This window comes from Tachypleus tridentatus, chromosome 12 (assembly GCF_004210375.1).
Source record: "Tachypleus tridentatus isolate NWPU-2018 chromosome 12, ASM421037v1, whole genome shotgun sequence".
In the NCBI taxonomy this organism is placed as follows: Eukaryota; Metazoa; Arthropoda; class Merostomata; order Xiphosura; family Limulidae; genus Tachypleus; species Tachypleus tridentatus.
In genome coordinates, this window is record NC_134836.1 from 36,381,126 (window position 1) to 36,621,819 (window position 240,694).

Consider the following 240,694-nt stretch of genomic DNA (forward strand, 5'->3'; position numbering starts at 1 on the left):
GTGTATATCAAAGCTACTTGTGAAACTGTGAAATACTTGAAACAACTTTGTTTCGGAAATACAAATTTTTAAAATAAATGGATATAAAACTACAATACTGATCACTGTAGTTAAGCCAGCCTAACACGTGTTTTATTGACCAGATATCACTCACGTACATTAATATATTTCGGTTAAAACATGAAAGAGATGACCAGGTTTATACCAGTATACGCATAACGTTAATTAAACTATACTCCAAATTTTAATAACTTAAAGTGTGTCAAAGCACCACTTTAAACAGTGGAACTTCCTGTTGCAACAAAAACTTTCTATAATATATAAGTCGGGTCAAAGTTAACTTTTATTCACGAGACTTAATACATCCGTGTAAATTTATATTTATACAAATGTATAGTTTGTGGTAGAGGTAGAACAAACTGAGGGAGAAGGGTGAATCTTAGTTCATGTTATCATCAAACATATGTTTTCTTACATTTTTGTTTGCCCGGCATGGCCAAGCGTGTCAAGGCGTTATTAAAACATTGTTAATGAATGAAGCCATATCTCATGTTTCATAATAACTCTGGAACGTTGTTGTTTCATAAAAACCTTTATTTCTTTATCGAATTATTTGATACGTTGTTCTTACAGAACAGAACTTATTCTGTGTGTCACGTTAACGACCTCTTTGAAGCCATGTTCCTATAGAACGGAACCTTATTTCGTGTATCACGTCAACAAATTTTTTGAAACACTGTTCCTGTAGAACGGAACGTTATTTCCTGTTTTATATTGACGAACTCTTTGAAATGTTTTTTCCTGAACGTAATCTTATTTCGTGTATCACGTTAACAATTTTTTTTTAAACGCTATTCTTATAGAATGGAGCCTTATTTCGTTTCTCACGTTAACAAACTTTTTGAAACGTTGTTTTTATTGAACGGAAAAGTACGACCAGTTTAAGAAATGCTATTCATATGGATACCACAATATTTCAACCAGATAGAACAACAATAACGATACTGTAAGTACTTGCCGTAAATACTGATAATGTTTAGTATTACACATGCAAAAAAAAAGAATAAATGACTGGGTCAAAGGTCCTAACATTCAGACATAGCTATCTCTAATTGTGAATTGCTGACTAGAGGAAGAGCAACCAGTTAGAAACAGACACTGATTACACATATATTCTAAGCCGAATAGACTATCACTTTTATTACCTAGGACTTACTAAGTTGAAACTGGACAAGCTCAGCCACATTCATCCCGAACACGTGTAATACAACGTCTTAATCGATTAGAAAAAAAACAAAACAACACACAAGTAATATAGCTATTGTCATGAATACCAATAATGAGATTTAATATCGTAGAAGAAAAATACGACTAGTTCAGTAGTGTCCTGAATTTAAGAATCTATCCTTGGGTTTTAGCATTATAAGACCGTAGATTGACTGCTTCTCTGCTGGAAATCAATCACAATTGTGTAGAAAGACTTTCACAACTATGTTGTTGTTTGTAGTTAAGCACAAAGTTGCACAAAGGGTTATTTGTCTTCTACCCCACAAAAATATCGAAACCATATTTCAAGCACTACAAGTCCGTAGACATACCGCGATGCCACTGAGGGGCTCACAACTATGAACTACCTCATTCATTCGGCCTCGCATAGTCTGTTGGTTAGTGTGTTCGATTCGTAATGTACGAATCGCGCATTCGAATAACCGGTACCGAACATGCTCGCCCTTTCAGCCATGGGGCGTTATAATGTAATGGCCAGTTTCATTGTTCATGGATAAAAAGAGTAGCGCAAGAATTGGCAATGGGCGATGTTGACTAGCTGCTTTTTTTCTAGTCTATTACTGTTAAATAAGAGAAGGATAGCAAAATAGCTCTGTAGTAGCTTTGTGAGAAATTAAAAATAAACTGAACAAATCATATCCAACTATGGAATATGAAGTATAATTATATTAAATTATAATTATATCATATTATATTTTGATCTCGTTTCAAACAGATATAACGTATTTGTGGAAGTGTTCGACTGGGTCAGCCATAAGTATGCAGACTTAGAATGTTAAGGTCCGGAGTTCGATGCTTTTCGGTGAAAAGGGTGCAGATAGCCCATTGTGTGACTTGCTTTGCGCTTAAAAGAAACTATAAGGAAATCGGTCTAGCATTCGAAGCGTCGAGGAATGATTTGTTACAACTACTATTCTCCAGCAACTCGAAATGTGATTAGAGTTAGCATAGGATATTATTAATACTAAGATCCAGGAATGTATATAGTTAATTGACTTATATCAACTGCACTATAAAACTTATTACTAGGTTGGAAGAAAAAAAGGCTGTTAATGCAATAAGTTTTGCTGGTACAATTAACATCAGTTTATAATCTGAAAAACAGAAGTATTACTGGGTTAAGTACTTGATATCAGTTTTACTGCATTAGGTAAGTCGGTCGTAATAAGATTGAGAATGGTAAAACTAAGATAGGTCACCCAAATAGCCTTGTTGTGCAACTGTAGATTAAAACTGTGAGAGTTTTTAAAATGTGAGAATAGGAAGAGTACAGAAGTATAAGAGCAAAAACCAACGCCCAGCTGGTAGAGTTCACAGAAGAAGTTGTTAGCACAAGACATACAAACGTTCATAACAATTTATAATATGTTTTACGCCAAAATGTTGACAAAAAAAGAATAGATTTTGAATACGCTTTTTTTTTTTTTTTTTAATTTCGTGCAAAGCTACATGAGCCGTCCCTAATTTAGCAGTATAAGACTAGAGAGAAGGCAGCTAGTGATCACCATTCACCCCCAACTTTGGGCTACTTTTTTACCAATGAATAGTGGGATTGACCGTAACATTATAACACCCCGACGGCTGAAAGGACAAGCATGTTTGGTGTGATGGGCATTCGAACGCGCGACCCTCGTATTACGAGTAGAACGCCTTAACCCACCTAGCCATGCCAGGTCTTTTAAGTTATCAGAAACAAAAAATTGTGTGAATACTGTTGAATATATATGTGATTATTTGATTTGAATGCTATTTACATTAAGAATATGCTACAACAACAGTTGTTAGAATGTGAACGGCTTTTCCGAATAAATGAAGTCAGAAGACATTATTATCAGACTTATATTTTTAACATTGCATTATTTTATCTCGTTCCTCAGTGGACTTATGCTTTTGCGGCAACGGGCTGCAAACCGTAAATCATCTGATTCATAGTCTGAGAGCGATAACTATTAAGCCATGTAAAATTTCAATCATGTTATAAAGTTATGAAAGCTTGTTGTGTGGGTTATGTTGGAAACATGTAGATAAAAATTATCTCTACGGTCTAGTGATAAGAATTATGACAGTTAAATTTGGTTATACAATATGAGAAAACTACGAGGAAGTAAATTGTGTGTATTTCACGTGCATTTTTAACTTATTGGTGTTGTTATTCAAATCTCTTTCATAAAATTTCCACAGTATTCACTAATATAATTTAAGTTCCTTTGATTTGGTTTTTTTCTTTCGGTTTAGTATTTCGCAGTACCCTGGATTTTACTATTTAGATTGAGATTTTATCATCGGAATTAGAAAACTTAAAATTTTGATTTTATGGTGAGTTAACATTTGGGACATTATAAATAGTTGCAAAAAATTAAATTAAATTATTTTTTTCGTAAGTATAAATGGTTAGTTTTGGGGTTTTAGTAACGAATTTAAATTCCAAAAGTAAACTCAAATGTTTGGGTGAATATGGCTAGGCCTAATCACTGAGTAATGTAGCAAACGAGTCTACTGGTACTAGAAGTGTACTATTACTAATAACGATAAATAGTAATACTAGGAATAGTTATTTAGTACCTATACTAACAACATAAGATATTGAAGAATCTATAATTGATTTATGTTGGAAAAAATCATTTAAGTAGTAATTTGAAAGTTGAAACTTTCTAAGTTCAGACGATCAATGTCTTTATAATTTATTACCACCATAAATGTACGTTTTTGAGTTTGTAGATTACAAATTAGGAATTCATATTTGCATGAGTAACTTAAATCTGCATTTTATACCATTTGAGCATTTCTTGAGTATTTTGACACCCAAATTGCATTTTTCAGGGGCTCTGACAACTATAATTGTAATTCTTTGTTTACTGAATTGTAAAACTATAAGGCATAAAACCATAACAAAATAAACTTCTGCAGTTATCTGTATATTAAGTATTATATTTTATTCAGTTGATAAGTTTACATTGCCAGAGGAATTCTTTTATAGTTTCTAATGACTGCAGTAAAAGCGATGTAATAAGTCAAGTTAATAAGTGTAACCTGGCAATGATATGTTTGTGGTGTTAAAAACAAAACCTGGGGAACTTATTAATTTATGATTAATGGGAGTTTTTAGTAATATATTTTATAACATTAAGCAAATAATGTTAAAAAGTATTAGTTTGATTTTTAACTTCAGAAATCATTTGCAAATAAATCCCTAACTTTAAAATGGGTTAGAGGTTTTGTTGCATACTTAAAAGTAAAGATAAATATACTAAAAGTAAAATAGCTGAGGTAAATATAATGTGACAAAAGTTTCCAAAGGATAGGAAAATTAAGCAATACATAAATTGTGTATTCATAAAAATTGAAGAGATTCAAATAGAAAGTTTCAACACAAAATATTATGTTCGGTACATTTCAGGACTGTTGGTGTTAAAACATCTGTACACAATTTTTATTGATCGAGATATAAACATAAAGCAACTTACAATTAAGACATTATCATAAATTTTAAGTATTTATCAAATAAAAGTTTATCAAAGGTGATTTTAAGCTATTAATGAAATAATTATACTTATTATAAGACAATAGTATTAGGCCTGTTATACTAATTGTTACTCGTATATATTATTATTAGTAATGCATTATGACAAATTATCAACATGTTTTATCAGCTTAGATGTAAACATGCTCTCACCGTAATAGCAGTGAAGTGAATATGTTCTGTTTTTGTCTACAATTTTCCATATATTCAATAGTTTTTGTTTTTTAACAAAAATAGTGATTTAGAATGTATCATATGAAGGTATAATTATTCTTCCTGCCTTGCCATTAAAACCACTAGTAGGTGACACAACTGTGTTTCTTGTGTATTTTTCTACAAAACATTTGTAATCTCTACACTTTTTTTTTTTAATAATGCATTAAGTTTTTGTGTTTAACATTTGATGACAAAGTTAGGTCACAAGATCATTTCCTTTCATTAATGCTTTTAAAACATCAACCTTTTATTACCAACCACACAAAAGCATGCCAGGCATCAGAAGTTGTACCAATTAGATGACTGTAGAATTGTATTGTGATTGGTTGTGGTAGATAACAGTGGATTGATCAATTGACATTTCTAAAAAGTAGGGTTAAGCCTTAAAATGAATAAAGATAATTAACCAAGTAGTGGAAACAATGGGCTAGGCTGATGTTATCTCAGCCAGTTTCATACTAAGTTCTTGAGGGGCCTGGGACAATTGTTTGAGGGAGAAGACACTTAGAACTGAACTTCATAAATAGTGCCAAATTTTATTTATTTATGAATTGCATTTTTGAGCAATGGGTACTTGGAGATGTTAACTATATATATAGAGGGCCACTGGCTATTAGTAATATTTGATCTCTGTAGAAGTGTTCCTTGCTTTAGTTTCAAATGTATGGTAGAAAATCACTTTAGCTTGTTATTTTTACTGGGTAAAACAGAAGATATTTTATTATTTTTCTTTTTCTTTCTTGACATCTGTATGGCTTTCTTTTGTAAGGGATAACATAGAACCATTTGGTCTATTTCGACCATCTCATTTCTACCAACACAACACATTCTAGCATCGAGATTAATATATTTATTAAACTTTATAATATTAGTAAAGTACATCTTACTTTAAAATGTAACAAAAGTCTGTATGTGGATGATTAGTTTTTTTTATGTAGATATGATTATGATTTCATGTGCACTATAGTTTGAGTAGCTGTAATGTAAAGTTAAATTGCTTGTGTCATAGTTTATAAATGTTGTGTATATTAAAAGTAGATATAAGTAACGTCATACTAAGTGTACTTTTTGTTGTTGTTTTCAGAGCATTTTTGAGGATTTATCAGACTAGTGGCAAGACAAGATATTAGTTATATGCATTTGTGTCAGTAAGTGTGATAAATCCCCAAAATTGCTTTGAAAACGTATATCACTTATTCGAATACACCACCATTCACAGTTTGTCCCTGAAGAAGAGAGGTCTGACATTGTGAAGGTCATCTGGTCTTCCTGGAAGTGTTTAGTACATCTTTTTAGCACACTGTTGTGTGCTCCATATCTAGTACAATATGGCCCATTATATATCACTTATTTGATTACACCACCATTCAAAGTTTTCTCCTTTAAAAGAAAGGTCTACCTTCTGGAAGTGCTCTGGTTATAGGGCTTTTATCATTTTGTATTAAAACTTTAGGTAGTTGTATCCATATTCTATATTATTGGTTACTAAGAATTTAAAAACTAATGTGTTTGGGGAAGTATTAAAAATATACATATATTCATCTGCATATAGGTCTATTAAGTGTTTTGTTTTTGTATGAATTTTATTTTTTAATATATGGTATTTTTTAAGGTTTTGAATCAGAGGTCAAGTTTTTTTTAAAAATCTGTCGTCATGCCCACACTGATTGAAAGACCAAAAATGAGCCTAGCCATGTGGGCTGCATTGAAAAGTCATATTATGAGACAGAGAGAAAAGAAAAAACAAGGTAAGTTTAAAATTTCTCAAACAAATCTTTGTTTTCATGTCAAAATATCAGTTGTTTAAATGAAATATGTAGTTTCTGTTAATCCACTGACAGGTAGTTCGCATGAGAGAGTGATGCATTTAAATAAGTTGTAATACACAGAGAAAGCTACAAGTCAAATGACGTTCTGATATGGTAAACTACATTAAATATTTGTTATGAGTGAGTTAATCCAAAAAAAAAAAAGTAGTATATGAGAAGTGAAAAAACATTTAAGACGTTTAAATTGCTGTGTGTAATAAATATACCAAATGGAAGTGATAGAAGAACATGAGAGGAGTAACATTTATTGAAACTAATAAGACAGTTAATCCTTTTAACTAGACTGTAACATATCAGTCAGACAAATAAAGTTAGGAAGTAGTATATGAAAATTCCAAGTTATTTTATGAAGAACCCTTTTCTTATTGAAATTAATAATAACCAAGATGTAAATTATTGGAATTGCCTCTGTTTTTTCTATTTGAAGAAAGATATTTCAGCTAGTAGTTTACAAAAGTAACCCAAGATTATTTGAGGTGGGTTGTAGTAGATTATTAACAAGGGTGTAGTGCTTTCTATAATATTCAAGAAAAATGAAATGTACCTTTACCAATAGATACTGTCCTCAGTGACTGAACAGTAAGTTTGAAGGTTTATAATTAAAAAACTGGGTTTCAGTGCCTATGGTAGATACAATACAGACAACCCAATGTGTTGTATTTTTCTTAACAAAAGGTTAAGCAAACAAACCAATAAATAGCTGTTTATATACTTAAGCATTGAATACACGCAACTGTTAATGGTATTATTAAAATGTTTTGTAGCAAGAGGTATCAGAAATAATGAACCTTTGAGCTAATAGTGACTCATTGGCCACCTATTATGAGCTAAGGATCTGTTGGGTTCTGACATACTGTGAGTTTGCTTTATGATAATTATCAGTGATAAGACTTGAATTTGTGTTTGTCTTTTACAGAGCAAGAAGCAGATGCTGCAATAGAAAGATTAAGAAGAGAACAAGAAATGAAACAAAAACAGAATGCTATGACTTTAGAAGAAATAAAAGATCAGGTTAGTTAGAGATAACTTGTTGGTAAAAATGGCTACCTCCTTTAGAGTTTTCATTTACTTAATAATTTAAGGACAGCTGCTTATGATTTGTTTGCTGATGAGTATTATTACACGACTCTGATAAACTGTGAACCAAATAGGGTAACCATTTGACTGTGCTTTTACGTGACGTACAAATCTTTTGAGCAAAATTATTTCTTCTAACCCTTTACACAAATTCTTTGCAAGGACTGGCTGGTAGCACATTATGTGATATGAAACATTAAATGTTGACTTGAGAGCTGGGCAGTAAATTGCATCATTGTTGTTTTGTTGTCAAAACCATTGCCATTTATATGTGATATAGCAGAACTTTGCAGATAGCAGTTTATTGCAGCCCATCAAAAAAACTTATTCATTTAGGCCTAATTAAAAATAACTTGTTCAAAACCTGTAAAATAAATGTGGGCCTTTCTTATGGTTTAAGATTTCAGTTACTTACAGCTGAAGAGCTGTAGAATTATTTAGGCAGAATAACTTTGGAAACAATTTTTGGTGTGCAATTAAAACACACTGATTCATTCAGGCCTAATTTATAAACAACATAAATCTTGCCAGAATTCTTTGCAGATTTTAAGTTAAGGTTAGATGGTGTTTACTTCATGTGTTTATTAGTATGATAACATGATGATGGCTGGTATTGGTATTAACACTTTTATTGATAAAGAGAGAGCAACGAACAGGTTTTCTGCATCAGTTTAAATGTATCTAAGAATGGCTGGTATTGGTATTAACACTTTTATTGATAAAGAGAGAACAATCTTCCTAGGTCATTTTCAGGTTAAGCATTGAACACAAATAACTTTTAATGGTATCACTAAAATATTTTGTTACAAAGGGTATCAGAAATAATGAACCTTTGGGCTGAAAGTGACTCATTGGCTATCTATTACGTGCTAAAGATCTGTTGGGTTCTGACATTCTGTGAGTTTGCTTTTTGTCCTTAATCTGAAGATGATCTAGGAAGATGAAAATGTTGTTCTCTCTCTATTAATAAAAGTGTCAATACCCACACCAGTCATCCTTAGATACATTTATATTTCAAGTGGGTTTCTCATCATCAAGAATCAGTTGAAACATTTTTAGTAAGAAGTCAGAGAAAGAAGTAATTTGCATAAGATCAGATGCTTTTATTATACTGTTCTGGACTTTTGGGGATAGTCAATGATTTTTTTTTTCTTTCTCAGCAACCACACACTTCTGTTTTGGATAGTCTCATATCCTAGTTATTTCAGTTTTTACTGTATACTTTTAACCATCTGAGGTAATCTGCTGTGTGATCCATGCATATTATTTAGTTGCACAGTTAATTGCTAAATATTGAGTTTGCTGGGTGTCTTGAAGCTGCATTCTTGGAAGAGACTTTCTTCTTAAACTGTTTTTAACTGTTTAGTTATTGGTTAGTTGTTGTCTTTTTGATTAGATAATCTGCCTGTATTTTAGTTGAATGTGACAGTATTTTGAGTCAGTTTTAGTTCCTTCTTGCCTACATACATTATCAACAGAATATCCATTATGCTAATGTTCTCAGTCTCTAGAGTTTTGGCTCCATCAGTTGCTTTTGAAAAGCTTTTTAAGCCAGTTCCCAGCCAACCTGTTGTTAAGGTTTGGCTTGTTTCATAGATAAAAGCTCTAGTTCCATTGAATCAGGTACTGAGTTAGGTAGGTTCCTTCATTATTCTATTTGACTTGTCTCCTCATTTCTATTCTCTCAAACTGGAAACATTCTTTCAATTTTTTTCTTTGTATTGTATTCTAATTTTGCAAGGTCATCTAAGTGTAGAGTTTAAAATGGAATGTCATATATACATTTGTATGTTTTTTTTTAATTACCCAAACTTTCCTGCATGTTTGTTTTGTTTTTTTGTGCATTCCTTTCTCTCTGATAGTATTACAAATGTTATCCTCTCCAGTAATAGTGTACTGCTGTTCACTGAATGCAGTGTACTACACATACAATCTTTCACGATTATCATCTTGTACACTGAAGCTCATGACATCTTGCATAAAACCTGTGTGGAGTGTGGCAAACTTCCCCATGGGTAGTGAACACTTGACTACAAACTTACACCTTTCATTGTGTGTTTGTGAGCTCAGTTGGTTGATACACTTTGGGTTATACCATGATCCATACCCTAATGGAATGCTCTTCCTAAGCAATAAACTGTATATCGGGGACAGAAATTGGAAGCATGTGATTGGCCAAGCAACAATATCAGACTGTGACACTCATTTGAAGGTTGCTGTAAAATAACTGATTCTAAAGTAAGAGAAGGACAGTAGATGTAATTTATGTAAGCAATAAGCACATTTGCCTGAAGCTTGAATGTTACTACTGCTCTGTAAGACACAAATCCTTGCTTGTGTTTTGCATGGAAAAATGCACATAACTTACACTTGAAAGTGACATTGAACACACAGTAGAAAGTTAGTGTAACAGACAGTACATCATGCAGTATGCCTAGTTTAATTAACCTACCATGTGCTAGGTTAGCTTAGTTGTAAATATGAATGCTTTACTTCAGTTTCTTGGTTTTTCATAGTTTTTTTATTACCACTTTAGTTTTAAACATTTTTGTAATTTAACCTATTCCTCATAACATTAGCTTTCCAAATTATACCAAATTTACAAAACCACAAATATCAACAGAACAAATTCTAGGCTAACAAATCTTTCTGTTTTCACTGATGTTTAACAATAAGTAAACTGACAGGTACTAGGATGGGAAATGTCTACTTATGTAAAGACTGATTGTCACCTCATTCATGATTTTCTCGTTGATGTTTTGTTTTTACCTCTGAAAAGTGTAATCCTCAACTTCTGCTATTTTTGACAGAAAGTTTTAGTATCTTCATGCCATACTTTTGTGTCAAATGCTGTTGCTATCAGATTCTCTTTAGAAGAAGATATCCAAAGGTGTGTTTACACACACCTCCAAATAATATTTTTTTATGCTTACTAACTGGATATATTTTGTAATTTGATCTGTAATCTTTCATGGTTTCTCAAGTCTGTGCTTAATCAGTGTTTAGTAGTTTTATCAATTTCATATTCTTTCTTTCTACTGTTTCAAGGCTATTTTCTCATCTGTTTGTTTCCTGGATTATATGGACCCTGTCTTTTATGCACTATGTTGTATGTTGTATCAAGCTATAAACAAGTTTAAGGCAGATGAGTAGCTTCTTACAGTTAACTGTTTTGTCTGTCATACTGGGTGTGACTTAAGTATAAATCCTCTATTGTGAAATTGTATGTTTCTTTTTACTTTATTAGGTAGATGTTTTGAATCCTGGAAAAGATAGAGATGAGATGGCCTGTGATATTATATCCTGATATGTTTAATGACACTGCAAATGTTTCACGTTATTAACATCACATATCAGTTATGTATCAGTTAGTTTCTTCTCATAGGTTTCCAGTTTTATCTACTTATTTTTCATCCTGGTTATAAACTTTTATGTAGGTTGCAAAGCTGAGCCATAAATTGATTCAACTGAAAGATGAAAAACATCAGCTTTTTCTCCAACTGAAAAAAGTTTTGAATGAAGATGAAACAAGAAGAAAAGTTCAGGAAGCTAAGTATGTTTACATGTTTTATTTTTACTATAATTTTAATGTTAAATGGTTGTAATGTAAATAAATCTGCCAGAAAGCTTAGTTGTTTTGTTTGTAATATGTCATTTCTTATGTTGGGGATTTAGTTCATCTACAGTTCCAGTTTCATGGAAATAAATAAACCAAATATTACTATGTGATAAAGTCACACAACTCTTACCATTTCATCTTCTGGACATTTTTAACTTTGCAGTGAATCAGTTGTGTTTTGACTCTGTAGTATAGTTCAGTATCATTAGCAGTTAGTAACAAAAGTTTTGTTACTGTATGATTATTTATAACAGTATGTGCTGATAAATGCCTTTTTATTAATCTTGTGTATTGGTTTGTAGTAGGTGATGAAATATTGAAATTAAGGATCAACCATAACAGGTCTTATTTTATCCTGAAGATCTTTGATGATGATAATTCTGTCAAAATATTTTTTCTATCTCAAAACTCTTCTGCTTATAATATCAGTTGGACAAGTGTGAATCTTCGTTAATTTTATGTATTTTGTGAATAATACGTATAGGCCAATGAAAAAAATAACATTTGTTTGCACGAAAATAAGAAAATGCGAAGAATTCATCATAATGTGTTTTATTTTGCTTTAGCTTCAACCTTAAGTTTGATTTGAGATTAGGATATTATCCAACATACTTACATATGCTACACTATTTATTGTTACAATATCTAATAAAATATTATTGTTGTTTGTGCTTGACAACTTGTTAGTGTTGACTACAATTTAGATGAATCCAGCCTTCCTGACTAATAGTCTTCCAAAGGGATTATTGGTTAAACCTTAATAATTAAAACAAAATGTATAGAAATGTATATCAGTCAAATAAAATTGTCTTTCTTTTTCAACATCATCTTGAATTTTGTAGTGGAGCTCTTGGTGGCATATTTTTGGTGTATTGGTTAGTCAAATTGCAATTTGATTAATGGTGTTTTGGCACTGCTTAGGTTTGCCAAACTAACCAAGTTATAATGTGTGAAGTATTGTGTTCCAAGATGAATGAAGAGAAATTAACTTGAGGTGAGAAGGGTATATAAATTTTCAGAAGTTTATTTTATAATGACTAAATAGCCAACATTTGGAAGAAGGAGTAAAAATCATGTAATTTGATATTTGAATGATATTTGAACTGAAAACTCTGAACGTCTTCTAGAAAATGGTCTGAATCTACCCTGGCATGTTCTTTTGAAAAACATCAGCCTATAGAATGCACTCTCTCCTGGCACTGTTCTTTGTATGCATGTTGTGTTATTTAGAGATTAGTGCTGCTTAGTTTTTTTTTGAAAATACTAGGATGACTGTTATTTATTTTTTATCTTTCTAGTGACTTAGCAGCTATGGCTCATGGTTTCCAACAACAAGCAATTCCTTTTGGTCCATCTCCTGTTTATTTATCAGGTAAAGTTAGAATAGTATGCTTTATTTAACTTTAATAAGAGTTTGAAAGTTATTTTGCAAAATACCATGAATAACAAAAAATCAGGTAAAATCTGAACATACATAGAAAACATTAAAATCTGTGTTAGGAGTAAATAGAATGTGATCATTGTGACCTGACAAAGGCTTTTGTGATAAAACATTAACCACACCTATTTCCTCAATATAGCAATTTCTTTTGTGTATGAAGAATGTCTTGAAGGGTTGCTTTCAGGGAGAGGTTTTTAGCATTAATAATCACTGGAAATTGGTAGTATCCATACTAATTAATATCTTCTACTATTCTTTTTCAACTTTTACATTTCCTTGTAAGTCCAATAAACTTACCTTCAGCAGATGTGAATTAATCTGTTATGCCATAGAACTAAGGCATATGCACTTAGCAACAAAAAATTATTAACCATAGTACTAATGATGCCACCTTTCTGTTAGTTTCCTTTAAAAGATGAAGAAAAATGGATTTGTTAAATATGATTAAATCGGTGTCAGCTGGAATAAAAATGATATGGAAACAAGAAGTAAGTAATAAGTCAGATTTGATGGGTTTATTCAGTCAAATTCATCCATAAGAGAAAAAAGATCACTAATGTATCAGTATAATTGACAAAGATGATTATGAAAAAAGAATGAAATAAGAGTTTGTAAGTGTTTAATTTTTTGTAGTTTAGGTTACCAAGTAGAATGTACAGATTTTATTATGTGTAGGCTAAAGAACACAGGCAATTATTCTTCTCAGAGTTGCCACAGAAGACTTGTATAGAGTAAAAATATTGGCAAGTTCAAAAATTATAAAACCAAGCACTAGTATTGAAGTCTTCTGTTTTTTTATTTACATAGCAGATTGTTTTTCGTATACGATCTTATACATGTCATAGTACTTTTTTAACATGATTATCAACTTAAAAATAATCTTATCAAAATTTGTATTTGAATGTCTTTTCTCTGCTGTAATGATGAAGTTTAAAAATTCTCTGTTGGAACTTTCTCTTTTTTTGTATTCTAATTTAGGAACTGAAGCAATATAAGGTTTCTTACAATGTTTTGAAATGCTCAGTTGAAATTTCAATATTTAAATAATTTACATTTATTTAATAAGTCAGCATGCATTAATATTTAATAACACCTCTACCCCCTAAAAATGGTGACAACACAGTGACAATTCTGCTATTTATTACACTTGTTCATAACATTTGTTTGTGGGCCAAGTTAAGTATTATTAAAGCAAAGGATCCAATAATAGTTGCCTTGACTGTTTCAAAGTGTGAAAGAATTATATTCTTTCCTGAGACATATTCAGGAACATCATTAGTTAAATACAGGATGGATCATAACAAACCTCTCAGTAAAGATCCTGATTTTCTTTTTTCATGTGATTTTTTGTTTGTTTAATAAGAACTTTTGTGTTACACATGCATTGAAAATGGTATTGGACACTTTGGTCAGTTGTAATGGTAGACTGGCTCAGTTATCATACAAACCATGAAAGGAAAATTCTAGTTTTGTTTCTTTATGTTGAGAGAAGGAGGGTCATCATATCTCATTCCTGTATGGTTATAAGTTGTTATAATCAATGACATGTGCATTTGTAAAATTTTGGGAAGAATTTCTGCTGTTTCTAAACTTTAATTCATTATGTTTTCAAGAGTTTATTTTACAAAACTCCATAACATTAACTTAAGTCATATCCACTATTGTGATTTAAAATTTATATTTAACATTTCTCCTTCCTGTTTTTTCCTTTTTTATTAACAGGAGCAATAAATGCTCGTTCAGCTAATAGTATGTACAAGGTTACTGCTCCTCCACAAAATGTGATACCTCAGGTGAGAGTTTTTATTTTCTACCATTTCTTAGTTTATATAATTTAAACAATGGGTGGTTGCCTGATTTAAATTTTTAAAATCTTCTCTTACTTCACCAAAGGACGAAATAGGTTGTAAGCTATCTTGTCCTTTGGTGAAGTATTGTCTCATTTTATAATGAGATATTATTAAGTTTATGACCAAAGGTATCATTAAGTGCAAGGGTATCCAGTTAATGAATCAGTGTATTCTAATCATAACTAAGACAATATATTAACTATTCATTGCTTGTAATTTTTTGTTTCTGATATATTTAGTAGCTTATAATGTTATTGGAACACTTTTGTACTGATGTGATATGCAAAGTTGAGTCAAAATCTTGGTAGATTAATTCTGCTGTTCTGTTTTGATCCGTAATTTTATATTCTCAGTTTAATGAGCTCACACGAGATTTCACTCAGGCAATTTTTATAGTTGTTTCATCTAGTGATCTGTTAACTAAATGTGATGAACAGTAAAAGGTGTACAAACAAACCTTGTGGAATTATGTATGCTTCAGTTAAGTCTGATAAACATCTTGTGTGTAGATTGAAAACACTCTACCTGTAAATGACTTTTGTAATTTTCACTTTTAAAGAATCTGGAATAATTGATAACTATGTAGTAATACAGAAAGTGTGGGATTTATACACACACACACACACACACACACACACACATATAGACACTGATCTGTACTGTAAACTAAAAACAAATGAAAAGCAATAATTATTTCATTGATTAAATGTAAAACATACTCAGAAAGTTATGTTTATTATCACCACATATGAAACCTAACTTTTCATTTTGTCAAAAGTAATGTGGCTGATAATGGTATATGTAAAAAAAAATTCATGTAACACCATTTTGGCCTGATTATGGGACAGTCATGATTATAAGGTGATCTCCATTTATAGAAACCATGGAAGAGATCAAGTGTAACAACTTTCTTTTTTATGTCAGCAAATTCAGTACTGTAACAGGACAGCCTGTAGATGGATTTGTTGTAAGAATTAGCAACAACATTGAGCAAACATCTGGCATGCATGCATAGATGGATGCTATCTGGACATTCAGTAATGAGGCATGCTAGAGTAGGGCGAGGGAACCTGTGGTTGGTCACAATCATAAGGTTATTACAAATTTTACAACCTAATTATTAATCAAAAAACATCACCTTATAATTTGGCCAGTATGGTATGTTTTGAAATAAGTAATGTTGTATTCTGCTCTGAGGACAGGACTACTCACTTTAGATGTACTTAGCATGTCATTTGTTTTTTCACCTAGTTAGTTAATGAGAGAAATAAGGGCATTTATCACAGTTATCTATAGGTCCTTGTTGTATCTTGATTTTTAAAGCTAACCAGTCATAAGGTTTATAAAGTAGGCTTAGACATAGTGACTGTGATACACCTGTGTTTATTGGTAAAAAGCTTTTGTTGCATTGGTTACTGGATATAGCTCAGGTTTATAAATTATGCACAGTTTGCAAACACAGTACATCTTTTTTATTTCACTTACAAGTTAACAATGAAAAAAAAACATCACAACTTAGTAATATCTTTAGCTGTTTTTGACAAAGGGATTTTAATCTGCATATAAATGTTTTTCTATTTTGTTTCTCACTCATTTCAGATGCATTTGATGTGTGGTTTGTTTTTCCATCATATTAATTTATGGCAGCATTAAAGGCATTTATCACTTACAGCTTGACATGATCTTGTACATCTATTGAACCTAACCATCATACATCTTTGCATTTGTGTGTGTGTGTGTGTGTGTGTGTATATATATATATATTTAATTATATACCTGCTAAAAATATTTTCTAAACAGGATAATAGAATGTTTTGTCCACTAAGTACATCCAAAATTGTCAGATTTCACTTCTTCAGCCAATGGAAGTGATTATATTATGTGTTAGTGTTACATTAACCTATAAGTTTTGTTACAGATAGTATTTGATCAATCACAGTAATAAAATGCATTATTGATAAAGGTATTTAAAACTCGGAGCATTTTTCAGTTTTCAGAATTTGAGAGATCAAGAGACCCTCCACAAAGTGGTTTTGTGGTTTGATGTCACACAAAATATTTGATTCAAAAATGACTAGTTTTCATTTTGTTATTTTTTCATTAGGTAACATGAAAGAACATTTTTCTGTGGCATGACAAGTGATAAATATTTAGTATTTTAAACTACAGATCTATATATTATTTTTATTCTTAAATTCTGTTAAATTCTTATTTGTATTATATCAATTCAAGGTTATCATTAGTAAGAACAATCTATAAATAAAACTTCCAGATTTATTTAATGATAGAAATAAGATATCAACAAAAAAAAAAAGAAAGTATAGGTTGATAAATTGGTAAAGTTTTCTCAAAGGTCACTAGATATGAGTTTATTCACTATAAAGATCTGCAAGACAAAAATAAAATTAATTCTATGCAAACCAGCAATTGATAATGAAACCAATTTTAGTCTGAAATGAAATTTTAAATAAGTGCACATTAAAACTCCTTGTACATTTTACAAGCAAAAATGATATTGAAAATTGTAATTGTAAGATTAAAATTGATTTAGATTTAACAAGGAAAATAGATATCCCTTTACTTTAAAGGATTTGTTTGTTTGTTTTGAATTTCACACAAAGCAACGTGAGGGTTATCTGCACAAGCTGTCCTTAATTTAGCAGTATTAGACAAGAGGGAAGGCAGCTAGTTATCATTACCTGCTTCAAACTCTCAGGCTACTCTTTTGCCGTTGAATAGTGGGATTAACTGTCACATTGTAACACCCTCACAACTGAAAGGGAGAGTATATTTAGCATGATGGGGAGTCAAACCCACTACCATAAGATTATGAGTTGGGTGCCTTAACCACCTGGCCATACCGGGCCATATTGTAAAGGAAATATACATCTGGTATGTTCATATGAGAAAATTTTTGTGCATCCCTAAAATATTTAGTGAGTCAAAGTTGAAAGTAGTCTTTTGTGTTTCTGAATTTACATACCATTTTAGACTTCTAAAATATGTTTACATTTAAACGAATTTATCTCTGGAGGAACTCTCAATTTTTAAACTACCATGTAATAGAAAACAAAATTAAAATTATATATGTAAAAATGGCTCGTTTGGGTTGAGAAAATATTTTTTACCTAGAGGAGTGAACAACATTTTTACCTTCTTCGGTCATCGTCAGGTTCACAAAGAAAGAAAGAGGTAACTGACCGTTTGCTGACCACATGTTTGAAGGGGGTTGTGTAACTGAGTGTAGGAATGTAGAGGGCATGCTCAGGTGTTTGAATATATAATTTTATATATTTTTTTATTATTTTTTTAAATATAGGTATAAAGGTATTCCTTTGTATTAGTTTATTTTGGGCTTGAGTTGTACAAGTAAGGCTTCTTTAATTTTGAGTTTGTTTATGTTTGTTTCTATATTTAGTAGTTGGGTGTTTTCTATGGTTATGTTGTGTTTATTTGATCTGCAGTATTCGAAAACGTGTGAAGGTGACTTCTGTTCTTTGAATCTGGTTTCCATTTTTCTACTTGTTTCTCCAATATAGAAGTTGTGGCAGTTATCACATTGTATTTTATAAATAATGTTGGTGTGGTGTTTGATAGTGTAGGTTTTACATTAATTTTATCTGGTGAGCATGGTTTTATGGCTGTGTTTATTTGATTTCTTATTTTCTTCTGGCTTAAGCATGGGCAACCCAGTATTACCAGTTCTAGCCAATATTTTTATGACACAAGTTGAAACACAAGCAGTTAACCCAGCATTACATCCCCACTATACTTGTACAGATATGTAGATGACACAATTGCAGGATTCACATCTACAGAACACACACTTAATTGTTTCAATCACATTGACTCTATACATCACAACATTAACTTCACATATGAACAAGCAATCAAATATCATTTCTTAACCTCAAAATTACAAGAACCGATACACAAGTTAAAACAGAAATCCACCAAAAAATCACCCATACTGGATTATACATTCCTCGGGACTCAGCACATGAAACAAAACAAAAACTCAACATACTAGGAAACCTAATAAACACAGCCATAAAACTATGTTCACCAGACAAAATTAATGATTAATTAGACAAAATAAAAGAATATTTCATCAACATCAATAAGTTTCCTCCACAAACCGTAGAAAACATATGCACACACCTAGACAAAAAGCAAAATCAACTAACAAAAGTTAATGTTAGTTAACTCACAAATAAAAAAATCACGAAACCATATACTGCTGTATACCATATATTCCTGACATCAGCAAACAAATAACCAACATTTGGCAAAAACTAGTAACAAAATATGAGATTTTAGTTAACACCAAATTTATTCAAAAACCAGGCACAAAACTAAGGTCTATACTATGTAAAACCTACACTATCAAACACCACACCAACATTATTTATAAAATACAATGTGATAACTGCCACAACTTCTATATTGGAGAAACAAGTAGAAAAATGGAAACCAGATTCAAAGAACAGAAGTCACCTTCACACGTTTTCGAATACTGCAGATCAAATAAACACAACATAACCATAGAAAACACCCAAATACTAAATATAGAAACAAACATAAACAAATGCAAAATTAAAGAAACCTTACTTATACAATAACTCAAGCCCAAAATAAACCAATACAAAGGAACACCTTTATACCTATATTAAAAAATATATATATATAAAATTATATATTCAAACATCTGAGCATGCCCTCTACATTCCTACACTAAGTTACACAACACCCTTCAAATATGTGGTCAACTACCAGTCAGTTACCTCTTTCTTTCTTTGTGAACCTGACAATGAACAAAGAAGGTCGAAACATTGTTCGCTTCTCTACAAAAAAAAAATTTTCTCAACCCAAACGAGCCTTTTTTACACATATATTTTTCTCTACAAGTGGGTTTTCTCGACATAAGTGAAAATGAAAATTATACAGGGAAAGCACAATATTATTTCCTTGTAGTAGAACTTTGAAATTTAAAAGAGTGGTCTCATTTGTATTTAGTTCAGGACTTTTGTTTTTATGTATAGTTGTTTGTTTTTTTTAAACCTGTGGATAATCGTAATTCTTCTTGTATAAATTTCCCAGAGTGCCATGAAACGTCCTCGAAGTCCATCTCCTCCACCCACAGGCTACCAACAGAATTACAACTACAAAGTTCAGGTTACAAGTTATGGACAAAGTAAGAAAAGTATATTTGAATAAGGTGTATTTATTACCAGGTTTGTTAGTGGTTTCACTCTGAAGTAATCAGTTTTCTCTGATTGGAGATAAATGTTAATGCCTGTATCCTTTGTTATTAGTCAGCAGTTAACTTTTCTATTACAATTGGATTGATTCCACCCATCCCATATTCTCCAAGGTAAACATAAAGCAGTCATACTAGAACCTTTTAAAATGTACACATATCTTCATGAAACATTGCAACTTATCAGTTAATATTATAAAGACATTTGTACACAGTGTCAAATTTTTGAATGAAGTTTAATGTTTTTTAATCAATTATTTGATAGTGCATTTTTATTATTGAATGTTAACAATCCAACATGTGCATTAATTTTGATTTTAAGAGTAAAAATACTTTTATGCATCAGAAAATTGTCAAATTTCACATACCTTCCTAATATGATCCAGATACTTACCAAACACTTCTTTTAAGAACAACTATATATTACCTGTGATTTTCACTACTGTATATATGTATGGATTTGGCTCATTCAACTGGCCTCATAACCACCATAAAAAAATATAGTTTTGTTCTATAATTACTAAAAATTAAAAATTTATTCCACAAATATTTAGTCATATTTGAGCTTAAGCCTCATAACATTATACATAAATATATGTACACACAAAATTTTATTTTTTTATTGATCTTTCAGCTACATCTTAATAATGTAGAAATTCAGAGACAAGACGCACGTTCACGTTCATATCCAATAGTGTAAAATTGGTCTTTACAAAGTAACCTCTGTTGGCTGTGTTCTAACAGACCATTGTTTTGTAAAATAAAGTCACATTTTAAGTATAATACATATATACATTATTACTATTTATAGATAGATAAGTTATTAAATTTTAGTTATTTTCCTTAATACATACAACAGTAAATAAAGAATTATTAAAATACATATCTCTTCTAGTTATGAACTTTGTACTCATTTTCTGCTTGCTATCAAATTTCATACATGAGGAATGTAAAACAAAATTATTTTTTAAGACTTTATATATGCATTTTGATGTAACAAAAATCACAAATTACTGTATCAATACCATAAACTTCCACTATAAGTTATCAGGCTTAGTAACTAAGCTGTATTTGGGTAAAAAAAAGTTTTTTTGAGCTCAGTAATATCATATTTTACCACTTGGATTCTACCATAAAGAAGAAAGGTTTCCTGTGTAAATACGTTGCAGAGACTCATAAAACCACTTGAAGTCATTTTGATTGGTTATTCACACATCATATATAGAAGTAGGTGTACATAAGCATTTTCAAAAGTAGGAAGATATGGATGAGGCCACTGTGTTTGATTTAATAAATGCAGTGATGTCTCGGCAAATAGAAAAGACAGGAGATTCTAACTTTATGTTCTAGCTTGCAAATATCAATTATTTGTGTTTCTACTCTATAAGAAATCATACACTTTGTGTTCAGACATCACAAATGTCTAATTTGAACCAATGCTGCATTCATCTTATCACATGTCACACAAAATTTGATATAAGCAAAAGTACCCATTGACAGTGATGGGAAAAGTTTAAGTTGGTCTATCAATTTAAATTACTTCATTGACTTCATAAAAGCTCTTAGCATTTTGTCATGCTAAGAGCCACTCAACAATAACATGTTAAATAATCTACATTTGTATTCTTTAAGTTAGATCACATGTGAATATAAAATATGAATGATACTGTGATTAATTCCTAACAATCTAGTATAGAATATGCTTGCTTGCAAAATAAAATTTGATATTGACATTATTTATGTCATTTTCCCATTATTTCAAAAGTGAAAGTTGAGGTTTAACTTCATGTACAGCTTTTCAACTGGGAAGCAGATGAATGCTTGGATGGACATCATAGTTTGCAATACATATAAGATTAATAAATGCTTGGCTGGAATATTTTGTAAGATGTGTTATTTTTAATTTTTTAAATTCTAGAATATATTGTTTATTTGTGTTTCTTGAAATTTTTCAAGAGACGTCTTGACACTGCAAAATAAATTAAAATGCACCTCAATTGTGGTTGACTAATTTCCTGTCTTCTGAGCCCATTATTATTGTATTTGTTGATTATTATAATTTACTTGTTGTTCAGTTGTGATAGAAAACAATGCAGATGATGACAAACATACTTTTTTGCCTTATATATATATATATATGAATTATTTGTGTGTTGTCTACATTAAGAAGCAAGATAAGATATAGAATTGGTGCTGTGCAATTAAGATTTGTAAAAAGAAAAGTGATGTTGGTGTGGTTAGAACTGTAATTTGAAACTTGAAGCTTTTTATCAAAACTAAACCATGTTTCTGAAATCCTATTGGAAGTCTTGATCATGACTAAAGTTTAATGTGGGAACAAAACATTTGAAGAAGAAGTGATAAGGGTAAAGTATCTTTTTATGTTTGCAAGAAAGATGGACTTACACCACTAGAAACCTGGTTTTGATGCATGTGGTGGGCAGAGCACAGATAGCCCATTGTGCATGTTTAACTAATAAGGAACTAAAACTTCTATTTTATTGTACTTTTCAAGAATTATTCTTTGATAATACCACCTAATGACATCAGAAATGTTAGATAAATAATATATCATAAAATTATTCCTTACGTCAGACTCGTAAAATTGACTATAAATGATGGTTAATCTAAAAGATTCATAAACCAGAGAATAACTTGAACTAGTAATCTTATTATCCATATGAAGAAGTATTTGAATTTCAAGTATGTGGTTGAAAGACTAGTCATGTGTACAAGTATCTCATTAAAAGTGATGTGTTAGCTATAAATTTGAGTGAAATATAAAACAAACCATATAAAAGAAGTAACAGTCAGTGTATAATGTGATGTAAAATGAAACATCCAGTATGATGCTACTCTATCAAAGCTACACATTTTAAAATCCATAAAACACCCAGTATGATGCTACTCTATCAAAACTAGACATTTTAAAATCCATAAAACACCCAGTATTATGCTACTCTATCAAAGCTAAACATTTTAAAATCCACAATTTTTGTACTCTTTTCATTTAATTTTTTCCTGAGATTTCAAAAGCTTGAGAAGTCTGAAAGTGGTATAATAATAATAATATTGTTATTATTTTTACCTTGTGATTTGAATTCAGCATAGATTGTTATTATACAATGCTTCATCTGTGTTATTTGGAAACACAATATTGCATTTAACATTATTTTTGTATCCTTCCTGTTTTTTGTGTGTCTTTACCCATATTCTATTTCCATGATTGTCTGCAGTATTCAGTTGGTTTAAGTGGGTGTATAGAATTTTCATACATATTAATGTCATACATTGAATGAAAACTGTATTGCTATAACATTATCATTTGAATAGTTATTTAAAATTTCCATTGAGATCAGTTTAGGGCTGCAATTTGAACAATTTAGTTTTGTATATTTAAGAAAGATTTTGGAAATAAAATAACTTATTTTAGATTCTTTACAATTAGGAAATATTAGATTTAGTGGAAAAATCAGGTTTTATAGGGGCAAAGTGTAGTGGGTCGTTTATGTGTTGAAATAGAAATGAACATTGTAAACTAGTATCATTTTGCACTGTTGGTTGGAACAACTAATTTGGAAGTCATAAATAATAATTACAGTAAAAATTGATTTGTGTGTTTCTAAAATTGCTGCTTGAATATCTAAAAATGATATTCCCATCTTTGTTATTTTAGAACCCTCCACCTTTCATGGAAATCAAGGTCCTACTTTCTTTACTCATCCACCTTCTGCCACACCTCCATCTGGTGGCCCACCAAGCCAGGCAACCCCAACTCCATACCCTGGTTTTGGCACACCTCATCCTACAGGACAGTACCCACAGGAACAAGGTGGTAGCACAAAACATCTTCCTCCACAAGGATACCATTTACCCCATCTTCAACAACAGGGTGATTTCCTTGTTCATTAGATTTGAAACATTTTGCTTAATAAATTATGTATATCATTTCCTAGTTTCTACTGTATATTCAATAGAATTTGAAACTTTCACCATACTTCATACAAGATTCACAACTGCTGTTTGTGTGGTCTGCATAAACAACCATCAGGTGACCACACAATCACTTTCTATACCTCTCTGCCCTAAAACAAAACATTTTTGTCAGTAATGGTATCACTTGGATTAAAATCTGTTTATCGAAGCTGAGAGAAGCACGTTGAAATAGAATATTTTATGTTTATCTACCTGTATGTAATGATGTTTGTAGTGGCATAATGACAGTCTATATTATTTATATCTGAAACTTGGAGTATAATATTGAAAGATCTTTTGGTTATGTTATTTAGATGAATGCTCAGATTTATCATATACATTTTGTTACAATGTCTTTGCATGGAAATGCTGCAAAAAATTTATTTACTAGTACTGTATAAGAGCAAAGGAAACAAAATCTGAGATATATTGATCTCTGTGTCAATAACTTTTGTTAATGAATATAAAAAATATCGATTATGTTGAAAACTTCACAATATGATAAATTAGAGTGCAGAGGAACTGGTATGGTATCACACCCACATGTTAAATGGATAAAATTTCTTTCTCAGTATTCTTCAGTAAATTAGGTTCAAACTTAAGTTGTATTCATAACTGAATGTTATTAACTTAAAGCAGTCAAGTACACTAAATCATTAAAATAACACAAAAGTAAATAACTGAACCCAGACACAATGAAACTTCAATGAGTTTAAAAACATTGAGGATTTAGCTATTGTAACTTTGCTGTTATTTTTATAGCAATTTTTATGATAAAACAATAAAAGTACACAAATCTACGGTGATATGAAATCAGATTCAATGGATAGTCCAATCATTATAGGCAAATATGTAGTTGCAGCTGTAGGGTGCGTCAAAAAACAAAAAGTTGTGACACTCAGTCGCTCGCTTATAATTTGATTCCATTCAATGAAAAAAATATGCTAGCGTAAAAATCAATCCAATACATTAATATTTAGGGGTTGCACAATGCGCACAAAATAACAACGTGTGTCTGGAACCAAACGAAAAGTTGGCATTAGTGAAAGGCTAGCTTCGGCTTTAGACAGAACCCAGATCAGTGACCGAAAAGCCGTGCAAATTTTGCTTCCTTTTGCAGCTCATATTGGACATAATATTGAGGATCTTGCCATTAGCCCAAGTTCCATAAGGATGAAACGAATTACTAACCGTACTCTTCTAGCAGCTGAATTGAAGGAAAGTTTTTCTCCAAACATTCCTTTAACATTACATTGGGATGGTAAGCTGATGGCTGACTTGGTCGGCAGAGAGAAGATCGAACGTTTGGCAATTTTAGTTTTAGGTGAAGGTGTAGAGAAGATTCTTTCAATGCCCAAGATTGATAGTGGGGATGCAAGTTTAGTAGCTTCTGAGATCGGATCAGTTTTAGTAGAATGGAATGTAAAAGACAGAATTAAATCACTTTGCTTTGACACCACGGCGACCAAAGGATCCAAATCTGGCATCTGTCTGAGGATTGAAATGTTACATGAACGTGAACTCTTGCACCTTGCCTGTAGACATCACATTTTGGAGATTCTTCTGAACGCTGTATTCTCTACTCTTGTGATAGAGACATCAAAAAGTCCAGATATTACTTTGTTTTTAAACTTTAGAGATTGTTGGCCTAAAATTAATAAAACTAAGTACATAACAGCAGTAGAAGCAATGCCACTCCGAATACAGCCTTGGAAAGATGATATTATTCAATTTTGTCAGAATCTCCTTCAATCTCATCAGTTACGGGACGATTATAAAGAGCTCTTGGAATTAGCTGTCATTTTTCTTGGATCTCTTCCACACTGACATTCTTCAGTTTCTTTCTGTACTTCTGGTACTGTACATCATGCATGATGGATGGCTTGAGCAATATATTCTCTAAAAATCTGGATGTTCCAAGAGGAGTTTGGTAGACTGCAACCACGGCCTGCTTGAATTGCATGAAAATCATATGATTAAGGAAGTTGGTACAAAGGCAATGAATCGGCATTTATGGTATTTATCTGAGGTTGCAGTTGGGCTTGTGCTCTTTGATGACGGTGTAACGAATAGCGACAAACTCAAGATGGTCTCAAATATGAATACCGTGAAAGAATCTCCTAGGCCAACTCCACGTTTAACAGTTGATGCTGCAAGCAATGCTGTTTCCAGAAAACTTCTAGATTTTTTTACCTCGGCAACGAAGAAAATTTTCTACCATCTGGATATTAGTAGTGCATTTTTATCATTACAACCGAAAGAGTGGAGTGCCTCCGAAGAGTACAAACAAGGAAAGGTCAGAGTAAAGAAATTTTTGTGACAAATGACGCAGCTGAAAGAGGAGTAGCTTTAATTTAACAGTTTACGGCAAAGGGCCGCACCAAGAACGAAGATCAATTTCAGTATATGATTCAGGTGGCAGAAGAACATTGATGAACACAATGGGAAGGGGGGCAGAGAAGGGGGCAGGCAAGATAAAACTTCAATGAAATAAATTTTTCTTTCAAGTTTTTATGTTTTTGCTAATTGTATAATCAATAAATATTAAATAATTTCTTTAAATAATTTAATTACCATTAACAATGTAATGTAGGGTACATTTAAGGAAAATAGTGAACTTTGTGAGGGATGCGTGACCCCTAAATACTTCGCGATTGAAATGAAACTTTGTCTATGTTCTTTTCTCATGCAGTGGCACAACTGAGCAACTGAGCAAAAAAATTGGGACATTTTAATTTTTATCCTTTATCCGCTGATGCACCCTAGTGTATTCGCTTATAATTCATACATTATTTAAAATAGATGCAGTATCTTATGAAGGTGTCTAGAGTAAGAAACGTTTTATGTTATCAAGTCAATCCAGTACATGCTTAATATTGGTGTGCATCAAACATGTATTAAAGGCATTGGAGAAAATTTGAAAAACAAGAATGCTGAATGTCAAAGAATAAAATTCAGTCATTCATTGAAGACATGATAATTCGATGTGTTACATTATTTCTTAAAATTTGAAGCTTTTTTGAGCATCCAGATTTCAGTGACTCGCTATAAACAGTGTCATGCTGCTAAAAGTATTCAAATCTTGAGGTGGTAAATAATTTTAACAGTGTTTGTAGTTGCAATGGCTATGAAGTAACCCTAGTATAAATATCTTTATGATTAATCATTTCAAATTACAATTGATAAAAAGCTATAGATATCAAGGCAGTAATATTCTCATGTAGTTTTTCCTAAATCCTTTATCCACTGAAGGGTCGGTGGTGTGTTTATGGAATTACAGTGTTAAACGTGAGGTTTGATTCACTGTGGTAGATAGAATTCAGGTAACCTATTGAGTAGTTTTGTGCTTTAAAAAACACAAATCCTATATGAAGGTTCAGGGTAACTTTCCCACATGTTTTGTATAGATTCTGACAGTAGTTCTTTGTATTAGTAGGCTGAGAAATAAATTTAACTTTTGGCATGTAAAAATAAGCCTAACATTTATAATTGATCTTTTTCTTTTTTTAGATGATTTGGGTCAATAATACAATGTAAAAATGCTTCTTCTGAATGAAAAAATATGTTAATGAGTGAAATCTATAAAATGTGTGTCAAGAACATAAACATAGAAAGAAAGGAAACTGTTTTACCTGTGGTGTTTCTAGATGCTGCTTACCTTTGGATTTATGCTCAAATTAAACAAAGTATAGTAATTGGAAGTGAAGAAATGATACCGAAAGTGGAGAAAAAAGAGAAATGAGAAGTACGAGTGACCTGAAAGGTCAAAATTGAAATAGATTAAAAGAAAGCAAGTGTTTGATATTGATTCTGGAGGATATGGAAACACTGAAACCTCTGAAACCATTACTGCTATATACAGCTGTATCTTTTTTATACTTCATGGGTTTGAAATATGAAAAAAAGATTCTGAATAGTAGAGCCATGTAGTTTATTTCTTTCAATTAATGCTTACTGGAATATAATATTTTAAAATTTGGTGCAATGCTTTGAGCGATTGTCTTTTTTTTTTCATGACTTGAGGTCTTAAATTCTTTAAAAAACAGCAAAGTTTTTGTAAAAAGAAGTAACAAAATTTGACATAGATTTAATATTTTAGTTTTTTGTGTTACAGTGCTAAAGAACTATAGGGTTGGACAAAGTTAAAGAAACACTTTGCCTTTTATTATTTGCTGAGAAGGGAAAAATGTAGCCAAATTGTAATTTGCTGTGCATACAATTATTCTTTGTTATTAAATGTGTGTACACAGATAGTATATTATTGTGTTTTCAGAGAAATATTTTAAAGATGTTAGGTAAAAAGTTGATCATATCTTAAGAGACGTGATTATAAGTGAATATTATGCTAGAGTTTTAGTAACTAAAACATCTAAAATAATGAATGTACCACCAAGGAACAGTCTCAGAAATGATGTAGCTGAAACATTTAAAAAATAAAATCATATCAGACAAAGTCATCAAGATTTGATCAGTGATTGGTAAAAAATGTTTTATTTTAGCCAAACTGTATATACTAAGTTGAATGGAACTTATAGAGTGAATATATTGTGAAAGTTGGGTATTAACATAAATAATAAGTGAATACAAAAAGTAGTGTACCTAGAACCCAACATTAGCTTATATCAACCAGTTCATCAAATAAATTGAAGGGAAGTGTATATTTTCGGTTACCAAAGAGGTTTGCAATACATAAACTTTAAATACTACCAAAAAGTGAAAAAGTGCAAGTTATATGGTGTGAAGAACATAAAGTTGGACTAATTATCATTGAAAGTCTGGTTTGATGAAGTGTATTATACCCTTTTCTCCATCAAATGAATGTGTTTACAGATGGTGAAAACTGAAAGAAACGTACATTCCTCAGTGCCTTGTAACATTGAGTTAAACAAAGTGGTATGCACATCTTTTTTATTATAATAATTTAGAACCAATGATCTCTCTAATCTTACTGCTGAAAGTTTTAAAGATGGATTTAAAGAACATAAGAATTTGAAGACTTTGCCACCACAGTCACCAGATTTAAATACTGTCATGCCTTTTCACTCAGGTTTTTCAAGCAAAAAGTGCTTCCAAGTGAATTTTAACTCCTAACATCACTTTAACAATTATAAAAAAAGGTTTCATCAATGGTTGGTAAAAAATTTATATACTCAGTTGAATGAAAATTGTATAAGAGTACTTGTACATGGTTTCACAGTTTTGAGTGAGATATGTAACTATTAGTATTTTATTTACAGCTCCTGGTTATGTAACCTCTTTGCAACAGCCATTAGAACATTCCAGTCAGAAACCTGGATTCAGTGAAGAGAAATATGTTCAGCAGGTAATGTATTCCACTTCTCCAGCCTACTGCTTGTTTTGTGTGACCTCTTCACACTGAATTAATTCTATTCATCTTTTTTTCATGCTACTGGCAAGATTATTTGACATTTCATGTTTCTCACACTCATTTTCTGCATGTACAGTGAAAGTATTTGTAAAGAAGCAAATGAGTATGAATTATTAGCAACATCAGTTTGAAAATGTTTTTTTAAGTGTAATGTTATGTGAATATTTGATAATAAAAATACAAGTTTTATGAAGTCATAAATGAAAACACTTTTCCACATTAAATTTCTGCTCTGATATGAATTTTAAAATGTAATATATTTTTGTTTTTACTAATATACAAGTTAACATAAAAATTTAATGCCAAGTTAAATACTATTGATGATAAATATTTTTTTCTAACACTTATTTGTATGAAACTAATTGATTTCTTTTTCATAATTTTATATACTTTATATCTTTTAAGAATAGTATTGCTTTATGTAGTTTTACATTTATAAATGTTTAACTAATTGCCAAGTTAAGTTAAAAATTTGTGAATTTGTTTTCTAATATTTATATCTTTACTTATTTACATTTCACTTTTAAAAACAGAGTAACACAGTCTTGATCTGTGTAGGGAATTTTAGTAGTTTAAGAACTAGAGTTAGACAGCTAGTAATAGTATTTATGTGATTATATTTTATTAGTGTACTACACTTCCTACAACCTCTACAACAACAACAAAATGTAAAAGCTGGTGATGGTTTTCATTTTAACTTTTTCAACTAATGCATTATTCTAACTTGATGTTTTTAAAGTAATTTTTAAATTATCCTTGATCTCATATTATAGACCTCTTCCATAGTTCACTAATTACATATTTAGAAAAAAAACATTTTTTATTTTAAAAACAAATTCCACAAGTTTTATTAGCATTTTCTACTTGGTGTATGAATTGTTAATATTAATTACATACCATTACATAATTACCATAATCTGTTTTTCAAATTTGCAATAATCCAATGCTGATCTTCTGTAAATCTAATATGTTCATAATTAAACAATGAAAACATTTTACATTCACAATAGTGGTAATAATAATTGTATTTAAAATATTTCATGATTCAAATTACAAATAGTTGCATTGCCAGTTAGTCTATTTATATGTGTTTGAATGGGATAAACATAAAAACAGTATTAAAAAAAAAGTGAGTCATCACAATATTTTGCAATCACATACTACACTTACCAAAAAATAAAATAAAATTACAAGATTTAATGATGATTTTCTTTTGTGAAAATTAAAAAACAATTTAAAAGCATAGTATATCTATTAAAAAAGTAAAAATGCTGTAATATTAAACAAAGAACTAAACATCAACAATATACCTTAATTAAGCAGTGAGCAACCTCCAGTCACATGACTCCTTTGTTTTGTATGTTATGTAATTCCTGTGTCTAGGTAAACTAGTTTAAAGCTGCTAATGACAAAATTTCCTCCAAATTATATCTGCCAGTTGCCTTCCCTCTAGCCTGTGATTCCAAATTAGTGACAATAGCATATATATTTGGTCATTTTTCATTTTACAGTAACAAAGATAGGACGAGTGATTTTAATGGCAATTGGAATCAAACCTTAGACCTTCAAATCATCCACCTGCCTTCCAGTTATGTAACTTTGAGCTTAACAACAAACAAACATAATGACAATATTTTATATAGTTGGTTATTTTCATAACAGTTGGTGTAAGCTTGATTTCAGTTAATCTACTTTTGGAAAATATAAAAAAATTGTAATAATGAGGAATACAAATTTTTAAGATTATTTTTGTGACATTATTAGATTAATCAATTAGTTTATGGGACACCAGACATTGCAGTTGCTCATACAGGAAATCAGTTATATTGATTAATTGTTAAATCACCTAACTCTCATAAGAATTCATATTTTGCTTTTTTGGCAAAGTATTACGTTTTCATGCATGAAATGAAAACAGAGGTCTAATTTCTCCATAAGAATGCAAACTGTATTGGGAATAAGAGAATAGTTAGACTTCATATAGGCATTAATGAATATAAACTGCCCCACAGTGGCACAGTATATCTATGGACTCCAGTATACCTCCAGAAGCTGGGTTTCAATACCAGTGGTAGGCAGAGCATAGATAGCCCATTGTGCTAGCAATCAGTTAATAAAGTTATTGAAAGAATAAACCAGCTGTTTCATTTCAAACTTATCTCTGAAAGTCAGTTGCTACAATCAAGATAAATTATTATGGAGTTTTAGTTTAGACTAACATAGGAATTAGTACAGCATATGTAAGGCCATTTAACATATTAATGGAAATTTAATGTGTTGTTAAAAGAAATGACTATCAAATCGTTTTAATTTAGTAGACGAGTTTTCTTGTTCAGAACTTATTGAAAAACTATTGGAATATTTTAAAACTATTAAAACCTGTTTTTTATTATATTATATTTAGTTGTGATTTGATCAAGAAAAATAATTTATAAGTGTAAAGTATGAGTATAGGAAGAGAAAAAATAACATAATGAAGATCAAAATATTTATATTAAATTTATTTTCAGTCAGGAGTAGTGTCAATGAGAGGTGTGCAATTAGCAGGAATTCCTTCTGGTCAGCAAGTTATACCTATTCAGCAACAGCCTAAAGTAAGCTACTCCTCTGAGAATTTGCATTAATTTGTGTGTGTGTGTGATATGTAGTTTGAATATCATACCTTTTTAGAACATATCTCATTAGTCTTTTTATTTTTATCCTTTTCAGAATTCAAATAAAAACAAAAGTTGAGACCACTGAATGAGTTCCAGACAATAGATTGATTAAAATGTATTGATTAGCCAATTTAATAGATTTATTCCAATTTCATCTTTTTTTTCTTCTTTTTTTTGATAATTCCATCCAGACTGATTTTGTTTGGGCATTGCTTGAGTTTCAAATGTGGCACGTTTTGACTTTCAGTTGGAGGACTCGTGGCTTGCAACTTGTTGTTGCATAAGATGTGCTTTTAATTTATTAGACTATGGGTGTAACATCAGTGTGACAGTTAAATGTCACTATAAATATTTTGCTTCAAAATTATTTTATGATGATAAAAAAATATAAATTTATTATTACATTATTTTTACAATTTGCATTGCATTTTATTTTCTAGAGCTAAGGTTTTGATCAGTGTTGTACTATAGTTATAATACTACACTACCTAAATGAGTAAGCATTTTGGGGTATTCTGAACTGCACAACTTAATCTTTTTTAATTGTGATGTCAGTTGTTACTTTTTCACAAAAAAGGTGAAATTTCATCACTTACTAATTAATGGATTTAAAGTCAAGCTGAATTATAATAAAGTTTAGTCTTTATTGTGTCAGATTGCTCATTTTTACAAAAGTTGCTTTGTAAAGGAATGAAATATCTAAAAATCACTGTCAGTATCACATTGTCAACAAAACTATTCATTGACATAGTTGCTTTAGCATATGAATTATTTTTATATGATACTTGTATAACTTTGCAGTTTCGAAACAGTGAAAAGATTTAGCTGTTACAAGTTGGACATCCTTTTCAGCACAAGTTTTAAGGTTTTATGGAGTTACTTTCAAAATGTAATTAACTCTTTCACTAATGCAATTTTTTTCTGCATATAACAAGGTTTTCAGTGAGTTACACTCAAAATTTAATCAAACTGCTTTTTTATCATGGTATATGAATAAATTTAATGTAAAGACATAGTTATTGATCCAGATTTTAATATTATTGACCAACCTTGTATAGAGTCATGGTAGAGAGAACAGCAGTTAAAGAATAAATTTTTACTGAAAAACACATTTGAAATTTATTTTAGGAGGTCTTAAAGATTATGCATAGAAATTTGTGATTTTTTCAGATGTAGAGAAGTATTTTTAATAAGACATTAATTTTTAAAAAATGTTCAGTTTTCCTTAGTATGATAATTTTGACATTTGCTTTCTAAGTCCTCTTTTCTCAGAGGTGTGGAGTTTAAGATAAATAACTCATAATGTTGTTATTACTCAGACAAAGCATAATTTTTATATAGTCTTCAATCTTGTTCAGTTACAGAGCCATAAGCTATGAAATCAGACCCCTCTTGACATGCCCATCTGTCACATTCTCTTTTTTACAAATTATATATAGTTTTTTCTGATATTTAATACTACATTATTTATAACCAATAAAAAGCCAAGATTTTAGTCTATCAAATAATGTTCTGTATTACATTGTTTTCCAAGCAGAGACAGGTCTGCTCCCCAGTGGCTCAGCGGTATGTCTGCAGACTTACAACGCTATAAAAAACTGGGTTTTGATACCTGTGGTGGGCAGAGCACATATAGCTCCTTGTGTGGCTTTGTGCATAATTCAAAACAAACAAACAAGAGACAGGTCTCTTTGACTTCAAGTTAAAATTTTATTCCCACATTTTTTCTTTAGAAGCAATGAAAATGCTTAATTTGTTGTTGATTTCAGGTGCTAATTATTATGCCTTTTAAATTATAATACAACTTTCCTATAAAGTTTTTGTGTTATAAATAATTTTGTTTTGATTTGGAAAACAGTTTTATTGTGTTTTTGATTACTGAAACATAATAAAAATAACTTTTACCATACCAAAATCATAAACACACCACATATGCACACACACACACACACACAAAACATTTTACATTTCTTTCTTAGTTGATCTTAGTTAATCATTCCAGTAAGGCCTAATGTAAGATGTTTGGCCTTGTTGATGAAATGAAACTTTATACAGTTGAGTACTAAATAATCTAGCTAAACCTACCTCATTCTGTTTCACTAAAAACATTAGTTTTCATTATCATATTGCAAGATCATAATTCAAATGAATTATAAAATTATGAAACGGACTTTTCACAAGCTGTATAATAAAATAAATCAAGACTAATTTTACATAAGCTATTCACAAAGATTTTTCTTTCTCGTAATATATCACAAAGTTAAAGGTTTCATTATCTTGCTTTGTAAGTAAATTTTCTAATGAACTCAAAACACTAGTGGATGTATATATAGTTGGAAAAAACAGAAAAATAGTTTTCATTTCATCTTTCAGTAACTAGTTAACTAGTAAAGACTTCAAAGTTGTGATGTATTGGAGACCTTTATAAATGAAGTGGAGAAACATGGATTGGCTATAATTAATAAAACTACACTTTCATTGCATTTGCAAAGTTTGAATTAAGGTTTTCTCTTGAAAACTATTTTCACTTTTCTTTTATAGGGCTATGAATGCTGTATTATGCCAAGAAAAAAATAATGAAGTTCTTGAACACAAGTTTTTATTGAAAACTCAAAAACAAAATTTTTAACATTTTTCTATTTACAGTTAAGTAAATAAAACTCTTTATATAACAAATTTCAACTCTGATATTTTTATTTGTTGGAAGAAAGAGCACAAATTTATTTTCTATGTTTTTAATTCACTGGTGTAAAATGTGCTCACCTAGGCTCAGTAGAGATAAGTGAAATAACTTCCTAAATGCTGTTCAGGATTCAACTCTTTCAACTAATAATCATTTTCTATAATTCTTTATTTGATATTCTGTGTTTTAAGAGTAAAATTACTGAAATTTAAAGAACTTGTGTGTAAATAGTAATATTGTATATGCATATATAATGTGCTTAACTGAAATGTGACTGTATTTTACAAATATTAGAATGCTAAAACACAGCCGAGACAGTTCGCTTTGCAAAGGCCAGTGTGCCTTATCATTAAAACTTTTATTATGTTAGCCAGGCACAGCTGAAAGGCCAATAAACAAAATAATAAATACATATAGATGTATAATGGTATGAGATTTAAGCTAATTAGACTAAACATATGAGTTTTTGTGTTATAAATTTTAGTCATTATATTTAATTCCTAACTTTTTATGATAGTTACAGGGTCGGTCAAATCGAACCAACCCTTACAGAGATAGAGTAATGAAAATAACAGATATTAATTTTCTTTTAAAAAAATGTTTGATAATTATCTGTAGGTTGTGAAGATTCCTTGGTTGAAATTTGAAAACTTTCTAATTCATAGAAGTATTTTCAATATTAAAGTCAAAATTTCTTTGCATGTTGAACAGTTAACATTTAAAAGAAAAAAAATTCATGAAAAAATCTTTAATTAAAAAATCTTAGTACTTAATTTAAAAACCTGATATTTTATGCATGAAAGTCTTATGATGTTTATCAATAACCTGCAAACTTTCATAAAGATACATCTACATTATCAAAATCATAGCATAATTATTCTCATGGTACAGTTAGGTGAACATGAGCATTGCATTCACTGTGGTATTTTGGTGTTGATGAGATGTTTTAATAAAGGTCTAGCTCTAGAACTGTGAGGGGAGTTAATTTGATAAACACACAAAACTACAGTCTAAATCAATATAGAATACAAAATTGATAATTATATCACAAACAAGTGACTGAAATGAAAATATTATTAGTTTAATACTAGATTTTAAAACCACATAAAGGTTGTATGATGCATTAAAAGAAGTTTTACTGGCACATATAAGAGCATAAGTGGTGTTGTATGTTTGTAACTTTTAAGACATAATTATGTAAATCTTTTATTGTTGGGTTAGTTCATAAGTAGATGTCTTGCATGAATGCTGAGATATTGAGTTTGAACATGTTTCAGACTTTGAACATGAAAGGAGAACAAAAACTTTTAATACAAGTTTGCTTATGTGCATTTTGAACACCACTTTAATAAATGTTGTAAAATAAAAGTACCTTCATTGGTATTTTACTTTAAAAGAATAAAATTATATTAATAGTTTTCTAAACAATAAAAAATAGCTCAATGAAAGCTGACATTTTTCTGTTTTATGAATTATTGTCTTAACATGTTTTCAGTACTATTGCACGTGTTTATAGCCTAGGAAGTATATAAGAGGTTGCAATCTCTGTAGAACTAAAGGGTTAAATGCAAACACACTTGATATTCATGAAATACTTGAGATATGACTGTTAATGGCTGTTTTATGTACATTTGGAAAACAAGTAATATATTTTCCTGACTTTGTTTATTTTAACTAAAGAAAGAATAAAAATACAATTGTATAAGATAATAACTTTATATTTTTTTTATTTTAGTAGTGTAGGCAGTTCATATCTTATATTGAATGGTGGTGACTTCTTCTTTGAAACAATGTTGTAAATACATGAATTATAAAAATAACACTGGTTGAGAACTTTAAAGCACATGAAACTTGAAAGATAAATGTTTGAGAAAATAACTTGTTCCTGTAATACAGACTTTTGTAAGATGGCATAACTTTCATTAAAGACATAGAAATATTTATTCTTCTTGACAAGAGAAGACAGTGTTGACTTGTGTATGTATGTGTTTTAGTCGGTGTTTAATTTTCTTCTTTTCACATAAAAGTATAAGGAACCCTATAATCCCAAACTCTTCACTGTGTCAAGGCTGAAGCAGAAATAAAAGCAAAGCCATTAATATTTTTAGTTTCAGATCATAAATTATCAAAAATGTTGTATTACATCTAATGCTATGTAAAGGTAATTGTTTACCAAATGATGTACCCATTCAGCACATGGGGAAGATATAGGAACTCTCTGGAAGAGACATAAGGGTCTCTAACTCAAATCCAACTGCTCTCTGTCATTCTCTTGGATACTCTTAAGGGTGTCTTCAAAGTTTGGTAGAGATAAGTGGAATAGCACAGGGAATGCATAAGGTCCCTGGGTCTGTGTGTGACATAAAGATGTCAGAGCTGAACATTGAGCACCCTATATTTACTGTATGGGTAGGGGTAAGACAGACATGTGATCAAGGCTTAGCTATCTTTGCATCTTAACCTCTTTAGATTAGCATAACATTCTTCTTCACAGTCAGAATAGAAGACATTCAAAAGTCTGGACAGTAATACCAAAAATGGTAACTTTGTATTTGTGGCAGCAGAAATAGCATTATACTTATAGGAAACTTCTGTGGATATAACTAGTTATGAAAGTTAATTTGAAAGATAAGGATTAGTTTTACCTCATTTTGGCTGTACTGTTATTTCATTGTTTTTTTATGCATATAAAATTACTTGATACAAAAAATCTCATCATTTGGTTACTTTGACATTTCTTGTATTTTTAACAAAAACTTGCAGTAGGCTTATAATACATTTGTATTTACTTGAGTGAACCAAAATAGGTAGGCTAAAAGGAAAAAGTATAAACTTTGCATTAAATTTATAATTACTTTCAAAATAATGTCTTGTTTTAGTGTAGCAGACTTATAATTTAAAGTTCTGTTTTTGGTGTTAAAAATTCTATTTTACTGTTATAATGGAGTGAAATACTTGTTAACCTAACAAGGCAGAAAACTGCCTGGCATAACAACTTTTACTAAACAACATGTAATAACTGATCTAAAGGTTAATTATTTTACCAGTGTGACAGGTATATAAAGTGTGAAAAGAGTAACATTAAGAAAAGTAATTGAATGACTTACTCTTAGAAGAGGAAACACTAATAGGTGGAACTGTTAAAGCCTTAGATCAATATACAACATGTCTCTGAAGAAAAACAAAACTGTATAAGTATTTTACTTATAATGTGCTTTTTGTTTTAGTTATACTTGAACATTTTCTGTTGGCATTGGTCAAAAAACTGTAGGCATGATAGGTGGGCATAGCCACAAACAGCAGTGCTGTGGGGGTATCTTCAAGTGCTTACATCTCTGTGGCTCACTCTAGAGTGAAGATTAAAGGAGTGTGCTAGGTTTGGTTGAGGTCAATGAAAACATTCAGATATGAATACTTAGACACACAGAGGATGCTTCTGCTTTATTTGCAGATTAATATTTTGAGGTTATGCCATTGTCATATACATGCACAAATCTACTGTACACTTTATTTTAAACAATATACAAAATATTACAACTATGAAAACTAAAAACAAATTTACTTTGTATTCATCCTGACAATTTCACACTATGTATTTATAAAAATAATTGGATGTTTTTTCTTGTTCTTATAGCCTGGAGGGATCACCGCTGGTTACCCTGTCAGAGCTCAGCCACCTCCACCATCATCAGTGGCTCATTATCAATCTCAGGTAAACTTGATTCTTCTAATAATTGCATTCTGTAGTATGTGCTTACACAGAGAGTAAAAACAGATTTGTTGATTTTTATTTATTAGATAGTGTCAACCTAAAATTATATTATTCCCTGTTTAGTACTGAATTTAAAATCATACAAGATGTAAAGATTCAAGAAGTTGTTTCCTACTCCAACTTATTTTAATCATTGGGAACAAAACTTGTATTTTTATTGCTTGTTCTATTTCATCCATCAAATTAATTACATCAACCATGGTTCTTAGTTGATGCTATGAACTAATTGACAAAAATGTATTTGAAAATCAAATGCTTCAATTTCTTGTGGAAAAAGAAGATGGAGTATTGACTTGTTTGTGTGTGTTTTACTTTTGTGTTTTTACATAAAACATTTTGTAGGTGATCTAAGGACTTATGTTGTTCTGCAGGACACATTTGAAGTACTTTCTTTTAAATATTTAATTTGCTTTAATAATCTGTAGTATTGCTAAAATCTTTAAATAATTGGTTTATTTCAACAATGTCTCTTAAGACACCATAGGAGGAATTTTGTTGTTTACAATGTTATAAAATGAGATGTAGTGACATTAATTATTTTCTTTATTTTCAAAAGGTTTCTGAAAAAAACTACGGTTAGGACAACTTTTTAACATCTCGTACAATTGATTATAATTATCATACAGTAACATCATATAAATATGAACATAAAGAGATAATTCAATATGACTGTAAGTTTCAACACTTTTGTGTACTTGTAATATTGGATTTTCAGTGTAGTATAATCACCCTGCATGTTTAACATTAAAATAATAACTCCGTTTTGATAATAATGGTATTCCATCAGATAATGTTTAAAACAACCAGTTGCTTTAATAACCTGTACTTTTTTTACCTTCGAGTTTGCTAGATAATGGCCTTATTTGATGAAACCAAATGTGTGTGTACATAAATGCAATAGTGCTAATGTAATGGTGTCAGTTGAAACATTCAGTATAACAGGAGAGAAAAAAAAAAAGAGTTGTTAGAAATCAACACATCCAGCTTTCTTTCATTCATTATGTACTGATGTTGTTTGATTTACAGAAGTTAGGCAGAATGTGTAATTATCTTTACTTTCAAGGCTGTCTACTGTTTGTCATTTAGTCATCATTAATCATTGCACATGCCCTGACAGAGAGAGCATATGGCTAATAAACTATGTAAATATTCATGTCGGCTGAATGCTGTGTTTGAACCTGAGCTATCAGAAACATGTTTTAACAAATCAGACTGAGCTAAGTTTAAAATCTAGTAATTAATTAAATAAAGTAAAATTCATTTTAATCATTTCCTTAATTATGTATGGGTTTCATGATTTATCCATATGTATTGAATAGATTTGAATTAATCTGATTGCTTTTTTTATGAATTCTCTGAACTGTGTATGTAGATGTTTTGCTGGTATATTGTATTTAAAGACAAACAATTGTTGGATGGTTGAGATCAGTCCAAAAATACCATTTTGTATGTGTTAAATAAATGAAGTGATTTACTTGTAATTAGGTTTTAAATTCAATAATATGTGAATGACACTTCTTGCTAAATGACACATGTATTCTGTTAGGTTTCTCTTAAAGCTCATCAAAGTTTTAACAGATTTGTTTATAGGGAATTTAGGGTATAATTTGGCTATGCCTACATTTTTTTTCTGTTCTTAAAATATTCTTGTTTCTCTGCTAGCATGGATTTCCTTCAACACAAAACGTCTCTCGTCACAACTTCTCAAACCAGCCGACCACAAGGTATTATTGATCAAAAATAAAGGAAACTTGAAGGACATCTGTTAATTATAGCATTGCTGTTTCATAATATATGGTATGATCTGAAAGGCATTTCTGTACACTATGAAACACAGTCTCTTGTATCAATATTTTACCGTTATGGGATCATAGTAAATGTATATATATCCGTGTGATCTTGGAGATTGATACCTTGTAAATATTATTCACTTCAACTGATTGTTTCTCTCTTAAGACATTATTCTGTTGAGAGAAACTTAGAGAAGAAATACTCGCACCTCTTAAAGCTGTGAGTTCATCAATGTGCTACAGATACTATCTATATAGAATGTTGTAGTTTATAAATATAAATACATTACAAGTGTTAAAGAGAAATATTGGGATTAGAAAATTTTTGGTAAATATCTTCTATGAATGTACTGTATGTAAATAAATCTTGTGAAATAAAGTTTTTATAAGTGAATAATTGCATACAATTTTATGTACTGTTGTAAATCACCAACACTACAAGTATTATGCAAACACATTTTAATCTAACATTCTTATAAAAAAAACAAAAACAACTTTCGAAACCCTATAGCTATGTTTTGGGGTGGGGAGAAACCTATTTAAGGATAAACCTTCTGCTCTCTTTTGGATTTCTATAAAATTTGGTTTTCAAACCTATGTAGTTTGCTTTACAAGTGATCTAAAAGACTATTGGCCTAGCAGAGAGTGTAATGGTTCGAGTGTTTGATTTCAAAGCTGTAGATCACAGTACTGAGAACGCTTATGTGATAGTCAATTTCACTGTTTGTTGATAAAGAGCATCCTGTTAATATTATCCCACATACATTAACCTTGCCCATAATTGTATATCAGCAAGTTATGTTTAGAGACTTATCAAAGTAGATATACATTGTAAAACACTAAGTATATTAATTGATCTCATGAATATATTTAACTGATTTATAAAGTATATTCAGTGTCCATATCTTTTTCTTAATTTAACTAAAAATAAAATTTGGAAAATGGAAATTTTCATAATTGGGTTAAGCATGCCCTTATTATGGATGTGAACATTCATGGTTTATATCCTGTTGATGTAAAAATATAATCTACACTATGGGGCTATGGATGTGCTAGAAGTGATGTTTAAATCCATACTATTTAGTCAAAGGAATTGGCTTGGGTTCTATATTCTAGCTGTTCTTATTCTAGTAAGAGTGGCTAAGTACCTTCTGTTTGATCAGAGAAGTTGGATCAGGTTCTGTTTTTTTCAGCTGTTATTCTTCTAGTCTAGTGGCTCAAAATTAGCAATGCCTGTACACAGGAAGCTCTTAAGTAGTACTGCACAAAATTTGGAAACAGACTAAACTTTTTGGAATTCACCACAAAACTTTTATATCAGATCATTAATATAATTTGCACAGTAATTAGTAAAACGTTTTCTTTATTCAGTAAATGTTTATTCTGGTTTGATTTGGCCATCCATTACAAACTATATACTTCAGACTACTTTACTTTTTGAAAAATTGTTTTTTATTATCATTGTAATATAAAACATCAGTTTGAGCAATTTCTGTGAGAAACTAAAAAGGTCATAATTAAAGTTATTGGTTAGACCATATTTGGAGTATTGTGTTCAGTCTTGGACTCTTTACCTTAAAAAGGATATTAAATTATTGGAAAGGGTTCAGAGTAGGGCTAATTGGATGGTATCTTGAATGAAAAAGTTGTCATTTGAGGATAGTTTAAGATCTCTGAACTTGTTTTTCTCCTGGGGAGAAAAAAGTTAAAGGGGAACTGATTGAGCTATTGAAGATTAGGGGAATTGATAGTACCGATGCATCTTTTTTTTCATATTTAATTATGGGAATGGTAAGTCTATGGAACACAAATATAAATCTTGACAGAGTAGGAGCCATCTTCAGCTTAGAAAATTATTTTTATAATAGGGTGGTTGATCAATGGAATGTGTTATCTTTGTATGTGGTGATACAGTTAATTTAAGGGAAAGTTTGATAAATATTTGAATGATAATGATTGGTTTTAGAGTTTTTCGATGTTTGGTTTCACTTAGAAGATAGGGAAGCCTAGAAGGCCTCTTGTCCTTCAGTGTTATGTTAATGCATAAATAGTCACGCTCTGTACTTAAGCTCTAGATGCAATCACAAACACATGTGTAAAAATTTTTTTGAAAATGTTAGATGAACTAATGTATTAATGATCCTGATAGATATATTTTTGGCATATTATTAGAGTCTGGCATGGTCAGGTGGTAAGGGCACTCGACTCATAATCTGAGGATTGCGGGTTCAATTTCCCACCATGCCAAACATGCTCACCCTTTCAGTCATGGGGTAATTATAAAGTGACAGTAAATCCCACTGTTCGTGGGGAAAAGAATAGCCCAAGAGTTGGTAGTGGATGGTGATGACTAGCTTGCCTTCCCTCTAGTCTTACGCTGCTACATTAGGAATGGCCAGTGTAAGTAGTCCTCGTGTAGCTTTGTGCAAAATTCAACAAACAATATGAATTATAAGAATACAAAGGAAAGATTTTAGTTACTTTTACAACTTATAAAGCAAAGTTAATACAAATTATATTATTTATATTACACTTTAACTTAAGAATAATTTAAGATGAATCATATAGATTAAAAGTAGTCGGCCAACACAGGAGGAACAGCAAAAAGAAAAGTTATGCAGAATTAAATCTTAAGTTTCAGATTCTAATTGAATTAAAAACGAAACACAATGTTGTAACAAACGAAGTTAAAAGTAATTTTTATTATACCAAAACACTAAAAAATATACAAGTGTTGAAAGACACTATGCAGCATTATTCTCTAAATAATAGTGCTCTTTATACTAAAAATGCTGAAGGAAATCTAAAATCGACATTAACAAAACTATATACAGAAAACAAGGCTGTTAACACTCCTAGAGCATATATGTTATTCTTACCATTGATTATTCTACCAGAAACAAAAATGTGTAGAGTATGTCATCAAAGTTTCACATGGTCGAAAATCTATGAAAACTACTTAACATACAATTCTACAAACTTGAACAGAGATCTCTTCAAAGCTTGGAGTAACATCACTAGGAAATGGCATATTTGTACTCAAATATATAGTATAACTTTATAATAGATAACTGTTTCGAATATTCTGTTGTTAAGATCTATCTCATTGCTCTGTTTTACGTGAATATACCATCTTGATTATGACAATGTATGTGGACATGATTTGTTGACTTTCCTTTTTATTAGCTCTTCTATTTTCAAATCAGAAGACCAAATTTTATATTTGTACACTCTTTTTCCCTTTCACTCTTAAGTTCAGAGAATTGTTAATGTGGTGTTCTACCTGATGTTTTCATTACTTGACTCGCTGCAGGAAAAATAAGACAGTTTGGTAGTTTGCGAATTCTGATTGACGGATAAAGTTAATCAGGTAAAAAATAAAATCATTAATATTGTATTAGTGTGTGTTTTCTTATAGCAAAGAGACACATCGGGCTATCTGCTGAGTCTAGCGAGGGGAATCAAATGCCTGATTTTAGTGTTGTAAACCTGTATACTTACCACTGTACCAGCTGGAGATAATATGGTGTTAATAATACTGAGTTATATGAATTATGTTCCACTAACTTGAACTAGATGACGCTTTTGACCATACATTGATAACACTGCTACTGAGGAAAACTTGAGTGATTCGAGGTAAATTGATAACGTAGTCTGAATCTGTCTATCACCTCTAGAGTTTTAGTTGTTGTAACATCACAATATATCATCAGCATTATATAAAATACCATGCAATGGACTCAGTACAATAGATTCATGCTGTGAAATTATTAGGATGTTCAGAAATAAGTGTCAGAATTCTCACGATGACATTTAGAAGCTGAATATTGAGTAACTTATCGTTGGTTGGTTGGTTTAATCCATTGTTTGTCGCTTACAAGGTGTCTTAATTGTCCACTGTTTCAACTCTACACAGAGTAAGTTTCGCTACCGAAACTACACGGAACATCAACCAGCCATTTGGCCATAGATCTGTTATTGATCGTACATTTCAGCATTATTCCAGCGGTTTCAACATGGAGATAAAAGTCTTGAAGACCACCAAGGTCGTGGAAGGAAACCATCCTTAGATGAAAACAGATTAAGGGAAGCAGTTGAAACAGATCCTCGTACATCAGTACGTGGGCTTGTAGAAAAGCTAGGTACAAGTAAATCAAGTATTGCCAACCACCTAAGTGCAACTGGAAAAACGAAGAAACTGGATAAGTAGGTTCCACATGAGCTGACTGAAGATGAACAAAATCGGCGTTATGAGATCTGTCATGGATGACGCTTCGAAAATTGAACGAATTGGAAATCGAGGTTCTGCCTCATCCACTTTACTTTCCAGACCTTTCCCCTGCAGATTTTCATTTTTTCAAGCACTTTGACAAGTTTTAAACAATAAACGCTTTCAAAATAAGGTAGCTGCAGAAGAAGCTTTCAGGATGTTCACTGACCATAGAAATATTTATTTCTTTAGCAGGGTCATAAACAGCGTTGTTAAACACATTGGGAAAAGTGTGTTTAAACAAATGGTAGTTACTTTGATTAAAGCATGCTTACAACACTGGTTTATACTTTCCCAAACTTCGCAATTCAAAAACGACATTTATTTCTGGACAACATAATAAGTTTACTTGGATAATTTAATGGGTAAAAAGCATGCATTTTTAAACTGTAAACATTAACTATAGTATATTGGTGTAAAATTCCAAGTATATTGTTCATATATACTATTTTTTCTCAGTATCATTGTAGTATATTGCACCACTATTCCTTCATTCCCATGCTCATCTATCCTGTCTAGGAATCACAAAACCATCATGTGCTCATTTTGGTAGAACATTAGAGAAGCTCAACTGAGCACAAAAAAGGTAGAGTCAGACGCCTTTGTCGCAGTTGCATTTAACTAGCTCAGTTGATAACTGTCTTACTATGCGCACAATCAAAACGAAGTCCGATCTTTTTCCTCACATCATGCCCGCGATATAACTAAACTCTACTAAACTTTGTTATTGTTGTTTATTTTTAACTCTTGTTCTATAAACAGAAGTCCTTTTATATTTATTAGAAATGCGTTTAAAATGTTCGCTGCATCCTGTTCAAATATAGTGCAAAAAATATCTGAATAATTTCTGCTACATTTCTCGGAAATGATTAAGTTTCACGAAGGGAAAGCATCACACACAAGGTGAAGGTAACGTACTATCATTATCTTGGGTTTAAAACTGGTGACCAAAGAAAAACATAGGGTTCTACAAATGTGTTGTACAGATTGCAAATCTGGTTTGACACACACAGTGGCTGACTAAAAAAAGAGCATCCACGCCGTTTGAAGTTCCCATGATATGACATGTGCCCAAATATCATCTAATTGACTGTTATTTTTGCATGACTAAATTTCTTTACATTTAGTCAAAACAATATATTAAATACCCAAATTTTGCATCTGAAATGAAATAAGTACTTTATGAGGATGATCTTCCAATTCCACATCCACCAGCAAATTGGGAAACAGAAGAAGAAGAGTTGTCCTGCGAAGAAGACAATTAATCGTCCTCGTTCTTTTTATGTAGTAATTCTGTTCTGCTGTCACCTCAAAATAAACGGCTTCCTCTGATCATACAAGAAAAGCTAAATGATATAATTTGTGACTTGTCTATATTAAAGCAGCATGGGGAATGTCTTGGCTCTCATTTACAGAAATTGGAATTATCAGCTCCAGGAACATGAGTTTCAATTTACCAAAATCGCCATCATAGTATTGTTTCTCACTACAGCATGCAAAATAACTTGTGTTTCTGTACAAATGTTGATGCACTAATGAAAGAATAAGGTACTCAATATTATCCTCAAGAAACATCCTTAAATGCATTTTTCAGTGAACAAAGGTTATTAATGTTGTTGTTGCCTGGGGTTATAGAAGTACCACCTGAATCGTTACTTTGTCTGACCTATTCCAACTGGCCTGATGATTTTTGGTATTAGGCAAAAGATCTCGTTATCATTGGATATGGTAGATATAATGTGATTGACATATTGTTATAAATTCTTTCTACTTTCATTCTTAAATTTTTAGAATTACCGACTACAAGGAGTTGCTTGAGAGGCAGAATCTTAGATGAAAGTTGTTTCATTTTATAGTTACGAGACCAATCGAATGACAGTCTATTGGAGGATATCGAAGTGAGCGAATATTTTGCGATTTAAATATTTCACATTTTTAACTTGCTTATTTAAATTTATTTTATTTAATATTTACGTTATACACGACAATACATGTACCTTATTATCATTAATTCAGTTGACTTCTTAACTTCTAGTTATAATGTGTAATTATGAAAATATTAATCTGTTATAGGATGAAAAGTGTTCTGCCTTAATTTCACCAGCAGAAGAGGCTCAGTGGATTCGTTAATTCTATTCCAATTCCACTTTAGGTGGTTGATTCCAGAGGCTAGTCGTTAGGTGTCTTTTACTTCTGTTTTATTCTACGAGATAGAAGACCTATTTTACTAGAATGATATAAAGGTTAAATTTTAAAGTTGTTACTTTAGGTTGAACTAAAGATAGAATGGTAAAATTATAATTTAGTGACTAATTTTTCTTAGTTTTGTATTATAATTTTAAAAAAGAATAAATAATTTTTGTATTTTGATTACTTAAAAACTATTTCTCAGATGGTTTTTGTAGTAATAAAATCCTTTTATATCTTATTTTGTGTGTGTAGTATACTCAGGTGAAACTGAATTAAATTTATAGCCGTATCGTGTGGATTTACTAGCTAATAAGATATTCACTCAAGATATCCCTTCCGGAGTAATACTACATCTGTTACTGAGGCAGTGTAAAATGAAATTACGAAAATAGACATAAAGTGTAATAGAAAATTAACAATCTTTATTAAGCATTAAACAAAACATCGTGTGTACTCTCTTGAATAAGTACAATGGAATGTTTCTCTGACTGGATATCTTCTTTGATTAACTGTTTCTCTTCCCCTGATTAAACAATTTAAAGATATATTATAGACTATATAACCAAATGTAACGTTTCAAAAATAACTGGAGAAATGAAGATGCAGTCCCTGACCGACTAAACGTGATATTCCACAAAACACAAGAAACCTAGTATATACCAAGTACAACAAGAGCTAATTCCGTGATTTGTCATTTTCATTACAGCATAAGTGGGAGTATAATCTTCAGATACCACCTAAACGACTACTGAAGCACATTCATTTTGACATCCCAATGCAACGTGTTGTATTGAGCAATATCCTCCTAGGACAATAGCAGGTTTTATCCACTATGAAAACAACAAAAAAACAAAGGGAATTAAGAATGAATGATTTTTTTAACTTGCAAATATACAGAAGAAGGGATAAATTCAAAACAAATATTATAATATTAAAAGAAGATAGACATGACATATTCAAATACCACAGGTGTATCACGAGCTAAAGTTAAACAACAACATTATGATTTTACATATTTATTTAAGTTACTTAACCCAACACTGATTATAATCATAATATACTTACAGCATTAAACGTATACTTTAAAGACAGACATATTTTAAACAAGTGTAGTTTGTTGTCAAAGATTTTTCTTAGGTCAAAACTACGCTCTGTCCATCGCGGGGAATTAGACACTGATTTTGGCTTTGTAAGTCCAGAAAATTATCATAAACTTGCATAGGGACGCAGATAAAGATAAAATAAAAGACATTATGCTTTCGATTAAAATGTTATTGAAAATAAAACTCCAATAATGATTCAAACATAAAATAAATAAACTGTCTTTTGTTACTTTTCCGATTTGAATTTACTAACATGTTAAAATTAAGCTTAAATATTTATATTAAAACTTCCTTCGACGAAAATCATTCACACTAGAAAATAGAACTGATAATATTAACGAAGATAAATCTCATTATAGTCCTGGATATTTTCTTTAATGTTTTTTATTTATATGAGATATAACTACAAGTACTATTCAACTGCGTAAGTAAAAGTTTAACATTTTTTACTAAAACGATAGTAACAGTAACGTTAAAATGGCTAAGCAATGCATTTATTGTTACGATACTATCTTGATGTAAAATTTTGTATTTTCTGCGGAGAGGACGCGCTTATCACCTCGTGCCCACAAATCGAAGTAATATGGCGTCACGCAGATTTGGAAGTGAGGGGAATTTGCCAAAAAATGATATAGGGTGGTCAAAATGGACATATGCGTTAGCAATTGGAGCACCGGTGGCAATTGGATTGGGATATTGGTATTATAAGAAATCTAAGTCAAAACGTGGTGATGAGTCTTTGATAAATGGAAAAGATAGCCTGAAGCCTAAATCTAGCCTGAACCCGACGTCGGCAAAATCTGTTACGCCGAAAGCATCATCTCAGACTGAGGAGGCATTGCTCTCAAGACGTAATTTTCAGAAAAACAAAACTGACGAAGAGGTTTTATCCAAGGTAAGTTTGTAGTAAATAGGCATTATAAGTATAAAATAATTGAATTGATGGAATATTTAAAATTAAGTGGTGTCTCTATTATTAAGTTTAGTAATACAAATGATTACGAGTCAGAAAACAACGAACCCTAACTTAGAAATCTGTTTTAACCCGTTCGTAATGATCTTACCTTGTCACCATGCACCTTGGTTAACCAAAAGACGTTTATTTAGCTTTTTTAGCTTTAATATTTATTGAAGAAAAAAGGAGATTTTTAAAAAACAAACTTGAGAACTTAGGCAGCATGGAGAACTATGGTTAAACTGGTTCTGTAGTCTGATCCAATTTTGGACCATTGTATCTGTTATTGTAAATCTCAGGTGCGTTGAATATATCGACTTTATTTTCACAGTCTGCCGAGGTTATCAAAATCACAGGGTTTATAGCTGCAAGGTTTGTGAGGATACAGTAAATAGCTTGGTTGACTTGTTAGAATGTTCGTTGTGGCTTTTTGCCTGATGTTTGTTTAATAGTGAGTAGCACTAGCACTTATTCAAACAACCACACACACATTCTTGTATAAGAATGCCATCATAGTGCACTTGTCTTAACAAAGTTACTGTTTGGAAGATTGCACACATATTGGATCCATATTTTGAGATTCCAAATTTGAGTTTCTAGTATTCAGAATTTTGCAAAAGGGCCTCTGGGGCTCTTCATAACCATCAGGAATTGTAAGATGGCCCTCCTAGCCTGAGCACTCATGTTAGACTACTAGGCTCTATTGATGAACATTTCTCCTTCCCATTTCTTTCCTTGTTGAACACTTTTTTTATACAAGTGCTGCCATTAAAATCTTGACAGGAATGGTTTTCCCTACTTTAAAGTGATGACAAAACATGCACTCTTGTAATTGAGAAATGATCAGGTGAATAAGCAATCTTGTGTTGCTTTTTCAGCCAAAGAGTTGGTGAATAAGCAACAGTGAATACTGCTTATTCAGGTGATGATTAGGTGAATAGGCCCTACCAAGAATATTATGACATATCACAGTGAGCATTCTACTCCTTAGCAGGCACAAAAGTTATCATTGCACACACTAATCTCATTAAGATTATAGTCACAAAAGAGAAACATTCCAATTGAGATCTTCTCTTTGCACTCTGACTTAGTTGTAACTATCATCTTCATGAAAGCGAATGTGCTGACCTCAAATAGTCAGCTTTAGCACCTTTGTGTCCTTTTAGACAGCATAGTCATTTTGATAAGGTTGTTTGAGAAGTTGATTGAAGACTTACCTATATAAATGCAACTGCATAGCAAAAGTTATAAGTGCCATCCATGGTTAGATTTGTGAATACTCCCTCTTCTGCAGTGTAGTTCAAAGTAGGTCCATGAGGCTAGTGACATGAGCTATAAAATTAGTTTATTGTCACAAGTTTCTAACATTTTATTTCCTTGGAGAAACCTTGAAGTACATATACCCCTGCATGTAATGATCAGCCACAGCAGTCTGTGTGCCACTGTTTATGATTTTAAGGTAACTCAAGATAGCTTAGATGTTGTCATAGAACAAAAATCGGCATTTAAAAAAATATCTACTTAATCTTGGCTCCATCCTCATCTTGGATGTTTTTTTCTTACTTTCAGCAGTTTACAGAGTCTGAGCAAGTACTTTGGGGTATTGAGAAATAGACTAAGAATTGGAAAGTATTTCATTAAGTTGGGAATATTATTATGAGACAACTAATTAAATGTGACATGCAGTGGTTGGCTTTGACTTGAGAAGCTGGATGAAAAACATAAATCTATGTAAAATGTTTTGAACAAACTTAATTGAAATCAATATAAAATTATTTTAAGGGATATCATTTAATTTTTCTCTTTAGTAAGGCAAATATTTTTTGTGATGTCCGAAACATTTGATCAAGAAATTCACTTAGTCATATTTATTAGTATATCATCTGAATGTTCAGCATGCATTTATTTTCTATTTATACCATTGTATACACCCACCACGAATGTGGTCACATCACTTTACAGGTCTGTTATTTTGACCTTTGAAGCTTCTTGTTCTAGGGAGGGCAGTAATAGTGTCAAAGGTCATATAAAGTTTCTTATTTCTAAAATACTTCACTGCATCATTTGTTTTTCATGCAGTGAAAGTATCTAAAGAAATTACAGAAAGCATTCAGTTGAAAAAAACAAAGAAGAAACATTTGATTTATTTGAGGATAATTTAAACTTAAAATGTGAGAGAAGTGTTATATTTTGTTCATACTGAAATCTTATATACCATGCATATGATACAGGAATTAAATTATTTGAATTTGATAAAGTTTACGTAATGTAGACCAGCACTTTGATTTAATTTGTAACATTGGTAGTGTAAGTAATGTATATCTCATACAAACAAAATGATGAAGATTCCTTATTCTTTTAAAGAACACTTGCATCATGATCTTGGACAGTACTTCATGTAAGTTGCAAGATGGCGGATACTAAATGTACCGTAATAAGGCTTCATGAGCTTTTTCACTATTACATATCTCTACCATATGATTTGCAGTGAAACTGAAAACATTTCATAGTGGAAACATATTTGAATGAAAAAATATTTCAATGAACTTGTAATTCCTTCAAGTTATAACAAGATGTGGGGAAAACAACATAAAGAAGCTTGTATATCTAGACAAAAGAAATGACCATTTTCTCATCAGTTGAAATATCACTGATTCAGACTTCTGTATATTTTTAATTTTCAAAGTGTGACATTTCCTCATCTGTTTTTAGGTGATTAGTGGAAGTGTCACCCATGTAAAGACTTCATTGATGCAAATTATTTAATGTGTTAAAAAAAATAAAACTTCTGATTTTTAAGTTTGTGAAAATATCAGAAACTTGGATTTATTTTATCTGTTTTATCTAATTTTTTTTATATACCATTTTCTCATCAGTTGAAATATCACTGATTCAGACTTCTGTATATTTTTAATTTTCAAAGTGTGACATTTCCTCATCTGTTTTTTGGTGATTAGTGGAAGTGCCACCCATGTAAAGACTTCATTGATGCAAATTATTTAATGTGTTAAAAAAATAAAAACTTCTGATTTTTAAGTTTGTGAAAATATCAGAAACTTGGATTTATTTTATCTGTTTTATCTAATTTTTTTTATATATCACTGTGCAGTTTGTTATTATTGTTATGATACCTTTTCTTAATACTGTACATTTCCTTCTATTTTGTTGATCAGTGTGTATTTGTGTCTGTTTATATACAAATATGCTTATCTTTTTAGGATCCTTATGAGAAAGCAAAGACTTGCAAAAATATAGGAAACAAGTACTTTAAAGAGGGAAAATATGATAAAGCTATTGAGTGTTACACTGAAGCAATTAAGGTTTGTCCTGAAGACAGGAAAGGTGATTTGGCCACCTTTTATCAGAACAGAGCAGCATCATATGAAAACTTGGTATGTTTGTATTGATTTGTCAAATGATAAATATTTATTTACATGAAATTATTTGTTCAGTTAGACCTGAATTTTGAAGGCATGATATTGGACTTATGGTATTCTGGAAGGAAATGCTTGATTACATGAAACAGTAATTTCTTTAATGGTTTCCTAAGCATGAGGTTCCAATGTGCACGTGTTTGAAATAACAATATACATCAGTGATAGGGTGTGTTACATATTGTACACTTTGACATTGGAATTATTCTGAAGGACCAGCCAGTTTGGTGAATCTTTGGTGGCCATGCTCTCAACTCTAAATAAAAAGTGAAATATTTAAAAATAGAATTGATTGAAACTGGTTCCTAGTGAAGAGAAGAACCATATCTTTGACACATGAAATAAATGATATTTCTCAGCTTATTATGGCAGTTGTTGGCTGTTGCTCTTCGTGGTAAATCTGTTAATTACATTTATTTTTATTCCTAACCTCATGGATCAAAAGCCATGTTATTGTGTTTGTTGACTTGCATTCAGAATTTGAATGATAGTTTTATGAATTTATATGGTATTCAACTTTTAGTATTATACATTAGTTACTTTCTTAATTCAAAATTAAATATTAAAACAACACATCTGATTTTTTTGTGTCACGTGATGTACTGAATGCAGCACTGGTTCATACTAGGTGTTTATGATATCCAAACACAAAGTCTGTAGTGTTGTACAAACTTATGAACTTGTATTGCTGATTTTGACAAACGAGAAAATGAAGTAAGAACACCCTGTTTTTTCTCTTTAGTCAGATATTGCTACATTACTGAATCAAAGACAGTTGCTCTGCCCACCTCTTTTTTTTTTTCTAGTCTGACACAATGGTGGGTTGATAGCTGACTGGTTGCTTAAGTAGGTTTGGACCAGAACTTAAACACAAGTTGTAGGAATTGCATTAACACTTTCTTAGTGGGCTCGGTATAATATACACAAGTTTATCTACATGCTTGCACACATTAAGTAATTGTGTTATAACTTTTGATAAAGCATGTGTATCTTCTACTTTCAGTAGAGATTGCAAGCTTTTTGTACACAAAATATCAGAGTTTTTAATGAAATATTTTAACTAAATATTTGTTTGTGAAAATAGTGTGATTCATTACTAGTCTTAGTGCAAAGTGATTACATGTTATGATTAAAAAACTATTCTTCACCCCAAAATATCTCAAATATTATTTGTGTAATCTCTAAAACCTCCTAAATATGTTTTTTTCAGTAATACTTTATATTTCTTGTTATTTTCTATACTCTAACCATGTGGGGTTTGTCATTTAACCAATCTTGTAACCAAAATATTAGGAAGTGAATATAAATTATGCTTTTTGTTGCTAGAATGACTGCATATCGTGACACAAAAATACAAATGTATAGTCTAAATTTCTTTAGTCTTATGTTACATATTAACATATATATTGTTTTTATTATTTTGACCTTCCAGTTGTGCATATCTAACATTACGTAACTTGTATTGATGTGGTGCACGTGCATCCAATGCACCTATCCAGTAATATAAAACTGACCATTAGTCTTCCCTGGCTTGGCTGTGTACTAGTATTTTGTAATATAGTCATGTTTCAATTATTATATATATATATATATATATATATTATTATTATAGAAACAAATTATTGAACTTTTATTTTTCTTAAAATATAGAACAATAAATCAAGAAATAAAGGAAACAATTATTTCTTCTTGCTATAACCTTTGAATTCAGTTGCTGCTGTAAATGAAACGAACTTGGTAGAGGTTTAGTTTAGAGAGAGAGAAAGCTGATGAATTCTTTCCCCAACAGGGGTGGTCAGGAATGTTGTAGTTCCTCTTTGTCCCTGCTCATGGAAGTTTATTTACTTTTACATGGGAGTTTTCTTGCATTTTTTTTTTACTTGTTTAAGGTGATGAAGTGAAGTTGGGGAGTATGAAAATGATGGGTGAGAAAGGAGAGCGAGACAAAGGTGACACAAGGGAAGTAGGCCAGACTGGAGTCCGTAGTTCAAACAGCGGGCAAAATGAAATGAAACATCAACTCAAAAAGCACAATTTGGGGCCAACAGAGGATATTGCCTTGGCTGGGATCTAAAGATCCAATGCCTGAGATTTGGATGTGGGGGGAAACAGGAGTGCCCTAAGAAAAACCAATTTCACAGGACAGGCACAGAATGTTTTACCTGTCCTGTGCCCAGATCTGAAAAGAAATACATATAAACATAAACACATATTCACCTTATTTATAATTATGTATTTTGTCGAGCAATTTGTGATTGTTGAAATATATTGTATGGTGAGATGTATTTTGTAGGAGTGCTGGCTGATTTGTTTAATGACATAGTAAGATTGTTTCTGTGTTCTGCTTGGAGTGCTGGCTGATTTGTTTAATGACATAGTTAGATTGTTTCTGTGTTCTGCTTGGAGTGCTGGCTGATTTGTTTAATGACATAGTAAGATTGTTTCTGTGTTCTGCTTTTAAGTAATATTTGTATGATATTTCTGTGAGCCTGTTTCTGAGGGTGGGTAGATTACTGATTTTGTGTATATAGTTTACAGGTGTGTAAGTTGGTAGTCGATTTGCTTCCCTTACTATTTTATATTGCTGCATTTGGATCTTCTGCAGTGTGTTGTTAGACATATTGTATGTGACTTGACATCCATATTCTATTAACAGATGGATGTAAGCCTTGTATATTTCTGGTGAGCGATTTGAGTGTTTGCTAGTTGTGGTCATCAAATGTAAAATGCGTTTTTGATGGATAAGTGTATGTTGTTGACATGTTTTTTCCATGTTAATCTGGAGTTGAAAGTGATGCCAAGAAATGTGATGTGCTTGCTCATGTTAATAGGCAAGTTGCTGAGTGAGATGTTTACTTTTTCTAGAGTTTTTCTGTGCCTTTTTAATTTCCTGTAAAAAAAATCACTTTCCCCTTGTTGCTCCAGCTCACGACAGTACCTAGTGTTCCCTCAACATGAGACATGGCCATTAGTGGGTTTCTAGAAATGATCCAGATACCAGTGTTGTCAGCGTATTGTGAATTGTGAGTGTAAGTTAGACTAGGAAGGTATATCACTAATGAAAATAATGTAAAAGAGTGGTGAGGGGATGGATCCTTGGGGCACTCCTGCAGTTATTTTGAAAGATTTTGATAAGCTTTTGAGCTGTTCTAACTGTTAGGAAGTTTGAAATCCAGGGGGAAAACCACTGGGAACATTCTAAGCTGTTGATTGGTTATTCACTGTCATATGTTGAAGTAAGTGCATGTAAGGGACTGTTTCAAAAAATAGAGAGTTGAATGGGACCACCATATTGAATTCAGTGGATAAGCCATATCTCAGCAAAATAAAGATATATGAGGTTCTTATTTGATATTCTAGCTTCTCAATATTAGTTATTTTAGTTCCTAATTTGTACAAAGTTATTGAATTAGTATTATGACATCACAAACATCTAATTTTAAATAGTGCTACATTCAGCATACCTCATGACTCACTAAAATCTATATTTGGATGTGCTCTTTTAATATTTACTTTTAAATTAAGAAATTAACTCGTGCAATATTATAAAATTTTGAATGCAAGTCAACAAACATGATAACGTGGCCTTTAACCCTTGACTTATTGCAAAAGGGTGAATTACCCAGAAGTTGTTTTCTCAGAATTCTGGATTATGTAGACAAGAAGTTTTGGTTTACGTTACTACTTGTTTCTTGTATAATGCAATGTGAAAAATGTTTTATTGCTCCAAACATCTTTTTTTTTAAAAAAAAGACTTGGCTGCATATATTCAAAAGAAATAGATGTTTGGTAAGAAAAAGTTAATTAGCCTTTTGATAGGACTAGTTGTTGTCATCACAATAAAACTAATGTTAACTGGTTAGGCTGTGTTTTGTTATTCTGTATTAGAGTTTCAAACTTTGTAAGGTAAAGTTATAATAATTAAAATTTTTTTACCACCAACTATAATATACATTATTTTAACTTTGTTTGATTACTTTAGGACTATATGGTTGACATTGATTAATCTAAGTTATTATATATGATAGTAAATCATTTTTTCTTTTTCTGTGAATGTAAAAAATACTGAAAATGTGACTACATTGTTACATAGCCAACATTTAATAAGTTAATGGGTGCCAGACCATCATTGTAAAAAATAAAACATTACAGTGAATAGCATAGAGAATTTAAACAGTGATATTAACTCAGTAATATCATATTATCTGGATAGACCTTTTAGTTTTATTAATTTTATTCATCCTCTAATGCTTTTCAAACTTTGTTATTCTAAATTTGGTGTTATTGACTCTAAAAGTAGGTATGTTTGAAAATGCAAATTTTTAGAGAACGTATGTTTAATAAATTCAGTTTTTTAGAGATGAAAATAACCTTTGATTGCCTATTGGAATTTGGCTTAATTCTGTAGCAAACCAGCAGTCAATCTTTTCAAATCTGCTGGGCTAATTTTGAAACTTCAGACTACTAGTTTTTTTCTTTTGTGTAAAGCACGTATTTATAAAAACATACATTTATCTGCATTTGGGTTTATTTGGTGATTTTGACAAAAGGTAAACAGGAGTTTTATAAAGGATGAAAAGGTATGCTTTCACCTTTTGCTAGTTCTGAGAAATATAAAATTGTGTGTGTAGCTGATTGTTCCAACTCTTAACAGATTCATACATTAAACTTGGTTTTAAAACATATTTTAATGTCTAATTCCTTCAATACTCTACCATAATTAGAGCCAATATCTTAACATTAATAGCTTTTATAAATAACATTGAGTTCTTTATGCATATTTGATATCTTGGCTGCAGTCCTGAACTTTTGTTTCAAAGTGCAGATTAGATATGGAGTTAATGATTTTGCTAATATTGGAACAGTATTCTACATTTTAGTTTTAGTTTTCAGTTTATTTGTCATATCATGCATAATGGATTTTGGTAAAAGTACATGAGCTGAAATGTTTTGTATGTTCATGGTATCTGTGATGTATCCATTCACTGTATCTCTCTGTAGGTCGGCAAGTTCCTCTTCTCCATTACCTTCTTTTGATCTCAATTTTTGTGGCAGCTTTTGACCTTTACACAGTTTATTCAGTACCCTACCATAAAATTAATACATATTTTAATGATGATGGACCCATTAATAACTAAGGGTGTTTTCCAGAAGCTTTGGTAAAAGTGTGTTAATGTTTTAAAATATGCTTTATACCGTGCAAAACCATTTATTTTCCATCACAACATGTAGTAGTTTCATTGAAAATTAGGGGGGATTCTTGAGTAATTTTAAAAGCACTTGTCACAAAGAGAAGGAATGTGCACCTTTGTTCCCAGAGTGTGATCAGAATGTATTCCTCATTGTTGGTACTAGAGGAAAAACATGTAAGAAAAAAAAAGTAGAAATTGTAATTATGTTGATACTTTTTACTTAATTTAGGTTTACAGATCTTCAATACAATTTATCATATCCATGTTTTTAATTCCACAGAGGTAAAACTCTCTTTCAAAGGAGTTGCCTTATTTTTCTTTAGTTGTGACTGAAGGTATTCTGGTGGTATACAATGTTACTACCATTGGATATCATCGGTTTGCACTATCTTGTGTTCTTTCACACCAAGGTCTCACAGCCTTCTGTGTCTGTTGATTCTGATATGTCTGCTTTGTCTTTCTACAGTTTTGACCATGTCTTTCTACAACCTGATGTGATGAGGATTAGATATAATCTACTCTTGTCCTTTGATGCTCTGATAACTTAGGTATGTGATTTTTTTTTTCTTAATCAAGTTGTTTCTGCTGGTTCTTTTGAGATCTTCTTGCATGCAGTGCAACTCTGATTGTCATCCAACTTTTTTCCAGTTCTTTGATTTCCTTCTTCCAGCTTAGGTGTCTTCTGTTTCTCCTCTTTGACTTTCTCTTTACCCATTATGGCTCTGCATTATAACCTTGATAGCTTTACTGAAGAGGTTTGCATGAAACCATTCTTCATGCTGTTCTGATTTCTTTGTTTCTGGGATTTGCTTCATTGAGATTCAGAAGTTTTTTTAGGGAGTTCCTCATCATAAGACCCTTCCTTGTGTTCCCCCTTCCAATAGGCCAACCATTATGGGGTTCAGAGATCAGTTGCTTATGGTACCACCCCTAAAATTTGTTCTTTTGGTAGTTTTATTCATTTGGAAATTTACAGAAAACCATTGGATTATGCAAGTTCTATCTCGGGAGTTTTCTCTGTTTTCAGAGCCTGAGCCTATCTGTTCTCAACTACATCCTGAGGGCTTTCACACTGAGGATGCACTTTTTTGGGTCTTCATTTCCACTACTATATAGACATTGGGCATTTTCTGGCATTGCTGTGGGAGACATTATTTGTTCAACTTTTAGATAATGTCTATTCACTTGAGTTGACTATTCATGCCCCTCAGTCAGTGTTGACTTTCATTCACTATCTGATTCATTTGAGAAGCTTATTATTTATTTTGGTGAGTGAACTCACTCTTCTCCTTTACATTTCCAAGGCATGTAATTTCTAATTTCTAAGACTCTCATGTCTCCTTTTCATCCTACATGTGAGGTTCTTGTCTCTCTTGGGGATTCTAGCATCTAGAGTCCCTTCTTCTTATGGACATGTCTTTCTGCATCCTTTTCAATGAAATATGTTCTTATATTTATCTTATTCCTACTATTTACATTTTGCTGTTTACTTTTATTTCCAGGCTGCTCCTTCCTTCCTAAAACTTGCTCTGCTTGTGAGAGTGACTGAATATCTCCCCCCTTCGCTGTCTTGGAGGGTTCTCATCAGTTTGTCCTGCCTCAGTCAATTCATTCAACTGCCCTGTTTTACCCTGTTTTTTCATCCCACAGTATGTGTTTTCCTCTGGATTTATGAATGACCAAGGTGGATGTTGCTAATTCTTATCTACATATCCCTATCTTAGCATGGTCTCACCTGTATCTTTGGTTTGTCCATTATGAGATGGTTAACCATTTTCATATCCTACCCTTCTGGCTTGATTCTGACCTTATGCTTTTGTTTACCATCTTCGTGTCATTCCATCGCTATATGGACAACTGCTTTCTTCTGGCTCATTCTGAACTGGAGTTGGCCAGCTATGCTGGTTAGATTTTTCTGGTGCTTGGTTAATCAAATTGGAGAAGTCCTTCCTTTGACCTATCCAGTATCTTTCCCATTTAGGTGTCTTTCTCAAAGCTCATCTCAATTACACCCAGTTTTCTTTGACTTTTTTCCATGTAATTATTAGCTTTCTGACATTCTGCTCACAATCTTTTATCACTTTTGGGCATGAGGCCTTCAGTGACAGTTGTGCACATATACAGTTCCTTCAGTGGGATCTTCACAATCAGTGAAACCTTTCTTGGGATCATTTGGCAGCTCCCAGTACCCTTTCTCATACCTCGTTGAATGATTTGCTTTGGTGGTTTGATGTAGCCCATATATCCGAGGGTGTCCTGCTTCATTCTCCTCATCTAGATTTACATTTGTTCTTGGATGCATCCCTTCTAGGTCTAGGTTGGGGTGCATGAGCCAGTCACCAAGAGGCTTCAGATTGTTAGTCTCTCAACATGCAGTCTTTTTATATTGGTGTCCATGAGCTTCTTGAGGTCTGTTAGGCTTTAAGTCACTTCCTTCCTCTCACCAGATATTGTCTGATGATGATTCATTCAGACAGTTCTAGAGTGGTTGCACATATCAATCACCAAGGGGAAACTGGTCAAGGTTTATCTGCCTTCATACATTAGATTTTCTGTATTGGGCCTACACACACACACACACACACACACACACACACACACACACACACACACACACACACACACACACATCACATTCATATGATTATTTGTCGCTTTCCAGATGCTTTCAGTCTCGTAGTGGATTGTCCTTCCTGCCCTCACAAAAGTTATCAGATGGAGTTATGTTTAGATCTGGTGGCTTTGCAGTCTGTGGGAGTTTTCTATACACACATGCATCTGTCACAGCCTTCAATCACTAATTACCCCTCTTGTGTAGTCCTTTGTATCTGATCCTTGGACTTTGGCAATCAGTGCCTTCTACCAGGATTGGCCACAAATTCCTTTACATTTATCCTTCTGTCTGATTACTTCATCAGGTGATTTCTCTCATCCATACCTCTCCATGTTGATTCCTTCTGATCTTTACCTATTGGCTTGCTGCATCACGGTTTTCACAAGTACACCAACTGCAACTTTTATCTCTATTATCTTTTCCCTTGGTCACTGGTCCTACCTCCTGCTATTCACTTTCTTTGTCTTCATGTTTGGCTTTTATCCAGTCTTTGGTAAGGAGGTCAGGTTTCTCCTGTTTGAGTAGCTTTCATTTTGGCTTGCTCCATATGTCCTTTTACAGTGGAGGTGTAGGTCTGCTATTTGAGATTCCTTGCTGACTAACTGTGACTTATTTGGCTGAGTTTCTTACAGGGGTTTTTGACCAGAGGTTTTCAGTCTTTCAGTTCTGGGTTACTTGGCTGCCTTATTCCATAACTTTTGTTTTTCTTAATAACATCAAGATTTTGCTACCCCTGCCATTTATATCATGTTAATGTGTTCCTCGTGGATTTGTCATTCCCTCCAGATGGCTTATGCTTTGGAACTGGGATATTAACATTGTCCTCCTTTCTCACTTCACCTCTGTTTAAACCCATTTCTTTGTGCTTCATGTTTTACATTTCCCTTAAAACATTTCTTTTCCTCTTAATCTGAGGAAGTTGAGAGTCTGATTTGTTTACCACTGATATTTCATGTACACTTTACCACCTCACCTGACTTCTCCTTTATCCTGATCTTTCCTTCCAATAACTTTGGAGGCTAGAGAGGAAAGTTTTTTTTTCCTATTTCCCTTCTATGTTTTTTATCTGTACCCTCATCCAGATCTAGAGAGACTTCTATATCTGGTCCATATCATTCTTTGCTATATTGCCTGCACAACCTTCTTCAGTGTTACCCATTTCCAGCTATTTTTTCCTTGGCAATCTTTCTCTCTTTGTGATCTATTCTCTTCTACCCTTACCACTTGGGTTCCATGTTTGATTTGATTGCCTTATTCCTCCTTGTCTTCTTCCCACCAGAATTTGTTCAGGGTGTCTTCTCATCAGGTTCAACACTTCATCTTTTCTCTTGCATCTTGTCTTCATTGGTAATTAGAGGAAATCCTACAGTCGAGTATGTGGACTATAACTGATGTGTTCATCTTTGATTATTTATACCATAATATGGCTTCTTCTTTGTTGGGCTTTGGTCTTCTAACCATGGCCATTCTTCAAGTTTTGGTGTGAATTTTGATAAGTCTACATTCATATATTATTTTCATTTTAGGGGCTCTTGTTTCATTTATTCTTTATATGGATGTTTCTCTGTGGCAAGTGGTTCCTAACCAGGTATTCTTCAATCAGAAATCTGCACTGTCCAATCATGTTGACACGAGCTTTATCTCTCATGGCTTTGCAGTGCTCACAGCAGAGATGAAGTGTTCCACAAGACTGGTTGTAGGTGAATAACTTTGCAATGTAATTGCATCATGAACTTGACTATATCACTTATGGACTACATGAGTAAAGCAGAGAGGTATAATAAATCAGTATGGTCTACATTTCAGAATAGGGTTCTGTGGCCACCCATTGCACTTTCAGGTGATGATGTTCCTCCAGACTCTCCAACACATTTTTACTCTAGGCCCAGCATGGCCAGTGTGGTTAAGGTGTTTAACTTCCCATCACACCAAACATGCTTCCCCTTTCAGCCATGGGGGCATTACAATGTGATGGTCAATCCCACTATTTGTTGGTAAAAGATTAGCCCAAGAATTGGGGGTCAGTAGCAATGGCTAGCTGCCTTCGCTCTAGTCTTACACTGCTAAATTAGGGATGGCTAGCAAAGATAGCCTTGAGTAGCTTTGTGGGAAATTCAAAAACAAAGAAACATTCTTACACATTTCTTCTAGTAGAATATGGGAGTCTTTATAACTTTCCATTTCTGAGCTGCTTGGGTGGTTGACCTTGGAGGCACACTCCTGAATGAGATCCACACGAGATGGCTATAACAATTCAGTGCAGAGTGGGGTGGTGAAGTTCTATGGATGTAGATGACATGATGTGTTATTCAGTCACTGAGGAGTGAGACATCAAATTAAGTTTCTCCATGTGGCTGTTAGAACCCTGTACCTGGGTTTTGGATTTAGAGTACAACAATCAAAATAAGTCCTCACACATGGTTATCTGTATTCCTCCCTTTATTATATTCCTGTTTTGTAAGTTACAGTGAAGGTAAGGGTAATTATTCTAGTTCTATCCTTTTTGGTATCTCTTGTATCTTATTCCAAGGATGTTGTTGTTTTTAGAGTAGTACCAGTTGATTTCACTGGTGGTGGGAGTTGATTTATATGTCATAGAAATACTTTTGATACCAGATGTTAGGTCCCTAGATTGATCTGTCAAAGCTCTGGAGATGGTGTGGTTCTAGGTTCTCTATATTATATTTGTGGTGAAGATAGGTATGATCCTTATTCTATTCCCATGTAGAATTTGATTCACATTAGTATGGGTTTTAGATGTAGCTATCTTACCAAGTATGGCCAGTTACATTCTAGCCACTCTACACCTAAGGGTACATTCAATGATTTACTTTGTGGAACTAAGTTAAATATATATTTCAGGGTTAGTATCACTTTCCTGCCTCAGTTATTTCCAATTTGGATGTACTCCTTTCTTATTTTGACCTTATCCAGTACATACTTCATGGATGGGCAAAAGTGGTGCAGTTCTCATCTGATCTTTAGATTGGCTCTTCCATTTCCAGGGGTTTCCTTCAGACACTTTGGATGGGATACTTTTGTCATTATCTTGTACTAGTCCCTCTGTCTAACCAGTACTCTATCAAAAGTTAAAATTTTCCTACACTGAAAATGTATTTTCTCTAGGTACTTTCCTCCACTTGCACTTCCCACCTTTCTTCCCCACTTTTCTCCAATACTTAGTCTTCTGTCAAACTTCGAAGTGATAGTTAGGTAGGAGCATATAGAGGGAGTCACACACATTATGTATGTCATGTTCTTATTGGTGGAGAAGTAATGAATGATGATTTTCACGAGAGACATGTTGGAATTATTTGATTCCAGTAAGGGAAAGTAGGAGGCTAGTGGTATATTTAAAGTAAAATGTTTGCATTTAGATGGCAGTACTGGACAAGAATAGCGAATCTTGTGAGTAGAAGGAAGTACTTGTCAGAAACACTTTTTCAATGTAGGAAAATTATATCTTTTCTTTCTGCTATGGATAATTAATTCTCTCAATATGGATTTGGTTGATTTAAGTGACCCCATAATCTCTTTAAACTCATTTAAAGTCTTCATAGTTGTGATACTAATAACTTTTAATGTAGTATGTATATCTTCACAAAATTTAGAGACTTTTAGTAAACATTATAAGTTTTTTATGTATAGAAAATCATATATTTTAGTGAAATATTTTTAATAAGCCAAAAAAATTTGTTCTGGAATTTATTTAGTTTTTTTTTCTAGTGCAAAGTGGTTTTCATGTTGAGCTTAATAATACATCATCTCAAATCTCATTATCTTTAAAACCTAAATACATTCCAAATGTTTGTTTTTAGTAAAAATTTTTTATTTTATGTTATTTTCTCTACCATAACTCTATCCCAGGTCAGTTAGTTTTGACCGACATCATGACTACCAAAATAAATCTAAATTACCACCTTTTTTTTCATTCTAGAATGCCTTTGAGTTGTAACATAAAACTACATTCATTAATACTAAGTAACTTTAATCTTTTAACATATACAAATGTTTGTACTTAAATTTCATTGATATATTGCCCTTTGAACCAAGTCTAGTTACCACTATTAATGCTATTACAAGTTTTTAAATCTTTTGGGAAACGTGGAGCTCACATGCATTCCTCATGAAACATGTTTATTATATTATTAATTTTACCCAATTTAACCTTAACTAAAGAGTTCCAATTTTTTTAGATACTTTTTTAATAATAAATAAAGAACAAACAGAAAACACAAGAAATAAAATATTTATCCAGGCTTTCCTTTGTTTTTAGCTTTTAAGTGTTGATGATGCTTACTTAACCCTACTTTTTATACTAATGGTAATGTACATAAAATAATTTTATTAAATGATGCAACAAAGAATGCAGAATAATAACGTGCAACAACAACAAAAAAAAAAAAACAGTCACAATCCCTTACCTATCACGGTTATTGGTGTTTTCTAACTATATGACAAGAGCTGTTACAAATTCATCCATGCTATTCATTGTCTTTCATGTGGGAACGAAGCTTTACTAGCATGGAAACAATTCTCTGTTGAGAAAGCAGTGTAATATAATATGTCATTTGATTGATGAGAACCGTGGCTGTCTGTCTGTTATACATAATATAGTATTAAGAGTAAGAGAGAACTATTAATAATTCTGAAAGAGATGATATAGCAGGAGTGTGTGACAAGAGGTTTTCTGTTTGACGGCTCTGTAACCAAACAAGATTGAAATTTAAAGAGAGGATATAGCAGGAGTGTGTGACAAGAGGTTTTCTGTTTGACGGCTCTGTAACCAAACAAGATTGAAATTTAAAGAGAGGATGTGGCAGGAGTGTGTGACAAGAGGTTTTCTGTTTGATGGCTCTGTAACCAAACAAGATTGAAATTTAAAGAGAGGATATAGCAGGAGTGTGTGACAAGAGGTTTTCTGTTTGACGGCTCTGTAACCAAACAAGATTGAAATTTAAAGAGAGGATGTGGCAGGAGTGTGTGACAAGAGGTTTTCTGTTTGATGGCTCTGTAACCAAACAAGATTGAAATTTAAAGAGAGGATATAGCAGGAGTGTGTGACAAGAGGTTTTCTGTTTGATGGCTCTGTAACCAAACAAGATTGAAATTTAAAGAGAGGATATAGCAGGAGTGTGTGACAAGAGGTTTTCTGTTTGACGGCTCTGTAACCAAACAAGATTGAAATTTAAAGAGAGGATATAGCAGGAGTGTGTGACAAGAGGTTTTCTGTTTGATGGCTCTGTAACCAAACAAGATTGAAATTTAAAGAGAGGATATAGCAGGAGTGTGTGACAAGAGGTTTTCTGTTTGATGGCTCTGTAACCAAACAAGATTGAAATTTAAAGAGAGGATATAGCAGGAGTGTGTGACAAGAGGTTTTCTGTTTGATGGCTCTGTAACCAAACAAGATTGAAATTTAAAGAGAGGATATAGCAGGAGTGTGTGACAAGAGGTTTTCTGTTTGATGGCTCTGTAACCAAACAAGATTGAAATTTATCCAAATTATGGCTCTTTGAGCAATGATGATTTTATGGTGAGTAATTTACATTAAATTTCATACTTATTGGATTTGTGGTAAGTAAAATAGAGAAGAGGGGGATGCCTAGAGAAAATGTGTTTCATTTCTCACACTATAGAAAATGTAAGATTTTTTAAAATATTGCATTTTAAAAATTAAAAACTTAAATCTTTTGCACTATTGAATATGTATTATCAGGTACAACTTTACACTATACTAATTGAAATTTTGAGTGCAAAACCCCTAAAACCTCGTAATGTACAGTGAATGAAGAATTTGCTATTTCTAAGAATATACAAGTGAAAGTAAAGAAGAATATATAATATTATGTTACCCATACTATACCTGCCATATCCAGTTGTTGATAAGGTCTTTTGTATAATATTAGGGCTTGTTACCAGGCTGGCTTGGTCACTGCAGATTAAGTTGTGGTTGAAGTGCTATTTGTAAATATGTAAATGTGAATTTTTCTTTCTGTTGTGGATGGTTGAAGAAAAATTTACGATGTATATGTGTGCGTGTGTATATATACACATGCAGTTTTTTACGTGTATTTGTTTTCTTTTTACAGAAAAACTTTTCTGAAGTAATCAGTGATTGCAGTGAGGCCATAGAACTTAACAATACTTACATCAAAGCTTTGACACGGAGGGCAAAAGCATATGATACAATAAATGACCTAAAAAATGCTTTAGATGGTAAATATGGCTTAATATTTTTAGGTTATAGCAGAAAGAACTTCATGTAGTTTTCTTTTTCTTTTTATTCAAAACATGAATGAATACATATGAAATATTATCTAAAGTATCATGAAAAAAGAGAATGAAAAATTTTTTAAAGGTACAGAAATGTTTCTAGAAATAATTTGTTAATCTCTTACTATAAAGATGATCAATTATGTATGCATGTGTGAATATATATTGGCATCCATCACTCATAGTTGGGTAGCTTGATTATCTTAATTTTATGTGGGATAACTTTAAAATGTCCAACTGTATTCATGGGCTACTTTGTTTCAGGATTTTGTCTCTAAAAGGAATATTAGGAACACTTAAACAGGTCACGTTCTGGTAAAATATCTCTATTCCTCTCATAAAATAATATAGTACTGCCCTCTTTTGGCACAGATGTTAAATTCTTACCACTAGTCTTCCATCTTTTGCTTTGCCATATTTACATGTAATTGATTATGCAGTAGCTCTTCATCAGTAGGAGTTTGACACAACCCCTATCTTAACCAGAATCTTTTCTACATTTGTACACACTAATCACTTCTTAATTGGAAATAACACTGTTATTCTACACTTGTCTCCACAACAGGCAGTTGCCATCCATTCTACAAAGTTTCATCATGAATACTCTGCCTAAACAATCTATCAAATAATGCTTCTTTTTGCTTGTAAGGTTATCAGCATTTTCTTTTATACTACAGACTTTCTTTTTTTTTGCTATGTATTCTTTATTTATAAAAGAGGTCTTTTTTGCAAGTGTATTGTGAATTACACTCTGTTGTAAGTGGTGCATGAACAGGTATAGTTGTTTTTATTTGTTGTTGTTTTTTTAAATCTGCACTGTCAGTCCTGTGACTATGATCAATGTCATTTATATTGTAGCTCTTTCTACTTGTGGATATGATATACATTTCCATATGCTGTCAGGTGTTGGTTGAGTGTTTCCTTGAATTGTCATCTATACCAAAATATTGTTGCAGGATTAAGTTATACACTCAAAGAAATGGGGTGTTCCATAGGTCTTCTAGTAATTTTTTCAAGTGGTCTTTTGTTTCATAAATATGTTCGTCTCTGACTGTACACTCATTTCCAGATGCCAACAGGTGTTGACAGCTATTGATGTGGTAGCTCTGCTTTTCATAATAGGGTATTGCTGCTTTCCATTGCACTGTCTTTGTTGATGTGGTCATCCATATTCACTGACATGTTTTTTTTTTTTTTTTTTTTAGTGAAGTGTGGGAGTTCTTGCCACTTATCTATTCCTAGCCACTGGGGTGGTAGACTCTGGAGGCTTGTTTTCCTTAGTGATACATCATAACACTCAGTTGGGAATAGGGTGATGGCATTCTGCAGGCATTGATGGCATATAGCACTTCCCACCTTGGACCTAATGTATAATTCCAGATGCCACCAGGTTTTGGTTATAGTAGTATACCATGTAAATGTGTGTATATACACACACACACACACACACACACACACACACACACACACACACACACACACACATCTTTCAAATTGCTTTTTCTCACCATGGCATTCCTTCTCTTTATTATCCAGGTGTGGTGTTATTTGGAGGTGGCCTGGTTATGATTAGAATTGTGTTGATAGTGTGATACCTTTTCAACCATGGAGCTGATGTGCAATTCCATATTCTGCCAGGTGTTTTTTCCGGGGGAGTCAGGTGTTGGTTGCAGATGGTCCAGCTAAGTAAGTCCTCACTTGGGTCATGGCTAGTATCTCTTCTCCTAACAAGAACTGGATGAAAAATGCCTAATGTTACCAAGTTTTGGACTAGAGCTGCACCCCATCTGTCTGCTGGATATCAGTTCCAATGGATCTAGTGTTGGTTGTAGCTGGAAGTAGCACATATATTTCCTCTTACATATAGCTGGGTATTGTTCTCCTATAGTGGCCTGGAAGAACTATATCCAGTGATGCAAGATTTTGGACTGGAGATGTCATCCTGCTAGAGATTTCCTCCTCACCATTTGCTGGATGTCAGTTTGTGGTGGATAAGGTGCTGATTAAGTTGGAAATGCATACAAGTGGAGACAGATTTTGGTATGGAAGTTTGTTTTCCAATTGCTGTTTCCAGGTGAGAAAGTAAATGATCCTCTGCCTACTGTGGAACTGATGTATAATTCCAGATTCTGCTTTGTGTTATATGAGATTAAACTAATGCTTGAGTCTGTCATGTCACAGCCACTTGACACCCTGGGGTTCCATTAGTCAGTAATACATGTTATGGAACTACTTCCTGCTTTTTCACCTTTTCAGTATGTGACATAGTCACAAAAGAGAGAAGATCTGGATCAGATATTGTGCAGTTTCCCAATGAGGTGTGATATTTTCTTTTGTTGGTCCTATACTTCTTTGTTTCTCCTTGGGCACTTCCTAAAAGTGGATAATTTTTTCACTGGCCCTCCACTAATTTAGTGTGGGATTCTAGCTATTTTGTGAGAGGAGGTAAGATATTGTATTGGAAGTTAATATTTTCTTAAACTGAAAATTTAATTTCAGTAGATACTTATCTTACAACCTCCCCACATCCAGTGACATGTGGTGTATGTATTCTATCCAGTTTTAGTGATTAATGAGTGCAAGTGTTGAGTCGATGCTAGTTACATTAGGGGTTGTGTCACAGTATTATTGGTGGAGAGCTGCTCGATAATCATTTCCATGTGGATGTGGAGAAGTGAGAGGTGTAAGGCTAGTGAGAAGCATTAAACATTTATACAAATAAAGGGAAGTAGTAAATGAGAAAAGCTATTTGGAAATAAGTACTCGGTTTAGGAAAATGTTAACTTTCTACTGTGTTTTTTTTCCTTGGAATTTAACACACAAGTATTTAATCAGGTGAGGTATTACTTTCTTCAAAGCAAGGTATATAAGTAGCATCTTATGAGATTGTTAGAAACTTAATTAAAAAAAAGAAGGAAGGAGAACATCATCTAATGTTTTTTTAAAACATTTTTACTTTCTTATCAGGTAATCTCTAGTTTTTATAATCTAGTAGTGTAGGCTCAATTTGAAAATTGCTTTCCATCATACCACTGACAGCTAGGGACCATTTGTTCATTTGAGTCTGTACTTGCAATACCTATCATTGAGAAAAGTAATTGTTCATGCCCACCATTTATTATTCTACAGAACATTACATATAATTAAAAAAAAAGTTACTATTTAGATAAATGACTCTCTCTTTGGTGTTTGTTATCACAATGAAAAAATTTGAAATTTTACCTCAGTGTGTGTGTGTCAAAACCTATTTTTCATAAAAGACTTTTTCATATTTTTTATATAGCACTCCTTAGAGTGATAGATTTTTACTTCAGTTGATGGTAATTCCTGTTTAAATAAATATATGGTATCATTATAAATGCTTTATCAATATTCCTATGATTTTTATGTTTTACAGACATAACAGCTGTTTGTATCTTGGAAGGTTTTCAAAATTCCAATTCATTACTTATCACTGACCGTATTTTGAAGAGTAAAGGAAAGGAACAAGCAAGGAAAGCCATGCAGGTGTGTGTTGTATTATATAGAACATTTTAATGTTAGAATTGTGTGTATGAAAATTGTGTTTGTGAAGGTTTTTTTATAGTTTTTAATCAGTTGAATCATTTTGACCTTTGTAGTCAGTAAAGCTAGTTATCCAAATAGTATAGGTGAGAAGCAAATCTGGGGAAGGTAAGTAACCTTTGTAAAGTTTACGTAGAATATTTGGATTAATATGGTATTGTAAGATAAGTAATGTTGTTTTCCGATAACTTCATTACACCTAGAAGTCATTATTAATATCTTGTGTAAATGATGCAACCAGTAATCTTAAATTATATAAAATTCTATTATTTTTGTTTCATTGAAATGTCTGTTTCTTGAAACCTAAAATCAATTCATACATATTTATGAAACCTTATGTTTAAATGTCATAAGAATAGAATTTAAATATTTTTCAGTTATGTTATAGATTGTTTAAATAAATGTGTACGGTTTCATTAGTATTGTGAAAAACAACCATTATAATAAGCTGTAATGTGTGCATAACATTATAGAAACTACTTTTAAATATACATATATAATTTAGACAGCGTGTTTGTATAGTGGTGTTTTACTGTATGGCTACATTAGTAAGAAACATACTTTTTGAATATGTTTTGAATTTATGCTGGTTGTGATTGCATGTGTTGTGAAGTGAAAACTGATTTTCTTATGGAATTTAATATAGGCTGATTTATTTACTGTTTTCTGAGCTCAGCATTGTTGAGTTGACAGTAAGAAGTGCTTGTTTGGAATTCCTGCTTTGTAAAGAAGTTGGAGAAATCGATCAGTAATGTCAGTTTAATGCTTTGGACCAGATTCAATCTGTACCTACTTGAACAAATGTGTATAGAATTGCTAGTTCTCAGAAATAGTGCTACATTTGCTATTTCACTGTGTGTGTCTGCTTAATAACTAGCTAATTATGATGAAAAACACACCTAAAAATAATACTTTAATAGCATTTGATAGAATAAAGAAGAGTCATTTTGTTGTTTACACTTTTAGTTTTGTTCAAGTTTTACATTTATATACATAATGTATTAAAACCTCTGATGTTAGACTGAAGAATATGAACCCTTGTCATAGTCTATATTGGAGTGACTTACTAAATTCAGATCAGTGGTTAGTCATAGATGGACGTGTACTTTAAACAATTCTTCTACTTCAATAAATAATTTTATTTTTTTCCTTCTCATCTAAAAGTAACATCCAGTACAACATATAAGGTCACACTGCAGAATTGTAACTTTCTAAGAATTTAAATATAAACTTTTTTTAAAAAAATAGTTTAATTTTTAAATTTTTTCATTTCTCTTTATTTACCATAATAGAATGTTTTACATTTTCCATTGTTCTCAGTATGTTTCAAGATGAGAAAAGACTCTATCAAATACATAATAGCCTAAGAACAAGTTATGACCATCGAAACTATTTGTGTAAGTTTACTTGTATGGCACAGTAATTTTTACTTTTTTGTCACTTATATTTAAAATTATTTGTTTTTTTGTTTAGACAAGAACACCAATTCTTCCATCAGGGCATTTCATCAAAAACTATTTTATATCCTTCTGTGAAGATCCTATTATTAAAATTTCAGAAAAGTACAAGGAAGAAAAGAAAGAGTCCCAAAATCCAAAGGAACTTAGGTAAGTTCATCTTACTTTTTTCAAGGTTTTTATATTACAAAACATTTCTGAAGTAGATTAATGTAAATTAACCAAATTGCAATGGGTCACGAACCAAAGGCCATGTCATCACATTTTTGTTGACTTGCATTCACAATTTTATTGAACTACTAATTTATAATATTAAAAAAAAAGAAAAAGTTAGGAAACTTGAGCTACTTAGACTACACATTGTATTTTCATGTTATAATTTGTAGTCTTTCTAGAATTAAAAAACAGTATAATTTTGATTTATTTTTCAATTTTTTATGGTGGTTATGAGGTTATTCAAATTGATAGACCCCACATAGTTAGGGAAGAGAAAGTAACAGACAAAATATAATTTCTTACTGAAAACAAACATTTAGGAAGTTTTAGAAATTATACAAATAATATTTGAGATTTTTGGGACAAAGAATAGTTTTTGAAATAACTTTGCACTAGTAACAAAACAGACTTTATTTTTGCAAACATGATTTTATGTGTGCAAACAACGTGCAATCTGAACTAAATGTCTACCACATTTTGTGAAGATACACATAATGCATCAAAAGTTATAATATAAGTATTTAATGTATTGCAAATATGTACATAAACTTGTGTATATTTTACTGAGCCCATCATGAAAGGGTTGAAAGAAATACATTCCGAGATTGTGTTTGATAGATAAGGGAAAAGGTTGTGCTATCAGAGAACATAAATCATTATTGTATTTAACCTTCAGTTTTTAGAGAATGTTTTCAGGAAAGAACTCTATTATAGATTTTATATGTATATTTTATTGTGTAAACAAGTATTGTACTGGTGATATATAAAAAGTATTCTTCAGGAACAATTAATGTAGCAATGTATACAAATTTTGACACATGCATTTCATAATTGGCACAAAGTATTTTAAAGTGTCATATATGGTGGAGCAATAGAAAGTATTATAAATTTATATGATTCTGATCAGAAAAAAAACAAACCTTTAAGATTATTATATATAACTTGTTTAACCCTCTTGCTATGGGCTTGGTGGATTATACCCACCTTGTGACCCCAAATATTATGGTTTGTTGGTCTTTACAAACTTTGACAAGCTTTCAGTGCACAAAAAATGTGATTTTTTTAAAATCAATTTTGACTGTTGCAAGTTCAAAGTGTAATCTCTAAAAACCTCATAAGTAAATATCAAACATTTTAAAAGAAGATCCTTATATTTTATCTGTTATTTCCTCTACCCTAATTCTTTGTACAGTATGGTTAGTTTGATTGACATTGTAATCTCAAACATTGAAATAAATCTAAATTACCTTTTCTTTTTCTAAAATTACCACAAGTTGTAGGGAAAAACAATAATTATTTATCCTGTTTTTACTTATTATTGCACTATCACCTGTGTTTAACTAATAATTTAACCTTACAAATTGTAAGTTACTTGGCTAATGCGTAATTTAAGTTACCACATGAAATTACAAAATTGAGGCTTGAAGTTAGAAGTGGCTAGCTGGCAAAAAGTCGGTGGGTTCTAGTAAACCTCAAGTGGCACTCTCATTTTTTTGGCCTATTGGTAATTCAGGTGTGTAAATGGCAATAAAAATAATCTAAACAGAAGATGACCAGAAACACACAATTTATGTGGAAAACTACACTGATTGATTGATAAGCCTTTACTGGTAGCTTGTTATGCATTGTTCTTGTGTATCTTGTAATGGATTCTCAAGTTTAAAACAGTAAGTAAAACCATTCTGAAGAATTATTATTACTTTTCATTATCCTGCCTGACCTAATATAATAAGTTTCTAATTTTTACCTCTTAGTTACTTTTATAATAATAAATAAAGTATATGCATGAAAAACACGAAATGTAGTACTTATATGTGTCCTTGTTTTTTTTCTTTCAACTCCTAAGTTTACTTTTTTTATATTAATGGTACTAGTACACTAGATAATTTTTATGTAATTGTATAGTACACCTAAAACACAGAATGTCTGATGATTGTCATAATTTACCTGGCTTTCTGGCTATGCAGTTGGAGTAAATATTTAATTAAAATTGACAACGTTAATATTGCAAGAAACAGTTTCAAATTGAAGCTGAAATAGACAATATTCTGTACAGAAAAAAAGTGTAACATAATTCATCATTTGATGTATTATAATTTTGGCTCATTATTATTTAGGAATAATCTATTTCAAAATGACAATTCCTTAAAGGATGTGACAGGTAGGTGTGGCAAGTAGTTCAGCTTTTCTAGATCATTTCTTTGTGAACAAATGAAATTGAAGGCAATAAAAATTACACTTTGCCTGAGAGTATCCATTTTATTATGAGTAAGTTATGTTAAATTCCTTACTTTTTTGGAGGGGTGGTAAATAAATTAAAGAGGGAAGATTTATTAAGCGTCAGAATTCTTTTACTAGGGAAGATTGAGAATTTAAAAAAAAATTTCTCCATAAAACTAGGAATGTGAAACCTATAATATTAAAATTTCATTTATGAACTATTAATATAAGTTAACATTATCTTATTTAACCTTATAAAATTATCAAGTAATAGTGTACATTATGTATGGATCTTATTAATTTATATGTAAGATTGCTAAGATATTTCATTATGTGAAAAAGTTATTGCAGTAATGATATACAAAAATATTATTCAGGAAAAAATAGTGTAATAATGTATACATACAAAGTGATATTTTATAGTACTTATTAAACTTTACAACAGGTAAATGACAAATCATATCTGCTATTCATAAATGGCCCACAACTCTTTTCCATTTGGCTAGCAATTTTATAAGTAAATTTCTATAAAAGTTAGTTTCAAGACCTTTAAAAGTGTTGTTATCAGAAATGTACAACTGGTGAAGTGTTGGAATTGTAGTATTTTCCTTATTTTTAATTTTTTTCTGCTTACACTTGTCTTGAAATTATATGCTAATAACTGTATTGGTTTGCCAGATCATTGAGGATTTTATAAAAATATATTTTATTATAAAATTATGAATGTGAAACCTGTAATATTAAAATTTGGTTTATTAACTAAGTTTTCATGCCAAGTTTATTTGTATATAAAGTTAATAAAATAGTTGATTAAATTTGGAATGTAAGCCTAAAGCATTGTAACATATGCATGCTTTGACCCCAACCCATAGTGAGAATTTTAACAGAGATTTTTGGGGACTACAGTTCCAGAGAGCATAAGTTATTTAAGCAATGCATCTACAAAACATGGCAGATGATTACAAACTAGTTTATTCTTCAGTTGTTTGCAAATCAAAAGTGCAAAAAATCTTTGCACCTAAGTCATGAAAAAAGCCAACAAATAGCATTTTTTATAAATTCTAGGAATTTTTATTTTGTTAAACAGTTGTGTTATTTTAAATTTAATGTTCAAAATCATGATTCCTTTGAATATGGAAAACATGATAAATATTATCGTGTCAGTGTATTATGAAATGTATTGTCTTATGAGATCACTGGCAATAAACAGTTCTGTTGACAGCTAAAAAACTTATCATTATAAAAAAATGTATACATTATGAAACATTGTTTTCATATTTGCTTTCTTGCAAGTTACCAGATATGATTACAATGCTGAATAGAATTGGTATTAAGATAATGAGTTTATTTGATTTAATTGTTAAATATATGTTGTCAATTTGGTAATTTTTTGCATATAGGCCTCAAAAGATGTATAGTCTTAGGTGGCTTAAAAGTAAATAGGGCCTGGCATGGCTAGGCGCTCGATTCATAATCTGAGGGTTGCAGGTATGAATCCCTATTGCACCAAACATGCTTGCCTTTTCAGCCATGGGGACATTATAATGTGAGGGTCAATCCCACTATTCGTTGGTAGAAGAGTAGCTCAAGCATTGGCAGTGGGTGGTGATGACTTGCTGCCTTCCTTCTAGTCTTACTCTGCTAAATTAGGGATGGCTAGTACAGATAGCCCTTGTATAGCTTTGCACAAAATTTAGAAAACAAACAAATAAACAAAAGTAATATCATGACCTGGTTTGAACTAGAATAATATTCTAGAAGGCAATGTAAAAATTTAGGAACTTGAAATTAGCAGTGGCAAAATGTCTAAATGTTCCAGTAAACTTCAAGTGGCACTGTCATTTTTTGCCAGTTGCTAATCCAGGCATGTAAACAATGCTATAAATAACCTAAACAAAAGCTGGCTGCAAGAACAGCATTTATGTTAAAACTACAAAAACTGATTGATAAACTTTAGTGATAGCTTGTTGTGCATTGTTTTTATATATTTTAATGGATTGACAAGGTTAAAACAACAATTAAAACCATTGTGTTCAAGCATTGTTTCAGGTTTTTATGGGTTATACTTCATTTTAAATTAGTAAATATGCAATCCAAAATTTGATGCTTCCTAAAAATTGTCAACTGACTAGTTATAGCTGCTACTATAAATGGCCCCTAACTTTTTTGGTTTTTTTACTGTCGTGGCTTACAGTTTTATAACTAAGTTGCCACAAAAGTTAGATTCAAGACCTTTAGAAGTATTATTCTCAGAAATGTATAACTGATGAAGTATTGACGTTGTGGTATTTGAGTTTTAATTTTTTTCTGCTTACACTTGTCTACCTTGAAGACATTTCTATCGTTGAAAACCAGTTATATGTTTCATCTATCACTTTGTCAAACGTAGAAGTAATATCGGTCTAGTAGCATGTTCATAGATGCAAGTAGCATCATACAAATGAAAAAGTGACTGAAATCTGCCATATTGATGTAATCTTTTGATTCTTCCAATGTTTTTATATCTGGGATGTGTGAAAGTATATTTTATACAAGATTTCAGATTTTTGTGCATGTTTCTTAGCTACAGAAGCTAGCCTGCTGTTGTTTTGCTTAATTAAGAATAAATCTTATTAAGCTCTAATGCTGTTGTAACTCAAGATCAACTAGCATTTTAAAGAAATCCATAAAAACATTACTAGGGTAATTTTTTATTATACAATATGTTATGATAGTAAAATTATGGTTCTTGATAATTAATTTTTATCAAAATATGTTTTATAAAAACTTGTTTCACCTAATTAAAAAGAATCGTTGAATATGTTTCTTATTTTTTTCATTTTTATATTTTTTTTTTCTTAGGAATCATGACATTTAAACCTTTGTTTTTTTTTTTCTTTCAGTGGTTTTCGGTTAGGTATTCATAATTTTGTGGATAATAAATTTGAAGATGTCATTCAAAATTGTACACAAGAGATAGAACGTAATGGACAGGACACAGCAGAAGCTCTACTTCTCAGAGGCACCTTTCATTTGCTGCAGGGGCAAACTGATGCTGCACAGGAGGATTTGAAACGGTTGCTAGAGATGGAAAGTGTTGATGTTAAGGTGGGTATTGCTATAAATAATAATTAATTAAAGTGTTAAACATTCCATAATGAAAATGATTATGAATAATATTCTTGTATTCTGTGTTTTTGAATGTAGGAAATTATTTTTTTGGGTTGTTGAAGGGAGTATTTTATTTTCATGAAAACTACAAAAAATAATAGAATTTCTTATGAGCTCAGTGCCTCTTTAGCTTTTTATACTCAGGTTTCTTTCATTGCAGAATAATTGTTCATAAAAATATTATTAGTATTGTAACTAAGTGTTGGCTGAAAAAACAAAAGTCAGTTATACTTTTTGGCATAAAACAAGTGACTTTAAATTCAGCCTCTGTGTTTACATGTAGTTGGTTTGATAGTGTTTTAAAACATTTATAGATTACTTTATATAAAATACTGAACATATTAATTTTTTAAATATTTCTTTTTTCTGATAATACAAATTATTTTGCATATATTGCAATATTTTTATAATGCTTGAAAAAGAAATATTATACTAGCTTTTGTTAAAACATATGAACATTTAAAAAAAGTTTTGTTATTGTTAAATTTGGAATTGAGTAATGTTTCTGTTCCATTGAAAATAATTGTCTTTTGAAGCAGTTGAAAACATCAAACAGTAAAAGACAGCTAACTAATGTTGAAGGGGATTTTTATTTTATAAAATCTCTAGAAACTGTATACGGTCTCTCAAAACCTTAAAAAGGATTACAGATAGTGCACATTAATAAAACAAACTATTTTGAGACAAATGGTATAATAGACGCCTATACACAAACTGTCTCACAAAAAGCATGGCCTAAACACAAATCTAAAGAGGTCAACGGTGTACAGTACATAATAAAATTTTGACTATCAGTTAGAGATATAACAGGAGGCTAGTTGTTTTCATTTCAGCATTATGTCCAGTTACAAATAGATTTATTTCAAATCCAGGTGTACTGTCATGAGTTGAGTATACAAGTTGTTAACTCAAGTTAGAATTGATTCAGAGACAGAGATTTAAATCTTAAACAACATTTAATTTAGATTATTAAGATAATTGGCTACATCAGGATTCCAGAAATTATCTTGAAACAATTCACTGTTAAAACTGCTAAGTCTTCATTTAAATTTTCAGTAATACTCGTTAATTTTTTTATTATAACTAATAAGTTATCAGTTATCATAGTAAATGAAATATAGTGATACATAAGTTCTTTAATCAATTTTACATCCAGTTCCTAACATTGCTGTTCAATTGAGTTTGATAGTTTGAGCAGGAGAATTTTTCTTTGCTGTTCAGAATTGTCATTTTCGTAAGTGTCGAGGCAGTTGGATCAGTCAGGTCAGGAATCTTCAATCAACAGATTTGTTGACTTACTGATGTGAGTCAAGAGACAGACTTTTAGGCTAAAATCAGGACTTTTCATGCTCATTTTTCAGTATTTCTTGAGCATTATCTACGTGATGTGTTATTGCAAATAAATTTGGATGATTTGTTGATATTCACTGAAGTTAAGAAGTTTGGATCTGACTTCCTCCATTGTTTATTAGAATGTCTTTAATGTTGCATAGGCAGTTGTAAGTATAGGGAGGAGTCCAGTTTCTTTAGAGATTGTACAAGTCAGCACAGATTAAGGGATGATAGGTCTAAGGGTCCTAACTCCCCTCTTTTGTTTTTGAATCAATAACTGTATTCTTTAAATGTTGTATAAGCAGGCATGAATCATATTATATTTCTTGTGAGAAAGGTGCTTTTTGTATTGTTGGTGTGTAACATAATTAAATTAATGGGTATAAGTAGCAATATTTTTAAAAACATTTTGAAAATAGGTATCTTTTTTACTGATGCTGTAATTTTTTTTCTAAGTATGATTATAAATAATTATAACTGTTATATGTTTATTAAAAAAATTGAAATATGTATTAATTTTTTTTTACTTTTTTATATCAATCATATTACTAGAAATAATTATAATCTGACTCAGCTGATTACATACAGGATATATTAACATTCTTTAACTTATTTAGCTTATTTTAAGACTATATGATTAACACTAATTAATCAAAAATATTATACTGGAATTCTTTCATGTAAAAAGTACTGAAAATTTGGTTACAGTTCTACTCAGCTAAATTTTTAATAGTTAACTGGTACCATACCATTCTAAAAATGAAATATTACTGCAGCTGTTATGGTGAAGTTAAGCATTGTTATTACTTGATAGAATTATACATCGACATTTCTCGACTTAAAATACTTTCATTTTACTTACAAACTTTTGGCTCATGTTGGGCAGCAGTGCGCTGTGAAATACAAATTTATTTATCTGTGGAACACTTTCAAAACACGTGTTCTAGGCAATAATCATAATAATTGTCGTCTGGTTTTAAAGGTATTAGCTTTATAGAAATTATGATGAAGAGACAATTAACTGTCAAAGTTTTAAAGTTTTATGTAAATTGAGTAATCTTTACAACAGTATAAAAATCTTGCATACACTTGCTTAAAAGTATTTAAAAGAAATCAGTTACTTAGGTATAATAAATATAAGGAAAATACAGTTATAGGTATTATAAAAAATAACTTGTTCCTGCTTCAAATAATACATTGTAGAGTCAAAGGGTTAATTTTATTTCAATACCATGACAAAGGATATGTGTCATATCTTTCAGAAGTGACATTCATGCACTATTAAGTACTTATTGGCTGTTCTGATTAATATCCACCGATCATCCACTGTCTTGTGTTTGGATGGCAATAACTTCCTTGATTTTTCTATGTTTGTTGTTTTTCTTCTTTGTCTATTATTTTTGCATGTTTTGAGTCCATTATGTGATTGTTTTTGTGAATGTGAAAAGCTATAGTTGATGTGTTTATAGGACAATTCTTTATATCTTTGGTGTTCTTTGAACCTTACTTGTGTTAGGTTTCATGTGTCTCTAGTGTATCATTTATTACACTCATACCTAGGGCTATAAACCACATTCTTTGTGAGAGGACTGGGAAGTAAGGACTTTGCCTTCATGAGACTGTCATGTAGTGTAGAAGGACTTAAGAAAACTATGATGATATTAAATTTATTCATTATCATACAAAGTGTTTCTCCTAGGCCTAGTATGTAAGGCAGAATTTTTTTTATTTTTTGTTGTGATTGGCAGTTCAATAGTGGTTGAGATATGTGGAACATATAATATTTGGTAAATCATTTTTTTGGATAAATGTTATTCCTCAATTTTTGAAGGTGTTTAAGTTGTTCATATAGGTGAAATGAAGAGCATATACTTGAACTTCTAGATTTTAATGTTTTAATAATCCCAGTTTTGACAACTGTTATATAGCATTAACAAAATTTTGATTAATTTTTGAGTTTTGTTGTAATGAATGATGATAGAGGTCAAGTTTTTTAAACTTAAGACTTCGTGACCCAGAACGTCGAGGAATGGAAATTTGTTATTGGCTAAGTGCCTAAGATGTGTACTTTTGTGACCAATAAAGAATTATCAATTTCCTTACTTAATTGGTTACAAAACATTTGAAAAATTGTGTAGTTATTGATACAACAGGTCCCAACACTGTCACAAACTAGGCCTTGTTTATTAGATTCTGTTTCATGTAGTAAATGGTTTTTAAAAAAAAATCTTATTATATCAATTTTTAGTACTATGTATTTCTGTAAATCCTCTAGATATATAAAAATAGCGAAGTAACAAAAAGCATTAATAACTATTTTTAAAAAATGTTCTGCTAATACTTTTGGCATATGTTTGTGCAATTGTTTGTCCAGACCTTCTGTCCTCTGCAATAGATTCATCTGGATGGTTAATTTTCATATGGTTTAAAATTGTTTCCATACTGCCCTTGTAACTAAGCTCTGCAGATTACAGCCTACAATTTATTTTTTGGTCTCACTTCTTATCAAAATATACCTAAACAGGTCTTTGCTTCTTGTCAAATCCCAGAGATGACATTACTATAGTCTGTTGAGTTTAGCATCAATTTTGTTTGAATATCTAAGCACAGCTTGAATCAGTAAACCAAAGAAATAGAGTGAAGTTGCTGATAATGAGGGTGTGTGTATACAACATTTATGGAGTTTTTAATCACCATTTTTAATCCTGTATTTAGTAACTTAAAAAAGAAATTATAATATTACAATAATGTAGTTGGCCCTCTGTATGATACCAAGTAATACATTATTCACATAACTAAATCAGTATAGGTCACTAAATGTTGACTTTAAAAGGGCTTTAAAATGCCATTAATATTGTAAGTCTGTAGAAGTGTATACAGTATATTTGCAACAGGTGACTGATAAATGGATAACTCTTTGTTTATAAATGTTAAACAATACAGTTGCACTGTATTTATATTTTTAGTAAAATGTTTAGGGTTAAAAAGTAAGTTAAAATTGAGTTATGGTGCCTGAAATTTGAAGGCAATTTTCTGTAGCTTTTTTATATGTTATACCATTTGATATAATTTTATTCCAGACACAATTTTTATATTTAATTTTATTAATTTATTTTAAAAATGGTTTTAACTTAAAAGTATTTTAGAATCAGTATATTTTGTTAATTTTTAAAGAGAAATAAAGTCTGTATTTTCATTTCTCTACAAGTTTATTTTTCTTAAAAGTTATCACCCTTTGAAAATGTATTATCCATTGAATTTCAGGCATTTTCTTTAGTTTCTGTACAAGCCTTTATTGAAATCTTGTAGTGATGCCATTCCAGTGAACTTTGAAAATAGTTATAAAGAAAGTTTAAATGTCACTGATTTCAGCAACAATTAGACAATTATGTAACAGTAGAATAAAAGTATAGATTTTTAAGATATTTTTATATGTTCCTTTCAGTTCTTTTTTTTTTTGAGTTGTGAAAGTATTTGTAAGTTAAATACTATCTATTTCAAGTTTATTGAAAGTTTCTGTAATGAGAAGACAACAGATATCATGATATAAGGTACCTTATATCAGTTGCAAGTGTGTACTGTCAAGATAAAGTTGAATGGGTAACAGAGAAAACTGTTATAAGTTTAACACTTCTGATAAAAGAGCTAGCACACAGGTTCACACAATAAGGTATAATGAATATATATTAAAAAAAACAACAGTCCAAACTTGAATATTGTTAATTGTTAAATGGTCAAATATTTGAAAGTACTTGAGTTTTGGGTCTCTCTCTCTTGTTTTTTTCTTTTCAAATTCATTACAGGTGTAATACAGTACGCTAGTTGTAATTAGACACAGGAATACGTACATGGTATGAAACAAACAAGTCACAAGACTGAAGATTGCTTAAGGCTAAATAAAGATACCTAGTTGATGTTTGGTTCTGTGTTTAATATAAGATTTTGTACTTATTAACATATATACTATGGTTTTATGGAATTGCAGTGTTTGCAAATATTAATTTGCTTTATATTTTTATATTCACGAAGTGAAATAAACTTGTCATCAATTCAGATGAGTGTAGTGTTGTGGTAGGCAGCTGTAAACTGTTGTGATGGGTTAAATCATTTTATTTTATGTTTATCCTATTCAGAATTATAAGTAACTTGGCTTAACTGTTGACTTAATTATTTCTTTTTGCAATTGTGATGTTTGAAACAGAAGCAATTTTATAATTATCAGTAGTATTATAATATTTTACCATTATTTACTTGTTAATTTATTTGATTTACATAAGGTAAGTGTAAGATTACTGTATATTTTATGAACAGAAACAATGGTGATTGTGTGTTGATAATTAGTTAACTTTGGTGATTCTTTTGGCATGTGAAAGGTGTCCAACTTGGCTTAAAGTATGTGAGGTAAATATTTTTTATTTCAAAATGTACAAGTGTCTTCTTTCAGGAGAGGTCTTTCATATGGAAATTAATTATTTAAATAATTAGAAATTAGTAATTTAAAGTAATTAGAAAATTTCTTAAAAAAACAAAACTGAATATCGTGGTAGAATAACATAGTGTTTAGTGTTTGAAATAGTTATCGAGTTATCATAAAACATTATGCTGATGGTAAATATGAATCAGTTAATCATATGTGGGTAGTTGATGAAACCCATCAATTAATTGAATATAAGTATTGTTAATCATTCCACTATACAGCCTAAAGAATAACAATTATACCATGTACTATACCCTTTGTGAATGTGACCCCTAGTACATTGGAGAGACAAAAATATGTTAAAATTTAATGAGTATAATAGACATACAAGCCTAATACTGTTTGATCTGAAATATACTGTCATGGAGGAAAAAAAGTTGCACGTAAAATGGATTGATACTACTAATGGGCATGTGAGCTATATACAAGAAAAAGATAAATGAAGCTGAAAGATAATATACTCATCTAATCTAATGTAGAAATGAGCAGAACTTAGATGTTCTTAAAAGCACTCAAGTAGCTGATTCAGGTTCTAAAGGGAGAAACTTCAAATGATTAAACAGTACCTCATTCTTTCTGTTAAGACCATTACCATAATAAATACAATCTTTATTATTTCTTTCTTAAAGATTGCAGCAGATTAGCAGCCAAAACATATAAGGATCAATAACTAGATCTAGGTGATTACAGAAGCTGCTAATCCTACAGAGATGCTACATTCATATTTATAACGTAATCTGTTTCATAATGTATGACAGTATTTTTTCTTTACTTAAACTGTAGGTAAGTGTTGAAATGTTTGGATTGTTTAGTTATTCAGTATTACTATGGTAGCTTTGTTTTAATCGATTGAGTACCTATTAAAACTTTTGCATGTTTTATTATGGCAAGTATATTTCAACAGTTTTTCATAAATATTACTGTTTTTATCTTGTACAGGTGCGAGTTAATGCTCTCATCAAGGTTGGAACCTTAAAGGTTCATGCTGAACAAATGGAGGAGGCTTTAAAAGACTTTGATAGAGCTATTGAACTTGACCCAAATAATGCTGATATTTATTTGCATCGAGGGCAGGTATGTAGTTCTTTCATGCATTTCTGTTTCATCTTGTCTTACACACTTAGAAATAAAACTTTATTGAGTATGAGATATTATTTGATAGTTTTTCATATTTAAATTATAAATTTTCATTAAATAAACAATTTTATTTTTTCTTCAGCTAAGATCTTTTGTTTTGAAAATATGAAGGAAATTTTGAACTATAATTTATAGATATTTCCTCTGATTCTCTAACATATGCATGTTGAAACATTACAGATTTTATTTTGAAATGTATTCCAATATATGCTTGATTCTCACTCATTCAGATACTGTTACAAAGCTAATTGTGCTATATTAAAATAACTTTGAAGCTTCATCATGACATTAGATTCTGTGTATCCACATCTGGTCATGTAGTATCTGATGGCTATGCATTTTGATTATTGGTTGTCACATCAAAAGCACACCATTGTTCCCTTCTAGTTTTCCATAATACATCTAGTGTACAAAGATGATGGTTTCCTAACATTCATTTTAATTGCCTAATTGTGCAGAAATTCATAGGTACTGCATTTGGTACTTTGACTAGTTAATGAATACTCCTGCTGCTTGAGTTATGGAATGGTCGAGTGGATATATTACAGAAATAACTTGTTAACGCATGACTTTTGTCACTTTTAAATAGATATTTCTAATTATTTTACATACAATTCCTGGAAAATATGACTTTCTTGGATTCTTATTGTGTTACAAAACACTGCATATTTGCTTATCATAACTGGGGTAGCCTTGTTGCAGGTCACTGCCTCAATGGTCATGGTGTCCCAAGATAATTCATTTCTTTTTCTTTTTTTTACTTTTCATTGCCATTAAGTAGAAGGGACATTCCTGTGATGGAAGTTCTAAATTCATGATCTAAACACATCTTTAAAATATGAGTTATATGTATATTTTTGCTGAAAAAGACTTGAATGTCCTGCCCAGCAGTGATGAATTTTTAATTAAACTACACTACTTGCAAAATGTCAAAATGTAGTTCCGATAATTCTATTCCGCTGAAATTTTATTCTTGTTGTGTTGTCACATAACTTATTGAATTGCATATTCAAAATCTTTTTATTAATATTTTAACCTTGTGTACAATAAGGTAGAATCAATTATTAGACCCACATTTGTACAGCTATAATGCATTTTTTTTTGTAAAGTTAGTTCATTTCCAAGTCATTAAAAAAACGATAAGTTACTATGTAAACAACATCAGGCATTACATTTAAAGTTAAAATTTTACCTACAAATTAATTTTATTCTGCTTAATACAAAGTATAAAAGAATATTTATTATTTGGTTTTTCCTAGTTAGTTTGAACTAACTTATCCTTTTTCTAATTTGCATTTTATAGTCTTTTACAGTAACTCTTGTTGGAGGTTTTATCTCCTAACTCTTGTTACATGTGTCTTCCTTAATTATAGTTGGAAATTTTGTCCTAATCCATGTCACATACATCTTCCGTAATTAGTTTAATTGAAAACTATTCCTAAACCTTGTCACTAATTTTACCTTAATTGTTTTCAGTAGGAAGCTTTTATGTTGCTTACAGAAATGAAAACAACCAAAATGTAATATGCACATTTGTTAACTATTGATGGTTGATCAAACCATTAATATTAATTTTAGTCTACAGTATCACATCTGAGAAAAGTATGTGTTAACTGGTATTACTGTGTAATTTAAAAAAAACTTTCTTTACATGTTTTCGTAGCTTTTATTTTTTTAATTCTTACTTTATATATAGAGTTTATCTTTTACATTAATCTTGTATTATTCAAAAAGCATTAAATGATTTTCTTATACTTTAATTATTAAATATTTATTTTATATATACACACACATATTATTATAAGTTTTATTTAGCTTGTTTAAACAAAGGGTCATGAGTGTTTCATATTTGTAGGAAATTTTCAGAATGCATGCATACATATACTAACATGGTCCTAACTTTGATTTTCAAACAACATTTGACAATTCATAGAAAGAACCATGTGATTTGAAAACTGAAATTAGATAAAGCAGAATGATCATAAAAACAATGTTGTTGGAAATAATAGTTATTTTGAACTAAACTTATAAGGAGTTTTAGTTAATGAAATACTGGTGCAGGTGTAGTATCTCTTCAGGTGTTGCTGTTGATGGACAGAATAGATGATACGCTTCGGGACCTTGAGAAGAGTGCTGCTCTGAATCCAAATTTTCCTTCTGCCACAGCTCAGAAGTGCTATGTCCAGTATCGATGTGGTTTGCGATATAATGATTCCAAACAGAAAGAAGAGGCACTAAAGGGTTTTATAGAAGCTCATGAAAAGTTCCCCAGATGTTCAGAAAGTTATTTCCTTCATGCACAGGTAAGAGATATCAAACTAAAGGGTTTTATAGAAGCTCATGAAAAGTTCCCAGGTGTTCAGAAAGTTATTTCCTTCATGCACAGGTAAGAGATATCAAACTAAAGGGTTTTATAGAAGCTCATGAAAAGTTCCCCAGATGTTCAGAAAGTTATTTCCTTCATGCACAGGTAAGAGATATCAAACTAAAGGGTTTTATAGAAGCTCATGAAAAGTTCCCCAGGTGTTCAGAAAGTTATTTCCTTCATGCACAGGTAAGAGATATCAAACTAAAGGGTTTTATAGAAGCTCATGAAAAGTTCCCCAGAAAAGTTCCCACAGGTAAGTTCAGGGTTTTAAAAGTTATTTCCTTCATGCACAGGTAAGAGATATCAAACTAAAGGGTTTTATAGAAGCTCATGAAAAGTTCCCCAGGTGTTCAGAAAGTTATTTCCTTCATGCACAGGTAAGAGATATCAAACTAAAGGGTTTTATAGAAGCTCATGAAAAGTTCCCAGATGTTCAGAAAGTTATTTCCTTCATGCACAGGTAAGAGATATCAAACTAAAGGGTTTTATAGAAGCTCATGAAAAGTTCCCAGGTGTTCAAAAGTTCCCACAGGTAAGAGATATCAAACTAAAGGGTTTTATAGAAGCTTGAAAAGTTCCCCAGGTGTTCAGAAAGTTATTTCCTTCATGCACAGGTAAGAGATATCAAACTAAAGGGTTTTATAGAAGCTCATGAAAAGTTCCCAGGTGTTCAGAAAGTTATTTCCTTCATGCACAGGTAAGAGATATCAAACTAAAGGGTTTTATAGAAGCTCATGAAAAGTTCCCCAGGTGTTCAGAAAGTTATTTCCTTCATGCACAGGTAAGAGATATCAAACTAAAGGGTTTTATAGAAGCTCATGAAAAGTTCCCCAGGTGTTCAGAAAGTTATTTCCTTCATGCACAGGTAAGAGATATCAAATTTCTATGTCAGTTTGTCTAAACATTTTTCTTCCAAGGCACACCACTAATTATTATTTTCAAAGTAATTTGAAAATAAATGCACACCTATAAAACAGGGCAGGGGTTAACTTGGTAATCATGTTAAGATTGTTATTCTAATATATTTTATGATATTTGTTTATATTTTTGAACTGGTTAAAGAAAAGTACAATTTTTTTGTTTTTCAATACTATTTTTTTTGTAACTTTAGTAAATCATGTCACAGCCTTGTTCTAGGATTTTCATATTAACCTTTCATGTACTATAATATCAAAGTTGCATATTAATGTGATTTGAAAAAATGTGATAGATACTTTGATAATTAACTTTATTTAAATCCAGCAAAAGTATTTGCTTTATGAATGTGAATGGGATATAAATGAGAAAATGTATTCTTGAGAAGGCTGGTATGGGTATTAAAACTTTAAAAAAAAAATACAGAACAGTGATTTGACCTTCTTAGGTCATCTTCAGATTAACAAAGATTATTATTAATTGTAAAGCCATAGTGAATTAATGTTACCAGTGGTCATATTAGGGTGTTTTGCTAGTTCTCATTTTTGTTAAATGAGGTTGATGTGGTTTAGTAGTTAGTAAAATAAACCTTGGATCTAAGTCCTTTTTTCACACCCATTGTCACAACGATAGAAAGAAAAATAATTCTCTAAAAAATGATAGTAGGTGCTATTGACCAATTACCTTCCCTGTAGTCTGTTAGTTCACACTAGGAGTGACTAGTGCAGGTAGTCTTTTTGTATTTTTGTGTGAGTATCTGAAACATACAAACATTTTCATAGATGATTTTGTTAATGGAAAACCAGCAAACAGGTTACTTGTGGATGTTTTATGAATTTACATTTAAATGTTTACTAAAACATTATAGGTTGCTGATAGATTTGTAGATGTGATGAGCTGTGCTAATATCATGCAGATGTCCTTTAAATTTATTAAAATTAAGTTTATCGAGAGGAAACCTAAGCAAACTCAAAGAGGAAAACAATCTGAGCATAGATATTATAAAGCCTTCTACAGCATATATGTTAGCTATTCAAAAGGCAAACAGGATTTTGTATTATATACATAGAAATATTAATTACAAGTCCAAGTAGGTAATCAATTCACATTATGAGGTACTGGTTAGAACTCAAAATATTGTACTTAGTTTTGGTTACATTGTTTAAAAAGAATGTTAAGAAGAGTTATAGAAGAGCTATTAGGGTGACTTGTATGGGATTGGTGAAAATCTCTTAACATATTTTCATTGGAAAGGAGAAATACTTGGTGGATACGGTTAAGGTTTATAAGATTGTTAAAGGCTTGGAATTGATAAATCTAGATGACACATTCATTAGGAAAAACACTGCAGGTGGTAAGAATAGAGGACACAAACATGAAATATAAAAACCCAGATATGATTCCAGTTAAGGAACTGTTACAGGTTTTACTTTTCTAATAGGGTGATCAGGGTACAGAATGGTTTTTCTTCAAACATTGTTGAAGTTGCAACAGTGAAGGAATTTAGGAGAAGAGTTGATGGATATTTTAAAAATGAGGACTGGAAATTAGGATAAAGCATTTCAGTATAAAGGTACCAACCAATATATAATGGGATAGCCTAGATGGGCCTATGTTATTTATTTAAAATGGAAACTCAGCACACATCCTGTTCAGTGAAATAATTTCTTTTTTTGTTGCTGATAAAACATGATTTTATGGCTAATAACTTATTTTTGTACTTTTGAAATGCTTTGGTTGGATATAATTTTTTTTCATTTACTCATTTGTTATAAATTTATTAATGTAAAACATGGATTGAACTAACTTTTTATTGCATCAGTATTTTGTTTATGTGTTAATAGCAGAATGAACAGCTTAAACATTTGACAGACATCACTTAATGTTTAAAGTACTCTGCATGAAACTGTTTTGACTGTTATTTTGAGAAATGTGAAATGGAAAAGAAAATATGAGAAATCATGTAAATCTGATATAGTTTACTGTATTCCTTGTGTCACATGAAGCAAATAACACTGTCAGCTTTTAGATATATGTACAGAATTGTATATAGGTTCTTTGTAATTTAATATTGTTATCTAAAGTTTATCTCTAGGAGATGATATTTTACACTTTAAGTTAAATTGAGCTGTGAATTTGCCTAAAATTGGATGTGTTCTTCACAAAGACTTTACATGAATATTTTATATTTTTTGAATGCAATGCAAATATTCAGTCCTTTCACATCTCTAAATTTCCCATGACAGACATGTTAGTTTCTTTAGTTTATGTGACTGCCTATCATTAGTTTTACAGGATATTTAAAACAAGAAGTAGTTCTCTTGATCAGTTGCTCCGAACTCCTTGTTTCTGAATATTTATTTACAGGAAGCTGAACTTTTGTTCCAGCTGATTCAAGTAATTTTTTAAAGCAAAGGTATTGATGCCTTGTTTTTACTTCATTAATCAGGTGTTACTGGAAAGACAAGAATTTGAGAAAGCTGAAGAATTTTTTCTGAAAGCTGGAGAAATTGACCCAACTGACCCAAATGTATGGGTACATAGAGGGTGCGTTTTATTTATTCAACTATGTTTTCAATTTTATAAGTTTAGATTATAAATAAATGTAGTACTGACAATTCAAGATACCCAGTAATAAAACTTTTTATTTATTAATAATATGTACAGTTTATTGTTTTCTAACACTGTGATAATTTAATTTTGACTAATTCTCCCTTCTAGGTATGTTAAACACATACATGCCACTGGCTATCTGATGTGAATTTATCCTTTAAATTAGTAGTAATGCATTTGTGAGTTGAGTGTTTATGCTTGTTTATCTGATTTGAAAGTCAATTTTAAAAATACCTGAAAAACTTGAGAAATTTGAGTATTTTTTGATTGTATGAATTATATTTAGAGGAAAGGATGAAAATTTCAAACTCAAACTTTAGCATCAACTTTTTAACTTAAGACTTTTATTTACAATTGTGAAGTCTTATATAAAACCCAGCTGGCAGTTTATTGAGTCGTTGAAAAAAAAGTTCCATTGTATGTAGTCCAGTTTTAGTTTGTTTTTATAAATGTTTTGATAAAAATTTAGAATTTTTTCATTTAAGTTGTTAATCTCAAATTCAAAAATTCATGTTTACTTTTGGCTGGATGAACTGTGAATTTGATTGTCCGTAATTTGTGTTCCTTTTCTAGCAAAAATCCTCTCTGCATTTTGGGTTTTTTGTATGCATTATGAGAGTAATGGTGGATGATATTGACTAGTTCCTTTCCTTCTAATTTGTCAGTTCAAAATTACAGATGGCTAGCAATGATAGCCCTTGCAAAAGATTTTAAAATAGTTTTTCTTCTTTCCAAAAAAAAGACCATAATCTTTTACAAAGATAGAAATAATTAAATTACATTCACTGGAGTGAAAGATATTGGGAAGGTTACATTCCCTCATGAAAATTTGTATTTCCTTATGAATATTTTTTTTAATATCTAATCCATTGCAATATATTCACTTTCATTGGTAATAACTAAAGGAATGTGATGGACTATACATTTCTGATTTGGATAGCCAACCAAAAAATGAAATTCTTCAAAGAAAGTTAAAGTCCTTGGGAATGTATGAACTCCTGTTGTACTTATTCCTTCAGTTTTTTTAAAATTCATATGAAGGTTTCAGAAAAATTAATTTCTTCATGTCATTGACTGAGGTTGCCTATCTTGACACTTGAAATTAAGTTTGACTATAGTGGACATTGATACATATTTTGTATTGTATTTTTTAATGTTTTTTTTAAAGAAATTTAAAGTCATTAAACATTTTTTTTCAAACTAATTTGTAAATAATAATAGATTTTGGGACATTTGTACATAGTGTTTTTACCATTAGTAAGTAAAAAGAGTATGAGAATATTCATGATACTTTGAAAACACGTTGAATAAAGATAAACCACAATAAAACCATGGTAATTTGAATGATTTTTAGTTATACTTTCCTTCATCAGTATTAAAAAAAAACAAATAAGTAAAACATTCTTAAATAGTTCAATACAAAATAAAGATTTTTCTTTTTATTACTAGTAATCCTAAGCATAAGATCATTTAATGGGTTGTATAAACAAAGTTTTTGATCAAATACTTTTTTTAATTTCCTTATGAATGCACAAAAATCTCAGTTATTTTGATTCATGCTAATTATTTACATTTTACAGTATTGTACACTGTCAGGTAAGGATGTTTATGTTAAACATACTGTTTAACTATTGGTGAGATCACTTGCATGACACACAATGCTGTGCAGTGTGTTACCAATGGTAAGTTGGATAAACCTAAATAGCAACAGCTTGGTCCAGCATAGCCAGGTGGTTAAGGCACTCAATTTGTAATCTGGGGGTTGCGGGTTCAAATCTCCATCGCACCAAACATGCTTGCCCTTTCAGCCATGTGGGGCATTATTATGTGATGTTCAATCTCACTATTTATTGGTAATAGAATAGCCCAAGAGTTGGGGGTAGGTGGTGATGACTAGCTGCCTTCCTTCTAGTCTTACACTGCTAAATTAAGGATGGCTAGTGCAGATAGCCCTCGTGTACCTTTGCGTGAAATTCAGAACAAACCTAAACAGCTCTTGAAATATTTCTTCTGCCAGTCATTTGTTTTTAGTTTTTTCTCACTTCCAACACTTAAAGATTTAATTGATAAAGTAAAAAAATCTGACTTAATGTCACTACCCAAAACTATTGGACAAAGGGCTGCTACAAATGTATGCTTACTTTGAAACATTCAGACAAGCATTTACTGGTTTTCCAAAGTGAGGAATACATCACATTATGACAGATACATCTTGTTGTTGAACATAAGAGAATTTTGTGTTTTATGCACCATTTATGTGCCAGCTTTGTGATGATCTATTCAAAGTAATTGTCATACACATTCATGAAAGTAATCAAACTGAATCTAGGTCTATATGTAGTTTTTCTGTGTGTAATAGGCATAAACCTGTTAGTGAGTAAGCCTATAACAACATAATTTAGTTGTAAGTTGTAAAACTAAGCAATCCAAAGTTAACTTTAAAACAATGATGTCATTGTAAGCATGGTGAGGTTTATCAAACTTTTGCTTAGTAAGTCTGTAAGCTCTTAATACCAGTAATACAACCTAACCCAAAAGTCCTAGACTAAATCTAATAGTATTTTAATATAAATCTATGTCAAAACTCCATTATTTTAGTAGTGCCTAAAATTATTATAAGAAATTGATATTTTTTTTTCCATTTGAATTTAGAATACAGAATACTGGAACCCTGAAGTCTTCAGTTTCAATTCTGTTTATTACATCTCATGAGCCGAAGTGTTGGTTTTTAAATAACTTAGTTGTTGTGTATGATTTTTTAACAACACAGTTCTCTGAATAGACTCCAGCTAATGGCTGTGTGAAACTTGTTCAGCTTCTAAGGAATAAAGACTCATTGAAACTCTCACCATTACCTGTGGAATTTACCTCATATATTTCTCCCCAAGTGTTTTCAGTCAGGTCAACCCCTCTCTGCTGTCATCCTTGTAATCAGTTTCTTTCATAAATTATAAAAAAGTTAAACACAGCCACCTCACTGTTAGGTATACTAAACTAGATTTTTTTTTTTTTTACAGTTCCTACATTTTTGCTGTATCTTTTGTTTTTGGAACTTGTGTCTAGTGTGTTTAAATTCTTTTTTTCTCTTTTTTTTAGTATCCTTTACCTTCAGTGGAAACAGGATGTAGATTCAGCTCTAGGATATTTAAAGAAAGCCATAGAAATGGATAGCAAATGTCAGTTTGCCTATGAAACTTTGGGGTCCATTCAAGTTCAGAGGTATTTTGAATATCTACAGGTTGCACATTTTTGGCTCACTTACTAAATAACCAGTTTCAGATAAAGACAATATGTTGTTTTGATGTGTGATGCCTATCAATATTGTACACATTGATCCAAATGCTAATGCTTAAATGTTCTGTACACTTCGGCTGTGATCACGAGGTATTTAAAATATTTATTTGATACTAATTCATCTGTTTGAACATAGTTGTGTATACCTGTGAAGACTTGGATATTATAAGTAAAGCTGTACATGTATTTGCAACACAAACTGTTAAAAGTATATAGTGATAATCTCATTAACTTCAAAGTTACTAGATTTTTTTATTATTTCTGTTACTAGATTTTTTTATTATTTCTGGCTACTTTACTCAATATATGATCTTTTATAGTAGACAGAAGTTTTTCAGAGTAAGAATACGATTATTCCTTTTTAAATAAAATATGTACAATGGTTTTTTTTTTTATTCTTAAGCAATAACATCGGTGGTGCCAATAGTAGTGAGTAAAGGATCACATATTATAATCAAACAAAAAGTAAACAGATGTTAATTATATTTAAAAGCAGAATCAAATTTTGAAGAATATTTTTGTAGGATTTTAAGTAACTGTATGAATATACAATTATGAAAAGTATCAATTCTTTGTTAGCCTCTGATTGTTACAAGAAAATTAATGATTTAAAACCATCGTCCATCTGTGCATTAAAATTTGTAATGTTGAAAGGTAGGTCTCATCGAGTTAAACCTTACCTTTTAGTGATCTTGTGTTTGAAAGAAAACTGAACAGTGTTGGGGGAGAAACCATTTGATTATGGCCTCATGTTTATTTCTACCACATCATTGAATTAAGTAGTTTTAACACTTATATTTTTACTGGACTATAAGATATGGTAAGAATGCTAATCTGACAGCACCTTTTAAAGGTGTTTCAAGTTGATCATTTTTTTCTAACATGGTAATACACTGGTACTTCTTAAGATTTTTTTTTTTTTTCCCCTTATATTTAGGGGTCACCTACAGAAAGGTTTGGAACTTTTTGATAAAGCAATAGCATTAGCTCAGACTGAAACAGAACTGGCCCACCTCTTCTCTCTCAGAGATGCAGCAGAGGCTCAAGGTCGGGTTGCTACACGTTTAGGTATCGACATTGGATCAGAGAGTAATACCTAAATTGGATTTAGCGACATTGGATCAGAAAGTAATACCTAAACTGGATTTAGTTTAAACTTTGATAAATATATTGCAGTCAGTCAAACAAATGCTATATTTTGTGTTAATTCAAGATAACTTCAGCATTTAAAAAAAAAGATTTGAGATTCACACTGTGACTGGATTAAACAATTGTCCAATGAAAAAAGTTTTACTTCTCTTATTAATATTTGATTATTTGTTTTCCTTTCAAAGAACAAATTAAACTTTTTTCACTCCATATTCATTCAGTAAACTATATGCTTTAAACGTGAATGTACATTAAGAAAGCATACACATCTTGTTTACTAACAATGGTTCCTTTATTCTCAGGACCACTTCTTATATATGTAGCTGTTAGTCAAATTGTCTGAAAGTTATTGCTCTTGGAATTGCTCTGTCAGTTGAAGGGTACAATTTAAATAATGCAACTATTCATGCTCAGATATGTTTAAAATAAAGTCTGTTATCCCTTAACTTTGTATTTTCTGTTTTTCCAGGAAAGTCATGAGTGTAAAGAAATAATTGTTAATAAATAATACACACATCTATTCAATTTTTATTCAATCTTATAATAATTTGTAAAACATTATTACAAAGGAAAGCATTTGTATTGTATTCTGTTTCCTGTGATTTCACAATTCGTCCTAATGCATGCACAAGCATTATTATTCTAAAGCTGTGTAGTTTTGCAGAGGTTACCTGATAGTAGTAAAGACTAAACTGAAGAGTTGTAATTGTTGTAGTATTTGCATGTCTAGGTATACCAGTAAAATATTGTTCAAATGCCACATAGAAAAAAATTCTTCTTTGGATGCACTTACAATAATTCAATTTTTTTTCCTTCTCTGGTGTTATGTTTTTTATCTCAGTAAAATTATAACATTGTTTTGTTAGGAAGATTGAATAAAAAAATTACATATTTGAGGACTAGAAATGCAACTAAGAATTCTATTTTTATGTGGCGTCAAAATCTGAACAGTTTAACTGATACGTACAAAATGAAATATGTTGCAGAATATCTGGAAAATAAAAGTAGTTTTAAGATTAGTGGTGACAGTCATGTGTATTAAATATTCTAGGTTGTTTATCAAATAATAGTTGCTCATAAAAGTGATGTAATTTAGTACTAAAGCACTATAACTGTCTTTATGTCCATAGTTGTGAAAAGGGCAGCATTATATATGGTGAGGTATGCCAACAGGTTTGGAATTGTATTATTGGAAGTATCATTGTTTTTAAACACTTGAAGTTAGCTACTTGTTATATTAGCCAGTGACTTTTATGTAGCATTTTTCTTAAAAAAAAAGAGAAAAGAAATGTGTACATTAAAAATATTGAAAGTGAATACTTGTCAGATACCAACTAATAGCAAGAACCAAGAATTATGTACTTTCTTCTGTGTAGTAGAGCAACATAATTTAGAAAGTGTAAAATTATACATAGGCCTTCATAAATTTGTCAACTGTATTTCTTTTCGTGAGCAGTATAATGTTTTCCTTATATAATTTAAAATATATACACAAAAACCTAGGCTAGTACAATAGTTTTCTGCATCCATTAATATGTGGGACCATGAAATTTGAATAGAAATGAATGAAACTATTTTATATGCACTAAAATGTTAGAAGAAACAGAATACTTGTTTGATATGAAACTTGTATTGTCATGATATAGTCAGGTTGTTTAAGATACAAATAAAACACCATATAGATTACAGCTATTCCTTATTGTGTTGTGTTAGCATAAATAATTGTAATTTTTTTAAAAATGAAAGATGACTTAAATATATTTGCTCTTTCTGCTGTTCTTAAGTCTGGTTTAAATCAGTTATACAGAGATTGACATGAACAAACAGTGAATATATATGTCTATGTGCATGATTTAGTGTTTCTGACTGAGGTGATCTTGAACATGTTGAGAGTTTTGTATTTAGAAATAATGTGATTTATGAGACGATACGCTTTTGCGTGTTTAAAAATAAACAGATACATCTGTCACACTGACTGTCCTGTGTCTCACATTGTGGCTGCAATATAAAAAGTGGAAATTAGTTTCAAAGGGAACTGTTGTAGATTTAAAAGGCTAGTTAGAAGATTAAGTTCCAAAATGCTTTGATGCTCTGTGTATATCAAAATCAGTTTTATTAAAATATCTGATTGAAGACCAATCATGTTTTTTTAACATAATCACAAAGATAGAATAGAAATAAACATTCAACAAAATGCAAGTTTTCACACATTCATATAAGGTTAATTGTAACAAGTGAAAGCGTTCTACATCTTTTTATAGGCACAATTTACAGTTTAGACGGCCTTTTTATGTAAAACATTAACATGTCAGTAAGGGTTACCATACCAAAACTAATAATATAAATACACTTTTCTCTATATTGAAAGTATATACATGGAAAAAACAGTTAACACTTAAAAATGATAGTGTTTGATTTCTTTATGAATTTTCATTACTTCCAATGCAGAGTTATGTTTAGCCACATTCAGACACATAGATGCATGAGTATTCTTTTTAAGTGTTTGACTTGAGTTGATTTATGTAAGTTTTCACTCTGATTTTGTTGTTGCTCATTAATAGGCATTTGCATGGCTTATTCTAAAATTTAAAATTGTTTTATTTTTGCTACCTTTCTGGGAAAAAAAAAGTTTTCGTGAAATGTTCATGTACATATTTATACACTGGTTTCATATAACACTATAAAATTTGTTATAAATGTGTACTGATTAAGAACACCATTATTTGATAAATATCTTTACTACATCACCAACGTTTTAGGAAGATAATCAATGAATCTTACTGATGGTTTAACATTGATCTTGATCTACTGATGTATCACATCAATAGCAGTTTTTTCACTGCACTGATGCTCAGATAGGTTTTAGTACAAGTTTAAAGCAGTTGGAAGAAGGAAGGCTTGTGGTCTCCCTTTCATCTGTTGGAAGACAGCTCATTTGGACACATCAACACGTGGAGAAGTGATATTTAAGAAACATCTTGTAGAAGGATTTCCTGGTAGGGTCCTGAACTCATATATAGTTGTAAACTGTCTTAACACACTATAAAACATTTTTCACAATGCCACTGGTACAAACTGATATAAACCAAACTGCCACCAAAGGAAAAAAAAACCTGAAGTTGTGGCTATTGTTTTAAGACAGTTTTAATGTTAGAAAACTACAGTCATGGAAAGTATTACTTTGCTAACAAAGAAGGAAAAAAATATTTATAAAGAAACCTGATTAGGCCTATAGGGTAATAATGCTGGAGAGGACAAGCCAAGTTCAAAAGCAGTATCCTATTTTACGAAAGCAAGCACAGACATGGTTGAGAGGTATCTTCTTTAGCCACTCAAGTCAGCAGGTTGGCATCCTTGAAATAATCTCATAAGGTCAGATAAACAAGCCAATTTCCATTTATAAAAAAATGATGTTCCAGATCCTGTGCTGCTCTTGGAGTATTCTCAACATTTTTAATTGTGTTCACTCTTCATTTTACAGGACAATGTGTAACCCTTCTGAACCTGATGGAACTGTACAAGCCACTTCCATATTTATGTTTATAACTGTAAGTCATAAACATCCTACCTGAAACATTAAATCATAAAGCATGACAACCATTTAATGTTTTGGTAAACTTAGCACTTTTTGTGTAAAACCTGATGTTATTTGCCCTCGATAAAACATGATATACTGTACTGGAAAGGGTTATATAAACCCTATGGTACAGAAATCCATAGGTGCACAGTTCAATGACGTTTAGCTACACTGAAGAATAGGGTGGCATGAATACCAAGTTTCATTCTAGTTGACGCATCTAGCTGATGGGGATTTAACTTATTCATACCATGGACTTGAGGTGCAGGAATTTCATTTTGCATTATTCTCCTGACAGTTGTTAAAGTTAATCTTTGTTGGACTGTATATTTTGTGAAATTTAAATATCCTTTTGCATGAAAAAAACTTCAGTAACCATAATGGCTAGAGGAAAAGTTTTCAACATTCTTTGTATCTTGGTTGGAAGTTCTTGTAATATCTTTGTCAGTAGCAACTCACCAGTTTATTATAGTCTCTCATAAAATGTTGCAACAAATTTCCATCATCATGTAAAACAAAAGCAGTTATGGTATAAAACTAATAGAAAAAGCTATAACAAAATTGTTTTACAGCTTCATCATACCATAGATACAATCAACACTACATCAGAAGTAAAATATTTTATTGTGTATTTTCATCCTTTCAGATGTATTATGTTTACTGTACTATTAAACACATGTAGTGAATTACAGTTGCAACACTAGTCCCAGGCTACAATACTAACATAACATATACCTGATGATGAAATAGTGAAATATGCACTGTATTTTTAACTAAAGTGGCAGAAGATGTACAAATATAACTACTAGAGTCACAGTAAAATTGGCATCACTGAACATTTCACATGTCAATTGTACAATGTTCTAAGAACAAACTATAAATATTAGATTTAGTCATTATGATGTTTCAGCCACTCCAGTTCTTCACAGTGGAACTGATAGCACTTATGCCTTGGAAGAATCAACTGGATGATGGACCACCCTCAAGAAGTCGATAATGTGTTATAAAGGAAATAAGAATAATATCAAAATTAAAATAAATATTTGCGACTGAGAATCTGGTCAGGATCGCCATTATAAGAACAACTTTCTTTCAAATATCCTCACTACCAACATTATGTTTTTAAGTGACAGAAAAATGGCAACTTAACTCCATCGCTGAGAAATTGAAGTCTGCATTCTCCAAACTCATAATGTACTTTGAATTACCTATTTCTGTACCTGTAAAAGTTTTATCATAAAGCATTGCTCAAAGCTGGCCAAGAAAGTAGTGTGAAATTAACAGGAGTATGGAAAAGAAAAACAAGACTGTTTCTTCTAGCTGATGCCCAAAAGAGGGAAACCCCTTTGTGTAAGAATTTTAATGCATTCATATTTGTTTATATATTAGGAAAAATATATTTACTGTTAAAATTACATATACATTTGAAAAAGTGTATAGGCACACATTCATTGTGATGTAGATTGAAAAGGTTTTGTGTAATTTTTGTTTATAAATGAAAACCTTTTGGAGAGAACATTATGCAGTAATATTCCTGCAGAAATTGTATTTATAGTAATATTAATTGATGTCTGTTTAACACATGTGTATGTGAATACTGGCATCAAGACAAAAAATATTTTTGCGACAGGTAAACAATAACATTTTTTTCACTTAAATTACCCAAACCACAAATTCTAGTTACTGTTTCAACCTTCCAATGTTCAGTAGTATTTGTAATAATTTTTCTCCTTTAATATTAACTATAAAAAAACAAAATGTTATGAAACTACATCAATTAAAAACAAGTTTCAGAAACTTCAGCCATTAAAGTAAATTGTTACATTATATTCAACATTTGTATTAATTAAAACAAAATGTTGTAGTCACATTATATACTATTCCTCTAAAGTTTGTTATAAAAATTATTAAAATTATCAATAGTGTTGTTATTTAAAAACAACACTATAAATATCTTTTCCTGAACTAATTATAGACAGTAATATTGTGTACACAGAAGCAAAAAGGTGAATATTTTTATAACATTACTGACTTATCAATACTCATTAATTCATCTACAACTAAACAGAATTACTTAAGTAAAATTACTGATGATAAAAATATTACTCCATAACCACACTTTCCAAAAACTGCACTTAAATGAAGAAATAACATTTTCATACAATGTGTTCAATAGCTTGAATTATTCCTACATAACAACTAATCTGCCAAAAGCATACAATATAATAAAACCGATAAAGAGAGGAGGAGGCATTATTTCAGACTCTGTTTTACAAACAAAATTCCACTGGAAACAAATCAGTTCTTCCCTATATGCATACTGATGCTACACTTAATCATTTGATAAATGAATGGTTTTATTTCTGCAAAAAATTACAATGTTTGAGTACAAACTCACTTTACTGATTTACACCTAGTCCTTTAACAGATTTCACATTCACTCTGATCTCTTATTAAATTTTTAAAGATATTCCCTAGTGAAGAGAAACTAAACTTTATAATGTTTTACATTTACTTGCTTCTGAGAAAATTAACTGAAATGTGATTTTCTAGAAATAAATTCTGGTGAACTGGTTATGAAACTTTTGGATCTATGGAAAGGCAAGAAAGCATGAAAATTCATTTGAGGCTCTGTGGTACTCTTAATAGATGCTTGCTGCTACTAGGCCTACTTTATTTTAATACCTTTAAATATTTGAATTGTCACTTAGTAAAGAAGTGCTCTTACTAAGGTAACAGATTAGTCCAATAGTTTACAAGTTACTTTTACAAAAATACTGTTTTCTTTAACAATTCTATTTAAATAGCTATAGCAAAAGTTACAAGTTGTATTTTTATGGGTTGGTAACTAAAAAGAATAAAATGAAAATATCAGCTTTTGTTAAATTAGATCCACAGTGTGTATTAAAGGTTGTGTACTGACTTTATTTTGCTGTATAGCTATCCCTAATTTTGTAATGATAAGACTGGAAAGAAGGAAGCCAGTTAATAATAGTCACTGACAACTCTTGATCTACTCTTTACCAATGAATAATTGGATTAACTGTTACACTATAAATCCCCCCAGAGCTGAAAGGGATAAGCATAATTGGCAGTGACTTTCAATCTCTTGTCTGCAGGTTTCAAGTTCAGAGTCCCTACTGTCAAACAGCAACTGCTACCAGTGCTTGTCTGATTAAACAGTGGGATTTGACTGTCAGTTTTGCAACATCCACATCCCCACAAAGTGCACATCATGCTAACTGCTTTAAAGATTGAATCAAAAAATTCATGTTTGGTTAACATGTATTTATATGATGGTTAAGTTGAATGCCTATACTTTTTTAAAAGTTTTTATGATACCAAACGTAAAATAATGTTACGTCCTTCCCACGTACAAAAACCTAACGGTTTATTTTTCTTCTTCAAAAGTTTGATCATGTGGGACTGGTCAATCTTCAACTGTATATAATAATAGTTTTTCAAAATTTGTCTGAGTTTTGTCTTCTAAAACATATCACAGATTTTATTTATATCTACTTATCTATATGAAGATAAGTTTTATCTTTGAAGATATTTGTTTTAAAGCATTAAATATATATATAAATACAGGAAATTCAAAATTTTACAATCAACCAATGGTAAAATTGGCAAAAGTAACAGTTCAATGTTTTAACATGTGTAAATATACAGTCATGTGAAAAAAGTCAGGACACCCTATGAAAGCCTGTGTATTTTTGTAACATTTTTGGATATATAGATATTTAATCTCAATTTTAACGATACTGAGAGATTATAGGAATATAACTAAACAATTAAAACTGAAGAAAAGACTTTTCAAGATCTTCTGTAAATGTAGCTCTACAAAAATGCATATTCTAACTGAGGAAAAAGTTAGGACACTCCCACATTTATTCCCACTTAAAATGGCTCAACTCACACACAGGTGTATCACACCAGGTGCACAGGATTAGAAGATCATTACTCAACATTTTGAATGAGGCTTGCCCTATTTAAACCTCAGACATTTAGTTTGGTGTGCTCCTGACTGTTGAAGTGAGGGTGAGTACCATGAAGAGCAAAAGAGCTGTCTGAGGCCTTCAAAAAGAAAGTTGTAGCAGCTTATGAGTCTGGTAAGGGATTTAAAAAGATCCCAAAAGATTTTGAAATCAGCCATACCACTGTCCGGTAAATAGTCAACAAGTGGAGGGTTTTCAAAACAACTGCCAACATGCCCAGGTCTGATCGTCCAAGCAAGTTCACCCTGAGAGCAGACCGTGAGATGTTAAAAGAGGTCTCCAAACACCCTAACATGTCATCACGGGACCTACAGCAGGCTCTGGCTACTGTTGATGTGAAAGTGCATGCCTCTACAATCAGAAAGAGACTGCACAAGTTTAACTTGCATGGCAGGTGTGCAAGTAGGAAACCTTTGTTCTCTAAGAGAAACATCAAGGCCAGACTGGAGTTTGCCAGAGAGAATGTAAACAAAGACCAGGACTTCTGGAATAATGTTCTTTGGACAGATGAGTCCAAAGTTGAATTATTTGGACACCAGAACAGAGGATATGTTTGGCGTAAACCAAATACAGCATTCCAGGAAAAGAACCTCATACCAACGGTTTGGGGCTTCTTTGCTGCAGCAGGACCTGGACAGCTCACAATCATAGAATCCACCATGAATTCTACTGTGTATCAGAGGGTGCTTGAGGATCATGTGAGACCATCTGTAAGAAAATTAAAGCTGAAGCGGAACTGGACCCTGCAACACAACAATGACCCAAAACATACCAGTAACTCCACTGAAAACTGGCTGAAAACTAAGAAATAGAGAGTCCTGGAATGGCCGAGTCAAAGCCCAGATCTTAATCCCATTGATATGCTGTGGGATGACTTGAAATGGGCTGTACATGCAAGAAACCCCTTAAACATCTCACAGCTGAAAGAATTCTGCATTGAGGAGTGGGGCAAACTTTCTTCAGACTGATGTCAGAGACTGGTAGATGGCTACAAGAAGCATCTCACTGCAGTTATTTCAGCCAAAGGGGGTAATACTAGCTATTAGAGGGTAGGGTGTCCTAACTTTTTCCTCAGTTAGAATATGCATTTTTGCAGAACTACATTTACAGAAGATCTTGAAAAGTCTTTTCTTCAGTTTTAATTGTTTAGTTATAATCCTATAATCTCTCAGTATTGTTGAAATTGAGATTAAATATCTATATATCCAAAAATGTTACAAAAATACACAGGCTTTCAAACACAGGGTGGCCTAACTTTTTCACATGACTGTATAATAGTTGCAACATATGAGGTTCATATTTAAATAAAATGATGTATTTGTCACAATTTAAAATTTATATTTTGAGGAATATGATGGACATCTATACAAATATACACCTACACTGTTTTCATATAAAATAAAATAAAAAATCAAAGTGTATTTTAAAATTCATATAAATATTGCTTTCCTCATGAGAATATTGCTATTAAAATACTTTTTATTTAAGCTCTGCTTGAAAGTAATATTTTATATATTTCAAATGTAAATCATAGAATATAGTAATTTTCAAAATATGATGCCATTTATTGAAAAACTGAAACTTGTATATTTGTATATTTTTTTAATAATGTATAATGCAAAGTAATGAGAAAGAAAACCATTCACATTAATTAATATTAAGACCAAATTTACAATAGAATTAAACTACTGTAATACAATGTTCTTGGCCAATTACTTGTAACTTGTAAGAAAGACTTAAAATAGTCCAATTACAGTTAAAAAAATTACAATGAAATAGGAGATGGTATGAAGAAAAATGTATTCAGCTATGAGGAGTTTTATTACCAACAAAACAGTACTTGTAATTAAACAAAACATGTTCAATATTTCTAATAAACCTATTTATTCTTTGAATTTATCATTTTTGTTGTTTCTAATTGCAAACTCTTGTATATGCAAGTACAATCTGTCATTTAAAAACATACAAAAAGATAGAATTTGAATGTGGAAAAAAAAGAAAACATTCAATAAATCACGGTAAGTTTTAAAAACACTGGAAAAGCTTTCAACCATTCATTACTTTTAAAATGGATCAAAAGACAAAATATATATTGCAACATTAGAGCAGCAAGTTTGGCTTAGGATATAATAAAGTTTCTTTTTAAAAGTATTTTTAGGTTGTATTAAACACATTATATATATATCATTTGGAAATACCTTCATGATTAAGAATACAGTTATTTTAACTTCTTACCAATACCCATGTACAACCAGGAAAGATTGTTAGTAAAGTTCACATGTTTGAGTATCACAAAATTATGAAAAAACATAAGACAGAAATTCATATTATGTTATTTTCACCTTGTATTATTGTTAAAAATTTTAACCTGGCACACAACACACCCATTGTATTCCCATATCAACAATTATGTTTTCAAGTTACACTAAATTCATCACTTACACACTTGTACTTTTATACTGCTTGAAACTTAGTTGCTTTAAATTACATCCTTCTTCAAACCTCTTCTGAAAAATAAATACTAAATGTTTGCACTGGAAAATAACTACATACCTGTAATTAATACTACACACAAGTTTCACTTTTCTTTAGTAGGAATTATTGAGATATTAGGCTTATGACTTCCACCTAACAACAGTGCTTGTAAACTAGGACTTGCTGCTGGAATAGCTGATGTCACGTTAATATCCATGGATGATAATGGAACTGCTTGAGTCATGGGTGCATTTCCAACCTCTACTTTTGTGAAATTTCAGAAAACACCAAGAAATTTTCATTTAGAGTTATTATTATTAAAAATGGGTACTCTTTGTTTGGTTAACTTATATGATCTTTTAATAAATACTTTTAATTTTCAATAAACAATAACAAATGAGAATAATATCTCAGTGCAGTAAAAGTACAAAGCAACAATAATAAAAATTTAGTAAACAAGAAATAATTTAAGATTTCATAAAGTTTGGGAATATAACAACATATATTCAACAAAGTTTTATATGTGTCAGAAATTATAATTTTCCAACATTGAAAATGTATTTCCAATAGATACCTTTTCTTACATAATTGCTTTTCTTATTCAGTGTTGCCCTCTATGTGCAAATGTTTTTCCACTCACCACTAGCTTTGAAACTCCCACATACCATAAGTTTCAATATGATTCAGCTATGCTGTAGCATGCAAATAATAAAAATAATAATAAAAATTATAAAACAACCTTCTACCAATAGGAGTGTAACACCTTCCTATTGAAGCTGACTGTAAGAACCCAAAATTAACTTCAAGATTAGGCATCTAAGAAACATGAGAAGCAGAAAAGGAAGTGTGAGAGAAGGTAAATATCTGTCACAAACACATTTCTAGTGTAAAAAAATTACAACTTCTGATATGATACCTCTGCCTCCATATTAGCTAGAATTCCATACTGGAGGGGCTGTTGTAAGTTAACCTGGATGAGCATCCTTTGGAAGGCATATGAAGTACACCCACAGCATGAGATCTCTTTGTAAAGTAACACACAAGGTATGTATTTTTGGCCACAGAAGAAGAACAGGAATGCCAGACATGGTGTCCATCTTTAGCAACCAAGCAAAATCTTATGTGAAATGAGGGACAAATAACCGAGTCCAGGAGAACCGAACCTGAGCAAGGTTCCATTGATTGTGAAACACCCACTGATGAGTACACATGTGGGAGTAAGAAAGGATTGGGATTTGAGAACCAGTAGCTTCAATAATCATAAACGAAGACAGGAAGACTGGGCCCAACTGAGGAAGAAGTTGAAAAATGTTCCTAAGTGAACAAGGTGTTGGGTCTGGATAAGAAAGAACTTCTCCAGCTTGAAGAGTCATCCAACATGAGTTGCATCCTGAAAAAGAAACTGCTATTTTGAATGAAGTTAACAACAGCCAGCTCTCCATGTAATGATGGAAGCACACACTTTGAGTATGAAATCGTCAAGTAAAAGCTCTGAACATCTGACAGAAAATGTAAAATGGAGATGACACAGTGAATGGTAAAGTATGGAATTGATACATCTGGCCTTTGTGCACAAAATAAAGGTAACATCTGGATACTGGCAAACAAGCAATGTGAAAGTAAGCCTCTGAGATGTCTACCTTCATCATCCAAGGACCTGGAGAAAATGCCCAATGAAATGCGAGGAAAGACTTCAGATTAAAACAAGGAAGGCTGATGGAATGGGTGAGATATGACAGATCTATAAATGGATACCAGTCTCAGTCTTCTTGGGAACTATAAACAACCTGTATGGAAACCCTAGAGAAGGATGACTTAGAGGTTCTACAGTATCCTTGAGAAAGAGAGTCTGAACTGCTTTTGAGAGATTCTTATAAAAAAGAAGATCCCAAGAAGAAGAGAAAGAGATAGAAACTGGGGATGATGGAGGACAGCTGAGAAATTGATGGGATTAACCTTCCAACAACACTTGAAGGATCCAAGGTTAAATAATACCACAGATGCACAAACCTAGCTACACATGCTCCTGCCTTGTCAGTACCCACAGGATAGTCATTTGTGCCATTGGTGGCTAGTGTGGAATTTAGCAGTGAGTAACCTGACAACTAGCAGCTGAAAACTAAGAAAAAAGAGCAGAAGAAGGATGGTGATAATAGGTGAAAGCTGTGATAGATGAAAAACAATGGATGAAAAGGAGAAATGTTGGTGAGCAGCCACCACCCTTGGCTCTAGTGATTCAAGAAGCTCTCCCAAAAGTGATCTCTGTAAAAACAGCACCTACCATAGACCTTATGGTCTTGTGAATAAAAGGTGGGAAGGTGCACAAGAGTTAACAATAAATTCCTACTCAGGAGATCAACAGAGGAGTCATACCTGAAAGAAAAGGGCTTAAGAAGATAAACATGGCAATGTGGAAGATACAAGGGAATGAGTATCCACTGAAAACCTTGCAGGGGAGTGGCAGTTAACCTTGGAAAGGATATGAATTAGAAGAGATAACAGAAATGCAGTAACGATCAAACAGAAGTGGAAATATTGGATATGGGAAAACCTCACAAAAGTATTAAGGTCAAAACCCCATACTTACACAAATGATGCCAATTGTTGGGATCATAAATACCGAAAACTGGCAGATGATGTGTCAATGTATTGGAAGCCATAAATTTGTTATCATGGATCCTCTTATCTGGAGAGGGATGGAAAACTAGATATTCCAAGAAAGTGGTAGAATGTAGGAAGAAGGGAGAGTAATCATATGAAAAAAAGATGATACAAATAAAAGGTAACACATGTGTGATACCATAAACAGGAAGGCTGAGGATGGCTTGGGAGCATTCCAAGAGGATTTGGATTGCATAGCAAAGAAAGGATGTGGGAAAAGGCTATCCAAACCATTTTTATCTTGCCCAGACTCTACAGGGAAATAGATGTTAGGTCTGGATTTGGGAGATACAACTAGCTTCAAGATGGACTATGGCTTTCACCGAACTAAAGCCAAAACCTCCTTAGCCAAACTGTAGAATCTGAAGTCTGAGACACAATAGGTTGAAGTACCATAGTATTAGATACCACAGAGATGGTGGTTTGAAATTCAAAATTATGTTGAACTAGAGTAAAAACAGAAAGTAAACTGTTTGAAAAACAGCATGAAAGACATTAAACTGAAATCAAAGTGAAAATCAAGCAAATAATACACATGTTGTAACACTACTAGGCCAAACTGAGAAGCAAAGATCAGATTATACAATATAGAGACAGTCAACTGCAACGGGAGGGTGTGATGCACTTCTACCGGTGGAGGGTTTTGCATGATCATGCATGCTACAACACATTGAAATGTGGGTCAGGTGGGAGTTTTAAAACTAGTGGTGAGCAAAAAATGTTTACATAGGGGGGCAAAACTGAACAAGACAAACTATTATGTGAGAAGAGGTATCATATCAGAATTATAGAAATTTAAGTATATATTATATAAAATATTTTGTTACACTACTGATATTTTTGCTACAACTGAATGTATCAGGTATAATACTTATATCTAATGACTTGTAAAAAAAAACCCATGACAATGACTACCAATAAAAATAAAATGAATATTAAAAGATACGTCAGTCTCCTTCAAAATACAAGTATCACTATTTTCTCTTTCATAGTTCACATGGTACAGCTAAATAATGTACTGATTAAGAGTAACTAATAAACACCTACAGTGTAAATATATAAGCATATGATCTAATATTGGTGTAAAAATGTTCCTTTTCATACCTGTACTGTACTGATTCATAAACAGTTGCTGTAGAGCACCAAACGTTATGGTAGGATCCAGTTCTCGAACACCCACTGAATGGTGAACTGTGAATTTACTGCTTGGCCATTGGTATGAAGGACCCTTAGCAGCAAAGGCACTGTTTTGGATAAGACTCATGACTGTTGGATGTGACAGTCCAAAAAAATCTTCTCCATTTTCTGATAAACACAGTAACTCTTGGCCACTTTAAAAAAACATAAATTTCATAGTTTTAATTTTGTGAAGTACATAACAAAGGTTTATTTTAAACCTATAAGGAAACAAAACACTATTAAATGTGTCCAAATGAGAAAAGGCCAACAATTTTTTTGAAATGTCAGATTTTACATACAGATCAATTTGGCTACATATAATAAATGCAAAATTGTCTACAGCATTGTTCATATTTTCACGGCAAAGTTATCAGAATATGTTACAAGTTGTCAAATATGTATGTGCATATACCTCAGTCTTTAACTGCGTGAATATATCCAGATTTAGGGTGGGTCACATGTAAATACATATATATATATATATATATATATATATACACACACACACACACATGTATACATATCTATATGTACATATACACACATAAAGCAATTTATGGAGTAAATAAACATTCTTTTTCCACATAAATAAATGAGTAGGGAATGATCACTGACAATCTATTTGGACGAGTTACATTTCTTTTTATGTAAAATGGTTTTGAGATGGTCCCTTAAATTTCAAAAATTGTGGATTATGTAAAGTAAGTAACCTTCTTTTGCATGCATTTCTTTTGTACAAATAATAAATTATTGACACATGGATGAGATTACTTGATACAACACACCTTTGTCTTTGGATAATAATATCAGGAACAAATTAAAATCAATCACACACTGAAGTGTTGAAAATACATACACCTGCTTGAATAGCACTAGGAATGTGACTATAGTGTGGTAGCTGAGATTTGTAGAAATCTAATTTTTACAGTGAAATGTGAAGAAATACCAAAAATCTTCATGTGTACAAACTACCTTGTGTAACAGATTAGTCTTTGACTACCTACAAGGTAGATAAAATAAAAACCCCACATTAAAAAAATACACAATAAATTATGAAAATTGGCTACAGGACTGTTTGACAACTCCACTTACTTCTGCTGTATTGTTTCCTGTTGGGAAAAAAACTATAAGCAGCTTATTTGCTTATGTTTTTTATATCTACTAATAAAAAAAAATACTTTCCTCCAAAGTTCAAGAAGTACACATCGAACAATAACCAAGAAAAACAAGTTAACCACAGCTGAGCACATGTTGATACCCTATGTACAACTATATACATGTATAGCTTTCAAATAGACCCATATAAACAACCTAAATAGTTTTGTTGCATGCTACAAGATATACACTCACAGATCCATATGATGATCTTCCAAACATTGTGACATTTGCCTGATGATACCCATTATAATAATATTTTATGATATTCTTTGTGCAAAGTTGAGCAATTTAGGTCACTGGAGTAACTATTAATGTTAAGTAATACAAACCATCTGTCTATGATGGATGTCAGTGGAATAACAAATTAATTGGTCAGTCCATTTAATTTGGGGGACAAATGGGCACATCTCTCAGTCAGCATTTCCAGTTTTGTTTCTCCAACCCCTGTATATCTTAATGGTTTTGCTTCATTTATTAATACACAATTTTTATTACTTCATTACTTCAGTTCAACGTATTTTTATAAATAAAGCTGTTTATCTTTTATTAAGACTTTGCAAGTTCAAAAATATTTATTCAATTTCAACCTTTCCACTCAGGTATCAAATGTTTTTTGTTTTTTAAGAGCACAAGTTGTTGTGAAAGTTTAAAAAATTCTGTTGGATTTCTCCTTAAGTCACAAAATAAAACTGACTGTTCCAATATATCTTTTATTAACAGTTGTTTTGGATAAAATAAAAAAATTGAAACTACTAATCATAATTTCCAATTTTTAATTTATAGAATAGAAATGTCTAAACTTCCCACTTGTATAAGTAGAGATCATCAGCATTTGAAAAATAGGAGTAAATCTGTGGTATTTGTACATATCCACCACTTATTACTATTTTAAGCCATTTTAAAACAGTGAAAAACAAGAGATTTCAACTAAATGCAGTTTAGTCTTACAATTTCTGAGCTTCTAAAGCTGACAAAACCAAAAATCTTTACAAAAACTGGATTTCTTTCTTGCTCACAATCCGGCTGCCACAGAGCTTCATCTTTTCTTGACACAGACCATCAATTTCTAAACTTATGGTCAGAAATATCCTTCTGATCCTAACATTGAATGATTCAGTTATTTTCACTGCTGTACAAAGGTAACAAATTAATTTCACTGTTCCCCTTGCTTGTTTATTTAATGGAAGTAATCACTTTGGCAATAGTTTATAACTTTACTAAAACTCCTGTTAGTAATATGAGATCAGTGGTGTCTTATGGTGGACTTAGCTTTATAATGAGTTTAGGACTTTTTTTTTTTTGAAAGAGCTTTGCATAATTTCAAAAAGGAGGACATATGTAACTTTTCTAAACAATACTGGATGAATACTATATGGGTGTGTCAAAACTGCAATATAAACTTAAACAAGTAAATTGATTCCCAGTAATTGACAAACTTTAACCAAACATGACAGCGTAGTACTGCTGGTTACTCCTCTTACCCAATATCTAGTTGCTATCACATACATACTCTTTCAATACACCTTGTTTTATAAAGTCAGGAAGTAGCTGGTGAAAGATCTTTGTTAGACAAGAATGTTGTGGAATCACCCAAGCCAGGTACGTCAAGACAATCTACACCACTGCCACAGAGAAGTGGCAGCATTAATAGTAGTAGGGGAAGAGGTAGAGCTAGGACTGCTCCTTCCCAGCAGGAAAGGCCTTACAACTGCAGTGACACTTGGACTTGCATGGAGATCACCAAAGAGGAAACCTCCCCATGTAATTTCCTTCAACAGAGGTGAACCTATACCTCAACAGGTCACCTATACAAATAAAATTATTGATTTCTTTCAACTTTTGTTCACTATTGAAACTGTAAATTATATTGTTAGTAAAAAAATCAGTATAAAACGTTGCCAAAGAGGAACCTCTCCACGTACTTTCCTTCAACAGAGGTGAACCTATACCTCAACAGGTCACCTATACAAATAAAGTTATTGATTTCTTTCAACTTTTGTTCACTATTGAAACTGTAAATTATATTGTTAGTAAAAAAATCAGTATAAAACGTTGCCAAAGAGGAACCTTTCCACGTACTTTCCTTCAACAGAGGTGAACCTATACCTCAACAGGTCACCTATACAAATAAAGTTATTGATTTCTTTCAACTTTTGTTCACTATTGAAACTGTAAATTATATTGTTAGTAAAAAAATCAGTATAAAACGTTGCCAAAGAGGAACCTTTCCACGTACTTTCCTTCAACAGAGGTGAACCTATACCTCAACAGGTCACCTATACAAATAAAGTTGTTGATTTCTTTCAACTTTTGTTCACTATTGAAACTGTAAATTATATTATTAGTGAAACAAACCAGTATGCAAAGTCTAAACAGCTACAGAAGAAAGGTGAAACTTTAAGAAAAAAATAAAATGAAGTGATGTGACTTGTGTAGATATTTTAGGATATTTATCCCTCCTTTTTCTAACTACTGGTCTACATAGCTATCTTCCATTCAATACTCCATGGTTCTTTAATGTCTTCTCTAGGGACAGTTTTTTGTTTAGCTATCCATACTGACTTACGTTACAATAACAATACTAATATTCTTCCTAGAGCTGAACTTAGTTATGACAAACCTTTATTAAAGATCAGACCTGTCATAGACCGTCTATTAGTCTATAGATTAACAAATATTAGGAACAAAATTTAGAACTGGTTTTCTCCAGTATTTAACAGATAAACCTGTCATGTGGGATATCAAGTTGTGGGTTCTGGCAGAAGCTGTGAGTAGATACTGTCTGAAGATTAAAATCTACACACACACACACACACACACACACAGAGTGATTAGCAGACAATATTGTGATAAAAATAACAGAAAAGATAAAACAAACTGGAACAATGGATTTTCATGAATAACTTTTATATTACTCAACTAATGACAATGGGAATCTTTTCTTGTGGGACATGAAGAAAAGACAGACTTTGCTGCATTTCCCACAACAATTGGTTTCTATAAACCTACAGAGGGGGGAAACACAATCTGCTAGACGTAAAACTCTGAGAGCTGTGAAGTGGACTGATAAACAAGATATTTACATACTTTCAGTTTTAAATTATAGTACTAAGACAACAGTGACAAGAAGAGGGAGGGATGCTGAGGTTAAAAAAAACAAACATAGTTAATGGTACACTACAATAAGTTTATGGAAAGGGTAGACCTGAATGACCAACATTTAAGCTACTATTCTACTGGATGAGGGGTAATAAAATGGTATAAAAACAGATTTTTTGACTTCTAGATTTGATAGCTGTATATGCTTACATTCTGTACAAACAACAGACCAATCTTTTTAAACCTTTACTTTAAAAGGTTCTTCTGTTATACCACTTTTAGAACTGTACAGGGCTCATCATTCTGAGACCCCCTCTTGATAGGCATTTGTCTACACTTGTCAACAAAGGTAACAGAAAAAGATGTAGACTATGTCTTCCAAAAAATAAAGTACTTACAAAATGCAGACTCTATGATGAATTTTTCTGCATGAAGCACTTTCAAAATTATCACAGTGATGACACTCTTCAAAAAAATTAAGATTTTACCTACATGTACAAGGTAAAAGTATCTGCTCTTCTCCTTTGTTAAGAATTGAAGTATTTTTATTTTAATAAATACAGCATTTTTGGTTGTTTGTATTTGAATGTACAGCAGTATTTCAGTTTTACATTGTTGACTAAATTATTTTTGTAAAGTTTTCTTTTACTATTCATATACACGTATGTCTTAAAATCAGTTTATTACATATGCTATCATACAAGACTTTTGCAGTTTTCCTAAATGTTTGTAGTAAAACACGTGTAAATTACCGTTAATTCCTAGTTTTTGTTATGCACAACGTTATGTATGTTTTTTGTATTCATGCAATTTGTAGGTGCACTATTCCTTTTACACATGTAGAAACATTTGCACATAACATTATTTCCTGATATTTATAAAATATTTTACCTTCTAAGTGTTATGAATTATCCTATTGTTAAGTTGTCACGTTTGTAATGTTGTATAATTTTCTTTTATTTTACCTGAATTTATACAACTAAAATAACATAAATTCAGTAGGCATAACTAAATATTGGGCTACAAAATATAGATATATTTTGGCTACCATACATATGTATGTGTGTGTCTCTATATACACATATATTGCACTTAAATTTCAGTTATTTTTACTAAAACATAGAACAATAAATAAAAATTACATTGAAAAAAAGATGAGTATTTATGGTATTATGAAATGTTGTGTTCATGTATCACAGTTGCTACAGCCAAGCCATAAGTTCAATTTATTCTTCCAAGTGGAGAGTAAAGAGATATTAATTTTTGTAGGCTTCAAACATAAATATTAGAAAAACAAAATCTCATTAAATTACTGTATTAGTACACACAAGATCCCAGTAATTTATCCAGGTCTCTAAATAAACTATATGCAGATTTACAAAATACCATTCCTGTAAAAAGCAATGATTTATTCATCACACTTCAACAGTTTTGGCAAAATTATTACTTTCTTCTTCAAGCTATTTAGAAGCAATTGTCAGATTTATCTAGAGGGGAAACTGTTCTTTCTGTTAGTTACAAACACACACTAATTAATAGTAGGTGGAACTAAACAAGAGGTTTAAAAAGACTGGAGATAATGTCAGGAACCACTCTAATAGATTTGCCACAAATATTGACATCTCAGCAAACTATAGTGGTGGTAGGTTCATATTTTATATTTAGCTCATCTGTATCTCAAATCCATGTTTCAAATTTGTTATCCACTGTACATCTGGTATGGTAGGCATAATGAAATGTAAACTGAGCAATAAGACAAGAGGACATGTTATGTGACACACAAAAATCGATTTTTAGTGATTTTTCTTTATATCTCCTTTTAAATTAAGAAATTAAAACATATAAATATTACAATTTCATTAACAAATCACAATTAAATGCCAATTCAGTTGATGTGTTATTTAACGAAATTCTGAAAATAACTCTCCTCCAAAAGATCATGACATGCACTTTAACCTGCCCAGGGTGAAAGGGTTATCATATAACAACAAGTAATTCTAATAATTTTATGCTACAGTTTTGTTTTTTAATTCTGGATATGTGCTCACATCTGTAACTTTTCACACATTTTTTTTCAACTAGCTATCTTTTAATTTCTTTTGGGTGAAAATATTAAATGAATACTACTAAATAATACAAAATTACCCACCATGCTTTGTTTATAGCCATTAGCAGTTGGTTGTGACATTCACTTGGAGTTATTCCCACCAGAGGATAATCAGGAAAATCTTCTGCAATTATCTGAAACTAATAAAAACAAGAAAAATTCAGTCTGTAAATCACTGATTTTGTTACATTAGTTTATCAAATATTACCTTCCAAACTACTGAAACCCCACCCCAAAAAAAAGAGTAAAAAATGGTCATTATTTGTACATTCAACAACAACAAATTATCCTAAAAATCCACAATTTATTCAAGTTATAAACCTTCTATTCAAAATTACCTTAATTTTCTTCCTTATAAACTTTATTTATCATAATTCTATACACCATTCTCAATTATTAACAGCAAGTTATTTATTTTTTGTAGAAGACAATTTCTGAAACTGTTTTAGCATTAATTGAGATGTGAACTGGAACTGTGAAACAATACATAACTCTGAACTTACTACATGTGGAAAGCTTTTACTAAATACATTAAAAATCTGTTTTACATACACACACAACAACAATGAAAAAAACTAATTCCTTAACAAAATATTTCTATTAAAGATTTGTCTGTAAAAGGTAGTCTTCATGTTAAGAATAAAAATCCTTATTTTCATATTACAGTTTTCATACTTCACTTGTATCATTCTCTAGAGCTTCATAATTCATCTTATATTTTCTCTACCGTAATTATTTATTGCTAATAAATAATTAATTTACAATAAAAAATAGACATTTATGAAATAAAAATAATATTAAAATTTATGGTGAGTAGTTAATAATTTTTGCCTGTTTCTTTACATTTAAAAGAACATAATCTAAGCTTGATAATTAATGTGTGTGGTATGAAAATGCCTAACTGAGATGAATTTTCTCCTATTTAACACTCAGTTTCACTCTTCTAAATATCGATACATGTATATGTCAGACTTTCAATAGTCAGTCAATATTCCAACTATTTTTCACTCAGCTTGAGTTGAACATGAAAAAGCATGCCATTAATGAACTCATTTTAAAAAACTGAAAAAAAAATCAATATTTATTTACAAGAAAAAAACAACAGAAAAAATTTAACTACTGAAAAATCTCATACAAGACCAAAAAAAAACATTCCTCCATATTTACAGAAAATATTAATAAAATACTGTTATTTATTTATTTATATTTCTAAAAACAAAAAAATAGTATAGGCTTTAAATAATATTTTTGGTATTCATAAGAAGATAGACAAATGCTGATAAACTTTGCAATATGGAAAAGTCTTAATATCAGTGAAGAACTGATTCTTTGATTCTCTATTCTTATTACCATACATTTTACTAAAGTCATGGCTCATCAGTACTGCCTGAAAGAGGAAAGCAAATAAAGTCAAGGAAGCTTCTTTTATTGGTAGAGTTTAAGCAGTTTGAATTAAACCTACAGTCTTTTATTCATCACTAATAACATAAACTACTTTATTGTTTAGATGTCTAGAAAAACAAACAATCACAAATAATTACCTATTAATATCCAACAGATGAACAAGTTATTTATTCATGTAAAAATAGGCAAAAAAAAATGGTTTTTCGTTTACTGAAGCTGTCTATATGAAATAATAACCTTAAAGTGTAACACTGAACTTGATTTTACTTCTCACAGATTATATTTCTTCTTAATGCTGATGTTAAAACTATGCAAATATACTGGTAGTTCAGTTAAATTGAGATCAGTATTTGAGTAAAATCATAACTTCACCGATTTCACTGAACGTTACATTAACTGGTAGTTCAGTTAAATTGAGATCAGTATTTGAGTAAAATCATAACTTCACCGATTTCACTGAACGTTACATTACTTCACTGCTTTATTACTGACTCATAGAACTTGTTAGTAGACATAAACAGCTGTTGTAATTCTTCAGTGTGATACAAATACTTATCAAAGTTTCACAAACTTTAATATAGTACTGACTTACAGCAATGCTTACACACCAAATGTAATAAATAACACAACCTTTAAACATTTATTATTACTGTTGACCAAATGCATGACTTAATAATAAAGTACAAACTACCAGTTGCATATAAGATAATATTCCAAATGGGTCACAATATTTTTTCACCAGCATTGAAGTAATTTTTATAGTACCCACCAACCTTGGGAGCTTTTCCATCATCTGTTACAGTGCAAGTGTATGAAGTAAGTACACGAGGATTCTTCATACTTGCATAACAACGAGAACTGCAGTAACCAGCAGGATACACAAAACTTTCTGTCTGGAATTCAGGTCTGTCAAATTTTATCTGCAAGACAATGTTTATACAGCCTTTTTATAAAATTAAAATGCAACCTAACACAAGATATAACCAATTCATTCCGTTTATGTAAATCAAAATATCAAACCAATATTCAGCATCACTTTTAACATATCAGTGTACTGACATAATATTATTTACAATAGACTACATAATATGTGTTTACTAAAACTATCTCTGCTATTAAGAAATGTTTACATATACCAAGAAATTATATGGTAAACTTATAATTAATGCAGTTGTTTCTTCAAACTTATATATATCACTTGTTAGCTTTTATTTGCAAAAATTAGAAAATATGACCTAACAACTGGAGAAGGAATTAAAAATACTAAACTGTTTAAGTACTGAGGTAAACAAAACTACTCTTAAGTTAACGATGATCAGAAAGACACTATTTATTACTAGATGTTTTTGTTAATCATTACTATCACAAAGAGAAATAAAATTTTCAACACAGTTAGTACATGCTCACTGCACATCCAGTACAAATTTATAGTTATCAGTCTTAATATATTAAGTAGTTATAATTTTTATTAGCTTGCAACATGTTTAATCAAACATTTCTATATGCATTTGGCCATTCTGACCAACCTTGCAACAATCATGCAACTTTTAATGTAATAAGTATCTTCACAAAAGTTCACAAACTTTTAGTAAAACTTACAAGTATTTTGTCCACAGAAAGTTAACATTTTTCTAAACTGAAGATGTATTTCTGATAGCTACTTACCTCCTCTCACAAAATAGCTTTTCTTTATTAGTACTACCCTCTATGCACAAATTTCAAAAGCTTGCCACAAACTTACCATTTCTCACATCTGCACACCCATATATATATGATTAAGCAGTAGCTCTTCACCAACAGAAATGAAACACAACCCCTTTTGTAACCAGTCCCTTCTACACATTTGTTCATCACTTTGAAATCACTCAGGGTGCCTACATTACAAATTTCTGACTAGGTGGGAGATGCAAAAGCTTCTATCATAAATACATTTCCAATTTTGGAAAATGTTAACTTCTGATAAAATGTTTACCTCTTTTCACAAAGTACAGCTAGAATACCATACTGAATTGGTAGAGATCTGGCAAAAAAATTATCTCCATTTAGGAAGTACCCAAAGAAAGATCATAAGGAGTGCAAAAAAAGTATCACATCATAATAGGAGGTTGAACTACATCTGGTCTAGGTATACTCTTCATTCTCTTATGAGTGCATCATAAATATAAAAGGTGGAAAAAACATGAAGGAATCCCATAATACACATTATTTATTAATGGGTAAAAATGAATGGTCAGTGAAGACAAGAGTATAGGAACTGTGGAACATCACATGACAAGCTTTAGTCCTAAAAATCTCAGACTACTTCCAGCCAAAAGCTAATAATATGAGGAAGAGGGATCTTCAGGAAAGGAGATAAAGGAAACACAAAGACAAAGGTCCAAATAGAGGATGAGTGAGAGCATGAAAAACAATAGGGTGGGGACAATGGGAAAGGGAAAACAAATGAAATAACAATGATAACATGGGAGATTGGAAGACATAGGCAAACTCAGTAAATCTAAATGTTTAAAATAATGCAGCTCAAGAACAAGAAGTTGAGAAAACTGATAGTCCCTATAGAAGAACCATGTAAAAAATGCAATCATTTATGGTAGGGAAGGCTGTTAAGAATTATATTCCTGGCAGTGACCAGCAGTGGAATATATACTATTTACATCAAAAAAACACCAATGAGGAAATTTATATAGGATGGGCAATTAATGAGGAAACATGCCTGGAAAATCTGAATAGTTTGATGAGGGATCAGACAAAAGTCACACATGAAGCCAAAGGCAGGAATGAATGTTTGACACATATCTGAGTGAGGGAAACAGTGGCAAAGGAAAGGGAGGTGAAACTTAAAGCATGCAAAGAAGTGAAAACTATGTAGAGGAGGCTAAACTGGAGCCACTAGAAGCATATGACATGGAGCAGTCTGAATCAATGAAAAGACTGTGGGAAGAAGACAAATAGGAGGATATGCACACTAATAATATTCTGTCCAGTAATGGCTAGAAGTATCTACACAAAGGTCAAAAATAGGGAAGTTGTACACTGAAATGTGTGACAAGAGCCTCCACATCCAGAATACCCCATTGAGCACACAATTCATGAAACATTTTAGGAGCATCAAAAGAATTCTGCATGAGTCTCCATTGGTCTAGTAACACCAATTCAAGTTGACACACACAGTTGTGACAAAGAGGAATGAGGAATTTGAGAGAAACCCAACAGGATAGGTTCTCTTGTGTAGTAGAAGAGGGAACGGCTGATAGAATGTGAATGAGACATACTTATTCTGTGAACAAAGGGGAGAAGTCTGATGCCAATCAATCAGATGACTGAAAACACATGCAAATGAATCAGATTCTGTCCAAAGCTTTGTCCTTTCTGTCAAACACCCCAGAAGCTGGTGTGACAGAATATTCTTCATGTGATGGTGAAGATTACATAAACATGGACATTTCTTGTTGAATAGTTTCTGTTACATCTCTGGCCGAGAATTTGGTACTCAACCCAGACATAGGAACATTAACAGCTATGGTAGTTATAATTACCTGAAATTGCAAGTGCATAGTGACAATTACAAACTTGAAGAAAAACTGAGAAAAGCTAGAAAAAAACAACCTTTCACACTTCGGAAATATGAAAAATGAAAGAAATATTAAAGAAAAACAAAGTCTGCAGTATAAAGTAAAATGCTGACACACTTGCGAGCACAAACAAGCATGTTTGTACTGTATCTAATCGAGAAGTGATGAAGGAATGCAAGGTTGGAAAAGGCAATGTTCATAATAATGGTTGTGTCACACTCCTACTGGTAGAGTTGTTCCATAACCATTTGCTTAAGGAAATGAAGAAACTCCACTATTGGTGAATGTGGAAAATGTTTACCAATAGAGGACAGCACAAATCTGGAAAAGCTATTTTGTGAGAAGAATAAAGATATCAGAAATATTATTTTTTTAAATTGTGTATTTTTATAACCACTGAAATGAATATCTAAAGTTTTCTCCATAAAACTTTATATTTTCTGTTATTTTCTGTACCCTAAAACAACATGACCAATCTTTCAACCATCACAAAAAAGAATATAAACTAAACTTACTTTTTTCCTTCTATAATGACTGAAGATTGTAACAAAAATTACAAATATTTACAATAAACAACCTCAGGGTCATAAAATTGAAATCTGTTTTCTTTTAATTTCTTTGTTGTATTACTCTTTTAATTGTATCTAACTACAAAACCTGCATAACAAAATAAGAAATCATCTCGTAACCACTTCTTCAAGTTATAGTAAACAAAATATTACATAACAAACATGCATACACTGGTGAGAAATTTAAATTTTTTTAACTTAGTTTTTAATGTCTAACCTGATATGTTTTAGTTTATTTACACTTTAGTTTCTTTATATCAATACATAAAAACACAGATAAAAAACAATACATTTAGATCTTTCATACAAATCTTTTACTTTTCAACCCTGGAAAACTTGGAATGTCAAGAAAAGTTAATCCTACTTAATGGTTTGAATGTTATCAGTACTTTACTGAATTTTTTATTTATTTTAAATATTTAAGTTAAAATACAAACTAATAATATGTGCAAAAAAAAATATTCTCCAAATATTACAATTTCCCTTGCTTTTGAAATAAACTGTAAGTGCATCAAAATAATTCTATTATCATGTTTGAAATGAACTTGGCAATAAAAACTTTGAATATCTTAAGAACCATCATCAGAATGAGATAGAAATGTACATCATTCATTTAATTAAAGTTTTTTTATACTGATTATCCATAATAATAAAAGAGCTGGTCTGTGCATGCATGTGATTGCCACAGCTCCAAAGTGAAAAAACCCAAAAGGCCTGATTGAAACTTTGGATGCATACTAAGAGGATTTTGAGGGTGTGCACATGGGAATTTTTTTTTATATTTGACTTAAAACATTCTGGCCAAAGTTTTGCCCTATATCTCTTGAACCCCATAATCCTGTTTCCTGAAGGTCCATAAAAAAATATCATATTTTTTCTAACTCTCACATACAGAATGAACAATCTGTGGAGGTTTTCTGTCAAATACTCTTTTTCAACATAAACATGGGATGAAAAATACAAATCTGAGGATTGAAAAAGTTGAACTGAACTAAGTTTGAGAATTGACAACATACAACAAGAAGTTAGAGAATACTGGAGCCTTCTGAGAATGAAAAGAATTTAAACAAAATCACAGGAAGAAAAAATGAATCTAAGAAATGTATGTTAAAACCATCTGCTTTTAAAAAGAGTTGAATCAAACTTAGAAAATGGCAACAGACAAACCAATTACAGAACTAGAATATTCAGGTAGCTACAAAGTAATTAAGATAACAAAGATGCTTGATTGGTACATTAAAGCCTTTGTGAATAATGAAAGAACCTTAGAATCCAGCAGCAGAACATGGGTATTTTATGCTAGTAAATAATGTAATAACAAAGTTTTGAGAGAATTACTGACTTTTTAGAAAGACAGTGGATGATACAATAGCATGGCATATACTCTTGGGTTTCTGGTTTATGAAACTGAAAGCTGAAAAGTTTAGGTTATTTCTCAGTATTATCTAGATTACAGCTATTTAATTGGTACTAAAACTCAGGTGCTCCAACAATGGTGAAGACATTGTTGTTAGTGAGCTACTCGGAGTTAATGAATGTCAAGATACATAAAAGCAAAGACTGGGAATTTATTTAAATATTTTCTTTCAAACTAAGAATTCAAAACTTATATGATATTAAAATTTAATCAATCCCAGAAAACACAAAAGTGGGTAAGATTAAAGAATGTGCTCCTAGGTGGCTACAGTGTGACATGGCATGCCAACTACATCTGTACAGTGGTAGGATGATGATTATACTACCATTGACAAGTACATTACAATCCAAAATCAAACATATTAATGTGTACTGGTAAACATGTGGAGGAAGGACCAGAGCCCACCAGGTAGTCACTGATACTACTGACAAAAGAATGTGCATCATCAGGGAAGATGACAAGAAGAGGAAAGAGGTAAGGGCTGGTAAAAGAAAGGAAAGGTAATTGCATACAGAGGGCAGCACAGAATGAGAATAGCTATCTATGTGAGTGGAGGTTATGTACTTTATCTGAAAGATGAATGTTTGTAGATTTGTTTTAATTACTGAGTTCCATTTTGAATATTATATTTTTATTGTTAAATACTGTACCTAACAATAATCTATCTCTTAATTTAGTGTAACCAAAAACTGTATTAACTTGTTAACTTGAGAGAATTATGAGCTGATGATGTCATTTCAGAACTGTTAGATACTAGTATACCTACTCATTATAATTTGTTAACAACTTTCTTGCATGTCAGTCCTAGATTTTAAACTGATACATATCGACTAGAGGGAAAGCAGGTATTCAATAGCATCCACTGCCAACTTTCTAAATGTATACATGCATTTAAGTTCATACTGTATTACAAGTTTTGGTGTATGTTTAAAAGTAAATCAAAACCTTTCACATTCACTTGTAGGTTTTTGTTGTCTGACTAAATAGTGGGATTTGAGTCATGTTGTTATTGTATCCAGATTACCTTGGATTCACAGTCTGGGATTTTTAACTATTAGACCACACCTAGCTTATTTAGTCAGTAAACTATAAACATGAGAAATATTTGCTCCTGACCCAATGAATTCAAATTGAAAAATAAGTTCCTTTTTAACAATATTTTATATCTGTAGTACTCATTTTGTAGCCGAGATTTATTTCAAAAAATCTTTAAATATTATGAAATTTAAATACAAATATTGTGATAATGAGCATGCTTCCTTTAAATATTTCTAGTCTTTAATCCTACTGATACAGGTCTTCTTGTGGTCATTCATCATCTCATTTGTTGACTTGCATTCAAAATTTTATTACACTACTATTTTATGAATGTATATCAGCATGTTTGTAACCAAATAGTAGATTATAATTCAAATTTTAATATTATACACTAGGTAATCTCTTAATTTAAAAGTAAACAAAAAATTATAAACATCAATTTTTGTGTGTCATTTGATATGTTGAATGCAGCATTGATTCAAATGCTTACCAATATTGATAAGCTAGTAATATAAGAACCTTCTATTTCTCTATTTCTGATATGTTAATATATTTAATGAATGAACCAAAGTGTGCTCCCCACCTCTTCAATTTTTGAAAATACTTGCTCATGTGTGCCCTACTTTGCACAATAATGTATGTACAACCAATTGAAAGCTTAGAATTTCCATCTAGTGGTTTTCTCAGCTTCTTCAAACTTTTTGCACAGAAAACCCTTTCTTTTTAAGGTATATTCCAAGTAACAAGGTAAGATATTAGTAAGTTTGAAATTTCTTAGTTTCTTTAGATCCAAATAGATATTAGTTACTAAGCCTGATAAATTATACTGGAATTCTCTGGTAATGTTGCAATAATTTTGGATTTTTTGTTGTTTCAAAATGTACAAAAAAAAAAAAAAATTGTTCTATGTACTTCATGTGCAAAATTTGATAAGTTTTAACTAGAAGAATTATCTGTTTTTTATAGTTCTTATTTAGTGTTCTACCTTTCAAGAAAAATGGACTGAAGTTATAATTCATTTGTAAATAGTAATAATGTATTTAAATATATAATGTACTATAACTCAAATATGACTGTAATTTTCATTGTAGTTCAATAAAACATACCAGAAACAAGTCACTTTGTAAAGGTTAGTTTTATATTTTTGGATACAGAAACACGAGTGCATGTGTACCACATCACTGTAACTTCTTAGCTAGGAACAACTGAAGTACGATCAATATCATAAAAATAGTAAATATATGAATGTATAAAGTTATGAGATTTAAACTGTTTAGACTCAACTTTTGTATCTTTGTGTCATAATCTGTAGTCATTATAAAAGCAAAAAAGCATAATTTGCCTCTATTTCCTACTATTTTATAATGGTTACAAGGTTAGTCAAATCAACAAAATTCATATACATTTAATAATATTGAGAAAATAACAAATAAAACATTAATTTTCTTGAAAAACGTTTGATAATTATCTGAAGATTATTTTTAATATTTAACTCAAAATTAGTTTGTATGTTTGTATGTATATTGTAGTCAATATCTGAAAAGAAAAATGTATGAGAAACACATTACTTTAAAAAAATCTTAAAACTTAATTTAAAAAAAATTTATATCTTGCATACAAAACCCTTGTAATGTTTACTGATAATAACAAATATTTTGTGAAGACACACTTACCATTTTAAAAGTTATAGTATGAAAACTAATAAACACAAAATAGTCATAAGAGACTAAGCTCATAGCAATAGTCAAACAGCCTATGTAGTTATTGTGAATTTTTGTTTTAGAAAGTAATCTTCATAATTACCTTTAATCCATGGTTATTGCCAATAGTAAATTAATTTTAACTAATTAATTTTGGTTTAAATATCCAAGGTCTGCTGATTTTCTGTATTTCTTAAACGAACATGTAGACTAGATATTAAAACCAAAATAATTGCAAGTTCCATAAAATATGTACCTTATTGATATATTCCCTGGTGTTATAAAATGTGTATTACTGTTTAATGTGTCCTTTTTTTCTAAATTATATAATCATATCTAATTTTTACAAATTGTTCCTACTATTAATAATAGGCATTTCAATAGAAAGAATTTTTGCTACAGTTATCATATTTACTATATGATATATATACATGCATGAATATTTTATGTAGAAAAAAAGATCTTTAAATTATTAGAATAAGGGGAGTTAGATGAAGTAAGGCCTTTTACAATTTTACTCTGTAATGGTACCTAGTAGTTTAAACCAAACTCCTCTAAAAGTAACTTTATCAGTTTATAAAATACAGGGTTCATATTTTTCAGTTATCTAACCATTTCCATTCTAAAAAAGTTGGATAATAAACATATTTTTTACATACAGTGTTAAGGCATGAAAAACGTTAGAAAACTCCTAACCATACCTCTCCAAGGCAATACACTGTTAAGTCTCCTAACAATACAGGGAAAATGGGCTGAGCTGCACTACTGGATGGAACCTGTGCTTGAGGTCTATCTGTTGCTGTTTTTTTCTTTTTGGGTTTTATTTTCACACCATCTTCTATTCCCAAAAAAATTATGTATATGTGTGTGTGTGTATATATATATATATATATATATAATATGGATAAATTTATATGTAGAAACTAAAACACTTTAAATTCAGAATAGTTTTAGAATTCTGATGTAAATGATTTTTAAAGAATTTTTTACACTAATCAACGTAATTACTTATTTGCATTTACTTCAACATCCTGAACACCAAAAACATAATCATACATATTTTTAAATAAATACATTATACATACTTTTTACTATCTTTCTTCAACATTGAATGAAATATATTTCAAAATTATTCACATATTTAGTTCTACATTGTGCTACAACTTCAGACCTCTATAAGATTTCTTTCTTGTGTAACTTGCACTTTTTATACAACTTTTTTGCATGAAGCTCAAGTGATTAAATTAGTCATTAATGTTTATTGCTAGAACATTAAGTATACTCATGCACAGATAAGATTTGTAACAAAGAGGAGGACAGACTTAGGAAGATGAGCGCTTGCTCTTTAACTTCAGAGAAAAAAAAAAAACATCAAAATTTCAGTTGGTAAACACCTTCTTGGTAGGGTGGAGTGCTTAACCAATCCCTTGGGTTCAACTCTATTATCAGTTTTGCAAGCTACTTTAAATTTATAATTTCACCTTTATCTGGCAGCTTGTAAAAGGCATACACAACATAATAAGTGATGCTGTATCAAATGGCTCATATAAATATTATTACCACCTCTGCTGTGTTTGTTGTATTCTAGTCAGCCTGAAAAGCTCTGGGTTGAGAGTAACACATTTCTGGTAATGGTTTTGACAAATGTAGTGTATCTGAAATACTATTAATACACATTCTTCTAATTCTTGCAAATCTCCAATGGACAAATTAAGGAACATAGTGTTTTAAAAAAAAAGTAGGCCTACCATAATTTTCTGAATATGCTTTTTTTTTTTTCACTAGTTAGGCTGCATATATGGTCGTAAATCTACTCCAGATCATCTTTTCCAACACATGTTGTAAATGATAATATATACTCGAAATGTTTAGTTTCAATGGTGTGTCTTACTAATTCTCTGTTTTTAAGGTAATAATGACATCTTTTGCCCATTTTCAGCTTTACACATGATTTTTTGAAATAAATTCATCAAAAAGCTTTGTTAAAATACTTAAATTTTTGTCTACAAAACTTTTGATGCTAAATAAAATCTTGAAATCTTTTGTGTATCTTCACAAAACATATTTAAGCTAGAGTATGGAAACTCCAAAGGTCAATCAGAGGTCATGTGATTGGTCAAATCAGTCAAGCCTGTAACTAGAGTTAAGAGGATTTCTGTTATGAATTGTTAAGTGTATTTTTAAATCAACATGATGAAATAAAAACAGCACCAATCTCTTAACATAAACAGCCCATGCAGCTTTGTTGTGTTGAGTTTTAATTTTATGGTGTATTTTTAAGTCAGTCTCATGCACGCACAGGATGGAAATGTTTCAGACAAAACTACACGTACTGCTATCGTAGCAACAATGTTGTAGAAGACAATGACTAAGAAATAGTGGCTGTATATGGGTTTCTGAAAATGTTTACTTGCAAACATAGCAAGCACTAAGGCAAACACTCAGAGATTATATGGGCACTATTTATATTCAAGTCATCAAATGATTACTTTGACTGCAAAATTGCAAACATTTAGGTGCATATTATGTATGGTGATAAAGAAAATTTAAAATCTTTGTTCATGAAGATTAGTGTGTATTGTGTATTTGGAAAATTAGTCATAACAAGTATAACTGCAATCATTATTTACTAACTTGTGATATGTGCACATACTATAACAACTGTTGTTGTACCAAAAGTGAAAATAGCAGTCCTACTTGTACCTATATTATTTTCACATCCTTTAAAACAATATTTAATGCATGCATTAGTCTTAGTCATTAACGTACATAATGTATTACAAGTTTTAGTGTATGCTTAAAATGCAATCAATGCTTTTCATAATTAATTATATGATTTTGTGCCCAGCCCTTCTGATAATGGATGGCTCATTCTGTGTTGCATAATATAAAGACAAAACAATTTCTTGAAACATTAAAAAGAGAAGTTAACAGTATTGACAATTTACATCATAGTGGAATGAAAAAAAATCAGAAATACAAAAAATATTTAAATTGGGACCAACATAATATCACTTTTGATAACTATCCAATAACTATATTAATATATCATAGATAATCAAATTTTATCTAAAGGAAAATATTAACTGAAGTGTTAGAAATCTTCTTGCATAACTTTTTGGTTCTAAAGTAAAACTAATAATTAAACATAATTTTGACCACCAAAGACTGTCATTACCAAGTGGTATCAACAAAAATAAATAATTTAAAAACAGAGTAAAAAAATTAGTAAAAAGAAGAATTGCCTCTTTGATTTCACAGAGAAATAGGAATTCAGAAATTGCATACACGTAACTGTTTTTAGCACAAAACTATACAATGGACTATTTGTACTCTGTCCAGTGTATGAAATCAAATCCTATGTTAAAGCATCACAAATTCATAAATGTACCATTGGTCCATCAGAAGACAGCATGTATGAGACTTCACTTGCACACAGAAGCAGTAGCTCAAATATGGAACATCCAATATGTAATAGAATCATAGCTCAGACCTCAAAAAGTGTACACACATATCCATTCATCCTAGGATTCTACACATGAATGAAAAAGAAACCTCAGACATAGCTCACAAGGGACTGTACAGAAAGGCACATGCAAGTTTTCAAGATATTTGAATTTCACTAAAAAAATTCAGAAGTGATGTGATATTATTTTACCTATTGCTCTCTTTTATTAAAAGATACTATTTGAAGGTTGTAAGTGGTAGAAAACGTATGCTGTTTTAAAATAACTGGTTTGTTTATCAGGCTACACCTACACCACTTTCTTGTTCTTTACAAATCCTGAAGCATTACTCATACTGCAACATGTGAAATTATCTGACTGGCCCACGTATGTATGCACATTTAGCACTTTGTTGAGCCAAGCTACATTTTTCCAACAATCCACATTAATTTAGTTACACATAAGGCTACAAAGAAAAGGATTATATTGTTGAAGTTTCTTCTGCTCCAAGAGGATGTTATAAAAAAATGATCTAAACTTAGGAGTTTTTCCCAAAACTTAGCTGGGACTCTGGTAGTCCCTCCTAACTTTAATAAAGAGTTTAAAAATGATACTAGGAGATAAGGACTTGTAATTATACAGCATTACAGGATATTGTACAAGGAATGATACATAAAGTACTTTGAATAATGTGAAAATAAAATTACTGTGATGTTTTACACCAAGTAGCTGTAAGATTCGAGAAAGAAAAATTCTGATTGTCTGGAGAATAAATATATACTTTTTTCAAAATAAACTGTGTGTCCTGGTTTATATATTTTATCCAAAGAAAACTTTAATTTACTCATTAACTAGTTAACAGACACATATTTCAGGTTCTTAAAAACTTCTAATTCCAATCAACAGAACTAAAATTTTGTTTATAACACTGTAAAGTACAGATATTTCTGCGAGTAGAAAGTCCACTTTTCTGTTACTTGTTAAAGTATACCATTAACTACTTACCACATGCATCTCTGGTTGCCTTTTTCTTCACTGGATTTTTTTTCTTAGTTTTCATGTCTCCACTGTCATTGTAAGACAACGATGGTGTAGAAGATGCTGTTAATACTTGAGATGAAGTTATCAAACCACTACTGGGCTGCAAGCTTCCTTGCATAGCACCATCTTTTATTCCTAGGTACATCATCAATTTCTTCAAAAGAAACCTAAGGAACCACATAAATTATAATAACTTAAAGAGTTAAATTTTATACACTTTATATATACAGATTAACATGCATAGTTACTGTTTGTATATCAGTAGAAGAAAAATTGCTACAAAAGGATGTATAACACATTTCAAGACTAAACAACTGTATTACTTTGAAATGTATTTATAAAAAAAAATAATTCTGATATGATATTTTTGTCAGTGTTTAGTAAAATACATACTTTAAGATTCGCAACACTAAATGCTTAAAATTACCTGTGTAAATAATTACACAATAAATGCCTAAGCTACATGAAACTAAACATGTTTGTTTATTTCTGAATTTTGCGTAAAGCTACACGAGGGCTATATGCTCTAGCTGTCCCTAATTTAGCAGTGCAAGACTAGAGGGAGGCAGCTAGTCATCATCACCCATCGCCAATTCTTGGGCTACTTTTTTACCAATGAATAGTGGGACTGACCATAACATTATAACACCCCCACAGCTTAAAAGACAAGGTGGTTTGATGTGATGAGGATTCAATCCTGCGACCCTCAGATTATGAGTCAAATTCCTTAACCACCTGGCCAAGATTGAACATAAAGCAAGTGTTCAAACAAAAGAATGCAGGCATGCCAATGACATTTATGAAAAAAAGAGGAAAAGGTATATAGCCTGGTGCCAGAGGCGCCACAGTCCGGCGCAGCCACGCCTGACTAGGGGGATCCGGGGGCATGCCGGATCTATAACTATCTATAACTATAACTTTCATTTACAGTTTTTAGCAGATTGATTTATTCTTTTAATTTGCATTCATTTTTTAGAAGATATATCAAAATATCTAAAATTAGCAAATAAAATAAAAAGTAAGTAAATGAAATTTAAGATTGTTTATTTGCTATTTATTCAGTTTAATTTTTTCTAAATCAAAATATATTAGTAATATGAGTTAATAAAGCCAAAATAACTCAGTAAATATTTCAAATACAAATCATTTCATAATTATCCTTTTTGTCATCAATAACATCATCATCATCAACTACTGGTATGCTGCCAATTAAATGTTTTACAGTCATTGCCAATAACTACTTCTCTGCTGCATATATTCCATACAATTTTCAAATCACATAAAATTACTCTTTTGACTAATCATGACTACCTACAGTTCAAATTGTTCATCTATGCAATCTTGTCATTATACTACTGGTACCTTAATGTCAGTAAATTTTCCATTCTTTCACAAATTGACAATACAAACTAAAACAGCATATGAAGGAAAGCTATGACATTGCTTAAAAATTCAACTACTGATATGGTTCAATATTAAACTACTGATATCAGTGATATGCCTCAGAAATTAAATTTTGTACAGTCACTGACATCAACAACTACTGCTCTGCTGCATGTATTCCATTAAAATTTCAAATTACTTAAAATTACTCTACATGACTACCTACAGTAAAACTTGTTCATCTATACAATCTTGTCAGTAAATTACTGGTACCTCAATATCAGTATATTTTTCATTCTTTCACAATACAAACTGAAACAGCAAATCAAGGAAAGCTTTGACATTGCTTCAAAATAAAATTAATGATATGCTTTAAAATAAACCACTGGCACTGTATGCTGCAGATAATAATAAAATGTTTTTCAGTCACTGATATCAACTTCTGCTCTGCTGCATAAATTACAGTCAAATTTCAAATCACTTAATTTCCTTTAATCAATCTTGGCTACTTTCCTCTTTTTTTGAGACAAGGGTTTCCAGTGCTCTCTTCCGAGCTTTTTTCTCTCCTTCTCTTAATGGGCAGCTCTCTGTGCCTCTGCAGCTTTCTGGACTTTTTCTTTAGCCAAGGTGGCTGGGCCAGATTTCACAGAACCATAGGCCTCAAGCCTTTCTGCCCTTTTCTTCTGATTCTCCCTCAGCTTTGAGGTATGCTTTGAAGCTGCCGATCTAATGTCCTTACACATTTTCTTGTCTACAGGATCAAAATGAACATCTTTCCTTTTAAACATTTCAATCGCTGTTGTTTCTTTGGAGCGTAGAGAATATTTTATCGTCTGGTATGCACACGATACCAGACCACGAGACCTGCAACGAGACGAAACGAGACTGCCTCCAAGATGGCGGTCAGATTTTTTTTTTTTTCCTGCAATAAACATTGAAAAAATACGATTTCTCCTCAAAAACCACCTACCTGGCCCCCAAATCGCTCATATTTTCTCCTTGAATTTACATGAATCTCGTGGGTGATCGTTGGCTGTTTGAAAACCATGGAACTCCGCGTTTCAGCGGAAAAATGGCACGCATGAGAATGAAAATAAAAGTACACAACTGACTTGAGCTTTCTGTCTTTAGCTGTACTAACTCATTGCACTGTTTTGGTGGGGATCCAATTTCCAATTATTGTGCCCAATGACAATGATCTAAGAACATTCTCTATTATTTTCCCTAATGTGTATTCCTCCTTGATTCCCTGGTTCTTCCAGTGTAGCATGGAAGAATCCTTACTTTTCCAGCCCCAAACTACAGGGGATGTCAACATGGAGCTTCCTTTGTTAGATATGTCTTTGCCTCACCCAGTAAGAAAGTGTTTGGGCTCACCTCTTGTTTTAGATGTAAAGCTAAAGTATCCCCTGAAGGTGTAGTACAGAACACCTCATTTCAATACATCTTAACCAGTTCCTAGTAGATATGGAAATTTGGATTTGGCTCATAGTGCAGATGAGAATTCCTCCTCCTCCTGTCATTATAACATCTATTTCATGTAATTATTTTGCCAAGATAGAACAGTCTAATGCTCCAATAGGTGACCATGCTTTTGTGGTTGCCACATGTAAGTGTATATGTGAATGAATAAATAACCACCAGTTTGACCATGGGATTTTCTTGTCTTTTACTGCTTCAGAATGAAGCTCATCTTTGTATGTGATCAACACTGGCTCCTACACCATTTTTAATGCTGAATTTTATCTCTTAATGTTGTAGAGAGGTAAGTACCATTTCTGAAGTAAATATTTTCCTTATCTGAAAATGTATTTAACACAACTTAACTCTCTGTATTACCTTCCTCCTCCCTACTACCAATGCATTTCCTCTGTCGTGTCTAGGATGAGCCTATGTGCTACTGCTCACAATGATTGTGGTGCATAGAGATCAAGCCACTACCAATATTTATTAAGAAGCTGTTACTGTTTTTGAAATTCAAAAATAGCAGTTAATAGAAACAATTACTATACTATATAACAATATTAGGCTAACTATTAGAAAAACAGCCAAATTAATAAGTACTAATTAAACAAGAAGTAGATATTTATAACAAAGGGGTAATTAAGAAAAGCAGAATGAGTAACTCAAAAAGTGATTAATTATAAATGGAACCTATAGAATATTTCTCTAAAGTTCATTGTCATATCAAACATGCCATTATAATCATTGTCACAAAGCCACTACTCAAAAGAGGGTTCTAAGAGAAAGAATACTGATGAGTATAAGAAAAATCTAACTTGGCCAAAAAATGTTTATACAATGCTTGACTTAATCTACAATTAATTAAGTGTTCCATTTTTAATATGTAACATAAAAAACAAAATCACAACAAGTTTCATTTATTATATTCATTAAAAAAAAAGAGTCATAACTGACAAATTTCAAGTTCAGTAAGGTTCATGATATACGTCTAAACAATGTTCCCTTCCTTCAGCTAGATGCTGATACCAGTACAAAACAATTTCCATAAAGTGAACTATCTTTGCTTCAAACAACCTTAGTAGAGTATTTAGAAACAAACAACTGAGCTTACTAAGAATATATGCTGTGCATTAAAAAATACACACAGAAACCTGAACTTTCTGGTGCCTAATAAACAATTTTGACCAAATTTTTTAGGATGAGATTTCAAATATTGAAATGTTGACTTCTTGTTTTTCTGACCTATGTCTCATGAAGATTCCGAGATGTACAAAATATTTTACTGCAATTATTTTAATGTTTTTTGTATTTTGTTCAGATAATTTACAATACTATTATATTATATACATTTTTGTGCTTAGAGTTTTATGTTTCTCTTACAAAGTAAGTCATTGTAATAACTATTTAACTGAAGTTTGATCTTCTTGGTAAAGATAGAAAATATTCTGCATGTTTAACTTTACTGGAAAAAGCAAGATGAAAAAAGGGGGATGCTTCATGTAGAAAATATCAAGTAAAATAAATGGAGTTTACAGACTATTATTAATAAAACTCAGCACTATATTTTATTAATTCTTCAAAACTATTCTTTCTCTACTGTACTGTTTCTATTACACATTGTAACATGGTTATTTTTTTGATGTAATTATTTAATTGTTGAAAGCTAGTAAAGTATTAGAAATGAACAGGCTTAACAATTGTGAGAAAAATAATTGTTACAGGTATGTAAAGTTTAGAATTCACCCAGGTAAAAAAAGAGGTCTATTTTAGAAGGTGAACCACAACTTTGAAAACAAATGATTTTGGTGAAAGAACTTAAAAGGTATGTTATGGATGCCACCAAGACTTATTTTGATGAGAAGAAAGTAGAAATCTTGCAACAAGCTGCCACAATGCCTGATAGCTTTGCTTTAACTCACAAAGTTCAGTCGGTCCAAACAATCTGGTGCCTATTAAAATTATTCATGACACTTTGGCTTCTCAATCTTTATTGTTACAGGCTATACTACCTCTTCTATTGGGTAAGCCATTGGTAAATCTATTTTAGCTCAAAGCATTGAGGGTAGCTTAGTGAATGTACCATTGCACAAAATTTATTTACTGTCATACTTAGCCTCAGGAATTGTTATTGTGGGTTTTATGATCACTCTGCCAGTTAAGGGTGTTTCTTTGTTGCTGGGTAATGACTTTGCAGGTAATCAGGAGACTGCTAATCCTTGTATTGTTTCTGAGCTGAGCACTTGTGAGAATAGCAAGATTGTTGAGGTAAAAATGTCAGGTTTATTTCCAGCCTGAACTATGGCCAAAAAAGCATCAGAAAACACTGAAAATTTAGCAAAGACTGAAACTGTGTTACAGGATGATTCTACTGATTTATCAGATACATTTATGTCCCATAACAAGGACCATGACCATAATTCTTCTGTTAAGGATTTTCCCAGGGATAAATTGTCTGATGTGTCTGGCAGGCAAAACAGTATTAAGGTTGATGAGTTGTCTTTGAAAAGCTAGCTTCTCTTAGAGCAGAAGCAATCCTGAGACTGCCTCCTTGAGGATAAATTAGAGAATGCCCCTGTAAGATATTTCATTAAGAATGATGTACTTAAAAGAAAATTGCATCCATCTGATCTTCCTTTCAATAAAGAATGGGCTACTGTAAATCAAGTTGTTGCACTAAAGGCATACAGACATGAGATAATAAGACTAGCCTACAAGATTCCATTGGGTGGATACATTGGTGTGAACATGTGACAAGATAAGACATTTTCTTTTGGTGAAGTCTCAGACGTGAGATGTCTGAGTTTTGTGACTTGCTACACGCCAGATGATTAGTAAATCCGGTGTTTCAATTTCTGTAGTGAAGCTGTCAATATCTACATTTGATGAGCCATTCAGCAGAGTCATTATTGACTGTGTTGGTCCATTACCAAACACAAAATCTGGAAATATGTGTCTGTCGAGTATTATGTGTTTTTCCACCAGATTACACAAAGAAATTTCAATAAAAAAAATTAGCATAGGCAATATATCCTAGGTTTTAATCAACTTCTTTACCTTGGTTAGTCTTCCAAAAGAGATGTAGTCTGATCATGGGTAGATTTTTATGTCTGGTCATTTTCAACAAGACACACATTAACTAAGAACCATAGATAAAGTCTAGTGCATATCACACCCAGTTTGAGAAAGCTCTGGAACATCTTCACTCCACTTTGGAGACTATTGTTAAGATTATTATCAAGTGGATGAGTTGGATGAGGATATTCTTTTCTTGCTGTTTGCTGTCCATGAGTCAGAGCAGGGATCCCTTGGTTTTGGTCCTTTTGTGTTAGTATTTTGTCATACAATGAGGGATCCTCTGAAGTTCATTAAGACAACTTTGTTGAGTGAGGAGTCAGAGAGCCTGAATTTTATAGAGTGTCTCCAAGTTTGGCATAAGGCTCAGTAGAGCATATGAGTTAGCTTACGAAACCTTCAAGTCAACACATGGTAAAATAAAAACTGGTAGGATACAAATGCAAAAGAATGGTGATAAAGTCCTTGTGTTACTACCAATAAGAGGTCATTCTTTGCAGAAAAGTTTCATGACTCATATCAAGTGACTCTAATTAAGTAATTGGAACATCTGATCTTGGAAAATCCACTAAGTTGTGTCATAGTAATATTCTGAAACCATACTATGATCATAAAGCATCATCTGTTGTAACAAGTGTCAATGACATGTGACACCAATAAATAATTGTGAATGAAATGATGTTAGTTAATAATTCAGCAATCTTAGCAAATCTTGATAAAAAACAGTTGTTGTGTTTGTCTATCTGTTAAGTATAAACAGTTATTTCCAGATATTCCAAATAGAATAAATATATTGATTCATGATGTTGGTGATTCCAAACATATAAATTAACATCCATATGGGTCACACTTAAAAAAGAACAATAAAGGAAAAATTGAATAAGTGCTAAAAACTGAAATTATAAATCCAAGTCAATGTAACTGGAGTTCACCTTATGTTCTTGTGCCCAAACCAGATGGTAATGTTAGATTTTGCACAGATTTTAGAAAGTTAAATTCTGCAACCAAGACCAATTCATATACAATCCCCAGGATTGAGGACTGTATTGACAAGATTGGTAAATCCAACTATATAAGCAAATGTGATTTACTGAAATGGTATTGGTGTGTTCCATTGACTGAATGGGCAAGAGAAATCTCTGCATATGTAACACCAGTCGGCTTTTTTACAGATACAAAGTTACGTCTTTTGCCAATAAACAATGTACTAGCTACATTCATCTGTTTAAAGAGTCAATGTATTCAGGGTTTGAAAGGTGGAGAAGCTCACATTGATGATTGATTGTATATAGTAATACCTGGGATGAATACCTTCAAAGAATTGACAAAATATTTGAGACTCGCTCAGGCAAATTTGAATTTAAAGCCTTACAAAAAGTGAGTTTGGACATGCCAAGGTGGCATATTTGGGTGATGTGGTTGGTTGAGATGATGCAGAGTATGTGAGAGATAATATTGAAGCTATTATTGATTTTTTAACAAAAACTGTAATATCATTTAAAAGATTTCTTGGCATGGTCTGTCACTATTAGAAATTTTGTAAGAACTTTTACAATACTGAGGTTTTTTTAAAATCCAGAATGTGAAAGGGTGTTAAACAGGCTGAACATTTTTTTTATTGAATGCTCCAGTGTTACCAGATTTTTGTAAATGGTTCAAGTTGACAACTGATGCCAACAATCTTGGTATAGGTTGCAGGATGGTAATGATAATACTGAACATTCTTTTTTTGTTATCTTCCTAAAAGGTTTAATTGTCAGAAAAAGATTTATTCCACTGTTCAGAAGGAATTGTTAGACTATATTTTAGCCTTGCAATATCTTGATGTGAACACATTTACTCTTCTGTAAAGCCTGTAATTGTGTATATAGACCATAATCCATAGGCATTTTTGAGTAAGTTAAGGAACAACAACATGGTGCTGCAGAAATGATATTTGGATACTAAACATAATAAATTCTTGATGACGAGAAACTCATTTGAAATAAAAATTTAAATACATTTTTAAACATGATAAAGATAATATAACTGTTGATGCTCCATCTAGAAACATAACTATAATGACAGTACTAAGATATCAACATATGTACCTTCTTTACGTGTTTAGAGAGCATATATTGTATATGTATTCTGCACATTTTTATTCATTTAAGTTTAAAAATGATGTAAAGATTCAATGTTTATCATGTTACATTATATACACTGGAATGAGAATTATATATATTTTACCATTATGTGCCAAATTGTTTTGTTAGGAGAGTAGGTGTTTCATTTTTCCAGATAATTCACTATTGTTTACCTTGTTCATAAGCATGTTTACAACAAGTTGGAGTCTCAAGTCTTGTATATATAAATATGTAATTATACAAGTGTTTTCTAACCAACTAAAATAACTGAATAATCATACTTCAGTTTGTTTATTATACAGATATGTATTTAGTTAAAGTAAAAACCTAGTATTTCAGATATTCTTCAAGTAGCCTAAAATTAAAGTCAAACAACATAAGAATTATAATAATATTAGTTTATTTAATAAACTAAAACTTTTGATAATTATACCCTTATCTTAAAAACGTTTGAAAACTAGGAGGTTTGTTTTTGGGTTTGATGAAATCTGGGCAACAGGAAATTTTGGCGACAGTAAGTTATGTCAACAGATAGGTCGTCAACTGGACAAGCTGTCAAAGTATATTTAGTTGAAAAATCAACTTGTCGACAATTGTATCATGAGATGGATTTGTTATTATATTTACATTTACTTAGGGGAATGTATGCATATTTACATGTACTTGAATTAGGTTTACAACATACATGAGTAATTTGATGCATTTTGAACAGATAAATACAATGAATGAATAGAAACGAAACAAGTTTGCAAAGTACTGAATTTATACTTAGAAAATGAACTGAATAAGAAAATAATACAAAAAATACTGAAATATAATATATTATAGATGTTTTATAGTAAGAACTAAAAATGATGTAATAATGATTTATACATTGAAAAATCTACAGTCTTGCCAAAGAGTTGAGCTAATTATCTTACTTTAATAGTCAAAAGCACTCACCTAGCCTACTATTTGCAATACTAACAGTATACATGAAATATTGGAACATCAACAAGCCTGTCGGCAAGTGATAATATTTTTGGCAAATGGGTTGTTGCCAAGTTGTCTGTCAATTAGGTCATAGTTCAGGAAAGTAGAGAGTTCTGCAAGCATCTGGAATTATTTCTTTTCTGACAGGAGATGGAAATATAGATTTAAATAGTCTGTTTTACTTTCTCTGAAGACAACTGCAGAGATTTCATGAGAAACTCTTTGTATTATCTGAAAATAGTAACACAGTTTTTTCCCTCCACTTTACCAGACATTTTAGACAAGTTGAAGACATAACAGCATTGGATGATGCATTTTACATCATTACTTCTGAATGAAAGCAGCTCATTTTCCTTACCGAGCTGTAAGTTAAGGGTGTCTTTTAAATAATTTTCACAACAATAGTTTTGAGGAACTGCAAGCATTCAAACCAAAAGTTTAGCAAGCCTTTATCACTAATTCTGAAGTCCTCTTTGGTTTGTAACTAAACCACTATCAAAACTTTTGAAAGTTCCTATAAAATCTTCTTGTCCAAAAAATCTGTGCTCCCAACATCTTTCAATCATCCTGAAGTGACAATTTTTTACAACAATCTTCTGACAAGACTAAAGAGATCTGCAGTTATAAAAGGCAAAAACTGGTGTTCTTTGAGAGAAGGTTTAATTTTTCCAACAACTGAAAGAAAAAACTGTGCTTTGAGGATGAAGATATGGGAACTAGAAGCTTTATAAAAGTTGTCACATGACTAATTTTTGTGAGTTTTTCTGTGTACTCACAGGTTCTAAGAAGTGGTAGCAGGGATAAGCATATTAAAAAGACAATAACTTTATCCAGCTGTTATAGCCCATAAAACTTTGGCAGAAAATCCAAACATCCACTTTCTGGAGAATCTTTGAAAAAAACAGTAGAAATTTGCTAAACTTTCTTTAAATTTCCAGTCAGCTACTATATACAAATCTCTCAAATCATTGTGAATAATGTGCAAACCACAAGATCCAACTTATAATGCCTTTTTTGTATTGACTTTATATAACATATATAACTGAGGCTATTTATAAATATCTTCAATTAATTTTTAGTTATCAGAACTATGGTCTTTGAGGACAGGGAACAATTGTCAAATAGATAAGCAGCAATAGCATTGTCCTACAAACTCTAATTTGATGTATCTCATGTAGACAGTTTTTGGTCACAAAAGTGAGCATTAATGTTGTACTATTTCATCTTCAGAGACTTGTTCAAGTTCATATCAAATAAAAGACTTTTCTATTTTCAGCTACAGAACAGAAGTGTAACAAAGTTAATTCACGTGTAGTAAAGTATTATGTTCTGTCTTCCACATATGAAAACTACTGGGCAATTTTACTGTTGAGGAACATACACTTGAAAAGTTATTTGATCATTTTAATAAAAATGGCAGTCAGTAGTTCTCAAAGTCCATAACACTGTAATTCTGTAGTTGTAAATACCACAACTAAAACACACAAAATTTCTGGACATCACATTTCTGAAAGTTAGAATAAAGATTTTCATATAAGACTTTTTTCAAATGTAAAACACATACAGTGGTACCTCGGTTCTCAAACTTAATCCATTCCAGAAGGCTCTTCAAAACTGAATCAATTTTTCCCATAAGAAATACTGTAAATTAAATTAATCCATTACAGACCTCCAAAAATTATGCATTATGAAGCATTTTAAGTAAAAATATTGCTTATTTATACCTGTATAATAATACTTACATGTCAACCACAAAAACTATAAACACAATAAAAAAAATGAAAATTTAACTGCACTTTACCTGTGCTGAGGAGAGCTGATGGCATAAGTGAAAGGTGGTGAGGAACATGGAGAGTAGAAGGGTTATTATTGTTTGGAAGGGGAGTCACCTTCCATAAAAACATTAGGTAACTCTCCTTCTGGGGTTCTTTCTATTTTCTGTTTCTTTGCACTGCTACAACCTACTTGAAGCTCACTGGATATATTTCTCACTAAAAACTTGTCTAATGAGGTTTGTTTCTGCCTGCATTTTAAAATGTTTCTGAAGTAAGACATGGCATTGTCATTGAAAAGATTTATGCTGCTGTTTGCTGCAGCTTTGTCAGGGTGAAATTTTCCCACAAAACTTTGTAACTCTTCCCATTTTCCAAATATTTCCTTGATTAGTGAACTAGGAACATCCTCCCTTCCTTTCTCCTCATCTGAAGACACTTCCTCAGTTGCTTTCTGTTGCTGCTCCTTCTGAAGGCCTTGGAGTTCTTCCATGGTGGGCTCAGTGTTGTGGTCTACTCCCAGCTCCTCCACATCATCACCACTCACATTCAAGCCCATAGATTTGTCTAGTGAAACAACATCCTCGACAACAGGCTCAGCCTCAAAGCCTTCAAAGTCTCTATCTGCTGCTGAGTCTGGTCACAATTTCTTCCAGACTGAGTTCATGGTCCTCAAAGACACTTCCCTTCAGGCTTTGTCTATGATCCTCAAGCGATGGAGGTTATTAGTGATTTTTCCAGAATTCTCTGAGGGTTAACTCTGTGTCAGAGGTCACTTCAAAGCACCTTTGAAACAGTGAAAAAGTTCGATATAACCTGCTGGTCCATAAGCTGAATGAGAGGAGTCATGTTAGGGGGCAAGAGCTTCACTGTAATAAAACTGTACTTCTCCACCATCCCGTCCTCCAAGCCTGGTAGGTGAGCAGGTGCATTGTCCATCACAAGAAGGGCCTTGAGTGGCAACTGTTTTTCCGTGAGGTAATTCTTTACACTTGGAGTAAACACTTTATGGACCCACTCCATAAAAAATTGCCTGGTTACCCATGCTTTACTGTTAGCCCTCCACATGACATTTAGTTTACTTTTCAGGACATTATTTTTCTTAAAACCCTCAGGTTCTCAGAATGGTACAAAAGCAAAGGCTTAGGTTTTAAGTCTCCACTTGCATTACTACATAATAATAGAGTTAGCCTGTCCTTCATTGGCTTGTGTCCTAGCAGCGACTTCTCCTCCTTGGTGATGTAGGTCCTTTTTGGCATTTTCTTCCAAAAGAGGCCTGTCTCATCACAGTTTAACACTTATTGGAGAATAAAGCCCTTAGCTTCTACATAGTCCTTAAATTCCCTAACAAATTTATCAGCAGCTTCTTCGTTAAAACTGGCACCCTCCCCATGTCTCACCACACTATGTATGCCACTTCTCTTCCTAAGTTTTTCAAACAACCCCCTACTAGCCTTAAAGGCATCACTTGTATCAGCACTCATTCCAGGGTTGTTTTTCAGGAGGTCAGCATGCAACTGCTTTGCTTTCTCACAAATGATGGTCTCAGAAATGCTATTACCAGCTGTTTTTTGTTTATCCAAATCAACAACAGTTTTTCTACCTCTTCCATTGTTTGTGATCTTTGTTTCGTAAGCACTGTCACTCCTTTTGTAACATCAGCTCCTTTGATGACCTCTTTATTTTTCAGTATGATGCAGACTGTAGACTTTGCGATACCAAACTGTGTAGCAAGGTCAGATATGCAAACACCACTCTCATACTTTGCTATGAGATCTTTTTCCACCTCTATTGTGGCTCTAACAACTTTTTTTTTGGTTTGCTGCTTTCATTATTTTTCTTTGACACCATGGTGGCTTATTTAATCAGAATATTTAGAAAAGAAAAAAAAAATGAGAACATTCACAGCAGATTTTAGCGGGGATGTGGACTGAGCAACAGGTGCAGGTAAAATGTTTTGGGCAAGCTTGGCGTGGGCTGAAAATGGTCGAAGGGTCATCAGTCAGGTTATTTCGGGGGTTCGGGCCAAGACAGCTTGGTTCGGGAACCGAGTTGATGTTCGACAACCGAGACATTTTTTTCTCAAACAATATATTCAAAAACCGAATTGTTTGAGAATGGAGTCATTCAAGTACCAAGGTACCACTGTATATGTTATAGAAAGTATCAATTTTTGTCTCAAAAAATCCATTACTCTTTCATCATATCAATTTAACCAAGTAGGATGTGGTACTTGATACAGTTATCAAATTATCAAATGTACTTTGATAGACTACCATAGTTGTGTACACTGCATACCTGCAAATAAATTCTGCTCTGCATTTAGCAAAATAAAAATGGTCATTGGTATCAGTGAAAGAAGCTACAAAACTAAAAAAAACCATGAGCCCTGTGTGCTGTCAAAGGCTAGATTTTTTACAAGGTAAGAATATCACTTTCCTTATGTGTTCAATAAGTCTTAACTCTACAACACAACAATGGGACCATTTATAGGCTTTTATTCAAAAATTTCTAGTCCAGATAAAAAAGAAAAGAAAAAGAAAAAAACTGAAAATAATAATAATTGAGAGTATGACTCACACTCTAACACCAGTTAGTCAGTAAAGGACAGTGTTATTAGATACTGGTATTGTGAATGTTCATATATATTTTCTTATTTATTATTTATTCACACACAATCATATTCTAATCTGATATTATAATTATTACATGTGATAGCTATTTCACTGTTTACTTTAAATAACTTTTAAAATAATCACACAATTCTTGATACTAGATCTAGCTCCATCTTTAAAAAAGGATGTTTAGAGACTGGGGTTTACATAATTCAGTAGAAAACCAAGTGGACAGCTTGACTTGTGCTGACAACTCATCTCTTGGCTAAAGATCATTCATGTAAAGTGGTAGCATAACACTTAAGGAGCAATATTCCCCTCCTTTATCTTTAGCATCTATGGTTTAATTACTCTACCAATTTTTCTGATAAAAGGAAAGCCCTTTGTTTATGCACCAAACAGAATCCTTAAGCTATCTATATCAAATGTAATTAATTATTCACTAACCTTCTATCTTCTTTAGCTATTAAAATCTTCTCTTGGACTTGAGTAACTTCATCACACAATGCAGCATTTTCCTTTAAAATAGACCCCTTATTAATCTTTTCTTTCTTAAAAAAGTAACACTTTTATTTCAGAAATTAATGTTGTTGATCACTTTTCAAAAAAGATGTACTCTAAGATTATTTATTTTTCAGTTACTCAAACTTAAATAATATAACTAAATTGCATAGTGATAAAACATACATAATTACTTTTTATTCCATATCTTGTGACACCAAAACACAAGTTATAAAAGTTAATTAAAAAAAAGTTAGTTACAAAATTGACATCAATATTTTTTGTTTATTTTTCAATTATAAAAACAAATACATAAATACACATTAACAGTATAACACATGTTGAAACTGAATTTCAGATATGTTGATAAAATTCTGTCAATAAATATTTAACATCTTAACTACTTTAACTTTATTACATATATTTCAAAATGAACAACAGGTGTTTGTGACTAAAAGGCATATTTGATAAAACCTCAGAAAACTTTGTTATATATATTTCCAAATGAACAACAGGCATTTGTGGCTAAAAAGCACATTTGATAACTCAAGAACCTTCACCTTTCCAAATGCCTGTCCAAATTGGTGAACTAATTATTATCAGGACAACTCGTGACTTTTCACATGATGAAAGGGTGTCACAATGCTGGAAAGTGTATAATTCATCATAAGGATCAGTTTACGTCAACTGTTAATCAGATACTATTCACTGTGAATAATAATACAACAGAGCAGAATTTAGAACTAATTTTCTAGCATTTACTCTTATATTATTTAAAAGCAATTAAAGAACACAAGCTATTTGGGACATACCCGAAATGCCACCCAAAATGGAATTTTTGCAAATTTTGCTATTTAATGTAATGAAATAAGAAAAAAAAACCTTCCCAATTATAGTATTGCATGGAAAGACATATTAATTTCATATAATTTAGTACTTCAGAACCACTTAATAATGAATCTTGCAAAGCAATTTTATATTAACTTTACTTGTAACTGGCAGAATTACCTACAATATTCATTATTAAATTTTAGAAGCACCACAATTTTTAAGTATAATTTGAGGAAAACTTTTAGATTTAAAAATCAGTCAGTCACTAATCATTTTAACAGATTGAGATATATGTACATGTACCTTGAGTGCATATCAAAATTACTATGAATAAAGAAATTAATAATAGTCACCAAGTCTTCATGTTACTTAAGCTTACTGCAAAATTGTCTTATAAAACATATACCTTATAAAACACATACCTTATAAAACATATACCTTATAAAACATATACCTTATAAAACACATACCTTATAAAACACATACCTTTTAAAACACATACCTTATAAAACATATACCTTATAAAACATATACCTTATAAAACATATACCTTATAAAACATTTTAAATTTCGGTACTTATTATTTACATCTAAGGTTTTGTGTTTGTTATTAATTCAAAGCTACACAATTGGATATCTATATCATGCTTGGGTAGTAAAACTAAATTTTCAGCATATTAAGACATCAAATGTACTGCTCGGGCACTTGGGGGTAAGGTTTAGGTATTTGAATATTATTTATTATAACAGTCTGTTAGGCCTAAGACTTAAGATGCTGTATACCTACAGCTGCAACAAAGAAATCTTACCATTGACATTAAAAAAATTATTTGTATCTGAATATCAGTATTTACAGAAATATTACCAGAAAACATTTATTTAGCAGTTTATTGTCTTTGACACCTTAAAAATATACTAATAAAGCTACTACAAGTGTTAATCAAAATTTATTTTGTGTCTTAAAGAAAACAAAACCAATACACGAGAGAGACTAAGGTTGCAGCAGCTCCCACATTTTCAAATGGTGTGAGACTATTAATTTAAGGAATTTTTTAACCTAAAATTGATCAATTTTTTCTTAATGAAAACAACAAAAATATATATAAAAAAGGGAACAAGCAAAATATCAGTGATTCCAGGTTGTGAAAATACATTTTTAACAATAAAAGCTTTAAGGAGTTATTAAGTATAATTACAACTTGTACCCCATTTACCCCATTAACTTTGCTAGTACTTATGTATAGAATAAAACATTCTTCCCTTAAAGTAGGTTGATATGAAATATGATAGTTTATCAGTTTAAGTTAAAAAAGCCAAGATTTTCTTACACTGAAAATGTATTACCAGTTGGTACTTCCCCCCTCTTCCCTCATCCAAAGCTGTCTCAGTCCTGATTTGCTTTCTAAATATTGGTTAAACAAATTTCACTAACAGCACACCAGTCTTTCATACCTCTTATATTTTTGGACCATTTCAGGACATGTGCTTATTATGCAATTACCCTCTACCAATAGTACATCATCTACACTAAAGTAGCTTCTTCTACTATTCTAGCCAATCCTCACCTTTGAGAATTTGCAAGTACAAACCAGAAACAATGGTATATTACTGGGTGGATTAGGAGTTAGTATCTAGGGGATATGGATTTTCAGTGTAAGAAAATGTTAACTTCTAAAATGGTACCAGCTCCTGTTCATTAAAAGATGAAGTCACAAGTATTCAATCAAGCAGAAAGCATAATATGAAATGAAAATGCATGTGATGGGTTTTGCACTACTTCTGGAACAGGTATGATCTTTACTCAGTAACAAACACTGTAATGCATATAGGATAGAATATAATAGACAGTCACCATAGACCATAGCCTCAAAAAAAACAACAACAAAAAACAGCACAGGTTTGTGGAAAAGTGCTGTACAATTATGACTTGAAACATCATAGTGTTGACAAAAACAGAATATGTAATATGTAATTCACAATGGGACCAAAGAAATAGTTTTGGAGCATACCAGAGCATATCAGTTTCTTTCCAACCATTACAAACATCAAGTGGAAAAAATCCAGGAGAAGCACTTTGAATAAGTGGTTTGATGAGAAACTGTCAGATAATTCAGAATCAGCCCATTGTCAACAGATAGTACATAATTTGTCTACATGTGTAGAAAATGTTAGCAGGGAAGACAGTGATAATCAAAGCAATGTGTCTGACAATGTAACAAAAGTATACATGGGTAAGTCTAAATAACTATAAATTCCATATTAATAGGCTAAGTGTAGTCTAGCTAAGCAAAAATATCCAGGGAAAGCACCTTGGATATTTAATATTATGGCCAAGTATGGTCTGCCTGGGCAAAAACATCTAGGGGAAGCATACTGGGATACTAGGTATGTTAAGTGTGGCCCATCTGGGCAGAAAGCATCTAGTGGAAACACCTTGCATAATTTTATTTTATAATTAACAAGTGTAGTCACCCTGAGCAAAAACATCCTGGAAAAGAGCCTTGGATCTAACATATCATAATAGTAAACAATCAGTAAGTATACTGATAATAGTCCACTTCTCACTAAATGGGTACATATAAACTTTGAAGTTTGATTGACTTAAATGTACAAACTCCACTTAGGATGAAACCCCCTCAGTCCACCACTCCAGCAACTGAAAACCAGAAGTGGTAAGGACTCCTCTGCTTCACTGGAAGAAAAGGCAGAGGAGTATGAGTTGGGGATTCCAGAGGAGCAACACAACAGAGACAGTGAAATAGGTGTTTGTGATTCCTATTTTGAATATAGAAAATTTGCTGATCATGTGACTACCCTCCACCAATCATACTGAACCATCTATGCCAGCACAGTTAGTTTTCTCTACTATTTTATCACAATCCTCACTTTCAAGAATTGACAGGTACAAACTGGAAACAAGAGTGACAATCCTTTATATATAGAACGGTGATATATACATTGTACACGTGCAACATCAGATAAGTGGCCAGTGGTCTTACAGAAACACCCCACTGATTTAGTGCTAATATAATAATAGTAAGCATACCTGACCAGGCAACATATGCCACCAACTGAGATCATAAATTATGATGTATGTAAGTGAATAGGATAAAAAAAATGTTGACTTAACTTAGTCAAAAGGAAACAGATGTGGGTATAATCACTTTAGGAGGTTGGGCAGGTAATTTGCAACAAATGTACATACACATACCAGCTTGAATGATCTCCAAAGGACAGCAGTGTCAAGGAGCTAAAGCAATACAGTCCAGACTCGCACTCCAGTTAATGCATTATAGTGGTCAACCTTTAATTACAGTCATTTTGATATAGTCCCAAATATTTCCTTCTATTTTATGTTTGTAAACCATCTACTATTGTGGCCACTTATACTGCAGTCAACTTGGCTTGTGGTAACCCATTTCCAAAGCCCAAGTGGTCTCTTTAAAGTCAGTATTGTAGCCACAGGAGCTGGTTCTCACCTGTCGTTGCCCTATTAAGACCTGTCAATTAAAGAGAGACCACTACCATACATTGACTGATAGAAGCCATGTCTTGCAGGTGTTACAAACCAGGTGGTAATTGGTGTTTCCTATTAATGGCATACTAATCATACCTGATACTTCACACCTCATGCTGTACTGAATATCACACATACACAATCAAACAAACAGTATGTTTTCATACTCCATTAAACTTTATTACTTGTAACATTTCTAGTTCAATGTCTCTTTGGTATTTGTGAATAAAATATTTGTTCAAAGGGGAAAACTTGCAAATTCATTTCAAATTTTTTCCCCTTCCCCTTTATTTTGTAATAAATACAGCTCTGTTTTCTCAACCAAACTTTCTTTGTTCTGCCATACTGTACACACATTGCAATTTACCATTGTGATTATTGCTCAGTCAGTTTTGGACTGTGACTGTATTGGATACTCATTTTTCTCTGTGACTTTTGTGTTACTTCAACACACACACACACATACACTGTGAGTGTTATGTGGATTATTCATTTGTATACTAACCATATCTGGTAGCACCCCCAAGAGGAAGGAGCTGACTCTCCATAAGAACGTTCAACTCATTTGCAAGAGTGAAGGGAAAAATCACCATATCCTGGTACAAAAATTCAAGCAATGTCAAGCTCATCTACCTGCCTGTTAATGCTATCTCCTCTCTTCAGACACTTGACTGTGCTATGAAGCTGCAGTTCTGATGCCACCCTCTTTCAGTATGTCATCATCAGGCAGACATTGTCTCTAACCTCCAGGCCATCTGCAAGTTTCACTGATATGTGCTTCACTGTTCTCTGGCTCCAGGCTGCCCTCACAGTGCAGAAGTACTTCAAGAGAACAGGTATCCCCATGGACCATCCTCTAGCTGACCCCAAAGAGGATGAGGACAATGTTCCCCTGGCAGAGCTCCTCTGCCCTGAACATACCAGAGCTAATGTCAGTTGAGGAGTACACAGCTGTGGATAACAGCTGCCAAGCTCACAACACCTTGGATGATGGATGGAAGAGCTGTCTCATTCAAGAGGCCATTGCAGCACCCACTGAGCCAGTGCCTGCCAGTGACAGTGAGATCAAGCCTATTTCCTCCAGGCAACTCATAGACTGGTCCATTTTCTGCAGAAGAATTACAGTTAGAACCTTGACCTCCTAATGGCCACCCAGCAGCAGTTCCAACATGAGAAGCTTACCAGGTGCACTTCACAGCCCACCCTGGACAACTTTGTCATATGTGTGTAAAGGAAATGTGATATTAAATATGATAGGACACTGTGATTGCAAACTTGTTTGTGATTATGAACTTCCAGAACAGTTTGAGATGATAAATTCTATTCAGAATTCCTTGTGGATGTTTGCTACAGGCAATTGCTTTTAATGCTTGCTGTTCATCAGTAGTCATATTTTTGAATGATTTTTTACTGCAATGTTTTGTTTGTGTTTTCTATGTTTAATAAGTTATTTTTTTTGTAAAATGTGTGTTGTTTCATAAAATCACCCAGGTCTGGGTGAAAAATAGATAAGAGTCTAAAATAAGACCAACACTTTTGGTACATAAATAAAAAGGAAGGACAAGTTCTACTGACAAGAAAAGATGCTACCTAAGGGATGAGACTCTGAACTAAGGCAAGGGACCAGACAAAACCCACACGTGAAGATGGAGTTTGGAGAAGTTGAAATGAAATAAACCCACCTTGAGTCAACCCTGAGGATATGGTATAATTTCAATGGCAACTCTTACCAACATCTTTAAAAATATGAGTAACAGCAGCTCTTCATCTCTTAGACACCTGCTATCTACCTGTTGACCTTCCAAAATTGAAAGAGAGAAGCTCATATACATGTTTTTGACCATCTTTAACAAACTGAGGATAAACCTTGTCTGGTCCTGATGCTTTACTTACTTTCAGTCTCTTAATTTTCCTAAAACTATAATATCTACATGATTCAAGTACATTCTAATATTTCCCATAAAATGCTAAAAATATTACTAATATTTTTTCTTACAAATAAAAAGAAACTAAGTAAACATTTAGTCATTATATAATCTTAAAAAATAACATTGCCAATTCCATCTTTTAAGACTCAACTCCCATTCTAACATTATGCTCACCTTTAACAAACTTAAAAATAATTGCTTTTAATTTTAACATTATCAGTCAGCTGTTTCTTGCAAGCTCTTTCAAATTTCATAATTTCTTTGTACTTAACTGAATCCCTAGCCTTCCTATAGTAGTGTAAATATTTCAAACTATCCATCATTTTAAATATCTTAAACTTCTCTCATCTCTTTAGTGAACCAATACAATTTGATCCTTCAATTATCCTTTTTCTTATAAGAAACTTGCCTATATTGAATTATTTTCTAAAAACTTTCCAAATTTGCTCTACATCTTTTTTATATGAGTGTCTCTATTCACTAATAGCAAATCGTTTTTTATGAACTTAAAACTGTTTTTTTTCAAATCATAAGCAACCTTCTCCCAGAAGGAATTCTCTGTCCCTATGAAACAGGCTTCTGACTTACAATTACAATTTCCAACATTTTCATGGCAATAACAACATTTATTTTACATCTATGTATTTTAATACAATAAATTTATTCTTTTTACAAGTTATACTACAACAACAAAAAGAAAAATTAAAGTAACTGAAAAAACAGTGTGAAATAGAAGTTGAAGTTAATAAAGGAAACTGTATTTTACTTACATATACAATACCTTTGATCATTTTCTTCAGTTTTTTACATTTGATTCTGTAATGTTCATTTGTTGCTGCATCAATACCAATACTTCTTATTCCATTTAACTGAAAACTAGATATTTTATCTTTACTTGAAACCTCCATACTTATTTTGTAGTTTTACAGGAAGCCTGATCTTCAGTTTCATTAACTGGTCAAAACCACAGCCTTATCTGAAAGAAAAATATTTGTACTTAGTACTGTTATATAGTATTTCAATTTAAAAAAATACAAGGGTACGTGTATTGTTTCACTAGTAAAAATGAAATACTAAGGGTCAGAAATATTGCCAATATGTTTCCTTGTAAATGAAAGAAAATTACTTAAAAGTTTAGCCATTTCATAATATTAAAAAATAATATTGCCAGTGGCGTTCTGTAAGGCTCAACTCTCAACATACTTAATTTCCTTTTTATTCACAAGAGGGCAAATGGATACAGTTCAATATGTGATGATGAAAACCTATTTTCTTAAATGTGCTACATATCTTACATCACATATTAGCAAATGATCAGAATTGGAAATACTGTTACTGGGACACATACAATTTATAAACTATAGAGGCCTGTCTCATTATTATTATATTAAAACCAAATGAAACTAACTGGTGATATGTAAGGCCAAGTGTGCTTAACTATGTACAGGTTCACAAGATATTATAATTTTCATCAAGTTTTATTCACATTTTGATTTTTCCCCAAGATGTTACTAGCATGTTTCTCATTTAAACAGATGACAGTTTTATTTTTACAAATTTTAATTCGTATTTAATCACTGAGAATATAATCATTTTGGATAATCTGTAGTTCTTTGATGGACTAAGAAATGAATACTGTGAAAGTTCTCAACATTTCTGTTCATAAAATTCAATGAAATGAAGAAAATACTCTTCATTTTAGTTGGATTAATACTAAAGTAATGATTGTTATTCTTGGAGACAGATCATATTAACCAGAAACAAATCTTTGTGTGTAATAACATTTTAAATTCCATACAACTTTTGTTTCTAATATGTAAATATACCTGTAAACATTGGTGGATATACCTAGCATTTCATTATGTTGTGCATCATACAAATCAACAAGCTTGGGAGTGAACCAATAAAATTGCCAAATTACTGGTGGGCAGATAAAAAGCTGAAACACTTTTCTAACACTGTGAAGCAAAATTTGAAAGTTTTAAAGATGTGCTGAGGTTTTCTCTAACATACATAAGAGGTACTTGCTTTCATAATTTTACACATATAACATAAAATGCTTATGTGAATAATTTACTCTACAGACTTTAAAGAGAAACAGTTAGTATATTTTATGCCAAACATGTGGGCACTCAGTAAGAAAGCTAAAAGTCCACATAAGCTAATCATTCTTAATTATTATGATCAAATATTTCTAATATGTTGAGTCTTACTCATACAAGTTAATGCATGCAATATCACATTATACAGTATTAGTAGATGTTAATAGCAAGTTTTTCTACACACTAAGTGTATAATTTCATTCAAGAAAAGAAAAAAAATCCATAAATGATGTTCAGGCTACTCTCTCTACAGTAGATGAGTTTCACTGAACTCAAATCATCAATACTGTCAGAGAAAGTAAACTAATAAAGTACATTAAATTTCTTGTAGTGATGTATTATGTATTTCACATTAAAATCCTGAAAGTTAATGTTTTTCTTAATCTGAAAATGTATTTTAAATAGATACTCACCTCTTCAAAGAGACAGAAATGCTATTTCCCTTGTGTATCTGTTTGTGGGATTCGTATGCCACTAGTTTGAGCTCACTCCCACCTAAATGCATGTGTTTGACATAAACTGCAGCAATACATTATGATATCCTCATGGGACAATAGGAGAGTGACACAATCTCCATTGGAAGTAACTCCCCTTACACATATGCACTCATGATAATTTCATTCTTAGACAAGAAAACAGGTGCACCACAAGTGGGAACACATGTACAGGTAAGTATCCATCAAAAATGCATTTTCAGATTAAAAAAATGTTAATTTTCATGACAATAACATAAGACATTTTAGAATCCCACATTGAAATGATGAAGGGGTGAATGTAAAATAATAATTTAAATGTAGCTCCCTTTAGAAAGTACCTGTAGGATAAGTCTATTTAATGTGATACCTGATAGCAAGTGGTTCCATAGGAGCACATCTGTAGGAGACTGTATCTCATCTTGACTAAAATGAAAGGGAGGAAAAGGCAAAAGCCTGATGTGTCACACAAATGATCAGTGAGCTAATATGTTAGTGTAGTTAGCAGATGATCAGAACATAGTGTGTGCTCACCTCAACTCTAGTGGACAGACTATAAATGTCAGAGGAGAGCACACTAGCTGGATTTGGGATGGCCTATAGACAATGACAATGTCATCAGTTACTTATTTCTTATCATACTGTGCTAATTCCAACTAGTGAGGATTTTCTATGGTCTACCATCCCAGCAGCTAAGAACTATTAAATGGCTTGGGTTTTCTGTGCTCCACTTGATGAAAGGAGGAGGATTTGTGTTGGACAACCCAAAGAACTGCCCAAATCCCTATCAAACTGTCAGATAGACATGTCTTTTACTGGAGACAGTGAAATGGGTGATGCAGATGCAAAAACTCTATTTTGAAAAGCATAAAAACAACAAAGTTTTTAGAAGGAAAGAACAGTCCAGGTAGAGGAGCATACAAGTGTGATGGAAAAGAGTACAAGAAGCATCAGTAGTATAAACATCCAAATGATTGTGACCACAGTCAAGGAGGAGGAAGAAATAAATCTTGAGAGAAAGGTAGTAAAAAGATCAAGAAACCAATTGTTCAAGCAAGGCATGTGTGAAAGCAAGCAAAATCACAGTAAGATCTCAATCAGGCATGGGAGTTGGGTGAGGGGGTTGGCAAAGAAAAAAGGAGCACAGCAGAGTGGCAAGAACAGTGTAAAAAAATACCTTATGATGCCATGAAAGTACAAATGTAGTGAACGACACTCCCTGATAACGAGCATTGGAGGAGACCAACAAACCCTAGTCAAACAGCCAAATGAAAAAAAAAGGCAAAAATGCAATTCACAAAAGGATGGCCAAGAGGAAAGAAGCAATAGATGGACTAACAATAAAAGACCCATCACAGGAATATGACAAGAAAAAAGCTACAAGACTGCAGAGTCCAGCCAGACAGGTGATGGATCATACAAATTCTATATGTGAAGATGGAGAAGGAGGGATTATATCCCTAGAAGAAAAACTGATGAGGCTGAGGCAATAGAGAAGATATTAGGTAGAGTGGTCTGGACACTAAATGAAGAAGTAGAAGAAACCAAGGCTGAGCTGGCCAAAAATACACCACCAGGAGTGCTTGATAAGGTGTATCATGCATCAGAGCATGAACTCCAAAGGAGAAGCTGAAGAGAAGGGTATGCACATAGAAAAGTCTGGCTGAGGGCATTGACAACCACAGAGGATGAGGGAAAAGGGGAACAGCCAAAAGGAAGCTTGGAGTTGAGACAAGTGGCACAGGAATGCCCAAAGAAATATGTGGGTGTAAACAGACCATTACATGGGTAGAATGAAATTGGGTCAAAACAGGTAATCTGCAAGAAGGTTTATAGCATTTGATATATGTCAAGTGAAAAGACAGATATGATAGGAATGAGCCTAGAAGTAAAGGTCCAATGACTAAAGAGAGAGTCTTGAACAGATGCCCCCTACATAGTTGATGTCACAAATGGCTGAGGAATTTTTGCAGTGTATCATTACCAAGTGATCCATCAGACAAGGTAAAAAGTGGGAACATGCCTGAGAAACAGCAAGAAGTTTGTACACATTGATGTGGAATGAATTTCATCCTGGGTCCAAACATCAGAATTCATGTCACTGTTTAGAGATGTGCTCTAATCTGAGAGGGAAGCACCAGTGAAGAGATTGGGAAAAGTTCTGGGACAGGGTAAGGGTACACTTGATATAGTATTGGTATAGCCTAACTACTACTAAGTCCATTAGTAGAAGAAAGAAGAGGTTGCTATTTGAGAACAATAGATCCTGAGAACAAATCCACTATTCTTATGAGGGCTTATGTTAACACCCAAAAGGAATAAGAGGCTCTAGGGAAGCCAGAGTGTCCCAAATTTTAAGAACCTCTTGTCCAGAATGAAAAGTACAAATCTTGGCAACAAGATATTCCATGGCTTGCAAGTGAAGAAGAAAAGGCTGAGCCCAGCTAAGACAAGCATTAAAAAATGCCCAGATGTTCCAGTATATCATGTGAGTATGGTTAAATACTTGGACTGTGGTTCAGGGCAGGATAAAATAAAACAGGAAGAGTACAGAAGAGCAAAGAGAAGGGAGAGAGAGACCATGTGAGAGGACATCAAAAATCTGTTCAACAGCAGAAAACAGACCAATGGCTGAGTACCCATTGGGCCTGAGTCAACAGGGCAGTCACTAACAAGAAGTGTAACAAATTTATTATCAGGTAGTAAAAAAGCAAAGAAAAGAGGAAGGCCTGTAAACTAGAATGGGAAGGGTATGGATAGATTGAACCATTTGAGAAACAGGAATCAAAAGGACAATGTTGAGAAAGCCAAAAGATCATACATTTTCAGACTAGATCTCGTGAAACATGAAACCACTGAAGACTTCTGGGCAAAAAAAGGGACCTTGACTGTTGAGTATTAAAGGCTATTTAGTTTAAGAGTTATTATTTGATTTATTTAATGCTCTAATATTTAATGATTATTTAGTGTTCATAGTAAGTGTCAAAAGGAATTTTAAAAGCAACAGTAACAATTTTTTAAACATAACTCTGTACAAGTCTTACTCAAAGTTTTTCTCATTACATGAATGTTGATGTCACTAGAGGGTTAGATATTTCTAGAAGTTTCTGTTGTTTTTTTATAAATACATGCATAAATAGAGTGCAAGTAGGAAGTTAAAATACATTAGTCAAAGTAAAGTTAGACAATGTAATTGTTAGTTTATCTAAAGCAGGCAGCATCTAAAGTGAATTTCCCAGAGGTATTGAAACTTATCTTGCCAAAGGGTGTTCTAAAGTACATGATCTCACCTGTGTAGACTTTGTAGCAAAGACAACAATTATTTAAAGCTCTAGATACAACTGTGATAATCAATAGTGTCACAAATTTTGTATGTACATTTGACTTGTTATGAATATGTTATTTTAAAACAAGTGGAATGCATGCTGTCCATTTATTGTTGACCTTTACTGCTAACTAGTCACAGGCATCTACTAAAGAATCCAGACCCTATAAAGCCTGACACTGACAAAGACCACAACACAAGAAGGTGTACATTAATAAGGAATGCACCTAAACCCATGGAGTTGCAAGAAAGACTAATTAAATAAGGAGGTACAGAGAAGAAACAGACAAATGTGGCAATGAGAAGGAAACAAACCTTTCCAGAGAACCTTACTGGAGTATGATGAAGTACCCTAATTTAAAGAGTGAAGAAAGAGAGGAAAGATACTATAGAATGGTGATGAGAAAAAGACATGAAAATGGAAAACTACAGAATGAAACAGAAGGTATATACTCCATTCCCAAAGCAGGCAAAAGAGATTTCAAGGGCAAAGAAATCAAAACTGGAAAGGAGAGAATAGTTATAGGTCATGACAAAAGAGTAATGAATGTGAGGAGCATGAGGAATGTTGGTACAGGTGTAAAGCTATTCAAGAAATGCCAGATGGAGGGACAGGAGGAGGAGGCCAAGTAAGAATAAGGTAATCCACAAGAACACTGAACAAAGGCTGTAAGATCTCCAACAGCTAATGAGCCTCCAAAAGCCATGACTTGTATAACTTTGTCACTTACACAGAACATATAGAAATAACCATTACTTGAGAATTCATGAAAATAATTACAGCTTTTGAAACAAAAGCCAAAGAAAATGAAAGATTCCTTAACAAACAAGATTCTGCAAACTGAGTTTAGATAAGAAATTTGAGTATGTCTGTTCAATGTAATGTTGAGGAAAGAATGAAGTTATCACAAGTGCAAGAGCATAGCAGGAGTTACTGGGCATGAAGATTGTGTCACCCTCCTTTTGGTGAAGGACTATTGTCACATGATAACATCATGAACCAGAACCATTCACATTAAATGTGAATTTAATTGAACCTTAGTTCAAGGTTAGTAACATGTAAATCTCACAGGCAGACACAAGAGGGAAATAGTATTTATATATTCAGAGGTGACTGTTATCTCAGAAATTATTTCCATAGGTAACTGCATTAAAAATGTGCATTTATATTTTGATTTTTCAATGAGGTTGGAAAAACAGCCAAATTACCAATCAAATAACATCATACAACTAATTATCTAAAACCTGTATTAAATAACATTAATGTCAACACATTTGCTGAAAGTTTTTGATTACTTTGAGACTCAACAGCATTCCCTCTTTTCATACAGGAGTCTTGAAATTGCATCCTAGAAATTCAGAATAATCCAGTGTTCAATTCAAATAATAAAAACTGTATTTATTGTGTCATAGACTAACATTTTTTACTTCTTCTCATATTTTATAAAAATTATATATACAGTTTAATCCAAGAGATTAATAGGCCACTGCTCTTCACTAAATGAACTGTTTATAGGTTAGTGGTTATATCCTTCAATTTTAAGCACTAAATTCACAACATAACTTTATCATAAAAGTGTATCATTAAAAAAGAAAAACAAAGATAGTTATTTAGTATAATGGCTTTTTGTATTATTTATTCATGATACACAAAAATAAAATAAATGTATGCATCACTGGCTTTGTTGTTGTTGAAAGCTGGAGAAAAACTACAAAGTGATTCTTTTCTAACTTCACGTAACTTACATTACTCACATTAGATAAAGTTCAATATACACAGTTAAGGTAAAAACTAAATAATAAATCAAACATCTGTTCTTATTTGACTTGTCAACTGAATTATATTCTAACATGTTAAATGCCTAGCTCTGCTTGTCAGTAGTTGTATGTTACCACTTAAACATAAGATCAGCAATCTTTGTCAGTACAAAAACAACAATATGCAGCAGGAATTTTGGTATAAAATCCTCTGAGGGGAAACCTGAGAGGATTACTGAGCATGCTCAGAGATTTTAGTTTCTTTTTGACCTTCTTATGATAGTGGGATGGGTTGTATTTGAAGTTTTGTGGTTCTCGCTTATTTAAAGATTGTATTAGCATGGCAGATTTGAAGATGCCCCAAACAGTCAGGATTAGCCCAGAAGGCCTTGAAGAGGAGAGATTCAGAATTCACAAACCAAATGGCCTCTGTGGAACATAGGGTCCCAAAGAGCAGCAAGTATCTATAAATCTAATGATGGAGAATTTTTGCCAAAATAATACATTTGTATTCAAAGCATGAACAGCGAGATGACTTGGGTACAAAAACACAATTATAATAGTTCAGCTCATTTTATGTCTTTAGGCACTTGAAAGACTTTAAGAATTCACTGAAATATTAGAAAATGTTACAAACACACACATATATATATACATGCTTTTTATGTATAAATACAATCACTGTCTCTTTGTGAAAATCAACAAAGGTTTCAATTTGAAATTCAGAGTTAAATTGTTATTTCATACCTATTAAAGAAATATGCTTATCCTATGCTTCTGGTAACTTGTATGTAAAGAATCATTTATGTTTTAAGTGTTGAATAGTTAATTAATATTCAGAAATAGTTTTAAATACTGCATGAAATATCTCTTTCTTTAAGGTGTTAAATAACATTTGTATCCTGGTATATAGAATGGAGATTTATGGTGCACAACCTGACAAAAGTTGAAAACATGGCAACTGGCAACCAAACCAAGAGCAGGCAATTTGCCACATATTATTCAAACACCAATGATGATCAAAGTAGCATTTAGGTTTTATTTTTAGTAGCCTAAATTGACCAACAAGTGTAATGTAGCCTAAGTCATACTGCCTCCTGTGTTTATGATACTAATACACAAAATACTGAGATCAAGGTGAGTAAGCACACCACCACAATTCTTTTGACAATCCAAGTTAACATATGAAAAATCCACTAAATAGGGACTTTAATTAAATGTCTTTGTATGCTCTGGAAAACACCAAACTGCTCAATCTAAACAGCTTTACTTATAACAAGAACAAATAAAATAACTTTGATTGAAGTTTTCAGAAGGCTCAAAAAGACAACGCCCTCTACATTTCAGTACTTGTTTGAGAATAAGTAAAAGACTGTCTTGGTAAAAACAACAGATTAAACGAAGTTAAGGAACCAAGATAGAAAATATATATAGCTAGAATAAAGGTTACTTTTGGTGAGTGTAAGAAACAGTGTGCTAAGTTTAAGTGGCTCATAATAGTAAAAAAGTTAAAAGCTTCAATTACCACTGAGGTGTAAGCCTAACTTTGTTGAATTTGTGGCTATGTGCAGCAATAAACAAGATAGTTAAGAGCTTTATGTAGCTGGGAGTTTCTATCTAAGTATACTAACCAAGTTATTTATTGTGAAGAGCATAAAAAGACTAGGGCTAGAATCTTATTACCAGATGCTACAACTCATTATGAAGCATGTTGACAGTGTAAATTCTGGTAACAACATTCATTCTCTTTTGGAGGGCATGTAAGAGCAAATAATGCTGTGAATTGTAAATGAGAAGAGCTCTTCTGTATAAAGAATTCTTTTGGATATATAAATAAATGTGTGGTCCATCTGAGAGTACTCTGAAAGAGCAGATGAAGGAATGCTATTGCTGTAATTATAATACTTTAATTTTAGACACAGTTATTATATTTTATGTAGTTAAACAGTGAATAAGATTTAAAAACAAAGATTCAGAATGGTTTTCTATACCAAAATAAATGGCAGGTAGCCAACTAGAGAGGATGCAGCTTTAACTTTGTTTAATGCAAACAGGAGCTTATTACTAGGCATTTCTATTAGAATTTATAATAGGATTAGCTGGTTGGTAGGACAATATCTATTAGAGTAAATGGAAGATAAAAAACTGGAAATGTCATTGAAGCTATCAAGATGGCACTCTGTTGTTAATTATAAAGCTAACAAAATTATTTGGTGTATTTACAGACATACTGATTACAGGACAAAAAGGGTTAGTCCTCTTTTTATACAAGACACTATACAAAGGTTCATTGGATGGCTATTACTGACTACTAGTATGATTTTGGGGTAAGTTAAGAACCTATATTCTGGTGAGAAAAGAAAGGTAAGGGGTGTTCTTTTCCAAGATTATGTGGTGCACCAATAAGATAAAATTCTCTGATTTTTTTGTCCTACATTCCAAGGACAACAGGGTGAGTACACAAGATATGAAAAAGAAAGGCTACATTGCAGTTGAGACAATACTTTATAATAATTTAAAAGAGGAATAAAAAATTTCCTGAAAAATACACGGATAGCTTAAGTTTTTACCTTTTCATTAGAGCAGGTATGAAAAGATACCTTTAACTATCAAATGGTCCTTTATTGTTTTTATGTTATCAGAGGCACAAGTTCATTCTTTATATTAGTTTGTTACTTGCCGGACAGGCTTCATGACCTGGTACATGCTTTTAATATTTGTTGGATAGGTATATATATGAAGGGCTAAACAGAATTTGGATTTGATGTTTTTGTTTGTTAGACATCATTTGCCCAAATAAATCTATCTATCAGTTTTTTTTTCCTATATAGTTGAACAGATCCAGCTGGGTAACTCCATTATATAATTTAACTGCTCACTAGGTACCACTAATTTGGTCAGTCAAATTAATTACTTCATAAAATCATGCTCATAACCAATTGACTTAATTTTACAAAATGACTCCAAAATAAAATAATTACAATTTTCAATAACACAAATTATGCAACTAGTAGTAACATTAAGTCAAATTAGTACATTACTAATTATAAGTTTTCTATTCTTGTGTTGCTACCAAAATGCTAGTTTATTTAGTCTAATTAGAGTAGGATTACCAGAACTGAATTCAGGAAACAGACACCTTTTAGGGCTCCATATAATCACATCTAATTTCAAGTTCATGACTAATTTTCATTGCAGTGTTAGTATTAACATACAAACAGCCACAATGTTCACAGGTTTCTGTTTTGCTGTGATAAGTAACAATAATAATAGCATTAAGTCTTACACACTGAAGTTTTAAGTATTAGTAACAGTAGTATAATATTTACTTCAGTATGAATAAACTATTATTTATATTACTTATTAATATTACACAGGTGAATCTTACTAATTTTTTTTATTTATATATATAAATTAATAATAATATCCCTATTATGTCTGCAGACTTATGCCACTGGAAACTCGATTTTGATACCCGTGACGGGTAGAGTACAGATAGCTCTTTGTGTACCTTTGTGCTTAATAACATTAAGAAATAAGTTTGACACATGCAGTGATTTTGACGCACACAAATATTTATATAAACAAGTTAATTGCTTTCACAAAGTTACAGGCTAGAGAGATTATTACTATAACCTTCATATTATAATATACACTGAATTGAGTAAAAATTTTAACTCGTATGGCCCCAGCTATTTTTTATACGTTTTACATGTAGATTTTTCTACTTGATTAGATACATTAAGCAACAAAAGTCCGTAAGATTACCACTGATCCACTGGGGAGAAAATGTCTGAAACTTAAAAAAAATAAATAAGTATTTTGATCTAGGTATCGGCTTACATGCACACGAATATTTACATAAAGAGGATAATTACTTTCAAAAGGCTACAGACCACAGAATTATTACTTTTGCATTGTGATATACCCACACTTCAGCAATAATTCTAAGAAAAATTCTAGATTGCTCAGTACCGCCCTCGTGTTTTTGTATGTTGTTCATTTCATGACAAAAATATTGCTGAAAAAGTACAAATTACCACTTACGGTACGTTTCTATTTTAATATTAACTTCCGATCAGAGTGAGCTACTACAAAGATTAAAAAAAAGAATCTGGTAACGAATATACCTAATTAAATATACTGTTCTTAACTCTGTTTCATAAGTATTAGCTAAATATACACAGAATATTTCAGTGTTCAATAATCAAATATCATATAAATATTTCAGTGTGTTCAGCTTATTAAGACACGGATTTGAATGTATGCATACGCACACATGCAAATATCATTTTTTATAATTCGAGTTTATAATCTGCACTGTAATTATCCTTTTCACTTATATTTCTTTATTCTGAAAACAAAATCTAAAAGAGAAAAAATACCGTTTGATTAATACTCAAATTCTACTCTTTTTAATATATATCTTATCGCATTGACCCTGGTTAGGGCCATTGATTCGAAACCCTCGTCCCACCACACATGCTTGTCCTTTCAGCCGTGAGGGTCTTATATTGTCACAGTCAAACCCAATATTTGTTGGTAAATTGTTTTTGTTCGTTTTGAATTTCTCGCAAAGCTTCACGAGGGCTATCTGCGCTAGCTGTCCCTAATTTTGTAGTGAAAGACTCTTGGGCTACTCCGCGGCTGAAAGGGCGAGCATGTTTGGTGTGACGGGGATTCAAACCCACGACCCTCAGATTATAAGTTGATTGCTTTAACCACTTAGCCATGTCGGGCCTATCGTTAGTAAAAAGAGCAATCCAAGAGTTAGTCTTTCAGTACTAACTGAAATTAGAGATGGCTGGGACGAAATTCAAAAACAATCTTTGCGCATTTTAAACTAAGGCTAGAGAATGCAATTGTACAGGTTCGGACACACATCAAGAAAATTTCGAAATTTGGTCTTTATCAAAATAAAATTTGTAATATGAGTAGACTCATCGTTTTACACAAAATAGTGTATGAAGAGTAAGTGTAGTCGACTTTTGATATAAGATTATGTGTTTTTAATGAATAGCTCGATGTGGAATTTGTTGATAAAAACAGAAATATAGATGAAGAAAAACAAATAGCTTCTCACCTTTTTTTAGTATAATTTTTAGAGTGGAAATGTTCAAAAACAGAAGAAAAAAAGCTGAAAGGAGAAAAGCAAACTAACTTCTAAGAATAATTACAGCAGGTAACAGCAGTTGAAAATAAAATAATATGTAACAAACAGCTTTTTGGTAAACATCGTAGGAGGCATGTTCTAGTGTCTAGTGAACCCTACTGTGAATCAGAAGATCTTAGATTCGAACCAGGGGTTCTTTCGTCTGGTGTTGATCGCAAATTTTGCACCTTTAAAAATATTTGTGCAGTTAAAAATCAACCAATATTAGTAAGTTCAAGTGAATGAATATTAATATATGTATGTTTAAGATTATGTAATTCCATTCTAGAGTTGATAAATAAATGTACTTACTAGAATATTCTTAATTTTTCTGTATTTGTTATTAGGTCCCCTTTCCGGAGAAAATAAATAAACACTATTATTCTTCATAACAAATGTTTTATGAGTGTGTGGTAGAGCGCTGAATTTTGAGGCTTGCGACCCGGGTTCAAATTCATGCGATACCACAACATATTCCTCGTAATTTAAGTCGTGGCAGTATTATAAGACTGACAGTCAATCCATTATTGTGGATGTTAGGTGCTGCCGAACGGCTACCTTCTCCCTGGTCAATAGTTAAAAATTTGTTATTCTATTGTAACCGTTGGATCGGAATAAAATATGGTATTTATGAAGTAAATATGTATAATTTTATCAACTGTTGATGTATTCGTATTACATATTACATCCCTAGTACCACATATTCCAGGTAAAAGACAGTCACAAAACTATATCCAAAGCAAGTATCTCAGTTCGTGTATTTGATTATTGGATAGTTATCAAAATTCCTTTGAAATAAATAGAAAAAATATTGTACTCGTATGCATTATAATACTATTTATCATTTTTATATGACCAAAGACTGTCTTTAAATCATGGATAATTTGAATCCCATTTGACACGTTAATATTTATCTTCAATAACAGTTTGATCAGACACCTTCGAAAGCTACGATTGGTTTAGTTTGATTTTAATTTTGCACAAAGCGCCGTCCCTAACTTAGAAGTAATAGAATCAAAGGACAAAATCTAGTCAACGCTAACCACCGTCGACTCATGGGATAATTTTTACCAATGAATAGTAGGACTGATTGTCACGTTTTAACGCCCTAATAGCTGAAAAGGCGAGCATGTTTGGCGACGGGGATTCGTTGTTGTTTATGGAAAGTTCGTCAGTGTATAATATGTACATCATTTCAATAAATATCCTAACGTCCTCTCTTTCTCTCTCTATATATACACACATCCAGCCCTCAGAAGCTCAGTATATTTTGGTACTAACTAGAGCCACGTGAAGGTCCCTGGGAAAATTGATGTGTGGGATGAAATGCAATTTAATAACTGTATTCTTGATTCTAAACTATTTATAGATATCAACGCTTGACATTTAAAAACATTCTGAGTAAGTATGACTCCTAAAAGCATCCTGTTGTGTTTTAAACCTAGTTTCCCAAGATTCCCATGAATCCAACTGGATGGCCATAGAGATTATTAAGACATTAAAAGTAATATTTCTTTGGTCTAGATTCCTTTGTATCGAGTATTTCAGAAAGGGCCTAATTTAAAGAGAGTTTACTGATAATTAATGGAAGAGAAATCTAGAAACATTTAAGAAAAAAACAACTTAAAACTGGGTAAGGTAGTATGTAATCCATAACAGCTTTCTTTGCGGCTGCTTCACTCCATTATTATCGCACTTGCATTGTCACAAATTAAATAGATGTTTAATTATAAACTTTCAAATAAACAAGTCTGCTATTAGTGGACAGGAATATTCAAAATTAGGCAACGATTTACGTTCTTCCTATAACCAAACATTGCACAACTACCCGTGGTCGTTACTTTAGCACGGTTTTATCGCTTAGGTTTTGGAGGTCAGTACTATGCCTTCACTTTATAGTTACTTCATGAAAAAATGGACACTTACCCATTAGGACGTCCGAACTCAGCACATTTAAAAACACCTTTTTGATAACTGTATGTCCAAAGAACGTTTAAATAGAAGCTTGAACACCATGCTAAAGGACAATGCCTTGACTTGAAAGTAAACGCTCAACAAAAAACAAAACAAAACCTGATGGTTGTACAAAAGCCGTTTTATCTCAGTGTATTGTTAAATAAAACTATCAATAAATACCTTTTTATGAGAGCTAAAGCTAATTAACAGGTTGTTAATATAAGTCATTTGTCTTGCTACCCTAACTGGTCGGAAATTATAATTTAAAACACGGGTTCGGGACGTAGAACTTAACTGAAACCAATCACTGAAGGTAACACGTGAGCTATTTATAATGGTTATTTATTTATTTCGACGCAATTTATTATTAATGACTAAATCGTAGCAGTTTAAAAACTTATTTGACTTGACTTGAAAATAATCCAAAATGACAGTTTAGCAAAAAAAATTAATAATTACATTGTATAACAATGTTTGTCATTTTCACCACCAGAGCATAACCTACCTCATGGCTTTGTCGGTAAGAAGCCAATATTTTGAGTCAGACCACCATTTAGGTTTAAATGTGAAAGGTTAAGTGTCACTAGAATATTTTCTAGCCCAGTACCACAGTAATTGTACATGACTATATGTTTAGCTTTAAAATGAAGGCTATCATTCATAACAGGTAGAGAAAACTTGAAATTAAAATGTTCTTTCAGATTTTTTTTCTGAGATTTGAATATCGTTTTCGAATAATGCACGCTGCTTTTTCGTTTAGTTGCAGTTGTGTTTCACTTTTTGACATAGTCGTTTTTCATTTATGTTGTCAGAAGCAGTACATGTTTGCAGCATTAAATTTATGAGCAGGTTATTGTTTTGTTACTGGATATCAGAAACGAAGTTTGAATAACGTTTTGTCTGCTTCTATCTGTAATAAAAGTTCATTCTTTGTTCAAAAGCAATGGAACAAAAAGTAAAACACGTACTATGTGATCAATAATGTTGACAATTGTGTTCCGGAGGAATAATGTATGGTTACCAGGAAGTGGAATAGGAATTTTCAACCTGAAGAGCACTTCATATGTATATGGGCTAAATGGCAGGATTAAAGATCCTTATAATCCAGGTGTAGCCATCCCTCATTTAGAACTATTGACAAGAAAAATGACAACCAGATTAATAGCACTCGCTATGTACGTGATTACTTTTAACCGATTGGCGAAATTATTTTATTTTTAATGTTCCTTAAGCTGAAGGTAGAGAATATATTGCAATATATTGTCAGCGGTATATTGCAGTTCGAATCTTAGAACTTTTGATCGGCAGCCAGACCATGGGCTGGGCCATGCCCAGCCCCGTGTTTTCCAGAAAGCTATTTCTCATTTAATATTAAACAATTTCATTTTAAAACAATCCTAGCTGATGTGATTTTTGTTTTACGTTTTATGCTTTCAATGAGTTCCCCCCTTAGCTTTGGCATTTATTTTCTTAAATTATCCACTCCGCAATTTATATCAAGGACAAGTGAGGAGCCATTTTCCCCCATCAAACATTGCTAAAAGAGATGACTTGAAATTACAAACAATAGTGTGGAATCCACCGAATAGAATAAAAACTCGTTTATCTACAAAAACGAAAAAAAGAATGTAGACCTTAATAGTTTAGTTTACACGTGCAGAAATAGTTTTCTTGTAAAAACCAGTTGCACATATTTAAACCACAGCTAGAAAATGCAAGTATACAAGTGTAGATGTACAATTACGTAATTTCGAAATATAAGCTGTAACTAGTCACGCATAAGAACGCTGTAGAGGCGCCATATAGGATCAAACTCGTGCTTTTCAACTTTAAAACAACTACACGAAAAGCAATTCAAACAGGGCCTTATATTTAGGAATCTCAACACTGGACTAAATCAACGCATAATTGTGGCTCGCCCCATCATAGCTATTACAGTGGTACTCAGACGCTTGATAAATGTGTAAGCCGCAATATCGAATATAAAAGGAAGATTTTTTTTGGATAAAAAGTTTTCTTTACCTCTTTCAAACATTCACATGTATTTCCACCTTTCCGAAAATTCAAAAGATTTTCGGAATGTAACTTGATAGTAAACAATCATATTATATACAAGGCAAATGAAAACGATATTTTTCAATGGTATATAAAGCCGTTCTCGAAAAGAAGAAGAACATTATCAAAGAAAGAAATAAAAGTAAATTATTTGGTCTTTGCAATGAAACAAATTTTTAACTACTATAAAGAACATATGATAAGAACATAATTTCCTTCAACGTTATCATAGTTAAAACAGTAAATAAAAGAGGCATTGTTATCGTTTTAACAATGAAAATAGTATGATGAGATTGTTTGAGAATTATAATATATTTGAGATAGTTTGACAGTAAGAACAGTATGCTGAGACAGTTTGACAGCAAGAACAGTATGCCGAGATAATTTGGCAGTAAGAACATTCTTCTGAGAGATTTAAGAATGAAAATTGCATGTTGAGAGAATTTAATAGTGAGAACAGTATGTTGAGAGAGTTTGAGAATGAAAACAGTATGTGAAGAGAATTTAACAACGAGAATTGTTTTCTGAGATAGTTTGATTGAAATAACAGTATGTTGAGATAGTTTGACAGTAAGAACAGTATGCTGAGATAGTTTGACAGTAAGAACAGTATGCTGAAATAGTTTGAGAATGAGAGCAGTATATAGGGAGAATGTGACAATGAAATCAGTTTGTTAATATAGATTGATATAGAGAACAGAATACTGAGAGAGTTTGACGAAGAGACCAGTATGCTGAGATAGACTTACAGAAATAAAAGTAATATAGAATGATATAGAGAACAGTATGCTGAGATAGACTGATGTAGAGCACAGTGTGTTAAGATAGACTGACAGAGAGAAAAGCATGCTAAGATAGATTGATAGAAAGAACAGAGAACAGTTTGGTAATGAGAAGAATATGTGGATAAAATCTAGCAATGGAAGCAGAGTGATGAAAGAGTTTAACAACAATACCAAATGCTAAAACAATGGAGATCAAACGCGTACAGTCATCAGAATGAGGATCCTGCTCAAACTTTTCAAACGCTGTTAAACAGGCAATCAAATATCTAATATACCACAATATCTTAATAAGTTGCTTCATATGTAATTATTTGACATTCAATGACTACTTCTTCCGATATGTTGTCTTAACTCCATGAAAAATAATTGTTCTCCTATGAGCTTCGAAACATCAAACATGAATTCATAAAAAAGGACTATTCTGTGGCATAATTATGTATATTATGCAAAAAAACTGTCACAAACTACTAAAAAAATGAAATGATTGAATGGACATTATCACTATCGAAAGCCTTAGGGTAAATGTAACTCTATCGTTTGTTGGAGACGAGTCTTTTATATTTTAGATCACATTTGTTCAAGCACTCAGCAATGTGTGATGACAGAGTAAACTTAATTATATCATCACTATCTAAATAAAACTACGAACACTTTTCTTCTGAAAGGATGGAATTCTGAAGCTGTTGAAATAGTTTACATTTTTAATGTAACTGTTCATATTTTGCACAGGCCACTTGTTAGGTATATTCGCCAACGTATCATGAAGATTCTGTAGTCTTATTTAAGAACAATTTAAAAATTTCGTTCATGCTAAGAAGCGTAATAAAAGCTATGTTTTCATTAAAAATATATATTTTAACATAACATTCACATGCAGTTAATATTAATTTCACAGAAGACGTTGGAATAAATATTTGAATAAAGACTAATATTATAATTAAAAAGAACTTGGGTAATTTTAATTATGAAAGAGACACTCCTTAGATTTAAAAAAATTGTCTTTTATTTTATTTTTGAAATATGTATATATACACACGTGCGCGCGCGTGTGTGTAGATACCAATATACCTGACGTATTGCACATTCATTTAAACAACCTTGGTTCGTATGATTTTATATAATATACTTAGTATACCCTACGTAAAGCAATGGAAAATAAATTTGCAGTATCATTTGCAAGTGTCTTATTTACTCGATCTACGAACAAGTTAAGCGAAGAAAGGAGCCTTGCTTCTCATGTTTAGTATAGATCTTCATTATTTAGAACGACAGCTTCGAAAATCTAAGAAAAACTATCAAAATTTCTCAAATCCTTTCGTTCCTCCATTCATAGATAAGTGAGGAAACCCGAAGTTGTCTTTGTGTGGAAAATCACCAACGATTGAGGAGCACCTTATTCGTAATTATTGGATTCAAAGTCGAAAGAGAGACGTTCCTAATACTTATACTAAAGTTTCTATTCACCACTGAAAATAACACTTCGCTACCGTGCTAAAATTGGGGACACATACCATCTATTAAATTCATACTAGAACAATCTGGTTTGTTTGTTTTTGAACTTCGCGCAAAGCTACTCGAGGGCTATCTGCGCTAGCTATCCCTAATTTAGCAGTGTAAGACTAGAGGGAAGGCAGCTATTCATTACCACCCACCGCCAACTCTTGGGCTACTCTTTTACCAACGAATAGTGGGATTGACCGTCACATTATCACGCCCCCACGGCTGGGAGGGCGAGCATGTTTGGTGCGACCGGGATTCGAACCCGCGACGCTCAGATTACGAGTCGAACGCCTTAACACGCTTGGCCAAAACAATCCGCTAACACAAAATCGTAAGTTATTAAACAGTTCAAACGTTTAAATTTCTTCTTAAATAGAAAGGCTGCTCTGGACAGACTCTGAAATGAGTAACTCAGAAAATAGTAAAGCAATATATTTCACAAACACCATCAATACCCCTTCTGATTTCATATTTTAGTGACGCAATAGCATCCAAAGCTAGAAAGGCCATCAAGTAGCCTTCTTTTCATATCAGCATAAGTCATAAAGCGGAAGAAACTGGATGAACAATTAGCTCATTGTACTTTAAAATTCACCACCAGTAACAAGAATGTACGTTCTGTTGTTTTTTAGGGCAGAGCTGCACAAAGCTCGTTGTTCACCGTGGGGAGTCGAAACCCGGATTTTGGCATTGTAAGTTCGTAAACTTTCAGTTTGGGCAGTGCTCTGGAAAGGAATTTATAGTTTACCACCAACAGTGACTATGTAGAGATATTAACACACCAGAGGCTTAAATTTTTATATACCCAGTTAAGTAAGCATGTAAAAGTATTGGAGAACTAGGGCTAAAGAAAAATGACTAGATGCTCATGGTTAAAGTTTTAATATAACTCGAAAACCTTCAACGACTGAAGTACATTGAGTGAAATTATCTATATTAACAGAGACCAAGTACTGGTTCTTTAGAGGTTTCTAGAGCGAGTCGTATCTGTTTTTTTAAACTTATGTTTAATTTTAATACATATTACATAATTTTAGTTATAACACTTTGAAATTTCTAGTCGCATGAGAAATAAAGAATATATATCAATTTATAAATGTGAACAAACAGGTATATGTTTAATGTTTATCTCTAGGTATTCATATAAACATAAGCTTAATTGTTTGTGTTTAAATACGTGTTTGAATACTGTTTTTATCATATTTAATTTTCTTTACTTTATTTTGATTCATTTACTGTAAGTTCTATACCTTTTTATTTTAAATTCTGAACATTACTGTACTATTGAAACACACATGTATATCTCTCTCTGTGTGTGTGTAGAAGTGTGACATATATAATTTTTTTTACTTCGCTTTAATTCAGCTTCTTGTGAATCAGCAAAGTTTAGTGAAGGTAAAATAATGAAATCTCTGAGACGAATAGAAACATTTTCCCTCTTAGATCCGCCCGCTGCTGGGTTTGGTTTGTTTTGAATTTCGCGCAAAGCTACAGGAGGGCTATCTACGCTAGTTCTTCATAATTTTGCAGTGTAAGACAAGAAAAAAGGCAGCTAGTCATCACCACCCACCGCCAACTCTTACACTACTCTTTTATCAACAAATAGTGGGATTGACCATCACATTATAAATCCCCATAGCTGAAAGGCCGAGCATGTTTGGTGTGACGGGGATTCGAATCCGCGACCCACGGATTACGAATCGAGTGCCCTAACCACCTGGACATTTCGGGCCCCCACTGTTGGGACAGCGGTACCTCTACGGACTTACAACGCTAAAATTCGGGGTTCGATTCACCGCGTTGAACATAACTGATAACCCAATGTGGCTTTGCTATAAAAAAACAAATCCATAGATGTAAGAGAGGTAAATATAAACTGATGAATAAGAGAGAATAAGGATAGAAAATCCAGGGGACAAGTTAGGAACATTCTAAACAAGCAAAAATATTCCGAAGAAATATTTTAAATACGAAGTTTTAACTGAAAAGCATAAATTAATTAAAAGTATAAATTCTTTTAAATTACAATTATCTTTCTCAACAATATAAGTTTCCTAATATCACAACAGAAAAGTTATAATTCGATCTATTACAAGTTTCGTAGTTTACCATCATCTCATCATAAAATGAATTTGACATTGAGGTCTCCGTCTATGCTATAAAGCCAGTAATCCAAAAGTCACCGATTTGAATCCCCGTCACCCCAAACAAGCTCGCCCTTTCAGCCGTAAAGGTGTCACAATGTGACAGTTAATCCCACTATTCGTTGTTAAAAGAGTAGCCCACGAGTTGGAGGTGGATAGTGATAACTAGCTGCCTTCCTTCTAGTCTTACACTGCTAAATTAGGGACGGCTAGCGCAGATAGCCCTCGTGTAGCTTTGATCGAAATTCAAAAGAAACACACTTTGAGGACCTCCACCATTATGAAAACACATTCCAGTCTCGAAAGAATATTCGTGCAACTAAATACCCTAGTTTCAATTTTAATCATTTTAGTATCACAGGATTTCTTTCTTTAAATTTTTATCAAATATAAAAAAGAAATAAAATTTATTTGTTTATTTAAACAAAGTTTCAGTACCTTGAATAACTATCTGAAGTTTTTTATTGATGTTTTACTTCGTCAAATGAGTCTTTTAATGGGCGAAACCGATTAAAAAAGAAGAATCGAGGCCTATATTAAAATGTCTGGCTCTTCATATAAGTGACAAATCATATGCATAAAGACGGAGGAAAAATACTACAGAATCTACTTATAAAAGATAAAAGTTCTTTCCAGAAGCTAACTGTTGGTAACTTGCGAATGTGAAAACTTTCTCGAAAAAATCAAGTTTTAGTTCGCAAGAACGTTCTCTTTCAGATAAAGTCTGAGAAAATGTTCTCAGCTCAAGGAAACATTCATTTTGGATTTATAGTGTTTTCATGTTAGAAAGAAATCACTGTAGTTGTTAGATTCGTATTAGGATCATGTTCTTGAGACAAAGTAATATTTCGAGCTACGGAGGGTGGACAAAATAGGTGGCTTCCTTTAACACTCCTACGAAAAGTGGGGCCTAATAGGCCCAGAGCAACTTGAAAGGTTATTAATATTAGGCTAATAATTTTTGTATTTAAATGAAATGAAATCAAATGAAATGGCAATTTCATTTAAATACAAATTTATTAGTCTAATATTAATAACCTTTCAAGTTGCTCTGGGGCCTATTAGGCCCCACTTTTCGTAGAAGTGTTAAATTTTATTAATTTGATATATATTTGATAAGATAACAGAAAAATATGTAAAACTATATGTTTTTAGAACGCACATAACGAGATCTGTTAAAATATGATCTCATATCCTAACTTTAATACACGTTTACATAACTACTGGAACTTTTCATGATTTTAGTTATATTTTCTCATAAAAGTGCTGCGCATCTCCTGTAATTTCTTAGATCGTCTTATACCAGTTAGCCTACAAAAAGATCAAACAAGTTTCTCTGCAATTGTGGAGTCGTTAAAGATATCTTAGAAATAAAATAATTTATGCTATGGAATGGCCAGGTCAATCATCTGATGTTGGACCGACTGATAATTTATTGGCTGAATTAAACCGATTAACGAAAGTTCGTAAGCCAAACACAAAAGATGGACATTTTGCAGCACTCAAAGAAGGATGGCAGTCAATCACCCAGAAATATCTGTACAAACTCATCGAAAGTATGGAACATCGATCGATCAGAAGTAGTACTGTAATCCAAGGAAATGCCGACTAAATATTAACTTGTAAAACTGGTTTGTGTTATTTTGAGTTTCATTTTTACGTTCAATTATTGTAGAGAAACTTTTTAAATCATTTTGTAAGCTATTTGAAATAAAAAGATCTAAGAAACTATAGTAGGTGCACAACACTTTTTACGAGAAAATGTAATTAAAATCATGAAAAGTTTAGGCATTTACGAAATCCAGTGTTAAGATGAGAATTTGAGATCATATTTGAACAGATCTCGTCGAATGACTCATAAAAACATATATAGTTTTACACATTTTTATGTTATGTAATAAAAGATTTAACAAATTAACAACATTTTCAGGGGTGGGGCCTTTTTTGTTCACCCCCTTTATCATTCGGCCCCTTTATTTTTTTATGATAGGCTAAAATTAATTATGAACAATTGTATTTTTTTTATTACTGAACGATCAAAATTTAAGAAAAGATTCGTAGTTCCGGTTGAAACATAAAAAAACATACATTTTCAGTTCGTGAGAGTTCCGTATACATGAAGCGCGCAGCAACAATTTGTAAATGTCTAGCTCGAATTTTATTTTAAGAAATAGAACGTTCATTTAATTCAGAATATTATTATGTTATTTTACCTAATTTGTGTAGTGCATATTGGTGCACGTAAGACATTAATACTAGATATAACTGACCCTATTTAATGTTTTAGTGAATGTTCTTTAATAAGCTGTAAATTAAATAAAAACAGTATTTTAGTGTTATAAGGTCTTTTACTTCTAGTATTTTTATGTAATTTTGTTCTTCTGTTCTGACTCTTTATTAATTTAGATATAATTTATGCTAATTTTGTCTGGAGATATTTAATTTCACATTGGTTTTATGAAAGATATAGTTTTATATGCACGAAATAGAAATCCTCTAACCCAAGCGCTTTCAAGGGGCAAACTTGCCCCTGAAGAAGAAAGGTCCACCTTTCAAAAGCGCTCGGGTTATAGGGTTTCTATTTCATTTTTATCAAAATTTCTTGGACCTACGTGTTTTTAGAACATCATGAATAGTTTTGTATGCAGATAGGCATGTTTAATTCACTATTTTCAAGTACACGTAAGAATTATTTGCAATACTGTTAAAATTTTATTTCCTTCTCTTGCTTAAATATTTTGATATTTTAGATTTTTGCCCTTACTATGTACTTATAAAATAAACGTATTTTAATATATGGTTACATTTCGCTTCTTTAGCGGTTATTTTGGGGGCTGTAACGCTAAAATTCAGCATTGCATCCCTGTGGTTGGTGCAGCATAGTTTGATTTAATTATCCTTAATTACAATGAGCGGTGTAGATATGCTATTTAACTCCAGTCTGTTTCTATTTTAGATTGTGTGGTTCATTAGGATTTAGGAATCATTTCTCAGTTTGTTTCACATTACGCATGCGATTCTTACATAAAGGAATTGTTTTAGTATACACTTCTTAACCATTTTCTCGAATTAATTTATTACAATATTTCATTAGATTTATCTTAGAGTTTGCAGTTTATAAATTGTCATTAACCTCTGTCCTTCATGTAAACCTTAGGGCTAAGCACTGTGCATTAGAATGTTCAAAATGAACCTTTTATTTTATTTCCTGTACTTCAATAACAATAGTTGTTTTAATTACTCTCATTACTAAACTTATACTTTCAAGTTAGTGTTATTTATTATAGATTAAGTTTTTGAATGATATTCTTGTTTAATTTGCTTTCAAACTGTGATTTGATCATGAGTGTTCGTTTTTATGTATTTATTATTAGTCCATTTTGTTTTTTGTTTACGTAGAAAGTCGTCTGAGACCGTGTTTATCTTATCGTCAAAGTAGAGTTAATTCACATGTAAGGCAAAACGTTTCTTCAGCTATCAGACTTGTCTTGTTGGCGGAGTTTAAGCTTCTTTGTGTTATTACAATACTCAAACTGTAGAAAACAACCCTGAACTCGTATATAATTTGTTTATTATGACACTAGATGGCAGGCCGTGACATTTAAACAGGTTTCTCTATCAGCCACACTATTTCGTTAAGGGTGTAACGTTGTTTTGTTTTCCATCATAAATTAAACTCCTTACTTTGAACATTCTCGTAGACTTTCAACTGATTTAATATTCTAAGTTATTATGCGTTACTAGTCGCAGTATAAGTCATCAACTCAACTTCCATTCTTGAAGCGCCCTTTTTTTTTATGCGCAGACGCGAATATACGTCACGTCCGAAATGATATGCACACAAGGGCGGTCACACACAGGGTTAAGCTCCGCCCTTTAGTGTCAAAGGGTATCGAAGCCAGACAGTTTTTTATAGATCTTTGTCTAGACTGATTTTTTCTCGAGACTCGAGCGCCTGGTAATCAAATAGCAAGCGTTCTAACGTCACAGCGGTCATGCACCCAGTGTTGCAGCAGGACTAAAACAGTTATCGAATTGAAAATTCTAAACGCAACCTGCGTTGCTAACGTCCGCTGATGAGATAACAACTTGGCAGATTTATTTTCCCTTTTCCCCTACAATTTTGTTTTCAACCTTAAAGTTTACCAGATAATGTTTTTATCCTAGTTTATATCAAATGATATTTTTCTTCCGATTGAGGTGATTGAAAGGATATATGGTAGGGATTTCTAAGAATGAAATATTAAAATTAATATCGGTATTTTTATTATAAACTATATATAATACACAGTATTTAAAATTGTTAAAACATTCGCTTATCAAAACGTATTGCCAAATTAAGAAGTAAAGTTTCCGAAAACTTAGAGGATTTGAAACAAACTATTCAGTTCCGGATTGCAGTCAGTTTGGTGAAATAGGCGTAATTTTGTGAAAATGTTAATAATAAGAAATCAGTTTGAAATCTAAATGGATTAACAACACTCAAAATAAACGATATATATGATAAAAACTACACTATATTCACAGTGCTTCACAATTAAAGTTATTCAGGCTAATAGACAACATAATGCTGCTTGCATTTTGAAGCAGGCTGGGATATTAACTTGCTTCCAAATTTCTGACACAAAACAATGAGACCATAAGTCTTTTAATGACTAATACAATCACATTATTAACTTTTTAAAATCTGTATTTGATTATTGCAGTTTGTTATTAAGCACAAAGATACACAAAAGGCTATCTCTGCTCTGCCAATCACGGGTATCAAAACTCGGTTGCTGGCGATGCTGTATTTTTAAATACGGGCGTAGCGCCTAATTGTTTTCTCAATCTATTATTGATTATTGTCGTTCTGTGCATTAGACTTACCAGAGAGGTTCAACCTAAAATACTTGAAATTATGTCGTTTGTTTTAACCACTTTGTAAGTAATGCAGTACAATAATATTCAGTGGTTAAGTATGAGTTGTTCCTAAAAAAATGCGTGTAATTACTCAAATAAAAAAAACAGTCTTTAAAGTGAAAAAATAACTTTCATCGTTGTTTTTTTTCACAAAATTACAGCATTTACTTAATTATCACTTGAATATTTTTCTCTTCGTGGAGCTCGTGAAACCTTTATGTTCAAGAGTTGGTTAAATGGTTATCATAAAGGTTGTACATAGTGTCAACATTGAAAAGCATCCTGTGTGTTATTCGAAACTCAGGCATGACTTTACAACAAACGATCTGTAACTGAACAACACTTAGCTCGTTTCGAAATGATCTCGTATTTATATGATTGGAACGACTACAAGGGTATGACACGGTATTTCAGTGAATAAAAGACCTCGTATCAGAAATTTACTAATCATTTAACATAAATTGGATATTGGATCTTCAGTTTTTAAAGTAATTTTATGATTATTTAAGAGTATTTGTTTTAATTTATAAACTAAAAACAGGCTCACAGATATAATGTATATGTAACTAATTTTTATATTCATTAGAATAAAGGAGATTAACGTTACGCTTTTCAACATAATATTGACACAATGCGAAGTTCATTTTGTAAGCCTTTTGATCACCATACAAATAGTTAAGTTAGGCCACGGTTAATTGTGAATGCAGAAAAGTAGGTTATTTGCACAAATAGATGTTCGTGTGTCGGGAATTCATATAGGTATAATAAAGTGTTATTTAATTTTTGTAAATGCTATAGTAATTTTATAAACAACACTATTAAGATTATTTTTTCAAACGCGACTGCAAACTATATAAACATGAAAGCATAAATATCGCCTAGTATAAACAGTTAGGCTTAAGTCTATTTGAACTATTTGAGCTATGAACACGTGACGTGTCAGAAACATTTTATATACATTGAAATAAAATTAAACAACATAATTATCCTTTCTTACACAAAGTAGTCCCCTTTACAGCAGTAAGTCTACGGGTTTACAACGCTAAAATCAGGGGTTCGATTCCCCTCGGTGAGAATGATAGTCTGATGTAGCTTTACTACAAGAAAACACACACGAAGTCGTATTGACATTTTTAAAAATTTTTTTGCTAATGTTACTGTTATGACAGTCCTGATATAATGACTGGACCTGGAGAGAAAATTTGCAGCTCAATGGTTCTGTTTTTGTAAAGTTACTTATCTTTAACTTTTAAGAAAAAACACACACCAGATATTCGTAATTAAAATTCTTAGGTGTGAGTGTAAGTTTTAAACTGAATTGGAGTTATGATGTTATTTTGTTTAGAATAAAAATAAACAGTTATTCGTATTTATATATATACCAGGAGTTTTTCATTTATACTTAACTGAAGATTGCACTAAAGATTTTAATGTGTGTGTTTTTTTTTGAGACAGGAATACTACCAAAGTCAAATCCTTTCAGAGAACTTCAGCTTTCAGACAAACCAAGGACCCAATGACATACATGACTAATAGCTAAACTTTAAAGTTCAGCAAAATAACATGAAATGGTCAACACATAAAAAAATGTAAGTGTAAACATAGTGTGTTGAAATCCACAGAAGATGCGATCGAATCATAGTGGAAGATGCTCTACTTGCTTCTGAGTATTTGTAATGGCCGTAATGCTGAGCTTTAACCTTGCAGTTTTAGAACGCTAAAATCTTGGATTCGATCCTCCAGTGAAAATAATGTATATAACCCTTTTTGCAGGTTTTACGCTTAAATAAACGGATGTTGTAGTAAGTTTGAAATAAGCGCCTTTAAATGAAACACTTATTTACGTATGTCCAAAATATATACATAGTAGGCCTAAAAACTTGGTATAAGTTGAGGGGTTCTTAACCTGTGGTATATTCACCTTTTAATCTATATGTATTTACAGTACCAGCTCAGAGGCCTTAATGTGTTACTAATGCAAACATAAACAAACACTCAAGTTTAAGGTTAAAAGGTTAAATAATTTGTTTGTTGGGTTTTGCACAAAGCTACTCCAGAGCTATTTGTGTTAGCTGTAATTAATTTTGAAATGATAGATTGGAAGGAAGGCAGCTATTCAATACTACCCACCGCCAACTCTTGAGTTAATCTTTACAAACGAAAAGTGAGAATGACATTCACATTATAACACCTCCACAGCTGAAAGGGCGAGCATCTTTAGCTACCAGTTTCGATTCCGTGGCTTGATTATTACGAGTCAACTTACCTCACCAGCTGGCGATGCTAAGCCCTAAAATAAAACGAGAAAACGGTTTGATTGGCTATATTTTATAGTTAACGTTAATTTAAAACCTTTTAAAAATATTCGTACGTAAGTGTTTAGTGTAAGAATCAGAAGTTTTGATTGTGTAGCTAAATGTTAATGTAAACCGAAAGAGTGAAAATAATAAAACGCAGCCAAGATCTGTCGTGTCTTATAATGAGACTCACTCTCTGTGTGTTTTTAATTAAAACAGCTTATTCGTTCTATGAATATCGTAACAAAGTCCAAATTACAAAGATAATGTTTTAGTTATTTATTTATACCTCTTACGACGTAGATCACAATAAAAGAAATATTCTAAGTGCTTTTAGTTTCCTAGATGCCTCGAAAAATATCTAAGGAGTATTTGAAATAAACTAATTTCGAATTTTTATGAATAAACTTGAATCATATGCATTCTGAGGCCTGCGCGGTAGTTTTGTAATATTGTGTTTACTCTCTAAGACGTTAGAAGAAACTAATCAACGTAATTTGTTTAGTAAATCTTGCAGAGTTTGATTTTAAGATGCTTCTTTGTTTTAGAATGTTTACGGAAAACTGTTCAAGGTTTTTCTGCACCGTCTATAATTTTGAATTGAGAGACAGGAGGGAAGGTTGTTGGTGAACACCACACACCACCAACTCATGAGCTACCTTATTTGACCGAACAGTGGGATATGTCTCTGCCCTTTATAACTTACCCACGGTCCCAAAGTGTAGAGAATTAATACTAATATACTTTTTTAGATTACGGGATGCAAATATTAAACCGAAACTGAAGGCTCACAGTTTGGCATGCTAAGTACTGGCCTACGCTTGGTTCGGATTTATTTCTTATATTTTAAAATAGTTGAGAAGTAACATAGGAGCTTTAATACAATATACTTGTCTTATAGACAATAATTGTTTCAATAAAGTAACTAACATCGCAGTGCACTTAACAAGGTAACAGATATGTTTTTTTCATTTAACAAATTGTTATGAACATGCTCTTAGGAGTTCGTTTATTCTATTTGAAAAATCACAATTCCTCCAAACGAATCTATGGCGAGAAATTAGCTTTTCCAAAAATTTTCAGAGTTTAATTTCTAGATATGAACGCTATTATCTTATACTCAATAAAGTAGTCTACTATTCATCAAATATTTAGTGTGGACCAGGTATATAAATACCATCAGTCACAATAACGAAAATGTTAAGAATTACTTATTTCACGCTTATACGTTAAACGGTTCATTTAACAATACTTAAGTTCTTGGTATGATAAAATTAAAGTTAAATGAACAATATTTGTCAGTAACATTTAAATATAATAAACAATAGGTATCATTGCAATGTTTTGACCGACAGACAAATATTTGTCTTAAGAGAAACGAAAGACGTTGGATTAGGAACGTGCAAACAGAAGTATGTTCCTCCTTTTTAAACAACTAATTTTACTATATCTTATTTGCTATATAATTTACTTTCCCTCGGAAGATTTTATTTATATTAACAATAACACAAATATACAAATTTGTTCATCTTTCTTATTCAGCTTGTGATTTTCAGTACCATCGTGTTTTACACTAAAGCGGTTTGAAGCAAAAGTCAGAGGTTAACATTGCGCAAAACGTTTTAAAGTTACAACAGCGGTGTATTTCAGTGTTTGCCAATGTGAATGATTTGTGTCCTTGTATTAAAGAGTGATGTATTTTAATGTTTTCCAATCTGAATGACTTATGTCCTTGTGTTAAGGAGTGATGTATTTTAGTGTGTAACAATGTGAATGTTTTCTGTCCTTGTGTTAAGCAGTGGTGTATTTCAGTGTTCAACAATGTGAATGTTTTATGTCCTTGTGTTAAGGAGTGATGTATTTTAGTGTGTAACAATGCGAATGTTTTCTGTCCTTGTGTTAAGCAGTAGTGTATTTCAGTGTTCAACAATGTGAATGTTTTATGTCCTTGTGTCAAGGAGTGATGTATTTTAGTGTTTATCAATGTGAATGTTTTATGTCCTTGTGTTAAGGAGTGGTATATTTTAGTGTTTACCAACCTGAATGTTTTATGTCCTTGTGTTAAGGAGTGGTATATTTTAGTGTTTACCAACCTGAATGTTTTATGTCCTTGTGTTAAGGAGTGGTATATTTTAGTGTTTACCAATCTGAATGTTTTATGTCCTTGTGTTAAGCAGTAATGTTTTTAAGTGTTTACAAATGGAATAATTTTTTCCTTTATAATGGGTAGAAGAGGAGATGATGCTTTTCTTAACACACAAATGGACAAGATGTTGAACTTGGGTTTCCAATATCACTAACAAGGTACATACATATATGTTAGCGTTCATAAAAACTATAACTTAAACGAAGACATATATATCAGTATTTACAAAAAAACAACAAAATATACATGTGTATCATTAGTTGTAAAAAACGATTATTAACAAAGCATACATACGTGTCGGTATACACGAAAAATATAACAGAAAAGAATACATGTGTATCAGTGTTAATAAAAAATTGCTAATTGCTTACAAAGTATACATATGTATCATTATTAATAAAAACCATTATCCGAAATTATGTATACATATGTGTGTGTATGTATCAGAAATGACAAAACCATTATTACAAAGTATGCGTATATATCAGTAGTCACGAAAAAAGTACAAAAGTTTATACATTTTTCTATATACTCGTGAGACTATGTTTTACAAGGTGTAATAGACCGAACACTACTTAAGAATCCCAAGTTTGTGTCCCGTTCCTGCCATAAAATAATAAAAAGTCGCACTGTGCACTTTGAGGAAATGGATGCATCAGCATAATTACAATCAGATCCTACTAGTCAGTCTGAAAATAGTAGCCCTGAAGTAGTCCTAAAGCCTATGATTGATGGTATCGTTTAGCTGTCTTCTGTTTAATATCCTACTTCAAAGTTACAAGCATGTAGGGAATCCACCCTTTATTTAGTTATGCCCGAATCAGACGAAACAAGAATATATATATAAATACATCAGTATTCTTAATAAATTGTTAGAAAGTACATGTAAATAATTTAGTATTTATAAAAAGAAATTGCTAAGATCTTGGGAGAAATTTTCAATCCAAGTATTCAAAAAACAAAACAAAAAACAAACTACTAACAGCAATAAAAATAAAAACATTTTTGGGAGGATGCAAAACAAATTTAAACATACGTAGCGACTTCTCTGAGATCAAGCTGCATAAAAACAGAAAATTAAAGTGTTTCATCAGTTATAGTTGTTTTTTCTTTTATTTAATTTTGCTTAAAGCTTCTGCGCGGGCCCTGCATGGCCAGGTGGTTAAGGCACTCTACTTCTTATAATGTGACGGTCAATCTCACTATTCGTTGGTAAAAGAGTAGCCCAAGAGTTGGTGGTGATAACTAGCTAGCTGCCTTCCCTCTAGTCTTACGCTGCTAAATTAGGGACGGCTAGCGCAGACAATCCTCGTGTAGCTTTGCGCGAAATTCAAACTAAACCAAGCTTCTGCGCTAGAGAGAAGAAAGTTAGTGTATACCATCCACCGTCTACTCTTGGCCTATTTTTTTACGGAAAAAAATTGAGTGGCCATAATGTTACTATAGTTATAAGTGGAACATGTTTGGCAATAAGTTTCGATCCCACGACTCGTATGTTGTGAGTCGAGCTCCTTAACCACCAGATCATGCTGCCTCGACATCTATAGGGTATATTAAAAGAACGTTTTCTCGACTAAAGTTGCAAATAAAGTACACAGTGAACAAAACGTACATATTAGAGTCTGTTAACAACATATTCGCTTCGTCTAAGCACTAGTCAGGACATTTTGATGAAAAATATCAACATTTGATCGCTTATAATTAAGCACAAGACTATACAATAGTCTGCACGTGTGTTGTGGTCACCACTAGCGTCAAAACTCGGTTTATACAGCGTTATAAGCCTTCATATTTGCCGCTGTGGCAAAGAGGTTTAAATGTTAACAGATTAAGTAATAAGAAAATAAACATTTCAATATTTGAATTATAGTTCATGAAGCTCGTCGAAAAGATGACTGTGAAACAAATGTATTTAAATAAGTGAATGATTCAAACGAATTTTGATATATGTAGAAAATCCAGAGATATTCAAAAACCACCATTAACGAAGCTAAAGTCTCATAAAACAAATACTTTTAGAACATGAAATCAACTAATAGATAAAAGCAACGTTACAGATACTGCATTAATATTAAACTATTTCACTATTACTCTGGGTCTTTGTAAACGTACCCTAGTGGGACAGCAGCAAGTTCACGCACTTAACAATCCTAAAATCCAGTTATTTTTTTGTTCTCAAATCATTTTACATGCAGGAGGGTAAAGACTGGCAGTATATAAGCCATTAATATTTGCCAACTTTAGCATTTTATTAAATCTATCAAAAATTGTAATTGTTACTGATTGACATAACCCTATTCATTTTCACAATTCAAAAATAAGACCAAAATTAGTGTAATACGTGTCTGTTTTCTTATAGCAATAATGTTGAGTCCACCAAGTGAAATCGAATCCCTGATTTTAGCGTTATAAGTCCGAAGACTTACCGGGAGCAAAATTACTATAATCTATATGGATAAAATATAAACATTTTTAAGAGCCACCTTTCTTAAAGATGATTCCTTTAATTATATAATACAGATATATTTTTTAAAAGAGTTAATATTTTATATGCCCGGCATGGTCTGGTATGTTAAGGCGTTCGACTCGTAATCTGAAAGTCGCGGGTTCGAATCCCCGTCGCACCAAACATGCTAGCCCTTTCAGTCGTGGGAGCGTTATAATGTGACGATCAATCCCACTATTCGTTGGTAAAAGAGTATCCCAAGAGTTGGCGGTAGGTGGTGATGACTAGCTGCCTTCCCTCTAGTCTTACACTGCTAAATTAGGGACGGCTAGCGCAGATAGCCCTCGTGTAGCCTTGCGCGAAATTCAAAAACAAAAAAACTAATATTTTATATTCTCGTTCAGTGTTTTAAATCAGTATGGCGAATAACAAGGAAATATAAAAGTATTATTTTTTAATGACTGTTATGCATAATGGTTCTGATGGAATTTTGCTAATACTTTAAATTTAGAAGCTAGAAGATATTGAATTTTTTAAATGTTTATGAATGATTGTGTTAATTAATTCTGTACTTTTATTTGTTATTAAGTTCATGAGGTTAGGTAGAGTTGCCTCCTCAAGGTTAGGTCTATTTCGATTAATATTGTATTTAATCATTATTTTTGAAAATAATTTTTACATGAAACTTATAATTTTTCTCGTGCATATCTTCCTGTAACTGGACATATCTACACGTAAGTCTAATCTGAAAACAATCAAACTTTGAACACAAAGGGGTTGATATCTAGAACATCATAACTATTTGTATTTTGTTGAATATTTAACAAAATGCGAAATATACAAAAATAATAAGTTTTTTATTGAAAAATGTGGTTGTGTTAAACATGCAAATATTTCAAAATTCAAAATTTTAGATTACAGCAAAATCCAGTGTAATATTTGCATTAAACCTCATTCTGGCGTCAGAATTACTACTTTGCTTTAATTTGCGAGTGTAAATTGAAAATGGAGAGACTGAGAACAGAAGTAATAAAAAAGTATACATAAAAATGCAATAACATTCCAGCAAAGATATTCGAAAATCAACTAGTAGTAGCTCACATGTGTTTTGTGTTAAAAAATAACCAAAAAAATAAAGTTTTAAAATTATAACCTGTCGAGGTTTCGTTAACACACTTTTGAACTTCTATCAAACAAAGAGAAGTACTGGCCTTCACGGGTTTTATTAGTTAAGAGTTTTACTTATTAAAAATTATTTAAAATGTAACCTGAAGCTAAGACGCCATCCTCGTTAGAATTTCTGAATTTGAGAAAGGGGGAGGAAGAGGGAATCCACCACTCTTGAAGAACAAAAGACTGAAACTAAGGTGTCGCTAAGAACAGACGTCGACATTTACAAGCCACAGAGCTTGCTGGAAATTTTCGCTTCTAAGTTATACACAGGCCAGAAATTAACACTGATTTTCACGTATATGAAAACATGTATAGTCAAATGCTTAATGTACATAAAAAAAGATGAACGGAATTCAACATAAATACGTTGAAAACAAAAAATGTCCCACGCAAACTCTGTAAAAATTATAAAAGATAAATGTACAAGATACTTAACACCACGAAGATGTTCTAAGACGACACAATTATGAAGATTAAGGGACAAAGAAAGTTAGAACTTGATTGATTAGCATTAGAGCATCTATGTTGTCTATGTTGGATTAGAGCATCTAATGTATGATTAGGATAGAATTTACAACTGAAAGAAAACAGGGTTTGTTTTTGAATTTCGTGCAAAGCTACTCTTTTGCCAACGAATAGTGGGATTGACTTTAAAATTATAACGTCCCCAAGGTTGAAATGGTGAGTATATTAGGTAAGACGGGGATTCGAATCCCCGACCCTCAGATTACGAGTCGAGCGTCTTAAACACCTGGCCATGAGGAGCCAAGAAAAGAGGGACGATTTTAAAAGTGCAAGCAGTTTGGATTATAATAATAAATGTTTGTTTGTTTGTTTTGGATTTTGCGCAAAGCTACACGAGGGCTATCTGCGTTAGCCGTCTGTAAGTTAGCACTGTAAGGCAAGAGAGAAGGCAACTGGTCATCACCACCCACCGCTAACTCTTGGGCTACTCTCTTAGCAACGAATAGTGGGATTGACCGTCACATTATAACGCCCCCACGGCTGAAAGGGGCGAGCATGTTGGGTGCGACGGGGATGCGAACCCATGACCTTCAGATTGCGAGTCAAGCTCCTTAATCACCTGGCCGGACCTAATAATAATAAAAACGAGTTAAGTTTCCAAAACCTGACTGGGAATTAAAGTTATTTAATTCCATGTTTTACCGCAATTTGTTTTTCAAAGTACTAAAGTGTCATCATATCAGTAAGGTAAATTAAACTCATTTAAGAGGATAACATTTGTCGACAAATGCAACATGTTTCCACCAACACAGAACACCAGAAAAATCGAAAACTGTCTATATTACTGCCTTGTGACCTACAAAACACTCTCTTTGTACCAAATCACATGTGAGTTGGTTGACATGGACGTGAAATATTCATTAAAAATCCAAATTGTATTTTCCAAAAGGAAAAAAAAATCTAAAATTGTCCATATAGCTCCTGGCGACCTGAAAATAATATTTTGTGTACTAAATCTTACGTAATATGGCTAAAAAATTGACAAAAATCTCTAAAAATTATAGATTCATTTAACTTTTGTGACCCATTTTAAATGATCAAAAATAGGCATATACCAAATATATGAAATCAAAAAAATTATTGTTGTACCAAATCCTACGTAAAATGTCCGAAATATGGTGGAGTAATTATTTTGAAAACCCTAGAAATGTGCTTTTCATGACCTTTTGGCTTCCTATAATTACTAAAAATGGACAAGTGCGCCATGCTTTTCGTAACATTTGAGCCTTTTATAATTATTTAAAAAGTCCACCATTTTTGCATGTCAATGCGAAGGATTTGTAAAAAAAAAAGTATTTTTGTGCTTACATCTCGATTGTTTTAAATGTGACCATACAGGAGCTCAAAATATACATTTGTGGGTTGTTTAACTTTAGACCCCATAAAAGAATTAAAAGACAAAATTATAGTAAATATAAAGTATGTTCTGGGTTTGTTGGGCCAAGATTTGATTCTTCCAAATTTCGAATTAATCTGCCTAGAAATGAAGAACCGGTGGCTGATTTTAAAATGTTTGAAAGACGAATAAACATAACAAAAATCATTTTTTTGACATCCAGAATATTATCTCAGAATTTCTAAGTAGCAATTCGGTCAGTTGTAAGTCAAAACAAGAATATTTTAATATAATAACTCTTTATTTGTTAGACGTATAGTAATATTTTAGACTTGACTGAAATATAAGTGGATATTTTTAAAACAAAAAAAAACTTGTATTCCGTGAAGAATAATTTTTATATACAAAGTATTACCACAGAATTTCTAAGTTACTAATTTTTTTTGCTAATTCAATTATTAAAATAACTTCCAGATAATCAAGTACTTTGAATACTTTCTTACCAGTAGGATGCTAAAACTACTTCCCGACAAAATAGTATACATATGCTGCAATTAACTAACTTGAATGTGAATATACTAATATTTCCTAAAAGTAATGTCAAATACTTTATACATTATAATATCATAACAATTGAGCTGGGCCTGGCATGGCCAAGTGTGTTAAGGTGTTCGACTCGTAATCCGAGGGTCGCGGGTTCTAATCCCGCTCGCACCAAACATGCTCGCCCTTTCAGCGGTGGGGGCGTAATAATGTGACGGTCAATCCCACTATTTGTTGGTAAAAGAGTAGCCCAAGAGTTGGCGGTGGGTGGTAATGACTAGCTGCCTTCCCTCTAGTCTTACACTGATAAAGATAGCCCTCGAGTAGCTTTGTGCGAAATTCAAAACAAGCCAAACAAACAAACAATTGAGCTGATCTGCTTAAAAGAATTTAGGCATAATAAGTTTTTTACATTCTGTCTAATGGGAGAGCAGCAAGTCTTCGGATTTGCAACATTAAAATCAGTGGTTCGATTTCCCTCCGTAGACAAAGCAGTTAGCTCGATGTGGCTTTGCTGTAAGAAAACAAACACTCTGTCTAATAACAAAGCACAGTTTCTTTCACTGAATAGTATTCATGACATTTCCATCAATGACAGACGGCCAGTCATATGCAAAGGTTTACTATAGTAAATTAATAGGAGAGTGACAAACAATGATTTATAAGAATATAAAAAAATATTACAGAACATAGTACATGTTCATAGAACAGAACTAAAACAATGATCTGTCTTCTTCAAGTAATGTCAGCAAATTTTTTTTACTGGAATCTATGTCCACAAGTGTTCATTTGGTATTACAAATGTTGTTGCTCAAGCAGTGACCTCAGAACATTTGCTACTAAAGCGTATGACAACCTCAGGCATTAATGTAAGTCGTACATTGTTGTTTAAAATTATCGGATCATTGAGTTGCCCATTGGGTAATCACGTTCTACTCTGTAAGATTTACTTCCAGCCCATGGGGTAGTTAGTACATTTTATTCTATCAAGTGTACTTTTAGTTAGTTATCACTGCTTATAGGTGAATCACGTGCTGTTAAGCTCTTTCCTAGAATATTTAATCCAGTTTATGCTAGTCAGTCCATTCAATCATATTAAATTCCAGTGAACAGCTGGACAGCCCATTCAATCAGATTCAAATTTAGTGAGTTTGCTGACTAGTTTAATGGCTAGATTTATGTCTCGTGAGTATGCTGGTCAGCCCACTAAATAAAATTGAAGCCCAATGAATATGTTGATTGGCTCTTTCAATCAGACTTGAATCTAGTCCATTAATTAAATTTATATCCCTTGATTATGCTGGATTGTCCACTCACTTAAAGTCCAGAGAGTATGTTGGCCAGGTCATTCAATCAGATTAAAGCTCATGATCATGCTGGACAGTCCATTAAATCAGATTAAAATCCAGTGAATATGCTGGCCAGGTTATTTAATTCGATTCAAATAGAATGAGTCTGTTGATGTGTATATTCGTTCGAAACACTTTTCTTCCAGGAAGATTACTAAACACTTCGTTACGCTGCTGTTTATCAAACTGTTTAATGTATTTGTTGTAGTCTTGATATATTTACAAACTCTTGAACTGTTGTTGAAGCTGTTGTAGTCTTTGTTGTGGTTTTGGTTTGTTTCACCATCAATCTGGATCTTTTTTACACACTTTGATGTTCCTCTGACAGCTAATTAAAGAACACATTGTGTTTCCTTATTTTTATATATTATCGAAACGTCCACGTCCGATCACTTGACTGGCCAACTGATATATGTAGTTTGTTTTTTTTCATAAAAATGAACTTCGGGTGCACTGAGGTGCCCACCCTCTCTGTAAATCAGTGATGGGTACAGCACAGATAACTTACAATGTAGCTTTGTGCTTAACAACAAATAACTAGGCCATTAAGCTTATTTAATAACAATAATTATACCATGGCATAGTGAGAATGTAGTAAATTTTGATTACCTCTGAACTATTGTGACCACTGTGCTGTAGCGACATCGCACTCGCTTTCGGAAATAAAATTAAAACTATCCAAGAAACTGCCCCCATCGTATCTAGAAATCTATTTATTTGAATATTTTATTATTAGGACATCCGTGAGACTTTTCACATAACTAATGAAATAGTTTTGAGTTCAGTGGCAACGAATAGAGAAAATAACAGACACACGAGAAAGTAAGAATGTTATGCTTTATCACATAAATTGTCTCTTTTTCACACAAAGCTGCATAATGCTGAGTCATCAGGAAACAACTATTCTATTTAGTATTACAAAATGGGATAATAATTATATTTTGTGGACTAATTTGTGTGAATTCATTAGTAATTAGAAATTATTATATTTTACAAATTATTATCCTGTTTTCTTCATAAAGCTTATATTGTATTATTATCTTAATATGACTTAGTAGAACTACTCTAAATCTCTTAAGCTGGCTGAACCTCGTTAGATATTATTAGGATTACAGCTGAAAACATCGCCAATAGCGAGGGTACCCAAATAACGAAACAATAAATTATAATAAAACAAAATTATCTTGCAGCCTATTTCTTTTTTTTTTAGTGCATCAAAGAGTTTGAATATACATATCATGATACGAAACATAAATAAGTTAACTATAGACATTTCAAACACACACGCATGTCCATCATTAGAGGTTAAACTTTAAAATTGTAGTTCAAGAACAGGTCTAGACACCTAGCGATTTTTAATAATACACCATGTTAAACAAAGTTGAAGAAAATATATCATATAACATATCAGTTCACAATACGTAAAAATGTAGATCCAATATAAATATTAAATAAAATAATTTTAATTAGTAGTAAGTATAGAGCTTCACAATATTGTGACGGAACTTGCAGAATTCGAGTCCCAGTTTAGAATATTATCTAAATGTTCACCCGTAAACGGCTTTAATTTTATATTTTTCTTCTTTTAAATCGAATAATTAATTTTATTGTCTGGTTTTATGCGTTAACGGAAGCGTGTGTTAAAAATGATTGAAATGTAGTATTTATATGTTTTAAATAAGTCCTTAAGTTTTTCATCAGAGTGTCATCGCTTTTTAGCATGTGTATGGTTTGACAATTTACTGTTGTAGCTTGTCGACAGTATCTAATTCTAACTGTTGAACTACTGTTGTTTGAAAATTAGTGGGATTTGAAAATCACTTATATTGTGAACCATCATTCTCGAAGTGTGGATAGCGTTTTTGTTGAAAGGAGACGCGAACCACGCATCTTGGGATTCAGTGTGTGAGCAAACTAATCGTTTAACGTAGTTAAACAGTAGTTAAATTATTAAATTACAGTTAACTGCTATTTTCTCAAAATAAATTTGTTATATGTGATGCTGGCGTTCTGGTATGTCTGCAGATAAGTAATATAGGTTCCTTTGTTTACATTTGTCAATGTTTCACGTGATAGTGATGGCACCATAACTTGTCAATGTTTCACGTGATAGTGATGTATCTAGACAAGACAAGGTATGTACCCTCCTTTATATATATATTCTTGTCAATGTTTCACGTGATAGTGATAACATAAGGTGTATCTAGACAAGGTATGTACTCTCCTTTATATATATATTCTTGTCAATGTTTCACGTGATAGTGATAACATAAGGTGTATCTAGACAAGGTATGTAACCTCCTTTATATATATATTCTTGTCAATGTTTCACGTGATAGTGATAACATAAGGTGTATCTAGACAAGGTATGTACTCTCCTTTATATATATATATTGTCAATGTCACGTGATAGTGATAACATAAGGTGTATCTAGACAAGGTATGTACCCTCCTTTATATATATATTCTTGTCAATGTTTCACGTGATAGTGATAACATAAGGTGTATCTAGACAAGGTATGTACTCTCCTTTATATATATATTCTTGTCAATGTTTCACGTGATAGTGATAACATAAGGTGTATCTAGACAAGGTATGTACTCTCCTTTATATATATATTCTTGTCAATGTTTCACGTGATAGTGATAACATAAGGTGTATCTAGACAAGGTATGTACCCTCCTTTATATATATATTCTTGTCAATGTTTAACGTGATAGTGATAACATAAGGTGTATCTAGACAAGGTACCTGCCCTTCTTTGTGTATAAACTCTTGTCAATATCACATGTGATGGTGGTACTATGAGTTGTATCCAGAGAAAATGTTTCACGTGATAGTGATAACATAAGGTGTATCTAGACAAGGTATGTACTTGTCAATGTTTAACGTGATAGTGATAACATAAGGTGTATCTAGTACCCTCCACATGTGATGGTGGTACTCCTTTATTTATATACTAACAATGTTACATATCATTGTTATACGAAACCCATATACGACATTTACAGTCAGTTTTCTCTTATATTGTTAGGAACATTGTTGAAAGTGTAGCCAAACAGACAGTGGAACGTCACCGTAAACACTTTATTACGTCAATCTAAACATAGTTGGTCAGTTGTTTGGTATTTAAATTTACATTATGCAATCTAAGTAATGTTTTTTTGCCAGGATATATGTTACGCGTTTCAAAGAACAAGGTAACCTGTTACACGTCTCAATATTATACAATAAAACTACAAGACACTCTTAACCTGTCTCAGCTGCCATATTCTTATCTCTTAGCTGGATAGTGACACAAGTGAAAACTGGTGAGTGCATTGTTTGGTTCATTTCATATCATTACAAAAAAAGAAAACAACGATTTTTAAGAACATCTTTTTTGTTTTCAAAATCCTGGATCTTTTAATTTCAAATTATCATAACCACAATTTTAAAGAAGTTTATTTAGTATTTTATAGAACGATTCTTTTTTTTTTCCTTTTAAACCATAGGCTTAAAATGATGAATGTAGATTGTCTAGAAACATTAATTGTTTAGTCATGAAGGGTATACATTAAGCAAGTTTCAACATCACATACAAAGGTTTGACAAACAGACCTCAAGTTAAAGTTAGAACCAAATTTGCTTGAAAGCATTTCACATTCGAACAACTGGAGTGAAAACAATAAAGACTGAAACAACGATATGGGGGTTACATATTGTCCTTTGTCCTGGATTTAACCGAGTAACTCTTGTTTTAAAACACACACACACACACACACATATGTATATATCTTTAAAATAACCACAAGTTTCGCTTATTCTTTAAATCTCGTCAACAAAAGTCCAACAACTTTTCGAGATTCTTAGGAAGTAAAGTAACTTATATAAGCTTTGATTATACTAATACACAGCTACAACAAAGAGTAAGAGACTAGATAGAAAGCAAGGGTGTTTGATGTTATCACATTTCTATGTTTTTATGGGTAACTGTCTTGTCCACAGCCGACTGTAGGCGATATGTAGCAGTGGGTTTAGATCGTTGTGAGTTCTAACAACTTATTAGATTTGTAGTTCCCATTTTAGTTTTGCATTTTTGATGCTATGACCGGAGAAACTTTCATTGTACATAAAGTGATACAATTTATAGTTGTGTACAAATAGCGGTGTGTTAATTGTTTTATGGAGTTTTACTGAAACGTACATCTATAATAAAAATGTTGTACTCTTTGCACATTTATATTGTCAGAGCTGAGTACGCCATTGCCAATTGCCTGTACGCCATTAATATCATAGAGCTAATTGTGAAATATATTCAGACACGAACACACACAGTGTTTTAATAAGCTCTAAATATATTAGAAGTTAGTTATGTTTTTCATGTATTTAATATTATGAAATTAACTTATATGTTGAAGGTGAAACAAATTACTTCAAATGCCGCTGATATATAACAATTTTGAAACGGCAGTCAAAAAGAACGAATGACAGTTGTAAGATACAGTTGTATCAGGTTACGAAACGAGTGCCAAAACTGATGCTGCATTGCAAGCAAACCGCAGGCTCAGTGCAAGGATATATTAGGGTCGTATTATAAAGTACAAGTTAATCAGTTTCCAAAACTGATGAAATAGGCGTGTCTAGAGTAAATTGCTTGGAAAACTAGTTCTGAAGGGCAATTGTAAAATCTTAGCTACCTACATTACTAAGGTTAGATTTCAATCAGTTTGAAACTTCAGTAAGTGAGAACAAGAGAGGCCAACTAGTAAACTGCAGTTTTATCAATGTAAACAAATATCACAACCGAGGTTAGATCACAATCATTATAAAACCCCAGCCAAAAATAATGATTCGGTTTAACTGTAGCTTAACGATTTATCATCTACATAAATAAAGGGAGTGGATTAGAATACATTAGAAACCTCAGTATAAGATAACGAACGAGGTCTAGTGTTCATTAGAAACCCCAGTACAAGAAAACGAACGAGGTCTAGTGTTCATTAGAAACCCCAGTACAAGGAAACGAACGAGGTCTGGTGTCAAAAAACCTTCTATAAATCTGCATAACTAACTTCACTTTTGAGACTGAGTTAAAATCAATTTGAAACCACAGTAAGAAAAAACGAATAAGATCCTTTGTGTTGTAAAATAGTATGATGAATATATAGAACTAATGTAAAACTCAAGTTGAACTGCAGTGAATCTGAGATTCTAGTTTACAACAATGATCCGATTCTGAAGAACAGCATTATGAATCTGCAAAACTGTCAGAAGTTGAATTACAGCCAATCTGAAATCCTAGTAAAAAAAAAAAGATCCTGTTTTAAGTGCAGTTTCATGAAACTACAGAATTAGTGTCAAAACTAAGGCTGAATTACAATAAACTTGAAATCTGAGTCCAAAAAATTCTGTTCGGAAGCACAGTTTCATGAAAAGTGTCAGAACTGAGGCTGGATTCTGAAATAACAGCAAAAAATAAAAGATGATATCCAGTTATAAAATATTACTTTGTTAAGCTACATAACTAATGTCATAGAATTGTATAGACTACAATTAATTTGAAACCCTGTACAAAACTACGAGTAAGGTCCATCTGTAAAGCACAGGCTCTTTAAACAACACAACTAATGTCACACTTAAAACCGGATCACAATCATCTTGAAATACAGTGAAAGCAAAACGAGTAAGATTCAAGTGAAAAAACAATATCAACATTTTGCACAATTAATGAATGTTACAGTTAATGCTGTATTACAACATCAGTCTGAAACCTCTATAACTAACGTCACGACAGTGGATAGATAGATCACAAGCAATTTGATACTATGCCTTTAAATTAATCTGACAGTTATTTCTAACTTAAAACGTTTAAACATTCCTCTTAGTTAAAAGGATACTATGCCTTTAAATTAGTCTGACAGTTATTTCTAACTTAAAACGTTTAAACATTCCTCTTAGTTAAAAGGATACTATGTCTTTAAATTAGTCTGACAGTTATTTCTAACTTAAAACGTTTAAACATTCCTCTTAGTTAAAAGGATACTATGCCTTTAAATTAATCTGACAGTTATTTCTAACTTAAAACGTTTAAACATTCCTCTAAGTTAAAAGGATACTATGTTTTTAAATTAGTCTGACAGTTATTTCTAACTTAAAACGTTTAAACATTCCTCTTAGTTAAAAGGATACTATGCCTTTAAATTAGTCTGACAGTTATTTCTAACTTAAAACGTTTAAACATTCCTCTTAGTTAAAAGCTGTTTAACGAAAATTTACTACTAAAAATTTGTTACTAATTATCAGAAATAAATACAATAGTTTAAATTGACAATATATACAGTTAAATGTCTGAATGATGTCAGATATACTTTCTTTAAAGAGCAAAATAAAAATAATTGGAAGTAAAATGGCATTATAATAGTATTTATTTTTATTAGAAAAATTATATTTAGGTTCCAGTCATCTCACATACATCTTCTAGAAATCATTCTAATCATAACATATCAGGATGGCCAAAGAGCTACAATAGCATTCTTCTACTTTTTTCGTCCGTGCTTGGGTAGACTTTGACAATCTCCTTGATAGTTCTTTTGTATCATCTCTACTCTCTGTTTCTTCTAGGTCTAGCCAATAACTAGCAACTTCTTCAGTGGTTTAAGGCTTCAACTTATCCAATGTCTTCCAGTTTTGTGTATCGAAACAAATCTTTCGTTTTAACTTTAAGCCTACATTCATTAAGCACTGTAATACCAGATGCAGTTTCTCGATAGCAACCCCGAAGGATCTACTGAAGATGAGAATGTTATCCACTAAGGCAAGACTTACCCATCTATAAACACGCAAAGCTGATTTAACCTTGCGTTACGAAGTTGTCAGTAAGGTAATGAGTAATAATTTTAGCGTCATGAATGTTGGTATTTTTTCATTCTTTTTTGTTCCTATGACTATTGGCTATATGATTTTTTTCCTATACTGTTTGGTACGTTCTTATTAACCGTAGTAGTTTACATGGTGGCTGATTTATGAGCTGTGTGTTTCTATATATATGTGATGACGAGTTGATATTATCTACTATAAATATCCACCTCGTCATATAAATATGTCATTGAGGTCCCGAGCAATCCTGTTACATCCTTGAGTTGTTGACGCATAGCTTACAATAATGCCAAATCATGTTTTTTCATAAAAGCAGGCCTTCAGCACTGGTTCTCTGACTATTGCAACGTGAAAGTAAGTTCAAGCAACTCTAGCTATAGCCGTCCAGAGCATACTGCCCGAGCACTTGAAGTGATTCCAGTTTCACTTCCAAGTACAACCCCACATTTCTCTGCTCTTGGTTGTGGTTTTTGGTTTGGTTTTTTGAATTTCGCGCAAAGCTACTTGAGGGCTATCTGCGCTAGCCGTCCCTAATTTAGCAGTGTAAGACTAGAGGGAAGGCAGCTAGTCATTACCACCCACCGCCAACTCTTGGGATATTCTTTTACCAATAGTGGGATTGGCTGTAACATTATAACGCCTCCACGGCTGAAAGGGCGAGCATGTTTAGCGCGACGGGGATGCGAACCCGCGACCCTCAGATTACGAGTCGCACGCCTTAACACGCTTGGCCATGCTGGGCCATCTTGGTTGTGAGACAGGCAACACAAAAATTTGTTTCCTAAAAAGCTTTGAAAATGTGTTTCACACAAAGTATTTCTATTCTGAGGATTTACAAACTCAAATTAAGATCTTCTATCGCTACATTGATTTACTAAAATATGGTAAGAAAAATGAACCAATCTTCATTTACAGCTGGTAACTTTATACTGGAGTGTTAAGGGAAACTTAACTGGCGGCACCTGGTACACAGTAAAGCCAAACTCATCCATGTTGGTAGATATCATGCTTGGTCCTTACTGTTTATATTCAGTTTCGGTGTTCTCCAAGGTTGTCAGGTATCTCCAACCAGGATTTGTTTACTTAAAATAGGTTAACACTCACTGGTTATTTTCTGTCTCATGGTCGTCTCGTTCTTACAATGACTTGTTGAATCAATAACCTTCATTCTATTTTCGCAATATATAGAGGCGGCACTACTATATGTGCCCACTCTAGCCAAAATTCAAAGTAAGTATTCTTCAGGCAGTTTTCGTATACTGGTTTTGGTCGTAGCGAAGTATCCAATTAGCCATTGATACTCCTGTGTCTTCATTCTGCCAGCAACAGTTGGCAATGGTTGTTTGAGAGGGCTGTACTTCAATACGTCGTGCATAGTGATGCTGTGATACAGAGCTGTTTTCATTGCTGCTAGTTTTCTTTTATTGTACAAGTAATTAGATGCAACTACCTCAATTGCTACAGTGGAGCCATCGTCATGTTTTTGTCCATAAACTGTGATAGGAATCTATCATTGATGTATGTGCATTGGAATTGACGATAGCTATTCTGATTTATGGGCAATTCATCATTTTACAAGGATAAACTCAATTTAGCTGCTGCTCTCTTAAGATCACAAGTCACACAACCTGGAAAAGATAAGACCTGAGCACTGATCCTTTCATTGCACCAAACAAGCAACAGTGCTATATGAGGCCTGAGTGCTGATCCTTTAAATGGTCAAACAAGCAACAATGCTATATGAGGCCTGAGTGCTGATCCTTTCATAGCACCAAACAAGCAACAGTGCTATGTGAGGCCTGAGTGATGATCATTTACATGGTCAAACAAGCAAAAGTGATATATAAGACCTGGGCACTGATCCTTTCATAGCACCAAACAAGGAACAGTGCTATACGAGGCCTGAGTGCTGATCCTTTCATTTCACCAAACAAGCAACAGTGATATATGAGGCCTGAGTGCTGATTCTTTCAAAGGGCCAAACAAGCATTAGTGCTTCATTACTATTTTTTTATAATTGGTTTGTTTGGTTTGCTCAGCAGATTCTACGCAGTGGGTATGAATAATCTTGATATTGCAAAAAAGCCTCATTATTTAGGTTTATCAGCATGAGGATTGGCTAATTACCTCAATTGTAGTTTTGCAAAAGAGGTTGGCACCTTCGAAATTGCCGAAAATGTGTTATAGTGTATAATTAGTTTCAGTGTCAGCCTTTAGTATAGTGTATAAAGATAATTACCAATATTCGTATAGTATATATAAAAATTATTAATGTTAGTCTTTTGTATATATAATGATCATTAATGTTAATCCATAGGATAGTCTATATTATAATTACTAATGTTAATTTGTGGTATAGCCAGAATGAATTCTAGTGTTAATCTGTAGTATAATGTGCATAATGAATGCTAGTGTATATAATGATTACTGTTGTTAATCCCTGGTTTAGTGTATATTATACTTAATAGTAATCTACAGTGTAGTGTGTATAATAATCAATATTAATTTGTACTATAGTGTATACAATAAATACTAATATTAATCTGTAGCATAGTGTATCTAATGATGTTAGTTTTTGTCGTAGTGTATACAATGATTACTAACCTTAATCTGTAGAGTAGCATATTTATTGATTACAAATTTAACCTGAAGTATAGTGTATGTAATGATTAATTATCTTAGCCTGTAGTTTAGTGCATATAATTAATACTTTTGTTAGTGTTTAATATAGTGTATAGGTTTTTCTAATGTTACTATGTGGTATAGTTAATCTGTAGTATTCAGTTACTACATATCAATGTTAGTGCGTAGTAATTATATAACGAATTTAGAACAGTCGTCTAGTGACACCTATAAAATAGGTGACCTTAAATCAACTTAGTGTTCTCGTAATTATACATAAGGTATAAATTAGCATGAGACAAAAGTGAATATTCATCATTTCCAGGAATATTATCGTGACGAAAGTGCAGTGACTAACCATACAAGAACTGGTAGAGGTGGATATATTACTCCCTTGTTAATAGCGCATCTTATGCATCCTACTGGGTGATAAGAATATTTGTCGTTATATCAAGTTGTAAATTTAAGGTATGAAGGATAATCTCCACTTTATTTGGAACAGCTGAGTTCGCTAAAGTCATGATAGGATTCTTTCTGCTAGTTACAACTTTAGGCAGTTTTAGCCCTTAATTCCATTAAGAGTTGGTACTAGAATATGTTTAAGGATTAGCATCTCAAAAAGAACCTGAAGGTTATGTATCATGTCTACTACCTCAAGACTCCTTATGGACCTATAATCAATGAATTATCTCGTTTTACAGATAATTTTTATGAAGTTGCGACCAGTTGAGTGATTTCATCGATTAAACTGGACAGCCACAGGCAACCTGGCCGCGACAACTCGACTAAAGCCCGTTCCTGAGGGCTCTGAGATCTGGGGGGAGATTGTGTGATAAGCATTTTCTCTATTAACGCGTGCTAATCAGAACCATTTATAAGCAATTCAAGCTACAAGACAACCAACAAATCGAAAGGTTCAGCAAGATTAACCAGATTTCCTTACTGAGCCTGCTAAGCGTGGACTATCCGGAGGTCAGTGAATCTATCATTAAATGCCATTTTTGGTAGTCTGTAAGTGATGAAGTAACCTGTCAATACAAAAACTCTGATGTCAATACAAAAACTCCGATGTTAGTCGCCATTAGTTGCTGAAACGCATTACACCCTGTTTTGTAAATGAAATATAAGTGTCGATATTTTGTTACCAAGCACATCTACAACTAACTATACACTTACCTACACTAGTTATCAAAAGTAGAGTTTGAAGATTTTATGAAGTTAATCTCGAACGCAAGGACATTGTAACTGTACAGTCATCGCTTATAAACTTTTTATAACGTGAACTAAACGAGTTTTCTTTTCTTTAATGGGGGGCCCGACATGGCCGAGCGCGTTAAGGCATGCGCTCGTAATCTGAGGGTCGCGGGTTCGCATCCGAGTCGCGCTAAACATGCTCGTCCTCCCAGCCGTGGGGGCGTTATAATGTGACGGTCAATCCCACTTTTCGTTGGTAAAAGAGTAGCCCAAGAGTTGGCGGTGGGTGGTGATGACTAGCTGCCTTCCCTCTAGTCTTACACTGCAAAATTAGGGACGGCTAGCACAGATAGCCCTCGAGTAGCTTTGTGCGAAAATTCAAAAAAAAAAAAATTCTTTAATGATGACTAGGTGTTACTGATACAACGCCATTTCATGTCAGAAGTCGAAACATTGGCGACAAATGAAACTCGATAGTTTAGCTGTAACACAGTAATTAACCAAAGTTAAAGAACAGTATTTCTCTAACGCAGGGCGTTGTTTCCGTAATCGCTACGATGTAACAGCTTGTAACAAAAGGTTCCGTCGGCCTCTTTACAAGCCTACGGTACCGTTGCACTATAAGTTCCACAACTTTTTCCAAACTTTACAATACTAACAGACAGTGCCTCACCCACATTCAGTTATTGTATACAGTACTTCATACAAACCTTAGAATACTAAGAGATCAACATCTACCCGCGTTATACACTTGTTTATATTATTTCAAACAAACGTTAGAATGCTAACAGACCAATGTTCTACCATCATTTGATTATGATATATAGTATTTCAAACAAACGTTAAAATATAAAGAGGCCAATGTTCATTCCACGTTAACTTATTGTATGTAGTATTTCAAACAAATATTAGAATACTAACAGGCCAGTGTCCTATCCACATTTAGTTATTGTAATTAGTACTTCAAAGAAACGCTACAATACTAGCAGGTCAATGTATTAAACACTTTAAATGGTTGTATATAGCATTTCAAACACGCGTTACAATACTAAAAGACCAATGTACTATGTACATAAAGTTATTCTATATACTATTTGAAACAAACGTTAGAATAGAAACAAACAATATTCTATTCACATTTAGTTATTGTATATAGTACTTAAACAAACGTTAAAATACTAATAGAACAATGTTCTACTCACGTTATTTAACATAGTATTTAAAAAAAAACACGTTAGCATACAACAGACCATTGTCGTATAATGTTAAGATATGGTAGGTAGAATTTCAACGAAATGTGGGTAGAACATTTATTTATTGTATATAGTATTTCAAACAAACGTTACAATACTAATAGGTCAATGTACTACATACTTTAAATTATTGTATATAGTATTCGAAACAAAGATACAATGCCAACAGGCTAATGCACAACACAGATTAAACTATTGTATATAGTATTTGAAACAAACAGTAGAATGCAAACAGGTCAATTTTCTACCCACGTTATACACTTGTTTATAGTATTTCAAACAAAGGTTAGAATACTAACGTACAATGTCCTACGCATTTTAAATTTTTATATATTTAGTATTTCAAACAAACAATAGAATATTAACAGGCCACTGTCCTGCCCAGCTTAGTTTATTGTATCTAATATTTCAAACACACGTTAGAATACTAACATGTTAGTATCCTACCCACATTTAGTTATTGTATATAGTATTTCAAACGAACATTACAATACTAAAAGGCCAATGTTCTCTGCATATGTATTCTAACGTATTAATGTTTTATCTATGTTATGTACTTGTTTATAGTATTTGAGACAAACGTTAGATTACTAACAGATCAATGTCCTACACAAATAAGATTATTGTATATAGTATTTGAAACAAACGTTATAATACTCACATATCAATGTTCTGCCCATGTTATGTAGTTGTTTATAATATTTAAAAAAAAAGTTAAAATATTAACAGACAATATCCTAACCACATTTCTTTAATGTATGTAGTATTTTAAACAAACATTAGAATAATAATAGGCTGATGTCCATTCAACGTTAAGTTATCGTATGCAGTATTTCAAACATCTGTTAGAATACGAACAGGCCAATGTCCTACCCACATTTAGTTGCCGTATACTGTGTTTCAAACAAACATTACGCTACTAACATGTCTATGTACTAAAAACTGTAAATAGTGGTATATAGTATTTAAAACAAGCATGATAATACAAACAAACAATATTCCTCCTACCTATTAGTTATTGTGTATCGTCCTTAAACAATTGTAAGAATACTAACAGATCAATGTTCCACTTACGTTGGTTATTTCTTTATAGTACTTCAAACAAACGTTACAGTACTAACAGGTTAAGCTACTAAACACTTGAAATTATTGTATATAGTATTTAAAACAAACTATACAATACTAACAGGCGAATGTCCTGTGTACGTTAATTTATTTTATATAGTATTTCAAAAACGTCCTATCCACATTCAGTTATTGTATATATCTCAAACAAACTTTACAACACTAAAAGGCTTATGTACTATACACATAAAATTATTATATATAGTATTTGAAACAAACGATGGAATACTAACAGATCTATGTTATACACACATTATGTACTTGTTTAAAGTATTTCAAAAACCATTAGAAACTAACAGGGAATGTCCGACCCACAGATAGTTATTGTATGCAGTACTTCAAACATACGTTGGAATACTAACAGAACAATGCTCAACCGAACTTGATTTTTCGTATCTGATATTTCAAACAAACGTTAGAATACTAACAGACCAATGTCCTATACACGATAAGATATGATATGTAGAAATTCAAACAAATTTTAGAGTGCTACCGTGTTCTATGCCACATTTAGCTATTGGACATAGTTTTTGAAAAAAAGCCTTACAATAGTAAGTGACCAATATCCTACCCACGTTAAATTATTCTGCACAGTATTCCAAACGAAAGTTAGAATATTAACAGGTGAGTATCCGATCCACGTTAAGTTATTGTATATAGTATTTGAAACAAACGTCACAGAACTAAAAGGCCAAAGATCTATTCACATTAAATTACTGAATATAGTATTTCAAACAAACGTTACAAAACTAAGAGATAATGTCTTCCCACGTTTAGTTATTGAATACAGTATTTAAAAAAAAACATAACAACACAAAAAGTCAATGTCCCATACACATTAAGTTATTGTATATAGTATTTGAAACTAACGTTAAAATGCTTAAAGATCAAGGCTTTGCCCACATTTATCTAATGTATAACGTATTTCAAATAAACATATAATATTAAGTGACAAATATCCTACTCATGTTAAATTATTGTATATAGTATTTGAAACATATCTTAGAATGCTAAAAGGCTAATGTCGTATTTACTTTAAGTTATAGTATATAGCACAGGGTTGGCCAAACCGCGGCTCGCGAGCCACATGCCGCTCTTTGATATATAATGTACAGCTCGCGGAAATATGTTGGCTGAGCTCCTTTTGCATCACAATTAATATAAAAGGTAAATACAATTTTCAAGCTATATAATTATTTACCTGGTATAAACTGAGAGTCCACCGGATTAAGACGTAAGTTTAATATTCATGGTAAGTAAATATATTTAAGAATTTAAACCCTAATTTTAACACTAGATTTGAGTCGGAGATTAAATAAATTTCGGATCAGCAAGGATTACAGAGAAACTGTGCTGGAGAATCAGTAATCATACAAGCTGGTGCTGACAATGTTAGTTTTAGTGGGCGTAGCTTGTGATCGCGTTATTGTGGCGTGTGTGGCTGTGTTGCGGGCAGTGAACTTAGAGAAGTGTTAGTGTGATACTGGACGATGTAGTGTGTTGGAACTTATTGTTTATTTTCACTTTAATTTTTTTACAAGTGTCTGTGAAAATTTTGTGAAGGAAGATGGCGTCACCAAATTGTAATAAGCGAAAGTATGAAGATAAAAACAGAAATTTTCAGCCAGAGTGGGAGAAAGACTTTGCACTCATCGTTAAAGGAGGTAACCCTTTGTGTCTTATCTGCAATGTGTTACTCAGTCATTACAAAGCCAGTAACTTGAAACACCACTATAAAATAAATCACTAAAACGTTTCGTCTGATTATCCGCCTAAATCAGAATTATGGAAAGCAAGTTAGCTGTGTTAAAATCATCACTAAATAGTCAGCAAACACTATTGGCAACGTTTAGTGAGGAACGACTGAACGACAACGACTGAAGCTAGTTTTGTTATATCATGGGATATTGCGTGTGCTAAATGCCTGTATTCTGATGGTGAATTTGTTAAGAAGAATATAGCTGAAGTTGTTGCAGTGTTAGATCCAAATAACACAAAACTTCAGCGACGAATAGCACAAACACCAGTTTCACACTAAACTACAGTGAGACGTATATCTCTTGCATTCAACCTAGTCCTTGACGAATCTACAGATGTACAAGACAACCCACAACTGGCGGTATTTGTGAATTTGTAATTGTGAAAGAAGAGATGCTGGACTTAGTGGCACTAAAAGAAACAACTCGTGGTGTTGACATTAAAAATGCGCTTGACGGAGCATTAACAAATGCTGATATTCCACTGAATAAACTCGTGAGTGTTGCAACAGATAGAGCACCACCAAAAGTAGGGAAAAATGCAGGATTAATTGCACTTATGAAAAGTTATCCCAGCTTTTCATATTTTTCTCCCTGTTCATTGCATTATTCATCGTGAACACCTGGCGGCCAGATACTTGAAGTATGAAGATGTTATAAAATTTGTTCTTGAAATTGACAATTACATACGCTTAAATGGGAAGACTCACCGACAGTTCAAACATTTTATTGAAGAACTGGAGCTTGAAGATAAACTCATTGATGTCTCTTTCTACTGCATTGTGAGGTAGCTGTCAACCAGCAATGTCTTAAATTGGTTTGTTGATCTGTCGGAGCATATTATTACTTTTCTTGAAGAAAAGAAACGACTCTATCTTCAATTGGGAAATGATGAAGGAATATAAGATCTAATGTTCCTCACTGATATAATGAATCATCTATAAACTCTCAACTTGGCACTCCAGGGGAAGGATAAGATTGTTTCTCATCTTACTCAAACAATTTTCAGCTTTCAGAATAAAATAAGACTTTTTCAAAGAGACATATTGTCAAGAAACTTCAGTCACTTTCCCAATCTCAAAAGGAGAGTAAATCCATTCCCTGATATTGAAATACCACAAACTGGAAGAATACAAAGATAAATTACAAGGACTGCTTGATCATTTTCTAGACAGATTTGAGGACTTGCAGAAGCTGAAGCCCTGCTTCGCCTTTTTTGTAAATCCATTCATGGTTGATGTGATCAATGATGGTTGTTTAATCCTCGAACCTCTGGTTACAGAATTAACTGCTGTAGAAATGGAATTAATAGAACTACAGGAGAACCTGGGTTTAATGATGCTCCATAAATTTTATTCTACAATTGAGTTCTGGAAGAAATTTCCTGAAATAAAATATCCTGAACTGAAGAAAACCAGTGTACGACTGATCTCAACTTTCAGCACAACATACTGCTGGGAATCACTGTACTCTCAATGAAGTTTGTGAAGTCGAAGCGTCGTGTAATCCTTACAAATCAACACCTGACGGAGCTAATTTGTACGGCCTTGACAACATATCAGACGGAATTTCAACAACTTACCACCAAGATGGAAACTCACAAGACCTCTACTAGCAGTAAATAGCCTGATAATTGTATCAATGTCTGTTTGTGTGAGAAAAATTTTGACAAGACTAAAAAATTGTTAAGGTGGTATCTGATTAAAATATCTCTAAGTTTATTGTTTCACATATTTTCCTCCATGTTTTGACCAGATATTTACTAAGACAAAATAAATATCATTAAAAATATCTGTTCATACCCCTTTTATTTTTATTTTTGGAAGTCTAATTTAATGTTAATGAAATGCAAATTTGCATATTTTTCCGTAGTTCATTACCGTATTAAATATGCTCAATATAGTTAAAACAATAACCAGCCAGGATTTTAAAAACATTTGGTATATATGTATAAAAAAAACTACATACATGAATAAATATTATTACATACATGTATTTATTAATATTTATATAATATTTATGTAACACAATGTACATGTAACAATAAAAACGTGTGTGTTATTTGTTCATGTCTTGTGGCTCTCAAACATCTGAAGTTTATTATGTGTCTCTTACGTCAAGCAAGTTTGGCCATCTCTGATATGGTACATCAAACATACGTGAGAATTCTAATAGAATAATGTTCTTCCCATAAAAATGTATCTAAGAACGGCTGTTATGGGTATTAACATTTTTATTGATAAGGAGAGAACAACGTTTCGACCTTCCTAGGTCATCTTCAGGTTAAGAAAGAAAATTTGAATGTGACCGTTGACGGAGACATATCTTAGGGGGGTTAGGCACGGCTAGGTGAGTTAATGCGTTCGACTAGTAATCCGAGGGTCGCGGGTTCGAATCCCAATCGCACCAAAAATGCTCGCCCTTTCAGCCGTGGGGGCGTTATGATGTGACGGTCAATCCCACTATTCTTTGGTAAAAAAGTAGCCCAAGAGTTGGCGGTGGGTGGTGATGACTGGCTGCCTTCCCTCTAGTCTTACGCTGCTAAATTAGGGATGGCTAGCGCAGATAATCCTCGAGTAGCTTTGCGCGAAATTCAAAAAACAAAGAAAACAAACATGTCTTAGGGACGAGAGTATAAACGGGTATGGGATTGTAGGGAGCGTTTCAGGTGGATGTTAGGTTGTTGATTAGTATGGGTATAAAGGTGTTCCTTTATATTGGTTTAATTTTGGTTTCAGTTGCTGTATAAGTAGGGCTTCTTTGATTTTGCGTTTGTTTATATTTGTTTCCCTACTTAATATCTAGGTGTTTTCTATGGTTATGTTATGTTTATTTGATTTGCAGTGTTCAGAAACATGTGGAGATGTTTTTTTTTTTGTTCTTTGAATCTAGTTTCCATTTTTCTGCTTGTTTCTCCAATATAGAAGTGGTGGCAGTTGTTGCATTGTATTTCATTAATCATGTCAGTGTTGTGTTTGTCAGTGTAGTTTTACATGGTATGGACTTTAGTTTCGTACCCGGTTTTTGAATAAATTTGGTGTTTACTGAAATGTTGTGTTTTGTTATAAGTTTTTTCCAAGTGTTGATTATTTTTGCGCTGATGTCTGGAACATATGATATGTACTAATACTTGTTCTCTCCTTATCAACAAAAGTGTTAACACCCATAACAGCCGTTCTAAAATACATGTTTTTCAAGTGGGTTTCTCGTAATCAAGAACGTTCTTCTTACTTTAATTTATTGCACGGGTGGATAAGTCTATAGCCACTGGCCACATGTGGCCAGTGGATAGCGCAATTTTAGCAGCTCGAGTTTAGGAATCAACTTTTTCTATCATTTATTTTTTATCGCAAATTTGGCAATTAGCAACTGCACTGCCTCATGTCATTGCTAATGTCGTGCGCTTCATCACTGCCACAGACTCCGCCCATTTTGTAACATCAGTCTAGTTTAGATATTTGTTATCGAATGTGCGTTGTTTTGCATGCGTTTGCAAACATGTTTTGATTGTACAACTTTCAAGTGTTTAAATGTATTTTGTTTTTAGTCCCATAATATGGATAAGTGGATAATTCGAAAACGAAATAATCCAGATGATGGTGAACACTCAGAAAATAAAGACAATTTAATTAATAATGGCATTACTGCCGAAAATGAATGGCGCGTGACAAGAAAAACGTGAAACGAAAATTTAATGAAAGTTGGGAATTGAAATTTGTAGTGATTGAAACAAATAATAAGCCAGTGTGTCTTTTGTGTAACAAAGTTATTAGGAACAATAAAGTATACAACGTTAAGAAACTCTTTAACAATTTTCACAACGAAATTGATGTAAAATTTTCAGCTCATAATAATCGTAATGAAATTAGCCGTTTGAAAGCACAACTTCATGAACAAAAGTGAGGCCCAAAAAGATTTGTCATCGATAGAATTAGTTACGTTAGCTAGCTATAAAGTAGCTTGGATTCTAGCTCAATAAAGAAATCATTTTCTGATGCTGAATTAGTAAAAAAATATTGATTGTGGTCATTGAAACTCTGTTGGATAATTATGATTCAAAAATTAAAGATGCTATTCTTCGAAAGGTAAATAATTTGCAATTAAGTCGAAGAACAATTGTTCGCAGAATGCAAGAGCTAGCAAAAGACATAAAACAACTAAAAGACTTTGTATTTTTCTTTAGCGCTAGATGAGTCAACAGATGTTAGTGACACTGCACAGTTGATATTTTGGGTTCGATGTGTAACTTCAGATCTTCAAGTGAGGGAAAAAATGCTTGGCCTTTGTGGATTACGTGATCGAACATGTGGAAAAATCTTCTTTCCAAAATTTCTTCAACTGTCAAAAAAAATCAATCTGGATTTTAAAGAAAACTGGTTTCTGTCACAACAGACGGCGCTAACTGTAGCGAAATTAAAATTTGTTTCTCTATTGAAGCAGCATTTAATTGAAAATAATGTGAAGTTCACGCTGCCATCTTTCCTCTGCATTTTGCATCAGGAAAATTTATGTGCTCAGAGGTCTAAAAGTGATGAATTGAAAAATTTGATGACCTTGTTGTAAAAATTGTGAATTATATTAGAAGTGGAAACTCTCTCATCCATCGACAGTTTGTTGAGTCTTTGAAGAAAAGCAGTGACTGTACTTTTGATGATCTCACTGATTTTGCAAATGTAAGATGGTTAAATAAAGGAAAAGTCTTGGAACGATTTACTTCCTTATTTCCTCAAATAAAAGAGTAACTTGTTGAAAAAAGGTAAGACTGAAAATTTCCATGAAATTGAACCTTTGTCAGGGTAGTGTGATTTGCACTTTCTGTGCGATATGATGGTTCACTTGAATAATTTGAATAAGAAGTTTCAGGAAAGAGGTAAAATAATAAGCGAGTAATAACAGTCTATTCATTAATTTAAGTTAAAGCAAATACTTCTTGCGGAACAATTACAAAAGAATGATTTGACAAATTTTGCAAAGTTGAATAGTTTTCTAAAATATAATAAGGACTATGATTTCTCTGATGCCGCCCGGCATAGCCAAGTGTATTAAGGCGTTCGACTGGTTATCCGATGGTCGTGGGTTCGAATCCTGGTGGCACCAAACATGCTCGCCCTTTCAGCCGTGAGGGCGTTATAATGTGACAGTCAGTCCCACTATTCGTTGATAAAAGAGTAGTCCAAGAGTTGGCGGTGGGTGGTGATGACTAGCTACCTTCCCTCTAGTCTTACACTACTAAATTATGGACAGCTAACGCAGATAGTCCTCGAGTAGCTTTGCCGGAAATTCATAAAACAAATTCTCTGATGCTAAAGATGATTTCTATGTAAACTAGATCAAAAATCTACCTCAAAAATTTGAATCACGTTTCTCCGAATTTAAAAATTTGAAATTGATATTTAAATTTTTGCATGATCCATTTTAATTTGACTTGGTAAGAAAATTACATCTTTTTTGTCTTTGGATACGTGTGGATTTGAAGACGAAATGCTTACCCTGCAAAGTGTAGAACACATAAAAGGTAAACAAAAATGTTCTGTCAGAGAGATGTAACCCACTATTCTGAAAATGAGAGTCTTCCAAAATTTGGAATCCGGATGGATGTGTGAGTCAACATTTTCTACGCTAGATTTTCTCAAGTCCAGATACACATCTTGGCTTACTGACATAAATTTAGAGGCAGAGTTAAGATGCTTATTGAGCATAGATATTAAGCCAAAATTCAAGAAACCTGTTGATGAAAACCCCCATCAATTTTCACATTGAAGGTTAGGTGAAATGCAATTATTTTGATTAGACTTTCTTTTTTTTTTAATAGTGTGGCCAACGTTGTTTTCATTAGCCACAGTTGTGGCCAATATGAAAAATAAGTTTCCCACCCCTGATATATTGTATCCAGTATTTAAAACAAATTTTAGAATGTTAATAGGCCACTGCCCTATCCACCTTCATTTGTTGTATATAGTATTTCAAACAAACGCTACAATACTCAAAGGCCAATGTTCTATGCACATTGAATTATTGTATGTAGTATTTGAAACAACCGTTAGAATACTAACAGATCAGTGCTCTAACCATGTTATATACTTGTTTATAATACTTCAGACAAATGTTCCAATACTAATAGATAAATGATCTACTTATGTTGGCTACTTATTTATAGTATTTCAAACAAACGTTAGAATACTAATAGACAATGTCCTACCAAATTTAGTTATTGTACATAGTACTTAAAAAACACGCTAAAATACTAACAGAACAGTATTCTACTCACGTTCTTTAATACAGTATTTCAAAAAAATGTTATAATATGAAAAGAAAATGTTCTACCTATGTTTACTTATTGTATCTAGTGTTTCAAACAAACGTTACAATACAAAAGATCGTTGTGATATACGCATTAAGATTTGGTGTGTAGAAAACAAACGTTAGAATACCAACAAGCCAACGTTCTGCCTATATTTATTCATTGTATATAGTATTTGAAATAAATAATACAATACTAAAAGGCGAATGTCCTATTTATTTTACATAGTATTTAAAAAAAAAAACATTAGTGTACTAAGTGATCAATGTTCTATCCACATTCATTCATTGTATATATTATTTGAAACAAACGTTACAATATTAACAGGCCAATGTTCTATGTTTATTGAGTTATTGTATATAGTATTTGAAAGAAAACGTTATAATACTAACAGATGAATGTTCTACCCAAGTTTAATTATTGTATATAGTATTTCAAGCAAACGTTATAATTCAGAAAGGCCAATGTACTATGCACATTAAGTTATTGTAAATAGTATTTGAAACAAAGAATAAAATGTTAACTGACCAATATTCCACGCTCGTCGTGTAAATTTTTATAGTATTTGAGACAAACATTCAAATACTAACAGATCATGTCCTACTCACTTCTAGTTATTGTGTAAAGAACTTCAAACAAACAACAGAATATTAATAGAACAATGTTTTAGGCGCGTTGAGTTCTTTTATACAGTATTTCCAACGAACTTTACAATAGTAAGTGACCAATGTTTTACCAACTTTAATTTATTGTATCTAGTATTTCAGACAAACGTTTGAATACTTACAGACCAATGTCCTACACATGTTAAGGTATGGTACGTAGAATTTCAAACTAATATTAGAATACTAACAGACCAATGTTCTACCCACATTTAGCTACTGTATACAATATTTGAAACAAACATTACAATATTAAGTGACTAATATTCTACCCACATTGTATTATAGTATATAGTATTTCAAACAAACGTTACAATACTAAAAGGCCAACGTTCTATCCACGATAAATTATTGTGTGTAATATTTCATACAAATGTTAGAATATTAAGAAACAATGTCCTTCCGACGTTCAGTTATTGTATATAGCATTTCAAACAGTTGTTACGATACTAATTGTCAATGTACTATACACATCAAATTATTTTATGTAGTATTTGAAACAATCAATAGACTGCTAACAGATGAATGTTCTACCCATGTTACGTACTTGGGTATAGTATTTCAAAAAAATGTTAGAATACTAACAGACAATGTCCTACCCATACTTGGTAATTGTACATAGTATTTCAAACATACGTTAGAGTACTAACAGAACAATGTTCTATCCATCTTAATATATTGTATATAGTACTTAAAACAAACATTAGAATACTAAAAGAACAAAATTTTACTTACGATGAGTTCTTTTATACAGCATTTCAAATAAACGTTACTACTAAGTGACTAATGTCTTACCCACATTAAAGTATTATATATAATACTAAAATACCAATGTCCTATGCCCATTAAATTATTGTGTATAGTATTTAAAAAAAAGTCAATATCCTACGCTCGTTATATACTTGTTTATAGTATTTCAAACAACTGTTAGACTACTAACAGGCCAATGTCCATTGCAGGTTAACTTATTGTATGTAGTATTTCAAACAACTGTCAGAATACAATTTAGGCCAATGTCCTTCTCACATTTAGTTATTGTAGATAGTACTTCAAAGAAACGCTACAATACTAACAGGTCAATGTATTAAACACATTAAGTGGTTGTATATAGTATTTCAAACACGCGTTACAATACTAAAAGGCCAATATACTAGGCACATAGTGTTATTCTATATACTATTTGAAACAAACGTTAGAATAGAAACAAACAATATCCTACCCACAATTAGTTATTGTATATAGTACTTGAAAAAACACGTTAGAATGCTAACAGGTAAATATTCTACGCTCTTTATGCACTTGTTTATAGTATTTGAAACAAACGCTAGAATACTAACAGATCAATGTCCTGTGCAAATTAAGTTATTCTGTATAGTATTTGAAACAAACATTATAATACTAACAGATCGATGTTCCACACACGTTATGTACTAGTTAAAAGTATATCAAATAAACGTTAGAATACTAACAATAATATTTTGCTCACGTTGAAGACTTTTATATAGTATTTCAAATAAACGTTACAATACTAAGTGTCCAATGTCTTATCCATATTAAATTATTATATATATTATTTCAAACAGACGTTAGAATGCTAACAGGCTAATGTCCTATCTACTTTAAGTTATTGTATATATTATTTGAAAGAAACGTTAGAATGCTATGAAGCCAATGTCCAACCTACATTTGTTTATTGTAAATAGTATTTGAAACAAACGTTAGAATACTAAGAGGCCAATGTTGTACCCACATTAAGATATTGTATACAGTATATTAAACAAACGTTAGCATACTAACAGACCGATATCCTGTTCACGTTAAGTTATTGTAGCTGAAATTGACAAAAGAAAGAAGGATTATCCACCTGTGGAAGTTTTTGTCTCTATTGTATTAGCTACATATAGTTAATTTCTCAATATCGGTTTATCTTTCGTAAATTTTTTAAATATATCTCGTCCACAGGACGTTTATCTTAATTATACATTTTTAGTCAGTCATAAGAAGGTATACATTATATTTACATTCAATATCAGTCGTGTAGGAATATATTTTTACGTACAACATATTCATATTCAGTTTGCAGTGTGTAGAAATATCTCTATATGTATGAATAGAAACTATTTAGATTGACATTCTAGTGTGTTGGAATCTTTCTTTATATAAACACATTTACATTCAGTTTGCGTTGTTGTATAAATCTATGTATATTGTATAGTTGCAACATATTTATGTACATTTTGCACTGTTTGGATATCTATGTCTGTATATAACATACACTGTGTTTGCAGTGTGTAGAATTCTATCTCTGTGTACAATATATTTAAATTCAGTTTGCGATGGGTAGAAATCTACGTCTTTATACAATATACTTACACTGTGTTTGAGGCGTGTAGAAATCTCTCTGTATATATATTATACTAACATTCAGTTTGCGGCATGTATAAATCGGTGTAAATAACATATTTACGTTCGTATTGCAGTGCGTAGAAATATCTCTCTATATATGACATATTTACATTGAAATTGTAGTGAGTAGAAACTTAGCTGTATATATAACATACATTCAGTTTGCAGGATGTAGAGCTCTTTGTCTACACATAACATATTGAAATTCAAGCTGTAATAGGTAAACATTTTTGTATATATAGAACATAGTTATATTCTGTTTGTGGTGTGTAGACATCTAACTCTGTATACAACATATTTACATTCAGTTTGCGATGTGCAGAAATGTACCTCTACAAACGATATATTTACAATGAGATTGTTGTGTGCAGATACCTATCACTATATAAAAATAATACATCTACATTTATATTGCAGTGTGTAAAAAGCTACAATTACGTATAACATTTTTATATTGAGATTTTAATAGTAATATATCTCTTAATGAACAAATTGACGTTTAGATTGTAATGTGCAGGAATCCTTCTCTATGTACAATATATTGACGTTTAGATTGTAATGTGCAGAAATCTTTCTCTATGTGCAATATATTGACGTTCAGATTGTAATGTGCAGAAATCCTTCTCCATGTATAATATATTGACGTTTAGATTGTAATGTGCAGAAATCTTTCTCTATGGACAATATATTGACGTTTAGATTGTAATGTGTAGAAATCTTTCTCTGTGGACAATATATTGACGTTTAGAATGTAATGTGCAGAAATCTTTCTCTATGGACAATATATTGACGTTTAGATTGTAATGTGTACAAATCTTTCTTTAAACACAACTTATATATATATATATATTAAATGTACGGTATATATAAATCTATCTTTATATACCTCAAATGTACATTCAGATTCTGGTGTTGAAATATGTTTCTATTTCAACGTATTTACATTCAGTTTGCAGTGTGTAGAGATATATCATGATGTGTAAAATATACTTTCACTTTCAATTTTACATTCAGTTTGCAGTGTGTAGAGATATATCATGATGTGTAAAATATACTTTCCCTTTCAATTTTACATTCAGTTTGCAGTGTGTAGAGATATATCATGATGTATAAAATATACTTTCACTTTCAATTTTACATTCAGTTTGCAGTGTGTAGAGATATATCATGATGTATAAAATGTACTTTCACTTTCAATTTTACATTCAGTTTGCAGTGTGTAGAGATATATCATGATGTGTAAAATATACTTTCACTTTCAATTTTACATTCAGTTTGCAGTGTGTAGAGATATATCATGATGTGTAAAATATACTTTCACTTTCAATTTTACATTCAGTTTGCAGTGTGTAGAGATATATCATGATGTGTAAAATATACTTTCACTTTCAATTTTACATTCAGTTTGCAGTGTGTAGAGATATATCATGATGTGTAAAATATACTTTCACTTTCAATTTTACATTCAGTTTGCAGTGTGTAGAGATATATCACGATGTGTAAAATATACTTTCACTTTCAATAATGCAAGCTTTGAAATTAATAATATATCTTTCATATATAGATGTATATTCTCTGATGAAAAGGTAAGTAATCAATAGCACCCATCGGCATATGATAGGCTACTGTTATTTAACTGTCACTCTTATGGAGACTCACAGTCTTAAGGTGCGGAATATGTTTTTATGGTGATTGGTACTAGTTATTTACACTATTTGTACAAGCCGGATACACGATCTATACAAAAAACGAACTTAAAACATTTTTTCTAAACTCTCAGGTTAGCTGTAGTATCAGTATTTAGAAACTTGAAAATATAACACGTAAAGTCAATTTCTATCTATGCACCTCACCCGATTATAGAATTAACAAAAACACAAATCAACACTTCAAAAACAATACACCACGTAAATGGGAAAAACATAAATCATTACACATGAATGAGACAACACCACTTTCGGTCATTTAAACTTGCAATCTGAAATAAATAGAAACTGAAAGTTGTGAACGATAAAAGGAGAGAAAATTTAGCAGAATTTAAACTACGTGAATTAAACATTTGAAAAATAAACTTATATTTAAAAGTTTTTGTATCGTCAACTATAAAGCTGAAAACAAAGAAATTTTTTGTTGGTCCCTTCTGTTTAAAAACAATACTGTGATGCATTTTTAACTATTTCTGTTTTATTGTTTGTTATGTGACAATAACATTAATTCAATTACAGATTGTCTAAGGAACTTTATGTTGTATTGATAACAAGTTGTTTCAGAGTGTTTCAGATTAGAGTCTTTATTCCCCTTAGTGGCATGTCTGAGGACTTACACAACTAGAAACCAGGTTTCGATACCCGTGGTGGGTAGAGAACAGACAGGCCTTTGTGCGGGTTTGTGCTAAACAGCAACTAGAATCTTTATTAATCACGAAAGAATTGAGGGGTGCACATTATACTCATAGAAGGGTCTTCGACTAATACAAATTGTTTTGAATCTGAAAAGGAAAAACAAAGCACGCTGACGCAGACATTTTGAAGAGACGCACACAACCTGTAGAAACAGTTTTAGTATCAGACATGGATATCCCTTATCGTGGATCTTTTTCGAACTCCAAAATTTACCAGTTTCATGGAACTTTTAAAGCAACTTGTTTCAGCTTAGAATTCAACACTCGAACGTAATTTATAAAATATTAAAAATATATTTATGTAAATAGTGAAATACAAGAATTTTGAGGAATACTAATTAGATGTCTAGAAAAGTATTTCATGTTTTCGAGCCTAGGGTCTACAGAGTTTAAGATAAATTATTGATAAATTGATGGATCAAGTCCTTGTTCGTGTACTCTTATTTTGTTTTTGCGATTTGAATAAACTTCGCCGGATCTAATTTTCAACCAGTGTTTCCGTAGAATTTGTACGCTAATCCCTATCTGTTAGAGTAGTTAAAGTAGGTTCAACGTGCTCTTGTAGTTGAGGCAATTCGTTTCATGCAGTGGACGTTATTGTAAACTACTCTTATATTCAGTAATATTCCCGTGAACATTGTTGTAAACTGCCTTTATTGTTTGCTTGTTTAAAGTTAAACCGAAAGCTACACAATGGGCTATCCGTGCTCTACCTACCACAGTTATCGAAACCCGGTTTCTAGCGTTGTAAGTTCACAGACATGCCGTTGTGTCACGGGGGGGGGACAAACTGCCTTTATATATCCAGTGTTATACCTGTGAACTACATTTATATTCAGTAATATCCTCGTGAACGTTATGGTAAAATACATTTAATTTCAGTGATATCCTCGTGAACATTGTTGTAAACTACATTTAAATTCGGTGATATTCTACATTTGAGATGAAGTCTGAAACAAAATGCAAGATTTTTGTTAAATGATGTGACCTTAATGCATACATCTTGTTACCACAGTTTGTCATTACGCTTTGTCTGACTTTTTTCTCTGTCTTTAATGTACCCACTTGTGCTTCTTTTTTTAAAGAGAATTCTCGCACTGTGCTATAAATCTTTTCAAATTAAAAATTCAGTTTATGATACGTGTCACGAAAATAAATGAAATTGTATAAATATTAAGTTTAACTAAGACGGGCTTGATGTTTTTATACTGAGCAAACATACAATACACTCACTCACCCGACAAACCAGCAAGAGTACGTGTTCCATACAGATGTACACGTTTAGGTCTGCCTGCTCACGACGTGGCTCTTGTTTACTTGTGGTTTCGTCTGCTGGACGTACTGAAAAGTGACTTTGAAGTTCCTTTTTCGTTCGTGAACTCATTAATATTGTATATGAATACGTATAAGTTTTGTACTAATTTATTGTAATTAATATTCTTGGACTAACACTTTTGCAGAAGAGACGACAGCTGTCTTCATAGTGTTCTAGAAAGTTGTAGCTGAATAAAATGAAGCGTCCACGACTTCAGTGGCAGACGAGAAGTGGGCTTAATCTGTTATAACTGTATGATAACCACAGTTAAGCAGAAATTAAATCTAAAGAATACTTTACACCGAAATATTCATAATTCGTTACACGAGAATATGAAATAAAGCATATGTTTAAGTAATTAAACAATATCCTACAGAAAATTTGTTGTAGTTATTAGAGGTTTGTGCAACAGATATTTTTTTATAAAATTACTACTGTGATTGTTGTTTAAATAATCTAACATATGGTATTAACGGTAGTTGTTTGAGTAACTCAGTGTCCTAACTGCTTTTCAGTGAATGATACTGTTAACAGATAGTTACAGGTTAATAAATTATGTCTTTAATAATCAGATGTGGAACAACACATGAACATTAGTTTTACATACGTGAAGTTAGGTAATAAAGCATTACAAAAGTGTAATTTAGATGAGGTCACTGGAAATTGTTTATGTAGTTTATTTTACAGTTGGATGATTTGTGTATGTTATTGCATTGCAAGTATGACTCATTTTGAACTTATATAACTTGAGTGAAAAATTTAAGACCTTAATAGATGACATGAAACTTTGTAAAACTCAGTGTCGACATTTGTGTCCGAGAGAACAAACAGTTGACCCGAATAATTATTCAATATGTCAGATATCACATGAAGTGTCTCGTCTTTATATTCAATAGTTATATAAACAAAGCCACAAAATACCCACGTGCGTACCTTGAAATAGTTAACGTCTCTTTTCAAATTTTCAAGAACAAAATTTCAATAAAAGACATTTCACACAAAGATGTCTGTTGTAACGTTTCATAGTTTATTAACTATTGTTATTACTTATTCCGCTAATGGTAATTAAACTCGCGTATTATAACTGAGGATTGTGGGGCTTGAGAACCATATTTTGCAACAAATGTTATACTTTTCAAAATATAATATAGAAAAAAATCTTACCTAAAACATTTCAAATACTTTTGCGAAGGTACTGTCCTGATCTAACGTTTTAGTGTAAAAAAATGCTTTCACAACTGATTAGTACACTAATAATTCCAGATGCAAGTTTAGAGAAGTAGTTATAGTTGTAAATATGACAATATCTGTGTGTCTACAGTTACTATCTTAAACCTGAAGCTTACCTTTATTTAAGTTTAATGAAAATGTTAGATTTCGATAGTGTGAAAAACTTTTAAAGACAAAACTAACGTAGTACTAAAAGGTACACGTTTGTTGCATACAGAAAACACATTTTATTATAACACATCTGCGATGTAAACATACTATTAAGAAGTAGGTGTATGCTCATATTTGAAATAAACACTGGTTGTACATCTAGCTTCCAATACTAATAATGTATAGTGGGCCGAGTGCCGTGAATATTACATATTCTTTCCAACACAAGTTCGCCATTTAATCTTGAAAGATGCGTACAAATAAGTTCACAGTTATCTTTGAAGTGGACACTATCATGAAAAAAATGTTCATTCAAAACAGAAAGATGTACACTTATAGATATAACTAATGCACTTCTTTCAAAACATTAACACTGAAAGTAGGAGGAACTGAATTTGATTTAGACAGTGCTCATTCCAACTAGAGTGAGTAATATTCAATAGTGTACAAATCATCTCACGTAAATTAAAATAATGTACACCAAAAGCCAAATTTCATCTCCCGGACCTAAAACAAGTTAGCTAGAAATGAGCATGTTACAGTCGTGCTGGAATAATTTTAATAAATCGAAAATATGTTGTATTCAAGTTAAAACTATGTTGTATTCAAGTTAAAACTGTTGTATTCAAGTTAAAACTGTATTCACGAGTACAGCAGAATTTTCATTGTAACTACACAAGTCATCACCGTGTAAAATATAACACTTGGAAAATAAACACCTGCACCAAGTTGTATCCCTCGAATAAGATGAAGGTTTACTAATAAACAAACTGTGTCCCTTGAACAAGAAGGACATACCATGCACACCAGTAAACAAGTTGTGTCCGTTGAAAAAGATGAATGTTCACCAATACTGAAAACATTTCACATATGCTAGAGGAATGTCGAACAATAGACATGATATTTATTATAAACTAGGATACTATATACAAGACAACATGTCTTTAAAAGTAAACTAAAATAAACTTCAGTAATATCAATAGAGAATATTTCATGTGATGTGTTGGAATTAATATATGCCAAAGGAAATATCATATTTAGTTTAAACGGATGTTAAAAGATTAAAACGAAACTTTTCATTTAAACTAAAATCATGCCAACGACAATATTTTAACGAACAGAGCAAATATTTTACTATTTCGCGAAGGGTACATGCTGGACTGAAAAACTATTATTTTTAGAATAGAAGGATTTGCTGAAAATGAAGCAGGTGGCTAAAACAGTCACTTCAGTTGAGCAGCAAGTACTTCAACATAGCTCAGAATAATGTATGCCAATAGATAAGATCTCATTGTCAGGCTAGTAGATTTTTAAAACTAAACAATATATTTCATTCCAACTAGAAAGATGCTGAATCCGCATAGAACTATGAAAATAAGTAAACCAAGTAACGTGCCCAAGGTGAAATGATTTATCAAGACTAGTTAGAAGCTGATATGCGCAAATAAACAACAGACAAGCAACAAACGAGAGAAATATGCTCCAATAGAATAGTTTATACTGTCAGCTGCATGTACACCAATGAACCGAATGGTCCATAATTACTGTTAAAGGATAAAAACAACTACACTGTAGTCTATACAGTTACAGGATAAAAACAACTACACTGTAGTCTATACAGTTACAGGATAAAAACAACTACACTATAGTCTATACAGTTACAGGATAAAAACAATTACACTATAGTCTATACAGTAATAGGATAAAAACAACTACACTATAGTTTATACAGTTAAAGGATCAAAACAACTGCACTATAGTCTATGCAATTACGGGATAAAAACAACTACACTATAGTCTATAAGTTAAAGGATAAGCACAACTACACTATAGTCTATACAGTTATAGGATAAAAACAACTACACTATAGTCTATACAGTTACAGGATAAAAACAATTACACTATAGTCTATACAGTAATAGGATAAAAACAACTACACTATAGTCTATACAGTTATAGGATAAAAACAACTACACTATAGTCTATAAGTTAAAGGATAAGCACAACTACACTATAGTTTATACAGTTACAGGATCAAAACAACTGCACTATAGTCTATACAATTACGGGATAAAAACAACTGCACTATAGTCTATACAGTTAAAGGATAAGCACAACTGCACTATAGTCTATACAGTTAAAAGATAAGCACAACTATACTATAGTCTATACAGTTAAAGGATAAGCACAACTATACTATAGTCTATACAGTTAAAAGATAAGCACAACTATACTATAGTCTATACAATTACGGGATAAAAACAACTATACTATAGTCTATAAGTTAAAGGATAAGCACAACTACACTATAGTCTATACAGTTAAAAGATAAGCACAACTACACTATAGTCTATACAGTTACAGGATCAAAACAACTGCACTATAGTCTATACAGTTAAAAGATAAGCACAACTATACTATAGTCTATACAGTTACAGGATCAAAACAACTGCACTATAGTCTATACAGTTAAAAGATAAGCACAACTATACTATAGTCTATACAGTTACAGGATCAAAACAACTGCACTATAGTCTATACAGTAATAGGATAAAAACAACTATACTATAGTCTATACAGTTGCAGGATAAAAACAACTACACTATAGTTTATACAGTTACAGGATCAAAACAACTGCACTATAGTCTATACAATTACGGGATAAAAACAACTAAACTATAGTCTATACAGTTATAGGATAAAAACAACTACACTATAGTCTATACAGTTAAAGGATAAACACAACCACACTATACCTTAAATTCAGCTTTGTAGGATTTGCACAGCTGCCATATATTAAACTCAGCTGTGAAGTATATACACAAATATACTTATAATAAACTCATCCTTGAAGGATACACACAACTTCACAAACGTTAAACTCAACCTTGAAGTATGTACACAAATACATCAGTGACTATACATGTATAAAAAGGAGAGACACCAATACACCATATTCCATATTCAGCCTGGGAATATTTATGTAAATACCCTAAACACTATACTTTGACTAGAAATATTTCCATAAATACATTAAATAATAAACTTAGAGTATAAAGATATACAAAAAATATATTATGCGGTATATTCAGACTAGAAATATATACACAAAAATACCAGACATTAAACTCAATCTTGAAGAATATATATAATAATACATCAGTGAAATTGTCATATAAGAAGAGCATACACTACCATAGTTACCTTCTCAGTCTATAAAGGTTAGCATAAATACATGAACCACCAAAGATACACTACAAATATCCATATAAATAAATTACATACCATATTCATATTATAAAGAGGCATATAAACATAATATGTAGAGTTGTCGGACTAGAAGATGTACACAAACACATCAAAAACTAAATTAAAAATAGAAATATCTATGCATACAAAATAACATATGCTATACTTAAATAAAATAATATACATAACCTCATACTGAAATTCATACCAGACTAAAATAATGTGCAAAAATACACCAGACTGAAAGGATGTGCAAAAAATAAACCTGTCTGACTAGAGACACAAACACCTGTACACAAAACGAAACACTTAGGTTAGAAGGATTACGTCACTAAAATTGGTAATGTAGATAGAGGACAACCACCAGAAGATAAAATACCTAATTAAAACCAGAATCTGTGAACCACATTTGCAGTTACATAAACTAATTACGAAATATAGTAATTTTATAGCCTTTTACCTTAACATCAAAGGAAGTAGACACTATATTAACAACCATATCAAACTAAATACATATGTCGACAATTCAATATAAAAAGGATTTTGAAGCATAGTGGAAAGAGATATTTTCAGTTTTTTATTCAGTATTCTGAAATCTCTCATAATATTCTACCATTTTTTGTTATTATCCAGAAAGTTTATCTTGCTTTTCATAAAAAACTCGTGGTTTTATCTGCACGTGTGGTAAATGTTATTTTAGCGATGAATCATAGCAGTCAGTGAATGCATCATTATGGATTCTATCATAGTATTCTAGTAAAGTTAACAATAAGTCTTACCTTAATTCTTATGTGTTGTCATGTAATTAAAATTTGCATTCAACCAACTTAATCCATCTCTGAACGAAGCAGTTGTTGTTCAAGTAATTTGCTAACATAAATAATATTTCCAAAACTACTACGTCTGTCGCATACGAGTTGGCCTGAAAATCCTTAGTATTGGGTGAAAAACCTCGGCGGTACTGTGTATAGCAGTTATGGTGAGGTTGATGTACTACTATACGCTCTTATTTATTTTCATTCAGAGATTATCATGACCATTATATTCCTATTGTTATGAACAGAGACACAGTCCTTTTATTTATCCTGAAGTGAATAAGATAATTTTATGAACACGTATTCGGGCTAGGGAAAATGTATGTTACATTTGAATATTCTTAAAGGCATATAATGATACATATATACATATAATTAGTGTTAAAAGAGTGTGTATTCGTACAGCAAAGCTACATCGAGCTGTCTGCTGAGTCCACCGAGGAGAATCGAGCCCCTGATTTTAACTAGTGTTAGAAACATATACAGAGTATTTTTGTTCATTTTAGGGCTGTTTTAACGCCTTTCCAAACGACAACTAATTTCAAGCATATAATTAATTTGTAGTTTACTCTTCACTCTCTGTTAATTACTGTTAATTAGGTTTGGTTTGGTTTTTTGAATTTCGCGCAAAGCTACACGAGGGCTATTTGCGCTAGCCGTCTCTAATTTAGCAGTGCAAGAATGGAGGGAAGGCAGTTAGCCATCACCACCAACCGCCAACTCTTGGGCTACTCTTTTACCAACGAAAAGTGGGATTGACTGTAACTTCATAACGACCCCACGGCTGAAATAACGAGCATGTTTGGTGTGACGGGGATTTGAACCTGCGACCCTCGGTTTACGAGTCGAGAAAGGCATAGGTAAGGCCTTATTGAAGCTAGAGCTGCCCTGACCGGTTGAAAGTTAATTTAACGCGTAGTTCTGAGCACTCATTACGTCAAAATAAATGCTTTCAGAGAAGTTTCTTCGTCTCAGAACAAACTTATTGGTCGGATACAAATAGTTCTGATTAACTTTAAAGAATTTTATTTAATTGAAAAATATTCTGTAAGTAAGCTATAAGCATTCGTTTTCTATATGTACTATACAATGTTTGAAACAAGAACTACTCCTATTTATTTGTTCATATCGTATTATTTTATTCAAGTGACATACGTTTAAATTCTAAATTGTAAACAAGTTTCAATCATTGAAGATAGAGCCCCACCATATTGGTTTTCATTATCGTTTGTCTTTATGTATATAGAAATATAGTGGAAAGTTTTCAACTTTAATTCCAAGAGTCAGAAAGGAGAGATATTTGTTTAAGTAAAACTTCGTTTTTTCATCTTTGAATATTTTTATCATTCAGAGCAAAATTTACTTGTTCGTTTCAAAATTTCGTTCAAACCAACAAAAGAGCTATCTGCAGGTAGCTGTCCTTAACTTTGAAACGCACCAATATGGAGAAGTCAACAGCGTCCACCGTCTACTATTTTCTAATCGAATAGTCAGATTTTACGATCGCTCTTATAACGCGTCCACGACCCAAAAGTGCTGAGCGCATTTTTGTGAAAACGAGTTGGAAACCATCAATTTTTGGATTCATAATCTGGTCACATTAATCACTAGGCCACGTCCAACCTTTCTACAGAAAAGAAGCTAATCTAATAATAAGGAGTAATGTTTTTCTTCAACAGCACTTAACGTAAAAAAAAATCAAGACAATATTTTAATCTATGGTACACTTTTTAAGTTATGACATTATTATATAGTGCAAGCATTTTAAACTCAAAAACAAAATAGAGACCCTTTCGAGTTTTCATTAATGTTAATAAATGATTTATTAGTATAGTATTATATTCTAATAATTATTCAAAAAATATCCTAAAGTCGTTCACACATGTTCACTTACTATGATTTCAAACTAAATGAACTTTTCTTTGTTGTTTTTTTTATTTATGCCAATTCTTACACAAATCTTGCTTTACTGAGAAAATTACCTGAACTTCTTAAATAACATATTTCGTCCTTTTGGCACAAATGATTAATAAATTGAGCAGAAGTTAATAGTTCGACAAATTAATAATACATGCTGACTTATAGAAAACATTCTTTGCGAGTAATTTTAATATAAATGGTAATATCTGTTTTACAAGACCTAAGTACTTATTTCAATAAAATCTATACAGCTATCGAGCGTTTGGCAGGTGAACGTTTCCACTAAAGAAACCTGGTCAGATTCCTGAGAGAGTATCGATAAAGGGCTTCAGGCGTTGTAAAAATAGAACATGTGATTCATTATACGTGGAGAAAAATAGCTGCAGAAACAGGAATATTCAAGTGCTGTGGAATTCTACGCCATAGAAAAGAAATATTTTTGCAGAAAAAGACGTTTAAGAGAAGAATGTTATATGCTACCCAAGAGTTTAATTACATATAATTATAAAACTGCTTTTAATGTACTATAAAAGCATTATTATATATGTGTGTGTGTATGTGAAAACAAAAATAATTAAGTCAGTTAGATAATGTAATATTGAGGAACGAAGATATCTTGAGGCTTAGAGAAATTTAAGACCTATGGTAGGCATGCTATAGAACAAATAAACTTGTTAACGACATAGAAATTACACTATGTAACGAAATTTTTAATTTTTCTTGTTCCTGGGCAAAAAGTGTTATTTCCCAATTGCTTATGCCTAAAATAAATGGAAAAGACCTATTTTTCTCTTCAAACATTGCTTTTGTGACCTGAGAGCGTATAACGAAAACATGATGGGAGGCTGTATTTGGAGGCTGATACGCGAAACTGATTTACATTACAGTTAGAAATTTCGAAAAACTACTTACTTCTAAACATTTTTGCTCATTTTTGTATAACTGTAGTATAAATACATGTAAATCTTGATTCATGTATTGTTTTATTTAGACCTCATGTAAATGAAAGTGTGCAAATTTGCCCTTTATACATAGAAAATAGGTTAATTTCTAAATTTCATTATCCAGGTCAACGAAAGCAAAGTTTGAAGGGAATAACGGCCATTTTCTGTACTTTAACAACACAAGCAATTAAGAAATAACACATACTATCCAGGAACAAAATTTGTGTTACATAGTGCTATTGAGTTCTTGTATAATGATATAGAATAATAAGATCTATAAATATAAATTCAGGTTAAGATCTGTTATGACATGTCATAGAACAAGACATATACGAAACAATTAAATATATCGTATGATATACAATAGAAGAACTAGATTTACACTTCGTGACAATCTTACAGAAAAATTCAATAGTCTAAAAAGAAGAAATGTTAAATATGATATTCAACAGGTTGGTATAGCATTCCAAAGTTTTATTTAAGAGCTAAATTGCAAAATGAAACATTTATGATGTGTACAAAGTTTAAATCGAATCCAAAAACTTTTGTGTGATAGAATTCAAGCACTTTTAAGAACAGACATATAAATGTGAGTCTAATAAATAGTGCTATAAAAGAACAAATTAGTTCCTTCAATGGTTCTGTATGCTATAGACAATAATCAATATGTTTACAGAAAACAGATCAAGATTATTATATCACTAGTTCTCAAAGTTTATTATTGTCTATCCAGACTACAATAGATTCTGTACACTAAGCTGTTTCTTTCTTTTCGTTATTCCACAACTCTTTGAAGGAATACCCGAAGGAAACCCGCGGATTGAGAACCGCTGTATTAGACGACAGAGTTGCCACCTCTTGTTATTGTGCTTCAATAATTTATTGAGAACCGCTACTAGGTAATATAAAACTGGTACCTATTGACACTGTCGTCAAAATCATGTATTCTGACAGCTGTATTAGATGATGTAGTTCTTCCACCTATCGTCACTTGGACTACAATAATGCATTGAGATGTTAGATGATATACAACTGTTATTGTGCTACAATTATGTATTGGGAACTGCTTTGATCGATGATACAGAACTTCCATATAATGTCTTTAAGCTACAATAATATATAAAAAACCGTTGTGTGTCATACGATATAAAACTGTCATCTACTGTCACTGAGGCTTCAAAAACGTATTGAAAACAGATGCATTAGAAAATACAGAAGTGTTACTTACTCTCACATTGGACACAATATTCCATCCAGAGCCACTGTACTAGAAGATATAGAACTACCACCTATTGTCACTGAGCTACAGTAATGTATTGTGAACCATTGTGTTTAATGCCACCTATTGTTGCTGGGACTACGATAATGTATTCATACTTTGAATCTGTCATGCCATTTTTAGTTAATACCCTTTTATGAACAGTCAATCATATGTTGCCATAAAGATACTTATTATAATGATAATAAAGCTACACCTAATTATCGGCCCATTAGGGTTGTGATATCATATCCAAAGAATGTTATCACAACAAATTAATTAATTAAATATTTAATTGTTTTAAAATTTTAAATTATAGAATCAAATCTTACGTCTTCATGATATGAGTTATACTCGCACAACGTAATAGTTACCAGTTTTTTTCACTTTTCACTTACATAATTTCCATTTGTTTATATATTCACAATGTTCACGCACGTATGTTCGTATAACAGGAGTGCGAATTTTATTAGTTCTACATTAACACCTTTAAGTGCATGAATTCTCACTCCCATCAAAGGGGATCGAGTGTTTTTTTCTTCTCATGTTGCATGGGGACAAGTATATTCTTTACCTTGTAATTATTACCAGCAATGCTTTGAGCCTCGTGTAATAGATCAGTGGTACAGTATGATCTGTTGGCATAATAATGGTGCTAGTACGATCTTTTGTGTGATATATCAGTGGAACTAGCACAATCTGTGGGTAGAGTAGTGGTACTTGTACGATCTGTTGTATGATAGATCAGTGGCACCAGAACGATCTTTTGTGTGATATAACAGCGGTACCAGTACGATCTGTTAGTCGAACAATGGAACCAGCATAAATATTGGTAGAACAGTGGTACTAGTACAATCTGTTGGTTAATCTTACAAAAGCTATTACTATTATCAACTATCTTATTATTTTTCTATTTCATCAGAAGGAAAAAAACTCGTGATTGAAAGCGTTATACGTTATGTTGAAACCTCATTTTACACACACAGACTCATTTAAGTAAATACAATTAGTTAGTTTGTTTCTTTCTTTGAAATTAAGTACAAAGTTACACAATGGGCTACGGTGAACTCTTTCCACCATAAGTATCGAAACCCGATTTCTAACGGTGAGTCTGCTGACATACCATGCACTACTAGAGAACAAATACAGCTGGTAAATGTTTCCTTCAAAAGCAACAGAATATAAACAAGTTTTATATATTAATACGTTTTCTACTCAAATCATATATTTATATGCTGCGAGAGTGTGAAATATTACAAGGTATTTGAACACAAAATCACGCTATACAAATATAATACAATGCACACTAATTTTGTACTTTATCTTAAAACACATGTTTTCTCAAACAAACACATGTAGTTATACATATAATAGTAAAAATACTCATTTTACAAACAAAAATACATCTACATCTATATATCTTACCACATTTTAAAAAATAATAATACATCCGCATATACATATCTTACCACATTTTCTAAACACAAATACCTTAATGTATACATAACTTAGTTCCATACAACAACTGCTTCTTTGTTTACCTTTTTCATTATTTCTTACGTTACTTTTTTCATCAACAGATTGATAATGTTATGTTATGTTATGTTAATATTTCCTGCACAGGGCTCTTCTTCATGAATACATTGAACACATATAATGAAGTGTCAGTATTTATTCTTGCATATCTATTTGAATCTGATGTCTCTTTGCAACTATCTTCTCCCAGTTTGCTGCTGTATCGTACTCTGAACTACACCTCTTTCTACTTTGAAAATGCACTTTCAGTTCTTTATAAGTGTAGTTATAAGTTTCTTATCAATCTAATTTTTACGAGATTTATTACTAGATGTTTCATGATTTATCTGTTGACATAACAGTGATCCATAATCATTATTATACTCATTGTCATCTTCAGAATGCCAAGAATATTTCGATACTTTTGGCTCTGGAGTTTATTTTACTTATTGCAAAACTTTTAAAGAGGAGATCCAGAAGAAGAGTGAAAATGAATGAATTACACAGAAGAAATTTTAGCCTCTTATATAGGGGAAAGGTGATTTAATATGATGAAGCAGATTCTTTCATATTACATAATGTTGAGTGTTAGGAACTAATCAAAACTATTGGATGAAATGTATAGTCCACATGTGTCTTGGTGGTAATCATTATGCTTTACAGCAATATTGGTTACACTTCTTTATATGACTAAAAGATTAAAATAACGGTGTGTAAATGCTGATGACTCACGTACTGGTCCTATAGAAAATTCTAGGGTTAAGAAACCTCACTTTCGACCCAGAAACATAAGCAATATTGTCAAGGAAAACCACTAACAACTTCTACATTATGTCTGGGCCACTAAAACTACCAATTAGAACAGTATTGTTAAGAAAAGCCAATAAAAACTACGATGTATTTGGGCCACGTAGGTTACGAGTTCGAACAACGTTGTTAAGGGATGCAAATACAAACTTCTACATTGTGTTTGGGTCAGGAAAGTTGCCAGTTAGAACGATATTGTTAAGGAAAGCCAATAAAAACCTCGTTGTTGGACCAGAAAGGCTATCTGCGAGAAAAAGACAACAGAAACCTTTACACTATTGTTAGGGTAAAAGAAAAGAAGTTCCTCGTCAGTATTTGTCTTAAAAATCAAAAGCGTTTTCAAATCACACGTTGCAATTGACCAACAAATGTCAAAACGGATGTTATGTTTCCTGAAGGTTTCAAGTTTGTGTTAAGTTTTTTTAGTCCTTCACAGAACGAGCGATTTGTTTTAAAAAATGTCGAATAAAACTTTTCAAAATAATAGAATAAATCGTTTATAATAAAAACAGGTTTTTGCTGGTCTTGCTTCTCAAATGTACCCAGACCTTTATAATAAAAAAAAAACAGTCTGTAAAACTAAAACGGAAGAATGATTTATATGCTATAAAGCACGCCTATACTGTCACAGCCACTCAGTTACTTTGTTTATTGAATTTAAACAATAATGTCTGAATACTATTCAGTTTCAATGAAACTTGTTTTGTGGGACTTAACCTGCCCAACTGGTTTTACTGTGTTAGGGCAATGCTTTCAGCAAGTCCCTCCAATCACATACCTTCTGTGGTCAGTGAAACTTGTTTTTCATTATTATTATATAGAGTAATATTTACAGTTTGGTATCTTTGGTCTTTGGAAATATTTGTAATGATGTATGGAAGTCCTTTGGATATGTTTAATTAAATCTTTATAACTCTACTAAGGAACATTTAGCATTTTATTTTTACCGAATTATCTTGGTTTTTTTTTATGGTGCCCAACAATAAGTAACTCATAAAAAAAAGTCTTCGCTTCATGAGGTGATGAATCAGGTACATTGATTAACAAAAACATTAAACTAATCGTTAATACATACAATATGAACAGTAGTTTGTCACCTCAACTGACTGGCACATCCCAACAGCACATTATGTATAACACATTATTTTAATCCATGACAGTGCGATTCCTACTGCTATGGTAACTTCCATCCATGTGACATAACACGTGTAAGGGGAAGTATGTATGTACGTCTGTCACTGTTTACTAAATTACAATGATACCTGCATTACAAACACATCCCACTCTTGAAATAATGTGTGAACCAGAGATAAAACTAAACGGTTTTGTTTGTTTTACAGAAAATTTACAGTTCCAGTAATACTTTTTTTTACGTGCTTGCTTTTTGTTTGTTAGAAGTTAAGTACAAAGCTACACAATGAGCCATTTGTGCTCTGTTCACCGCAGGTATCGAAACCCGGTTTATAGTGATGTAAATCTGTAGACATGCAGCTGTGCCATTGGGAGGCTTTTAACATGCTTTTTTTCACTTGGTGGATGTTCCGCTTGGTATTATATATTTTTTTTTCTAGTATTAAAATAGTGAGAATTGTCTCGCTTAAAGAAATGCCTTTCAGCATGAGGTTAATTTGCACATCAAACTACGTTTTACTTATGAGACTACCATAAAAAGTAAAGATACTTTTTTGTTAGTGACCAGCTTCAAATTCCTAAGCAATACACGTATAAGTCTTAATTTAAAAGTAAAAGGACTTTTACTGGTATACATTAAAGTAAAAGGTAAGAAAGTTCGCCCCAACAAGTCTTCTATACGCAAATAAAAGTAAAATACAATCTAAACAGGTTATGTATAGCTTTATGTTAAATTATTTCCGAAACTGGCTGTAACATTACCTGCATATAAATACATGCTAGACAATAAAAACTAATTATGTGTGCGTGTGACGCCTATGATTTTCTCAAAAACACAAAACAAGATAAATGATAATCAATAGCTCGATGCGATAATTTGATTCCCTGTACTGTTATTTATCGTACATTATTCAATATTTTTGCTTTTATTTTGTATAAGTACCAGATTTATATGCCTAGCTAAATAACAACGTTTAGTGAAAACATTGTCAGTGAGTCAGAAATGTTCCTGAATACCATAGTCAGGAAAACAGTAAACGCGAAATATGTTTTTAAAAGATATATTGTACTTTGTTATCTAATTTTGGATCATTACGAGTAGGGATAAAAATATTTAATATGCATATGTATATATATTTAGGATCAATTTAAATGCTCTAAGCTGGACGAAATTTGTGGGATATTGTTGGGATTATGGCTGAAAATGTTGTTAATGTATAGGGTGCTTTCTTGATGAAATCAATGCATACTAATCATTCTGTTTTTATTTTACGAAGTTGTATACCTCCCTGGATAATAAGATATATTAAGTTAGTTAAATTATATAGTGGGTTAGGTTGTAATTACGATCTGTGTAGGTAGCTTGCTTCTATCGGAAGTTAGTAATAATTAACATTTCAGATAATCTTGAACTGGTCATCGAACACGAATCTGGTATAGAATTTTATATTCCTAGTTTCCATCAGAATCCAGATGGGATACTTTTTGACACTTTTACATATCCCCAGCCAGAAGCTAACAGACACATTGTGACACACGTGCTCATGTACCAAAGGCGGATGTCTTGAAGGGGATTTGTATTCGGTTACGGACGCCCCCTTGCAGTTGTTATTGAACTATTTTGGGTACAAAGGAGATTAAAATGTGCCCTTAGGATCATTTATGCATGATGGGGACAAGAAATATATTTTCATCGTTGCACCTGCACGTGGCATTGGATTGTTAATGGCATCCTCAGGATCCTAGGAGGGGTAGGTAAGTATACTTGAAAATGTATCTACACCCTTATTCTCGAGCGAGTAAGGCCAAACGTGTTCAGGTACCAGGGCCGGAGGTTCAAATCAGATGTATTTATGGCTATGGGTATCCCTTGTGGTAGCCATATAAGCAACTGTAAATAATGAAGAAGTTTGAACTGTACATTGGAGTGCTTGAGAATGAAGAGGGCCGTTTGAACTCAGCAACATAGAACAAGTATTTTATGTTAATGGTTTCACTGCTTTTATGCTATAAAATACTTCTAGCCAAAAGTGTAACGAAACAAAAACGTTTCTTTAAGTGGAAGTTTTAACAACTAATAATTAGCACTTTTTTTTTTACTTATAAAAAGCAGAATTTCCTGGAAACAAAGAAGTCGATTATACAAAACGACATTAACTAAGCCTACTTTCTATACAAAGACTGAAACTTACCACTATATGTGTAAGAGAAAACTATTTTGTGACCTATTTTAATGTAAGATATCCCAACTTACTTCCTTATACAGACTTGAACATTCCAAGTTAATTAATCACCTATTCCTTTGTTTTGATTGCCTTGCATGTGAGACAGCAGTGAAAACAGTTTTACAGGGAAACAAAAACTCCAGTAAAAACTAATACTTGAATAAATATTGTACTTAACTGTTTTGGTACTTGGGTTTTGTTAAAAGATCTTGTTGAGCACCTGAAGAGTTGGATGGTTTCTTGCAAATGGTTTATGCCTTATCACGTACATGTACTTAACTAACTTTCCCGCCATCTGGTGATAAATTACGCGTACTTATCAACATAAGTGACGCTCCTCTAAACTTTGAGGAAGAAAATTATATTGTTTGTTCTGTGTTTTAGTGGTTTTCAACGTTCTAGCCACTGCGAGGCATTAAACTCTGAATTTTAACGTTATAAGTCGGTAAACCTATCCCTGACCCACTGGGGGACGAGGAAGAAAGACTAGAGCCCAGAAAAAGTAAGAATTGGGGCATGCTTTCATCACAGTGTTTTATTGTGATAGAAAGCTTAATTCTATATTACTTTCAGATAAGTTCCGAATCTCTGAAATGTTGATTCGTAAGGTTTAATTTCTAAGAGGAACATAGAGACACAGATTAAAACAACAGAACTGAGATTCATTTTTCTTGATAACACACCGAAACAGATCTGAATATCTAGTACATAACTTGAGAACATTCTGAAACTGATGTATATGATTTTAATGTCAACAACACAAGTGTTTTTTTGTTTTTTTTTCTTCAAAATTTCAATAATACTTCTCGTCTATTTAAGAAAAAATAAATGGCTTGTGTTACTCATAACTATTTTGTCTTAGGGCTTAGTAAGGGGAAGGAAAAATAACTTGAAGTTACTAACATAGAGAGCGTTTTAAAATAGCCTGTTATAGTACGAGTTTCTCCACATCTGGCCAATAGGAAGTCCAGAAAAGGTCAAATTTTTCTGTCGAAAAGCATCGATCTGTCTGAAGAAAACGCTTTTTGATAATAAAATCGTCATTCTGTATCTTATCAAAGGTACACCTTACAGCGACGCACGACTTACCAACTCTTAGGGGTTTCATTCAACTATAAGAATGGTAAAAGTATGTTGCTACTTAGGAGTTGCTGGTATCGATTGAAATGAGTCCACCTGGAGCAAAGTGTCGAACATCAGCTCCAACTCGCGTGTTCCTTGAGCACGCCAATAAATATGAGCGTTCATTTCACTTCTTAGCTTACGTCATTGTTTGGTAATGACGTCAGCTTAAAGGAAGGCCCGTAGAAGACCTTTTTTCAATTAAAACTGCGATTTAAATTCGTTTATAGAAGACTGTTGGTAAAGCCCACTAAGCCAATCGAAATAATAAAAGAAACATGGAACATTATTGTTGTATTTTATCTGGTTATAATTTTAGGCATAAATGTTTGAGCTGAAATCACAATAGTCAATAAAATGATTCTAAAATCTCCCGAGAGATAGGATTTTAAAAGAAAATATTTGTGTTACGACCTAAAAATTAATTTTAAAAAAATGTTTTGAAGAACATTACACTCATTGTGTTTTTTTTGGCGCTCGCACATTTAAGACTTTAAAAACTGAGGCTATTATTTCAACATTTTCCGCTGGTTTCTTTCTCATGAAAATATTTTTCAACGAAAACCTGATATCCACATTAAACGACAGAAAATATTAGGCTGATTTTTTACATCATTAGTTTAACATAATGAAGGGAATTAAACTCAAAATGCATAATGGCTGAGACGTGAGGGTCGTGACATCAACGTTTAGCCAAAAATAAGTTATAATTGGTTATGTATTTGTCCAAAGATTTATCGTTAGCAATTTTCAGTCAAAGTTTACAAACCTACGTAGTAAGTACAAAAACATTTCAACTACTTATATTGTCGATTGGCAAAGACTAGTGTCTAGCGCGCTTGACTCACAATTCGCAGTTTGTGGGATCAAAACCAGGGGCTGAACATGCTAGCCCCACAAGCACATACAATTGTTTAAAAAAACAAAAAATCTGCTAGTTTCTTTGCCATGAAATATTCTTCAAAGAAAGACTAATATGCACGTTAAACTACGCTTTTGTTAAGCGTAGATGAAAATGTGGTGCTGGCTACCACTGACCCATTTCATTCCCTGTGGTCAGCATTTCAAAATTAGGGACATCGCAGATATAGCCTTAGTAACTACACCACTAATAAAACAAACAAAAGCTTTTACCTTCTGAGATGTATTTATTCAAAATAAGAGGTGGACAAAAAATTATGTGTCTTTAAAGGAAAAAAGATGTGCTATATAAATTCATTTACTAAATTTACTTTGCCATTTGACATGCTGATGTACGACTTTTTGAATGAAACTCAAAATAGCACAAACCAGCTTCAGTTTTATGTCAATTATTGCAGTGAAACCTGTTTGGTCACTTTGTAGGCTAATTGTAATAAGAAGATCCAATAAACTACAGCACGTGCACAATACTTTTTATGAGAAAATGTAACTAAAATCATGAAAAGTTCAGGCATTTACGAAATCTAGTGTTAAAATTACAATTTGAGACCACTTCTCGTATATATGACACGATTGAAAAAAGCTGTTGGATAATTAGTTGTTCTTGCACTGAATGTATGATATAATAGTCTGTTCTTTTATAATAGTTAGTAAACTTTTAATTTTTAAGTTTGGTTTGAATTTCGCGCAGAGATACACGAAGGCTATCTGCGTTAGCCATCTTTAATTTAGCAGTGAAAGTCTGGCCGTCGACAACCTTTGATTCTCTTAGCCATTGACATCGTGAAATAACAGATTTACAGTTTCAGAAGAAACAGTATTTCTTAAAACTGTCCTTTCTTTCTGTACAATCATAACAAAGTTTTATTGTTTTCTCAGAACATTTAACTCTCAACTGATCCAATGCTCTTCCAGTATTATATTCTCTGGCTGATTAAATTTTTCTATAGCATGTCTCAGTACGAAAACTGGTATTACATCCAAGTTCTTTTGATTCGAATGAAAAGACATTTGGTGATTGGATCTATAAATTTATGTTGGCTTGCAGAGAGAATAGTTTTGTATATTCTTGATCATTTATTACAGTCTTTGAGACTCGTCTGAATTTTGTGTTGCGTCTTTAAAGTAGTTTAATACATTCCAAGTTATTATTAATATTTGCCTCTTTAAATAAGTTATTGAGACATTTAGAGTCCCTTCGTTTGGAAAAGTGTTTATTCTTTCGGCTAGTAACTTATTTCAAAGTAGGCAAGGTGTTTAATATCTTATTCACAAAAGTGTATTGATGTAAATATATTAATTAGAAGGTCACTGTATTTCTTAATTATGAAGGTGTTAAATGATTACGACTGCTTTGTCTAGTAGCTAGAAAAGTACTTATAAATTTAGTGTTTGAGGCACTGAGAAATTCTTATAGATGATAAAGCTCTGATTCATTTAACTAATCAGGTATTTGGTCTATAAAATGTTAATATAATAGGTCTTCTACCTTGTAAGTTACTTAGCTGATAAGTGCACAAACTTATTTCGTGAGATTTTGAGTTAAATCCAGTATGTCTCCAGATCTTAGTTTTAGTACTTGTTGACTTTTTCTACTTCTAATTATCTTCGTTGGAAACTTATCGAGTCTATTAACTATTAACATGTTAAGTTTTAAGTATTTCAACTAGCTTAATAAGCTATTTCTCAAATCTAGTAAGTTGAGAGATTTTATACCATTTTTGGAGTAGCAAATTATCACTTTAATTGTTCGAAAATGATTACTATTTACACAAGAAGTGCATTATGTGTAGTCTTAAATAATCATGTGTACTTAATAAATATCAATATTAGATGTGGATACATAATCACAAACTATAACAACTGTAATTAACAAAAATCTAGTGAAGAAAATTTAAAATTATTGTTTTATTTACAGTATATTAGCTTTGGAGCTTACGTTTAGTTAACAATGAGATTTGATATTTGTAAATGTTCATAAAGTTAATACAATATCTACTGCTGAAGTCTTCTTTAATTGTCACCTAGAAGTGCAAAATTACGTGAGAAAATTATTATCTGAAAAACTTCTGTGATTAATTTTCCGCTTCGTGCAATTTTAAATTGTTTTTAGGAATATTGTCTATAACATATTTGTTTGTTTGTTCACCTTCGCGCAAAGCTCTGTTCGAGGACTGTCTGCGCTATTAATCCCTAGTTTTGAAGTATTAGACTAGAGGAAAGGCAGCTAGTCAACACCACCCACCGCAAATTCGCGAACTATTCTGACAGAATAATGAAATTTAATCGTCAGTTTTGTAAAGCACTCGTTAGTAGAATTCATCTTCACTTTTGTAACTCGTCTTCTGTCCTAAAGTCCGGAATGTGTTTTTGTTTTATTTTGGCTCTAACTAGGAGTGAGACAGGGAATCTTATATACACACTCCTGTATATAATAATAGACTGTTTCACATTTATATAAGTGAAACATAATCATGTATAACGTGATTTTCATGATTATTTTATTGTATTACTGAACCATAGGCATTTTTCACCTTTTACCTTTTCATAAGTCCGGCATTTCTCGGTGGTTAAGGCACTCGACTCGGAATCTGAGGATCGTTTGAATTCTTACCCTGTAAAATCCATTAGAGGATCTAAATCACAAAAAGTAAAGGGATGTCTGTGTATAATGAACCAAAGTATAATACTACCAAGTTTAAAGTCGATCTGCTGAGACATTAAGTAATGGTGGTAGATTGGAAAATATTTGTAATAAACGACAAAAAGAAAACGGAAAGGAACAATAGAACATAATGTCTCTATGGGAGAAGGCTCGGCATGACCAGGTGGTTAGGGCACTTGAGTCGTAATCTGAAGGTCGCGGATCCGAATCCTCGTCGCACCAAACATGCTCGCCCTTTCAGCCGTGGGGGCGTTATAATGTTACGGTAAATCCCACAGTTCGTTAGTAAAAGAGTAATCCAAGAGTTGGTGGTGGGTGGTGATGACTAGTTGCCTTCCCTCTAGTCTTATGCTGCTAAATTAGGGACGGCTAGCGCAGATAGCCCTCGTGTAACTTTGCGCGAAATTCAAAAAACAATCAACCAACCATAATGGAGAAAAAAAAACTCATTCAAAACAGTAGCATAAGAACACACGATAAACAATTTATAGGAAATTAATCAAATGTTGGAGAGTACTTAATTCGTAGTGAAGCAAAGTTAACATTATTTTAACTTCCTAAAGCCACGTGACACTAAGAAATACCATGTTCTCTATTTTTCGTATTAAAGCTGGAGTGTTTGACTGTTATACAGACTTTAGTATAATATGCATATTATCAATATTTTAATAGAATACGCTTCACTGCATTGTTTGTCCACGAATACTGCTTGATAAAGGACGAATAGATGACATTTAATTAATTACAAACTGTAGTATTGCGTTATGAAACCACCATGTGCAGAGTGCACAGTCTATGTCATAAAGGGAAAGACAGTCACATCTGCCCCTAAGCTTACACAGTTAACACCATAACTTTGACACGAAACACAAAATTAAGTGACTTGACCTATTTCATTTGCTTTGATTCCTAATTAATTATGCATTAACTCCTAACTAATTAGCAAATCTAGAGAAGATATTATAAAATAAAATCATAACCACAGCTACGATAAAAATAATACTGCATTGATGTGTATTCCATCATTAACTTCGGCGGTGAGCGCTGAACCATCTCGTCTGGCATGTAAAGGCGACTTGGAGCCACATAAATGTGTTTTTATAGAAGAATGCTAAACATTCCGTGGACAGACCATATAAACAATGATGAAGCTGATCAAAACCATCAGTGAAAGACAACTGATTTTCTAGAGCACATAATGAGAAAGGAAGAAGTTGACAATATGGTAAGTAGTGAAGGAAGACAGAGGTTAAACTACATCAGCAGTATCAGATTTTGAAACGTACCAAAACAGGAGCCTGTGGAGAACTATGATAACCTATATTGCATCTAGAGAGAGAGAGAGCCAGCAATGGTTATACTCCCCCTCCTCCCCCGAAATAAAAATAATTCTGAAATATTTTGATAATTTATCATACTCTTAGTTATTTGATATCAAGGACAAAGTTATTCAATACGCTGTTTGTCCTGTGCAAACTGCTGATATTGAAACACGAATTTAAGTTATAAGTTCCCAGTCTTTGGGGGGGGGCAATATCATCGTGCTTTAAGAACCTTTCGTCAGTTCAACGTATAATGATAAATTTATAGCTAAACGTTAATAATCTATTTAGAACCAGAAAATATTTTGCTGATGTTGTAATGTATGTCTAGTATTTATTCTGTTTTTCGCCCCAGGTGGCTGTAGTTAGCTTGCCGACTTATAATGATAAAAGTAAAGGTTCGACCTCTGCGGTTGGCACAGTGTAACTGGCCTCATTGCGCAGATTAATACTTACACAATTAAACAATCTTTTCTACTTTCTTGAAATTGCTTAGAAGTGAGTAATACTCGAATTAACGTTTTTTTGTATATTACGAAAATAAATACGTTTTAAAATCTTGGTAATGATCCAACCAATGATTTTGTGTTTAGTGTATAACAATGGGTGTCAGGATATCTTGGACTCGAGATGGTGTTAACAAAAATTCTTCGCATTTCAACTGTAAGTATGTTATAAAAGTTGCAGTAAATTCTGCTATCGGTTAAGAATAACGTTTCAAGTTCCAGGAATTTCCGACAGATTGCTTTCGTTTGTTTTGTTTGTTTGTTTTTGAATTTCGCGCAAAGCTACTCGAGGGCTATCTGCGCTAGCCGTCCCTAATTTAGCAGTGTAAGATTTGAGGGAAGGCAGCTAGTCATCACCACCCCCCGCCAACTCTTGGGCTACTCTTTTACCAACGAATAGTGGGAATGACCGTCACATTATAACGCCCCCACGGCTGGGAGGGCGAGCATGTTTGGTGCGACCGGGATTCGATCCCGCGGATTACGAGTCAAACGCCTTAACACGCTTAGCCATGCCGGGCCTAGGTTGCTTTCACACTAGTCCACAGCTCAAAATAAAAGACTGCTAGGCCTATACCGAAGACGTGTTTGATCTAGCCCGTTTAGCCTGGTACTTGTGTAAGGTCTCGTTCAGGTGAACAAACAAATAAATAGTAATAAACAAAACAACAAGAATTAAGTTGACAAGATAATGAAATAGAATATGTAAAATACACTAAAATAATTTCTGGAAAATTTCCTTTGTTACTCAATAAACCAAGGTAGATTTAGCCTCACGAATTATTTGTTTAGTTTATTCTAAGAGCAGAAACTAAGTAAACTACAACACAATAAATTTATTTATTTCATTGAAAGCATTCCTATGTGTTTTAGAATTTCAGAATACCCCTACATTTAAATTGGATGAACAGAATTTGGGTTTAATCTGACACAGATATTCTAACGATGTCACATTTATGCAATCTCTCGCTGGGGCAGCAGTAACTCTTCGGATTTACAACGCTAAAATCAGAGTTTTGATTCCCCTTGATGGACACAGCAGATAGCCCGATGTGGATTTGTTATACGTAAAAACATAAACACACATTTACCCAATCCATCTTAATCAGAACATGAATTAATTTAAAAAAACGTTTTTAATTAATTAATGACAATACAAAAAATATACAAATAAATAAAAAAATACATAGGTTTTAAAATCATATTTGAGTTACAGAAAACACAAAGAGAGAAATATTGAAATGCTGACTGTTAAGTTGATCGTTTCATTTATCATAAGCTATGACATATAAATTAATTTCTAATATGCATGGCCAACTTCTTCGTATGACTTCCCACTTTATCGGAGTTGTATTTCAATCAACCATCCAAAACTCAGTTAGAAACAAATATATTCTGGCTTGTTCTAAAGAGGGTTAATCTAATTAATTTGACCCAGCATGCAGTTTTTCGTGTACAAGCATGGTAAGCATTACCAGATGGAACGGTTCCAGCAGCACTCAAACAGTTGTCCGTTCATGGACCATGTTGAATCGTCTTAAACTCCTTGTACTGCCTAGTCCTCTTCTTTACCTTGGTTTTCTTTGACTGTTTTTTTTTTTTCGGATCTAGCCGTATGGAACGCTGAATTTGACGCATTTAGGGTATTTCATTTTATCGATTATTGATAAGTCTTTTTTATCCGACTACATTTATCTGGGTAAACTTTGACGGACATGGCACTTTATTGATTCATACCTAACTCCACTGGTATTCAAGCACAATAGGTTTTCTTTAACTGGTGTCTTAGATATTATGGTTCTGAGAAGTTCCTAAGTCTGAAATGAAAGAGATTGGAGCATAGGAAGTTGGGGATTTTATACATTAATATCAATGTCTTGGAACTTGAAACTTTATACAGCAAAACTTGTAATTGCTATAGAACTAAACAGAGGACTTTCCAAAAGTTTTCTTATGCTGGTGTTACCTGTGGTATGGCTCTGCAAACTAAAAGCCTTAAGCAGGCGCAACATTTTAAGACATAATTCCTTATTTATCATCTTGTGTTTCTTGTGCTAAGATAACAAAAGTTACAATAAATATTTGTAACTAAAACCTGTTTCTTAGGATGAACATTACTACTTCTGTATAACTTGAATTCTTCCTCTTCCACTATATGATCACATCCTACTACATGTTCTTTAAGTGATAACACCACACTATCCATTAAACTAATTATATCTGGCAATCTAGAAACGCTCCAGTCAGTTAAATACCATATAATTATTAAACAGTTTATGTTTACAAAGATACTTGTTTGTTTCAGCCTTTCGTTTACTTCTGTTAGCTGGCTGTGGTTTTTAAAATTTGGTTCTGGTCCTAAGTGTCACCAGTCAGTGGCGGCGTCAAGGGGGACTTCATCCCCCCAAAATGAGCCAAGCCCCCTCAGCTCCCCAATATTGTTACCTACATATATTCATAAAATCATCGTTGTTGCTTAACAGTTAAGAGACATAGATCTGTAGACATAGATCAAAGAGACATAGATCTGTAGAACTCAACGTCTTCATTAAGACGGAAGTATGTGTCATGCGTTCCATTCGTACTGAATGCACTGAAATTCATGCGCTGTATTGCCGCTCTCAAGTTACAACAGAACAAGCGCATTGTTTTGAAGTAATATTGACTATAAATACAACATGATGAAAGATAGTTAGCCTGATAGTGACTTTACTTTTCCTCAGAGTGCATTAACTTCACATGGGTTTTGTTTCTGAATTTCGTACAAAGCTACTCGAATGCTATCTGTGCTAGCCGTCCCTAATTTAGCAGTGTAAGACTAGAGGGAAGGCAGCTAGTCATCACCACCCACTGCCAACTCTTGGGCTACTCTTTTACCAACGAATAGTGGGATTAACCGTAACATTATAACGCCCCCACGGTTGGGAGGGCGAGCATATTTGGCGCGACGGGGATGCGAACCCGCGATCTTCAGATTACGAGTCGCACGCCTTAACACGCTTGGCCATGCCGGGCCCTTCACATGGGATAATTCGTTTCTGCTATGTAAACTATGTCTTTATGTTATATTTCTTTTGATTTGTAGCTTTACTCTTAATGGTATTTTAAATGTTCAATCTAAGCTAATCTTGATTTTCTTTATTGTTATGTATTACCTTAGGTGGAATTTAGGTGAGCTTCCTCTTTTACATATACGCATATTTTCATAAACAGATGGCCCGGCATGGCCAAGCGTGTTAAGGCGTGCGACTCGTAATCTGAAGATCGCGGGTTCGCATCCCCGTCGCGCCAAATATGCTCGCCCTCCCAACCGTGGGGGCGTTATAATGTGACGGTTAATCCCACTATTCGTTGGTAAAAGAGTAGCCCAAGAGTTGGCAGTGGGTGGTGATGACTAGCTGCCTTCCCTCTAGTCTTACACTACTAAATTAGGGACGGCTAGCACAGATAGCCCTCGAGTAGCTTTGTGCGAAATTAAGAAAAAAACAAACATAAACAGATTATTTCTAATTTGTAATAATGAATTATTAATCAGAGTATGAGTTTCCAATAAAAACTGCATTGAAAACGCAGTTCAAAATAGCACACCTTTCTGAAATGTACCTTGGTATTTACATTACTATAATTTACCATCTATACTTCATATTGGTGGCATTTTGGGAAGCCCCTCCACAGTTTACCTCAGCTTCCCCCCCAACAAAAATATCCTGGCGCCGCCACTGTCACCAGTCCTATTATTTCCAGTCATCAGCAAGTGAATACTGTATTGTTTTTCACTATAGTATTGTCACTTTATTTGCTATGGATTTATCACAGGACAATAGGTTGTTTCATTATTCAAAAGAGACGTTCCTTCAATCATAAGTTACTCAGCAACTGCAACTTCACAGCGTATTAATCACAATCTTTTCTCCGATCTTCTCTTCAAATATATAATCAGAAACTAAAGACTCAAACATGCTTACTTATACAATAAAGAGAACTGTTTAAAACAAACAGTTACTTAAAAAGGACGGACATGTAGCAAATTCAAATAAATTCGAAACACGAATAAAAAGAAAGGATTGGTTCTGCATTTTCGGGCAAAGCTACAAGAAGGCTATCTGCGCTAGCCACTCCTATGTTTGCAGTGTAAAACT

General features: G+C 32.1%; 3 protein-coding genes across 13 annotated transcripts; 2 read left to right on the top strand and 1 right to left on the bottom strand.

Annotated features, from left to right (window-relative positions):
• Nucleotides 1–3,302: 3,302 nt before the first annotated feature.
• On the top strand, nt 3,303–40,762 carry LOC143235844 (uncharacterized). 5 transcript variants are annotated; one of them, XM_076474081.1, is made up of 13 exons: nt 3,550–3,603; nt 6,108–6,476; nt 6,636–6,771; nt 7,769–7,863; nt 11,367–11,482; nt 12,847–12,920; nt 14,712–14,782; nt 19,940–20,033; nt 23,776–23,991; nt 29,312–29,397; nt 31,974–32,057; nt 38,438–38,515; nt 40,238–40,762. In XM_076474081.1, exons 3-13 carry the CDS (start codon nt 6,678–6,680, stop codon nt 40,307–40,309), a joined length of 1,080 nt encoding a protein of 359 aa, XP_076330196.1. In that variant the 5' UTR covers nt 3,550–3,603; nt 6,108–6,476; nt 6,636–6,677; the 3' UTR covers nt 40,310–40,762. The 5 variants fall into 5 exon arrangements, with proteins under 5 accessions (XP_076330197.1, XP_076330195.1, XP_076330196.1 ...); XM_076474082.1 differs by lacking the exons at nt 3,550–3,603; nt 6,108–6,476 and adding an exon at nt 3,303–3,398; XM_076474080.1 differs by lacking the exon at nt 6,108–6,476 and having other exon boundaries at nt 3,466–3,603.
• Nucleotides 40,763–48,397: 7,635 nt separating this feature from the next.
• Nucleotides 48,398–96,430, top strand: Tom70 (translocase of outer membrane 70). The gene is made up of 11 exons (XM_076474087.1): nt 48,398–48,823; nt 52,102–52,275; nt 66,216–66,342; nt 69,797–69,906; nt 71,437–71,570; nt 76,739–76,943; nt 83,755–83,889; nt 86,031–86,255; nt 89,685–89,782; nt 92,945–93,067; nt 94,080–96,430. Exons 1-11 carry the CDS (start codon nt 48,512–48,514, stop codon nt 94,240–94,242), a joined length of 1,806 nt encoding a protein of 601 aa, XP_076330202.1. The 5' UTR covers nt 48,398–48,511; the 3' UTR covers nt 94,243–96,430.
• A 7,220-nt stretch (nt 96,431–103,650) lies between these two features.
• On the bottom strand, nt 103,651–215,002 carry LOC143235850 (transforming growth factor beta regulator 1). Of its 7 annotated transcripts, XM_076474094.1 has the most exons (10): nt 160,450–160,503; nt 156,110–156,162; nt 149,684–149,889; nt 142,584–142,654; nt 128,697–128,899; nt 124,947–125,083; nt 116,723–116,869; nt 114,588–114,685; nt 108,107–108,333; nt 103,651–104,602 (listed from the first exon to the last, which is right to left on the bottom strand). In XM_076474094.1, exons 3-10 carry the CDS (start codon nt 149,819–149,821, stop codon nt 104,445–104,447), a joined length of 1,179 nt encoding a protein of 392 aa, XP_076330209.1. In that variant the 5' UTR covers nt 149,822–149,889; nt 156,110–156,162; nt 160,450–160,503; the 3' UTR covers nt 103,651–104,444. The 7 variants fall into 7 exon arrangements, with proteins under 7 accessions (XP_076330209.1, XP_076330206.1, XP_076330205.1 ...); XM_076474091.1 differs by lacking the exons at nt 156,110–156,162; nt 160,450–160,503 and adding an exon at nt 214,698–215,002; XM_076474090.1 differs by lacking the exon at nt 156,110–156,162 and having other exon boundaries at nt 160,450–160,585.
• Between the last annotated feature and the right edge of the window lie 25,692 nt (nt 215,003–240,694).

Bases quoted from the DNA above. Each gene is read 5' to 3' on its own strand.
- LOC143235844 (XM_076474082.1), top strand. From the start codon at position 6,678: ATGCCCACACTGATTGAAAGACCAAAAATGAGCCTAGCCATGTGGGCT. The intron at 7,864-11,366 runs GTTAGTTAGAGA...ACTTTTATGTAG, and splicing joins TAGAAGAAATAAAAGATCAG to GTTGCAAAGCTGAGCCATAA. The intron at 11,483-12,846 runs GTATGTTTACAT...TTATCTTTCTAG, and splicing joins AGAAAAGTTCAGGAAGCTAA to TGACTTAGCAGCTATGGCTC.
- Tom70 (XM_076474087.1), top strand. From the start codon at position 48,512: ATGGCGTCACGCAGATTTGGAAGTGAGGGGAATTTGCCAAAAAATGAT. The intron at 66,343-69,796 runs GTAAATATGGCT...TATGTTTTACAG, and splicing joins CCTAAAAAATGCTTTAGATG to ACATAACAGCTGTTTGTATC. The intron at 69,907-71,436 runs GTGTGTGTTGTA...TTTTTTGTTTAG, and splicing joins AAGCAAGGAAAGCCATGCAG to ACAAGAACACCAATTCTTCC.
- LOC143235850 (XM_076474091.1), bottom strand. From the start codon at position 149,821: ATGGAGGTTTCAAGTAAAGATAAAATATCTAGTTTTCAGTTAAATGGA. The intron at 142,655-149,683 runs GTAAGTAAAATA...TCTATTTTAAAG, and splicing joins TGATCAAAGGTATTGTATAT to GAAAATGCTGCATTGTGTGA. The intron at 116,870-124,946 runs GTATGGTTAGGA...ATTGTCTTGCAG, and splicing joins CAGTGTATTGCCTTGGAGAG to ATAAAATTTGACAGACCTGA.